Source organism: Tiliqua scincoides, chromosome 1 (genome assembly GCF_035046505.1).
Source record: "Tiliqua scincoides isolate rTilSci1 chromosome 1, rTilSci1.hap2, whole genome shotgun sequence".
Lineage (NCBI taxonomy): Eukaryota > Metazoa > Chordata > Lepidosauria > Squamata > Scincidae > Tiliqua > Tiliqua scincoides.
In genome coordinates, this window is record NC_089821.1 from 298098118 (window position 1) to 298341910 (window position 243793).

The 243793-nt window shown below is 43.3% G+C and overlaps 1 protein-coding gene and 4 pseudogenes across 4 annotated transcripts; 2 read left to right on the plus strand and 3 right to left on the minus strand.

The window, feature by feature from the left end:
- Positions 1 to 24903: 24903 nt before the first annotated feature.
- Positions 24904 to 25022, minus strand: LOC136637119 (5S ribosomal RNA; annotated as a pseudogene).
- A 26068-nt stretch (positions 25023 to 51090) lies between these two features.
- LOC136638007 (5S ribosomal RNA) lies at positions 51091 to 51209 on the plus strand (annotated as a pseudogene).
- Positions 51210 to 89020: 37811 nt separating this feature from the next.
- Positions 89021 to 243488, minus strand: BCL11B (BCL11 transcription factor B). 4 transcript variants are annotated; one of them, XM_066612234.1, is made up of 4 exons: positions 243431 to 243488; positions 224752 to 225117; positions 166596 to 166802; positions 89021 to 91032 (listed from the first exon to the last, which is right to left on the minus strand). In XM_066612234.1, exons 1-4 carry the CDS (start codon positions 243486 to 243488, stop codon positions 89021 to 89023), a joined length of 2643 nt encoding a protein of 880 aa, XP_066468331.1. The 4 variants fall into 4 exon arrangements, with proteins under 4 accessions (XP_066468331.1, XP_066468330.1, XP_066468333.1 ...); XM_066612233.1 differs by having other exon boundaries at positions 224752 to 225120; XM_066612236.1 differs by lacking the exon at positions 166596 to 166802.
- LOC136638003 (5S ribosomal RNA) lies at positions 189630 to 189749 on the plus strand (annotated as a pseudogene).
- Positions 202174 to 202293, minus strand: LOC136638445 (5S ribosomal RNA; annotated as a pseudogene).
- Positions 243489 to 243793: the final 305 nt, after the last annotated feature.

Sequence of the window (243793 nt, forward strand, 5' to 3'; positions counted from 1 at the left end):
GCTGGGCTGCTGGGTCACAGTATGTGCAGCCTTGTGATGCCAGATCTGGCACAACATGCTAGCTGACAGCCAGGATGGGTAAGGAGCAGAGATTCAGATTCAGGATGGGTAAGGAGCAGAGAAGGCCTCATTCAATAGCAAATGGAGTTCACATGCATAGGAATGACTGAGCTTCCAATTTTTTAAACATATGCTTTTTACTATATGTCTGTCCACTCAATAGGAAAGACATTTTGGTATCAAACAGAAGCAGAGCACTTGAGCATTCTCTATTGCCTAGTGTCATATACAGGAGAGGAAACTTTCCTCTCCACATGCTTTCCACATGCATGCTTTCCACATGCTTTCCACATGTGCTGCCTCCGATGCATTTTCGGCATCACCTGGCAGGACAAAGTTCCAAACAACACAGTCCTGGAACGTGCTAGAATCCCTAGCATGTATGCACTGCTGAAACAGAGACGCCTGTATTGGTTCGGTCATGTCGTGAGAATGGATGATGGGTGGATCCCAAAGGATCTCCTCTATGGAGAACTCGTGCAAGGAAAGCGCCCTACAGGTAGACCACAGCTGCAATACAAGGACATCTGCAAGAGGGATCTGAAGGCCTTAGGAGTGGACCTCAACAAGTGGGAAACCCTGGCCTCTGAGCGGCCCACTTGGAGGCAGGCTGTGCAGCATGGCCTTTCCCAGTTTGAAGAGACACTTGGCCAACAGTCTGAGGCTAAGAGGCAAAGAAGGAAGGCCCATAGCCAGGGAGACAGACCAGGGACAGACTGCACTTGCTCCCGGTGTGGAAGGGACTGTCACTCCCGAATCGGCCTTTTCTGCCACACTAGACGCTGTTCCAGAACCACCTTTCAGAGCGCAATACCATAGTCTTTCGAGACTGAAGGTTGCCAACACACATATAATATTACCAGGAATAAAACTGTGTATGTTTGTTTGAATTTGTAAATGGGGGTGGGGGGAGACAACTTATCCACAGTGCTAAGTGTTTTCATCACGAATCATTACAAATGCCACATATAAATCATAGCAGCTCCAAATAATGAAGTCAACTAATCTAGTTGGAACATGTGTCAGTTTTAAAAGAACTGTTCTGCAGATGTCATAACTTGAGTTCAAGGGACTGGTAATGCGCTCTTAAATTCATAATGCTCTTTGCATACAACTGTTCATTCTTTTAATCAAATTAATTCAAAGTGTTCTGAGACGGCCACCAGCTTCCCATGGTGACAGATCGACAGAGAGCTCATACTTTCCTAGCATTAAGCACCTGCAGAAAAGGAAGGGGGAAAGCTTGGCGCTCAGAATGCACAGCTGGGCAAGGGGCAGACTATTACAAATAGCTAAATAAATTATTATTATTATTATTAACAGTATTTATATACCGCTTTTCAACGAAAAGTTCACAAAGCGGTTTACAGAGAAAAATCAAATAACTAAATGGCTCCCTGTCCCAAAAGGGCTCACAATCTAAAACGATACAAATGAATACCAGCAGACAGCCACTAGAACAGACAGTGCTGGGGTGAGGTGGGCCAGTTACTCTCCCCCTGCTAAAAAAGGAGCACCCACTTGAAAAAGTGCCTCTTACCCAATTAGCAGGGGTTAAATAAATACTTTCAATATACAATTTACTAACTTCTGTTGCATGTCACAGGTCAGATCTTGTCAAATGTTGGAAGCTGCAGAGTATCAAACACTGGCCACTGCTGTTGAGTTCTAACTGCTACCTGGAGGATAGTCCTAATTCTGGAGCTACTGTATTTCAGCTGCCAATATTATCAAATACCGACAGCTACCTAACAAACACTTCTGACTGCTTCTGCATGCCATATATCAAATGCTGTCAAATAACTTTGAAACAAATAATTAAAGACTGATTAGTATTGCACATATTGGATGTCATTCACTGAAGTTAGCAACTATTTGTCAAATATTTGCACACCTAGAGGACATCAGGAATTTGACATCAATATTTGCAGAGGAAGGAGAACATGAATGGAGGCTGCTTCTCAAAGCTGTATGCATAAATGTCTGTGATCCAGAAGATCACAAGGAACGTTGCATTAAAAAAAACAAACTCACCTGAAATTGATGCAATTTTACCTCTAATACTTACAAGCATTGCTCACTGTATACCGGATATTGCCTCCAGAACCCTTGTGCCAGTTTAAATCAGATATTTTGCAAGCTTTTAATGGAGCAGTTTTATTCTTAATTATGTATTTATTCTTCAGTATATTTACCATAAATATACTCCTAATTACCAGGCCTTAAACTCCCTTTCTTCCTCAATACCAATGTCTCTAATTTACTTCCATGCAAACAGCCAAGTCGGATTTAATAAAATGTCTTTGTAGCACGCGTAATGACACCGTCCCCCTTAGGGATGGTCAGGGGGGGAAATGACCTTCCATTTTACAAAAGAAAAGGATTAATTTTTATTGTCTGCCCAAGTTAATGTGTGTTTAGACATAAAGGACCTATCAATATGACGGAGCACATACTGATTTTACTCACAGTAGTTTCTAAAAGGACTTTTTTTTCCTAATCCATTTTTATAAATCACTTTAAAGGCTGTATTGATCTATAATTGGGACTGATACTAATCATGCTAGTGTGGGACTTCCCAAGGCTTGCCCAGGAGATTCAGATTTCAAGGTCCCTGTAGCTCCTTGTGTTCAAGTTCATGCACTGCTATGTATGCACTGCACACCTGTATGAAATGTTGACAGTATGCCCAGTCAGGAATCACTTATTATTCAGGGTACAGTCATTTATAGATCTGGTTCTTGCCTGTGAGAATGGAAGTATTCTAGGCTTTGCAGGATCCATCAGTGCTCATGCCAACTTGCTGACAGCCCAAGGCCAAAGGCCTGCACAGGCTCCCTCCTCCATACCCCTTGGTAGTACTGTTGGGCACAACTGCTACTACTAATACTAGGTGCTCAAGGCTCAAATCAGCCAGGTGACCAAACCAGGTCTGGCTGGCCCTAACATCAATCAATTCTTTGGGCAACTGAAAAGGGAAGCTTTGTGACTCCAAAGGAAGTCTTTGGCCCAAATCCTAACCAACTTTCTAGGGCTGGCATAGCTGTGCCAGTGGGATGGGTGTTTCATCCTGCTGTTGGGTGGCATTCATGAAGGACTCCTCAAACTGAGGGAATGTTTGTTCCCTTACATAGGATCTGCATTGCTATTATGTCAGTGCTGGAAAGTGGGTTAGTATTGCGCCCTTTGTTGCTATTCTTCACTCTAACGTTGCTGTTTTGCCAGATTCCAAGGCCAAGCTCTGCCTGGAGAATTATGTCCACTTTAAGCAAATTAGCTCTCCTTCTTTCCCCAACAAATGACCCTGGTTCTCTACAGTAGCACTGCTAGACTCCACCACCAGGGTAGCTTGCCTGTTTAAACTGCAGGGACCCAGTTCCTAAGGCAGCAGTCCTTCCCGGTATAGCAGCACACCTCAGCTCTCCAGCTCTCTGCAGCCTGTTCAAGTAGTCCGTTAGTCACAAAGTCAGTCAGAGTATCCAGGGCAAAGTCAATAAGCCAAGTCACAGTCCAAGGTCAGCTTCCAAAGTCACTAAGCCAAGTCAGTCTCCTCTCCAACCTGCACTCCTTCTCCAACCCACACCCCCTTCCTGCCTCAGGTGTTCCTTATATCCCTGAGGGCCCTATTGCCTTCAAGTGGCTGCAGCTATGCAGCACACTCCGCTGGATGCCCAGGCCTTACCTTTAAAGGGCCCACTGCTTACACCACATCTACCTCCTCGCCAGATCTTCTGCGATTCCAATACAGTTGCCAACAGTTTACTTATAATACTTAAGGGGCATACCTCATGGATATCAAGATTCTAGGGCAGGGGTGCCCAAACCCCAGCCCTGGGGCCACATGTGGCCCTCGAGGCCTCTTAATGCAGCCCTCAAGGAACCCCCAGTCTCCAATGAGCCTCTAGCCCTCCAGAGATTTGTTGGAGCCCACACTGGCCCAACGCAACTGCTCTCAGCATGAGGGCAACTGTTTGACCTCTCGCATGAGCTGTGGATGAGGGCTTCCTCCACTGCTTGTTGTTTCACATCTGTGATGCAGTAGCGGCAGCAAAGGAAAGGCCAACCTTGCTTTCTGCAAGGCCTTTTATAGGCCTTGAGCTATTGAAAGACCTTCATTCATTCATATAAGTTCATCTTTAATATATTCATTTATGTAAACTTATGTAAATTTATTCAAAAGTAAATGAATTCTTTTTTTCCCTGGCCCCCGACACAGTGTCAGAGAGATGATGTGGCCCTCCTGCCAAAAACTTTGGACACCCCTGTTCTAGGGCATAGGACTCTACCAGAGGAAAACTTAGTGCCTATTCTAATAAGAACCACAAAACATAAAAAAATAAGATTCTGCCTAAATGGGCCTCTCTCTTTTTTTTTTTCTCCTCAGGGAAGACATTTCAGGACTACATTGGTATGAAATTTGTGAAGTTTGAGGGAGTTTTTCCAAATACTTATACAACTTTCAGGTTTTGCTTTCATGGCTCAGAAAACTTTAATCACCAACCATCATCTAATGATTTCATGTGAATATACAGACATAGAGAGCCAAGAACACTTATACGAAATAATAGGATGGGCATCATACCCTGTTTATACGAAAGGATAACCCATACATCCTAATGGAATCTTCATGTCTATGGAAGAAAGGTCAGAGCCGTGGAACAATGAATTATAGTGGGGACTCTTCTTGCCATAACAGGGAGATTCACTGTATGACAATTGTTATTTTTTCCACCTCACATTTCTTTGAATCTCTGATAACCAGAGCAGTTATGTGTTTCACATTTTTATTAAGAGTCAACAGCTGGATTTGCTGGCTGGAATATGTATGAATGGGCGAGAGCAGTGATGTCAAATTTAAAAGTTCAAGAATGTATATATTGAAAATCACAGATCAGCTGCACAGAAATTACACAGGCTTCAAGGTCTGCTTATTTGTCTGTCTCTATATATACACCTTTCCATCCCTGAGGCTCAAAGAAAAGCAGGCAGAAGCCTTTTAAAAAACATGACATTAAAATACACACATACGTTCTGCCCATCTCTGCGAGAGCCTCCATCTACCAGCTAAGCTCCATCCACTGAACCGAAATCAGCTGAGAGCAGGCATGGTGTCATGAATAAAGTGTTGGACTAGGGAGTCTCAGGTTCAAATCTCTGCTTTATCTATTAAGCTCACCAGATGGCCCAAGCAAGTCGTTAGCTCTTTCATAAATTACCTCTTGGAATGTTGTAAGTAAGGATCAAATGGGGTGATGCAGAGTGCACCACCCTGAGATCCTTGAATGAAGAGTGAGATAAAATAATGTTTTTTTCCCCATCCATCAAAGGCTTGCCTATATGTTACAGGTGTTGCATTGTTTCCTGTAAAATATCACACAAAAGTTTCTCAGGACCTAAGCAGACTGCCCTCTTATATCCAATCCTAAAGCACATGATACACAAGTTTGCAAACACCTATGTGTCAGGCAGCACAATCCTACATAATTTCCCATACGGTGATGCAGCCATGCCATCAGGGCTCACACTACATCCTACAGGGGAGTTTTGAGCTGCAAAGCCCTCCTCAGGATAAGGGAACATTTGTTCCCCCACCCTGGGGTAAGCCCCTGCTGCTCCACTTGGTTTACTTGGAACTGTACCAGCTATTTTGCTGATACAAGAACCAATGGACCCAGGAAGACAAGGCAAAGCCAGGAAGGAAAATAGGGTATCACTACTACTACCAAAACTGCCACCTTCCCAGCCTTAAGAACAGCCCCACTGGATCAGGCCAAAGGCCCATCTAGTCCAGCTTCCTGTATTTCACAGTGGCCCACCAAATGCCCCAGGGAGCACACAAGACAACAGGAGAACTGCATCCTGGTGCCCTCCCCTGCATCTGGCATTCTGACATAGCCCATTTTTAAAATCAGGAAGTTATACAGACACATCATGGCTTGTAACCAGTAATGGATTTTTCCTCCCGAAATTTGTCCAATCCCCTTTTAAAGGCATCTAGGCCAGAAGCCATCACCACTAGTTGTGGCACAGAGTTCCACAGACCAACTGCATGCTGAGCAAAGAAGTATTTTCTTTTGTCCTAACTCTCCCAACACTCAACTTTAGTGGTCGTCCCCTGGTTCTAGTGTTGTGTGAGAAGGTAAAGAGCATCTCTCTATCCACTCTGTCCTTCCCATGCATAATTTGGTATGTCTCAATCATGTCCCCCTCCAGCACCTCTTTTCTAGTCTGAAGAGGCCCATTTCTAGGCTGAAGAAGCCTTGATGCACCCTCCTCTCTGCTCTGATCTCTGCCCACCAAATCCCCACTATTTTCCTTGTGTCTGTCTCAATTTATAGTCACACTGAATGCACGCTTAACACTTGTCACCTTTCTTCTCTGTGAGTGTTTTAGGCCTCTGTGTGTGTGTGTGTGTGTGTGTGTGTGTGTGTGTGTAAGCTTTTTCTGCTTTTTGTACTGTTTCATTGGAGGCCAAAAATCAGCCTCAGACCTCATTTCTCAAGCAAACTCTCATAACCAATCAAGCAAGTCCTTAAAACAAGGAGAAACTCCTTTTTCCAGTGGTGATCTCCTTTGGAGTCTTGGACTATTGGTCAAGAGTGTCGATTCAGTGGGAGAGACTAGATCCCTCACTGCAAGGAGGCGAAGTGCATTCATAAATTATACAAACTGTGCCACAGGGTCCCTGCACATGATTTTTTTTTCCCCACGTAAGCATGACGTTTGTGTTTTGAAAAACACTGCTGGTAACAGTAGATCCATGTAAGATGGTCCTTAAGTGGTCCTTAAGGTACCAAGAGCCTAAATCAAATGGGGCAGAAAAGGTCACGACCAGCACCGTGATTTGGACACAGAAACAAAAGGGAAGCCAGTGTAGTTCCTGCAGGATGAAAGTCATATGTGCTCACCCCATGGCCCCCCATCAGCAATCTGGCTGCCACATTCTGAACTAGTTGCAGTTTCAATTATATTTTCTCAGCCTCGAGAAGCAGTATTTTCATCAGTTTGCCATTCTGTGGGAATCGGGGAGCCTAGTTATGTCATTAAGTAGCAATTTATAATTAACTTATTCAAGTGTCTGTGAAGGACAGGATGGAGCCAAGGACAGAGACAGCTCTTCCACCCACATGTTCACACAAAAGCTACTGCTGCCTTTTTATCAGAATCAGAAGATTCATGAAGACAGCTGTCATGTCGCTGTTACTCCGTTGCTCACTAGGCCCACATTAGATACATTATTTCCACACGACAGAAGACTTGAGGCCCTCCCCAGTTTCACCAGAGAAAACCTCCCTGCACATGAAATCTAACACCCCAGAAATTGGGTAGGGTGGAATCTTTCATCCTGACTTACTAGGTTTCTACATGCATGGATTTTTTTAAATGTTTAGACACATATGAATCAGGGATGTGCAGTGTGGGGGCAGCAGGTGAGGCAGAACCACACCATCATAGTTCATGGAAAAGCACCGCAGTTGCCCCACGTGCTTACATCTGAGGACGCCCTCCTTATACCCAAGAATGTGGATGTAAGGAGAGCCTCCTTGGGTGTAAGTAGGTGGGGCAGCTACTGTGCCTTTCCATGGACTACAATGGAGCAGTTCTGCCTCACCTGGTGCCCCCACATCGCACGTCCCTGACATAAATATGTGAGTTTCCACTTCGTTCTGAAATGGTGCAGTTCTAGGACATTTCTACCATATGATCTCATAGTCCTCAGACTCTGAATTTGCACACCATCTTTACCTACTGATCCTCCAAAAACTCAACCTTGTGGCACCCACTGTCCTAGCCTTCATCACTCTACTCAAGCAGTGTAAATAATAACCTTAAATTTCAAATAATCTTGGGTATTTACCCTCACAAATGCATGCTCCAACCTGGTGGCAATACTGTGACAGTGTTCACCCAAAGAAATATTGTTAGTCAAGACATGAGTATTGCGCTGCAAAAAATTCCTGCTGCTCACTTCCATGGGGTTTAGGGGGGAAACTTGCATAGTGTATGTGAATAGTGAATTGACCCCATGAGATACATCTACACTATAAAGGTGTACTGCCATCATGCTTCCCCCAAAGAATCCTGGGAATTGTAGTCTGGTGAGAGTGCTGAAAATTTTCCATTACATATTCCTAATCCACCTCATGGTACTATAGCTCCCAGGGTTTCAAAGGAGAGGGAATGACTATTAAATCAGTTTAAGTCTGTGGTTTAGATATGCCGTTGTTCTCTTTATGTCGTGATTATTAGGGGTATAAATCAGAACATAATTTAACCCGAGCCCTTTGTGTGCAACAATGTGATTTTGCAAAATGCAGACTGGCTGCTCCATCTACAATTGCTTGTCACTCGCTGGCCTTGAAAGACGTGGCAAATGAGAAGAGAGAAATATAAATAATAGAAATGGCTAATTGTAATAAGGGGAAGGGGGGAAGAACAGAACCGAAAAAGAAAAGCTCGCAACAAAGATCTCTAATATTACTGGTTAAAAACCAATTGGACTGTAAACTTTAATTCATCTACTAAATGTCAAGCACCATTGGATATAGCAGCAGTTGCCTCACCTCTCCTTGTTATTAATACATGCTTAGCTACAGTGGAAATTAGAAGGTCGGTAATAATAGCCTTCCAAAAACACTTCAGATGGAAATTTCAGTTTGAAATTTGCTGAGAATTCTATTACTGTAGTAACAAGCTCTATAAAAGCTAAATGTTAGGATAGAAGCCATTCATTTAGATTGGCTTCGTTGGTGACATTATACGTGTGTGCTCCCCCCCCCCCAAATGTTTGAGACCTTGAATTGCACTGGTATGCAAAATCCAGTTCTACAAGAAACATCAAACCCAGGGGTCACTCGTTCTTTGAAAGCCATTTAGGGCCTTATCCTGAGCCTTGCGTACTGACTTACCACCGGCGCACACTGCGACAAACATGCCGTAAGGCACGTTTGCGAGCCCTTACCATGTTTCTAGTACTGGAGCTCACCCAACGCAAGCCTGTGTTGGGCCAGCTCTGGTGCTGGGCCCGCATCCCACCGCCTAGAAGTCGTCCGGACCGCCAGGTGGTAGAGAGGTGAGTAGAGGTGTGCGGGGAAGAGGGGAGGAGGCATTTCAGGGCAGGGGGAGATGGGAGAGGGCAGAAGGAGGGCAGGAGGGAGATGTAGCAGGGGAGGAAGTGGGGCAGGAAGGGGCGGGACCAGTAAAACTCAGCTCCACCCAATTCTGAGCCCTGTGTTATGCCGCGTGGCCCAACACGGGACTCTCTGATTCTGCGGCAGCTCCAGAGCTGCCGCAGAATCTAATAGCCCCATTGCGGGGCAACTTCCCTTCCCCCAAGGAGCCACTGTGGGCTGCTCGGTTGGCATTTTGGCTGTTATTGGGCTGTTAATTTCCTTTCTAAAAGGTTTGCATTTGACACACGTCATATGGCTTTTGTCATATCCCCCTTTGTCACATTCAAGTCAAAGATTACTCTGGGTGTAAAGCTGGCTCATCAATATATGCATGTAAATCTACATATCTTGGTCCCCCCCCCCCACCAGAAAATGTAACTGAAAGTCACTTAAATTATGCTGTGTATATCACATTTTGTAAACGGCACCTTAGGCTCCAAATACCCAGTGCAGGGGATCCAGTGTCTTTGTGTGTGTCAGAATCGATCTAAAGAGTGGGTAGGGATGGAGAAAACCGTTATTGACCTGGAAAGGACAGCATACCAGGCAAAAATAGTCCTTCTGAGTTTGACATTACAGTCAAGTTCTAACCTATAACCCTCACTGTCATCCAGAGTAAAACAGAAAAACAGAACACAAGGCCAAAGGCAACAGTTGAAGAGGAGAGAATGTTACCATCACTATCTCTAAAACATCTATCTGTTAATCACATTAAAGCTTTGAGTCATTGACAGATGGCTCCAGAATAATGTGTGTGGGGGGGGGGGGAATTCCTCTAATCAGGAGATAGGTAAACAGCACATTGTTTATGGTAATTCAGGCATAAAGAAAACCAAAGGGAATATTTCAATTTTGCATTGAAAAGGACTGCATACTCTCTCTCTCTCTCTCTCTCTCTCTCTCTCACACACACACACACACACACACACACACAGAGAGAGAGAGAGAGAGAGAGAGAGAGAGAGAGAGAGAGCAATTTGGCTGCAGTAATTTATTTCTATTTATTTTAGGATTTCTAGATTGCCTTTCTGCCAATAAATGACCCATAAGGCAAGTTACTAACAGTAAAATGCTGTAAAAAGGAATCATGAACTCGTGGCCACCTGAAAAAAAATGTCAGAACAAAGCCTCATTGGCCTGGTAAGCAGGAGGCAGTGGTAAGAGAAAAAGCCAAGTGGGCCTTCCAAGAGAGTGAGTTCCACACCCTGGGCACAGCTATTGAGATGGTCCTATTCTAAGTACCCACTGGTCTGAAGTCAGACGGTGGTGGGACTCAAAGTAGAGCTTTCTGTGCTGACCTCAGTGTGATGACCTCAGATCAATTTGGAGTCAGTTAGTCCTTCAAGTTCTTGGCCCAAACTATTTAAGAGCCTAATCCTATGGGCTGAAGCACCAGCGATACATGCGCACTTCCGGCGCTGGTTGCAGCATACGTGCCATAAAGAATGTTTGCAGCACCTGGCAAGGAGGGCGCACTGGGGCTGGGCCAGCACCAGTCGGCACTGGGCCTCAGCACTGGGAGGATGCTGGTGAAGAGCTGCCAAAAGTAAGTAGCACCTCTGGGTGGCTGGGTGGCTTTTTTGGGGGGAGGGAGACATTCCAGGGTGGGGGGAGAGTGGAACAGGGGGATGGACTGGGTGGGACCAGTGGAGGTTTCTGCCAGATCTTATGCCCCACATTGAGCTGCAAAGCCTGACACAGAGTTTCTTGTGCCACCAAAATAGCTGACACAGACTCGAGTAGCCCCATTGTGGCAGCCAGGACTTTACTCAAAGTAAGGGGGCGAAAGTTCCTCTTCCCCTCCAGCAGCCTCCCTGGCCTTGCTAGATGTAGCAGTAGCCATTTCAGCACTGCTGTACCCAGCACTGCTGGGGAAGACTGGGATTGCGCTGCCCAGCTGTAAAACTCATAACCAGCACCATGAATTGGGCATACGATTAAAGGGAATTCCATTCTCGGTGACACCGTAGCACTCTTCACACATCCACTGCACATATCACACATCTACTGCACATTGAACATCTGTTGGGTCCCTTCGAGGGGAAAGGCAGGATATAAATGTAGAAAATAAACAGTAAATAAATAATTAAATAAATATAGGAATTATACGACAGGGTGTGGGATCAGTGTAGCAGGTCAAACGCTCTGCAACCTATGCACACTGACTGCTCGACCATTGCCAATATGACCAGGCACATATGAACCGTATGCATGCATATATTTGTGTGCAGGGGCAGTGTCTCCTGACCACACACACAAGGCCGTGCACAGTTTATACACATATAGGCCCATTTCAGATGTGCAGGGACCTGTGCACATGGAAACCGCTACTCCAATGCAATCAGAATGCATGAAACATGGTCATGGTAAATGTGTTGCAACGTGCTGCGTACAGCAAGAAGAGAAAGAGGAATGGAAGGGCTACAGAGGGACAAGGAAAAGTCACGGCTAACAGCAAGCAACCTCCTGTCCACAAACCGCCCGTCCATTTTCTGGGGCAGTTCAAAGTGCTTGTCTTTATTTTTAAAGCCCTAAATAGCTTAGAAGGATCATTTCACCCTATATGGAACTACCCATCCCCAAAGCTCAAATAATGAGACCCTCTTGTGTGTTCTGTTGCCATCAGGGGTTTGTTTGCCGTCAAAGTGTGAAATGACGTTTGCCATGGTGGCACTCAGATTAATTAAGCCATTTCTTCCTGATGCTGCACATATGTAACAGGGACCCAATACGTATAGCTGTGGGCCAGGCAAAAATGGGTTAACTCTCCATGGGCTGCTCCATTGCTTCTCTTTTTAAACTTTTCTTTGGCCCTCTAACTTTCGAAGGAAGTTCTTAGCTTTTCCTTAATTGGCTTATTGATTTAGCTACCGCATTATTGGGGGGGGGAGGGGGTTGGAAGTATGGTTATGAGTTGCAATTTCTTGTTATGACCTGTTTTGGAAGATTACCAGCCACTTAGACACCCCCATTTTGAAGGCAAAAGGCAACACCTTCCTGAGCACCTGAGAACCTGGCCCCTGCCCCCTGCAAAAATACCACTACCCCCCGCCTCAAAAATGTCACTTCCAGTTTTTGGAATTATATGCTTTAAGGCGGGGTATAATTTAAGCATAAATCAAGTGGAGTGGGAAGGAGCGAGAAGGTGTGAGCTCTGATTCCTCCCACACTCAGCACATAGTCCCTGCTTGGCAGTCATACTGTGTGAAGATCTACTGTCATTGTATTCTGAGAGTTTATTGCTACATTGATATCTTTTTTATAAAAAGAGTATTAAAAGCCCAATTCTATCCATAAGCCCCCATCAATGCAACAGTGCCAAAATGGCGACCTCTGCATCCTGTAGTGGGATGGGCAGTCTGGGAGACCTCTTCTGAGTATGGGAACAACCATTCTGCAGCAGCAGACCTTCCATTGATGAACGGAGCAAATGCCCTGAGCGCGGAGCCTTGCGCGCCTCTAGGACTGCGCGGAAAGCCTTTTGAGGCTCCCGACACGGTCAGAAACTGTGCTTCTAGTTTCCCAGAAGCACAGTTTAAGAGCCTGGGGAAGCTTCAGTAGGCTTCCCTGGTGCATCCTGGAGTCGCGCAAGGTTCTGTGTGCTCCAGGTAAGTGGGGGGGGCAGATTTATGCATGAAGGGATGGCAACATCCCAGGGGGGGCACTGTTGTGAACTTTTACCCCAGGGCACAGAGCAGGGGAGGTCCGCCACTGTCATTTTGTCAACACTGTCAGCAGATCTGCATGTCTGTCAGGTGGGGGTATTTCCTAGCCCTACCCAGCCTTTAACTCATTTCTACCCAGCCCACAGGTGTACACATTTGATCCCTGTTGCGTATATACAATGTTGGGCAGAAATGGCTTAAGAAACATCTCATTTCATTCCATCTCCAGAATCCAAAGGAAAGCATTTGCTAACATGGATTTTGTTTCTGGATGGAGGGGCCTGGTGGGTGGACAATTTTGTCAATAATAATAATAATAATAATAATAATAATAATAATAATAATAATAATAATAATAATAATAATAAGAGTCATGGACTCTTCGCTCACAACAGGAGAGGAAACTGAACGCTTTCCACATGCGCTGCCTCCGACGCATCCTCAACATCACCTGGTAGGACAAAGTTCCAAACAACACAGTCCTGGAACAAGTTGGAATCCCTAACATGTATGCACTGCTGAAGCAGAGACGCCTGCGTTGGCTCGGTCATGTCGTGAGAATGGATGATGGCCGGATCCCAAAGGATCTCCTCTATGGAGAACTCGTGCAAGGAAAGCGCCCTACAGGTAGACCACAGCTGCGATACAAGGACATCTGCAAGAGGGATCTGAAGGCCTTAGGAGTGGACCTCAACAGGTGGGAAACCCTGGCCTCTGAGCGGCCCACTTGGAGGCAGGCTGTGCAGCATGGCCTTTCCCAGTTTGAAGAGACACTTTGCCAACAGTCTGAGGCAAAGAGGCAAAGAAGGAAGGCCCATAGCCTGGGGGACAGACCAGGGACACAGACTGCACTTGCTCCCGGTGTGGAAGGGACTGTCACTCCCGAATCGGCCTTTTCAGCCACACTAGACGCTGTTCCAGAACCAGCATTCAGAGCGCGATACCATAGTCTTTCGAGACTGAAGGTTGCCAACACACTAACAGAAACCATAAAAACAGTAGTCAGATAAAAGTCAGAATAAAAAAGAGCATAAAACAGCAGTTCATAGAGGAATCAGGCCTGTAAAAAAAACAACTAAAAGATGTATAAAAGATGTTAAAAAGGCCATGAAGTCAGAAGGCTTGTTTAAACAGCAGGGTCTTCAGGCCTCCCCAAAAAGTCTCAAGAGAGGGAGCAATTCTCAAGTCAAGGGGAAGGGCGTTCCATAACGTTGGTGCCACTACTGAGAAGGCCCTGTTTCTTGCCGCCACCCCACATACCTCCTTAGGTGGCGGCACTTGTAAAAAGGCCTTCTCTGATGACCTGAGAGGACGAGCCGGATTGTACGGGAGTTGGCGATCTCTAAGATACCCTGGCCCAGAGCAGTATAGGGCAGAAGGATGGACTGGATAATCTTTTTGCTCCTTCTGTGAGCCCATGACTCAAAAGGCATGCGTATTTATGAGATACCGCTGCAGGTCCAATTTCATTTGTTTCTCTTATGTAAAAAAACCACAAAATAACATGACAATTTGCTGCAGTTTTAAAATTGCGTAAATGTTCAGTGTCAACTTCATAAAATCAAAACCACACGTACATTGGATTTGTAGAGTGACGCCAATACAGGTAGCTGCAACTATGATAAGAGATTACATCATGATTGCATCAAATCTGTGGACACCGACCTGTGCATAACACACATATAAACTCGTCAGTTCGACCTGCAAGGCTTTCCCAGGTGTTAAAAGAATAACGCCTACTCACCCCCTCCGTGAGGCTGAGCTTCAAACGCATGCTTTGGGTTTCAGAGGTTAACAACTCAGCCCATAAAAATTTGCCAGGAGCTGAAACTTGGCACCAACAATCTCAACACAAGAAAACTGTGCTTTTAAAAAAATATGGTTTAAATTATTTGGCTATTTTTTTAGGTTACGAGAGTGGCAACCCCCTCTCCCCCCGCATTCAGAATGTTGTGGTTTCACACTCTTTTTTTCCCAATAGTCTAAAAAAAGAAAAACCCTCAAAAGCCATGCATTTTATTTCCTAATGCATTGTCTGAATATTAAACAGAGAGAATGAAAAACCATCTACCCATTTGTGCCAAGCTTTGGTATGCCACTGTGGTCAGAATGGAATCAGACATTATAAGAAACGAAAAAAAGGTCTGTCCACTTGTTCTCCCTCCATGTGCCTATTAAATGCTTGGCCAAGAAAGGGGGACTGTGTCTGCAGGACTTCGGGCTCTATCCTGATGTCTGCACATTCAGTGGAATGTCTGAAAAGAGGCACTTACATGCACTCTGTGGAAAAAAAAATCTCCTACTCTGCACTGAGGGATTGGAGAGCTATTTAGGGAGGGTAGGAGCACAGTCTTGCTTCATCCCCAAGTTTCAGACCAAAGAGTGCCTGTATCTCTTGCCAAAATACACGCTGAGCATAGGTTTATGTGCAAAGCATGCATGTCAAAGACACAAATCCCTCTAGGTGAAAACACAATGCCAAGGGAGTTCAAGAGATAGTGCTATAGCTCTTACAAAATATTTAAAAAGAGAATAAATCAAGAGAATTTTTCTTGAAATACACATTCCTTTTGAACATGAATTATAACAAATCCAAAAACGAACCTTTGAAAAACCAGAGCCCCCGGATTGTGAGCTGGTACACACACACAAAAAAAAACACAGCTTGCTACACAGAGGCAGCTGGCACACACTGCACTAAGAAGCAGCCTCTGCATGGCAACTGCTTCATGCGCCCCTGAGAATATTCCAGAAGCTTCTGTCACGTAAATCATATTCATTAATAAGCTGAAGTTGACACTTTGTCCCTGCATACCTCCTCCCCTTTGAACAGTTTCTCAACTGTAAAAGGAAGGCGGAAAGAAAGAATGAAATAAGTTAGCATTACTCCATGTTTCCCTTTCTCTATCGCTCTCACTAGTAAAAGCATTAGGAAAAACAGGTCTCCGGGTCCTTTTTTCAGGGAGATCCAAAGCTTTTGCATTGCCCTTTTGTCTGCGTCTGTCTTCTTCTCCAACCCATTGTCTTCAATTATTACTCAGACTACGAACAATAACTGACGAAGCAGCAAAAATCCAGTTCAATTGTCCGGAAAGCGGCAGCAAACCCCACAGTACTTGTGAGCATAGCAGGCCACTTCTGCAAGCAACTTTTTCAACAGTTGGCAAGGAAAACACACACCCCCTCTTCCCCCTTCCTCCCCCCCCCATCATTTCTCTGGGAAGACCAGAAATGTGTGCATTTTATTTAAAAACTCGCACACCTATATATACATAAAGGCAAATGTTAGCAAGAGACAGAGCTGCACATCTGGGTCGCTTTTCCAAGAGAATGTTATACACCGCCACAGTTTGTCCTCTTTCCATTGTTCACACCGCTGCAGAGATACCAAGGGCAAAGCATAGCAAAAGTGGATTGATTTTTTAAAAATATCTATAAGGCAGATCTCAAAGGGAAGCAAGAGATCAATACCTCCACATCTAAAATACCAGGATTGGAAAAACAATGCTGCTTCCTCCTCTTCCTCCTGCTACTCCTCTTCCTCTTTGAATGTTCTTCATCAATTGGTATAAGAGGAAAGAAAGACGATAGAAACACATTGGTGGCTCTTCTATAGAGATGAGGCAAGCCAAAGTTTGTGGTCAAACAGTCTGGGAAACATGAACAGTGTGGTTGGTTAGTTTCTTTAGTTAATAATAATACTCAGCGTTTGTATTGTGATTTCAAGTCTCCAGAGCACTTCACATGGAACACCTTGTGTAGCTTCTAAGCAGAGGCATAACTAGGGTGGAGCCTGAGGGGCACCTGCCCCAGGTGCTATGCCAAGGGGTGGGGTGCATGATTGGCATGATCTGGCTCTGTCCTAGTTTTGGAGGAGATACTGGCAGCTTCATGCCCCCGTTCCTTCTCCTTCAAGGGGGAGCCTCCACAGGAGAAGGAATGGGGGTGCAAGGCCATGGCAGCAAGTGCTCCCTCCTCCAGGGAGAACCCAGAAGTGATGTCACAACATCACATGACATTGTGACATCATTGCTGCAGGTGCTGGGGTAGCACATTACACCTCTGCTTCTAGGGTCATATTGTTGCCCGTGTTGCAAATGGGAAGCTGAGGAGTGTCTCGACTAAGGCTACCTTGCTAGATTATGGATGACGTAAGGTTCAACAAGGAACTTCCTGATTCAGAGCTGGAGACAGGAAGTGTGGTCAGGTGGCAGAGCTTTGTCACCTTGTCTGAAAAGCTAAGCAGGATCAACTCAAGTCTCACCTTGGATGGGTGACCAGAAGCCGCTGGCACAAGAATGGAGGAATGTGGAGGAGCGTGGAATGTGGAAGAGTCTGCTGCAAAAATGGAGAACATACTGAGAACCAGTCTGGGGTGTGATTTGCAGCTACCTGTGGGAGTTTGGAAAGGGTAAGAGCTGTGCAGCCAGGATGACGATTGCACTACAAAACACCTAGAGAAATGAAGGGTTCTATGAGTTCTCTTATAGAATAATACTTGTAAAAACCCCATTTGAAAAAAACAAAAAACAATGGGGTTTATGATCCACCTGCCTATGTAAACCACCTTGAGTCTATGAGAAAAGGGGTGTAATTAAATAAATCGGGGGTTTTGCCACTATCCCAAATGTGACTTGAAATGGCTATGAACCAAAGCAGCCATGATGGGGCAGGGACCATCATTCATATTGCTTGCTCCACTCAGGTATAAACAAGAGGCAAGTGTCTTATTTCAACATCAGAAGGAAGGTGGGAGGGAGCGCGGCACTGAACCGTCCCCATTCTGTGCCTTTCCTTTCTTTACCTAAAGATGATGTTAAAGACAGAGGCTATTTGAAATGTTGGCTATCCTATCCTTTCCAAGACCTCTGTTTCAACTGTTTTAAACTAGGGGAAAACATCTCTCTGATACTCTTTGAAAAGTACTTTCAGATACTCTTTGAAAGTAGCCGTAGAGTGATTTTACTTTTCATTCTGCATTTTTTAGATATGGCTTTTTTTTTTTTTTTTTTTTTTGCTTTAATTTCTCAAAACAGATTTCCATCCTAATGAAGACTTTAAAAAAAACTATTATTCACCTGTCATTACACAGCATTAGACAATTATGCAGTACAGAATGAGTTCTAGAATCAGACAAATTCCTCCCTTTTTTTCTTTCCTTTTATGATAAAGGAGGAAAATAAAGAAAAATCTTAAAGCCTCATCGGTATGTTTAAATGAAATGTTATTTTGTTTTAAATGTTGTCAATGCTGCCACCTATGCTTTTTAAAAACTTTGTTATGAGAAGTCACTGGTGTGAGCAATAGGAAGGGGTAAAAAAAAAAATGAAATGAAATGGGCATGAAACAATCTCTGCTCACATTTTGATTGCCAGGCGATTGACAAAATAATTTGTACCCGTCGATTTTCATGAAGGAAATTTTTTACAATGGATTTGCCAAGCAGATTTTTAATTTTAATCAGTAATGAAAAAATGACAACACGGATCACAACAAGGCATCAGCCGTTAAATGGGCTTCTGCAATTGCTGTCAGGATGGCTCCATTAGGAAACTGTACCTTTGCGGGCATCAATCACATTCTTCAAACTCTTGTACATTTCAGGATCTAATTAGACATTTAAGTTCTTTACTAGCAATTTGCAAAACTGTCACTTGATAACAGTGCAAGACACTCAAAGAAAATATATATGTGTATGTATTTATTATGAACCCAGAGAGGTGGTTTATCTGATTCCTGGGAAAGGTTTTACTACATTAACGTTAACACTCAAAGAACCTGACCAATGATTGTGATGGCTAATTTCCCTTTCTTTACCAAACAATTTCACACTGATCTGATGGTTCTCTATAGCAGAGCGACTTACAGTCCAATCTTATGGACACACTACACTGCCAGAACTAGCCTTTCGATGGAGCAGCGTGCTTTATGGCTGTCTAGAACAGCAATATGCCATTTTACTCAACCAGGCCACTATTGTAAGCAGTGAGTGGCTGTGGACATACTTCAGTGGCCTTCCCAAGAGTAGGTCAGGCCAGGGCGACTGGGAGGCAGGAGGTTGGCAGTACAGGGCAGGGAGGGAAGAATGGGGTGGAGACCACACTGGAGAGGAGGATGGATCAATGCCACGAAGGGGGCAGTATCAGTGGCAACAGTGCCACTGATATCCTATCCTCTTTCCCAACCTCGATCCGCTTTTTGGAGTCCACTTGGATTTGTACCAGCTTATCACTGGCTTAGGTCAGAGTAGACCCATTCAGACTGCAGAAGTAACTCTGGCGCAAAGGAACAAATGTTAACTCACCCAGGGGAGACCTCCAGGACTGCAGCCCCCCATGACATGCAGTGCATGCTCCGGTAGCATGGCTGCATCAGAGGTGGGGTTTGTTAGTCTGTGGAACTCCTTGCCACAGGATGTGGTGATGGCATCTGGCCTGGACGCCTTTAAAAGGGGATTGGACAAGTTTCTGGAGGAAAAATCCATTACGGGTTACAAGCCATGATGTGCATGTGCAACCTCCTGATTTTAGAAATGGGCTGTGTCAGAATGCCAGATGCAAGGGAGGGCACCAGGATGAGGTCTCTTGTTATCTGGTGTGCTCCCTGGGGCATTTGGTGGGCCACTGTGAGATACAGGAAGCTGGACTAGTTGGGCCTATGGCCTGATCCAGTGGGGCTGTTCTTATGTTCTTATGGCTGTTTGGCATCAATCCTATTTACGGTTTCATGAAAGTAAGACCTATTGAATGCAATAGGACTTATGTCTGACTAACATGCTTAGGACTGTGGTATCACTGTGGGTGCCTATGTATGTCTACTAAGGGGTAAATCCCATTGTGTTCAATGGGGCTTACTCCCACAAAAGTTATGATTGGATTGCAGGTTAGAAAATTGAACATGTGAATCAGGACCTCCTCGGCTCAGTACTGCCCTATGAAACTGCCTTTTACTTCAGCAGACCATTGGTCCATTCACAGCCCAATCCTCACTAAATTCCCATGTGGTGATTTAATTCCTGAGGCTCCACTGCATCGTGAGGGGGAATTTTGACTCCACGCTCCATCAGCAGCCATTTTACAAGAGTGAAATTCTGCACACAAAAGTTCAATAGACGGACTGACTGACAACCTCTATTTGTAGGTGGTTATTTCAGATGTCATTTGGACACAAGAGCTGACCAAACCAAAATCCATAACTTAGGCCCAAACTGATGTGGCCCCAGTTAGTATCAGGATGTGTAGTTTTCCCCTTTCCCACTATAACACCTGCTACAATTTACCCATGTCATGGTAGTTCACATTTCTCCTCTCCCACAAGTGTCATCTACATCAGAAAACAGATAAATTCTACTGCAGTGTTTCTCAAACTGTGGGTTGGGACCCACTAGGTGGGTCGCGAGCCCATTTCAGATGGTCCCCACTCATTTCAATATTTTATTTTTAAGGTATTAGTCTTGATGCTTTCTTGGTATGTCTTGGTTAGTCCCTGCCCTTGAGAACTCAATGTCTGTGGTTTTTGCCATTTGAAAATGCCTTCTTGAAATGTTTAGAAATGTCTGCAGAGGCAAGTGTGGATGCAGGGAGCTTGACTACAAAAAGAACCAGTGCTAGGTGGCAAGGCAAGCCAGTGCACTCCTATTGCCTTTGTACCTGGATGTTGTACTCATTTGTAGACTGTCCAATGAGGTCTTCTATTTGCTTTTAAATCAATGAAGAACAAGCTATTGACAGGAAACATGCCACAACAGAGTAGTGCAGTGTTTCTCAAACTGTGGGTCGGGACCCACTAGGTGAGTTGCGAGCCAATTTCAGGTGGTCCCCATTCATTTCAATATTTTATTTTTAATATATTAGACTTGATGCTACCATTTTATTTGACTGCATTTGGTGACATGTTACAGCTCTGTACTTTTAACAGGCTACTATGTATACGCTTTTAACAATGATAGGAAATGGAACATACTCCTGGGTAAGTGTGGGTAGGATTGCAGCCTAGGATAGTTAAAAAATTTTTCCTGCTTGATGATGTCATTTTCGGTCATGACATCACTTCCAGTAGATCCCAACAGATTTTCATTCTAAAAAGTGGGACCCAGTGCTAAAAGTTTGAGAAACACTGTTCTGCTGCATATTACAAAGGGGGGGGAAAGAGGTTGTTACCAGTGCAACAGAGGAGGAAGTGGTTTTTTTAGGTACAATTTTGCCATTTTCAGTGAAACATATGCAGTCAGCATGTCTGTGCAGTCTGCTGTATCTTGGTTGCTGGATCCAGGTGCCACACAGATGTTGGTAACGAAAAGGTTTATTTAACAGGCTATATTCATCTCCCTGTTGTTCTTCATGCAGGTCTACAACTCAGTTTCTCCTAGTTTCACTCTCCCAAGGAATGAAAGCAAAGGGCTGGCTGTACTTCAAGGGACAACGTAAAGTTAATTCACTGTGCCTGAATAAAACATTATGTATTCGATCCTAAGTGGATCTTGCCAGGGCTGCCAAGAGTGGGTTCAGGCATCAGCATTGTAAGAACAGGTTCCACCCAACAACTTACTTATGTCCTTTAGAACAGGGGTCTCCAAACTTTTCAGTTCAAGGGCCACTTCATATATTTTATACATGTTCAGGCAGCAAAAAAAATCAGTTTTATATAAAACAATTTTTAAATGTAGTTGGCAACCTTCAGTCTCAAAAGACTAAAAATGAATACAAATTAAATGAATAAACATGTTTTACTTGGGTCTTGTCTGCAATCAGTATAACCTTACCACCCCATACCATATCGCTTCCTTCCTGGGTGGAGGTGTCAGCAGGTTGCAGGTGTTTTGCTACCCAATAAACTTTGTTAAGTTTTTTGTTAAGTGGGAAATAAATAATATAACATTGTCAGGACATCTACCCACAGTTTGATTGGGGGGGGGGATATGAACTGCAACCCTACCGCTTTACCCTCTCCTACTTTGGCCACTTCCTGGCTGGTGCAGGAGGCTCAAAGCCTACCTTTTAAAGTAGTGGTCTCCAAGCTCTTCAGAACAAGGTTCACTGTATAAAATGTATATTTTATACATTTTCACAGGCAAAAAAAAAAAATCAATTTTATGAATGAATGAAATTTAAATGAATGAGTAAGTTTTACTTGGATTTTTTTTTAATCAGCATGATATGACTCAGAACAAAAGAGAAATGTGACAATTACAAAGAAAAAATGTCATGCTTAAACTGAGAATTGATATTAATGAGTAAAAAATGTCAAACATTAGCAAATGCTCTGATAAAAAAAAAAAAAGTTGCTATGGGCTGGATAAAATCTTGTGGTGAGTCGGATGTGGCCCCCCAGGCCATAGTTTGGAGACCTCTTCTTTAGAACACCTGCTAAACCATCAATACAGTTGTTCTGTCATTAGAATGCTCAGAGCATTAGAACATTAGAATGTTCAGCCATTTTAATGGAGTGACATTGGTGTGCCGCAAAAGGTCCACAGGTGCGGTGTGGGAGTTTAAAGCACAGTAGTGGAAGATCGCTGAAAAACTCTTCTGGGTTCTATGGCTCTTTTTCTAAGGCGACTGTCTGTATTAACAACAAATTATTTATTACCCAGAAGAGAGTCAGACAATTCATTCCTACAGAGACTTGTCCTAGAAACAGTCGCAGAACCTGGAAGTTTCCAAGAAGCTGGAAGTGACATCACAAGAGGCAAAGACCATAGAGAAGGCCATAGATTTCAGTGTGCCATGAGGAAAAAAAAAATGTTGAAAATTGCTGTTCTGATGATGGGCACAGGTTCGGACTGGAATCTGCTCCACCCCCCCACCCCCACCCCGGTACAAGATTAATGCCTGAAAAGGGCTAGAATTTATCTCCCATTCATATGTTCAGGACTGCTATTCTCATAATGATAACAAAGTTCTCTTTACTTTAGAAAGTTTTTTTTTTTCCGGAAGCAAATACTGTTGTCTCCTTTAAAAGAATCTTGGCTTATAGGAATTAATATGAAAGCTAGATTGTGAGAAAAGACATTACTCAACATCGAAATATTTGCCCTTGGCAAAGATGCATGGCTCGGAATTATTTTCAGGTTACTTTCCTTAAAGTGATTCTCTCCCCCCCCCCCCCGTGATGAAGCAAAGGCAGAGGGACTCTCAACTTTCAAACAAGCCTTTGGCACCAAGAACCTGTGCATCAGCTTTCAGAAATGAGAGCATCAAGGCTATTTATTTATTAGTCACCAGTCTGAGTTGACATAAGAAGTTGTTTCACGTTTTGCAATTGCAAAGAATACCTGTTCGCACCTGCACTCTATCCATATGCCCGTACTGATGAAGACTGACGACTGCAGGTCTTATTACTGCAACAGTAACCTCATTTATACTCCAGTAATAGCTGCCTTTGTCATACTCCTCCTCCTTAATCTGATGGCCCAGTTCTCCGCAAAGAGGTCAGCAAAGTTTTTCACTAGAAGCAACAGGGCTGGCCAGTGGTAGGAATGTGTCCTTTGGAACTTGTTCAGACAATTCTCCACCTCCCCCGGGATCACACATGGTGAGTCTGACAGCGGATCTGAGGCCTGTGAGTTCTTGCTCCACAGCTCCACTCCCTGCATGTAAATACTGCATTTATTTGAACAAGACATCTTCCTGACCTCACAGTCAGTGGTCACAGGTTGGAACCCATATTCAGATTCACTTCTTGTTGAGCCATTGCAGGCCTGCTCCTGTCTTGATATAATGAAGCATAGAGGTTCCAGAATAAGGAAAGGGCAGTGCTGTTAGAACTGGCCAGGTGGTTTACATGATGTTGAGAAAGAAGAGAATTTGATCTCCTTTCCTTGTTGTTGACTTCACATACCTGCAGCTTTATACACAGCATCTTCATTCCAAAGGTTCCCCGAGTTCAATGGGGCTTCCATCCAAGTAAATGTGAATGGGTTTTCAATCACAGGGTCTCACTAGGGAGCTTCTTGGAATTAAAGAGTTTTCTCCATTCTGTTTCTTTGATGGGCAACCCAATCCTGAGCTGCCCGGTGCACGAGGCTACCGCAGTGCCAAAAAGGCTACCACGGCATCCAACACGCAACTGGGCAGCCCGCTCTGGTTCCTCCAGGGAAGGGAACTGGCCCCGCAATGGGGCTACTTGATTCTGCAGTGGCTCTCTGCCACAGAAAACAGCAGCCTCGTGTCAAGTTTCCCTGCACCCCACAATACATTTTAATAACTCACATGTTTTCCTTGTCTCTGTTCTACACCTGCTCAGAGCAGAGCAGCGGAGCCAGAAGAGGAAAAAGGACAGTGGGTGGGCAGTCAGCTGGGGAGAGGGCAGCTTCCATCATCACTGTCAAAGACTGTGGAGAAGGAGGTCACTGCTGCCACCACCAGTGATCACCACCAACAACCTGCCAACACCAGGGATTCCTGCACCGTCCCACCACATCCAGGTTTCCTGCCACCCCAGGGTCTCTCTGCCACCACTCCTCCTCTTCAACTAGTCCCTCTAACTGGTTGGGCTCCGGTCAGTTCAGAGGAGGTGGTAGCAGAGGGCATGCACTAACACCTGCATTAATATGCACAAGGTCGGGGGCAGAATTGAATTCTGACCTCAGGCACCAGTCCAACTTGGACCAGGCCTTTCTCTAGGGCTGGGAAAGATCCCAGTCTGAAAAAGCTGCTGCCAGTCAGACTTGGCAGTCATGCACTATATGGGCCAATGGTCTGACTTAACAGAACACAGCTTCCCCTGTTCATGTTTATAATGTACAAGCAAGCTCAGAGTTGTCCTGGGTTGAATGGGCTCTGTGAGTCATGCACACTCAGTGCCATTTGCCCAATGGGTGCAGCAGGAATATCAGGAAAGGGAGCCATTGAAAACTGCCAGAGATATGTCTATATAGCCTGAAGCGATGGCCATCTCCTAACAACAGTGCTGAGTACAGTTGTTCTTGGCTGAAGCACACACTGCTTCCAGCCTCTCCCAGTACTAGTGGTTGGCAACCTTCAGTCTCGAAAGACTATGGTATAAGCCTACAGCACCCAGTATTCCCAGGCAGTCTCCCATCCAAGTACTAACCAGGCCTGACCCTGCTTAGCTTCCGAGATCAGATAAGATCAGGCATGTGCAGGGTAACAGTGCTAATGGAGAAAAAAAATTATGATGTTTAATGACTGAAGGCCTCGAGGCACCTCACCTTGATCACTATTCTTCCCTCCTCACTTTCCAACCCACTATCCCAGCATTCCTTCATTTGCCTACTATAACCAACAATGGAAAGGCCCATCAGGTCATCCAGTCCATTTAACCAAAGGCATCATTACTCAGTCACCTTATTCAGCTGTGACTCAGACAAAGCTTCCACTGACTCAAAGGAAGTTTTGCCTGAGTAAGTCATCAAGGAAGACCACAGGATCTGACCATACAAGTGCAAGTCCAAAAGTGTGGACACACAATGGCATGGCGTTCTGCCTGTTGCCTGAGAACTGGAAAACCCTGAGAACCTGCAACATCTCTGAGTCCACCTATTAATCTGACTCGTATTGACCGATTTGCATCTGGGGCATTCCCGGGATGAAGAGTGTTCAGGATTAGGAAGCAGGGATGCACGTACATTACTTTGGAATGCCCCCAGCTGCAAAGTTTCTGTGGTCAGGCTCACAGGTGAATTCTGAGCTATAGGGTGTTCACAGCTATAAGGTGTTGAGGAAGCATTTTTCAAACTCTCCTGCTTGTCAACAATTTCTCCAAGAGCTCTCAAATGGTCACCACTCGTGTTACCACTCTGTTAGATGCAGAGAGTGCCAGACCATTACTTTTAATGAGAAACCTGTCAGCACCTTCCATAGACAGGTGTAGCAGCCATGCTCTTCCCCAGAACTTCCACACACAGCCTAGTCATGCTCCAAATTTAAGCAGCCTGCTTGTCTTGCTCTGAGGACAAGTGGGGCCTCTGAATCGCATGACAGCTCGCATGACTGAATCTCCAATTGGAGATGCGGGGGGCGGGGATCAACTGCCGTTTATCTGACTCGACACACACCCAGTCAAAGCTCAATCAGAGGATGGCTCAGTAGTGCCCTGGGGGAGGTCTCCTGATGCACAGGGGTTCACACTGAAACACACCATTCATGTTTCAAGTAACTGGATTTTGGTAATATGGCAGAAATGAGTGACATTGTATCTTCCAAACACTGCAGTCTAAATTGTCCAATTGCCCAAGTATTTCCAGCATGTTCCACAGAGGGCAAACAATACTGCCAATTTCATTCACGTCAGCTATGATAGAAACTTATATAACCCTTGTGCAATAGTTACCGTAGCAGCTTTCGGCCCCTTCTATGTGTCATTCGGTGATGAGTGAGGAGCCTCCTGAAATTTTGTAATACAAAAATGTTTGGCTGTCCTGAAGGGACAGCAGTAAAACTTAACACGTTGCCTAGGAAGAGACCTTAATTAAGGATTGCATTCATAGCTGGAAGCCTCAGGCTGGCTGGAAAATAAATCTGATCTGGAGAAGATCCATTTCAAGAAATGATAAAAAGAATCAGTGAGGCCAAAATCTGCCTTGTTATTTTCTCTCATAAGGGATGAGCTGTGGGTGTTTTTGTTTTGTTTTTTAATTATTGTTATTTTTTTGCTTTCTTAATGAGAAACTGTTTGATAATGAGCAGGTTTGTCCATTGAGACCATTCATGGCTGATTTGCGTGATCAAAGGGGTGTGTGTGTGTGTGCCTTCTTTTCAATCCACGGTGATGTTTTTCAATCATCAGTTTCAAGAACATGGTGGTCAACAAGCCTTCTTCTGGGCAAGGCCAACAAAAATGAATTGATCAGTTGGCAACCTTCAGTCTCGAAAGACTATGGTATCGCGCTCTGAATGGTGGTTCTGGAACAGCGTCTAGTGTGGCTGAAAAGGCCGATTCGGGAGTGACAATCCCTTCCACACCAAGTGCAGTCTGTCCCTGGTCTGTCTCCCTGGCTATGGGCCTTCCTTCTTTGCCTCTTTGCCTCAGACTGTTGGCCAAGTGTCTCTTCAAACTGGGAAAGGCCATGCTGCACAGCCTGCCTCCAAGTGGGCTGCTCAGAGGCCAGGGTTTCCCATCTGTTGAGGTCCACTCCTAAGGCCTTCAGATCCCTCTTGCAGAAAAATGAATTGAACCTCATGAGGATAACACCCTTTGCAAGGGTGACATGGGGTAAGATGAGGCATGGAAGTAGCTTGTGCAAAAAGGAGCAGGGGGGAGTTTGAAGCAATGCAATAATTCAGGCATTAGATAGATGGGGCAGCACTCTGATGACCATTTCACCAACAAGTTCCTTCCAACTGTGCTCACAAAGAAAGTAAAAACTAAATATTAGTCCCAAATGCAGCTCAGAACCCAACTTTTAAGGCTGCTATCATTTGAATCGCCAACCTCCTGCCTATTTGTGCATAACTGCTCAGGGCCCAATCCTAACGGGTGTGTGCCGGCTTACCACCTGTGCGCACTGTCGCAAACATGCTGTAAGGCACATTTGCAGGCCCAAGCACCAGTGGAGCACTGGTGCTAGCCCAGTGCTGGCTGGTGCTGGGCTAGCGCCAGTAGAGCACCTGGTCGCACGGACCACCGGGCAGTGGAGAGGTAGGTGAGGCTGTGAGGGGAAGCAGGGGGGAGGCATTCTAGGGTGGGGGGAGGTGGAGGGAGGGCAGAGAGAGGGCAGGGAGGAGGAATGCCAGGGGGAGCTTTGCTCCACCGGATCCTGAGCCTTCGTGTCAGGCTGTCTGCCCAACACAGAGGCTCTAAATTCTACACCGATCCTCAGGTCGTTGTAGAATGGAATAGCACCATTGCAGGGCTATTTGCTTTACCCGGGGAAGGGGTTAAAGTCCCCTTCTCCTGAGAAGGAGGCAGCAGCTGCCTGGGGCATGCTGGATGCAGCAGCAGTCATTTTTGGCACCACTGCAGCCCCACGTGCTGGGCAGCTCAGGATTGGGCTGCCCGTGTACAAAATCGCATCTTTTACCCGGTATTAATTAATTCAAATTAATAACCACTCTGCTCCACGAAGTCGGTTTAGAAGTGCAGTCCACCCATTAACATGTGCTGAAGTGTGGGAAATAATCTCGTCGTTTTGCTAGCTCCTCTCTTCCCCCGCACCCCTGGTTTTCTGGTTCTTTATTTTTTTTTCTTTTTCATTTTCTGTCACAGTCACAAAGGACACAGTTATTACATATGCAGAACCAGAACTTCTGGAAGAGGAAGCACAAAGCAGAGTTGAATCTCCAAGGCCAATTACAACCCCTCTGATTTTAAAGGATTACAGCAAAGCGACTTTGTGCAATAATTTCCCCTCTAATTACAATTTAGAAAGCATCTCCATTGTTGTCAAAAAATATTTAATGTGCCTTGGCATTAGCAAATAATCTAATTCATTTTTTATTATTATTTTATTTTAGTTGGTCACACAGCATGATCACATACAATTCCCAGAGCTATTAAACAGAGAACGGTTTCATTTGCAACAAGCGATCTCGGCTTGTTCGGCGCTGGTAATCAAACATGATTATGACTGTGCCGAACTTTTGCAGCGGCCAACAAGTCAACGCTCGCTAATCACCAGCCAATGAAATAGGAGCAAAATTTATGAATAAAGTCCAAACAGAAGAAAAGCGGGGGGAGGGAAACAGAATGACCAGACTTCGTAAGATTATTTCCTGTCTAATACTGGTCAACACCCCAATGCAGTTAAACAACGTAATAGGAATGCACTTAAATGGTTATGTCAGTTTTTACAGTATTAAATCATTTAGCAATAATTACCCCAGCATGTGGATACTATAAGCATAGGACTTTGGAGGACAAGACAGTCCGTTTTGTTCATTGAAATTGATGGTTTGCTAACCCACAGCTGTAAAAAGCAGTAAGCATTGCAAGCAGTGCTAAAGTATCCTTAGCATCTTAAGCACTAGAAACTTGAGGCAATTTTTTAAACAGTTGATATTAGCTGGATGTTAGATTCTGGGACTAATGGGAGCAGGTGTTGTGTACTGGCTTGGGTACTGATCTACGAATCCAGAAGTCACTGGTTCCAATTTTGCTTCTGCTATGAACTCACTAAGGCGGCCTTTGGCTAGCTATTCAGTCTCAATCCCCTCACCCAGAAGTTCCCAAACGCTCCAGGAGAGTCTGGCACCTTGTAAGTTCTTGCAGGGGAAGGGGCAGCAGTGGTGCGACCGCAATCGTGCCATGCCACAAAAGGGTTTTTTTTTTTTTAACTTACTGTGGGTCACACTAGCCTTCTGGAGGGTGCGGGGAACCTGCAGGCCCCTCTGCAGGGCTCAGAACTGTTGCCAATTGCAATTGCAACCCACTTCCAGTTTTGGGATGAAAATAGGAACTGGGTCAAGATCGGCAGCAGTTCTGAGGCTCAGGGAGACCCACAGAGGGGTCTGCGGGCTCCTCAGGAGGGCTGCCATGACCTTCAGAAACTTTAACGTTTAAGTTTGTGGTACGGCACAATTGAGGAAGCGCCACTGCTGCCTCAAGGTCACCATATCCCTTAAGGGCTTAGCGACATTTTCTCTCTGGTTGGGGCATCACGACACTCCAGTTTGAGATCTGCTGCCCTCACCCATAATATGGGTGCAACAATACTTACGTTACAAGGTTGTTCTGAGGACTGCAAGAAGGTAATACACTTTGAACACATGAAAGCGCTATACAAACGCTGATTGTTCTTGTCACTGTCACGGCCCCTTTCTGAATTTCCTGCAGAATTACAGCATAACTGCAACCTGCAATATCATCATGTTAATAGATCTTTCAAAATAAATAGCTTGCATTGCAACCTGACAACTATCCGGCATTTCTGGCAAACATTTCCACCCCACCCCCCTTTACCCTGTATGCATCTTCGAGCTGTCAAGAAATTGGACAACCATTGCCCTTTCTTCATGTTACAAGTTTGATTGAAATGGCACAGGCCAGACGACCAGTTCTCTCACAGATTCCTTAATTAGAGGGTCTCCTGAACCTCCGAACCATGAGCATAAAAAAGAGCAATTAACACTTTTCCAGGGCCCCCTCAGTCCATCTGTCACAGCACAGGTGGAAAGAAGAAAAAGATAATGGATCTTTTCTAAACAAAATGCTGGGCTCCAAGTATCTCTCCCCGCAACCCAGCCACCTCCCTGCCTTTATCCTTCCTACCATCAATAACACCCCTCCCTCCCCCCCCCACCCCAGAAATGGGAGAGAAAATAGATACAAAGCCTGTAGGTTTTATAATATGCAAACTACACACTACTTTGTCTTGGGGAGAAATTCATATGGAAACCAGAGAGACGTACACAACATGTTTTTAGTCAGCAGCTCATCTGTCAGGCAGGGAAAAAGGCTGGTTTTTAGGACTAGATTCCTGACGTCTGCGGGCATTTCCTTCCTCCAGCCATATTTAGTATCAAGTATGAGCAGTTTATCAGTCTGAGTCAGTTGGTAAGAGAGGAAATGCGAGTTGACTTAAGGGTGGCCAGGTCAGTGAGATGAATTAATTTTTCCACCCACAGCATATCATGCCATCACTGGCCATTACAATGCTGACTGTACATCCAGGATGATACAATTTGCTTTGCACATGGCTGTTCATTACTTGATGACCAACACTTCAAGTGATGACTTGCATGTCCCCCAACACAGATGTTTCTTCATAGAAATGAGTTCACATTCAGCTGCCAGTCATCAGGTGGACAGAAGTAGACTATGATGGCAGGTGGTATAGCCTAGAGGGGTAGATCGTGTCTTAGGGAAAGGCACATTGTTCAGTGATACAGGCCTTGTTTTCCATCCACAAGAGCTCAGACTGGGTCTCAATGGCTCAGTCTCATGTGGTACCTCTTTCTGGCCTGGCACCCAGGGTGGACTGCCCCCACTGCCCCCTCCCCACTTGCTATGCTACTGGCAGCTATATAAGTACAAGCATAACATGTGTGAACTAACTCGAAGAGAAGAATGACCTCAGCAAATATGTACTTTCAAAGCTGATAGTACAGAAGAGGGTTTTTATAGGGGGAGAATTAGCAAGCAAGGATAGTGCTAAACCAGCACTATAAAGAGGGGAACGTTAAAGCTACGAGTCAGGACTTCATTTCAGGCCTACCTGGCAACAAAAAGTTATGTTTGCCTTGGCAGAGCATCTGATAACATCCTATTCCGAATCATAAAAAAGTCTGGCACCTCACATTAAGGATCTTTCAGACTGACGTAGAGGATTGTAAAACTTTCATACAAAGTGCAACATAAATCAGTAATTAAATCAAAACAACTAATTAAAATAGAGATGATGAAGATTGTGATCAGGACACTGATAAGACAGCTGCCTTTTGCCAGAAAATGTGGAAGATTGGGCTGTTGGATCTGAGAAAGGGCTTCATGGTTTAAGTAGGGCAGTGTCATTGAACGGAGCCTTCCAGGCAGGTGCCAACTGGTATGATGAGACTAAGTGATAAGACATAGGAACACGCCCAAGGTTACCTGGTGAGATGAGACTAAAACTTAAATTCTGGACTTTCTTGTCCAAGGTCAGTGCTCCTTTCATGGTATCTTGCAATAATTAAATACTTCAGGCTTCATTCATGAACCTTCCAATGTAATTCAAAGGTACTGAGGATCAGACCCAGTAGAAGCCAGATTGGGACCTGAAGTAGTAGCCAAATTCCACCTCCACCCCCTTTCGGTGGGGCATGCATCCTCCCCACTGTTGCCACTACCACCTTTGCTTTCCAGTACCTCCTCAAAACTGGTCCAGGAAGAGGGTCCTCTTCGGCTCCCATTATTATCCCCACCTAGCCAATTTGGAGAAGAGCTTGATGGCAAAAGAATAGGGAAGTGAAGGTAAAGACAACAATAGTGACAAACCTCTTCTGTCCCCATCACTCCATCACTGCCACCACCTTTTCTCCTCCTCTGCCAGGTACTTTGTCAAAACTGAGTGGGTGGGGAGAAAGAAGAGGATGGGGCAGCAGCTAGGTGGAGTAGTTGAGTAGGCACTAGACTGTGGGACGTGGCAGGCAGGCCGGCCCAGGGTGCAGGTTGCCCCCTGCCAGGTCACCATCACCCCCAGCCACCACTTGTAGCAACTGCTTCACCCCACCTCACTGTTGTCCAGACCTGCTGGGGGAGGGTTTGGAGTGCCCTCTAGGCTAAAAGTTCCAAAATTACCAATAAGAGTAACATTGATTGAATGTACATATGAAAACCCATTCATTATATCATTAAGAAATGGTGTTGCTCATGAAGTCAGACCTACTGTGTGCTTATTTTTGCACTGCAAATTTGCAGCTTCTACTCATTTGTTGTGCAGGATCCAAACATTGTACAAGAGGAAAATTCCGTTCAAGTCCTCGGACAGAACCAAACCTGGATATTGCAGAAAATAGTCTATCTCCTCTTGATCATGGTAAAAGACAAATGAAAGGAATGCAAATATATATTTCTCTACTTGTTCTGGCTGTCACCTGTAAATATAATCAACAGAGAAGCTCTAAATTGTGAAGCAAATTCATCAAAGAATTTAAAACAACCCATAACAATTTGCATTTCTTCCAGACTTGCAAGCACAGGAATCTCAAAGAACACCCCCCCCCCTCCCAATGGCCACATGTAACCAACTGGGATGAGGATAAGGGATCATTGAATGTTCTTACCACAATCCCCCTGTAGTGGAAATGCACAAGATCCCTTGAGGAGATAGGGTATGGTGTCAACAGTGGCCCCATGTACTGACAGGTCTGGGAAGCATGGGGTTAACACCAGGGCCTTAGATTGCAGTGAGTGTGCTGCCCAGCTGTAGCCACTTGGAGAAAACAAGGCCTTCAGGGATAAAAGCAGCACCTGGCAGAAGCAAAGGGTTTTGGTAGTAGAAGGAGGAAAGGTTGAAGGAAGGAGATAGAGACTAAAACGATTGACTGGTGGACAGACTTGCAGACTGACTAACAGACCGGTGCACTGACTCACGGACTGGCTAACTGACTAACTAACTGACTGGCAAACTGACCAACTGAACAAAGACTGCTGGGGACTGGGGGGTTGCTGCCCAGCCCAGGGGCTTCTGAAAGCTAAGATGCTGCTGAAACTGGAGATACTGCTGACTAGGGCAGGGATGAAGGAGGACCTCTGCCGCCCCATAGGAAAACTATCAACTGCCTTCCCATTGGTGCTGGGGTTTAGTAGTAGACTTGCATGCCACTAGAACTAGCCATGCTTAAGCCAGGGGTTCTAATGAGCTTAAAGTGGGCATCGGTTCTCGAGTCTAGACCAAGTTGGGAAAGGGAATTTGGCAAAACGCCCCCCAATCTTCAACATCAGACTTTTACCCAGGAAATGTGTTCCTTCCTGCACATCTTCCCTGCCGTAACTCCCAAAGAGAACAGGATTCTTCATGAGGCAATAGTCAGAGTCCTTCATGCTCCAAAAGTATGCTCCGTCAATTGCAGTCCACAATGTGTTGCTTTCCTGACTCACTAATAAATACATTCAAGCCTCTTCCATGACAGATGATTCATATATTGATATGCTATTACCTGCACCCCCAAATAAACACCTAAGGCAGAAGCTTTGGTAGACTGGGTCACTTTATTAAACAACCGCAGTAGGGTAAAATTCCTACCCCAGGCATGCAGATGCTAAGTTGGGAGAAAAAGTGATAGCCATTTACCTCCCCTAGGGGATAAATGGGCCTACCAGCTGATTCAAGTCAAAGACTGAGTGAGCCTATCATGGCCAACCTGGAAGGGCCGAGGCAGCTGTACAGCACTGACCCACAGGCCAAGCCTTGTGGCAGCCTTTGCCAATTCCAGCCAGGAGGGCTTTAAAATGTCACTTCCCATTTCTCAGGGAAACCAGAAGTGACAGTTTCAGACTCTTAGAAGTTTGGGAACTTTCAGCCTTAAGGATCACAAATCTAGACTTGGAGGGACCCTGAAGTTAGCATGGCAAGAAGCTGGAGTGTTGCAAGCAGATGATGGTAGAATGGTACTATATGCACAGAGACGGGTTCGTCTTATTTATTCTTGATTTGGCCATTCCAGATGCTTACCTGCCTATCACTGTGACCTATGCTGCACACTCCTATTCCCATTTGTACCTGAAGAGGGCCTAGGTCCTGCCCCACCCTCCACACACACACACACACACACACACACACACACAGCATCCATGACAATACGGAAGTTACATTTCTCTCTATCTATCTCAACTATCTTGTGGGCCGCTGTGAGATACAGGAAGCTGGACTAGATGGGCCCTGGGCCTGACACATCAGGGCTCTTCTTATGTTCTTATCTCAAAGTCTACCTTTAAGCAGTAACTAGAAAGTAATTCACTAGAAGTGAGCACAAATAGACAAGGGGAAGGGGAAGCATAGTCTATTTGTAGTAGTTGCAACCTAGATATAGAGGGCAAAACTAAGGGTCCGATCCTATCCACACTTCCCTGGGGGTAAGTCCCATTGAACTCAATGGAACTTATTTCTAAGTAGATATGGATAGGATTGTGCTGTAATTAATTTACAATAAAGGCTAAAGGAAAATAATTTGTGCACATACATCCTCAATGTGTGTGTGTGTGTGTGTGTGTGTGTTTCTTTTATGAGTTATTTATAATTCCTCCTCCTCTGCCTAAGCCAGTTCTTGATTTTCCATCTGACACACAAATCCTTCCTTTATAAATGATTTCAGATTGTTACAAGGCTCGAAGCTATGAGAACTGGAATGTGAAGTGTTCTATAAATGGCAGGAACGCTGATTGCTGATATCATGTGTTAATTGGTAATATCTGTGTTCAGTAGGTTCCAACAATATGTGTTATATCACATTAACTAGCCACATGCCCATGATATCTGATATTAACTATTTGGGTAGGGGGAATTAGTGTTCCTAAGAAGGTAGCATTTGGACCTGGGAGATTTGTTTAATTAGCCTTTATGGACTGTCAAAATGCAGGATGTGAAGCAGCCTCCATCCAATGTGACAGACTGTCAAAAGCAGGAAAAGCAAGTATCGTCTTTCTCTGTCTGCCATAATATCCCCAGGAATCATTCTCTGTTGCTAAAGCTCAAGTCTCAGCAAAATCAATCTCAGAGCTGTTATTCTGGGTAGGCCCAAACCTGACTGAATGCACTGGGTTCAAATTCCTTTTCGAATCAGGTTCTGTCTGTTGCAATACTGTAATTTTCAAGTGCACCAGATGAGAATCCAAACTGCTTTAGGTATCCAGGGACAACCAACTTTTTTTTTTTTTTTTAATCTTTTCAGATATGCGAAGGATACATTAACTAGGAACCTGTTTTGAAAATTCTCTCGTGAGCAAGGAAGTGCCTAGATTCTCTTTCTGCTGTTTTCTGCTTCTCTAATAATACAGGTATTTATATACTGCCTTTCTTGGTCTTTATTCAAGACTTTATTCAAGGCGGTTTACATAGGCAGGCTAATTTAAATCCCCGTAGGGATTTTTACAATTGAAAGAAGGCTCTATCTTTCAAGAGCCACAACAATTCAGATGTTTCATTCTGATCTGGCCTCCATCCTGGCCTCCATCCTCCCACGCTCAGAGCAGATGGAAATAGCTCAGCTCAGCTTGTCAGCTGCTTCAAGGTCGCATGGTGCTGGTGGCCTCAAACTGGCGACCTTGTGGATGTTATCTTCAGGCAAATGGAGGCTCTACCCTCTAGACCAGACCTCCTGCCCTTGGGTCTCTACATCAGGACCCAAGCATGCAGGTTGACCGGCCAGGGGACGATGACACGACAGCTTACCAGGGGTTCAGTTTGGAAAGCAAGGAAAACATTGTGATTACAGGTCAGCCCTTGTTATCCACGGATTCAGTACCCACGGATTTCATAATCTGCTGGTTCCAAACCCATGGGGCAGGGCCCACCTGGACCCTCTGAAGGCAAATGTAGCTGTGCTTCCCAGCCATCAGAATGCCTTTTAAAAGCATATAAACTTAGCGTCCGGTTTCCACAAGATACTGGAAGTTGCCGTTTATTTTCTCTCTCAACACGGATTCAGGGGCTTGCAGAGGCCCCTCCAGTCACCTTCAGAGCTTTGCAGGGGTTAAAAATCCACAGATTCAGTTATCTGCGGGTTTCAGCATCCATAGGGGTTCCAGCAACAGGGCCAACCTGTACATCACTATGAGGGGAAAAAAATGGTGGTTAAACTGAAGGTCATGCCTGAAGATATTTGCACAGATTGATTGATTGATTGATTGATTGATTGATTGATTGATTGATTGATTGATTGATTGATTGATTGGTTGGTTGATTGATTGATTGACAACCATTCTTTCTCCTCAGAATACTCTTCAGATATTGTTCAAGGCGGTTTACATAGGCAGGCATCCTAGACCTAATAAGGGTCTTTACAGTGTTGTTCTATGTATGTCAAACTCCAGCTGTTATCCTTCAATGGTGTAGCCAACTTCTTAGCTGCAGAAACACTCTGAGCTTTTTGTAGGCAAGCTACGCAGATCATGCTGGCACTTTCCAGCAGTTATCCTTTTCAATATGGACATTCTCAACATTCCTACCGCTCTTCCACCACAGCACTCAACAGTGACTTCTCTCTGCCACCAAGGGTCACAACAGCTTATCAGTGACTTTTCTGGTCTTACCTCCAGACATGTCCCAGGCTGTGCCTGCTAGAAGTATCCGGATCTGGTAAACGCTTGCGTGAGTTGCTGGAGCCAATCAGAAGAACAGAATAAGCAACCTTCTAAAAAGTGAGCTTCTGGCTCAGCACTTAACAGTAATAAGGAGATAAAGAAGGGATGAAACAGGAAAGGATGCAAAAGCACCAACCAGCATGATGGCAACAGCACCCCACATTGGATCCCATAACCATCTTTACAGCAAGTCATTTATATTCCACAGCTGGATTCGGAGAGTAGAACAAGCAATGATTTCCCTGAATTTCTATAAACAATAACTGGTTTTATTGCCAATCGATGCTATCTGACCCTGATTAATTTTATATAAAAAGGCAGTCCATTCGTCGCCACATTCGGCAGGCAGCTTAAAGGGGAAGGAGAGGGGAGGAGGTTGAAACTGCTTTGGAATGCTCTCAGATACTGCCCTTGAGCCTGGTGCCACATGATGTTCGTTTTTTTAGCATCAGCAATTTGATAAAGTCAAGGAGGGGGGAGGAGAAGGAATCAACCAATCAGGAGTGTCGCTGGAGGGGATGCAAAGCACTAAGTTTTGCAGGGAGCCTCCCTGTGGCGTGCAAGCGCCCCCCCCCCCTCCACATCAGAGCCATTCCAGGCAGGGGAGCAAAATAGAGGGGTATGCCTCCATTTTGCTCCCACTGCCCGGAATGGCTCCAAAGGAAAAAGGGGGCTGCTTGCACACCGCAGGGAAGCTCCCTGCAAAACTTAGTACTTTGCATCCCCTCTGGCTACACTACTGCAATCAGCCGGGTTAAAACCGTTGGAGCATCTGCTGAACATTTCTCCAATGTTCCACTGTCTTTCAAATGTCTTTTGGTGTCAGAGTAGAAGCTGGAGGTTAAACCCTATCAAGCTCGGTGAAGGTATTAACATTTCATATAGCAGTTGTTTATTATGGGACTACAAAGATGAAATAAAGGCACCTGAGCTGCTGGCATTGCCAGCAAGAGTTAAGGTTTTACTCTGCTTCTAAGCCTTATTTGCATAAGGACCTGCTGTAGAAAAAGAATTCATATAACTCTCCTTGTCACTCATCTTCTTCTGGTTCAGCCCTCGCAGGGTATTTTCTTGATGTTGTTCTCCCCCTTCCATTCATTGTTCTTAGAACCGACACTCACACACCCTTCATGCTCTTAAAAGCACAGCGACAAATTCCATGCCCCTTGTTTGCATTGTGATGCATGTGCTCCCTTTTTCTCCTCTCTGTTGTCACTGAATCATGCCGTAAAAAGGCATCGCTCTATAACCGTTTCCAATTACACATCACTAATTCAGTTTTACCATTGCTTTTCTTATTTTAAACGGCACCAAATTAATTGCGTCTATTATCGCTTAAAAAGATATTCACTTCCGACTGCCAAGCCTGCTGAATGATTTTTTTTAAAAAAAATGTTAACTTGGATAATGTTATCAACAACTTAAACTGTATTTAATACTGGGCGCAGTGGGAAGGGGGGAGAGAGCAAGAAACAACAAAAGTCAAAATAATTAATTGTGTGGCACAAATATGTCTAATAAGGAGGTCTGCTCTTCTAATAAGCTGCTTTACAGCTGCTTGATGTTGTGGGCGCATCAGAGTATACAATGCAAGGGTAACAGTGCAACTGAAAAAAAGTTTTATCAAGTACATTGCACATGTGCAAATGACACTGAAATTAATAGAACTCAGTGGCGTAGCTAGAGGGGGTGCAAAGCACTAAGTTTTGCAGGGAGCCTCACCCCAATGTGCAAGTGGCTCCCCTCCCTCCCCTTCAGAAACATTCTGGGTGGGGGGAGCAAAACGGATGTGAATGCCTCCATTTTGCTCCCACCACCCAGAATGTCTCTGAAGGGGAGGGGCCACTTGCATGGCGCATTCAGGCACCTGCAAAACTTAGTGCTCTGCACCCCCTCTAGCTATGTCACTGGAACTCCTAATGCCGCAGCATTATAAAAGCTCTTACTGTTATACAATAACAAATCATGATCAATGCTTCTGAAATTCTTATCAGAATTTCTTCCTGACGTTGTTTTGCCCCCCCCACCCCCAAAAAATCTTATTTCTATTGTTAAACCACTCCATTCGGACTCCTCCACTGCTACATAAACAAAATTCTATATCTTCTGCATATTCCTGTGCATGTACAGTTGGCTCCTTCTTTCAGTTTCATATCTCCTTTGCCCCATCTACATTATTGCTGCATATAAACAGAGTGATAAGACACTGTAGACAAAGCAGCCGTGATGTAATTATGTAATTTAATGCACTCGTATATGCATGAGTGCATTAAAAAAATTTTGTGTGTAGAGTTCTACCAAAGCACAAGAATTAATAAAACACTACAAAAAAAAAAAAAAAGGGAACATTGCCATAGTTTCCTTACCCAGACTACCCAGAGGAGTCCTCCACAATTCCCCCCTCCCCCACCGCAGGAAGCAGCAGTAGCCATTTTGGCACTGCTACATTGGCGTTGGGAGGGGAGTTAAACAATAGGATTGGGCTTTAACGTTGGAGAGTGATTTTTCCAGGGAATTGAGGAATATATGACAGAGGGCCAATCCTATCCAACTTTCCAGCACCAATGCAGCCATGCCAACAGGACACACACAACATCCTGCAGTTGGGGAGCACTCACACTGGTCTCTCCAAGGTAAGGAAACTCTTGATCCATTGCCTCGGGTCTGCACTGCAACTGCATCAGCACAGGAAAGTTGAATAGGATTGTGTCCAGAGCCATTGTCGCCCACAGGACACACATATATATGTTTTTCTGTCCTGCAGTGGCCTTTGTCCAATGCACTCTTGCAGGGTTTGATCAGAGGTGTTAGACCAGGAATAAACAAAAGAAGCAAAGGCCAAACTGCAGAAGTTCCTGAGTCACGTACAGTGTTTTTTCCCCCCCAGGTTTTTTTTTTTTCTATAAAAGTGCAGGCATGTAATGCAGCGCTTTACCCTAGGAATCCTTACAACAACCCTGTAAGGCAGGTCACTGTTATGATCTTTATATTGCAGGTGGGAGACTAGGGCTTCACTGAAGGCTCTTAGTGAGTTCATGGGGGAAGTGAAATTTTGACCTGATATACAGCTATGGTTTTAACTGCTATGCTACATTTTCTCTTTCAGGAACACTCACACAAAGAGAAAAAAATCTAGTGCACACTGTAGCCAAAGCAATCTTATTTTTGTGCTCTGAACTGTTTTTCAGCACAAAATATTATAAAGGCTGATGATGTGTGAAAATGCCTATGGGGTACATACATTGTGGTGCTCTGCACTGTTGTTCTCTCTCTCTCTCTCTCTCTCTCTCTCTGTGCGCACGCGCGTGCCTGTGTTGTGTACACACTTATAATATTTTTTTTAAAGAAAAAACAAAGCCAAAGAAAAATGTATATGCATAACACCATGCAATTAGACACCCTGGGTGAACATGGCTACCCTCTGCCTTTTTGAACACAGCTACTGTTCGAAAAGGAACTCCTGGGAGCCGAGTGCCAGCACATGTTGTTTGGCAGGGAAGGATGAATTGTGGAGTAAATTCCAGTTCAAAAGCTCGAAGTCACAGAGGGCCTTTTATCCCAGCATATCCAAGGTCAAAACAGAACTTTGCAACCACTCAGGGAAGTGGAGGGGGAGAGCCCTCCCATGGCCTTTACACATTTGCATATGTAAATACATTTTAAATAAATGGAGATTGAGCACTGTTCACTGCCTTGCACCAAAGCTGAGTTTAAAAAGAAGAAAGAGTTGCATCGCAAAAGAAATCTGTCTATCCGCAAACCTACCTTGACTTGATTTAAACAAGAAGAGGCAAGGCTGATCAGGTGCAATGATGATGTAAAAGACAGTTGCATCCAATTGGCTTGACCCCTTGTGTCTTTTCCGTTATGGGTGTACTCCCATGCTGTTTGGTTCTGGAGTAACCAGGTGGTAACCCTTGGACATGAGGGGCCATGGTAAAAAATGTTGCTTGAAATGACTGTTGACTCAGACCATAGTATCTGAACACTTGAAGGGTTCTGTCTCTTATATAGCCCATACCCATGTGAAGGACAGATTTCCACCTCAGAGAGATTCCTTAAAGCAGTGGTCTTCAATCTTTTTTCTGCCACAACCCCAATAAATAAGTAAATAAATCTTGCACAGGCTTTGAAAAGTTGCTGCAACCCCCGAAATGAGGATTTGTGACCCCACTGGGGTCCTGACAGTTGTGTAGTTGAGGGGCGATCACAGAGAAAGCACTCTTCCGAGAGGGGGGCAGTAATGCTGCCCCGCCATGGTTGCCAGGATTCTGCCCACATGCCTGCCTCCTCACCCCCTCCAAACGCAACCAAAGCTGTGCTCTGGTTCCATCTAGGGGGTGTTCTGAGGCCTTCAGGAGGCCTTAGACTGTCCCTTCTGGTTTTCAGGGGAAAACAGGAAGTGATGTTTCAATTAAATAATTAATTATTAATTATATTGATTAATTAATTAATTTAATTAATTTAGATTAAATAATTTAAGAGTAAATTAATCATTAACTAATTATTAATTACTAATATAAATTATTATTAGCTTCATCAATATAATACATCATTATAATTTATATAATAAAATATATTTATACTATCTTTCCTACTACTCCAACTACTTTAAGTGAATAAACTCCTACAAATGTACATTGAGTACGTAAGATTGCAGGTAAAATCCTGTGCTCACTTAGGGCCCAATCCTAACCAATTTTCCAGGGCCAGTGCAGTAGTGCCAATGGGGCATGTGCTACATCCTTTGATGGGCAGGTAGTCACTGAAGCCTCCTCAAGGTATGAGAACCTTTGGTCCCTTACCTCGGTGCTGAAAATTTGGATAGGATTGGGCCCTTACCTGGGAGTAAGCTCCAGTGAACTCAGTGTGATTTACTTCTGGGTAAAATAATTCATAGATTTGTGCCATTAATCATATAATTGTATTGTAATTCCTTCATATTGCTGCTTATGTTGTGTGTAGGGTTCTCCCACATATCCCCAATGGCTGAACCATCTGTCAAGTTACACACACCATTCTTACACATTTCAAATGCTACAACACTTCACATTTGGTTTAAACCACTTCAGTTTCAAAGTGATTAGAGGCTTGAAATGTGTAGTTTAAAATTTAAATTAACCAGCTTAAAATTACTGGAGCACTTCACTCATCTCAAGCAAATAATTATACTTTTTTTTTTTTTAACAAACATCTCAGGATTCTCTGTTTACATGTACATTAACCAGCTACTGGATAAAATAACCAGGAATGAAGATTCCAGTGCAGTGAACGTTATAATCTGGCAGAAGCAAAGTTGCTGAACTTCCACTAGGGCAAAGACTGTTTAAAAAAAAGGGGGGGGGGAAGGGGCGAAAAAGACACTAGTCGATGTGCAAAGAGATACTAGGATTTCATAATGATCATCATGCCTGGCTTAAGCTTCCACATTAAGATATTAACCCTCAGACTGTCAGCACTCTTCATAGGAAGGCGTGTAAAAACTAAAGAAAAATGCCTTTCCTGTTAGAAAATGTCTGCAAGGGAACCTCATTGGTTGCGTCACAGTCCTATTATATTACCAACTGTAGGGAAAAGTTGGTTGGACTTCACTATTAGCTTCTTTTTTCAAATAATACATTTGTATATTTATGTGATGGAATCCAGACAGTCTCTTGTCCTGGCCTCTTTTTAAAGGATGAGCTTCTGGTATCAGGCACAATAAAAGGGTCATAAATAAGCACACTCTCAGTTGTCTCCAGTAAGTTTAAAAAAAAGTCTATAAGCAACAAAGTAGGAATTAGAATGCGTCAAAAAGCTGAGGCCACAAGTACAAAGCTGTCCATATATTCCTGAATCCAGCCTTAGGTGAGTTGCTACCACAGAGAGGAGCTTTCCAGTGAGGGCACCTTAGTTGTGAAATGCCATCTTTAGGAAACGTTAAGTGGTGTTCTCTTTTAGGCACCAGGTGAAGTCCACTCTGTTTGTTCATGCTCTGAACACTGATTTTCCTCCTGTTATGCTTGTCTTATTGCTGTTTATCCAGGATGGGCAAATCCCACAGCTTGACTCAAGTAGAGTCGCGAGTCTCCACTCCCTGAGACTCGACTCAAAAATGAATCCTAACAGGGGCACTTTCTGAGTCACCGGGAGCGTTTTCGTTACTCAAAAACACTGGAGTCTCGTCATTCCCTTTAAAAAGCCAGCCGTGGAAAAAAATGGGGCTGCTACAGGGGTTTGTGTGTGTGTGTGTGTGTGTGTGTGTGTGTGTGTGTGAGAGAGAGAGAGAGAGAGAGAGAGAGAGAGAGTTCTCTTTAACTATTTCCTTAATGTTCCATCCCAACTATAAACAAGGCATGAGGGGGTGCAACTGGCTGTGAGAGAGTAGGGACAGAAGCAGCAAGAGCGAGGAGGGTCATGTGCAGCAGCTTACAAGGATGTGAGGCTTACAAGTATGACCCAATCGTTTGCAGCTCTATGCAGAAGTGGTCTTATTGCAGCCAATCATTCAATGAGGCTCCCTCCTCCCAAGTAACAACAGAGCTCACTATAGCCATAAGATGGGCTATCGTGATTACTACAAACCACCTCCTTCCTCCCCTTTCCTGCCTTGTCCCCCACCCTGGGCTTCACCAGCCAATCATGAGGAAAGAATCCCTGGGCTCTTCCTCCTGCCCTACCTCAGCCAAATAAAATATCAGATCACCCATCTTTTGTTCAATGTTCAACAGTTCCTTCGGAGATGGGCAAGAGAGCCTGCTCCCACCTCCCTCCCCTGCTGGAGGACACAGAAGAGAGGACTGCCAGGACTTTGCTGGAGAAGACACTCTGCTGGAGAGGGCACAGAGGAGGGACTGCAGAAGACTGGACTGTGCTTTGGGAGACTGAGATGGATTGGACTTGGACTGGAGGCTTCAGACCTTTACCCACTAAGTTAAGTGGAGTTTTGGGGAGGGGGAAGCCTCTGGACAAGAGGAATTGCAGGGAGTGTCAGTGTTTGTAGCAATAAATTCTTGTTAATTGCTCAGACTGATAAGGAGTTCTGTAGTTATTCTTTTGTACACCGAAGCTGCTGTTCTTCAAAGAAGGTTGTGTTAATTAGCCGAAAAGTAGGCATTGGGAGATGGAGTACTTTTTGGACAGGACACCCCCTTGGGTGGCTCCTTCTGCCCTATTTCAGCCAAAGAAAATATCAGACCACCCATCCTTTGTCCAATGATCATCCGTTCTTTCAAAGATGAGCAAGAGAGCCTGCTCTCCATCCCTCCTCCCATTAGTTGCAAAAAGAAAACATTAACCCTTCCTTGCCTCCTGCCTGGAATTTCCTTGCTGCTCACCCAGTCTGAATGACAGCTCCATGAGGTTTTCATGCCACAAAAGAGTAAGCAAGGACACCCAGAGAGATTCCATAACGTCAGGCCGTCCTTCGCTGAGTTCACTGTCTGCACTATTGCTTATAGCGCATTCACCATTGTTTAGAAAACACATGGCCGCCTTATCCCATGCAAGTTTGCAAATAAAACTTTGGGCCAAATCTTATCCAACTTTCCAGTGCTGATGCAGCCGTGCCAATGGGTGTGCACTGGTTCTTGCAATGGGAGGGGAGCCACAGAGGTTTCCTCAAGGTAAAGGAAATTTAGTACCTTTACTTCTAGGTGCACCTGCTTCAGTGCTGGATAGTTGGATAGTTGGGCCCTTAGAAAGTTGGTCCCTTAGAAGTTTTTCATAATCATCAGTGTCTGTACTAATATAACTTTTCCTCTGCTTTCACAGTGGAAGGCGACGGGTGGTGGAAGCTCTGCAGGTCTTTTGGGTGTCTCCATGTTCTCTTGGGAAGGGATGATAAGTTCTTTAGATCTCTTGGGTATCTCCATGCTCTCTCAGTAAGTCCTGAAGGGTCTACACTAGCCCAAGAAATGAGGATTTGCTCTCCCCCCCCCCCAGGTACCTTTCCAGTTGTTCTGACTTGCTGGGGCATGTTCTTAGAACTCCCCATCCATTTACATTGTTGGTCCCTGGGGTCTGAAACCTCTTCTTATTGGTCCAGGGTTCTGGGAGGAGTTGGTAGAGGGTTCACTTGGCCCCCCCCCAAATCATTTCCAAAGAGGCAGGAGAATTTCCTGCCACATCATTGGTCTCAGGAGTCTGAACCCCCTTCCTTTTGGACCAGGGCTCTGATGAAAGTTCCTCAAGGTGTCACATGGCCCACCAATGTCTTCCGGGGTGTGACTTCTGGCCCCCAGTTTCCAGTGGCGTCTTTCTGTTTCTGCCATATGTGTTTTGACAGCCCTAGTTTCCGGTGGTTTGACGGGGGTGGGGGTGTGTAAACTACTAATGGTTCTAAAAGATTATTAGACTTGGAATTTGAAGACTGAAAGTAATGTAATGAAATTCTGAATACCTTAACGTTTAGGGAGTGAGATGTCATGCAACGAGAGTAATGTACAAATTTATGACAGCTTAATATGAAACTTTGCTTCCTGGGCCCTGAGGAAACATGCACTTGAAATGTGCTGCCCAAAAAGCTTGTGGCAAGACATGTTTCCAGACCACATGGAGGTGTCTCTGATTTCATTTGGTCATGACTAAGACACCCTTTGCACTGTATTTACCTACTTCCACCAGTCAAATGTCAGAGTTATTAAACTTATTGAACTATTGCCAGCTAGCTGACAGTACTGCTGTGCTAATGCCCGTCGTGATTCTGTTGACATTAATCTTGGAAGGGTTGAGATGTTGCTGCTAATACTTACATCCTAAGGAAGGTAACCCCTTCAAAGGCTGACACACACCACCTCGCCGTGTTCATCAAATATATAATCTTACTAAATGCTGTAATCATAAATCCCAACACAGAGTAACTGGCACTGCTTACATATTCTTCCTTTTTTATTTAAAGTTCATTTAGAAGTGTGTGTGTGTGTTTTCATGCATGTGATTTGTTAATCATTCCGGATGATGCTACAACCTAAGAAACTCAAGCTTCTGGATATTGTGCTCATTCATTTTTTAATCATGGCACAATCTCAGGATGCATTCTGATCAATTAATATTCATGGATGTTCTCGTATGTATTTATGGACCTTAACATTTTCGCCTTTCACTCCTTAAGCGTTGCCCACTTTTTCCAAGGATCCTGTGAAACCGTCACTGAGTGCTTTTACTGTTGTCATTGATGTTTTCCAATTCATCATCCTTCAGATAAATAAAACAATTTAAAAATAAAAGAGGTGCAAGAAAATGATGCAGAGCTTTATTTTTTGAACAGTATGAGCCATACAGGAAATTATGAAAATGGACACTTACTGCCTGCACATCTCAATGACAACTCATTTCCTTGTGCCAATTAAAGCAATAAGATTATAAGTGACTGTAATTCTTACCAGGCTTTCAGCCAGCAAAAGTCAGGTGAAAGAAGTAATCTTGTAAGTTCTCTGGAGGAGAAGGGTACCAGTCATTCCCTTACCAACATGTGCCGATGTGTGTAATAACAGTCATTTTTGCTGGAAAATGCTCCCTCGCAGCTGTCCTTAGGGAACCATGTGAAATCATAAAGGCAACTGAAAGTACATTTTAAAACAGAGAAAATAATGGGTGATCTTTGAATAGCAATCATCTTCATTATATTTATGAAATTATGGCAAGAACATTTGTCTAGAATAGTGATCTTCCAATGCACTGTGGCTGATGGCCAGTGTAAACATTCAGTAGAATAAAATTAGGACTGTACCATTTCAGACTTTAGGTGTCGAACATACAACAGGATGGAATCTCTCTCTCTCTCTCTCTCTCTCTCTCTCAGTGACAGATCACATGCCTCTCAACTAGAAGATGCTAGATTCAAATTCTGAATTATCCAGGTTGGGCTGAGTAACCCATACCTGAAACCATGGAGAGCCATGGCTAGATAATGGCCACAATACCAGTGATGCAGCTGACTTCATGGAAAGCTGCTCCCTATGTTCATTGACTTGAATGTCCTCCCTGTAAAAAATTAACACACTAAGATGTAATGGTCAGTCTACCCTTGTCCCTCACATCTGTTTTAAAAACAAAGAAGATTTCTTAAAAAAAAAAAAATTAGGGGAGTATTCAAATATTATTCCCCCCACCCAACACATACATGTACACACACTTACAGCCTATAAATGTCTAGGAAACCCACTAGTTTTAGCTGAAGGTAGAAATGTGCAGTCAGGGGAGGCAGTGCCTCCCTTTTCCTGTCAGTTCAGCCTCCACTGTGATTGTGGAAGGGCAGTTTCTAAGTGGTGGCACAATCGTAGGGGAAGCTGAGCTGCCACTGTCACAAACTCTAGTCTCTCAGAGAGACTCTCTGAGACTGTCTGAGGGCCCAACCCTAACCAGTGCGCGCCGGCTCACACTGTCGGAAACGTGCCATAAGGCATGTTTGCGGGCTCTAGCGCTGATGGAGCACCGGTGCTAATCTAGCACTGGCCAGAGCTTGGTGGACCACAGGGCAGCAAAGAGGTAGGTGGGGGTGTGGGAGGAGGCGGGGAGAAGGCATTGCAGGGTGGGGGGAGGGACAGCGGGGAGAGGATGGGGACGAGGTGTACCGGGGGAGGGAGCAGGGCAGGACGGAGGTGGGACCAGTGAAGCTTTGGTCCACTGGATCCTGAGTTCCATGTCGGGCTCTCCGCCCAACACGGAAGGTCTGAATTCTATGCCCACCATCGGGTCATTGTAGAATTATCTTCAGTTATGTAGAATTAGAATTGCAGGGCTACTAACTTTACCCGGGGGAAGGGGACGAAAGTGGCTGCCTAGGGCGTGCTAGATGCAGTGGCAGCCATTTTTGGCGCTGCTGCAGCCCTGTGCGCTGGGCAGCTCAGGATTGGGCTGTGAGTCTCTCCAAGAGACTAAAGCGTGTGGCAGCTCAGCCTCCACAGTGTTTGCACAGTCAGAAACTGGTTGGAGTGTCTGCACATTACCCTCCCCTGTTTCTGAGTGAATCACCACCAAGTTTCAGAGTGGTCCACTGGGATCCAAACCCTCCGTCCGCCTCCTTTTTGTCTGAAAACTGGAAATGGGTCGTGATCACTGCAGAGAACCATTTTGAGGTGTGGGGAGGTCCATAAAGTGGGTTGCCCTGGTAATTTAAAAAAACAAACAAACCCTTTTTTCACGGCAACGGTGCAATCCTAGGGGTACCACCATCACAAACTTACCACGTCCCTTAGGGAGGCAGTGACAGGGCTTCCCAGGCTGGGTGTCACAACTTCTGGATTACAGTTTAAGTCTTACTGGATACAATGGGCTTGCTTCTGAGTAAAATAAATAACACCATTTTCAAACACCTCTGTTTGTAGATTTTGGCTGCAATCCTGTGCACGCTTTCCTGGTAGTAAGACCTGTTAAACTCAAAGGACTTGCTTCTGAGTAGACATGCACAGGATTGTGCTGCTTGTATATGATAGGACTGTGCTGTACAGAGAAAAAATGAGAGTCCCTTCCAGTGTCACAGTAGGAGTGGTGATGTCAACAAAGTTAAGTCAAATTGCCCTTCTCTAAGCTTTTCCTGCTGGAATCGTCTGGTGGTTTGTCTGACTCTTTTGACAGCTTCCCTACTTCTTGTTTGGGGCATGATCTTTTGTCTACTCCTTTTCCTATCTCCTTTTTCACGGAGGTAAAATTGGGTAGCTCTAGCAAGTGTGGACTCTGAAAGAGGAGGTCAGGAAAAGAGTTGCGTGTGTGCCTCTGCATTCTTTGTGGTAAGGCCGGTTGGACAACAAGGCAGCACACCATTGGCTCCTAATGAAAGGTGAATAATATATTGTTAAGCCATTGGTTTGGCAGCTGCTGGCTGTTCTGTTTTAAAAATAGGAGTGAAATTGTATGTAACAAACCCAACCTCTTTGGTGGCTTTTCTCTACAGCCAATGCACCTCTCCAGTTATTAGTTCAACTTCGGTCCTTAGATTCTGTTTCCATCCGTTGTATTCCTACATATGTTCCCACTTTTACATCTCTTTGGTTATCATTATTATTATTATTATTATTAATTTCTCGGTAGCTTGCTGTCCTGCACCTCTTAGCTTCAAATATCTTTGCTCATCAAATGATTGTATCCCACTCATTTTGTAATGCCTTGGTATCAGTTTTAAAAGCAGGAAAAAGCTACATCTTCAAACAGCTTTTTATAATGGTGTATGACTGGCAAGTGTCATTTTTTTTTTTGTGGGGGGGGGGGAGTTACTGTACCTTTAATAAATTTAATCCACTTCTGATTACAGAGGAAGAAAGCTCCTTTTTTAATCTTGCAAGGCTGGAATATTGCAATAACTGTTCCATCAGATTTTAAAAATAAGATTTGCTAAAGGTCAGCGTATCTCCTGGTCACATATGCAGCAACATTGAAATTTCTTTGGCCAGGGAATAAAAAAAGATTCTATCATTAAAAATAAAAAGCGCGAGGACATCTTGCAAGCCCACAGGGTTTTTTTTCCCCCAGAAAGAGAAGACATTTCGTTATCAACTAGCAATCATAAGATTTTTAAGCAATATCTCTAATCTGCTTCTCTTTCCCCCTCCATCCCCTCCCCTTTCCTTTTCACATCAAGGTCTTTTTATCTTCCAATTTTGCATCTAAAGATGAGGTGAATGCCATTAGCTCAATTCAACCTCAAGTGTAGTCAGATGTGCCTGTGATTTCTGAAAAGCTCTGTCTAAGGTCACATTAAAATGTATAAGAGCTTTTTCTGTTCCTGAGAAGGGGGCTTATTATCCATCCATGGTGTAAAGGAGTAATGGCAGTGGCTACAGACTTGGGTGAAAACAAAAGGGATGTCAGGGTTTTTTGGAAGGGGGGGGTTGTTAGGGAACTTCTGAGGTCTCCTTTCACCACTCTCAGAATAGTAAACTTAAGCATCCTTAGGAGGAAGAGGGAGGGGAAAAAAGAATAGGCCCTTCCCTTCGTTAAACCACAGGTTGGAGTTATTTGTGCATCCATGTCAGAATTTTAATGGAAAGAAATATTTCAGCATATTTTAATGAAAAATATTTGTGTGTGCGTGCGTAGTGCAAATTCTACCCTAGGATGATACAGGTGGCCCATATTATCCGCAGGTTTGGTACCCATGGATTTCTTCATCCGTGGGTCCCTGAACCCATCGTGTGGACCAACCTGGAGCCTCTATGGGTCTCAGAAAGCCACACAGAGTCATTTAAAGGCAACTTCTGTTTTTTGCAGAAAACTAGAAATCGCCTTTAAACGACTCCGGGCTTCATTTGGAAGTCTGCAGAGGCCATGGGTGGACACATGGGGCCTCTATGGGCTTCAGAAGAGCCTCCAGACCTGACCAGGTTTGGAGGGGGGGGGCTGAAAACTGCGAGTTTTGAATACCTGTGGTTTTCCTTATTTGGAGGGGGGGCATTTCTGGGAACAGATAGCAAGGATTGCCTAAACTTACGAATTTATTTATTTATTTATTACTGCATTAATATACTATCTTTCCTACTCCTCAGAGTACTCTTTCAGATATTGGTCAAGGCGGTTTACAACGGCAGGCATCCTAGATGCAACAATGGTCTTTACAAAGTATGTATTTTGAACCCTTCGAACTCCAGCTGTTATCCTTCAATGGTGTAGCCCAGTGTTTCTCAGTCAGTGGTGCAACCAGTGGTACTTGCCGTGGTGCCCAGTGGTACTCGCAGGACCCCTCGCAGGACCCAGTGCTACTCGCAGAACCCAGACCCCTGCTGCCTGACAGCAAGACCCACAATGCAATGCGATGAGCAGCGGTAAGAGATGAGCAGCGGTAAGGCTGGGCAGGCAGCGCTCCAGTGTGCACTTTTCACATGCTCAGAAAAGCCCTCCCATCTGCCCTGATCATCTTACTGATGTTTGTCACGTTGTGTCTGATCTCCCAATCTGGAAATAACTGGCAATGACATAATCGGTGGGCCAATAGGTGGCCAATAGGTGGGCCAGTAGGAGAAGTGGTACAGTGGGGAACAAACTTTGAGAAACCCTGGTGTTGCCAACTTCCTCTTAGCTTCAGGAACACTCCTAGAATAAAAACAGACCAAAATTCATCTTTTTCGTTTGTGAACCCCACAAATGTAGCTCCTTGACTATTCCATATAGTCACTCGGTATATTGTCTAGAAGAGACCCTCAGTTGAGTACCAGCATGGAAATAAACTTGTAGTGCAGAGCATAATTTGGGAATCACCCTTAACATGTAATGAGAGAGAAGCAGAGCTAGGAATATTCTGGTTATATCTATGGGCAAAAGAAGTTTTCACAACAGACATAGGAGTGCCAAGACACCTTTGGGTTGAGTTCTCCGCTATAATGACCATTGAAATCTACTGCTTGACATGATCTCCTGGTACTATGGTTTTAGTCTTGTCTCCGTTCCACACAAAAGGTTGGCACTGGCAGAGTTGTGGAAACTGATGTCAGCATACTGGTGTCACATCATGCTGTGACTTTCAGCAGCGTGACAAGAGGGGGGCAAAACAGTAAGTACTGGAGGCACAGCAATGCACCATGTAAGCTGTCCCTCCCACTTACCGTTGGAGCCCTGTTACCCTGCACATGCCTGATCTCATCTGATCTCAGAAGCTAAGCAGGGTCAGGCCTGGTTAGTACTTGGATGGGAGACCGCCTGGGAATACCGGGTGCTGTAGGCTTATATACCATAGTCTTTTGAGACTACCCATTCATTTTGGGTAGTGACGGCAATGCACATGAGATGCTGCTTGGTTTGGTGAACGTCTGTGCATTGCCATTACTGCCTGAATGGCTTTGATGTCAACTGGGAGGGGCCACTTACACTACGCATTGCAACACCTGCAATACTTACCTTTTTGCCTCCCCTCCCCCGCAGCTACACTACTGGTGACTTTTACTAAATCTTCTAGGGCGTCAAGAGAAAATTCAACATGGGAATACCATTTTCATGTGGGAGTTGTGTGTCTTCTTTAACATCCACCCTCAGTGGCAGGGTTGGTTCACACACACATGCAAGTGCCAGGGGATGTGGCTGTATCTACACGTGGAAGAACATGTGCTCTGTATGCAGAAGGTCATCGTAGCATCTCCAGAGAGGGCTGGGAAAGTGGCCTGACTGAAAACCTGGAGAGCCACTGCCAGTCAGTGTAATTGACCAGTGATTTTTCAACTGGTGTGCATGGCACTTTGGTGTGGTGTGCTGCAAATGATCCACAGGTGTGCCGTGGGTCATTTATGAGTCGTGCCACTGGGGGATGTGAGCCCTCCCACCGATGGTGCAGTGTGCCTTGTCAATTGTCAAAAAATGGATGGTGTGCTTTGACAATTTTAGTGCCTTGTTAGTGTGCCATGAGATGAAAAAGGTTGAAAATTGCTGATGCAGATGATTCTGAGTTAGATGGGCTCATCTTCTGATTCAGTAGAAGTAAATTTTCTTTGTTTATGTTTATACTCAACACACCAGAAATTGTGTTTGCACAGTGGAGTAGTTTGCACATATGCAGTGTGCATCTTCCACTGCACATATGACATAACACATCTTGTGAGTGGTACATGTGTACCATGTACATAGGGAAAGAATCATATAATTATGGTGTAAACATGGAGATCATCCAATGTCCCCATCATTCAATATATGTTACTTGTGCGTGCCTACTGTACAGGATCTCTGGTTCAATTGGGTGTATGAAGTCATCCACATTTTCTTTTCCGGCTTCTCATGATGCGGAAAACTTATGCATTACATTAATCAAATGGTACATTAATCAAATTTGATAATCTGTATATATGAAACTGCTAACAGGCTGGGTCACAAACCCTAAAGAACAGCATGGATCCATATACCACACAAAAAGATTTTGCTATCTAGGATTTTGGTCCAATAAATACTTACACTTTCCTTAAAATGTAGTTCTGTGGACTTCAGCAGAAGTGGAGAGGTATCCTTCTGCTACCTACCTGAATGTAATGAATATCTTCCAGAGTTACACTGCAATCCTATAAAAAGAGACCTACTAGATCAGGCCAAGGGCCAATCTAGTCCAGCTTCCTATATCTGGTTAACCAGATGACTCAGGGAGCACTCAAGACAAGATACATGTCTCCTCAGATGTAAGCCCCATTGAGTTTAATGGGAGTTACCCCTGGGGAACAACATATCACCTTAATTTCACCTTTAAATGAAAAACCATAGGACACCATCAAGTTGTCATTTTTAAGATCTATTTATAAGCATCTGCATCACCTCAGTGGCATAGCTAAGCGGTTGTAGGGGATAGCATATACACTGGGTAACAAACTTTAGGGGGGCAACAACCTAAGCTTGACACTAGTGGCGAAAACTGTGAAAACTTTGGTATTTTTGAATCATACCATCACGTTATATACCGTTCGATGCAGAATTTCATGCAGAGTACAATGAAACAAATCACATTGAAATATCTGTTTTCTATTGAGAGTTATAGCCAACCAACCAGAAAAAGAAAACACAACTGCCTTATGGAACAAAAACTGGATTTCTTTAACTCAGAAGAGACTGATTGTTCTGAGAGCCAATTAGGTGTTTTTATGATAAAGCAGGGAACCAATAAAGTGTTAATATGGGGCGGGGGAGCCTGTGTTAATATGGGGTGGGGGAGCCTGGTGGTCACAGCAGAGCAAGTGGGCTACAAGGGGGAAGAGGCACTTTCTCCCCCATTTTCACTTTTTAAAAAGCCCGAGTGCGACATCACTTCTGAGGCATCATTTTGAACTTGGCACCGGACTACACGATCACTAGCTACGCCACTGTATCACCTTTCTATAAGGTTTCCGAAAGGACTTACAAAATCAGGTTAAAAACAATCAAGCTCTGGTTGATCTCTGTATTTTAAATGCTTTAAGACAAAAAAAAAAATCTGCTAAAGCCCAACAGTGCCCTATTAAATGAAATGATTTTCAAACATGTGTCAGGGTCTTTCTTTTCTTTTTCTTTTTTAACATGCCTCATATAATCGGCTGGCTGGATTTTGTCTTCCTTCACCCCCTACTTTGAGAGCGTTGGGTGGGGATGTAACAGCTTTCAATCGGCTGCAGATTTCCCTTCAGGGCCAAGGGCATTGTTGAATTACAGAAGTCTGATGTCTTCAAGAGACTGCAGGCATGCTCTTTCTACTAGACAACTCTCAGCTGAACTCCCATGACCTAGCACAGAAGCGACACTCTCTTGGTGATCAGACAGCCCAAGTTAGCAGCAGGCCCTTTACTGCATTAAAAAAAAGTGTATTTTCTTAACTTTAACAGTTCTATCCCTCATTCTAAAGAATGAATAAACCAAAAGATGGAGAGGTGTTGTTTTTGTTAATTTCCCCTAACACGGATATGATATTTAGCTTCCCTGTAACTTCATCTAGAGTGTCACAAAGCACTTGTGTCTCCACCGGAAACAGTAGCCATGCATGTCCTCCTCCTCCTCCTCCTCCCCCCTCTTTTATCTGCTACTACAAAATGTGCAATGTGACATCAGTGCACTACAAGTTTATCCAGTCCTGGAAGGAGCAGCCAGTGAAGGTGGCTTTATGAAGGAATGTGGGAAACTTACAATAGCAGGATATAGCATCCTGCCTTTTGTAAGGATAGACCGAAGGTGGCCAAACCACGGTTTGTGGGCAAACTGCAGCTCTTTGATGTATATAATGTGCAGCTCTGAGAAATATGTTGGCTGAGCTCCTTTTTGCATCACAACATAAGTGGTAAATATGGGGAAAAGCAGGATAAAAATATAGTTAGTAAGTAAGTAAGGGGCGGCCCAGTCCTAATGGCAGTGGTGTCACCTGGTGCAGCAGTGCCAAAATGTCAACCACTGTACCCAGCAACCCCGCCAGAGGCATCTGAAGGGGAAGGCCGTTTCTAATGGCGCAGGGGCCGCAATTGGTTTCCTCCAGTTTGTACCCGTTATTTTGCTGGCACAGACTGGAGGAGGCTGCATGTTGGGCTTTTCAGCCTGTCATGGAGCATAGGATCCAGCAGAGCAGGGCTTCTCCAGCTCTACCTCCTCCAGCCCTGGTTCCTCCCCTCCCCGCACCACCTTCTGCCCACTCCCCACCTCCCTCCCACCCTGAAACTACTTACCATCAGCCGGCTCTGCTGGAGCCATGGACATTTGTGACATCCAGTTCCAGCGCTGGAGCTCAGCACCAATGCTAAGGAAGTTTAGGATTTTTGTTGGCATCCTTCAGTCTTGAAAGACCATGGTATCACGTTCTGAATGGTGGTTCTGGAACAGTGTCTTCTCCAGTGTGTGAAGCCTGGGTAAAGTAGATATGGAGGATAGACTGTTACCCATGCAGCAAATCCCCCCTCTCCACGTCGCTGAAATGGTCCAATGGAAAGGCAGAAGCCAATATGGTTGGTTCCAGCGGCGTCGCAGGAGTTGCCAGAACGTGACTGTGTTCAGCCATGAACTGCCTCAGGGACTCCGGCTCCGGATTTTGCCTCGAGGTCGACTCCTGAAGCCTTTTCCATAACTGGATGTAGCCACAAGGCAGTGGAGGTTTGGGATCCTTCTCTCAGATGAGCTGCCTTCCTAGGCTAACGAGTCCCATCTACCCGGTGGCTGTTTAGTTGCCTCTTACGACACGTACAGCCAAACCGAGGGCCTATTCTTATCCCCAGCCCGCGGGGAAAGTTTAGGATGGGGCCCTAAGTAATTAAATAAGCCATTTTCAAGCTTTATAATTATTTACCCACTATAAACTGAGAGTCAACTGAATTAAAACCTGTGTTCATGGTGAGTACATATATTTAAGAATTTAAATGTTTCTTATATATGTGGCTCTTACATGAAGCAATTTTGCCCTCCCGTCATTGGCGTTATGGGAGAAGAGGTGCAGAGCTTTTGCTTCAATCACCAGCCATACATCTCATTCCAGCTGGAGATGAATACCTGGGTCAGCTGCACAAGAACACACAGAAGATATCAGACTTGGTCCACTGCAAGAGTTTTCAACAATTATCCCTCCATGACGTACCCATCAAAAAGACCCAAGTGACAAGGGCGGGAGAGAGACAAATTTTCAATACAAGCCAGTGATTGTCATGAAATATAAAGTCAAAATGGTGTTGTGTGCAACCAACAAATATTCGGCCTGCTCTGGCAAGGGAAATTGACACAAAGAAGCAGGCTTCTGCTCACCAGTATATTTTTTTGTTGGACACATATCCCTTGGAAAAACGTGTACCTCCATTCCTTTTCCTTTGGAAACCTCAGAGCTGCTTACATAGAGCTCATAATGCTGCCTCCCCTCTATACACAGCTCAGGCTATTTTAAAAATGCATACACATTTGATCCCTGCTGCGTATATCCAACGTTGGGCAGAAATGGCCTAACAATGCAGCAAAACAAGACTCAGAGATTGTATTCTGCTTTTTGAGTGTGCAAAGCACTTCTCGCTTATTATCTCAATGTATACCTTATAACAGCCCTATAAGGAAAGTATTATTATCCCCACTTTGCAGCTGGGGTTACTGAAGCTGAGAGGAAGTGGCTTGCCCAAGGCAACTGACTGAGTTCATGGCAGAGGTAAGACTTAAACTAGGAAAGTCCAGGTTTTCAGCTCAGCCTCTTGGCAACTGCACTGGATCAGCAACATCAAGAACCCTCAAAACACCATGCAGAAATTGGACATACATATGGGGAGACATCCACATGCTGGGGCAAAGCATCCATCACAATCTCCATCAACAGTGTTGGGGGGGGGGTTGCACATTCCCATCTATCTTGCATATAGATTCTTTCTTTCTTTCTTTCTTTCAAGAATATATATCCCACCTTTCTCTTGCCAAAGCAAGAGCCCAAAGTGGCTTACAAAATGTTCACAAAACAACAAACCACTCAGCAGCACTGTAGCAGGTGCAGTGACACTTGTGGCGGTGACGCCATGACATCAGGTCACATTGTGACATCACGTGACACCGTGATATCACTTCTAGCTTCAGAGAAGGATGGTGAGCGCTTTGCCCCCCCCCCATTCCTTCTCCAACCTTTTTCTGGCCAACTTTCGACTTCCACTGAGTTGCTGCAGGCCAACCAGCACAGTGCTGAGCTTAGAGGTTTTCAGCAGCTTGACAAAAGTCAAAAATAGGTTGAGAAGCTGTTGTTTCCACAGTGGCACCCACCTTCAAGTGGCACCCAAGGCATGTGTCCTACTGGCCCTACCTTAGACATACCACTGCCTCTCAGGCCAATGCTAGTCTCCATGGGAGCCAGTACTGTAGGCTCTTTCTGGTCTGGGCACCTCTTCTTTCCTCACTGAGAGCATGTAGATCTCAAGCTGACCCTGGGAAGGTGGGGAATTGGTGACACCAATTGCAGTTGTCCACCACTTAAGAACATAAGAACATAAGAACATAAGAACAGCCCCACTGGATCAGGCCATAGGCCCATCTAGTCCAGCTTCCTGTATCTCACAGCGGCCTACCAAATGCCCCAGGGAGCACACCAGATAACAAGAGACCTCATCCTGGTGCTCTCCCCTACATCTGGCATTCTAACTTAACCCATTCCTAAAATCAGGAGGTTGCGCATACACATCATGGCTTGTACCCCATAATGGATTTTTCCTCCAGAAACTCGTCCAATCCCCTTTTAAAGGCGTCTAGGCTAGACGCCAGCACCACATCCTGTGGCAAGGAGTTCCACAGACTGACCACGCGCTGAGTAAAGAAATATTTTCTTTTGTCTGTCCTAACCCGCCCAACACTCAATTTTAGTGGATGTCCCCTGGTTCTGGTATTATGTGAGAGTGTAAAGAGCATCTCCCTATCCACTCTGTCCATCCCCTGCATAATTTTGTATGTCTCAATCATGTCCCCCCTCAAGCGTCTCTTTTCTAGGCTGAAGAGGCCCAAACGCCGTAGCCTTTCCTCATAAGGAAGGTGCCCCAGCCCCGTAATCATCTTAGTCGCTCTCTTTTGCACCTTTTCCATTTCCACTATGTCTTTTTTGAGATGCGGCGACCAGAACTGGACACAATACTCCAGGTGTGGCCTTACCATCGATTTGTACAACGGCATTATAATACTAACCGTTTTGTTCTCAATACCCTTCCTAATGATCCCAAGCATAGAATTGGCCTTCTTCACTGCCGCCGCACATTGGGTCGACACTTTCATCGACCTGTCCACCACCACCCCAAGATCTCTCTCCTGATCTGTCACAGACAGCTCAGAACCCATCAGCCTATATCTAAAGTTTTGATTTTTTGCCCCAATGTGCATGACTTTACACTTACTGACATTGAAGCACATCTGCCATTTTGCTGCCCATTCTGCCAGTCTGGAGAGATCCTTCTGGAGCTCCTCACAATCACTTCTGGTCTTTACCACTCGGAAAAGTTTGGTGTCGTCTGCAAACTTAGCCACTTCACTGCTCAACCCTGTCTCCAGGTCATTTATGAAGAGGTCGAAAAACACCGGTCCCAGGACAGATCCTTGGGGCACACCGCTTTTCACCTCTCTCCATTGTGAAAATTGCCCATTGACACCCACTCTCTGCTTCCTGGCCTCCAACCAGTTCTCAATCCACGAGAGGACCTGTCCTCTAATTCCCTGACTGTGGAGTTTTTTCAGTAGCCTTTGGTGAGGGACCGTGTCAAACGCCTTCTGAAAGTCCAGATATATAATGTCCACGGGTTCTCCAGCATCCACATGCCTGTTGACCTTTTCAAAGAATTCTATAAGGTTTGTGAGGTAAGACTTACCCTTACAGAAGCCATGCTGACTCTCCCTCCTAACGGTTTGCTTAATGATGGACCGCATATATAACGGTAGTCAAAGCACAACAAAGAGGTTGTTCTTAATGAGGCAATCACGTCTCCCATAGCCTGCAGCAGAGTGTCTGTTTACACAACAGAGAGGCTCTTGATGCAAAGAAGAGGCAATCTATCTTCAGTAGCCTGCGCAGCCAGCTAGTGTCTGGCAGGGAGTGTAAATGTTTACACAACAAAGGCAATAGATTGAACTGACTGTTCACTTAATGACCTAATCACAAAACAACGGGGATTGGAGAACGTATCCCTGTCGTTAAGTGGCGTACACCTGTATAATATATAATAATAATGTGTGATTATAGTACACATCCTTGCCTGCTGGCTCAGGTTCCAGTTGTCATACAAAACACAACTGTTGAATGCAACAAACTTTGGATAGAGCTCTCTGCCTGCCATTTCTTTCCTTTCCTCTTTGGATTAACTCGACAAGGCTGTCAGTTGCAATTCACGCTGGCGCAAATCCTTGCCTGCAAGATGTTCTGTTTGCGCTTGGCTTAAATTCAGGAGAGTGAGCTAAGGAGGTGGTCAAAGGCTTTAGAGCCAGGAGACCACTTAGTTAGTTTCAGCAGCCCCTGTGCCAAAATGCTTGATATAAACACCTTGCCTGTTTGTCATTTATGTACTTTTGAAGTATAATGAATTGTTCTACTAGGGCTGCCAAATTCCTATATTCATAGAAAGCTGGCATTTCACAAATATCAAAGAGTATTATGAGGCAAAGCCTTCCAGAAACTCGGTTAGCATCCTTCAAGCTCCCTGTTTAGTTGCTAGAAAAGCTAAATACCATTTACATGTTTTAGATGTGGGAGGAAGACCCAGCCTGCTAACCTTGTACTACAAGACATCGAGCCTTCCTTGCACATCTTATCTATATCAGTTATTGGACACTGTTCCACTTCCAGCTCAATGCCATGCTATGCTTGATCAGGGCTGCTAAGAGCTGGCGTTGGGCCTGGGACAAGATACCTGATTGAGCCCCCCCTTCCTAAATACATTAGGGCAGGGCGGTCCAACTTCTGGCAGGTGGGGGGCCACAAAACCCTGGCGTGGCCCACTGACTGTCCAGACACAGAAGTAATTGGCGGTGATGTCTTCACGTCACCCCCAATTACTTCTGGGTTTTCAGTTGCCAAATTCACTTGGCAGGCTCAGTCAGAAGGAGGCAGAGGCTGCAGTTGGTGCAACAGGGCTACCCACACATGGCCTCTATGCAGGCTTTTGTTTAGGGGATTGATCTAGGCCTGCTTTATGGCAGTCAGTTCCCGTGAAAGAGGCTCTGCCACATGGGGAGGTAAGTATAGGATTGGACTGTTTGCGCCTGGTGAATCTGGACTGGCTTATAGGTTCAGTTAACAGTATTCAGGGTGGTCTTACAGCTCCGAAGTCACTTTCGACCACTAGAGCTTCATCTGCTGGGCTTGGCAAGGAGCAATGGTGTTGGTGGTGCAAGACATAATGTGCTCAACACTGGCTTTTGGAGACCGGTTCAAGCCCTCCACCATATTATCTTCCAGACAGAGAATCCTCATGCTCTGGGATCTTGCCACACAGAGAAGCTATCCAGTGAGGTACGATGCTAGGCAACAAAAGTCCTCTCTAAGACTCTCAGTGTGCTCAGAGTCAGAGAATCAGACTCTCAATGTGCTCAGCCACTCAGAAAGGAAAAATGACTGGCATGGAAGTGGGGTCGGGTTGTTGCAGGTGGACATGGAGAATGTTGCGCCTAGAATACACTTTCAAGTTTATGCCAGTCTCTTGACGCTTCACTCTGTCCATTGCACCTGTTCCTCAGAAAGCTACGTTCACCAATAGCTCCTCCAGCACAGCCAGACCTCTTTTTCAGATATTACCTGTGGCCAGTTTCTTCACACATAGGAAGTGGCCCTATGTGTCATGTCCTACACCTGTGCAGTATGTTACTGGCAGATTCATGTATCTCAGCATTATGGTGCCTGAAACTCCAAAATGAACCTTCAAGCTAGCAAAGTTTGTCACAATTTGATATCAGTGAAGTAGTAGTGTCACTAGGGTTTAAGTCACCTAGCATGTGAGACCAGTGTGTCACCCCCATGATGGACCTCCCCCCATGCAGTGGGCAGGGCAGTGCCTTTGGTAGTGGGTGTGCTGATGCACCATTGCGGGAAAGAGGGGGGACCTGGGAAACTATTGGCTGGTCAGCCTAACATCTATACCGGGTAAGATGGTGGAATGCCTCATCAAAGATAGGATCTCAAAACACATAGAAGAACAGGCCTTGCTGAGGGAGAATCAGCATGGCTTCTGTTAGGGTAAGTCTTGCCTCACAAACCTTTTAGAATTCTTTGAAAAGGTCAACAGGCATGTGGATGTGGGAGAACCCATGGACATTATATATCTGGACTTTCAGAAGGCGTTCAACACGGTCCCTCACCAAAGGCTACTGAAAAAACTCCACAGTCAGGGAATTAGAGGACAGGTCCTCTCATGGATTGAGAACTGGTTGAAGGCCAGGAAACAGAGAGTGGGTGTCAATGGGCAATTTTCACAATGGAGAGAGGTGAAAAGCGGTGTGCCCCAAGGATCTGTCCTGGGACCGGTGCTTTTCAACCTCTTCATAAATGACCTGGAGACAGGGGTGAGCAGTGAGGTTGCAAAGTTTGCAGACGACACCAAACTTTTCCGAATGGTGAAGTCCAGAAGTGATTATGAGGAACTCCAGAAGGATCTCTCCAAACTGGCAGAATGGGCAGCAAAATGGCAGATGCGTTTCAATGTAAGTAAGTGTAAAGTCATGCACGTTGGGGCAAAAAATCAAAACTTTAGATATAGGCTGATGGGTTCTGAGCTGTCTGTGACAGATCAGGAGAGAGATCTTGGGGTGGTGGTGGACAGGTCGATGAAAGTGTCGACCCAATGTGCGGCTGCAGTGAAGAAGGTCAATTCTATGCTTGGGATCATTAGGAAAGGTATTGAGAACAAGACGGCTAATATTATAATGCCGTTGTACAAATCGATGGTAAGGCCACACCTGGAGTATTGCATCCAGTTCTGGTTGGCGCATCTCAACAAAGACATAGTGGAAATGGAAAAGGTGCAAAAGAGAGCGACTAAGATGATTATGGGGCTGGGGCACCTTCCTTATGAGGAAAGGCTACAGCGTTTGGGCCTCTTCAGCCTAGAAAAGAGACGCCTGAGGGGGGACATGATTGAGACATACAAAATTATGCAGGGGATGGACAGAGTGGATAGGGAGATGCTCTTTACACTCTCACATAACACCAGAACCAGGGGACATCCACTAAAATTGAGTGTTGGGAGAGTTAGAACAGACAAAAGAAAATATTTCTTTACTCAGCATGTGGTTGGTCTGTGGAACTCTTTGCCACAGGATGTGGTGATGGCGACTGGCCTGGACACCTTTAAAAGAGGATTGGACAAGTTTCTGGAGGAAAAATCCATTACAGGGTACAAGCCATGATGTGTATGCGGATTTTAGAAATGGGTTATGTCAGAATGCCAGATGCAAGGGAGGGCACCAGGATGCAGGTTTCTTGTTATCTGGTGTGCTCCCTGGGGCATTTGGTGGGCCGCTGTGAGATATGGGAAGCTGGACTAGATGGGCCTATGGCCTGATCCAGTGGGGCTGTTCTTATGTTCTTATGTTCTTATGTTCACACCCACTAGTTTTCTGGCTATAACTTTGATAGAATACAGATATTTCAACGTGGTTTGCTTCATTGCAGTCTACATGAAAGTATGCATCAAGTGATAGTATTATTCAAAAATACCAAGATTTTAAAAATTTGGGCTAGTAGTGGTGTCACACACACCCCCGTTGCATGTCACCCAGTGCAGACAACATCCCCCCCCCAAGCGTCGCCACTGCAGTGAGGTAAAATTGTTGGTTGACACACTTTAGTGTTCATGCTAGTCAACAACTCTGATGAGCAAAGTGACACTTATTCTATACCTCCCCTCTGGGTCAATTCCTCTGTTGTATTTTCTGCTGAAAAATCCGTTCCTAAGTTAATCATACATAAGCATAGCATCATTTATTGAAGCTCCTCACAGGCTTTGCTTCAAAATATAAGAAGGCTGGTTGGTTGGCAACCTTCAGTCTCGAAAGACTATGGTATAAACCTACAGCACCCAGTATTCCCAGGCGGTCTCCCATCCAAGTACTAACCAGGCCTGACCCTGCTTAGCTTCCAAGATCAGACAAGATAAGAAGGCTGATCCTCTTCCATTTGGAATTAGTAGGTATTTGTAGTTAAAATCCAAACATGCACAGTGGTGATGCATGGGAAGGACATTTATAAATGGTGTGCTGCATGGGCTCAAGATTTGGGTGCTGTGCACAAAACATAACCCGTGATGTGGTTCTCCTCATAAAACAAGTGTACTTGTTTTTTTTATTGACAAACCTGTGTGGTTCAGAATGCAAGATATCCCGTTGCCATCCTACTCCCAGTGGTCAAGGTTCAGCCCTGCTACAATACCATAAACTTCATGATGAATTTGTCTGAGTGGGAAAATTGCTCTTTCACCCCATCACCCATTCATGCGCACCGCATCGTACATTTGCTGTTTATTGGCAGTCCCATAATAGAGAGGGAAAGAGAGAGAGAGAGACTCGCCAACTCCATTTACTGTGCAGAATGACACACTCCATTTTCCAAAGGTTCCCCCTGAAGGAGGGCCATCAAGTTGTGAGGGACTCAGGAGACTTACAAATTAAAGCCAACTAAAGTGCCTCTTCCAAAAGCTGAAATGATTAACATAGACCTTTCATAATATATTTATCATGAAGCCTTGTTCTGCCAACTCCAGCCATAAATTTGGAGATTCAGAGCACTCACACATACCAACCCACACTTGCCTCCATTTAACAAATATTGTGGACATTTTGGCTCCTTGTTCTTTGTCATCCTTTCTGACATACTTTTTTTTTTGGGGGGGGGGGGGCTACCTTTACAAAAAGGAAGATCCTACCAATTTGAACTACACTGAAAGTAAACAAAAGCCAAAAATATACAAAGGCCAGCAAACCAGACAGGGGCGCCTTAGTTTTTAAGTTATTTAAATGATTTCTTCACAGAAGAAAGACCAAGCACCGATCCCAATGGCTACGACCTAGTTAAAAGCCTTTTACTGTCAATGAGGGCTTGCCAAAAATACAATTTTTTTCAAACACTTTCAGAGGCAGAAGACTATGCCATGGTCAGAGTGGGAGGGGAGGTGTAAGAAAAGCATTCGTAATGATGAAGATAATACCTTCACAGAACATGCAAACTTCACAGGTACATAAGAAGAGCCATGCTGGATGATCAATCCATCTAGTCCAGTATCCTGCTACCCACAATGGTCAACCAGATGCCTCTGGAAAGCCCACAAACAGGGCAACAACAGTTCTATCCTGCTGTTGCTTCTGCCCCCACATCTCCCACACTGGCATCAGACTGGCATCCTGCCTCTGAATCAGGACATTTCATATAGTCACCTTTACTGGTAGCAGTTGATAAACTTATACAGCTGTTGCAGATCTGAGTACACCCCTATGCACCATGGAGGCTTACCCTGGGGTAATGTTCCTTGACCCAGAGGAGACCTCCTGGAGTACCCCACCACCACAGGATGCAGCTGTCACAATAAATAAGTAAGTAAGTAATATATTTCCAGTGTGGCTCACAGTGTCCAATTATTTTGGACCCCAACCACAATATTTATTTACTTAAAATATGTGTATCCCTCTGTTACCATCTAAAAGAGGCATTCAAGGCAAACAACAATTATTTACAGAATAATTCAAGGCAACTAACAATTATTATAAGTGAAAGGAAAATGCGACTATTTTTCTACGGCTTCCACCTAAAAAAGAGGTACTAGATTACAGTTCAATCTGTATATTCACAATTCTAGGCTAGCTCACGTCAAACATTTTGTTTCATTTTTTTTTAATAATTAAAGACATTCAGTAGTACAATATTCTGTAGTCTTTCTTTGTCTTTTGTTCAGGAAAAAAAATCATTGCACTATGAAATTCAGTATTACAAAGACCAGACCAGTATTTAATTAGCCTGTTCCTTCATGAACAGGATGTTCACCTTTCATATACCTTAGTATTGGCCCCAAGATATATAGAGGCAGGAATTTCATTGGTGATCTTTGAGATCCTATCTACTTGGGTAATTTGATGCTTTCCCATGCCTTCAGCTAGTACTCACTTTAAGATGGTGCTGTCCAGTGTCTTGTTCTAGCTGCAATCAGTTTTTTCAATGTTGGCAACCTTCAGTCTTGGAAGACTATGGTATCGCGCTCTGAATGGTGGTTCTGGAACAGCGTCTAGTGTGGCTGAAAAGGCCGATTCGGGAGTGACAATCCCTTCCATACTGGGAGCAAGTGCAGTCTGTCCCTGGCCTGTCTCCCTGGCTATGGGCCTTCCTTCTTTGCCTCTTTGCCTCAGACTGTTGGCCAAGTGTCTCTTCAAATGGGGAAAGGCCATGCTGCACAGACTGCCTCCAAGCAGGCCGCTCAGAGGCCAGGGTTTCCCGCCTGTTGAGGTCCACTCCTAAGGCCTTCAGATCCCTCTTGCAGATGTCCTTGTATCGCAGCTGTGGTCTACCTGTAGGGCGCTTTCCTTGCACGAGTTCTCCATAGAGGAGATCCTATGGGATCCAGCCATCATCCATTCTCACGACATGACCGAGCCAACGCAGGCGCCTCTGTTTCAGCAGTGCATACATGCTAGGGATTCCAGCTCGTTCCAGGACTGTGTTGTTTGGAACTTTGTCCTGCCAGGTGATGCCGAGGATGCGTCAGAGGCAGCACGTGTGGAAAGCGTTCAGTTTCCTCTCCTGTTGTGAGCGAAGAGTCCATGACTCGCTGCAGTACGGAAGTGTACTCAGGACGCAAGCTCTGTAGACCTGGATCTTGGTATGTTCCGTCAGCTTCTTGTTGGACCAGACTCTCTTTGTGAGTCTGGAAAACGTGGTAGCTGCTTTACCGATGCGTTTGTTTAGTTGTCTTGTGCATGGCATTCTATCTGCAATCAGTTTTTTCAATGTAAGTTCATGAAACGTTTAAGAACAAGACAGTTCCAGATGTACAAGCCCAACCCAATTGAACAGCAGCGCCAGTGGCACACACATTCCACTGGTGCAGGCTGCTGTAAAGTAGCCATAAAGCCCTTTGTGGTAGTGAAAGCAGCTGGCACATTGTCAGAAGGCCACAGCCTTTCTGTGTATGCCAACAGATCTCAGGAGGCTTGCCAAAACAGATAAGCCCTGTGCAAGGGGTGGGCAGGGGGAGTGTGCAGAGGTGGTGGAACTGGGCAGGGGGAGGGCCAAACAGGGAGGAAATGGGACGGGCAGATCATGTCCAGGAGGGGGCAAGTTCATTGATGGCAGCATCAACAGGATCCAAACCCTCTTTCCTTCCCGCCCCCCACCCTATTTTGCCCACTTCCCATTCACCCCTTGCATCAACTTACCAACATTAGGGCTTTTCAGGAGACTGCTGGCATGCGGATCAGGCACTTTAGATGAGCCTTTTCCTTTCTCTTTTACATGGGACAAAATTCATTTTCAAAGTTGGCACTTTCTGCAACACCTGTGCGCATACTCTAAAAAAACCAAGCAAGCCTGCTTTTCTCTTTGGAATTATTGTTTGTGTTCATGTGCAAATGTATGTAGATTAATTGATTAATCAAGCAATTAAAAGTGATATGATTAATCAACTAAGATTTCTTTAATTGAGTGGCAAAAAAAAAAAAAACCACAATAGCAATTCTCAAGATGGTGGCATCATTCTATCCATGGGCCTGTGGCTGTTTCTCCTCCACCATCCTTTCTGCATGTTACTCCTCGTAGGGTTGATAGTGACGGATGGTTCAGAAACAAAATCTGGTGTTCTTAGAAGAGTGTCAGAGGAAGAGAACTGGGGCTAGAATGGGGATAAACATTTTTAATTATCCTATTAAATCCTTTGTGATGCTCAACAGTTAGGAAGTAAGAAAGCTTGCAATTAAGACAATGAAAGCTGTGTCAGGGCACAGTGGCCCAACACAGAACCGTATTTGTAGCGTAAGAATATCAAGGTTTCTAATGTCATCAAGTTCTGTCAGGGAATGTAACACATACTGATTTGTTCATGCATAAATATTCCTTTAGAAATGCTAATTGGCAAACTGAAGACCGAGAACTGGCAAGCTTTGCAGATCTGGCTAGAAAAGGGAACAATTTGATCATGATTCCCTAAATATGGAGTTCATCTATTAATTCTTTGATACCGACACTCTTCAAAGAAACTATCTGTCTTCCACAATTCACTCTCAGGTTTGTTTGTTTTTTCCCCCCTTACTTCTTCATATGAGTGCAACCTGTGTAAAGCTTCCTATTTATATTACTCTTCAAGATGTAGTTTGGATAGAAGGGTTAATTGGAAGCTAACCAGTTGTATATTACAAACAAAATGTTGACAATAAAACAAGAGACAGAAAATCAATATGATGTCAGACAAATTAATTATCAATGGTGTACAGAGTTAAAAATAATGGAATGAGATCATCCACTTAGTTCTTTTTTGATGGACTGCATTTCTACGAGCCACTTTTCAGTTTATCGCTTCCACAGTCACTCTCTGAAACAAGGATCCTCAACTAGGGGATCAACAACATCCTTGATAAACAGAATTTTTAAAAGAACACACCACCCTTCTAGTCTTCAATCCAGGTACATTTTCTAATTCTCATTCTATCCAATGGGAGGGTGGTGTGTTTACATCAGTGGTTCCCAACCTTTAGGAACCCACGGACCAATGGGGCAAAAGTTGGAATCGTCGTGGACCAAATGTGTCTGTGGGTGGTCTGGTCTCCACCCACTCTGGTGGTCTGTCCCTCAAGCGCTCCCCCACAACCAACCACAACCTATCAGAAAGGACAGAGAATGGACCGCCCATAGCCACAGCTAACACTTCAGTGGTTATGGCTGTGGGCAGTCGAATCCTTGCCCTTATTGGTGGTCCGTGGGAGATTGCTTACTCGGTGAGACACTGGAAGTGATCAAAAGTTATTTTTTTCCTGAAACCTTGCGGATCACTTCTCAAGGTCTTGCGGACCACGGACCACAGTTTGGGAACCAGTGGTTTATAACAACAGCATATGTAAATAAGTCATATTTTTTATTCCCATCCCCTTCAGAATGTGTCTCTCTGACTTGCTAAGAGAGACTCGCATGCATGGCTATCACTGGACTATTCAACTGTGGTCCACTGAAAAGAGTAGGGTAAAGGTTGGGTCTGATATCTCTTGTACACATGCATAGAGCAGAAAAGGGTCTGAGCCTTTTCCATGTTGACTTTCCTCAGAATATGACAAAAGTATACATTTCGGGGGATAAGAATAGGCCCTCAGTTTGGCTGTACTTGTCGTAAGAGGCAACTAAACAGCCACCGGGTAGATGGGACTCGTTAGCCTGGGAAGGCAGCTCATCTGAGAGAAGGAAAACTCTGATCCCAAACCTCCACTGCCTTGTGGCTACATCCAGTTATGGAAAAGGCTTCAGGAGTCAACCTCGAGGCAAAATCCGGAGCCGGAGTCCCTGAGGCAGTTCATGGCTGAACACAGTCATGTTCTGGCAACTCCTGCAACGCCGCTGGAACCAATCGTATTGGCCTCTGCCTTTCCATTGGACCATTTCAGCAACATGGAGAGGGGGGATTTGCTGCATGGGTAACAATCTATCCTCCATATCTACTTTACCCAGGCTTTGCGCACTGGTGAGGACACTCTGTTCCAGAACCACTATTCAGAGCGCGATACCATAGTCTGCCGAGACTGAAGGATGCCAACATAATACATTTTAAATAGTTGGAAGGCACCAGAGGTGTATTTTTCTACATGTTGTACACAGATGTGTTAGTCACCACATTTATCAACTGCCTAATTAGCTTTCCCACTGTGAAAAATATATTGACTTTTTCTTTCATATAACTACATAACTGTGTTAGAGAAATAAAAATAAAAATTCAAGATAAATGTTAGGAGAAGGTAGATAGTTGCCTATTTAAGAAGGGCCTGTAGTCCCACCTGTCCAATCTCATCGGATATCAGAAGCTAAGCAGGGTCAGGCCTGGTTAGTACTTGGATGGGAGACCGCCTGGGAATACTGGGTGCTGTAGGCTTATACCATAGTCTTTCGAGACTGAAGGTTGCCAACCAAAAGTCCCACCCATCCTAAATTAACAGTGAAGGTGTCTACTATCTCTTATCCTTTCATTATGTTGTTCACATTGTGTTATCAGTCCATTGCTCCAGGTACCATGCCTTGAGGGGGTGTCAAGGGGATGCCTTTCAGAGGCCTTCAGAAGCCCAGTGAGGCCATGTGCATGCTTCCTTGAGTCTCAAAAGGCCTCCAGGAGCCCCTCTGAGGCCCAGGGGTGTATGGACATGTTAAACATTTATGGGCCCCAGTGCCAGATGCCCTAGGTACGCCATGTCTATTACATCTTTAAATTAAAATTGACCTTTACCAATTTTGCATGACAAATTCATGTCGAACCTGGCAAACCCAGACCCAAGATCATTTAAAGCAAATTCATGGATAAACCAACATCAGACTCATGAATGAAAAATTCAGCTGTTGCTCAAGATTACTAGAAACAAGTTTGGGTCTCCGGGGGGGGGGGGGGAGATGAAAGACAAGAATAGTGATGTCAGAAAGTTTCTAAACACCAGAATGTGAAATTTTTGTAGATCTATACAAGACATTAAAAACCACAATGACAGAAATATTAGTACTATATTTTTCAAACGTACACTGATATAGAAGACTTCTGCAAAACAAAATATGAGACCGAAAGACAAACTCAATTCTACATAAACTTCAGCAGTTAGCTGGTAGAGGAGGCAATGGTAGATTCTGACTTGCCGGCTTTTCTTCTTCTGCTCCTCTTCCTCTCCAGAAGAAGCTGCTGTTTCTCTGGAACAGGGAAGGGCACATTTTAGCTTAAAAAGCTCAGCATGGCGTGGGTTCAGTGTATAGGGCAGGCGGGGGGGGGCTTTATGTGCAGACCCCAGAGGTGATTAGAAAAAGCTATTCTGAACCTAAAAGACCCTGTTGGCTGATACTGATAGTTATCGTTCACCCCAAAAGTCTGGATCAGCTTGGGGGGGGGGCTGTCTTCAATTACAGCCTCACTCCAGGGAAAGCACTAACCTGAATGCTCACAAAAATGCAGTTCCCAAGGAAATAGCCAAGCTTCCCCCAGATATGCGCAGTTGGCCTTTAGTACTCTAAGAGCACAATCCAAAGCATTCATTGCGATGGCTCAAGTCCTTTGCTCTGAAGCAAATTTGTGCCTCTGTGCAAATCGGCTGGGCTGGCGCAGGGACACATGCTGGCCCGCGGAGGTCAGATCCAGCCTCCACGCCAACCAAACCTGGTAAGTTCATGGTAGCCTTTCAAAGCTGCCCCGGGGGTGTGAGGGGCAGGCAGAGGGCAGGAAGGAGGCCGGGAGGAGGCATTTCAGGGCGGGGGGATGGCAGGTGGTGGGCGGACCCCTGGGCGGTGAACAGGAGGTGGGGCCAGGATCCAGCAGTTATGCCAGATCCTAACCCTATTCTCGTCAGGTTGTGCAGATCTGAGTAGACACATCGGGGCCCCTGCAGTTCTCCCTGGGGTAAGAGGAATTTTTTTCCCTTGCCTTGGGCCAAGCCTCAGCCAGCCCCAAACTGGTGCTGGATACAGCGCAGTTCCACTGGCTTGCCTGTTCCAGTGCAAGTTAGGATTGAGCTACCCAAGAAAGTTCTTCCTTCATTGTACAGGAAGCATAACACAGTTCTCATTTGATATGCTGACACGGATACTCTGAACCAGATCTGGAAGCAAACAGACCCCCTCCCCCATGCAGTGTTACAGACCCTGGTGTAACATACTTGGCGCCCAGGTTCAAATCAAAGATGGAGTGGCAGCAGTGTGGTTCACCTTTTCTAACCAATACCCAGATTTTCTTTTAGAATGAAGCAAAAAAAAGAAAGCGGCTTCAAAATCTGTACTTTCTCATTTCTTTTCCCCCACCCCCCACCTCATTTATCCTTTTCAGGAGGAAAAACTATTTGTTTTTAATGCATATTATGTAAGCATGTTTGTTCCCAGATTGAGCGTTGGAGTGCCAACATGCACCAAGGGAACACAGAGACGCTGGCACAACCTTAATGATCGGATGCATTTATATCCAACCAAAAGGGATGGGGGAAGAAGAGCTTGTCAGTTAAATCTCCTCTCACAGTTTCCTGTAACATGTTCCTATAAGGCTCTTTTTAAATGCTCACGCTTGCGAATGTGTCTATAACTCTGTTCCTCTTATACTGGATGAATGGGTGCAAGTTCCTGCATAGGAAGGGCAGTGAATGCAAGAGCACTGGGGATGCTTCAGGTATCACCGCCTCACTGTGTCTTAGGTAAATGTGTCACCGGAAGGTTATAATGGCCCACAGAAGGCTTGGAAAGCCATTTCCGGTTTTCAGAATCAAACCAGAGATGGCTTTCAGAAGCTTCTGCTGGCCATTCTGAGGCCAGCAGTAGAATGGTTGCTGGCCTGGAGCGACCCGAAAGAGGTCTCCCCACCCTCCTGGTGAGGAATTTGGCTTCCAGTTTGGCTCCAATTTGGAGCCAAACCGGAGCAAGGGCAGGTGGGAGCGTCCAAGCCATGACCACCATACTTGGTTTTGCAACCCACCAGTGGGCTGTGACCCACACTTTGGGAAACCCTGGATTGTGGTCTTCCTTGTCAAATAGCTAATGGCTAGTGCATGTTCTCTGGTACATATTTTTCAGGTGGTGGTGTCTTTACAGGCCTTTCAAGAGCAGGTGAGGCAAAAATTATATTGAGTTCAATCTCAGAAGAACTGATCTCTGTAGGGAATGGAAGGATAACCATTCCTAGAGGATGTGCAAGTCCTTGACACAGCTTACAGTAGGATTCCTGTGCCATGAGGTTTTTTCCAACTCTATGTGTCTAAGGCCCAATTCCTATGTTACTATTGCAGTATCAACTCCCAGGTCCTATTCTAGCCTGCATTGATTGCCTGTCAGGTTCTGGGTGCAATTCAAGGTACTGGTTATGAACTTTAAAGCTCTCAAATGGCTTGGGACCAAGGTGACTGAAGGACAGCCATCCTCCTTCTGAGTCTGCCCATTCACTAAGATGGCTGGTGAGGGGCTATCTTCTAGGCCCCGCTGTTGTCAGAGTTGTAGCATGTGGGGACATGCAAGAGTGGCTCCCACCCTCTGAAAGTCTCTCTCACATGACATGTGACTGGCCTGCTCCCTTCCAATATTTCAGAGGAGGTTGAAGGCATTTTTCTTTCATTTAGCCTTGCCTGATTTCCTTTGATTACTCGTCCTTTCTCCCTCTCTCTTTCTGTGTGTGTGTGTGTGTGTGTGTGTGTGCGTGCGTGCATGTGTGTTTGCATGTGTTTTGAATTTTCCTTTTCCCTTCTCATTTTCTTTTTCGGATTTACAGGTGCGGCCTCTCTATCCATGGATTCAGTACCTGTGGATTTGCCCCACCAGAATACCAAACCCCCCAGATTGCCCCAACCCCACAGACCTTCCAGATGTAACCAGGACCTTGTTCTGATTGCGTCTTGGAGGTTTTCTGAGACTCAGAGAGGGTGCACTCCTGAGTGCAACCTCTCCAAGGCTCAGAATGAAAATCATCCTGTAACAATGGAAGTCGCACTGAAAACAAAATGGAAGTTGTACTGGAAGTCACTCCTCCCCATGAAAGTCTCACCATTCACTGGTGAGAAAAAATCAATCATATTCATTCATTGTACGAATGAACTATGGCGCTATGGGTTACCTCTTTACTGCCTTCATTACTGAAGTTGTGTGGGATCTATCAGAAAGCAACACCACAGTGAGTTGATACCATATGAATCAGTCAAAAATTCTGTATGTTTGATGTGCTGGTTTTCAGGCAACATATAGATATCAGTGTGCAGATTTGCAGATGGAGCATAGCCTTTTCTTGACATTTGCACTGGTATGTTGTTGTGTCACAGCTCCTCCCCACTGGGCCTTGTGCCCGCTTAAGGCTGATTAGTTTCCCTTGTTAAACTCACAAGTGCAGCAAGCAAAAGTCAGAGTCAGGTCCCAGTCCAATAAATGCAGATTGCCAGCTCACAGTCCAAAATCAATATGCCGGGTCACAGTCCAAGGTCAAAGCCCAGGTAAGCCAGGTCAGGTCAAGTCAGGTCAGGTCAGGTCAGGTCACCTCTGGGTCAGGTAGCATCTCCCTCTGGGTCAGGGTAGCCTTTGGTCCTTCTGAAGCTGCCTTTTATCCTTGGATGTCTCATAATCCAAAATGCAGCTCAGCTGTGAGCTACCTTGTTAGCCCCTTGTTAAGTCCAAATTAGGCTCAGATGAGCCATCTCTTCAGTCCATGTCCATTCAAAGTCCCATCAAGGTCAAATGAAGCTCAGGTGTCCATCCAGGTCTCCATTGGCCTTGATTGATTACAGGTGTGGAGCCAGCCCTGCCCTTCCCAGAGCTGTCAACCAGCTGTCAAAACATGGAATCGCTGTCAACACCACATCATCCACCTGATGATCTTCTGATCTTCCATTACATATGTGGAATTAGTGTGGGATCTCCCTATTGGGAGCATTCGGGGGGAGGGGCAAAATGATACATTTTGCAGGGCACCTCAAAGCCCAGATGCCTTCAAAAGGGAATTGGACAGATTTCTGGAGGAAAAACCCATCACAGTTTACAAGCCATGATAGGTATAAACAACCTCCAAGATTTAGAAATATGTTACCTCAGAATGCCAGGTACAAGGGAGTGACACCAGGATGCAGATATCTTGTTGTCAACTCCTATTGTCAGCATCTCCTTGAGACATCTGGTGGGCCACTGTGAGATACAGGAAGCTGGACTAGATGGGCCAGCAGGGCTCCTTTTGTTCTTTCCAGTTAAAAAACGTACCTTCTAAATCCCTTCACTGACTTCCTGTCCTTTGCATATCCATTGCAAGGTCCTTTTCCTTACCCTTGCCACTATGGACCTCACTAGCTATCCACTTCCATGCCTTTTTCGGGCTTGTTTATGACATTCATTCTTTCAGTTCCACCAGTAGTGAACCTCCCCAGTCCACACCCTGGGGCAAAGGTCCGCGATGGCGCCCCCCAGCAGGATGCTGCTACCCCCCCCCAGCAAATCTGCCCCCCACATACATGGAGCACACAGAGCATCGCATGACTCCAGGGCATGTCATGAAACCGCCTGAAGCTTCCCCAACATTTTAAACTGTGCTTCCGGCAAACCGGAAGCATAGTTTCCGACTGAATGGGGAATCTCATGGAGGTTCTAGAGGCACACAAGGCTCTATGCCCAGGTCATTTGCCCCATTCGTTTAATGGCAGGTCCGCCACTGAGTTCCACTACGCTTAGCTGTCCAAAGAACTCCTTTCTCACACAACTGCCTTTTCTCCCTTGCTGCAAGTTATGCTTGGAGCCACCTCCTAGAAACCTATGCGATGTCTCCTCCCTGACTTCCTTCAAATTCCTTCTTAAAACCCACCTTTCCTATGAATCGCAATGTCTTAATCCCCATTCCCTACTGTAAAAAAGTGAAACACTTGCATTCGTCAGAATGCCAGATGCAAGGGAGGGTACCAGGGTGCAGGTCTCTTGTTGTCTTGTGTGTTCCCTGGGGCATTGGTGGGCCTCTGTGAGATACCAGAAGCTGGACTAGATGGGCCTTTGGCCTGATCCAGTGGGGCTGTTCTTATGTGCCCGGCCTCCATTCCCCCTTCCTTTGTCTGTTTTCTCAGTTCTGTCAATATCTGGAATATAAATCCACTAGGGCAGGGTCTTATTTCCTCATAGTACGTATGGATGGCTATATATGTGCATATCTATACATATATTTAATTATTCTTCCCTGAAGAATACCTATGAAGAAATATGAAATACCGAACAACAAACTCTCAGAGCCTTTTCTACATTGCACCTTCCCAAAAAGTGCTTTTGAAGCGGAATGACTGAAAAATATATAGCGCTCTGAGTCCGATAGATTTCATTTGCTTCCAATATGTGTTTCAGAGCTCATTAAAATCAAGGCCTGATCCTCAGCTGGTTTAAATCAGCTGGAAAGTCAAAAGAGAAACAGGGGAACTAAAAATAGATGGTAGGGATGTGAAGAGAAAGGGAGGGATGGGGGAGAAGCATTATTTAAGTTAAATGCTACAGTACAGCCCTGTCAGTTCATTGCCGTGCGCCTTGGTGCTTACCGGAGACAAAGGCAAAACAAAGTGAGTTTCCTGCACTTCTTTTTTAGCATTTGAGCAAACAATCGTGTTTAATATTAGAAGCCAGTTCACAGGCGGTTGCTTAGGAATGAGCAACATTCCTTGATGCCCTCTGATAGGCACCAGATTGCTCTGGGATGCTTTTGTGCATTCGGCTTGAGCAGTTACCGGGGTCTAGAGTCCACAAGAACATGACATTGTAATCTTGGTCATGTTTTATTTATACAGAGCCGCACAGCCGATAGGGTGTGTTAACAAACAAAGATGATTGCTTCAGGGGCAGTCTCTCATCCTGAGGTAATTAAGACAAAGTAGCTTCCCTGGTTGAGAGAGACCCACAGCAGACAACCTTCCCCCCCCCCCTTTGCTAAAATGATCCACCTCAGCCAGGCCAAGAGGGCTAAATCACAAGAAACATGGCAGTTTTTTATCTTTGGTTAAAAGGTGCCTCATTAAAAGGGCAGAGGCATAAATTATATGTCTTCCAAAAAAAGAAAAAGAAAAAAAGATCCATATAACCTTAAAAGACACTGGGTGGCAAATGTCAGACCCCAGAGTATGCCTAGATGTGCAACTAGGAAAAAATAATAATAATAAGAGGAGAGACAGAGAGTCTGTAGGGCAAAATCTCCTAAATTGAAAACACAAAATTCATTAATTTCCTGGTTTGCACTAGAGCCATGGTTCACAAACTTTTTTGACAGGTGACTCCCTTGATCTTCTGACCTATTGGCCGTGGCTCCACATTAGGGCTACAATCCTATACGTTATATAGGGTGGTGAGTTTTTCCTCACGAATTTCATGGGTCCCTTGGCTGGTTTCCGCGGCTCCCCGGGGAGCCACAGCTCATACTTTGGGAACCACTGCAAAAGAGTATTCTCTATTCCAGTGGTTCTCAAACTTTTAGCACTGAGACCCACTTTTTAGAATGAGAATCTGTCAGAACCCACCAGAAGTGATGTCATGACCGAAGTGACATCATCAAGCAGGAAAATTTTCGCAATCCTATCCACACTTACCCCAGGAGTAAGTCCTATTTACTATCATCGGTAAAAGCATATACATAGTAGCTTGTTAAAAGTACAGAGCTGTAACTTTCCCCAGATGCAGTCGCATACCGTGGTAGCATCATCTAGATAAAATAAAATATTGAAAATAAAATAAAAGATTGAAATGAATGGGGAGCTACCTGAAATCAGCTCTTGACCCACCTAGTGGGTCCTGACCCACAGTTTGAGAAACATTGCTGTATTCTAAAGGCATTCTAAAAGTCCATTTAAAAAAAAAATCAAGTTTTATAGAACATATGAGAGAAAACCAACTCATTGAAAGGTCAGAATTTATAGACAAATCACTGTTTGTGCCACATATTATAGCTACAGCCACTGGGTGCTTTTAACTTGTTCAAATAGCTTCTAGGAAATCATGCCAAAAATGGCGTCCTAACTAGATTAGAGAGGATGGATGACTGACAACAGCCTCCACCACGTAACTGAGAGGTAGTGTGTAGTAAGATAAACATGTGGAATGACCCCATTTTCCCCACCCATGCAACATTTCATTGGCTGTTACTTGCAAGAGATGAAAAAATGCTAAATGCAGTGATGTTGCAGCATAGAGTTCTTTTTACTAGATCTTTTTGGAGAAATGTGTGCCGGCAACCACCACATTTGCTGATAAGGTATACTTAGTCCCACAGATGGAAGACAATGCTAGAAAAGTAGTCTTTTGCCATTTTCCCATTCTCTTTGTCTTGCTCATCTCATTATCTATGTAGGAAAAACCCAAAAAAATGTCCCTCATGCCGTCAGGCTAGATGCTGTGATTCCATTGGAACTGAAGAATTATCTTGCAGGGTCTGATCAAGGGTATCCATGTACTCCACATTTTCAAAACTGGCCAGCCATGTGCAGTGGGAAATGCAAAGGCAGGCCCCATGCTGTATGATGTAAGAGCCTTAACCTGTTTGCCCACAACATCCAGGCATCAGACAAACACTGCCTCTAATTATGGAGGCTCTGTGTCTTGTCTTTTATGAATTTATCTAATCTTTTTAAAAAAAGAAAAAGAAAAACATCTAAGCTAGCAGCCCTCATCACATATTGTGGTCATTAATGCCATAAGTTAATTAGGCATTGTGTGAAAAAATGAAAAAAAGTTTTCTATTTAATCCTTCCACACCATTTATAATCTTGTATTTGCTTGTCATGTTCTCCCCACATATTTGTCTCTTTCTGTATTAAAAATGTCCAGTCTCTTTAGCTGTTTCTCTCAGATGTTCTGGTCCCCTGAGCATTTTAGCTGCCCCTTTCTCTACTTTATCTGGCAGAAGAATTTCTTTGTTCAGATAGGGTGACCCATACTGCACACAGTATTTAAAGACAGCAGCTAATTCAGCTTCTCATAGTCATGATGTGGACCTCTCTTTTTGGATTGTCTTTTGACTTGTGCAACCCAAAGACACCCACACTTGAGAAGGCTATATAAGGCCATTCAGGTTGAGGACAAATGATACTCTAACTCACAAACTTCATGTACTACAATTGTTTGAGGACTGATGTGTACAGCATTCTGGTTACTGCAATGGATTGGCTGCCATGCATGTGAATGGGTCTATCAGATGATGCCTGATCGAGGTCTGAGATGTCACAAGCGTTCCTTAATGGTCAGTCGATGTTTCGTTATGGGAGTATCTGGGGACTTCTCCCAAAGGGTTGAAACACATATGACTTCAAATTCATTTGTCTGCAACAGTACCATGAGTCTCCAGTGAACTTATCCCCCAAAGGAAGTCAAATAGGGCTGCCCATGGAACTTCTCAATTCTTGGGGTGAGAAGTGCAAGACACTGCATTTGTTATTCTGAGGGCTGGCCCAAGACCTGCTGATATGCATGCTGCCCCCCCCTTACTCGATGATGGGCCAGTCTCTGCTTCTCCCACTGTCCAATGCACTAGCTCAGGACCCTCTTCTCTTCCACATTTCCTCTTCCTTTTTGCCCCCTTTTTCCTTTTCCAATCCAGGGACTGTAAGGAAGAGGAGGAAACGTGGAGGCAATTTGATGGACAGAGATGGGCACACTCAACCAATCCATCTATGTGAGCAACTGCAATGAAAGCCAGCATCTGGGCCACACGGCACTGGAACAAGTCTTCTTACCGCACCAACCAGCCCGAGGACTCAGCAGCAACTGCTAGCACCAGTACTTCTTCCAAATTCTGTAAAGCGCAACTGTGCACCTCAAGGAAAGTAAGCAGATCTACTGGGGATTACATTGGCTTATAAGAATTGAACAATGGTGAAATTCTAGCCACATATGCCATAGTTGAGGTGTTGCTTCAGCCAGTCTATCAGACACAATGCCTACCATGTCAGGAACCAAAGGAACAGGGCAAGACCAAGTTGAGACAGGAAAAGTTCTGGAAGTAGGGGAGAAACATGCTTGAGAATAGGGGCTAAGAGGAGATAAGATCCTACCACTTTACTTGTACGCACCTTTGACTTCAAGATCTGGGCCTTCATCCCTTTTTGATATGTACATATAGAGCTGTCGCCTTCTCGTCTGGTTTGCCACGAGCTACCATGTCACTGGAAATCTTGGTTGGGTATTTATTGCCATATGTTGCGTGACCGTTTTTAGATTGTATCGTACGGTCTTGTATTTTATCACAGATATTTTTCCGACGAATAGCTCCAATTTTGCGACAAGCCCTTTGCCTCTTTTACAGGAGGCGACACCCCCCTTGCCGCTCGCATTGATGGGAAACCATCAGGGACAGAATAGGGTCACCCATCTTTTTAATGATCCTGTATTTTTACACTTCCACAGTGTAGTGAAAATATGTTCAACCCTATATGCATAAAGTTAACATTCAGAAAATCTACGATAAGAAACAACCTTGCCTTGTGGGGGGAGGGGTACACAAAATGAACTATATGCTCTTTATCATCTTCAACATGCAGGCTCTTTTTCAGAACAGAATAGGCTGTCATCTGTCAGAAAACAACAGAATGTGTGATTTGGTAACTAAAGGTCACTAGTTAGCAAAGCTAGTAGAATAACTCCTAGGAAATCACCTTTTTCTGGACATTGTCTGTAAATACATGTGTTAAAGAATTAAGAGCAGGACAAAAATTCTGTCCTCCGTGCATGCATTTCATCAGCCAAACTGCCCACGTGTGCTGCACACTCTAACTTTAGTTGCCCATTTGAACTGAAGTCTCAGAATCACATTTGTGGCATGAACATTTGTGATTTGGAATTTGCAATATGTTTCCCAACTTGTTCTGCAATATCCCTTTAATATCTGGCAAGGAATAGCGATGATTTTTTTAAAAACTGGATCCGTTTTTGAAATTAAAAAGAGTATTAAAATTTTTGACAATAACAGCATGGAAAGTAGCATATACAGCTGAGCGAAGGCTTATACCCTCAACTTAGGACCAACTCATGTTCACCGTTTGGATAATTTTGTACATGCAATGAAGCACTAGAACTTCATGCACACATATTGTTTTGTGGGAGGAGACACGTACATGCTGATCCCTGTGATTCTTGGTGTTTGGTGGTGGTATGATGGTATTTCACCCACTTGGATGATAAGATAGCTTAATATCTCTTAAGAATTAAAGGCATAGGGTGGGATCAATTGTCTGGCCTTCGCACCCAATATTTAGAGGGGGAGAGGAATTACTACATCACCTTCCACAGGGACAGAAACAGAATGGATGAAAGTCCCCAAAGTCTGTCGGCTTAGGCCAGTGGTTCCCAAACTTTTTCAGCTGGCGGATCCCTTGGCCAGTCCACTGGCCGCAGCTTCCCATTATAGAGTGGTGGGTTTTTGCGGGGATTCCACAGCTCCCTAGTTGGTTTCTGAACCATCCTGGGGAGCCAGAGCTCACAGTTTGGGAACTACTGGCTCGGGCAGTTTAGATATTGCCTTTTCAATGGGAAAGGACAAGAAATGAATGAACACAAGAAGCAACAGTCAGTCCTTTGGACCATCTAACTGTGAAAGTGGCTCTTTTCCAACCCAGTTACCTCTGTGTGTATGTGTGGGGGGGGGGGGAGGGTTATTCTTCCTCTTTTAGGAATAAATGGTGAGGGTATTTCGAATATTGGATGTGTTAATTATCTTCTCCCCACCCCCACTAGTTAGCTGCAGAGTCAGTAATTAACACATGCTAGCAACTGGGTTAAGAAGCAGTTTCAGATTTATTTTTTTCAATTTTGGGTCATGCTAATTTAGTTTTTTTCTATGGCTAGAAAAGGCTAAGGCTATAGACTTCTTGAGCCATTCATTCCCCTGTTGTTAGGGAAACACCCAGCCTGAGTGAGATGGAGTTTGAGGACAAGAGTGGTTCGTAGTCTGAACTGTTTTGTGTGCAGAGGAAAGGATATAGGTACCAAGCATGTTTTGCTCTCACTCTCTGACACCCCCACTGTGCTCCTTGACTCACTACCCACCCTCCACAACTGACAGTGTTCCAGCCCTTGAGTGCTAATTATGCCTATTCAAACATTCAATTCTCCAAGGAGATGAATGTGTGGGCAGAAAGAGCACACTGGCAAGCCCTACCCCATACCCACAAGCTCCCCAAACTCTATACCTGTGGGCATGGCACTGGGAATGCATCGGTTCGTGGGTGGCACTTGTTGGTACACTCTTGTTGCACCTCCACCCACACATTCATCTCCACATCTAGTACCTGATAGGGCTAGAGCAGTGTTTTTTATCCTTTTTCGTCTCATGGCACACTGACAAGGTACTAAAATTGTCAAGGCGCACCATCAGTTTTTTGACAATTGGCAAGGCACACCATGCTGTTGGTGTGGGGCTCACATCCCCAAATGGCCCTACTGATAAATGACCGCCACCCAAACTCCTACGGCCCACCTGCAGACCATTCGTGGCACACCAGTGTGCCATGGCACAGTGGTTGAAAATGGCTGGGCTAGAGTGATGCATCAAAAATCCCCATATTAGATGGAGAAGCATTACTGTCTACTATCTATCCACTTCACTTCAAAGCAGTCATCTGAGATAAGGACATCTTTGGCATATTTTGTCCGATGGTGGTAAACCTGCACTGTATTTTCATGTGCACAAAAGAAACCGTAAAGGAAGTGAAGGAGTTGTAGGCGACCTTTACACAAGTGAGCTTGAAGGTGCATCCTCATGTTTAAACAGTGCGTTCTGTCTACATCCTCTACAGCCATTTGTGTTTTATATACAGGCTTCCTACAGCACTGTTGGAATAATATTCTGTCTCAAGCAGCGCTTTGTGCTTGCCTAGAGCAAGATGGGGGTTTTTCCTCCCCCAAAATGATTTTTTAAAATAATCAAATAAGTAGTAAAGACAATGTTTGGAGATCAAGTCAAATGTCCAATTTATTTATTTTTTAATAACTTGAAACTGGAACAAACGTTGTTTTGAACGAGCGTACAAATGAAATGGTAGACACATGCTGAACTCAACAATGTGATAGTAAGGGAAAAAAAGAGGCCAAAAGTCTTGTACAGAGAATAAAAGGAACAATAAATATTTCACTAAGTGTTATTGAAATGACCTCTTGCCATCTCAACATTTTTATCCATAATAAAAAAAAGTGCTCCCTTCCTTTTAAAATGGAACACAAATACCAAGCAATAATAAATAGTTCCAAACTTGTAGCAAAAGACAAAACCTCCAAGTAAACAACAAAAGCTCATACAATAAGTAATAGAAAAAGGTAATAAAAATAGTTTGCCTTGCTGGTACAAATGCAAACAACCAAAATCAACGTTACTTTGCTTTGCAGTTCCTAAAATACAAAGAGCACCATAAAATGAGTTTGCCTGTGAAAAACAGAACGTTGGACTGTATTTAATTAGGACTAGGATGAAATGCTGAAGTGTACAACTATTTTTTTTTAATGTGACAGCCTTGAAAAAAAAAATGAAGTTAGACTATCGCTCCGAAAATGCTCCCCGTGTTGTGTCACTAAACACAGTGTTTTGTGCTTTAGAGTGACTTACGTTGGATACTCAGCAATTCAAGTCACATGATAAGACAGCTGCTGCTGGTGCAAATCTTGGTTCCTCCAGAATGAAAAGACTCAGCGGTGCCCAACTGTGATACGAAACCTGAATTCATTTCATTGTGGAAATGGTTTTCGATAAAATAGGCGGCTAAGGATTAAAATTCTACACCAGATTTCGACCACAACATTCTCACTGAATTCCCGGCTTCAGGATACTCCAGAGAAAGGGAAAGTGGAGTTTGTACAAGACTGTAGAATACACCTAAAGGAAAGCTGAGATGGTTCTCAGGTTCTCTGGGTCAATCAAGAATGGATCTGGTGGATTGAGCCAGATTTCTACATAACCTTATCCCAAATTCTGAAGCCAAGATGAGGAACAGCTAGTTCAAGTTCTACTTTCCACATGCCCCCTGACATTGTGATGGCTCCATGAACTTGACAAAATGCTTTTTTTCCCCTCTTTTTGTTGTCATTTTTATATGAATGTTAACCATTTCTTCCATTGCCTTCCCCGCTCCCTCCATAAAATGATCACTTGCATTTCATTACAACTTCTGTCGATTTCCCCAGACTTGCCTCATCCAAAAAAAATTAAATAATAATAAATTCAAGGGATTAAAAAAAAAAAATCAGTTAACTAAAAGGCACAGAATTTCATCCCAGTCCTTCAAATATTCAGAAATTTATGGAATGTACAATTAAGAGTCAACAGCAGCAAAGCAGACAAAAAAAATGGACTGGCAAAACCTGTATGGTCCCATTTTGACGGAAAAAAAAGTGGGATGTGCCTTGACCCCTTTTTAATCCTATCCAGTTCATACTTTGTATCAACGGATCATTGCAATTTCTTCTCTTTTAAAACTGCTTCATTTGAAGGCTATGAAAGAGAGTGGGGGAGATGGTACTGAATAGGTGCCCTGACCCAGCAAGGGCTCCCTATACAAGTAAAAGGACAGAGTTGCCTGCACAGAGTGGAAAACCTTCCGGAATCAGGACAGCGCTGTCCGGTTTCATATTCCCAGACATACTGTTGGCGCAGTGAGGATCCCCGAGTGCTAATCACTCACTTGGTGATGGTGAAAGGACTGAATAGAGGACCCTCCACCCTGCTACAAGTGATTGATGCTGTCAAAAACTGATCGCGTTGAGTAATCTTGAGAGCAGATATGCATTTCTTGGGATTGGGACTAGGATGCTAACATTTGCCAGGAGAAACCAACCTCCCTGTCTCTACAAAGGGGCACCTGTGGAATGTTACATCAAACATCATCACAAAAACTGAATTTCATTTAACAATAACAGGCAACAGCCATCCATCCTAGTTCAACTATACCTGGAAAGGCCTTGATACAAGGGTCCAGGCAGCTTCGAAGTTATTACTGCCCTATAGGAACAGCACATTTTTTGTAGGCCATTTCTGACAGAAAAAAAAAATATATATACACAGATAGACAACTAAAATTGTGAACAAAAGACTCAAAACAAAAACCTGATACCCCCAAAAAATAATAATTAAAAATCAATTATTGTTTTGTTTCTTTTACTCACAGGTTGTCAAACAACCCTTTTTATTTTATTTTTTTTTCCTTCTTCTGTACAATAAGGTCTTGACATACAAATCTTTTTTTCTTTTTTTCATTTTTTGCACTATTTTATCCTGCCAAATTAAAAAAATATATTATGGCAGCCTGTTTGTTTGTTTTTATTTTTATTTCCAAATTCACTAACAAAAAAGTACATTAAATCCCTTTAAAAGGACAAGCGTACAGTTAAAAAATTACAAGTTCCAGTAAAAATACAGCAAGTGCCTACATTATATGAATCAACCAATATCAATATCCATTCCAGAAGAGGGGAGGATGGGGGGGAGGGAGATAAAAATAGGTACAGGTCAGAAATGTGATTTTTTTTTTTTAATCTGCAAAGCAATAACAATATTAAGCACTTTTTTCTACATACTTTTTCTACATGGTGTAGCAGTCACCTTTTAATCCCCAAATACAAGTTTCTATACATTTTTTCTTGAAATAAAAATTCAACACCCAAGGCAGAAAAAAATTTACTAAAACTCAGACTTTACAGTTACAGTGACAAGAACAAATTTATAGACCCACCATTTAAAATTTTACTGCAACATTTTCAAGGAAAAAAGAGAAAAGTTTTTTTTTTCTTTCTGGTTTTGTAAAATGCCCAGGCATTCTCCATTATTACAAATACTGGTCCACTTTTACAGTAATCAAGAAATTTTAATATATATAATATATACTAAAACCCCGTCACCAAAAGAAAACAATATACACATGGCCATTATGGCATTTTTTAATAACCTATTAAGCAAACTTTGAAGAAAAAAAAAGAACAAAAAGGAGATTGCTCAAACACACATACACACAATTTTTTTTACCCTTGTATGTATTCAATACTGTAAACGTATTTTAAGACAGAGTGCACTAAATTTAACTTTTAAAAAAAATTAGCCGTTGTTCCTGAATTTTTTTCATTCAATGATAACAACTTGCAATTTGTGTCATTTGAGTTTTAATTCAGCAGTAAATCATTTCCATTCCATATCCTAAGCAGCGTTGTCCTGAAAAAAAAAAGAGAGGCTGAGAACAATTCAGCAAAGGGATGTCCGAAGTTGTGCTGGATATACATCTTCATTTGTTTGGGTCTTATGGCATTTTCATGTCCACTATCTTCAACCAGGATTTTTTTTTTTAAAGTAAATGTGGCTCTTGTTTATGTTTTACCCTAAAGAACACACTTTTCTTGTTCTATCTTTTTTATTTTTTAAAGTCTTTTCATTTCACAAAAATGTTTGCATTTGTCTCAAGAGACTCAAATAGGAAGATCAGTTTTCAAGGCACTCACATCAAATTGAATGGCAGTAGAAAAACTGTCCAATAAATTATTATTATTTTTTCTTTATAGTGCCAGTATTGTGAATGCCATGCTTAGCAACACTGACACTTAATCTCAGATGTCCCCCCTTTAACAGTTTCACCCACTCTGGGCCAAGCAAAGACAAAAATCCTGTAATTTCTTGTGCAGAAGCCGCTGGTCATGAATGCAAACAGAAAGTTTTAAAGTGCGGGTAACAGAATCAAAACGGATAACTTTTACATTGCCCACTGTCTTGAGAGACTTAAATCAGGAGTTCTCAAAAGGTGACCTAGAAAGTCTCCCTGGGACAGGAACAAAAGTTGGGCCTCCCCAATATTAGCAAAGATACAAAGAAACATGAGTAGCTCAGATGAGGGCACCTATTCTGATCTGAAAGATAAAAGGAAAAAGAGATTGGGCCATATGGAACCAATTATGTTCAAAGGTGAAAACCAAAGCCTATGAAGTATCCCATTAGTCCACAGAATTGTCAATCATCATAACGCCAAGTTGAGAAGGACACAGCTTAGGCTTCTTGGTTCCACTGACATATAAATGGTCAGTTGGGAAGCGGGAAAAGGTTTAGAAAGGAGCTGCATATACCCATGTCTTCATTAACACTTGACTGAAGCAATTCCTGGAGATTTTTTTTTCTCAACATGATGTAGTCTTGTATAGCAAGGCAGGCCCTGTTAAAATCTCCAGGATTGCTTTCAATAGTCTCCTGGAAATTGATACTGATTTCTGGAGACTCCAGGCCAATCCTGAAGAGTTGGTAAGCCTATTAAAGAACAATGGTACTAAAAAAACAGGAAAGCAGAGCAGGTTATCAAATTTAAACTAGAATATTTTATCTATATGGGGCAGATTCCTTTTCCAAACAAATGCCACAAGCTGGAGATCTATAGGACTCTTTCCAATTACTTTATCATGTCCCATCAGTGGTTCTAATCACATTTTGCTATGGAAAGGTTCACAATGCAAAGGACTGCCAACAAACAATTTGAAATAGACATAACATGGAAGCAATCTGGTGTTATTCAAAAGGCCTTTTATTGCTCCCTGTGAAGTAGTGTCTATTATGTTCTATGGAATGCAATGTATTGGAAGAAGAGATTTAATATAAATAAGGGACACCTTGTAACCCTAAGCAATGCAAGAAATCTAACTAGTGGTGCATAAAACTGATATGCATGAAAAATGAATTTGAATAGAAATTGCAAACATTTACAACAATCCGAAGAAAATTGAGAACATCAATGCTCTGAGTTGTTTTAATTCAAGAAAGGATGAGCTTTACTGCAAAAATTTGGTTTATGAGACTCTAATTCAAACATTTCAAATGAGGCAGTTCCTTTGAATTTGTGCGTGTTTTCATTTCAGTATTTAACAGCACAATCCTATGTATTTCTACTCAGAAATAAGCCCCATTGAATTCAATGGTAAGTGGATATAAGATTGCACAGCCTAAGACTGTCATACAGACCTTTTACCAGTACTCATCAGTTACTGTCATTGGAGTATTCCAAAAGGGAATGGACTGTGGATTTTGATCTGTTTTCTTTACAATAACACAATTGTGCATTATATGAAAAAAATATTTTCATTTTACTACCCTACTATTGGCCCATGTAACATGATAACTGAAACTATCACTTTTGCTTTTAGTGGACTACAATTTAGACATTTGGTGTGTACTGAAATCTTCAGACTAAGGCCAGTTGTACAAATATGCAGTACAGAAGCTACATAGTATTGTACAACCTGGTATTGTCTTGTATGCAAATACACAGGATTACACATTTTATCCCATTCACTGTCCTGTCTCTGGAGCTACTTACAAGCATCCCCATGAGTGTTCAGCCTGTGGTGCTCACTGGCCTTATGCATTAGCCTTGCATTGCTGTTAAAAAATGAAATAGGTCGGCACAATCTGTGATCCACAGAACTGAATGCAACCTACCACCATGGACGGAGGCATGCCAGGTGCTTGACAATCCTTATTAGGCAATCCTTATAAGCTGACACAGAAGCAGAAGTGGCTAAAATACTTGCCCTTCTAGACCTATATTTATACAGCTGACAAATTTTGAATAGAGGGGCAATTGTTCTGCAGGTCAGACAGACTACTAAGTCTCGGGTACCATGAGTTTTACTTCCCTTGCTTGAGCCATTTGAAGTCATTGATTTTGCAAGCACTGCTTCAACGTTTTTAATCTTTGCTTGTGGCACACTGTGATATGAATTTTGTGGGGCAACTGGGATAGAAGGATGACTGCATAGGAGGCTATCAGGTGATGGGAAATTGGACTTGATGACCTTTAGATACTTTCTGGTTTAACTACTTCTGATTCTGAACCAAGACAGCAATCTGTTGATGCATGCAACAACATGTGGCAAAGAGGGATTTGTTAATCTTTCATTTGCAACAAATTTGTTGTTGTTGTTGCAGCAACTGACTAAGGGCCCAATCCTAAACTGGCCCAGCACCAATGCGGAGCCCTAGTACCCTGAAAGGTGCCATAAATATGCCGTAAAGCGAGAGGGGGTGGGATCGGCAGAGCTCTGCTTGCCGTATCATGAAGTCCATGTCATGCCAGAAGTCTGTCAAAATAGCTGCCGCAAACCTGAAAAGCCCCATTGGGGGGAGATCTCTGGCTGTTTCTGGGTGCCCGCCGGATACAGAGATAGCCGCTTTGGCACTGCAGCTCCAGTGAATGCCAGGAAGCTCAAGATTGCACTGTAACATGGCTATCACTGTGGAATTCTGTTGATGGTTCAACTTGATGAAAATTTATGATTTATTAAGGTAGCGAATCAACTTAAATTCAACACTACACAGAATCCAAGAGCTTTGTGAACCTTTCAAAGAGATATTGGAATAAATTCAACTTTTTTTTTTTGTTCACCCAGCTGATCCAGCAAAGAAAGTCCTTATACAATATATTTGCCAATTTAATGCATTACCAGAATGTCAACATGTGAAAGAATATCTCCTATTGTTGAATAATCATTTGATGTGATGATGATTATGATGATTTGTTGAATAATCATTCTCAGGGCAACACCCTGAGAAAACTGATCACGTGACTATCAAAATTAGGGCTACAATCTTTAATCAAATAATTGGCTATATTAATCAGGATTCTTAGAAGAGCCATTCCCCCTTTATTCTCATACAGCAAAGGACGCTTCATCCAAGATAATTCCTGCTATGTTATCTATGGGAATCTTCTAAAAATAAATACTATACAATATGCTTGTTCTTCAAAACTACTGTTCTAGTCATCCGAAAATATATGCATATTTGATCTGATTAATTGAATCCAATATCTTTAATTGGCAACAAGTCCAATGAAACAAAATGTGGGTGTGCTCTGTCTTTTAATAGATAGACGTATCGTCAGTATAAACCTTTAAGTTGATTCAGTAAAGGCCATTTCTGCACTTGCTAAGGAATAGTTGGTCACAGCAGTTTCACATATTCAGATTATCAGATGATAACTGCAGTAATCACATGAATAGCATTTTATGTGAACAAGGCCTCAATGTATGTGTGAAAAACAACAAGCAAGGTTTCCTTTCTGTCTGTTGTCTAAAATCTGTGCGTGCAGCTGTCAGGGCTCTCAAGTTCTATTTAATGAAACTAAAGATATGGCAGAAAGGTGAAAATATGCCATTAGACACCAGAACAAATTCTCTTCTAATAATGCACAATTCTTGCTATTGCTTTTATGAATATAGCTGCCATTGGAAAACACCTGTGCCCATGTCTTTTTACCTTCTTTTATCTAGTCTACTCTGGAAGTCTGTTTTTTAAAGGCCTCTTTTTTTTTAGTAGCATTATCAGTGCTACATATTAAGATCCAAATCCAAAAGAAAGTGCTACAATTTTTAAGATTGTTATCCGCAGAACTATTCATATTTCCTAATTTCCAAATGGTTTACTTTTTCTTCTTTTTTTAAAAAAATGACAGGAAAAAAAGAGAAGAAAACTATTAATAAGTTGGCTTCTTCACAAGAAATTACACATGCTTAGCGTAAGATTCAACAAAGCAGCGGCCCTCTAAAAATTATAATTTAAATTGATATGCATCTCCCCCTGTAATGCAAATAATCTCAGGTTACTACTGGGAAAATGGGATACCCAACAAAATTTTAAAGGAAATCTTTAAAAAAATGTATTAAAAAAAAAGAGTACCTGCACATGCTAAAAAAAAAAAAATACAAAATAACCCAATAAATACAGAAATTATTGCACAGTTAAAAGGCTTCACAATTTTTACTGCCTTAACCAATCCTCAGATTTAATAGAACTTTGTAGACACAGGTTATATTTAAGTGCCAAATTCTGGCACCTGCCATAGTTATGCTAAGTTAGGTTTATGGAGGCAAGTTAGGTCAGCTTTTCTCAGTTGGCAATAGTTAAACTGTACAACTTAAATGTTACCTAGACCCCTGATTTTAACCCAGTGGGGGCCTTAGCTTCTTTCTGCCTGCTCAATTTTGACATCATTTGTCAGCAAATGTTCGCCATGCCACTTTTTCATGTGTTTCTCCAGGGTGCTGTAAACACTGAACGGCATCTGACAAATGTCGCAGCGGTAGACCTCCTTCCCTATCTGGCCATGCGTTTTCATATGACGTGTCAGCTTACTGCTCTGGGCACATGCATAGTTGCAGAGCTCACATTTGTAAGGCCGCTCTCCTGTGTGGCTCCGGCGATGCACGGTTAAGTTGCTGCAGTTCTTAAAGACCTTGCCACAGTACTCGCACGTATCGCTCCGCCGTCCTTCCTTTGAACTGGGTCGACCAGGGCCAGGTCCGCTGATGTGGGGCGTGCTGCCTCCGCTCGCCGTCCCGCTGCGCCCTGAGAGACCGCCATCCAGCATATCACCTGGTGGAGTGGAGAAACGCAGGCTTCCATTCTCCGAGGAATGCTCAGAAGAAGTTGCAAAGGGGGATTGTCGGGAGTCTGTGAATCCTAGAAATGGATCCTTCATGAAGTGCCTTGATGCAGCATATCCAACCAGCCACTGTGAGTAAACATTTTCAGAAGGTATTATTGTTGCTGGTGGTAAGTCCAAATCTTTTTCTATCTTTATTCTTTTGGACGAGTTATTTAAACTGGGGCTTGTGATAGGAGTTGGCTTGCGAGGGAACAGGCCTGGAAAAGGTTCACCTGGACCAAAGTTTCTCCCGTTGACTGTCCCTTCCTCAGTGCGGTCAAGTTCTCCAGCCACCGAGTCTTCATCACCCGTGTCTCTCTGACAAAGGTCTCGAGGACAGAGCTCTCGCTGATCCGAAGACCTTTTCATGAAGCCACCTCTTTTCTGCTTTTCAGCCAGCATGTCATTGTATTGCTGGATAGTACCAAGGCTTACATTCTCTATCACTTTCCCTAGGACAAGGGACTTTTCATCTGGCAGTGACTTGGAACCATTTTCTCGGTTACGACTTAGCTCTGAGTCCATGCTGAAGCTGGACTCAGGCCTACTTTCATTTTCCAGCTCCTCTTCCTCCTCCTCCTCTTCTTCCTCTTCTTCATTGTCATGGCCTAGGGAAGGATCACTCTCATTCCTGAAGTCTGCCTCACTAGACTTTAGTCCCTCTCCAGTGAGCTCACTTGTGCCAGGTTCAGGAGAGCTTGTAGCAGACAGTCCATCATCTGACCTCCCTGTCATGGACCCAGCTTTGTGCATATGTGTTTTCATATGGCGTTTTAGCTTGCTGGCTTGGGAACAAGCGTGGTCACAGAGTTGGCATTTATAGGGTTTTTCTCCTGTATGACTGCGCCGGTGGACAATTAGGTTGCTCTGAAACTTGAACGTTTTCCCACAAAATTCACAGGACTTGCTTTTCGACTGAGGCTGGGGAGGCGTAGTGCTGCTTGGGGGCATGGGTGGCAATGGAGGGGTGCTCATAAAAGGAGATTTAGGGCTTGGCTGGAAAGGATTCAACAAGCGATGCATAGGGTTGTTGCGATTGGGAGACACTGGTGGAGGGGTGGAGTTGTTCCCCGCCAGTTCTCGAAGCCTTCTGGAGAAATCCATCGCTGGCGACTCGATTGCCATGGGGTTTAAACGCATGACTCTGTCAAAGGCACTGGGATGCTGGGCAACTAACCCCATTTCTTCGGCACTAAGGCGATGCGGATCCAGATGATGGCGAGGTGGCGGGCTGAAGAGGGGAGGTGTGTTAGGGAGCCGACCTTCACCAAAGCCAGGGTGGTCACGCAGGATGGGACCTGTCATTCGCAAGAGACTAAAAGGGTTGTTGTCACCCAGGAAATTCATCAGCGGGGACTGTGCAACAGTCTCAGGTCCCAGAGGAGGAGGGATGGTGATGCGTGGAGTAAGGGAGCTGTTGGAAGGGCTTGTTTCCAAGTAGATGCGGAATCCATGTGTGTTCTGGGCATGCTGAAGCAAGAACCAAGCGCTATTAAAAGGCTGCTTGCATGTTGTGCAAATATAGCTTGAAGGCTCATCTTTACCTATATAGAAAAAAGAGAGAGAGCAAGAGAACGATCAGAAAAATGGCAGAGAGGGAAGCATCTACATTTTTCCAAACGCATTATGTGGTATTTGTTTTTTTCCAAATACCAAAAGAAAAAGCCTTTCCTAGCTATTCGTAATTTGTTCTAGTAATGCAAAAAATCAATTATAGTTTTGTCTACTCAGCTGGCAGAAGATGCCTAATTACGAGTTTCCAAATTACACCGGCCAACACACATTTTGCTTCCTTAAACGTTACACCAATTCCTGGGTATATTTGGGGTGCCAATTCCAAAAATGGCATCCGTTTTGCCCTATCACGTCTAGTTTTGGAGACACGGCATAGCTTCTTTAGTGAATGGTTCAAGCAGCTTCCTCATGAGGAAGCCATGGTGTAGGCTTCCTCATGAGGAAGCTGCTTGAACCATTCAAGCACATAAATCAAACACATCAGAGCAGCTGAATGTAGCTGTTATAGTGCAGGAACTTCTACATGGAGCCGGATCCATATAGACGTTCCTGCACCATAGCCCATCATTTAATACAGAAAAGCTATAACTTTAAACTCTCTTGTTTGTCTTCCTACTCTCATCTCACTTTTTTCAGAATTAAAGTTTTCACAAAAAGCATTCCTATAGCTCTACTTCAGATTTCTACAAAAGGCAGGTGTGAGCAAGTTGTAATGCATGCATACTTTTTCTAAGTATTTTTTTAAAAAAATTCCACCCTGGATATAATGCAAACTTTTCATCATTTTCATCATTTTATCACATCAGCATTGTGAGTCTCAAATCCTGGCAAATTCCTAGATATAGCTAAATTCAACATTAAAAAAAATAAATCTTGCTCCATGTTTCAAAGCAGCTATCTGTCTCATATAAGGCAAACACAGCAGCTGATTTCTGGTTGTTTTGGAATTAACATATTCTCATAGCAGCGAGTATATTAATAAAATCAGGCTTGTTCGGTATCTGGTGTACTTTCAGTAAACTGGATTTAATTCACATTCTTCAGACCAACTAACTCTTCTACTTTCAGTATGGCTAGTATAAGTCATTTTGCTAAATCAGCTGCACAATAAAGACCCCACAGAATTCAAGCCTCTAATGTGGTATATTCTGTTAGCAACCTTCAGTCTCGAAAGACTATGGTATCGCGCTCTGAATGGTGGTTCTGGAACAGTGTCAGTGACAGTCCCTTCCACACCGGGAGCAAGTGCAGTCTGTCCCTAGTCTGTCTCCCTGGCTATGGGCCTTCCTTCTTTGCCTCTTTGCCTCAGACTGTTGGCCAAGTGTCTCTTCAAACTGGGAAAGGCCATGCTGCACAGCCTGCCTCCAAGCGGGCCGCTCAGAGGCCAGGGTTTCCCATCTGTTGAGGTCCACTCCTAAGGCCTTCAGATCCCTCTTGCAGATGTGGTATAATTATCTTGGAATGTCCCAATATGGAGAGAAGATCCACCCTGCTTTCCTTGTACTATAAATGTCCTGGCAACGGATAACTGCAATCACCATTCTCTCACCACAAGACAAAGGTGCTATGTAGGAATGAAAGCCTAAAAGCTCAATTGTGTCCTGGACTAGCCCACATGGTGCAACACCACTGATGCAGCACCTTTGCTTCCCATGGGCCAGCTAGGGTAACTTTACTTACCTCATTCACCATTCCATGGTCCCCTATGGGCTTACTCATTTCTATGACAGCTCTTTTGCTGGCCTAGATTTGTTAGGCTAAAAGGGGAATGTTAGGTCAGGGACATAGGGACAGCTGTCTGACTACCGACACCACTGCCCCTGACATACCTAATCTGCTTCTGTCGCTGCTGAGATCCATCCTGAATGTCCTGCCCCATCCCAGTCAGATACCCACCACAGTCTACCCTCACCAACAACAACACCAGGTGGACAGCCAGTTTGCATGGCACCACTCCCCGTATGTAGTCTCCCAGCCTTTGCCCCAGTGGCTTGCATTGGAGAGGCAGTCGTGATGGTGGACCATGTGGTATGCTGGTGAACCTTGGGCCATGCCAGCATATTGCACAGATAGGACTGGGCCATTTTTGCAGGCATATTTGTTTACTAGTACTGTAAACTAGTACTAGTACTGTAAACAGTTACAAAAAATGCAGCAGAAGACTTGAATGAAGCCTTAGAAGTATGTCTATGGTCAGATCCAGGTCTCCATGGATCTTTTGGAACCTCAGAGATCACCATTGTGGTTCATTCTCACCACCACTAACTACTGTATTTTTGCCCAGATGTACACATCTGGTTCCTTCTGCATATATGCAACATTGGGCAGAAATGGCTTATAAATAAACTGGGAAGTTAGGCAGATGGTACCATGAGATGCATTGTACCCTGCAAATTGTGGGCCACAGTTACCGAACTAGACAAAGAAGGTTACAAGGCTTAGGTGAGGAGGAAATGGCAGCCAGATAGCTTTCAGGGCATCTAGAATCAATAAGTATTAGTCAATCAGTGATAAAATTTAAGAACTAACCACTTTGTTGAAGGGAAGTTTGCGTTGTAACGACAGCTGTGTCTCCAAAACAGTGAATCAGAAGGATAAAATGAAAGGTTTATAGCATAAATTCCCACTAACATAGACCAAGGTACTATGTATAAGTATTATTTAATATTAGCTTAGCAGTTGAGGTGTTTGGCAGGAGGAATGTGTGTCTTTCAACAGTCAGTGCTCTAATTATTACTTCCAATAGTTAATTTTTTTTCTCTGCCCTGAGCATAAATGTGACAAAGAAGTCTAGACCTTTAATATTTCTTAAACAACACTATGTGTAGCATAAAAAGTGACAGAAATCACTGAAGCAGACTAAAATATATAGCATAACCTATCAGAAGCTTTAAAAAAAAAAATGCTTTCCCTCCGTTCACCTTTGAACGGACTATAACAATAAAGCCCTTTTGGGGGTATATAATCTAATAACAGTCAAAGAGCAGAATCGTACAACGTCATATAATTTAGAATTTAAAGAGTGTTTAGTATCCTTCACTTGTCTCATCCACACTAATTAATTGATTGATAACCTACACTTGACTCAGTTTTCTACCCTTAATGTCATAATATGAATTTCCTATTTATTTAATCTTCCCTTAGTATTTGCAGAAGATAGCTCACCTCATGAAGGAATTCCCTTCACTCACTCACTCACTCGCTCCACCGGTATACAACTCCTATAAGAAGCTAAGCTAAAGGTCAAATGCAGTCTACTGGCTGATTTGATTAATTTTTTAAAAGTCTGCCTTATAAAGGCAGCCTAATGTTTGTTCCATGGGGCTAAAATGCTTTGTTTTTTAACTTTACAAAAAATTCACCTCTGTGAAATGCAAGTGGCAAATGAATCCATCTCACTTCTGCCTTTCTCCTTCTTCCAAACTAGCTTATTAGTCTGTATTACTGCCAAAAGATACTGATATGACCAGTTATTGGTCATAACAGGAGAAGCTCTTCTCTTTGTTTTTCTTTCATTTCACTTTCATGCCCCTAAACTCTTCTGTTCCAGCAGCCCCCTGTTCACAACGGCAAAATTGACTGCAGGCTACTCGGCGACCATGGGCTCTGACAGATTCACTTTTTTTTATTCTTCTTCCCGCTTGCTTTCACAGCTCTCAGAGGCTCTCCCTAGACTCCCCCTTCTTTTTAAAAAAATCTTAAATAAAAAATAAAATAGAATGTTCATTTCCATATTATCACTTCATGGTTATCTTGCCTCAAAGTTGCCCTGAGCAGTGTGGATGCTCACTTTTAAGAACAGAACAATGTCAAAAAGTCTTTGAAGATCCACTATGAACATTTTTATATGCGAAAACTTGCTAAGTATTTTAAACATGCCCAGGAACGGTCAGATAAAGCAAACCCTATAGTTAATAATGCCTACTCTGGAAAATGCTTTCCTATGTGAGTAGTTTTGATATACACAGGGTGTATATCAGGGTGTCTTTGCAGTGGGGAAAAGAGTCATTTGTACTTCCTATGGTCAGGATTCCTGTGTTAATCTGAGGTTAATCTGAATCTAGATTACTTCTATACAGCAAGTGTGATATTAATTGCACTATTAATTGTATAAGTTGTACAATCATTCCATTTTTGTTATTGTATGGCCTCATCCTTTTCTATTCCTCCTCAACCTCCTGATTTTAGAAATGGGCTATGTCAGAATGCCAGATGCAAGGGAGGGCACCAGGATGCAGGTCTCTTGTTATCTGGTGTGCTCCCTGGGGCATTTGGTGGGCCACTGTGAGATACAGGAAGCTGGACTAGATGGGCCTATGGCCTGATCCAGTGGGGCTGTTCTTATGTTCTTATTAAATGTTTTAAACATTTCATAGTTATTAAATAGCTTAATTTGATTTAAAATGTCAGTACAGGTGGTGCCTTGGTAGCCACAGGAGTTCCGTTCCCAATGGATACCAAAATCTGTGGATAATGAAATCCGTGAATCTGGGCACCCAGACTTCCAAACGCACCCAGAGCGTGTTCTGAAGCCCGCAGAAGTTGCGTGTGACCCCAGAACCCTCTCCCCCGGAGGTGTTTAAAGGCCACTTCCAGTTTTTGCCAAAAACCTCGGGGGGGGGGGGCTTTCTGAGGCCCGTCGAGGCTGTACGCAACCTCTTCAGGCTTCAGAAATGCTTCCGGACTTTCACATCTGGGAGACTTAGATCCTCATCCACGGGTTCAGGACCCACAGTGGGTCAAATCCGTGGGTCCCTTACCCGCAGATAAAGAGGACCCACTAGTACTCTTATAAATTGCCTGATTCTATTTTACCTGTTTTACCTCCTACAGGTAGACCACAGCTGCGATACAAGGACATCTGCAAGAGGGATCTGAAGGCCTTAGGAGTGGACCTCAACAAGTGGGAAACCCTGGCCTCTGAGCGGCCCGCTTGGAGGCAGGCTGTGCAGCATGGCCTTTCGCAGTTTGAAGAGACACTTGGCCAACAGTCTGAGGCTAAGAGGCAAAGAAGGAAGGCTCATAGCCAGGGAGACAGGCCAGGGACAGACTGCACTTGCTCCCAGTGTGGAAGGGATTGTCACTCCCGAATCGGCCTTTTCAGCCACACTAGACGCTGTTCCAGAACCACCTTTCAGAGCGCGATACCATAGTCTTTCGAGACTGAAGGTTGCCAAGAGAGAGTGATTTTACCCCTCCTACCCTGTCGATAGTAGTTCCGGGGCCCCTCCCAGATGCCCTGACCCCCGACTTACCCAGGAGCAGGCACCCCATGCCCAGGGTGGGGAGGCTTCACTGCCCTCGAAGGGGGCATAGTAGGTTGGCTCACCTCAACCAGACAGAGGGGGCTGGCAGGGCCAACAAGGAACACTACAGGAAACAAGCCAGGAACAGGAAAGGCCTTTTCTGCCCCACCTGGAGGAAGGGGAGGGGCCAAAGGGGGCGGGCTTGCTCCATAAAACAGGGAGGCCAGGGATGAGAGGCAGTCAGTGTGAAGCAGGGAGCTGTGAGGTGAACAGCTCCTGCTCCTAGGCCAGGTTTGGCAGCCCTGCAAGGGAGGAGGACAAGGGTGCTGGAACCCCCTCCCCCTCCAGCCAATCTGAGGCCTCCCTGGGGAGGAACAAGCCTGCTCCAGGCCCCTCCAGGGGAAGGCCCCTACAGTACGATAAATTGCACAGTTCAGCAGTAATCTATTCCCTTGATATATAATGCTATGAAGCACATGACCTAATGGTTCACAGTGACAGAATCGTGTATGAATTGCAATGTAAGGTTGGTCAAGAACTCCATATTGATATTTCTCACAGGTTCTGAATTTACCAGGACTCTTAATATTGTAGCAGATCAGATCAGAATGTTGTTGGGACACCAAATATAACCAAGCAGAAGGCAGCACAGAGTTCCATCCTTTGTGGAGGAGTACAGAGCAGTGCATCAGGCTCCCACGACCAGTTGCCAAAATGGGCTTCTGGAAAGTGCATGGATTCAGCCACCATTCCCTCCATACACCTCTTATTGCTTCTGCATTGGCAGACAGGGATGGATTTGGTCCAAGGACCACCAGTTGCTGATCCCTACTCTAACCACAAGGCTTTAGGTGATCTCAGCCTCCTTGTCCCAAAGTATTTCCATTCAGATCTTCCTGGCATATGACAGGCATCAACAGCCTGTTCCAGCAGTACCCAGATTTCTAACAAATAGATCTTGCTATATAAAATAATGAGCCCTTGAGTATCCCAGAGCTTACACAAGTAATTACAGACTGCATGTTTGCTGAACACACCTGCCTATTCTGAGGGTCGATTTTTTTTTCTTCCTAAAAATAAATAATTGTTCTCTCCTTGACTCTGTGATGGGCGACATTCTGTTCAAAATGTGAATGCAATTTTTTTTTTAAAGAAGGAAAGCAAAGCATACATGAAGTTAGCACTCCCACACCCAGCCCAGTTTCTCACTGTGATTTTGTCCTGCTTTTGAATCAGTTTTTGCAGTGGGCACTCACCAGAGAAAGCAAGATGAATTTCATCTTTCAGAGTTTCTGCTGGCGTTCCAAACACAGTGTCTTTTTGCATGCTAAGCTGTTCCTCTCTGCTTTATCTGGTCTGATTCTGGCCAGTGCTGAACAATTGCTTCTCCCCAGTGCCGGCACATTCATGTGAGTTGAATCTGCAGCAGACTGTGGGGGGGTCTGAGGGGGGCAATGGATTTGGGATGCCTTTCATCCTGAATTTGCTACTGCCACCCCCTCCAACCTGCCACTCCCTCTAACCTGCCACCCAGTGCAAGTTTCACTTAAGCGAGAAACAGACCATTCCCCTCTTTATCACTCATGTAAGGGAACTCTTTGATTTCTGACAACACTCCCCACTGCCATCTCTCACACTGTTCTGGTGGTCCCCTAACATCCAAGTACAGATTTTCAGAGGGCACAGGAAACCACAAGGGGGAGAGGGGGCAGAAAAGTCCAACTGCATGAGCCATAGATACAAGCAAATATTTAATATTTATATAGTATTTCAACAACAAACAAGTGTTGTTGACACAATAGATAAAACTTAAAATAGATAGCATACAGTAGTTGTGAGTTATGGTTGGGACTATTAGCTAGTTCTGGTTACTCTTCTGTGTAGACAGGCCAGAAAGATGGAGTGCCCTCTTCTCAGGGTAGAGGGGCAGGATTTGCCTGGACTTCTAGGTGGGACCTCGTTATCCGCTGATTTGACTCACCACTAATACCGAGGTCCACCTTTAAATATCTTATATCTTAAATATCTGATGGTGTGCCTTGACCATTTTAGTACCTTGACAGTGTGCCATGAGAAGAAAAAGGCTGAAAATCACTGGCTTAACAGGAGCTTGGGAAAGGAGTGCTATCAATGTGTGGAGGTGTTCTAACCCTGCATCTTGTGTTTAATAGATGTAAACCAAACTATTTATACATCACTAGCCCTAAATAATTTGTCTGCTTTAACATGCAAGGAATGATAATAGAGCAAAGAGGTTCATAGTCCCCTCTATTCTTAGAGTTAAAAAAGAAAAAAAATCCCTTTTAACACATGAACAATTAATTTTAATGTATGTGAATTAGCAATTGCTAGTTTTCTCTGGGAAGGAGGAGAAACTAGCAATAACCTAGTCCTAGGTGTATTTCCACTAGGGAGTCACCCATTCTCCCCTTTCCTTTCCCTGGGCTATAGGTGAGGGCATACAGCTAAGACGTATCTTTGGCCGTCTTTTACAAAACACTGCAGGATCACATTACAGCACTGCATCAGAACCAATAAAAACTAAAAATTAAGGGAAACGGCAACATGCAAGACTTTAAAGTAAGAGCACATTTATTATTAGTATTAACATTCAGGAGCAGGCAAGCATTTGCTACCTCTGCTGCTTTAAAAAAAAAAATTAAATAATGAGTGTTTAAATAACAGTTCCCACTTACTTTTTAAAATTCTAATACCCCTAATAATGGTAGTGTGGATGCTCAATAAAAAAACACACACCACACCTTTAATTGAATTATTATTGAATTAAAATGCTTTAATCGAAAGCAAAGGTTTAACAAGTCTTCGCAGAAGACAAGTTGATATTAAAGAGAAGGGAATTAAGCCATGAAAAGCTTTGTGTTTCTCAGTGAACAAAAACTAGGAAAAAGGCAGCATTCAGCTGGCAATCTGCTTCAAGGCTATATCCTGTAAGGAATCTGGAAACAAAACCTCTGTTACACCAGCAAAGGGGAAGCAGCATTTAATTTTCAAGGTCGGAAGACCAGAAAACAGTTAAGACTTCAGACCCGCCATTCAAACCTGGAACTGACCCTCCCTCTGATAATGCTAGCGATTGCTCAATACCTTGGTTGTGCTGAATGGCTATCAGAGATTAGTTACCATTACATTTAAAAAAGGAAAGATACAAGAACTTAAACTCATTAATAACCAGATCTTGTGGCACCAGCAAAGGCCTTCCTCTTCCTTCACTTGCTGGCCAGCCCAATCCTAACCTTCTCTGGAACAGGCACCTTCTCTGAAAGGTGGCTGGGGGTCAACTTGGGATAAAGGGATATTTTTCCCCTTACCCCAGTCACCCCTATGGGGCTATTTGGATCTGTGCCAGCGATTTAGTTGGTGCAAATCTGAGCAGACCATGTAAGGCTGTTTAGGCCAAGGGTAGGGGTTGGGATTTGATGCAGGTTGCCACAGGCCCTCTATGTCAGCCCCCACATCAGCCCTCCTCTGCCAAAAAATACCTCCCCCTTCTCCATAACACCCTCCTGCCACCCTTCCTTGTGCTAGTGGCCCCAAAGCATACAACAAAGGAGTACCTTTAATGTTGCAGCACTTACGGTGGCAGACCAGGATTCCGCTCCTATAAGTGCCCAGCAGAATTGGGTCATAAGTAAGATGCATTGGGAATGTTGAGAGTCATCTGCTGAACCAACGGATTCCACTGGCACTGACAAGACTTGGTCTAATACAGCTGGGCTCTTTCTATATTCTTACAGATTTGGAATGAGTACGAAAAATGCAAGAATGCAGTAAAGAAGGGAACATGGGTGGAAAGGATGAGCACATTACATATTTGGGGACATTTCTGATAAACATCCAGGCTGGGGGGGGGGGAGGTGTTGGTGTGCCTTAGGGAATGCTGTTGTATTCTCTTACCAATGCAGCTTTCAGTCAAAAGGAATAATTCTCTGAGCAGCTGGAAAGCTTTAAACTACTGGTATGATATTCTGTGGTTTCTGGCTCCCAACAGTTGCTGTATATTTTGTTCTAAGCCAGTGTTTCTCAATATCTGTACTCCGCCGCACCATTTCACATGGTTCACCTATACAAAGTACCACCATTATCACCAGTTACTTCTCGGTTGGGAGGCCAGATACGACGTGACAAACCCCAGTAAGAGGCTCAGGGTTGACAGGAGGGCTTTTTCAAGCTCAGAAAAGTATGCTTTGGAGTTCTGCCCTCCGAGCCGAGTCTCCTACCACTGTTTGTTCCCTGGTCTCGCTGCTGGGTGACAGGGGACCCACAAGTACCACCAGACACCACCGCAAGTACCAGTGGGGGTACCCGTACCACTGGTTGAGAAACACTGTTCTAAGCCACACCAAGGCAACACTGAAGCCCCAAACAGAACTATCTCCCCTGAACTACAACTGAAGAGTGATTTAACTTGGAGCAGGACTATATGGGCTCCATAATGGAAGTCTTTCTTGTGATTGACTACACTGGGCAACGAACAAAACCAGCAGCAGGCAGTCACTTAGCCAGAATACTTGTATTCCTTTCCTTCTTTATAAACAATATAATCAAATAAATTATAGGAAATTCTTGCAGCTAAACCTGATTTGGTCTATGGATGTCTGCGGGGCAGCTCTTCAGACATAACCATTTATTTTGCTGCATAAACTGCTTTGTGAACATCTTTGTTGAAAAACAGTATACAAGTGTTATTATGATTAATAATAATTAGGAATAGGTTGCATTGATATTAAGGTTAGTCCACCAGGTTACAATGAGGCATACTGAATATAAACAAAAACTATACACAATGGAGCACACCCTGATTTCAAATACTCCAGTGTAAATATGAAGATAATCCACTAACCTCCATATTATTCCTTAGCAGAAGAAATCTAGTTTAAATTAATCAACATGTCTTAAATGACAATGGATACGCAGACAATGGAGGGCTCACTAACAAATTTCCAATAAATGTTTTGTCCATTAAAAAAAAAATGCCCACCCATAAAATTGTGAAGTTCAAAAAATGCCACCAGTGCCAATAGCTAGCTAAGCATGACTGGGATTTGAGATACAGTCATGAAATAAGAACATATGATTCTGATTATTTTATTATTCACATTTTTTTATACAGCTGCTGCTCCCCTCCTTTTGTCCTCACAACAACCCAGTGAGGTAGGTGAGACTGAAAGTGACTGGCCCAAGATCACCCAGGAAGCTTTGTGGCTATGTTCTTATGTTAAATGCCACTTGGCATCATGGAAAATGTAGGTGTCCTTCAGACATTCTCTCATCATACAGGAGTTGTTCATGGTTAAGTAGCTTGGGTGTGACTATGATAACATAATGGTACTACAGTTGGAAAGGGGAGAAAACAGCAACAACAAAGACTGACTCACCATACCCAGGCATTGCTACACCACCATACAAGCAATACAAAATCTATTTGCTGCAAATTCATATTCACTGACACACAATATCCAGAGAGAGTTCACAAACCCTTTAATAAAGCCATCACTTTACTTTTTCTTTTTTTTAAAGAAAGAATAATATAGCAATGTTAAATTTCAAGGCTCAAATTTTCATTAGTGACCTGTGATTTGAAGTGATCATCTGACAGAATCACAAAACAAGCATCCATTTGCAAGGACTCTGAACACTGAGGCATTTAAAATCAGTACATAAGTTTGGAATCATATATTCCACATATACTTTGAAAATGAGAGAAACCCCATTATTTCACTATATCTCCACAGGTGCCTGTGATCAGTGTTGTATGTTAAAATCTTCAACTACTGCTATCTCAGAAAGAGAAAAAAATGAAAAAAAAATACAGAAGATCTTCTGTCTTTTCCCCATTTCAACCAAATTCATGAAATTAACACATAAATAGATTGGTGTAGGCTGTTTTTGTTTTTGTTTTTTTGAGGTAGGTTCTGGGCAGGAATGCTAGACTACATTTGACAGAATATGAATGGATATAACAGAAGAGGGTCCTATAAGTATCAAGCATCATTAGTTTTTTGGTGTTTTTTTTAAAGACACATTACTACAAGGTGAAAAAGATGTGCCCATTAGTGAAATGAAAAGGCCATAGGATGTACCTGTGGTACGGTGGTTTTAGTAGTACCGCATTTATAGCCTTTGAGAAGAGACGCCACAGTTCTCAAGGACATTTGAGGCCTCTTCTTTGCATAAGGCATTCAAATACATTTGAAATAATGTCAGTCTTTTGCTACAATGTATGAAATGAGCAGGCAGCTTGCCTTTAAAATCTAGCTCCTTCCTATACAGTAGTTTGTTTGAAAGCTGGCAAAGGGATTTTTCTCCTTCTTTCTTTCTTTTCTTTCCAGGACAGTTTTGTGAGATTCTGATCTTATAGAATCAGAATGAACCACGATTCCAAGTTTATATAAATGATATATAGAAATGAACCACGATTCCAAGTTTCTAAAGTTAGGCGAATAAGAGTAGGTTTTTTTTTTAAATGTTCTGAATCATTTAATGGAAAAAAAATACAGCATGAATTTTAAAAAGTAAAAAAGGCATCCAATGGTAAGAAACAAAATTTGACATGATTATTCTTCCCCTGCTTGAGAGAGAGAGAGAGAGAGAGAGAGAGAGAGAGAGAGAGAGAGAGAGACAAAGAGAGAACGTTTTAACACGACACACTCTGGGGGATATGAGGTATCTATTTCTAGGTAGTAACTGAAAGTGTGTTTTTATTTTAATTCATTACTTCTTTAACAAACATGAACTCACCATCCCTGCTTCTTCAAATCCACAAAATCTCCATGTTCAAGCCTAAGAAGTATTGGAAGGGCTGTAAATCTTGTTTTAATGGAATGTACATTTAGCTATGAGGAGATAATTGACGTTATGGAGAGCCTGGATGCTGAATTATATAGGTTATCTAATACAAAGGGGACTCATTACTGAAGCACTACAAACAAGTAGTAATATATGTATATTGTTCGGAGTGGCATTATAGCAAAAGTGTTCAGGTCCACAGGGATTTATAAAACACAAGAAAACAGCAGACATGCACTTGTAAATTTGTCTCATTTGTCTCTGAAGTTAAAGGTTATTCCCTTGATCTGAATTTGTAATAAAAACATACTAGACTAAGGTTTGTCAGGAATGTTTGAATATGTAAATCGTGTACAGTGATAGGAAATTATAGGGTAAGAATTGTACTTGGGTGAATTTTTTCCCAGAATTGCAAAGATTAAACTATGTTTTTCTTCAATTTTTTTAAAATTTTTCTTACACATGTTATAAGCGAGTACTCAGCAACCTATTTATGGGGTAGGACTTTTTTTTTTTTAAAAAGCCACGCAACGCCATAACGTGGCTTCGTTTTAAATATAGGAATATCTTTGGTGCTTGCAACATACATATAATAAAATGTCTTGATCTAAAAGATCAGGTGAAGGATTCTCAAGGCCAAGTTACAGGGCTTTTTAGTTTCTTTGGTAAACACCATGCAAATAATATATGTATGTATGTATGTATTATGTATGTATACACATTCACACACATTTTGTATATAGTATTTATATAAGGTTTAAGAACTTTAATTTCAATGGATTAATCCCCTGACTTTTCCTTCAGTCAGCTGCTGCCCTGTGGTGGTTTAAAAAATAATAATAATAATAAGGCTTTTGCATCCAAAATCCAAGACGAAAAAACTGAGATGATATTGTACTTTGTGGCTGAAGATAAGGCTTTTTTCCTTCTCCAAGCACCACAGTCTGTTCAGGTTAACCAACTGCAGTGTTAGAATAACTCCAGCCGACTTGTCACAGAGTACAAAAGTCATCGGCAACTGAATGTTCTTTTCTACACCGCAATTAAGACGAATCAATACGACGTGCCACAAATGGTATTTTACTCTCAATAAGAACTCGGGCTGAGTTTATTCAGAATATTTTAGCGCTTCCCCAGGGGATTTTGGTCCAACGCAGATGGCAAATAAAGTACTCAGCCTAGGGCTAGAGCACATTATGCTAATTCTAATGTCAGATGTACTTTAATATACAGCTCTATTTAATCACCCCATTATTTCACATTTCCATATGAAAAAACCTGCGGCACTTCTGCAGAGCTTTCACTCTGCGACAATGCCAGCTTCCTTCAACTAGCTCACTGTGAAATGGGAGGGGGGGGGAGAGAGAGAGAGAGGAAAAAGAGAAAAGAAGCCTGGTCATTCTTGCCAGTCAAAATGTTACAGTTTCAAAGTTGCAGTGTTCCTGCATTTAAAGTGGATCACCCAATATAATTAGCAAAAATTGCCCTGGTAGGATGCTGATGAACACACGTGCTAAGTATGCATTATTTGGAAATAAAATACGAGACATTCCTTCCCTCTCCGTTCCATATGTGCATACAAACATACATGCACAAGCTCACAGACACATGCACTCCAAAAACATATGCAAAGAGGGAAAGAAAAGGAACACTGTCACTGTGCGATGCAACCAATATTCACAACACTGTCATCAACAGAAACACTGAGGTTCTTGGCTTCGCCGCATCTGTTACTTGACATGGCTGGCACAGCTGCCAACCTACAGATGTCTCCGAATAAAACCTTCCTGCAGGACTATTTTTTTTTCTCCCTGGCTATATCAGACTGCTGTAATTAAAGCCAAGGCTATAAACCTTTAGTAAAGATTTTTAGTCGGCTTTCCCTGGTACCCTGAGATTTCAGTGGGTTTACCCCAGGCCCAAGTTGATTGTCAGGACTATTTGAAACTCTCAATTTCAAGTTGAAATGACTCTGGCGAATTTTCCTTTCCCCCAAAGGCATTTTTGCTACACAATTTGTTTGCCTGCTGATCTAAGGGGTGCATATTTGAGATCACTTAATGTGGATTAGCTGTTCTTTACGCCCCCTGACATAATCACAAAACAGGCTGGTGAGGGAATGAACTCTTCATCCAGCCTTTCAATGCCTGCCTGTAGATGAACTGGAGATTCTAATCAATAACTGCGAGTATGGAACTATAAGGTGTTGGTTAGTTCTGGATGAATTAACACAGAGCACAAAAATGCGGCTTTATTTCTCTGGTCATAAAGTGAGCTACATGGGGCTTCAGAAGCATATTTGTTTTGACAAGTCTCTCCAATCTATTGCAATTTAGTAGTGATTCAAAAGTCCAGCACAGAGGAGACCTGGTCAAAAATAATGCAAATTTCATGGTCTCAGCATTACTAACAGCTTAGTGGCACTTCAATAGGAAATGTATTTACACTAAGGTAACTGCTATAAAGTTCACAAAAACTTGCACAGAAGCCAACATGATTAGACATATGGGCGGTGTGGACTACATGATGGAGGACTGACTCTGAATCAGGAAAACCATGGTGAACCCAACCTCCAGCATGACATAATTATGGCTGTAACCCTATACATACTTCCATGGGAGTAAGCCCCACCGAACAGAGTGGGACTTGCATCAGAGTAGATATGCCTAGGATTGCATTGTTCAAGTCGGTTTTCCAGACAATCTAAAACCTTTCACACCAAGTGACCCATGAACACATTATGGTGTAGGAATTAAAATCTAACCTAGTGAACTACCTTGACAGGTATTGATTCGCAACAGGAATTAAGGATTCCAGACTCATGTTTACCTTTGGATCACATAGTGGTAAACCGCCTTGTAGAGGGTAGTTTCAGGAAGAAAAGCAACAGGTGGGGAAAGAGTTCAACACATCTCCATTGATTTTTAATTGCAAACTGCTCCCTTCTGAGAGCATTTTGTAGCACACAAGCAGCCATCAGCCTAACTCTGCACTAAACAGCTTACTAACATTTATGGCCCAATCCTATGCTGGAACTGGCATGCACCCTGCTGCAAATATGCCATAAGGCACTCTGTGGCAGAGTGGAGACTCATGGCACCGGTGGCAAGACCTGCGCCTTCCGGGGCAGGTAGGTGCTCTGCTATGCAGCAGGGAGGGGAGGGTGGAATGGAGGTAGGGGAGATGTTATGGTGATGGAGAGGATGGGGAGGGGGTAGTTCAGGCCTGGCAGTGGGCAGGGATAGTGACCACAGCTACCGCCTCAACCTATTGGGCCTGAGAGCCCAAACAAGGTGGACCCAAAAGGGAACCAAGTAGCCCCAAACAGGCTGCTGGGGCTTTACCTGGGATAAGGGGACTCCCAGCAGCCTTTACTCTTGCACCAGATGCCGTGGAGGCTGCACAGACCCCACTGGATTGCAGTGTGGCACTATTTTCAGGATTGGGCTGCCCATCTGACTCATAATGGCCTACCTTGCAGAGCTGTTCTGACAGTCAATGCAAAAAAGTACAAAATATATCATAGAAATGATTCATAGTACTGGTAGACCGTATACTCTGGTGGGACTGTGATCCTTCGGCGCAGAGCCTTGTATATTCTTAAGGCCAAGAAAGTATTAAATAAAAATAATAATATATGAATTCAGCACAATTAGGCTGCCTTCTTGAACACGCTTATTAGAGAGAAATTTACAGTGAAGTTAATGTGTTTCACTACTGAGTAAACATGCTTAGGACTGTGCTGTGCTATGCTGTTAGGGCTTTTTCTGTACTTGAGAGTTAGATGGCTCTGAGAAGATCAAAGGAGATCTGGGTCATGGAACTGACGTGATATATTTGATGTCCCACTGAGTCTCTCATGTTCTGTTTGTGACATTAAAATCTGCCAAATATAGGCAGGAAAAGAAGAGGCTTGTTGTTCCCTCCCCCTTTCTATTCTTCAACCTAGCCTAATATTCATACCTTAAAATTGCTCAGTAACGCATGCAAGAGCCAGCACCTGGGGCCAGACCTCACCTGGTCCCATTGCTATGAGTCAACATTTAAAGATGCAGAGCTCTGTGGCTGTGACTCGATATGGCATATGTCACACAAATTAAAAGCTCAAATGTGAACGTACTGGGTTGCAGTTTTCAGATGCAAAGTCTATATTCTGCATGCTACAGCCTTGGCAACATGTTGTCTACTATTGATCAAAAAGGAGATGAAATAAATTACAAAGGACTGGAAACCTGTTCTCAATCCAGGTCTTTCAGGCTACTTATTTGGGAAACAATACAGAAAGGAATTATTTTTTTTTTAATGAAATTCAACTCGGTGAATATATATATATATTAGGTAATACGGGGTCTGAAAACTTTAAAGTTGCACAGAAGTTCAGGAGACCAGAAAACATGTACTGATAAGAGCTAATAAAAATACAGGTGGGCCCCCGTATCCACAGGAGTTCTGTCCCCATCCAATCTACCCGCTGATGCAGAAAATGTATACATGGGAGACACCTGTATGTATAGTGGCCCCCGCATGCCCATGTGAGAGACTGTACACTACAGAGAGACTAACAGGAAGCAGGAACTCCTATAGTGCGCAAGCTGGTTGCCTAAACATTCAGCTCTTCTGTTAAGGAAGATTGTTAAACAACAAACACACTGCAAGGGGTTCTAGATGAAACAAAAGTACGGTTATGACCGCATGGGGAGCACTGGATCCTTGCTGAATCCGGGTCCTTGCTGAATCCAGGTCCACAGATATGCCTGTACTTCCATAAGTATCCCATTCTGCTATCTTATGCGATTGACAGTTAGCTGCCCTTATATTTTCCCCATGGAAGAGTTTGGTATAACCTGGGGATTTGCATACTCTTTTATCAAGTTACAGCGCAATCCTATATTGCGCTGGAACAGGCAAGCCAGGAGGCTTGCGCTGTATCTAGTGCGAGACAAGGCGGCAAAGTGGCTCAGCCACTTTGGGGAAACTCTTCCCCTTACCCCTCGGTAAGCCACTGCAGCCCCTATAGATCTCCTTGCACTAGTGCCACCTCAGGAGGTGGCGCAAGTCTGAGGAGCAGCGTTGCTCAGGAATGGGATCCAGCATAAGAGCTGGATTCCAGCCCCGGCTCCTGTTCCCTGCCAGCCCGCCCCCAGGGCCAACCTCCACCCACCCTGGAACGCCTCCCTCCCACTTCCTCCCTGAGCCTTGCGTAGGCAACAAAGACATGAACCTATGATTTTAGGGTTGATCCAAAATCCACTTAACCCAATGTAATGTTTCCTAGCTTACTGCATTCAGCACTGTACAGAGTTCTTAGAATTTATTTTTTCTTCAACTGTACCTAGTATACTACTTATACAGTACTACCTACTATAGGACCTGTTTTCTCATCATTGTGAAAACATTTGTTTTTTTCCATCATTTTCTCAAAGTTGTGTCCTGAATAGTACCTCATATTTTCCTCCTGCCACCTGTTCAGTTTTACCTTTCTTGAAAATTTATCTTGATAGTGTGTACTGTATTCAGTTTTTAAATTTTGAAAATTTCAGTATTTTTTCAATATGTTCCAATATGGAACAAGTTCCATACGACTATAAGAAAGTGTTAATTAATTCCCTTTATGGATGAAAACATACTTTCGTAGCTGAAGGAAACAATGGATTATTTGGGAGGAGCAAGTCTTAAGGAGCAGTTTCTCTCCCAACAACCTTCCCACTGAAGACAATCATCTTCACAGGTTTCCCCACTGCCTGAAGTGTGTGAGCTCTAAAACCAGAAATTAAGCTTAGTCAGGAGTCCTGATCAGAGCAGGGTGGGGGAGAAAAGGAATGTTTGGAAAGGGTTTAGCAGCCCCCCTTCCACTCTTCTGCTTGAAATCACATCTACCTATCCCTGGTTTACTGGTATTCATGGCAAGTCACGTTTGAAAACATGGGTCAGCTGGCATACCACAGATTGACAATGACACCATAGATTGACAATGAGACCCTTCTGTTGAGTACTTGCGTATAAGTTCAGTAAACATGCTGGCTGAAACACAAAAAAGAGAGAGATGTGTTGAAATTAGGCTTGGAGGATTTTGCTGCCTTCTCCAACCACACTATTATGCTCAGAGGAAAAAATAATACTCTCAGCCTGTCTCTTTCTTTCCCTCCATTTTAGATAAATGGACAGCATTCCTAAGCCCCTATTATTAAGTCTTCCTTGTGTGAATTGTAGCTGAAACTAGCGAAACAGCATATTTTTTTTTAAATCACATACATTATTTATTCTGGGCATTAGAAAAAAAAATAAAGTGGAATCCCAAGCTTTCTCTATCCTTATGGAAATTATTTGAAAGCTGGAATGCCTACAGTTTCATCTTAGAGTTAACATGGCTCTTATTTGACACTGAATCCTGTAAAGAAGATTCCCAGACTGAAGGTAAAAGAACAGTGTAGTAAAGCAAAAAAAAAAAAAAATTCAAGCTGTGTTGTTGTGTAAGACTGAAGCCCCACTGATTTCTATGGGTCCCTCTTCTGCATGAATAGGGAGGATCATAATTAGAAACAGGTAACATTTTGAAAAGCTCATGGATCAAGACGCCAAAATGGCACCGTGGACTGCTGTCTTGGTTAAACTTGTTTCATTGCTTCCTTCAGTGCATGCACATGGGGCCATCTCTTTTGTTTCCTTCAAACCGCTCAAAGCTCCACATATTTCACATAGTCTTTGGTTTATCCTCTTTATTCTCACCTATCTATCTTTATCTGGTTTATCTATCTTTATTCTCACCTATAACCAAGCTTTAAGAACATGCTACTGCATTTACCTACATTCTTTCCTCCCCATGTTGTTTTCCCATTCTTTACCTCAAAATGTAAGCTCTTTGGGGACAGAGACCTGTCTTTTTACTATTTAATTCTGTAAGAAGTCATGTATACAGATAGCAGCAAAAAATTACTGTAGAAGCAAAAATATATATTTTACATACAAATACATTTCCTAAAGCAGAAAGCAGGAACAGAAGTATGTCCCATACTCTTTAAATGTATTTTAAAGTTTGCATAGCACTATAGCAGGGCTCTCCAGACACTGTCCCGAGGGCCGGATCCACTGCCCTGCCTTTTCCCTCCTCTGCATGAATGGTGCGTACGGTTCTGCGGTGGAGCCATCCTTCCCTGTTGCTGATCTCCCCCAAACTAAGCTCCGGCCCGCTGCTTTCGAGTTCTGTTGCCCCAGCAGCCACTGTGCCTGGATTTTTGGGCAGGCGCAGCGGGCTGGAGCTCAATTTAGGGAAGATCAGCGGTGAGGAAGAATGGCTCCTCAGTGGAACAGTAAACATCAGTGGCTCTGGAGACACCTTACCCCTCGTACAGCGGTCTCCAGTTTGGAGATCGCTGCACTATAAGATGGGGCAACAATGGCTTGGGTAGGATGCATTCTTTTTTTTTAATTTAAATTTTATTTCAATATTGCTCAGGTTAATCACTCAACTGAAATGTGATGAAAGATCAATAAGCGTCTCAAACCCCTGAAGAATGTACGGCCTGGAATTATTTTTAGAACAATTCCTGTAGCACTGCTTCTGAGTTGTAGAAACACTCCAAATCAGAAAGTCAATTTTTCCTCTATTTGCAGAAGTGTGCTGGCTTTCACTGGAACGACGCCTGTGTTTTGTTTGGCTGCTGTTCACATACTGCCTTGGCAGGCTTCCCTTGGAGAGCTTACATTGGATATTGCTCTTGCATACAGTAGCTCTCCCATTTTAACTGTCCCAGTCGCCCGTTTTCTAATAACACACAGAAAGAGCTACAAAAATATGAAATCTCCTTGGGCATCATTCTCCAAAGGAGCAACAGAAGAGGAGCAAAGCTGGGTGAGGCCTAACGTATCAAACAGAGCTCTAAATGGAAAATGGGCCTTTTAGGACAATGCTGTATGATAAGATCTGTTTAAAAGGAGAGTCCAAGAAAGAAGGGAAGACACAGAACAATCTAATCCTGCTGAGTCACTAACTGCAAATCCTGTGCACTCTTTCCCAAAATATTTCCATAAAAGATTTCACTACCCTACAGTAACTGTGCTAGATGACTATAAAATAAACTGAGGCCAACATTAGATGGGATGCTAATTTGTCTGTCTTGCCACTTAAAAAGGTAGTTGCATATCTAGCTTCTACCTCTGTAACATCTAGAACAGGTTGGGCAGCCCTTATCCAGAATTCTAAAATCTGGAACTTTTTTGAACACCAACATCACTTTAAAAAAAAAACACAAAAACTTTTTTGCCTAAAGAAATAAAATAATCAAACTGTGTTTCACGCACAAAATTATTGTATAAATATTGAATAATTACCTTCAGGGTATGTGTATGAAACATAAATGTTATTTGATTTTTCTCTGTAAACCGCTTTGTGAACTTTTTTGTTGAAAAGTGGTATATAAATACTGTTAATAATAATAATAAATGAATTTTGTGTTTAGACTTGCACTCCATTGCCAAGTTCTCTCATTGGGTATATGCAAATATTCCGAAATACAGAAAAATTTGATATCTAAAATGCTTGTGGTCCCAAGCACTTTGGATAAGGGATGCCCAACCTGTAATTCATACCCATGTTGTGCTGTCACCCTGCATCATTTGCTGCTGCTAGCAAGGAGAAGGAAAATGACTGAGTGTCATAAGAACAGCCCCACTGGATCAGGCCATAGGCCCATCTAGTCCAGCTTCCTGTATCTCACAGCGGCCCACCAAATGCCCCAGGGAGCACACCAGATAACAAGAGACCTCGTCCTGGTGCCCTCCCTTGCATCTGGCCTTCTGACATAGCCCATTTCTAAAATCAGGAGGTTGCGCATACACATCATGGCTTGTACCCCGTAATGGATTTTTCCTCCAGAAACTTGTCAAATCCCCTTTTAAAGGCGTCCAGGCCAGATGCCGTCACCACATCCTGTGGCAAGGAGTTCCACAGACCAACCACACGCTGAGTAAAGAAATATTTTCTCTTGTCTGTTCTAACTCTCCCAACACTCAATTTTAGTGGATGCCCCCTGGTTCTGAAGTCGTGGTGTCGTGAAGTCCCATCATGGGTAGACATTAAATATTTAAAATATGGTACCCAAGTTGCTGGATACTCTGCACTGCGCTATCCAGCTCAGGAGTAGCAGGCAATGGCCAGCAGTGGCTCTTCCTACCCTCCCCACTGATGAATGTGGTGTGAAATCTGTGGTAGCCGGGGAGCTCCCTCCTACTGGAGAGGTTCAAGGGTTGTTCTTTCTAAATGGGTCCTCTGATGATTCTCTGGCTAATGCTTAACTTGGTTATTCCCAGACACTACCACTGTAAGGGATCCAGCTATTTTCAGCAGCAGGTGTGTTCTTCGTTGTTTTTGTTGGGGTCCCAGACCAGATACATGGGCCTTAACCCAGTGTTTCCCAAACGGTGGGTTGCGACCCAGTGGTGGGAAAATGAAACAATAAATTCTGCTAAAAGGCAGAGGAAGTCAACACTGGCCCTTTTCAAAGGTATCCACATACTCCTTGTAACATGCATTAATTTGGATTAAAAACACACCACTTTCAGCCCCCACTTTTTGAAAGGATGACACCGCCAACCATGAAAAGACTGCCTCTACTAACAACATATGTAAGTGTCCTATATTTGAGTCAGGCCATTGGTCTGCCTAGCTCAGTACTGACCACACTGACTGGCAACAGCTCTCCAAGTTCTCAGGAAGAGGTATTTTCTGGCACCTATGACCTGCAAGCTTGAAGGTGCCAGTAGTTTAATCTGGGGTCTTCTGTATGCAATGCATGTGCTCTACACCTGATAGGAAAAGACAGAAATGCATGTTACAAGGAGTATGGGGATACCTTTGAAAAGGGCCTTCCAGTGTTGACTTCTTCTGCCTTCTAGCAGAATTTATTGTTTCATTTTCCCACCCCTGAGAATGATACAGGAGAGTGAAACCACTGACCACGATAACATCAGGTGAGAATGCAAGTTCCATTACACCAGTGGTTCCCACACATTGAGCACTGGGACCCATGTTTTAGAATAAGAAACTGTAAGGACCCACCAGAAGTGATGTCATCAAGTGACATCATCAAGTGACATCATCAAGCAGGGACATTTTTAACAATCCTAGGCTGCAATCCTACCCACACTTACCCAGGAATAAGTTCCATTCACTATCATTGTTAGAAGACTACACATAGTAACTTGTTAAAAGTACATGTCTGTAACATTTCCCCAAATGCAGTCACATACCATGGTAGCATCAAGTCTAATATATTAAAAATAAAATACTGAAATGAATGGGGACCCACCTGAAAGTGGCTCATGACCCACCTAGTGGGTTCTGACCCACAGTTTGAGAAACACTGCATTAGACAGTAGAAGGAGAACACAACATAGGGCTGTCATTTTCAGTGGCAACCCCATGTTCCTCATAGTGTGCCTTATATATTGCCTTAAGCACAAATGTTAATTAACCCCCCCGCCCCCACCCCCCCAAAAAAAACTACCTTACTCCATCAGAGCTATTTTCCCTCCACACCTCTGTGGTATGTTTTGCTTTTTATTCTCTCAACTTCTTTCTCTCCCATGTTTACAAAGGTTTCATTATGTTTTCAACTAATCAGGAAAGCCTGCTAATACACAATTAACATGTGATTATGAAAAAAAAAATAGCTTCTAGAAAAAGGAAAAGTAATTAAGTACAGAACACTTTTCAATAACTGCTCACTTTAACCCATTGTCAGAACACAGTCTAGGTTAGTCCACAATGGATGGAACAGATGCCAAGGGCAAAATGTTAAAAGCAAATAAAAAGGACATTATTATCTTTGGGAAAAATAATCATCAGCTCCACAAAACCCTACACATGAACAACAGTTTTGAGTTGTTTCTGTTATGACCTCTTGTTCGTTTTCCCTTCGCTTCTCTGAAGTGCTCCTTTTTACTTTTTCAAAAAAAAAAAAAAATTCTTGTAAAGGAATTATTCATCCTTCCTTCACTGTGGGACTAAATGGGCAAATTATCATCGAAACATAAAGGGTGGTTAATAAATGATTCATATGGTGATGTTCCCGTCGTCCTCCACTCAGAAGAAACACTCCTGGTGGAGTCAGTGGAAGCTTTGCCTATAGAAGACACAACTGTGGCCACAGTTTATTCTGAGTGTAGATATAGCTTTCCCACTAATGGATACAGAATGGCTCTTGTGGGTCTCGCTTCCTATAGCTGACAGCAGGAGCTGCTTGCCCATGTAAGTTTCTAGACTGTGGTTCTCTGGTTCAAATATGAAAAACATCACACATCTTGCTTGCAGTTCTAAAGGGAAGTTACCTGACTCTAGGTTCTGCGCTCACAGGCCAGCAGAAGGAAACCAAATTGCCTGTGTGGATATTCACTAATTGACTGAATGCTTTGCCATACAGCCAGTTCTGGAAAGGTCCACTCTGCCTGTCTATTACCGTCAACGTAGTCATGTGAATTGGCTTTTCATCCCTTTTCTTATGCCCTATTACAGAAACCATCTGCAGCATTGCTAATAGCTAAAAGATTGCTTTCTAACCTTGCTTTTTCCAGAGTTCAAAATACATCTGTCTCTAGTGTCCTTAGCTTAAGGCACACCACATAGGTTGAAAGCCCAGAGTTACTCTCTCTCTCTCTCTCTCTCTCTCTCTCTCTCTCTCTCTCTCTCTTTTTCTTTTTTTTTTTTAAGTCAATGCTTTACCTAAATAGGTTTGGCCATTTTGGATCTAGCAATTGTCAAAACGCATCCCAACCTTCTGATGCTTTCTGCCAACCTTCTATGGCAAAAGCAGTTCTCTTTAGAAAAATACAAATTCTTCTAGATATCTGCCCTTGAAGTGAAATCTTATGAGGATGGGGGTTAGTTCTCTTTCTTTCCCCCAAAAACACATTTTGAGTTAAACAAGAAAAGCACCGATATACTAAAGATCAAAATATATCAAGAACATTGCTTCTTTGCTAGTGATTAAGGCCAAGAAGGATTTTGAAAGGTACCAGCACTCCAGAGTTACTTGATAGGAACCAAGTTAGGTTGCTGTTTCCCCCCAGGGAAGCCAAAACTGCCCAGTGGTTCATGGGCAATGGTAAATAGTACATGTTAATTCATGTAAATATGTGCAAGCATATAATGGCCCACTGCTTAGCAAGGTTTTTTAAAAAGTGGTCAGACTGGTTTAAAACCTCACCAAATGACAACACTAATCACAATGGAGCCCATAGCAGCAGTTCCTTTTCCTTAATTTTATATTCCAAACTGTGCATCACATTGCATAGTATTTTTTTTTTCCCAACCACTCCAAATCCCATTAGTTTCATTGGCAGTTTAGGTAATACGATTTGCATGGTGAAAATTCCATTTATATTAGATTGGGTCCAAAGGACTTGAAGGACTGATATGATTGTCAGTAGAAGGGGTGGATCTGGAGGGCTGGTTCTACAGAAGGGTTTCATTCATTTCCTCTTACAAAGCTGGTCAGGGCTGTACAGCCAAATCCTAAATTCTTACTAAGGGCCAGATTGGAATCATTGGAATTAATTGCACTCTCATGGACTGAATTCACCATGCTTTTTCAGGCTCCTTTCAGTGGGAAATGGAGTGGAAGTATACTCTACTCAACAGAGGGAAGGTTGCAGGCACAAGGCCAGAACAGTATATGGGTCTGTTTTCTTCCTGAGCAAGAACAAGATAATGCATTTCGAAAAAGATATCACAGAACTAGTCAGTCGTTTCTTTTTAGCCTTCAAAACAGAAAAATAATGGGGAAATCTTGTAAACATATCCTTCATTTTAAAAATGAGCAGAGAGAAGGGCGGTTTTGGGCTAGCAGTTGCTCCGTCGGAGGCAAGGGGAAATATTCCCCTTACCCCAGATACCATAGTCTTTCGAGACTGAAGGTTGCCAATACTAATATACCCCAGATAGAGCCACAGCTGACCTAATGGGTCTAACTGGATCTGTGCCACCTAAAGAGGTGGCACAAATCCGAGCTGCCCTGAGCTGCCTGGAAACAGGGCTAGGATCTGGCATGAGCGCCGGATCCTGGCCCCGCCTCTCTCTCCCAATCTGCCCACAGGCCCGCTCGCCACCTACCCTCCCTATACCCCCCGGATCCTCACACTGGCCTGGAAAGACGAACACACTTACTGGGCCCGGGGCCTGCATCAGCGCAGAGTGGCCGGCGCACATCCTTGCACCGGCCTCCTCGACTCACAAGGACTCGCAAACATCATCATCATAATAACAATACAGTGGTGCCTCGCAAGACGAAATTAATTCATTCCGCGAGTCGTTTCGTTTTGCGAAAATTTCGTCTTGCGAAGCGCGATTTAAAACAAACCAAAAAAAAATAAATGCAAAAAAATTCGTCTTGTGAAGCGCGGCCATAGAAAAATTCATCTTGTGAGTCACCAAAAAAATCGCAAACCGCTTTCGTCTTGCGAATTTTTTGTTGCGCAAGGCATTCGTCTTGCGAGGCACCACTGTACAGGTATTTCTATACTGCCTTTCTTGGTCTTTATTCAAGACTTTATTCAAGGCGGTTTACATAGGCAGGCTATTTAAATCCCCGAAGGGGATTGATTGAAAGAAGGTTCTATCTTCCAAGAACCACAACATTCAGATGTTTCTTTCTGATCTGGTTTCACATTCTGGCCTCCATCCTCCCACGCTCAGGGCAGATGGAATAACTCGGCTCAGCTTGTCAGCTGTGTCAAGGTCGCACGGTGCTGGTGGCCTCAAACTGGCGACCTTGTGGATGTTATCTTCAGGCAAATGGAAGCTCTACCCTCTAGACCAGACCTCCTGCACATTTGCAACAGTCTCAGTCTGGCACAATGAAGCATTTGGATTGTGTTCTTAGCATGATATTTATGCAAGGCAGTTTTACCTAGTTTAAAAAGAAACTCAGCACTGTTAAACTCCACTGAACTGCATGAATGAGTTTAAGGATGTGCATCTCTGTCTCCCTTTTACAACTATGGGATTGAACATATGAAGCTGTCTTATACTGGGACAGAACATTGGTCCACCTAGGCAAGGCTGGCGCTATGATGAGGCAAAGTGAAACACGCCCTTCAGGTGGCACCATGATATCACCCTTCCCAGCCTCAGCAGCCAACGTCTCAAGGCTGCAGCACTGCCCTCACACCCCACAGCCCAGAGAACAAGAACCAAGAGTAGGGCAGAACAGGCTGCAGGTGCATAGAGATGCCTGTTTGCAAGTACCAGCTCTAAGGTCACACAGATAGGCACATGTAGAACACATTCTCATCTCAGCCTCAACACATGGAGGCCAAGAGGGAGAGAGGCGATCAGTATGCATGACCCTACTCTGCCTTCACACATTTGCTCTTAATGTGCAAAGAAGGCTTATGTTTTACCGATGCACTGTCAATGGGTAGTGTTCTCACCCCCAAACACCCTTTTCTGCTTTGCTCTTGTGTGCTCTTTGTATGGTAGACTGGTTCTTTTTTGAAACTTTTTCATTTAGCCAAGCACTTAATATTAAAAGAGTTACCTAAAAAGGCAATACTAAAATTAACTGCACAAAAGGGAGAGTGATTGTCAAGACAACTGCCCTTGCAACAAAGCAGTATTACTCTCCCAAGGCATCGAGTCCCTCAGTTCATCATTTCAAATACCTGTCTCTTTTCAAATGCAGGAGTAAAAGCAGGATGATTTTCAATGGGAAAACGCCACAAGGTAAAAGGAGGAAAGAAGTTTGTTTCCTCCAGTGCCACTCTTCAGGTTCAGTCTGCAGTGTCAGTGGTTGCAATGTACTTTTATTAAAAGTTAAACAAAAAAAAAATCATGGAAGTACAAGTAAGGTGTAGTTGCTCCTGAAAGGTGAGCAGAGAACTCAGGAGTTCATTGGCAGGGAACAATATTTTTGTTCATGGTTGAACAACATAACGAGAGGCTGTAGGTTCAACCAAGTACCTGTCTGATTTTCTCCTTGCGGGATTCAGTGATGGCATGAGATTTGGCACGTGATGTACATTTATGCACAGTTTATAAAATTAAGGGTCCAATCCTATCCAACTTTCCAGTGCTGATGCAACCCTGCCAACGAGGTGTGCACTGCATCCTGCAGTGGGGTGTGAATCATGGAGGCCTCCTCAAAGTAAGGAAGCATTACCTTACCACGGGCTGCGTGGGTGCTGGAAAGTTGGAGAGGATTGGGTCCTCAGTGTTTTTAATAATAATAACAACAATAATAATAACAACAACAACAATAACAACAACAACAGGTATTTAAATACCGCCTTTCTTGGTCTTTATTCAAGACTTTATTCAAGGCGGTTTACATAGGCAGGCTTTATTTAAATCCCTTATTAAATAGGGATTTTTACAATTTGAAAGAAGGTTCTTTCTTTCAAGAACCACTCCATTCAAGGTGTTTCATTCCGATCTGGCTTCACATTCTGGCCTCCATCCTCCCACGCTCAGAGCAGATGGAAATAGCTCGGCTTCAGCTTGTCAGCTGCTTCAAGGTCGCACGGTGCCGGTGGCCTCGAACTGGCGACCTTGTGGATGTTATCTTCAGGCAGACGGAGGCTCTACCCTCTAGACCAGACCTCCTGCCCTTTAGTGGGTTCTTATGAAGGATTCTGGGGTATGTGAATACCCAACTCCAAGCAGAACTGAACTTATAGAGATAAGAAACAGTCTGATCTTCACTCTTGAGAAGAGTCCCTCAAGGGTTTTGTTTTCTTCCTTATTTCTATTGTGCTAAGTGTCCCATGAGTTGTCAATAAATGAGAACAGTTGAAGCCAGGATGAAACTACTACTATTACAATAGAGCTGTGAATGTCTGAGATAAGGACAGATTTTTTTTAAGGCAGCCAACAACAATGTGCCTATTATGATTTGGAATTCTATATAATGCCCAGGCAGACAGCAGATGTCCTTTGGATAGTCCTTATGTGAAGCAAGTTTTCCCTGATTTTTTTGTTTTTTAAAGATAAGTCTGCTGCGTACAGTACGAAAGTAACGAGCAATTGGAAGCGACCACCTCCTAGGTTTGTGCCATCATCGCACAAGTTCTCCCAGATAAACATCTTGCAAGAAGCAGGGAAAACAATTAAAAAAAAAAACAGAAGGTTATAAATGATGGAGATGCGTAGGAACAGAATTCTGGATCCGTTCCCCACCTCTATTCATGCCAAGAAATATATAAATCTGAGGCTTGCAAGAGGGGAGCTGGACGTAGGGTTGTCCACAGTAATATGAATGGGAATTAAATATGATCGAAGGGGCTCATTGCATTTTCAACAGCACATCCAATCTTCTCCTCAACCCCCCCGCCCCAATCTAATGGAATACATGACAAGTGATACTGTAACCAAGCAACCGGACAGATGAAGGGTTTCAAAGTTCCAGCACATGATCGCTTTGCTGCTGATCAGTTTAGGTGAGCAGGATCCAACCAAAGCGGTTACATCTATTTTTGGATACGCACATATATTCTTCAGTCTCTAGTTATTTCTCCCTTGCAGATCCTGAAACTGCAGAACTCTTATCTTGCTGTAAATTAAGTTCCCATTTTTGCCTAATTGCACCTGTTCAGTGGCATATATTATTAATTAACAGTATTTATATACCGCTTTTCAACAAAAAGTTCACAAAGCATTTTACAGAGAAAAATCAAACAACTAATGGCTCCCTGTCTCAATAGGGCTCACAATCTAAAAAGATGCAAAAAGAACACCAGCAGGCAGCCACTAGAAAAGACACTGCTGGGGTGAGGAGGGCCAGTTACTCCCCCCCCCCCGCTAAAAAAAGAGGAGAAGTTGGAATATAGAAGTTGGAACAATCAGCAAACTTCATTCCTTCATGTTCCAGCTCCAGTTCCTACCATTCTCCTTTCTCACACGCTCAGAGAACAGATATAAGTTTAAATACTAGTCATGAAATTTCAAATTTCCCACTGCCACTAATCAAAACTCTAGAGAGGAACAGGAATATTGAGTATCCCCCTACACGTGAACCATACACAGGGTGACCAGATGTCATAACCGCAAAAGAGGACAAGGCACCCCAAAAGGTGGGACATCCAAGAAAAATGTAGGACATGGCAAAATAAAAGCTAAAAACACTTGTATATTGTTTTCATGTGGTAAATTTAAACACTATATTACTTATTTTTAAATTAAAAACTATATTACATATAATTTATTAATTACAAGAATGCTGTGCTCTGCCTGCTGGGGCCTACTCACAGGGAAAAGGAGGACATTTAAGTTCTAAAGGCTAAAAAAGAGGCCATATCCTGGAAAAAGAGGACATCTGGTCACCCTGGCCTTACAAAACAGAACTATTTGCCAAAATATCATGAATTAAATCATCTAGTTCCAACTTCAGCTGCCTGTTTAAACTCAAACTTCAAAGTTCTCCTCTGATTAGACTCATGAAGCCTGCCCTCCCAAACATCCAACAAACGAAGGCTTTATAACCCAACCTTCTACTATAATTAGTAAGTACAGGTTCCTACACAGCTCCCTTAGCTTCTCTGGTCGCTTTCCTTAAGATCCTGGAGTAAATAAAGCATGTTGTTCTTACATTAACCCCTGCTAATTGGGTAAGAGGCACTTTTTCAAGTGGGTGCTCCTTTTTTGAGCAGGGGGAGAGTAACTGGCCCACCTCACCCCAGCACTGTCTGTTCTAGTGGCTGTCTGCTGGTATTCATTTGCATCTTTTTAGATTGTGAGCCCTTTTGGGACAGGGAGCCATTTAGTTATTTGATTTTTCTCTGTAAACTGCTTTGTGAACTTTTAGTTGAAAAGCGGTATATAAATACTGTTATTAATAATAATAATAATAATTGTACAGCTGCTTACATGGTGTGTTCCGGTGTCTGCAATACTTTCCATTTTGCCCCCCTCTAGCTATGCTACATCAGCCCACCATTCAGTCAACAGACAGTGAGGTCATTGATCTTGAACTCACTGTGAGCGCCCTTCTTTTCAATCCAGGACTGAACCTTCATATGCAGGTCAATTATCTCATACTACAGTCTTCAGCAGAAGATCTGTGGTTTTTGAAAAATTCTGCACTACTGGAAAATATACTTTTATAATCTCAAATACCATTATTTTTAAATGGGTTTACAGTGCACCGTTTCCCAAGATCCTTGAGGTGCCTGTAGACAGATAGGTCTGCCAACCAGAGATGGCCCAAATCATTTTGGTGCTTCAGGCAGAAAATCCAAATAAGGCCTCCTGGGGTGGTAAAAATAAATTGACAATTTGCTGCCCTTTAATGGTATCCCAGATTATGTTGCCTGAGGCGGCCTACCTCACCCTGCCTACTGGTATGGCTGATCTTACTGCCAACTTTGCCCCCTTGGGCAGCAGACTGCCATCCAGTATGTATGTCTCTGAAGTTAGAGCTGCCCATCCTGAGGTCTTGAGCAGGTAAGTGTGATTTTTCATACATATTCATGGTTCTATTAAAACAAAGAAGAAATGCAATGAAAACCCCAGCTCAGTCCAGTTTAGTCCCACCTAGTAAATGGCAGTCTGAATTAATAATTTTTTAAAAAAGGTTTTGCAATACAAGCATCCCCCGGTATGCGTGGATCTGATTATCCGCAGTTCCCTGTGGCCATTACCTTCACATGTTGTTTACAGCCATGCAAAGGAATTGTGTACTTGCTTTAACCAGATGCTATAAGCAGAAAGCTTTGTACTGCTATAAACAATATCAGTGAAGGTAATGCACACAGAGATAGGTTCCCCTGTAGCTGTAGTTTCCTGTATCTGCAGTGGGTCACATCCCCCACGGATATGGGGGGACGCCTGTACTTGCCAACAGTGCAACAACCTAAGCGGAGAATGTGGCTCTGTTGTTGGGTGCGCACCAACAGTGCCTCTTTATGTGCCTGTATTGTTCAAAATTGGCACACTCTTGGCTGATCTTGGGGATGGAGGAATGAAGCACAGTTGAAAATGCTGTTACTTAAAGCTGTTTTCCTTCCCTAGCATTTCTTAGCACTTTATACCCACTGGCATGCTTTCTTTTTCACCAGTTCCACCTCAGGTGCTACCAGGTGTTCATTTTTGAAATTCATAAGCAATGCCTGCAATTTCATAAGCAGTATTGTTGGTTAGTGAGATGAACATACGCAGATTTGTGGCAGCTGAGCTTTTAATGGCAGTTGCACCTGTGATGGTGCACCCTGAAACGCAAACTTGTGACTATTGCGTGCCAGCCAAGAAGGGAGAGGAGTCCCATGCACATACTAAATGCTAGTGTCACCAATGGCCAAGAGAGCAAGAAAGGCCTGCTGTGGTATAGTTACAGCCAAGCTGCACTTGCATACATATCTCTAGCAGCCTGTATAAGTCAATTACTTCATCCGTTCATGAAGAGAGCGCATGCTGGGTGTATTTGTAGGATTTTCCTAAACTAAATTACAAAGGAATTGCTACAGAGATCACTTCCACAGTAAGGTAAAAAGAGCAAATAGTCCTCCAACTGACATCAGACCTTGATCTGAGTTCCATGCAACTGTACCAAAGCTGTTTCCCTTCTCCTAAGCAAAATAGTTGAGGAAGGTAGAGTGCTAAGGCCATCAAAATACCCAATATTTCTTTATTCAGCATGTGGTCGGTCTGTGGAACTCCTTGCCACAGGATGTGGTGCTGGCATCTAGCCTAGACGCCTTTAAGAGGGGATTGGACAAGTTTCTGGAGGAAAAATCCATTATGTAAGTGTAAGTGTAGCCTCATAGCCCAGAAATTAGGAAAATGTTCCCCTGCAGTAAGGCTTATATGATAATCTTAGATGTAACTTTAGATATTGGAGACAGACACCCATAAGAACATAAGAACACCCCTCTGGATCAGACCATAGGCCCATCTAGTCCAGCTTCCTGTATCTCACAGCGGCCCACCAAATGCCCCAGGGAGCACACAAGACAACAAGAGACCTGCATCCTGGTGCCCTTCCTTGCATCTGGCATTCTGACATAACCCATTTCTAAAATCAGGAGGCTGCATATATACATCATGGCTTGTAACCCTCGATGGATTTTTCCTCCAGAAATTTGTGACCCAATGATTTGCATTGCAGCTGCTAAAGATGATCCATTCAATCAAACCACTTTAAAAAAAACCAAACATAAAGGAATCAGTTCTCGAAGGAATGCAAATATTTTAGAACCTGTCTTTATTGATTCTGTTTTCAGCATAGGACAGTACTTGACTGTGGCTGAGAAAGGGAGGTAGTGATTAGGTTCTTCAAGACGAAGAACCTAAAACCTACGGCTTTAGGATTCAGAAATATTTGCTGCTGAGGTGGGCGTGTAGAAAGTAGGTATTCAAAAGATGGACTGGTAATCTAAAGAGTTCATTCTAATCACTCTCCAAATTGGAATGTCAGAGGCTAAATCATTCAACTGGCTCTCAAAACGAAACATGTGTTGGCTTTTTGAGTCCTGAATTATAAAGCGTGCACTGTATACAATGCAATGGCTGTAGAAGGAGCTGGATTATTTCTGGATTGGAACCAGTGCATGCATTTTATTTAGTTCTGCAGTCCCAAAAGGCAGATAACAAAAGCAAGGCAAAAACAGATGCAGAAAACAACTAAGGACCCAATCCTATTCAACTTTCCTGTGCTGATGTAGCTATGCCAATAGGCCGTGCACTGCATCCTGTGGTGAGAGGGCAGTCACAAAGATTTGTTCCCTAAAATGGGCTGCATTGGTGTTGGAAAAATGGATAGGATTTGGTCCTTAGAAATCTACACAGAACAGAACAAAATGCTATCAAATTCACTGAAAAACTGCTGTATCCTTTCCTCTTTAAACCTTCAGACCCAAAAGCCAGTCCAAAAAGATCCAGTAGGTCTAACAATGCTTCCAAAAGATGTTCAGGCTAGGAACTGAATTGCATCTCCAATCATTCATACATATACAGCTGTATTCTACAAGAACAGTAATTGCATGTAATTAACATGGATATTCCTTGGGGCACTTTCCTAATATTAGTTAGGATTTTCATGCCCACAGGTGAAGAAGACATGCCTGGGGGAGTTTAAAAAAGCATATCAACTTTTAAAATAGCAAGCAGGCCAAATTTCATCTCAATTGCACCTTGTCAGGGAGGCTGTTAAAAGCAGTTCCTTTCTAACATTTATTTTATTTCCATCATTTCATATGTATAGCCTGACCAATCCCGAAGACGCGGGACAGGGGAAAGCATAATTCAAATCAGACTAAACTATGGAAGTGTCATCACACCTCCCAAACCAGCACAAAAAATAGATCTTATATCACCTGGCTACTGGACAGGCCAGATCTCAGGATGGGCAGCCACAGAGGAAACCTCTCTGCATCCCCTTGCTATTTGAACCTAGCACGGACTGTGTAATATTCAGGGCACACTTCTTTTTAACTTGCTCACAGGATTGTGTATAAACTGGAAACACAGTAAGTTTGTACTCCTACACTTTCCTGAGAGTAAGCCCCATTAAACACAATGAAACTTTTTTCTCAGTAACATGCATAGGCTTGCACGGTAAAAGGAGCACAACACTCTTGGAATTTCTTCTGTATATCAATTTTTTAAAATCCCAGAGCAGCTAGCAAGGCATAAAACAATAATAAAAATATATTAATAAAATCAGTAAATCTGAAACAAAGAGCAAAAGCAGTATCATTCATAAAAACTGACAGTTTAAACCAGTGAGATGACATGCTGGAAAGCCTGGGCAAATAGCAAGTTTTTGATCTAGTGCCAAAAAGATATCAGGAGAGCATCCCTGGGGAAGACATTCCACAGACAGGGTCCCACAAATAGAAAAGCCCTCTCTCCAGCCACCAGTGGGGAAGTGGGAAGAGGTGGGAAGGGAATGGGAAAGTGGGAAGACACCGAGAAGGGGGTCTGAAAAGAATCTATCTTTACACACTCTCCTTTTAATATGAAAATGTGTCTGACCAATCAATGTTGTTTACACTCACTCAGAGGTAGCCTTTACATGATCCTGAAGCAATGAGTTCCGAGGACTGAATATGTCCCATAGTTTGTCTAAGATTTTGCTGACTTGGTATGTCTTGTTTACCTTAATTTATTGACGAGCGTTACCACCTCATCTTACAGATGATTTTTTTTTAATACTGCTTTCATGGACACACACTATTGCATCACAGATACTCTCATGGAGAAAGAAGAAGCTTATGTTAATTCGCCCTCTAAGGAAGCATTCTCAGGGAAATGTCACGACTCCATATCATGCACCATGCAGCTTCTGCAGGGAGTATTAACAGCAAAAGCATTTCTAGTAAACAACAGATCCTTTAGATGAGCAAAGGTGGGTGCTTACCTGTAAGTTAATTACTACAAATGCATCTTTTGAATCTACCTGCTTTAAATGACAAGGCTACAGTGAAAGCAAAGCACTGCTCTATAGGATTATCAGTGACCTTCGAAGATCCATTCTCCTCATGCACTGGATGCAACTAGATCTTGTAATGCGAAATACCTATTTTAATAAACAGGGCACATCTTGTCTTTGGATCTATGCAACGAGCCTGTCTTCTATTTGCTGGTATTTTTCCTGTTCAATTTGCAAACAGCTATGTCTCAGAGTGCACGGTGAAAGCTGGTATGCTGCATATTGAACATACTTGCCCATCAATTTAGCATGACACAAATTCGCCCAGTGGAATGATGTTTTGCACTGGGCTATTGTCCACAAACCATTATTTGTCGAAAAACAAACAAAAGGGGGAGAGCGTCTGCTGGTCCTCTTACACAAGACTTCCCCGCTTCCTGAAAATGTGAGATAATGAATAAAAATGTTCATTACAGAATTATTCACTTTTCTCCATGATTCACGTCCCGGTAATTACCATGACCAGTCTAATAAAAACTGCTACAAAACGAAGGTCAACTAGCAGTTAGAAGTGTTCATTTTCATTTCAATGTATTCATCTCTGGCTCCTAATGGCCTCATTTTCTCCTATGCTCTTTAATAAATACCACTGAATTACAGGTTAAATAGCTAAATTAAATTATTGCAATTACATCGCAGAGCGCTGAAGCTGGTTTACCTTTCCCAGTTCAATTAGAGGGGAAGTTTCAATGGCCCGAGAATCCTGATTGCTGTCAATACACTGAACCATTTGGAATCCACACTTAAATGGCCAGATATTTGGTTACATTTTCCACACCCCTCATCTATTCTCCTTCCAGGAGGAAAGATTGCAGTGTTCTGAGATGAAACAGAGAAAAACAGTGGCAGGGCCATTATGCTACGTATTCTGCAAGAGCAGAGGTCCAACCATATTACTGCAGTTTAATTAACAGAGCTTCCCAAAATGGAAAACTTTGTTTATTCTTGCTCTCTCCGTAAGGTTTCTTTAATATTTCCTATCTTTAATATTCCCTATTGCCCAGATCCATTGGCTTCTATGCATATATAGAGCTTCATGAGACCTGACTCAGTTGCTCCAATGACACACAGTACAGTACACAATGGGGACGTGTGCATGGATTGTTTCCTGAATGCTGGAGAAAGTAAAACTTCCACTGGTTACAGACATCGCCTGGTGGCTACAATTCTATACACACTTTCCTGGGAATAACCCCTATTGAATTTAGTGGGACACACTTTTGAGCAGACATGCATATTAGAGTGGTGGACCTCCCGTTCATTTGATGGAGCAAATGCCCCAGGCGCAGAGCCTCGCACACCTTTAGAACCCAGTGGAAGCCTCTCTGAGGCTCAGCTTCCGGTTTATGGAAGCACAGTTTAAAGTGTCAGAGAACCTTCAAGAGGCTTCCCCGATGCATCTTTGAGTTGTGCAAAGCACCATGCCTTGGGGGGGGGGGATAGATTTGCCCGGGGGGCAGCAGCATCTCGAGGGGGTTGCCACTGTGGACCTTTGCCCCAGGGTGCAGGGTTGGAAAGGTCTGCTACTGGCATAGGATTGTGCTGTAGGGTGTATATTGATGCTACATGATGACTGGGATTATGGCCCCTGAAAACAGGACAAGTAGTCTTGTTTCCAGTGTGAGAAAAACTGCCTGGCATCTGTTTATATGGTTTTATATCACTGTTAAATTTTGATTGTATCATTATTGCTTTGATTGTAAACTGGAATATGCTTCCTGGGAAACTTGTTGGAAAACCAGCATAAAAGTAATGCAGTTAAATACACAAGCAGAATATTCTTCGATCAAGAGAACCTGGTCAGACTCGACAAATGGGAATGAAAAGGACTGTGTGCCTAAGCATTCCCCTTTTCAGTGACGTTTGCAGATGAAAAATTGTAGCACAACAGGCATTGAGTCCAAAACATAGATCAGGAAAGGGTCTCCTACCCCCATCATGTGGCCCTGCAAAGGGGTTTCTGGAAAGTAATCACTGTGCATAACCAACAACCAACTCTGTTCAACAACAACAAACAGAGAAAGATTTCTTAGTGGCTCTGGTCTAGTATAGTGGAGAAAATAAGGCAGCCCTTCTTCTTTTGAAAGGGAAAGAAAAGAATGGTTTAATAAATTCGAAGGCTTAACCTGCCATCGGCCCACAATTATTTTACACGGGCAAATTAAAGATGTTCTTCATTATTTAAATATATTCCAGCATTTGTTTACATTGCCCCCCATCCACCAGCTTAATTATTTAGCATCCTCTTATAAGAATGAATATCTTAATAATAAAGGCGGTGGAAAGGAAGTAAAAAAAAAAAAAAAGATTTGCTTCCAAAAGATCCCATGAATTTCAGCTACATTTGTGGTGGAACAGCTCCCCCTGACTACTTCATTCTTAGGTCTGCAAAAGCAACAAACCTAGTGGAACAGTTGTGAGGGGAAGGAGAAGGGATTCCTTTCCAATATTTTTATGTTCATGCACACAAAGACACCATCACATCATTAATATGAAACACAGGCAAAGACACACCACAGGTTCTCCCCCCCCCCCAAATGAAACTATTCCGTCTTCTCTTTCAGTCTTTCCACACCAACTATATCTCTGTCCATCTAAGAGCAATGCAGAGCTCTGTTTTTGGTTGGTAGAAGACTCTTGGGCAGAGGCAGTCCTGCCTATTTGTATCTATAAGACCACCCCCAAATTGCCTATTTTCATCTATAACCCCCCCACCTCCCACCCCCAACAAAAAGCAACCTGTCCTGAACCAAACACAGAAGTCTGCATTGCTCTTTGGTAGACAAAGATGTAGTCACTGTGGGGAAGCTGGCAAACGTACCTGTGTGATACAGGCAGTGACGTAGCTGGGGGAGTGCAAAGCACTAAGTTTTGCAGGGAGCCTCACCATAGAGTGCAAGGGGCCCCTCCCCCCTTCCCTTCGGAGCCATTCCAGGCGGTGGGTGCATAACAGAGGCGTACACCTGGAATGACTCCGAAAGGGAAGGTCCCCTTGCACGCTGCGATGAGGCTCCCTGCAAAACTTTGTGCTTTGCACCCCTCTCGCTATGCCCCTCTCGCTAGGTACAGGCATTTGCAAAAAAGGTATTTGTCACAGTGATCCTTTCATTCTGATGCAGCACACATATAAAATATTTGACAGAAAAGTGTGATGTGTGACACCACAAAAAAGTATAATACAAGACCACAACAAATGCCTGTATTGTACAGGTCCAATTCCCAGGGCGCACAGATGGAACACAACTCTCTGACAAGTGTACATTCTTTTGCAGGGCATGCATGTGTGAAATGCTCTAAGAAAAAGTCAACACAGATCAAGCCCTCTGGGTTTTTCCTATCTTTCTTCTTACTATGCCCAAGAGGACCTGGAGTCAGGGAGGAGCAAAAGGGGAATTTTCCCAACACTGAAATATTGATTTAGATTTTAGGCTGTCCTACAGCTAACATAATCAAAAGGTATTTTTGTATTTGTATTTCGAGGCAAATCCATAGTTCCTGTTGCACAATTCAGATGTAACACCAAATCAGGGTTTGGTATCACATGAATGTGCCCTTGTCTTGCACTCTTTCTCTCTTTCCCTTGCACTCTCTTGCATTCCCTCTTTCAGGGAAAGCTACAGTTGCTGTTGCACCAGAATGGGCATACAATGCTTTGTGTTTGCCCTCCACAACAGCATTGCAAATTACAGTTGAACTATCAAGGACCAAGTGAAGGGCTAAGACCTCCAGCAACCTGACACTGGGATCAGCAATATGTTAAGTCACAAATCACACATTATTTCAGGCTGTGAATTAGGCCAGTTTGGCATGCTTGAAAAGATCAGCTAAGATTGCCTTCCCCGTTCGACAAGTGACTGTGTGAAGATAAGCCTGGACCAAAAGGATCAAAACTTTCCCTTTGAAAATACCTTTTTTCCAGACAGTTTAGCGCTCAAAAGAGATGCCTAGAAAAGAGACGCCTGAGGGGGGACATGATTGAGACATACAAAATTATGCAGGGGATGGACAGAGTGGATAGGGAGATGCTCTTTACACTCTCACATAATACCAGAACCAGGGGACATCCACTAAAATTGAGTGTTGGGCGGGTTAGGACAGACAAAAGAAAATATTTATTTACTCGGCGTGTGGTTGGTCTGTGGAACTCCTTGCCACAGGATGTGGTGATGGCGTCTAGCCTAGACGCCTTTAAAAGGAGATTGGACAAGTTTCTGGAGGAAAAATCCATTATGGGGTACAAGCCATGATGTGTATGCGCAACCTCCTGATTTTAGAAATGGGTTATGTCAGGATGCCAGATGCAAAGAAGGGCACCAGGATGAGGTCTCTTGTTATCTGGTGTGCTCCCTGGGGCATTTGGTGGGCCGCTGTGAGATACAGGAAGCTGGACTAGATGGGTCTATGGCCTGATCCAGTGGGGCTGTTCTTATGTTCTTATGTTATGTTCAAAATTCAGCATGGGAGACTATGACAAGACCTATGAGAGCAAAGGGAACATGACTGGAATTAATTGGAATCACTAAAATTCTTTACTCAGGTCTTGCACTGTAATGTATATTTCCTGCCCAACACCCCAAAGGTGGTTACTATCAAACACTAAGGGTGGCTGATCTGCTGGTCTGATGTTGTCATAGTGATCTTATGTAAAAATAGACCAGTTCCTGCCAAGTGGCCTTCCTAGACCTGTGCATGCAGATCTCGCTGTGGAAAACAGTAACAAATCTGCCCTTGAGCCAGACATGGTCTAGACTTGTCCATTTGTGCTCTCCCAAACTGACTTGGTATTCATTCTTTTTTTTTTTCCACCTTGTCATAAAACATGCCTGTATATGAACAACGCATATAAATGTGCTGGGGGGGGGGGGAGAGAGAGAGAGATTTCTGGACCATGTTTTTTTCCAATATTGTCTAAGGGTGGGGTTCTCAACCTTTGTCATAGCTACATTCCCCATATCAAGAAACTAACTGTTCGAGCCTCTAACTCAAAGATAGCAAAGGCTTACTGGTTGGAAGAGGCCACTCTTGTTTCAGGCAAAGTTCCAGGCAGCTCAACAGGGAAAGGGAGGAAACCAGGTCATATGGGCCTCTTGCTCCAGGGATGCAAAAATATGTCCTGCTTCATTGCCTGCCAGCACCATCAGTCAACACATGGGGTGGCGCACACCTGCCCAGGTTACACTGGGACATGGAAGGAGGAAAGCAGGCCCATACGTGTCTATTAGCCCAATCAGGATATATGAAATCTAGGTTGCTAGATGGGTGGGTCAAGAGATAGCTCACACCTCCCCAAAAACTGCTCACACTTCTCTAGGAAAATTCCCATTTGGAAAACTCACTCTCTGCAATGTCCTTTGTGATAAGTGAAGGGTGTGTCTGTCTTTGGATGTATGTATGTGTTTGAATGAGTAGATACACACATGCATGCACAATCGCATTGTATTATTATTGATATCTATAAACCACTTTTCAACCAAAAAAAAAGCAGTTCAAAAAGCAATTTCCATTGCTAAACAGATCAATGAAGGGTTCTTTGACCCTAAAGGGCAAAAAAAGATGCAAAAAGAGACACAAGCAACAGCCACTGGAAAAGACACCAAGCACGGGTGAAGGGGGAGGTGAAGAGGGACAGTTGCTCACGCCTTGCTAAATATAAAAGGATACCACTTTAAAAGGTGCCTCTTTACCCATCTGAACATGCTATGGCACTCCTGCTCAATGCATTTGCTAAACACATGGCTGCAACAACAGTGTGTGTAGTTTCTTCCTCCTTTGCCCTCTGTAACGGCTAACACAACTTACCAGCTTGACGTCACATTTTTTGGTATCAGGAAATGGTTCTCAGTTTCCTGGCAACACCAGATTCTGCATTTTGCTCTGCTTCCCCACAAATGAGTGATGTTAGTGGGAGCAGAACACACAGAGCGTTGTGACATCAGAACACAGCTAAGCCAAACCGGACACTGAAGAGAGTGGAGGGACAAGGCGCTGAGCTCCCATTTTTGTTAGTAGCCTGCACGGCCACATTGATTGTAACATCTAATTTGCCCCTAATATACACTTTCAGAAAGGAGTAGCCCAGGTCTGCTTTCTCCCTGAATTAGTTTCATGGCAGGTTTAGCCTGTTGTCCCCATTTCTATACACTAAACGCAGTATCAGCCTTTCCCAGCCACAGAAACAACTTTCCCCAAATATGAAAACTAAGCTGTACTTTTTCACCAAATGGACGGATGGAAAAGAGGCCCAAGATAGCAAGCGGCCATAAGAACATAAGAAGAGCCCTGCTGGATCAGGCCAAGGGCCCATCTAGTCCAGTTTCCTGTATCCCACAGTGGCCCACCAAATGCCCGAGGGAGCACACAAGACAACAGATACAACCTGCGTCCCGGTGCCCTCTCCTGCATCTGGCAATCAGAGGCAGCCTGCCTCTAAAAGCAAGAGCTTACACATACCTACTATGACTTGTAACCCGTAATGAACTTTTCCTCCAGAAATTTGTCCAATCCCCTCTTAAAGGCATCCAGGCAAGATGCCATCACTACATCCTGTGGCAAGGAGTTCCACAAACTAATTACACGCTGGGTAAAGAAATATTTTCTTCTGTCTGTCCTAACTCTCCCAACACTATGCAACTCAAGGATGGCCAAGAGTGAGGCAGCTGGAAACTCCAAAAGACGTACTTGTCATGTACTTGTGCGCACTGGTCTCAAAGAGAGGAGAATCCCACCTTTGTTAAACTTTCTAGAAGAGAATGGCTTCCTCTGTCCATAAACCGTTTCACAGGGTTGTGATGGTCGCTGAGAGCACAAGCTGTTGGGGGTAGGGGGGAGAAGTCACAATGTCCAGCTCTCCTGCTTTCAGGTCTGATGGACATATTTATAGAGGCCTGGAACCAATTCTTTTTAAAGCGGTTTAGTGCCCAAAATTATCCAATTTTCTAGTCCTGACGCAGTCGTGCCAACAGGGCATGCACTGCATCTTGCGATGGACGGGGGTGTCACGGAGGCCTCCTCAAGATATGGGAATATTTGAATTCTTACCTTGGGGCTGCATTGGCGCTAGAAAGTTGGATAGGATCGGGCCTTTCCAGTTCTAATTGCAAGTTGTGCACTCTCTCTTCCCCCACTCCCAGGAGGAAAAAGACAGTGAGTTCCAGGGTTATTTACATGTACACAAGGCAAACTCAAAGACAAAGAAGCACTCTGCAAATGCTAGCATATCGAATTTCATCCTTTTGTCATCTTGCTGTTCTGCACCTACCATGAACCGACAATCAAGAGAGCAGCTAATGACACTCCTGTCCCTGAATTCCCAAAACCCTGAGATGGAACAGGACAGGAAAGGTCCTTCCCTTCTGGGAAACAAGTAAGGTGGGGGTGTGAGGGAGTGCCTGATATGATTTAAAATTATCTGGCTCAACCTCCAAGCAAACCTGACAGGCTTTAGTTGACCGTCAAACTCTCGCGAACCTACAAGCGTACTGCACTTTGAAGCACACCGTCGTGAACTGAACCCTGCAGGGAATGAGCAGCTCTGGCCAAAAGTGCAGCCACGAAAAGAAAATGAGAGTGTGTGTTCAGTGAGAACTGACAAGGCGAGTTACATCTCGGCAACAGTCAAGTGTCACTCACTATCCAAGGTGGGTCTCTGCTATTTTCCTCCCAGGTCTATGAGGACATCTTTCCCAGCTTCTGGCTCAATGACTTCTTTTTGCATTGGACTCTTAGACTCACATTCTATTTGGAATCTGGCTGGAATATGCAGGATATAAGGGCAGGCAACAGCAAATGTTGCTTTGTTCCATCAAATTAACAACAGTTTCAGGATATCTGCACCAGGCAACCTTATGTGAATTTCCTTTTTTTTTTTTTTTTTTTGCCAGATTGTATTGTGTGCATGTGGAGTTTTGCGTATAACACCTGGAGTACTGCGTCTGGTTGCCACATCTCAAAAAGGATGTAGTGGAAATGGAAAAGGTGCAGAAGAGAGCAACCAAAATGATTACTGGGCTGGGGCACCTTCCTTGTGAAGAAAGCTACAGCGTTTGAGGCTCTTTGGTATAGAAAAAAGGTGGCTGAGGGGGAACATGATTGAGACATACAAAATTATGCAGGGGATGGACAGAGTGAATAGAGAGATGTTCTTTTCCCTCTCACACAATACCAGAACCAGGGGACATCTACTAAAATTGAGTGTTGGGAGACAAAAGAAAATATTTCCTTACCCAGTGTATAATTAGTCTGTGGAACTCCTTGCCACATGATGTGTTGATGGCATCTGGCATAGATGCCTTTAAAAAGGGAGCTGGACAAATTTCTGCAAGAAAAGTCCATCATGGGTTACAAGACATGATGTGTATGTGCAACCTCCTGATTTTAGAAGTAGACTAACTCAGAATGCCAGATGCAAGGGAGGGCACCAGTATGCAGGTATCTTGTTGTTGTGTGTGCTCCCTGCGGCATCTGGTGGGCCAATGAGAGATACAGGAAGCTGAACTAGATGGGCCTTTGGCCTGATCCAGCGAGGCTCTTCTCATGTGCACCCACAAATCTCACAATATGCTTTTAAAAAATGCTTTAACCATGAGAAGAAAAGGCTCTTTCCTGGTTCAGGAAACAAAATAAAAATGTTAACGAGATTTGTGGCAACTATTTATCCTTAAATTTTTGTCCTATGATGAAATCTGGTTTGTTCATTTTTATTTGGGGAAGATCCAAAGAACAGCAGTAAAACACATGCGTGTTTCTTGCCTGCAGAAGGTCCCAGAGTTAATCCCTTTAAAGAATCTCAGGTTGCTACCCTTGGAAAAAGACCTATAAAAGGTATCCTAGAGAGCTACTGCCTATTGAAACAGAGAGGTAGAGGTAGCATGGGCCCCTTTAAACTAGGTTAGGCATGTTCAACAGTGCATGCTCCTGGCATCTTTCCAGATGTGCTTCTCCAAGGCACAGGGTAAAGTGGCTTAAGCTTCTGTTGTGAGAGAAAAGTGCGACAGAAGGCTAGTGTTGATGTTTCTAACCCTATTCCCCCCCCCCCACAAAAGTTATGAATAAGCACCAATAGGTGTTGAGGCTTTGAGACAAGGATTCCAAACAGATATACAAACAGCCACTCCATGGATAAAAAGCAAAGGACACTGACCAGCGGAAAACAAATATGTGGATGAAGGTTCATGGGGCAGCTAATATAGCACTACTGTTCTTGGCAAGGTTGGTTGCACAAGGTTGATCAACACAGTCCTGGAACGTGCTGGAATCCCTAGCATGTATGCACTGCTGAAACAGAGACGCCTGCGTTGGCTCGGTCATGTCGTGAGAATGGATGATGGCCGGATCCCAAAGGATCTCCTCTATGGAGAACTCGTGCAAGGAAAGCACCCTACAGGTAGACCACAGCTGCGATACAAGGACATCTGCAAGAGGGATCTGAAGGCCTTAGGAGTGGACCTCAACAAGTGGGAAACCCTGGCCTCTGAGCGGCCCGCTTGGAGGCAGGCTGTGCAGCAAGGCCTTTCCCAGTTTGAAGAGACACTTGGCCAACAGTCTGAGGCTAAGAGGCAAAGAAGGAAGGCCCATAGCCAGGGAGACAGACCAGGGACAGACTGCACTTGCTCCCAGTGTGGAAGGGATTGTCACTCCCGAATTGGCCTTTACAGCCACACTAGACACTGTTCCAGAATCACCTTTCAGAGCGCAATACCATAGTCTTTCGAGACTGAAGGTTGCCAACAACAATGGTCGCACATTGAGTACCCATCTTGACCAAATGGCTACGTTTCCATTTAACTCCCAGGATTAGAATAGTATTTCCATTCTCTGCTTTCTTGTATGGCGCTGCAATTGCCTTTTTTCTCTCCAGAAAATGAATAGGTAGCTTCTGCAGGATGAAGAAAGGGCAAATGTGCCTGGCAGAAAGGAAGCAGCAGTAGCCTGAAGAAGAATTCAGAGTCATATAGAGCAAGAACCTGGTGAATACGGCACCAGGGAAATGGTAGCAGCTGACATGAGCTATAAAAGGGATTGGAACAAAAATGTCTTTGGATTTACAGCTCAGGACAACTATCACTAGGGGCAAGGATGCCTGCGAGAGTGAAAGGAAGGGATAGAGGTAGATACTGTCCTCTCCATTTGGTCAAAAGTAAGGAAAAACATGTCAGCAAGTCCAAGTTGCCAAACAGGTTAGAGCAGAGATTTTCAACTGGTTCACACAACACTTTGGTTTGCCGTGAAAGGTCTGCAGGTGTGCCGTGGAGTCTGGAGCACAACGGTTGAAAATATCTGGAAAACTCTTCTGGGTTCTGCGGCTCTGTTTTTAGGGCTACTGTCTGTAGGAACGAATTGGCAGAGCTGGCAGAGGAATTGGGATAGCCAATTCGTTACTACAGTCTGTTGCAATGAAAACGGAGCCGGAGAACTCAGAAGAGTCTCCCGAAAGCAACCTCACAAGAGGTGAAGACCATAGAGAAGACCACAGAGGTTAGTGTGTCATGATAAGAAAATACTGAAAATCACTGGGTTTGATCCAGTGGCAAGGCAAGCTTCCATTTTGCTTATGGGATTCCTGTTTTCAAGATTCATCCTTGGTCATGGATACACGGCTTGCAATCTAGCCCAAGCCAACAACCGTTCTGCAAAGCAAGGACTGGCTTCATGATGGCCGAAAACCATTGCTTACTGGTTAACAGGCAGCAAGATAAGCCCTAAGCCAGGGCTGGCCCAAGACTACTCGGCACCTGAGGCAGCATGCCAAATTCTGCTCTTCCTCTGCCTGGTGGGGTGCCAGCCTCTGTTCCTCCCACTCTCTGGATTGGAAGAGGGGGTGGAGCTGAAGTGGGGAGGGGGAGAAGCAGTAGAAGCAAGCATGCAGATGGAGGTGAGCATTTCCTGCCAATCTGCTCTCTGCAGCAACTGCTTCAATTGGCCTCATAAATGTAGCATCCAATCCATATTTTTCAGGAGTGAATGTTCAGAGAGCATTGAGCAACTCCCTCCATGTTTATGAAAAGGTAAATACAGTCAGATATCAAAGGATATTAGTGTAAGCTGTGATTTGCCTGGGGATGAATAACTTCCACGCATAAGGTAGTGTTCCTTCTTCTATTCAAGTTTAGGACTATTCGCAATCAAATTTTAAGTGCAGATTCTAATTTTCAAAACCTGAAAATGGCAAGAGCCAATGAGTCATCTTGGGCTTATATTAGTTTGATAGCACAAAACCAATGCATGCTTACTTGGAAACAAGTCTTACTGTGTTCAGGGAGACTTTCTCCCAAAAGGGGTGCATAGGATCTCAGCTTTAGTCCATCTATTAGCATCTCTCAATGTCACATGTAGGGTTAGAAGTCTCTTCCTAAATATGTGTTTAAGTTCAATATCCTTTAATGCTTTGACAGCTTTAGAGAAGCCAGGCCCTCTTTTCTCCCCATGACATGGACGTGGAATTATTTGAGCTGAGTTACAAAGTCTCAGAATTCATGCTCTTTGCCATTTTCCTAAGAGTTATCATGCAGACTTGATCCATGCAAGCAAGAAGCAGAATACGGTGGAAAGAATTCTGAGAAGACAAAGGGTGAGCTAAACCATTTCAGACCAGAGGTAGGGACACCAGTGTCAAATGTTCCCTCATGTAAAAACAATCCTCTGCTACGAAGAACTGCCCACCAGGGAGGGTTGTTCTAGCCTTGCTATATTCCCCGTTGTGCTAGTTTTCTGCTTTCAGCAAGTTCTCCCATGTAGGGAAATACTCAAAAATGTCTAATGCGCTCAGACCTGCAGTCCAGAGTGCATATCACATCATAAGAACATAAGAACATAAGAACAGCCCCACTGGATCAGGCCATAGGCCCATCTAGTCCAGCTTCCTGTATCTCACAGCAGCCCACCAAATGCCCCAGATGCACAAGAGATAACAAGAGACCTCATCCTGGTGCCCTCCCTTGCATCTGGCATTCTATCAGGAGGTTGCGCATACACATCATGGCTTGTACCCCAAAATGGATTTTTCCTCCAGAAACTTGTCCAATCCCCTTTTAAAGGCGTCCAGGCCAGTCGCCATCATCACATCCTGTGGCAAAGAGTTCCACAGACCAACCACACACTGAGTAAAGAAATATTTTCTTTTGTCTGTTCTAACTCTCCCAACACTCAATTTTAGTGGATGATATGAAGGCTCTCTCCAGTGCATTTGACCTGTGACAGCCAGTTCACACAGGAACGCCTTGCCCCTCGTAGTAAGCACATGAATTCTGCCCAAAGCACAAACCTCCCAAAAAAAGCATGGGGCAGGACAATACAGACTTCCCAATTCTTTGGTTTTGAATTGCAAACCAGCACTCTCAAATCTCACTCAAGCTGAGTGTCTATAGAAACAACAAACTTCTACTTTGCTGAAAACAAGCTCGGTAAAGAAATACACGCTGTTTTTATCAGCTCTCATCATTACCACTAACAAATAGAGTTATCACAGTACTTGTGGAACGAGTTCTGGGTGACTGACACTGTGGAGACCTGTGTGTGTGTCTTCTAGCTGTTTCTCCATAATGTTATGTAGCGTTAAAGTGCGGAAAGAGAAACCCGTCTACCTAGTCAGCACTGCACTTAAGTGGCTTGCCAATTCCGGATAATCACCCAGTTATTTACTTGCAGCTTATTAGGCCAAAGCTGCCAGTAGCCACTGGCAGGCCTCCGCTGTTTATACCTTCCTTTCCCAAGGTCCCTTGAAGCACTGCTGCAATAAAAAAAAAAGTCATTTCTCTCAGGTTTAGGAGTTGGAATTAGAAAAGAATTATTATGCTACCCACTGATTTATAGAGGGAATCTCGTTTGCTGTAGCCTGCACTGCTTGTATCAGAAAGGTAAAAGCTAAACCACCATTTCTAGCTCCGAAAGGGAAAGAAAACAGCATGACCAGCATGTAATGAGGGACAAGCTAATTCTAATCAGCACACCTCAATCCCCTTTCCCACCATATATGCCATGTCACACTTCAGGAATCAGTGAAAGGAGATCTCAGTAGGATGGGACCAAAGTCAGAACATATATACAGGTGGACCCTTTTAATCCCTTCCAGTCACATCCGGGAGGCTTTCTGAAATCCAGGGAGGCCACACGCAGCCTCTCCAGGACTCAGAACACTCCCTGGAGGTGTCATAAAGGCACTTCCGTCTCTTAGAAAAATCAGAAGTGCCTTTCTGACACCTCTGGGGGGCTTTCTGAGGCCTAGGGAGACTTCACGCTTTCAGTCGTGTCCAGAGGTCAGGTAAGGGCTCAGACCCATGGATTCTGATATCCACATCTTTCAGAATCCTTGGGAGTTCCGGAAATGCAAGCGGACACTCCCTGCCCTAGCTCTACCGAAATGGTGTAGCTTGTACTTTTGGAATCCAAGGATGAGTCATACAGATATATGGATATGGATTTATGCACCTTCTCTATAAAGGGCTATAAATCCAGATCCATTCTTCTTTGAGCCATTGGTCAGAAATCATCCCAATTTTTCCACCAACTTCATTGAGCCTAAGTTCCATTTCAACATGACTTGTTCAGCATTCTTCAAGTCCCCCCCAAGCAACATTATGAGATACGCCCTAGACAGATTTCAACTCAGGTATCAACAGCTCCCGCCCACTGGATGCAATGTCATTGTGCTAAAGCATTTTCCTCTCTCGGCTATAAAGAGAAAAGCAGCTAGTCTGATCTTGTTGCCTGTCCTGTGGGTTGCCTCTGAAGGATGTAGAGTGCTTCTTCATTCTTGGCCCTCTTTCAAACTCACGAAAATGTATCCCCAGACTTATAGACAAGGCCCCAAACACATAAGGATTACTATATGCTTAGGAGAGCAGAGATTTGGGGAGTGTAAACTGAGATGAAATTTTAGAATGATGAAAATAGAGCCATTTCTTCTGGTTAAAAAACAAAACCTTAAAAACTTGCAAGAGAGAGGCTTCATCGTCCACCTATTTTTATTTTTTTTTTCAAAATCATATTGGCATGTTTATTATGAACAGTAATTTTTATCCCATTTTATCCCCTGTAAAGTAGGTGACGGTATGGAAGATGCCCTTTGGGTCCAAAAGGCAGGGCAGAGAAAAGAAGTAAAATTCCAAACAAGCTGCCTGGGAAAGATACCGGCAAAAAGGATCTTAATAAATAAATAAATAAATAAATAAATAAATAAATAAAAACCTGAGCCACCTACAGCTTTCACACCCATAGCCTAAAGTATTATTCAACATTCTGCGTACCTAGCACCTGTAAGGTCACCAGGGAAGAAGTGTCCTTCTTGTTGCTCCATTTCCCTGTCTTTGGCACAGAGCTGGTCTGATATTATATTGCTATGGAGACTGGTGACCCTCTGGCATTTCCAACCACATCCCGCCACATTCTTTAGTCCAATTCACAACTTTATTTTAATACTGTTCCGAGTTTCCCCACCTTCATTGACGGCCATCACTGACAGGGAATGGAACCAGGAAAACTCATTTTCAGCCCAATCCTATCAAGGGCTCCATTGGCACAGCTGCATGCTATAGCACAGCGATTGCAAAACTCGCACCCGCTATCCATCAAAAAAGCAGTCCCCACTTGGACCAGAGTTTATTGTTCTGCCTCCACGCCGTGTTCATTCCCAGTAGATCTGGGCACCAGAATGCTCTGGGCAGCCGTATCTGTTGCCCAGTGTCCCAGAAGGCTGTGCAACAGGATGCCCAGACAGGTGTGACTGCCCAGAGCGTCCCTGTGCCCAGATCTACTGGGAATGAACACAGTGCAGAAGCTCCACTCATGGAGCAGAGGGCTTTCTCCAAACGCCAAATCCAGCCTCCGGGCCAGGGTTTGGAAAACCCTGCTATAGTGTGATGGAGGATATATTAGGCTGTAAGCGATGGTCACAAGTAGTATGGTCATGAAAGTGAAACTTGTCTTGAGGATGCTGTTTCTTTCCCACCTGCCTCCCTGATCATTGCAATGTATGTACCTGCTCAAAGACTCTAGTAGACAAATGGTCAGTTCACATAAAATCTTAGTTTGGTACTATGGGAACAAGCCCTGTGCTTGCCCACCCCCCCCCCCCTAATCAATTACTGGCAAACTATAGTTTAGTTACATCTGAACTGTCAAACTGATTTGCAGTTGCCCTCTGAAGGTAGTTGGCAATCCTGATTTGGAAGCGCAAATTGCAAATCAATGTTCACTGCAAAGCAAGAAGGAAATAATTTGAGTTAGTGTGGTATAGCGATGATGAGAGTATTGGGCTAGGAATAAGGGGACCCCAGGTCAAATCCTCATTCAGTGATGAAGCTCACTGGGTGACCTTGGGCCATACACACTCAGATTAACCTGCCTCTCAGGGTTGTTGTGAGGAACAATGGAGAGAAGAACATTGTACACTACCCTCAGAAACTTGGAAGAAAGGTGGAATAATTAACTTAAAATAATAATTAAGCAGAGTCTTTCTCATGACCAAACCGAGGTTTGGTCATGAGAAAGACTATGCTTAATTATTATTTTAAGTTAATTATTCCACCTTTCTTCCAAGTTTCCAACCTCAGTTTGGTCATGTGAAAGAAAAATCATGATTTCAGCTAAAATAATTTTAGCATTATCAACAAATTACAAATTACTTATTCTCTGAGGCATCATTTCAATAAAATAGTATAAACTCAATATAGTGTTGTACAGTACATAGGTCCTTACATAAGAACAGCCCCACTGGATCAGGCTATAGGCCCATCTAGTCCAGCTTCCTGTATCTCACAGCGGCCCACCAAATGCCCCAGGGAGCACACAAGAGACCTCATCCTGGTGCCCTCCCTTGCATCTGGCATTCTGACATAACCCATTTCTAAAATCAGGAGGTTGTGCATACACAGCATGGCTTGTACCCCGTAATGGATTTTTCCTCCAGAAACTTGTCCTCCACAAACTTGTCCTTCTCATGTTTCATGCACAATAGAGTGAATTGAGGGGGGAAAGGCAAGAATTATTATGCATTTATTACTTATTAATTTAATACTTTTCATTTCCAGCTACTTGTAGCTACTCCAAAACAGCCAGCCTCTATGCAGTAGTTGTACGTTCCCTATATGGTTTGCCTATATAACTACAAATTGGGTGCTTAGGGTATAAAATTCTAAGCATTTCCAACTGTCCTTGATTGCAGAGAGATTTAAGTGATTGCTTAATTCTCGCAGTGAAGTCAATGAAACTTAAAAATGTTCCCCCTAGGACAGCAATTTTCAAACTTTTTCATCTCACTCCACACTGAAAAAAGCAAAAATTGTCAAGGCACACCATCGGTTTTTTGAACATTAACATGGCACACCACGATGCCGGTGGAGGGCCTCACATCCCCCAACAGCCCTACTAATAAATGACCCTCCTCCAAACTCCTGCAGACCATTCATAGTACAGTGGTTGAAAAATTGCTGCTCTGGGGAGATAGTACAGGTCATGCCTCATTATCCACTGGGTTTCCGTTCCAGAACCCCTAGTGGATTAAAAAAATCAGTGGTTACCAAATCAGTGGAAAAATAGCTTTATATACCTACTTCCAGGTTTCTTGCTCCTCCACTGTCATCCCAGAATGCATTGGTATGGACTCTATACCCCATTTAGCCAATACATGGGGTGAATAGTGAAATATAATGGAATGAAATAGTTATTTAACAGCGCAAAGTAGGAAATTGGATTTTGGTGCCTTTTTTCTTGTTACAAAGCATTTAAAGGTGGATCTTGGTATCAGTGGTAAGTCAAATCAGTGGATGCTGAGGTTCCATCTGTATGTTCAAGCTTTCCCCGTATCAACAGAGATCTAAATGAATGGAAAGATGTCCATCTAGTCATGTACCACGGAAAGGAGAGCAGACAGACCACAGGAGAATAGGATATTTCCTAGTGGACACATTGGCTTGCTTCAGACTATTAGGGCTGCACTGCTCAGGAAAAGATACCCAGGATGGTGTGATGGGTTTTTTTTTTGAACTCTATGCCATGAGTACCAAAGTCCACCAACTACCAGTAATAGGTCCAGTGTCAGATTACTTTTGTGGTAGAAGGCAGAACCCATCCACCTTCTGCACATAACCAACATCATTCTTTGAACACCCAAGACAACAGATCCTTGCAGATAAACGCTGCCAATAAATCCAGAATTTTTTTTTAAGCCATTCACATCTGTAAAAAAAAAATTGCTGAGCCAAGCACTACCTGCTCATGTACATTCCACAAATACTGAGAAATAGAAGGTTTTTAAAAAGCTGGATGAAATTATCATTAATTGTTGTCTTGGCTCTCTGTCAGTGTGTGTACAGACTGTATCTGGCACCAAATATCTATCTATTGACAGATAGCTATATCTCCGCAGCCTGCGCTGTCAGCCAGGGTGCTGATGAGGGCTGGAAGACACTTTCATCAAAGTAACATCTGTTTTCAATTTTCATTTATAGATGTGGAAACTCTTCAGCTGGACATTAATCATTCTCAACAGCAGCAATTAGATATGTGAGACATATCAGAACAAATCAAATTAGCCCCTATCCTTTAAAAAAAAGAAAAAGAAAGAAAAGAAAAACCAGGAAATAAAGGAGGAAAGCAACAGGCTTTGTGTGTGTGTGTGTGTGTGTGTGTGTGTGTGTGTGTGTGTGTGTGTGTGTGTGTCACAGCACTGTAAGAAGGAAATTAATTCACAGAACTTTAACAGCATTTAAACTTCTAGGTGATATTTTTCAAAGGCTGAGCATTTCTAATCACACTGAAGAGGGATTCTATTGCAGAATGCCTCGTGGACTGCTATGTAATAATAAGGTATAATTGAGTGGATTAACAGAAACGCAGTGTTTCCCTTCAAAAATAATCCCAGGAACGCAGCACCGTGTTTGAATGACTCATGGTTTTAATGCCTAAATGCAATTTTCACTTTGGAGGCATTTGGACTAGGGAAAACTTTGCTTTCAGAGCAGTGCCTTTTGCTAGCAAAACAAAATTTAGCTGGCTCTTTCTCTTGCTCTCTTGCTGCATGCGGTTAAAAGTACAGAGCCCAGAAAAACCTGGAGCAGCTTGATTTCAGGCAATGAATACCGAAAACCTTGGAAAGAGGAAAAGAGTGTGGTGTTGAATTAGAAAGGAAAGAGCCAATTGAGAAAGAGGCACTCTAATGAACTCCTAGATTAAAACTGTATTGTAGGCAACGTCACTCATCTTTCCTTGCCTTAACGTGGTTGGCTACTGTCAGCGAGCTGCACTGGAAGCGGGCTAGGGGGGGGCGGGAAGGACTGCCATTCTGACACTCTGAAATCGGATGCCTAATTTTGATGGATTTCATCAGTGAAAGCAGACTAAAGTTGAAGTCATCTGAATGTCAAACACACAGTCATTTCCATAGAGTGGAATTCAAAAGCTCAAGGCAGATCGGAATATAAAAATGGGTAAAGAAAACCATTATGGGGGAAAAAAACACAAAAACTACACAAAATTGCACACCTGCTCTGAGATGAACAACTGTTTTCAAGCGGACATGACCTGAACTTCATGACCCTCAGTGGTCTGCTTGCTTTATGCAGGACTGCAACTATTCAACCCAATCAATATTCAAATTAAACGTATGAGTGAAATAGCTGGGCAAGAAAGACCTCAGGACAGAGGCCAAAGCATGTGGGTCTTACTCATGAGAGTGGTAGCACTGAAGATAGCGTGACTCACACATAATGCAAAGCAGAATAGCCTTCTCCAATCCACCCACAAGGGTATGTTTCAAACACCCGTCTCTCCTGCTTAGAAAGTTCCCAGCAGGAAAACCCAGATGTTTGGCACATTCTAGCCGGAATAGCAAACTCATATCGGTCAAACGAATTCTCTGTTCTTCCCTACAAGAAGTTTACAGATGCCAAAGATTGCCCAGGCACTCAACATTTTAGTTTGAACCACAGATGTCTTAGAACCCTGGACGGCTGACTCTCATATGTCATCATTAAAAACAATACCAGATTTTCCTAAAAAATCTGGATAAAATAGAACCGTGTCCACTGGCACTGCCCCCAACGTGAATACATACACTGGCCACACCCCATGAAAAAAGCCTACACACATACAACTTAATGCATGGAGGAGCCATAGGCATGTATAGTTGTACCATTCAGGTACATTTCATGGGTTCCATCAAACAGGCAGACATTGGAGGTATGAGTGTTACATTTACTACCACTGGGAGAATGGCCAGTTCTCACCCACCCCTACACATTCAACATATAGAGGGGAAACAAATGACAGCCTAATCCTAAATCCCCACATGGCAATGCAGTGGCACTGGAATGGCCTCCACTGCATCCAAGGGGGAGTTTTGGCTGCTGGAGTTCTTTTTGTGGTAAGGGGACATTTGTCTCTTTGTCATAGGGTAAGCCCAACAACCACTATGGGGAAACTTGAACTTCCGCCAGCAGTAATGCTGGCGCAAGTTTGCATTGACCTGTGCAAGATCATCCAGAGGTACGAACGTGAATGCTCCATCCTTACCTTAGGAACAGCAGTGGCTCATACTGCCGCAAAGCACTTTATTATTGCTTTCTGGCAGCCTGCACCAGTGCAACATGCACTCCAACAGAGCTTGTATAAGACAGGATTGGGACATAAGACTCATATTTCAACTTTAAAGAAATCTGCATGCTGCACTGTATTCTGGGGATGTTATGCCATATTGTGGACACTGTTCTTGGTCACAATCTTAATTCATATAGACCCACCAGGCAGCTGTTGAATCCATCATTTCACATGGACTGAGAATACAGGTTAAGCCTCATTATTCGTGTGGGTTCCCTTCCAAGCACTCATGTGGATGGCAAAAAACTATAAAACTTTTCTGCACTATAGCAAATCCATTTAAAAAACAAAGTTTCTTTGCTCCAGTGATTTAAAAACAGCCTTGCTGACCTTTTAAGAGTCATTAAGAAGACAATTCATCAATCAGTCATCCTCCAGGCACTTCACTCAGCCCCCCCCCCTTCACCAATGCAAAGTGATCACCTTTCTTTCACATGCTCAGGGGGAAGGAAGGGGTCCACTGGAGAGAGGATTGATGGATTGTCAGTCAGCTGCCCTCTCTCTCATTAAGAGGCTACTGTTAAAGGGCAGTTCAGTTTTTAAAACTTATTTTAAGGGGGTGCATTTTTCCCCTTCTTCAGGGATCGGCACATTCCTTCTCATTTGCAGCAGCTATTCGTGTTGAGTCAAATCCGTGTATAAAAAATCCGTGTATAAATAGGCTGGATGCAGAGAATTCATTTTGTCTCCTGTTCCTGCTCCCACATCAATATAATTCAATAAAAGGACAGCAGTAGTAGACAAACTATCCTTCAGAAGCCGCTCATCTGTCATTACTGATCAACTCACTGAAGAATCCCTGATCATTTTTCCAAGGTATCCCAGATTTGTTGGAAGCCAGTTTTTAAAATGCTGCTCTGGGGTTGTGAAATCTTAAGGCAATCTATTTTATTTACACAAGATAGCATCAGCCTAGATCAGGGGTGCCCAAACCCCGGCCTGGGGGCCACTTGCGGCCCTCAAGGACTCCCAATTTGTAGTCCCCAGGCTCTAATGAGCCTCTGGCCCTCTGGAGACTTGCTGGAGCCCATGCTGGCCCAATGCAAGTACTATCAGTGTGAGGGCGACTGTTTGACCTCTTGCATGAGCTGTGGGACAAGGGCTCCCTCCACTGCTTGCTGTTTCATGTCTGTGATGCAGCAGCAGCAGTAAAGGAGAGGCCAGTCTTGCTTTGTGTAAGGACTTTTACAGGCCATGAGCTATTGCAAGACCATTCATTCATATAGGTTCCATCTCCAATATATTCATTTACATAAATTTATTCAAATTTGAAATGTACATTAATTCTTTTTTTTTACCGGCCCCGACACAGTGTCAGAGAGATGATGTGGCCCTCCTGCCAAAAACTTTGGACACCCCGCCCTAGATTAACAGATCTGGGAAACGTATATGCAATGAACATGCCTGGCACCATCTTGGAATTGGTTCCCACCACCCCTATCACTACCGGGGAGCCTAGGGCTCAGTTTTGGCCTCAGCTGGGCCCCATGGTCATGCCGCAATCTTGGTAGCAAGCCAACTGCCACCAGTTTAACCTAGTTTGACCCTAGGCAACTACAGAGCACCTGTCCTTGCACCAAGAGAAATAAAGGAAGCCAGTGCAAAAGACCAGAGCAGCAATTTTTAACCTTTCTCATCTCACAACAGACTGACAAGGCACTAAAAATTGCCAAGGCACACCATCTGTTTTTGGTCAATGGACAAGGCACACCATACTGACAGCAGGGGCTCACATCCCCCAGTGGCCCTACTAACAAATGATCCTCCCCCAAACTCCCACGGCACACCTGCAGACCACCCACAGCACACCAGCGTGCCACGGCACAGTGGTTGAAAATGGCTGGACTAGGGCAATTGTGCAATAGGTTTCTCATGACCTTATCGCATCAAGGGACAGACCATCATCAAAGGGTAACCCCACACAGTGCATATTACTGTAATCCAGCCTCAAGGTTATAAAAATAGCAAAAACTATCCTAACCATGTGCATATGGGTTCCTATTTAAAATTTTCTCAATGAAAAAGTCCCTCACCCCCAGCTAGTTCAATGTGGTTATAAATAAAGCTACCTTGTGATGTAAGCCACAAAGATTTGGCAGGGGGCTATTGCCATATCATAATGAATCCCTTCACAGGTCTTGTCCAAACCAAACCCCAGTTCCAACTTAATTCTTCTTCAGCCATGGAAGATGTCGCCCCCATCATTTTCTGTTATTCCATGCAAGACTTTCGGTATATTTTATTTTATATTTAATAAAAGTGACTTGTGAATATATATATATATATATATATATATATATATATATATATATATATATATATATATATATATATATATATATATATATATATATATATATATATATATATATATATGACTTTGCTTCCTTTTCTTAATTTCATTGGGCTCCATCCGCCAAGAGAAATACACTAATTTAAAACGTGAAGGGAAGCCGGGAGATACTGTCACCCGCCATTCATCCAAATTTGTCACTAGCATCCCATTAAAACCGTAATTATTTTTTAATTAAAACTAAGGAAACTGGCATGCATGTGCCTACTTTATACATCTGTTATGGGTTAAAATAGCTTTTTTTTTAAAAAAAAAATGGTTTTTTAGACCGCAGTCTTTTGTGGCTATAGCCCCTGCCAAAGAAAACGCAAGCTTGCTTATTTTCTCTGTGGGGTGCAACAGCGCCCGTGTATGCCTGAACAGATTCGACTGGCCGTGAAAAGAATTCTAAATAAAACACAAACATGGAATTTGGCAATGCCACAGAAGCGAGCTTAAGACTAATTCCAGCATGCAAACGACTCACAAAGCAAGTCTGGCTCCACTATAAATGAAACCAGGCTCTGTAAAATATCCAGTAAAGTTGGAGAGATCGAATTTAAAAGGACAGTGCCTTCCCCCCCCCTTTTAAAGATCCAGTTATAATAGCTTGTGCTGGCACAGTAAACATACGTGTGCATGTGTGTATAACTGAATTTCTCATCAGCCAACACTTCCATTTAATTTTTTTTTGTCTTTCACAATTAAAATCAGAACAATTTTGCTCAAGGGCTCCACAAGTATTGAACTGAAAATAATGTACATATTTTATTGGAATTGACCAAAACAGAATGAATTACAGAGATGCTTTGCCGAGATGAAAGAAATCAGTGGTAGTGAAAAACATATTAGACTGTGCAAGCCCTTTGGGAAAAGGAACCACTTTAAAATTTATTTTGTCTTGTAAACCACTTTGTGACCTTTCAGGCTGCGGCCTTATTAAATAAATATCTTTGTTAATTCATAATTTTAAAAAAATTGGTTGGGTTGAGAAAGCATGCAGGTTAGTAGAATACAATTCCCAAACAAGGCTCGGGATTGGGGAGAGGAGAAACTGGAAGGAACAGACACCTGGGTAGATACCCTGAGTGAGACAGGCTGTTCTATGGCCTCTTAAGGAAGGGCCACTGAGAAACAGCTGGGTGGCAGTTCCAGGTCTGAAGCTCAGCACTGGGTCAAACTGCAGGAAAGGATGAGAAGCTAAGAAGCAAAAGAGGTTATCGTATGTGAAATACTATGACATCTCTGTGTTTATAATTGTAGGGGCCTCTGAGGACACAGCCTTGTCACTCAGAGCAGCAATCGAAGTCCAGCTAACCACATTCAGCTTAGCAGGCATTCCTAACTCCTTATGCTTGCTCAGTGAGGACATACCTGACAGCTTTCTGCAAATACCCAAAATCTTCTGCAGGTGTGCTGCTGGCAGGGGAGTAGGCACCTGGCTCCGAACATGAAGTGACAGCACAGCCATTAAAGGCCCATGGGGTGCACTGCAATCCATGCAGGAATACACGAAACTGATTTCTACAAGTCAGACAACAGTCCACATAACTACAGCAGGCTTAGGCAACCTGTGACTTGCAGGATGGAACTGATCCACCACCCAAAATCATCCAGCCCGTAGTCCCAAAAGGATGTATCAACCTGGCTCACAGTTGTCCTAAAAAAGAATTCAAGTTTGTAATTCTCTCTCTGTAAGCCTGCACTCTCCCAATATTCAGTGTCCTGTGGCACTTCTGCACATAGCAAACACAGTGCAAAACTCCCAAGGTAGACTGCTGATTATGTAATCTCCAGTCACTTCTAGGTTGAGAGACTGTGTGGGGCTCTGTAAAGGCCAGTGAAAGGCTCAGGGCGGGCAGGAGAACCCATCACAGTGTGTGAATACCATGCACAGGAGCTCAGCCAGCTCAGCTGAGCCTTGTACCGGCCTCTCTCCATACCAATCCCACCTATTTTTTATTAGCTCTATGGCCTAATTGGGAAGTTCACACATGCGTTTACTATTAACTGACCTGATGTCTGGCCCCCTATGCAGAAGAAGGTGGCCAACCCCTGTTCTACACAGACTGACTGTGGTGCACCAGGGTTGCAGGCAGGCATCTGTCCTAGCCCAGCCTAAAGTGTCAGGGACCTGGGACTTCTTTGGGTAATGTATGTGCTCCATTGACCTACAGACCCTACACTTACCATAGGGTACACTGCATAGAATGGAAAAATTGTGAGACTTACAAGCCACTTCCAGCCTTCAGTATGGACTACATGCATTTCCAGCACCCAGCTCCCTACTCTGCACATCACATTCCTGGTGCCCACTACATGTCATTCAAGCTTGTTCTCATCCAGCCTTTTAACAGGACTTGAAACTCTAATTAGTGGGCTCGCCAGAAGGAATTCGGGTCTGGGTACAACATATGACTTGGACAAGGAATGACCAAATAGGCAGAGGAGAGATCTGAGTAGATAGTGTTCAAGTGGGTAGCCTCCACAGGCTATGATTTATATCCATCCTGTGTGTAGAAGGAGGAGTCATAAGGAGACTCAGATCCAAATCCTAACCAACATTCCTGCACTAATATAGCTGTGCCAATGGGGCATGTGCTACATCCTGCAGTTGGGTGGCAGTCATGGAGGCCTCCTCAAGGTAAGGGAATGTTTGTTCCCTTACCTCGGAGCTGCATTGCTCTTAACCCTGGAAAGTCGGTTAGGATTGCACCCTCAAGCATAAAAATAAATAAAAAAAGTTGGGGGAAAATTACAGAAGTTGGAAAAAATGAGGGTGAAAATGAGAAGAAAATCACCACAATACTAATTGACAGAAAGCGTAATTTCATATAGAACCAAGCATAGAACCAATCTAAACTAGCAATCTAAGGAGCTCCTTAGCAATCTAAACAATTGCCAGGAGCTTGGCAATTTAAGGAGCTCCAATCTAATTGAAGCTCCTTAGATTGCTGGTTTAGATTGGTCCTACAGCTTCTCCTCCTCTCTCCACTCCCTGAATTGGAAAAGGAAGAGGGAAATAAAACCATAGAATAACAGAACATTAGAGCTGGATGATACAGTCATCTAATCCAACCCACTCGTCTGTGCAAGCAACTGCTACAGGGATAGGGAATCCAAACGAAAGAGCACTGAGATTTCCAGCCACACTGATTTTTATTTCATTAGAAGGGGAAACTTTCAGGTTTTATACTGGCACCCATTTTTCCCACCCTGCCCTCTATCAGGTGAAGAAGAGCTGCCCATAGAAATTAAATGAGACATCCAGGACTTTAGTATAGCCATTGATTGGGCAGTAACACTGTTGCTCACCCAAAATAAATGACAGCAAAAAAGGAAAAAAAGGGATCCATGTTCTTTCCAATTTAGGTCTTGTTTCATGAGTGGCAGCTTTCAATTCTTACCCAAAATTCAGACAATGCATCAGTGTGGTCTCTTTCTATCTCTATGCTACCAGGTCCACAAAATCAGATGACTCAAGCAGCCAATAGAGTTCCACCAGGTCCTATAAAGCTAATGACTTTGGACTGGTTCCTCAATCTGAGCAACGCAATGCTCAGGCAAGGAGTGAGCTCTCAGACTGCTCATCCGGGCATATCTAACTGCTTGTTTGACAGACTGCCTGCATGCCGGCTTCTCAGCTTGGCTCCAGACCACCAGCCCTTACACACACATTAAAGCTGGCCTGCCAACAAACATTAGCATGACTTGGGTATTAGTTCCCCAAAACAAGCATGTGAATCAACCCAAAGAGCCTACTGGAGGCAGAGAACTCATCTTTGATGGATAATTGCTGTTACCCTGAACCCTTTGGAACAGGGTAGGCTGTACATCAAATAAACAAACACTTGCATGAAATGGAGAAGTATTTAGATAGTTAATGATTTTAAGACCAGGGCTTTAAAAGGGAAAATAACCAACATGCTTTGTTTACACTGTAAAATGTCACCTTTATTGTTGGTGCACACTGTCGGTATAAGGAAGTAAATAAATAGATTTTCAAAAGAATTTCAGCTGGACTAAAAATGTTTCAGTTATGACAGTAGCAAGTATCAGTCAAATGCTTCGGACATGACTTTGAGTGCAATCCAGAAACACCCTTGGGCTGGCACAAGTACCTTTTGCTGGCCTGGAAGTATCGTGAAAATGCTTTTTTGCACCACTGGAAGAGGAGGAAGGCTGGCGCACTTTTGTGCACCGGCCTCTGGAGGCTGACATGGGCCTGCAGAGCCAGCGCACTGGTAAGTGCATTCTGTTAACCCCTGTTAATTGGGTAAGAGGCACTTTTTCAAGTGGGTGCTCCTTTTTTAGCAGGGGGAGAGTAACTGGCCCACCTCACCCCAGCACTGTCTGTTCTAGTGGCTGTCTGCTGGTATTGATTTGCATCTGTTTAGATTGTGAGCCCTTTTGGGACAGGGAGCCATTTAGTTATTTGATTTTTCTCTGTAAACCGCTTTGTGAACTTTTAGTTGAAAAGCGGTATATAAATACTGTTAATAATTAATAATAATTCTGGCCGAGCCAGGCCAGTGTGGGGGCTTGGGGAGGGTGGAACGGGGGTGTTCTGGGGCAGGGGGAGGGTGAGTGAAGCTGGGCCAAACAATGGACAGGATCCTGGACTGAGCGGTGGATGAAGTTAGAAGCCGGCACTTGGGCTGGATTCTAACCCCAATCCTGGACAACTCAGCACAGCGGCAGGTGGTGAAGATCCAAGTACACCCATGGAGGCTGCTGCCACATTACAGGTAAAGGGTATGAGGGAGTAAAGGGAGTAAAGGGAATGAATATCCCTTGCCTCCGGCTGAGCTGCAGGCAGCCCCAACCTCACACTGGATATGGGGCAGGCCAACTGGCCTGACTGTTCCAGCATGGGTTAGGATTGGGCTGTTTGTGATCTAGGAATAAGGTACCTGTCAGACTGATCAGAGCAGAAAACAGACCAAAGCAGCAAAAAAATACAACAAAATGTTAAAACAATTATTTTGCTTAAGGAGCTTAAAATCAATGTATTTTAGGTATGAAAATTATCCTGTATCATCTCACTATCACAAACCATTATCTATGCAATGTAAAAATAAATCCTGATGCTACATTTAAGTGTTTCATGATAAAAGGAATGGATGAAAGATGCACGACTAACCAGCAAGCCTGGAAAGGGTGCTAGAAACTACAACCCAGGATGGTGTAGTGGTTACAGTGTTGAACTCTGGTTGAGGAGACCTGGGATTACCTTGTCATCCTGTGTTACAAGAATAAAATGGGCGAAGCCTTCATGCTATCCTGAGTTCCACGGAGAACGAGTGAGATCAGAGTTTAATTAAGTGAAATAAAATAAGTTTGAATTCTGAGTGCCAACTCTGGAAACAAAAAAATCCTGGACAAAAACAGGAGAAAAAAATGGAAGCGGATCAATTTGCTGCAAATTTTCTACCTGATCATTGTAGGGCAAGTGCATAAAATATAGTAATACCTATATAAATACTCTGTGTACTGAAGGCCCAGCATGAGCCTCTTGTAACTCTCCACAAGTGTTTCCAAAGCTGAATATGCCGAGACCCCTTCAGGTCATTCACACGTTAACAAGACAGCCGATGTGATTTGCCAGGGAAGTGTACACACAACAGAGAAAACGCAGCCAAGGATTGTTCAGGACTCAGTTGTAGCAGTCACTGTAGGATATCTCAGAGTTGGGGCAGCATTTGATCCCGTCACAAAATCAAGAAACACAACATGACAGGATAAAATCTCCACATTAACAGGCACATCCGCAATCAACGTTGCTTCTCATTTAAGCACAGGCTGAACACTCCCTCAAAACATTTAACACCAGATTAGTCAAGGTCAAATTAACAGAATGCCACTAGCTAGCCTTGTATGTTTGCCAGCAGATTTATGGCGGGACAGCTCACTGATAGGAGGTCCCTTTCAGAAGACAAGCACTGGAAGAAAAGCTCAACTCAAGGAAGAAGGGTGGTGGGAAGACAAGTATGCTAAAATGCATTCGAAGTGCAGAGAGATGACTAACCAACTCTAGGAAAATGGTCAGGTCTGATTCAGTAGAATCTGACAGCACCCTAATTTTCCACCCCCTCTTTTGTGTGTGTGTGTGGGGGGGGTATGTGTATGTGTTCATGTGTGTACCATCCTGCCCATCCAGTGATCCCAGAGCTCACAGCCCACCTCTCTTACCTTTTATCACCACTGCCTGATTGTTTCCACCCAGCCACTTCTTCAAATAAACAGGCTAGGTAAAGCCTGCTAGGTCCTCCTCTGGGGTTGGGAGTAGAAGAGACAATCCCGGGCACAAAGGAGCCAGGGGAGATGCAGCAATCCTGTTCTGATCACTTTCAACAAGCAAGAAGGTGACTGAAGAACATGGTGAACTGGTTGGGTGGGCAGCAGGCCAGAAGAGTTGACAGGCATGTGTAAGGCAGCCCTCAGCAGGTCACTGCCCCCTCCAGCCTGCTACTTGAAGTAGCCTCTTCAGTCCATCTCATGGTTGGGCTAGCCCTGAGAATGGCCCTGACAACTCTTTAATCGAAACAGGAAAAGGTAATTTTCCTTCCCCTTTTCCTATTTTCCCTGGAAGCAGGACGAACATGCAGATTACACTGCACATATTTGTTTCAAAAGAAGAAAACCAAATTAATTACACGTAGAAATTGTGCCTGCTGGTCCTTCTCAGTGATTATCCCTATTCCTATAAACAGGGATCATAATTTTTAAAGTGCAGCTTTATGGAAACTTTCCAAATGCCCTTGTCATCTCACTCAGGCCTACATTAACCTCATTCTGTGAGACCCAAGACCTCTGTTCAACTGTGGAATTCATAAAAAATGTAAGCTTTCTCTGGGACAGATTTGGACTTGCTTTGTTCCTCGTAGACATCTCACTGATTCATTAGCTCTCACTGTCCACCTCTGAGCCTCACCTCTCACCTCTGTCCTAATCAAATGGTTGAGACGATTCCACGCACAAAAAACAAAAAAAGTTGCAATTTTTTTTAAAGAAAGAAATGATTTAAAACGATGATGAGCTGCTTTTCAGCTCACAAAATAATTAGATACCAAAACTGGGATGAGAACACAGCAACAGCAATAAAGAAGATGGTTACATTTCAATGTTTAGCCAATCTTGCCTAACCAAAAGAAAATACTACATTTGCACACATAGAAACACACATACCCACACAGTACTGTCATCTTAACCAGCTGCTAGTATAGTTTTTGTCTCAATGGACGTAACATGAGGAGCCTAGCTAAACTAGTGGGTTTTATGTTTACTACCTTAAGAGAACAATTTCCATATCATTTGCCTGCTTAAGAGCCCCTGTACATCAGCCACAGATCCTTACATTTTGCATAACATTCTGTGACAAGTCCTAAGGCTTAGCCATTGTGCACACAGCAAAAATGGACTGTACAATGTATCCAGTAGTCCCTGGATCCAGTACATAGTCCCTGTAAATTGCAGGAGGAGATCAGTCATAGCAGACAAGGAGTCTTTCAGGCGGCTTGTTTCCTGTTGTGTGTCATGAAAGCCTGGTGAACTGTGTACCAGGTTCAATGTTACTCTCAAATCCATCAACTAAAATATGATTCATCACTTATGTTTCTTGCGGTTAGGTCCCTGTGAAAATGTTAGTCTCATCAAAATACCTAGTTGATTCATCTTCCTAATCAACCATAATGAGGTAGTGAAGTCAAGGGGCTGTTTACAGACAGGAAAGTAAAATACAGAATAACTAAGGGAATTCACCAAATTTACACAGATCAGGAGCATCAACCTCATGCTTCTCAAATGGCCAAGCCATGGTTTAGCAATAGACATCATATCTGCTCAAACACTCTTGTCTCCCATCTTTCCTTCCTCTTCCTGCTCAAGTAATGCATTACTTCCCTCTCCTGCGTAACCATAATTTTCTGCTTAGCATAGCCTTATCTCACATCAGAAACTTAAAGCCTTCTTCTAACCCTGGTTTCAGTGAGCTGATATGGTGAGCAGTGTGAAAATCAGGTACATAATAAGGATTTGGTCACTCTCATGGACAGCCCAAAATGATCATCCTGGATCCTCTTCAAAAAGAATAAATTCTTACTGTACATCCAAATACTAAAGAAGAGTCCCCAGAGACCTGAAAAAGGGACTTCCTTGAACTAGGGCAGCTTCCAAAACCCAGCAGGGGTGGGCAACGTAGAGTGCAAGGAATTGCACAACAGAGTCTTATGAGGGTAAAAGGGGATAATATCTATTAAGCGAACAAAGTTTACAGGCTTTTAAGGAGGTAAAAACATGGGACAAGATCAAAACATAAGAAAAGAGGTTTTTGCTTGATTCCAAATAGCAAGGTCACCTTGTTACTTAGTTACTGGAAAAACAATTTTATTTTCCCTCTAGAAAAAGAAAACAGCTGAAAGCACACCTTTTCCCTTCAGAAAACATCAGTGGTTTCAGGTGAAAGGGGGCTTTCTTCTAACAAGTCACTAGACATAAGCTTGCCAGAAAAGATCTCCTTTTCTGAGACAAAGGCACACAATGTTTTTGTGTGTGTGTGTCCCCGCTTATTACTTATTACAGTACTACAAAACAGGAGAGAGAGAACTTGTGTAGGATATTGGGTTAAAAGGCTGAATCACCACACCAGAAAAGACACAGGACCAACAGCCGTTGTACAGAATCAGAAGGGTACCGTTCAACAAACAGAAGCATCAAAGAAAGGGTTTGGGAGAAATATTTTCCAGGTGAACAAGTGCACAGTATGACCAATTGTCCTTTGCAGCTTAGATCATCAAATGAAATCTCACTGGGCCAAACTTGGACAAATATAGTTACTCCTTATCACGTGATAACTATGATAATTATGGGTATACTCATTTAGAGTATGGTTAACCACTGTTATTGCTAACCAGGAGGAGGAGGGATAAAGTCTGAACCTGGCCAGAACATCTGTGATGGAATATTGGATTTATCTGAATGCCCCATGTGCCATAGTAAATATGAGTACATTTCCTTTACATAGGCACATGCGTACATATACATACAAATAAACGCACAGGTCTAGTTTTATATCTTTTGGTATCTAAATAAAAAAAAATGGCACGGACACAGGGTAGAAATTTTTTTTATTCACCTTGCTTTAGGTCTTTTCACAGCAGTCCCACAATGCAGAAATTAAACATTTTTCCATAACTGTCTCCATGCCAAAGAGATAACTATTAGGTATCAGGCTTGCTGTTTAAGGCTCAACAGGTCACACAAAAAGTTGCCAGTCTCACATATGTAACACAACACATACATGTAGACATTATAATCAATCACGATGGAAGAATTAGGTTTTGGCAATACAGAACAGTTTCGTCTCACACACTCAGCTCTGTGCCCTACAAACTGCTTCCTGAGTTTTTCCCAAAAAGTGTCACCCGCTGCCCAGCGCTGTCCTAGGCAGCCACCTACAGTCACGTAACGGTAACACTAGCCCAGCACACGTACAGGGTATAGAATACACAACATATCCAAATACACAAAGTATCAAGGCAGCTTATGGCAAGGCCTATTTTTCAAGGAGCCGGGAAAACGCCACACTATGCATGGCAGGCAAGATTATGAAAACAAATGGCTCGGCACACGAAATACACCACTAATGGAATTTTATTGAGGCCAGGAGAGAATGGCTGCAAACACCTAGTTATTATACGTGTGTGCTTAAAAACCCCAGAGCTAAAATTTCTGTGCTGAACTCAAGGCCAGCAAGTGCGCATGGACACCGTGTTCCCTAATTTGATGGTTCATTTCCTAGCAGATTATTCTTTCACACAAGCCTTCTCTCTCTCTCTCTCTCTCTGTTTCCTTTTTTATGACGTGTTTGCAAAGAGACAGCTGACTGGCTGCATTTAGTGAAATTGAGGAGTTGTAGGAGTAAGTTAGCATGGCTGATTTTACAACACAAATCATCCATGGTGATTTACCCTGTTGCTAAGGTGGCACTGCTGCAAAAGATGAAAATTCCTGCCTGATTTCTAAATATGGAAGTGCATCACATTTTACCCAGGAATCTGACTGCTACTGGCTGGGAAAATATGCTTCAGCTCATGGTTCTTCTACATTCCTCACAGACTAATGAAGTTTAACTCAGAAGCAATTCCCATTTAGACCCAAGCTACACATGGCGGCGGGAGACCCATATCTTTAAATTTGGGTCTGCCCCAATCATGTACAAATCAGGGGTGTGGAATCCTATTGTAAGAACAGAAGTAAGAGCATGCAGGATGGCTAATTTGCTATCTGGGGAGGTAGGTGGTAGTGGGGGAAGCTGTTTTTATCATTATGATTGAGGTACATTTAGAAAATTTTGTTTTCCCTGGTTTTGGCATTGGATTTGTTAGCCATTCTCAGCTTTTGGGACAAAAATGCATAAATTAAAACCAAGCACTAGAAATGGAAGAGCTCAGAGCATGTTGAGTTGTCCATTCCATGCTCTGAAGCGGCTCCTGTACCTTTGAATAGCTACAGGGATGTAAAACATTTCTCCAGGTGTGGATCCTCCTCATCATTGCAGCATGGTGATGGAAAATGCCACACCTGGTGAAACTCTGGCTTCTATGCAACATTTAAAGGCACAGAAGCCCTTTCAGTGTTGAGAGTTGGCAATCACATTCATAAAAGCTTTGCTGACACAAGTCTTTAGCTTGGAGGTCCCCTTTGGTTGCTGTCTCCTAGAAAGTCTGCCATGTGGTATAATTCACACAGAAAAAGAAGAAAACAAAAGTGTAAATAGATTTGTTTACGATTTGGTCAATTATCAGAGCAAAAGACGCTGCCTCTTTCCAACGCCTTGGCCTTCTGTCTTCCAAATTAGTGTCACTCCCCAAATATGAAGCGAGGAAATTTGGTATTTATTTTGAGTGTAACCAACCAAAAGCCACAAGAAAAGATGCAGGCTCATATTATTTTTTGAACAATTTTCCTGGAACACAACCAACTTCTTCCCCCTTTGTTTTCTTTTAGACTTGCATCCGAATTTGTCTTTTCCCAGAGGTTCCCCTGCTTGATATTTACAAGCTGTGACTGAGCTTTAATACAGACTGGTCAGAAGAAAAAGGGGGGAAAATCTAACTTTTGTCTCAATTTACCTCTTCCTCTTCTGATGAGAGTTTTCTGAGCCAAACCTTCTCTTAGCAGAACCTGAACCAGTAAGACAAAAAAAAGTGAGACAAATTCATCTACTGCATTTGCATCCTGTGCCCTGCTTCCAAGGTCCTCAGAGCTGTCTCTCTTTACACTCCAGGACCACTGTGGGGCAGGTTAGGCTGAATGGCAATGCCTACCTCCAGGTCACCCAATCAGCTTCACATCAGAGTGGGACCTTGAGCCCTGGTTTCCCACATCCAAAACCATCACTTTATCACCGAGCCACACTAGCTCAGATTGTTATTTAAATCATCACCTTTTTTTTTTTCTTTAAGTCTTCCCTGCACCCTTATACTCCTTTCCAGGCTATTATGCTTGGCCAAGGAGCTGCGAGCTGACAACAGCTACTGTCTCCTTTCCACACCTTTTTAAAAATGCAAAAATCGAGCTTTCTCTTTCAATATTTCTGATGTCGGTGACCAGTGTCAGCTCTCCCCATACAGTAACTGCTTTAAAGCGTTGCATAGAGCACTGCATTAAAAATTAATTACACATGCTATTTTATTGATAGTGCATAATGTAATGAGCACCAGCTGTGCTAAACATCCAAACTCCTTTTTAAGATAGCTATTAAAAAAAAAAAAAGAAACTACACTTCCAAATGTTTCTCCTGTCAGAGGAAGAAAAAAAACAGCAACATCTTGTATGGATTTGAAACAGAATTCTTTGATTTAGCTCTACATTTAGAGCGTTTGAAGAGTTCAGGCTCTCGGGCTCCGGGTATTAGAATAAAATCCAGTTAACTCTCTAACTGTTGAAGCCATTGTCTCTGCTACATCCTTCGGTTACCTTGGATCCCTTTGTGTTTAGATTGTACAAGCCACTTCCACCTGATAATGCTGCAGTTTAACACATACACACACACAGTTTCTGGACAACAAGAAGTTGCAAGCACATACTTTTAAACATCTTTATATTCTGTTATTGCTGTTGGTTACTAATGCTACATGATGAGACTTTACCAAGTTCCATTGATTTGCATGTCTTTCTAGAACAAAGGCAATGCTTAACTTAAATCAACAGCCTCAGAGGCACTGTGGGTGGGGAAGAGAAAACACACACACCCCAACAAATACCCTGAATCCTTATTAGAACCTTCTCCCTCTTTCTCTATGTATTTTCTATTACTTGATCAGAATTATTGAAAATACTGGATGGAAAATAATCATAGTTATTGTCTAAAATGTATTACACAATTTTATTCAACACTTTGCGGGTTGGCTGTGAGATCAACTAGGTAGATGTAACAGAGGCTTATAGAATAGCTTTTTGAACATATTTGCACATAATGTGACTATCATGCATAAACTGCATTTTTCCAGCCACCATAAATATTTCATTCGAATCAATAAATACAAGTAACACTGCCTAATAGGGCCATTTATTCCAGGCACAAACTTTTGTAAATTTCACCTGGATAAAAGCTATGTTTTCCCAGTAGAGGATATTTTTTATGATATGTTTTATATGTGCATAGCTTTTTGTCTCACCAATAGCCCAGTTTCTTACACCCTTTCTCATCCAGTTAAGTAAGGAAGACACACGGAATGGTGTGTTCTAAAATCTGATTTTGTTATGTGTTTTGCTGCTCATTTGGCCACACTGCTAGAATGGTACTAGATATTCTGCTTTCTCCTAGAGGCTTGAGGAGTTTGAGTGGCTTTTTAACTGGATGAGTTTCCATTCTCTCCCTGATTACTGTTTTGTTTTTCCATTGATCCTCCAGTTTTAATAAAACCCAGTCTGAAATGAAACAAAGGCTTGCTCCTTGTTTGAGTATGAAATGTGCAGAACACATACCATATCATTAACATAAACGTTTCTGAAATAATGCTGCTTTCTAGACAGACTGTATTAATTGCACTAGGGAAATTTTTTCTCTTTTTTTTTTTTTTTTTTTTACAGCAAGGGTGGTCTAATCTAGGGCTGCTCATTGGCTGAAGCAGCTTAGAAAACCAATGCAAAAGAATACAGGGATATAGCTGAAGAAGAGAGAGAGAGAGAAAAGATATATTACATATCTATTGATCGATCTCTCTCTCTCTCTCTCTCTCTCTCTGTATAAGTACTGTATACACTTTCTCTCACCCCCACCCCTCGGTTCAACTCAAACCAATGATTTTACTTTCTTTTACCCTTATGAAGCCTTGAAACCAGTGTTTCTCAAACTGTGAGTCGGGACCCACAAGGTGGGCCGCGAGCCAATTTCAGGGGGGTCCCCATTCATTTCAACATTCTACTTTTAATATATCAGATGCTGCCATGGTATGTGACTGCATTTGGAGAAATGTTACAGACCTGTACTTTTAACAGCTATATGCTTTTAACAATGATAGTCAATGGAACTTACTCCTGGGTAAGTGTGGGTAGGATTACAGCTTAGGATTGTTAAAAAATTTCCCTGCTTGTTGATGGTACTTCTGGTCATGACATCACTTCTGGTAGGTCCTGACAGATTCTTATTCTAAAAAGTGGGTCCTAGTGCTAAAAGTGTGACAACCACTGCTTTAAACTATGCCAACAGCTGCCCATGCTCCTCTAAAACACAACAATCCTCAATGTTGATAAAGTATTTTTCCAGAGAAAATAGAATTATTATAAATAAAATTCTCATCAAATTAGAATCAGCAACTGGGAAGCCTAAGTGCTAAATCTGGCCCCGAAAAGGATGTTGTCTCATGTGAGAATTGGTGTTCTAACCATTATTTTAAATTGTGGAGGACGTGGCATTTTTGGCAACTACTTGCTCACCGGGGCCATGGAACGCAACCCTCCACATGACGGTATGAATACAAGCAGGGGAGAAATCAAACTTCGTCAGCAATATACCTTCTACTGTGTTCAAGATCTTCCATTTCTAAATTATTTTGTGCCGCTCCAATGTGCCCAAAGAACTCCCAGGTCATTAAGTTACAACACGGACCAAAGACCTGATTCATCATAAGTCTGCTTCATAGATTCATGCATGTCCATAAGGGTACTTCATGCATTGCAACACAGGAAGCAGATCAGCACAGGCAAAAGAATGCATAATGCCTGTTTCTTTCCTCCATTGAAATGAATGGAGTGGTCTTTGCAGACTGAAAAGCACTTTGTGCCTTTCAGCTATCTCAGATCCCAACAAAACTGCTAAATGAGTGTATGACATTCTAATAGGCCACATATTCTTGAAAATTGGGCATCTCCTTCAGCAGCTTTTGAAAACCTTCTGTGATTAGATTTCGAGCCCCTAAGGACAGAATGAAATTGTTAGGTTTTGAGAAGCTGCTATCAGCCACGCTGGGCCAACAGGGCAGAGTAGGATATAAATCTATTAAATAAATGAATAGGTTTTTAAACACTGAGAGCTATCAAAGAAAACTATCAAGGTAATATGAGTTGTGCATATTTGCAAATATTATGTATTTAAAATAACACTTAGAGGTCCCTGGAAACATTTCCAGGTTGTGTTGCTTTCATCACACTCGAAATGATTCTATTGGTGCTACTTCTAACTGGGGGGGGGGGTAAATATTCAGAGCAAGTTAATCAGAAAAAGGAGCAATGTCTTGGTTTTGGTCCATACACCACAAGCTTGTGAATTTTGTGACTCCCTTCCAACTTCTAATTAAACAGAAACTGCACATGTTTTGAAACAGGAGAATCTAATACAGCAGGCAGAAGTCTCTGCTTGGAGGCAAAAAGGACATGGCAATAGAAAAATCTGCAGATATTTAAAAGCAACATTTTAGGGACTGGGACCATCTTGGAAAATCTATTCCTTATACTAACTTTATATATAAAACACAGTGCCTGTGAGAACACTGGCGATAGCCAAAAAAAATGGCAGCATAGTGTGCCTTAACATTTTAGTGCCTTGCCAGTGTGGCGTGAGATGAAAAAGGTTGAAAATCACTGCTCTAGATATTTGTCCAAGCCTGAGTATCTCGCTTGTAAGATACTCAACACAGAAACACTGTAAGATTTGGTCTGGTTTCAGTGCCTGTATGACAAGAGGGCATGCACTGCATCCTATGGTAGTAGGGGTCAGTCATAGAGGCCTCCTCAAGATAAGAGAACTTTGAGGCTGCATTGGTACTGGAAGGTTGGATAGCACTGGGTCCTAATTTATTGCTGCTTTCCAAGAGCTTTTGAGAAGAAGCGGAAATGAAATTTATTTCTTTAAAATGATAACAAAAAAATACATAATTTTATTCATTCGTGGTTTTGATGCACATTCAAGACTGAAGGCATTCTAAATTGAAAAGTGGTTGGAAAAAATATATATGGCCCACACTGAGTTTTAGAAAGAAACTTGAGATGAATGCATTTGTTCAGAGAAGGAAACAATTATGGAAGACAGGACACAAAAGTGACTTAATCGAAGCAAAGCAGGTTCAGACGTTTGGCAAGTGCGCCACTGGTATAAGTGGCTATATGAAGAGCAAAGGAAAAACACAATTGCTAAGATCTAAAACCTCTTGAGTTCAAGAAGTCAACTGAGGAGTATGGATGTCAACAAGGATCCAATCATCTAGCACCGATACAAAATTGTATGATTACTACTTTTGGGATTGGAGACATCAAGATCAATATTCTTCCAAATTCAATGGCAAGAGAAGCTTCTCCTAATGTTGATTTCCTTTAAAACGAAGGCCCAAAAGACGCGGCCATTGCTGCCATTTTCATGAAATGTTACCTAATTCCTTCTGCTCTCTGCGCCAAAGGAAATTATCAAGGGTTAAGTACATCCTATCCAAAGGGGGGAAAGCATTTCTTTCAAGAAAATCTTGACCAACTACTGTCATAAGCACTTAGTGTGTGCTTTGATATAACATATTCTCTAAGTGCTGCAGATTAGAGGAAACCATGATAGCAGGTCTGTCCCCCACATAACTCTGGCACCACTCGCTCAGCAAACAGATCAATCCAAAAACTAACAGCATACAGTGATAATGTAGGAAGCAAAAGCATGCAGAGCCTTCTGCGTCTGTGTGTTTTAGCAAGTTCTTCTTTCCTTATCTATTCTCACTTCTGCGCTCTCTGTTGTTGATGCTTATGTCTTGCATTGAGCAAACATGGTAGTACTTCCCTGCTGCATCGTCTACATGGAAGAGACGTGTTTGCGTTATGCCAAATAAATGCTGTAAAGGTGAATATCTGAGTATCTCACAAAACAAAATATGGCAAAACCTAGAATAGTCACCCATTAATGAGTAGGGGGGACAGGGGACGGACTAATTGTCTCTACCTTCTATGCCACCATTGTACTCATTTGCACTTAGCTCTGATTAGTGAACCTGGGGGTGCTGCTAAAAAAATCAAAGTAAATCCCACAATCATTAAAAGCCCAATCCTATCCAACTTTCGAGCATTGGTGCAGCCACAATGCAGCCCTGAGGTAGGGGAACAAATGTTCCCATACCTTGAGGAGGCCTCTGAGACTGCCTCCCCAACACAGGATGCAGTGCACGCCCCATTGGCACAGCTACACTGACACTGGAAAATTGGATAGGATTTGGCCATAAGTCTGTCTATCCTTAATCTCTTCCCAATGCCACTGGCTTTTCAGAGCCTCAGACAGAGTGGGGGTTTCCCCAACCCTACAGCACCTTTTAACTGGATGTGCCAAGGGCTCAACCTGGGACTTTTTGCCCGTGAACCACCATGGGGATAAGGCCTCTCCCTTCCCCTTCTCAAACTCCTACACTGGCTCCCCATCAGTGGTTTTGACAGAGGGGGTGCAAAGCACTAAGTTTTCCAGGGAGCCTCACTGCAGCATGGCAAGCAGAGGTGAATGCCTCTGTTTTGCTCCCACCACTCAGAAAGGCTCCAAAAAGGGAGGAGGAAGGGCTGCTTGCATGCTGCGGTGAAGCTCCCTGCAAAACGTAGTGCTTTGCATTCCCTCTAGCTACGCCACTTCTCCCCATCCCTTTCTTCATCCATTGCAAAAGTTATCCTATCTTTCCTTTGAAGGCAGTAGCATAACCTCATGCACATTCCACTCCCTTTATCTGTCTGCATTTGTGTCCATGTCTGCTCTTCCAACTGACCCACATGGATTGACCCACAGGTCTTCAGCTGTCTTAACTGTTCATTTGCTCCTCCTATTATTTTTGTCTTTCCCTCTTCCACCTCCTACTACTATCTTCTTACCCCATGCTGGCAAAATTTAGTCAGGACAGATACCTGTCCTTTGCTTGCTCTTCTTCAAAGTGCTATGCACTCTGATTGCACATCAATAACTAGAAGAAGAAGATTACATAATAGCAGCAGCGACAAACATTTGTCCATGCCAAAAGAAGGTGAAACGTTTTTTGAAGGTCCCTGAGCTCATTTTTGATGGTCTTTACACACATTAGGATGTTATATCCAGTTCATTCGTTTCAACAGAGGGAACTCCACTGTCAAGTTAGGGATGGGCACAGTTTCAACATGAATCTTGACCTGACCAAACCCTGCATTGCACAAAATTTCAACCTAAGGAGATAACCTATGGAGATAATTCAGGATAAGAAGTGCCACCCATGACACCTGTCGTGCTATGACTACGTGACATCATTTTGTAAGATGTACTCATTCACATCACAGGCAGCATCTGATTAGGTGTTCCTGGAAGTAACACAGCCACCTTTTACAGCACAACAACAACAGCAACAAACACGCCACCCCAAAATATTGCAGCTTTTTCCCCGGACACAAAATGTCTGCTGGGAAAATACGACAGAACCAAACCATAACCCTTAGGGAAGATGTCTGGTATGCATGCAAGAGATGAGTACCAACTATGCATTTATTGCAGCAGTAAAAGTCTCTCATAATAAGAGAGTCCTGAAACTTACATTTTTATGTGTCAGAAGCTTGTGGGTTTGCTTTTTCTGGAATCTCATGTACTTCCATTATGTGGGGGTTGACCTACCTCTCAGCCCTTTTTCTATTTTTTATTGTCCTTTCTATTCTCTCTTTTCCTTTCTCTTAATATTGGCTTGTCCTTGCCTTTCCCCCCCTCTTCCCTCTTTTCTTTGCTCTATGTTTCTCATTAGTTCACAGTGAAAGTTGTGGGTGAGGGTAGTGAGACGGGATGTTACTTTATTGTTTATATTGAATACATTTGTAAAAAAAAAAATTAAAAGCAATAAAAATTAAAGGCACTTTTTTTTAAAAAAAAACCAAAAAATCAGGAAGGACTTTCACTCCAGTGGCATCAGAAAACATGGTCAGATGCATCTGATGACTCAGTGGAACCATCTCAAAAGAGCATTCCCCAATAACTGACCCACTTGGAACAATATTTAATTAAAGATTGGAAGGATCTGACCCAGTGGTAACTTTTTCTCAGGTTTTCCTTTTGATCACATTCCACTTTCACAGGGTCACAATCTGCTATTAAATAGCTCTCATAATCCCCATAGGGTTTTAGACTAGACGTTGTGCAGAATTAGTGGCCTACTCTTTCAATGGTCTTTAATATGTACAATGTCCTCTTTGTCAAGATTGGTTGCCTTTTCCTTGCAATCTATACAACGTACTGATCAAACAGGGTTAGAAGGGGGAAAAATTAATGAGAAGCATTTTTTTATAACAGTGAAGGGAAAGTGTGTGGACCACAAATATGCCATGTGCCTACAAGATCTGAAGCCTTTAAAGCAAATCATTAGGAGGGAAGACCTCAGATGTTAAATGTTATCCAATTAAACTTAAAGTAAACAGCCCCAAGCGTTGAAATCATGGTATCCGAATATCACATTTGTGTGAAGATTCTCAGAAATTTGTTCACAATCTGGCATAAATAAACCAGCAACAACACACTGATGAAAATGTCTGAGGGCAGCCATGTCCCTTCCCACTCCAAAAAAGAGAGAGGGGAGAGAAAAGCAGACCAATTTCAAGTCCCACCTTAGAGCTGGCAGGGAGATGGTTTGCTGTGCTTTGGCTGCTACCTTCGCATATCCAAACAGAGACGATGCTCTGCTAGTGAAGGAGGCATCATGTTGGCAGCTGACCTTCAGATAGCAACAATAAAATGTTTCTATTACCTGACAACTGACAATGACATCCAAATGTGCCTGGCATCTCAGTCTGAGACCCACCAACTGAGACTGCGCGTGCACCACAGCAGGGCAGGCTAAAGCAGGGCGGGATTGAGGTCAGAGCACGGAGAGGTGGTGGTGCGATCACCGATGTGTGAGGGTGGGAGGAGGCAGTTATGGAGGCCGCCGGCGGCTTTGCAGGCCTGGACGGCCCTGAGGAAAAAACAATAGAAAAATCCGTCAGCAGTACCTATGTTTGAAAGGAAAGGCGGACAACAGGAGTGATCTACAACTGCTGTGCCTGACTTAGGGCCCAGTCCTAGCCAACATTCCAGCACCGATGCAATCGCACTAAAGGGGTGTGTGCTGCATCCTGCAGTAAGGGGGCAGTTACGGATGCCTCCTCAAGATCCGGGAATGTTTGTTCCCTTATCTTGGGGCATTCGGGGTTGCATCAGTGCTGGAAAGTTAGATAGGATTGGGTCCATACAGCGCAGGATAGCTAAACCAGTTTGTAGGGTGGAGGGACAGAGGCGGAAGGTTGGAGGAGAACTAAGTTCTGTGGGGGAGGCAAGAAGAGGATTTTGAAAAACCATACTTGGTATTTTTCATCAAGAGGATGTTCTTCTATTATCCTTATTTTACTCTGCTTTCTGGGGACAGTGCTTTTCTTACCTGCCCTAAGCCTTCAGGGTAGAGTGGACTATAAATCTAAATAAACAAACTAATGAGTTATCTTTTGGCCTTTACTACCTATCAGACTCTTTTGTTTATGCTGCAACAGACTAACACGGCTCCTCCGCTGGAAGTTTTCATGGGTTGTTCCGTATTTTGCAGAGTTCTGATTGTTGGATAGAAAACTTTTTATAGAAGCAGGTTAGCAGAATTTAGTTTTTAGCAGAAACGTGGGTTCAAACAAGATTTGATTAGTTCTGCTGTCAAGTGTTTTTTTTTATAGAAAATACATGTTTCATTTCTAGAGGCACAGAACAGCAGTAGGAAATGCGCTTTTAAGACACACGCTCACACACAACACACAACACACAACACACAACACAACGGTTTTGTAGAAATGCAAGTTTATACTGTTGTTTTGTTTCTCAGACTAATCGTTGCCTGAACAATGAAATAGCTGTGCAAGAAATTAAGAGGCTACAATGCCCATTAGACACTTCCAACCCCTTATTAGATAACAAAGATTATGTTATGGGTGCTATGAGTCCCTTGATGTCCTACTTAGACAGTAGGCAGATGGAACTGCCCAGAATTTGCCAGGTGAAAAAGAGGAAACTCTAGATCTGATGAAAAGGGCTTTTGCCTAGGAGACATCATGTCACAATTAATGGGGGGGGGGGGAATGTGTGCTTTCCAGGCATCTGAGAGAGTGTCTTTTTGCTGCTTCAAAGTGACACTGCTACTCTTCAAACACTCTTTTCTGGAAGAGCTGACAAGAAGGGGATTGAGATGGCCAATGAGAAGAAGGAGAGGACTATTTTTTCGACGTGACATGGAAGAGAGCCAGAGGCGGCTGCCAGGGCCGTGGGGCACGTGCTTGGGAACCATATCGCAAAGGGGATTATGGCTTTATGGCTGCCCTAATGCAGCTGGCCAACAGAGAATTGGGAGGGGGGCGTTTTCTGCTGAACACTGAACGAAGCACACCAGCAGAGACAAAGTGCGGGGAATCTCAGCTCAAGCAGCTGCATAGCAGTGCCAGGAATCATGCTCCCAGAATAAAGCATTCATGGCCCTCCATGGCTCCCTTGCCATTGAGCTGCAGCCAGCAATGCGTTTGCTGTTTTCCACTTCTATATTCCACTTCCCAAACCAATCCTATAAAGAACATTTATAGCTTCAAAAGCTATATACTACAGCAGCGAATTTCAAGCTTTTTCATCTCATGGCACACTGACAAGGCACAAAAATTGTCAACGCCATCAGGTTTTTGACAACTGACAAGGCACACCATGCTGCCAGCGGGAGGCTCACATCCTCCATTTGCCCTACTAATAAATGACCTTCCCCTAAATTCCTGTGGCACACCTGTGGAGCACTCGTGGCACACCAATGTGCCATGGCACAGTGGTTGAAAATGGCTGCACTATAGCTTAAAAAGTTATGTTTGTTGAATCCTCAAACTATTATCCTTTCTCCAAAAAAAATAAAAAAAAATAAAATTAAAAGAGGAACTAGAAATAATTGGTTATTTAAAATTGTACGTAGTCTCTGCCCCGGCTATGTTAGAGAGCACTAAAGCTTGATCCTTTGGCAGTAGTCAGAATGTAGCACTATGACTTAGGCAATTAAATAAAAGCATAAAAATGTGTACAGACACACATCATACAAAGTTAACCTTCAGTCAGTACTAATCAAAACTCAGTCAGGCAGCTGTATCCTGGTTTTCAATAGCCATGACTCTGGCTGCAGCTTTATTTAAAAGCCAGTGTTGACTCGATGCCTTTGAATTGGGGTTGTTAATAATCAAAAGCAGCTTTTGTCATAAACGTATAAGTCTCGCAGGCTAGCATATTTATTTGATTCAGATTTCTGTTCTTACTCCTCCATGGGCTCAGGGTAGACAGCAATGATTTTAAAATCAACTGCAGTCACTTACCTGAGAGTAAGCTCCACCAAACACAGGGAGACTTACTTCTGTGTAAACATGGAAATATGTTATCGATAACAATATAGTAGTCTATAAATTGAATATTAACAATATAGCTAAAACAACTCCAGTTCAAGCCACCAAATTCTGTATTCTGGAAAATTCTAGAGAAGAGACCAAGCAAAAGAGAGTAAGGAGTAGCCACTAAAAACACCTCCCTAAGAGCCTTCACTATTCACATTTGATACCAAGGATACTATCAAGCCATGATAGGGATCTCAGTGGGATATGAGACTAGAATCAAATCATCAGCTTGTCCAACGTTTATTCTCCCACAGTTTTCTATGAAGGCAAAGATTTCTAGGGTAAGAAATATAATTCACACTGCACTTGAAACACCATTTGACAACTTAAAAATAATGATATTCACCCTGTACAAAGATGCTTGCAAGTTCACAAACATCAGCAATGAAGACATTCTCCATGAGCTGAACAGCATTACAAACTGGTAGTGGGATTTTTCCTAATGCTTCTTTCCTCCATGTCGAGTGCCCCAGTTTGAAATCTACAGCTAGCATGTTGATCTGACAGCTAGAGACATGCAAGTCCAACAGGGGTACTTCATCCTTGGCAACGCATCCAGCGCGCCAGTCTGCATGGACTGCATTTGATTTTGTCATTTATCTTAAATGGCTAAGAGACTACCAGGGCAAAACATTTGTGTGAAGCTGTTGCCAAAACCACAAGTGAAGGGTCTAAATCCCTGGTGTAAATACTCAAGCTCCAAAGCATCAAGGATAAAATTTGTGTGCTTTTGTGAGAGAGGCTGCTTTAAAAAAAAGAACGAAAAAAGAAAACGACTCCTTGCACTCTGGATTCTTTTTATTTTCTTTCGCAACCTTTTGATCTCACTACAAATTGCAACCCAAACAGGTTACCCAAACAGGTAAAAGAAGCCATGAACAGGAACCGAATCCACAATCTGGAGATGACTTTTTTTGTGCTAAGCCGAAGAAAGCAGATGGCAGGCATGGAATGTCTAAATATACAGAAACAACTCCATTTGTCCTTTGAAAAAGCAACATAATGATAGCAGGACTTCTGCAAGCATCTCTAGGAGGACACATGAAGGCTTTATTTTTAAAACGTAAGGATGTGCGAGTGTGTATGTGTGTCTTTTAAACTTCAAAGTGCAGTCGCCATTGGCACTGCAAGTTCAACTCAACTGCCACACTACTTGGAAACTGGTCACTGAGACTGGAAAGTGTGGGTTGTCTGTTCTCTACATGCTCATGTTCGTCACATCAATTGTTTGTGATGCTCCCCAAGTTAGAGAGGATACAGGAAGGGAAAATACACAAGTGATCCCTAAGGCCTTGCAGAAGTTGTGCATCAGGGCTGGCTTCACTTCTAGGAAGGCAACAGTTTAATCACAATACTTAGTATTTAAACAGGACCTTCCTTAACTGCTAAAACATCACTTTAGCACTCATTGTCATAGCCCTGTAAAGAAGACCAGTGAATATTAATGCACATATGAAATCAACAGTGCAACCCTAAGTTTGGCTTGAGCTGACCCAGCCATCCCTGTGCCGGCTCAGAGCGTTGCAAACACGCTGTAAAGCACTTTTGTGGCTACTTGCAAGCTGGCAGCACCAGTCCAATGGCCTGTGCTGACCTGCTAATGCTGCATCTAAGAGCAGCACTGGCCAGCACAGGTAAGGTTGTGCCGGATGATGCGGGAACATGGGGAGGGTGGCAAGGATGCAGGGAGAGGGTGTTTCTGGGTGGGGGAGGACAGAACAGGGGGAGGATCAGGCCCAGGAGGGGATGGAATCAGCGGAGACCTACTCCACCAATTCTAACCCCCTTCCTGGGCCAGGTAGCTCTGTACAGGTTTCCCAGATTTGTACCAGTAAACAGCTGGCACAGATACAAGAAGCTCCAAAGGAACAGCTGGGGCTTTAGTCGGTGTAAGGGAAAATATCCCCTTACCCAAGGAAACCTCCAGCCACCTCCTAAGCTGCACTGGATGCAGTATAGGCCATGTGGTCTAGCTGTGCCTAGAACCGGGCAGCAAGAGACAGTGGCCTTGCCTAGGACCACCATATTGAGGTAAGATGATTTCCATCTTGTGGTGCAATCTCCATGCTGCATCCTGGAGCTCATGCATCTAGCCTGTGCTATTCATTGAGGCACATTACAGCAGAAATTGGGAAAGCATAAGAACATAAGAACAGCCCCACTGGATCAGGCCATAGGCCCATCTAGTCCAGCTTCCTGTATCTCACAGCGGCCCACCAAATGCCCCAGGGAGCGCACCAGATAACAAGAGACCTCATTCTGGTGCCCTCCCTTGCATCTGGCATTCTGACATAACCCATTTCTAAAATCAGGAGGTTGCGCATACACATCATGGCTTGTAACCCGTAATGGATTTTTCCTCCAGAAACTTGTCCAATCCCCTTTTAAAGGCATCCAGGCCAGATGCCGTCACCACATCCTGTGGCAAGGAGTTCCACAGACCAACCACACGATGAGTAAAGAAATATTTTCTTTTGTCTGTCCTAACTCTCCCAACACTCAATTTTATTGGATATCCCCTGGTTCTGGTGTTATGTGAGAGTGTAAAGTGCATCTGTCTATCCACTTTATCCTTCCCATGCATAATTTTGTATGTCTCAATCATGTCCCCCCTCAGGCGTCTCTTTTCTAGGCTGAAGAGGCCCAAATGCCGTAGCCTTTCCTCATAAGGAAGGTGCCCCAGCCCAGCAATCATCTTAGCTGCCTTCTTTTGCACTGTTTCCATTTCCACTATATCCTTTTCGAGATGCGGCGACCAGAACTGGACACAATACTCCAGGTGTGGCCTTACCATCAATTTGTACAACGGCATTATAATATTAGTTATTTTGTTCTCCAGACCTTTTCTAATTATCCCAAGCACAGAATTGGCCTTCTTCAGAAGTATAATCCATTCACTTTCCTGATTGCTTCCCCTTCTCAGCGGTGTTTAAACCAAGCTGATGTGGAAGAAACTGGAATGTACAAATGCCACAGGCTTCAACATGCCACGCCACCTCTTCTGACCAGGTCTGTACAGTCTGTCTCTACAAACCACACCTCTATTAAATATGAGGGTGGCAGGTCCCTCCTACACTGAGTCACAGCCTTCGGGCTCTTGAGAAGAAGCTAGCATGACCCTGAGACAGTCAGGGCTGCAGCCTTCTTATTGTAGTGATCTCTAGTGAAAACAAATGAGGCAAAATTATTACAAATGAGGCAGATAAACCTACAGAATCCTACATTATCACAGATCTCTGACCACTAACCCCAAAGTCTTCTCACCTCGAGTCAGTTTCAAATCTTTTTCAAGAAACTTCATGAAAACTATAACCATGTTTTTTTTACTGTGATCTAGTGATGCATTTTCCCCAGGATCTGAAAGGACATCTCATCCGTTGATTCAAAGAGCAAAGAAAATAAAGACATTTGTTCAAGTTTTCACTGCAAAAAGCCAGAGGCCTTGCCCAGCCCAATACCCATGTGTATTATAACTATGTGTCCACCCTCCTACCCCAGCGATGGTCCACACAAGGTGACCAGAGAGATGTAAAAAAAAGACTTTTCACCATGGAAAAAATACTTTTAAAATCGATACAGTTGCCTCTTTTAACTCAGAGACTCCTGAGTCAATCACGTTGCAATTCTTACATTTACTCTCAATTTGGATAAAAACACACTTTTATTTAATAAGAGTAAGGCTGCAATGCTAACCACACTTTCCTGAGAGTAAGCCCCATTGAACAAAATATGACTTACTTCTGAGTAGGCCTGGTTAGGATTGTGCCCTAATTTTCTCCATTTCTGGAATTCTTAAGACACTTCAGCTCTAAAAAAAAAAGTGCCATACTTTGTTTCCTTTTCCCAAAGAAATGCATTCTGATCCACACTGCATTTAGGAAACTCCAGAGCAGGTTCAAAAACACCTGGAATCAATCCAGATTGGTACTGATACACCAGGATAATTCAGACTATGATTTGTCTTGTTTGTTGCTGTTAGCCCCAAAGAGCAAAGTCTTTACAATTTGGTCTATTGGAATTGCAAATTTCAATCTGCCAGGCTAAAAAAGGACAGATACAGAGAGCTTCTTACCAGCACTAAAATCCAAGGTTTCCCTACTTCTAATATCCATGTTGTTTGCATATAGAAAAGTTGGAATGATGGTGAGAAAAATACTTGCCAATTAAAAACAAAGAGCAAAAGCTAAGAACACACATGTCCTGGAACTGAACAGTCTCGGATTTGGACCAGAGTTTCTTCTGAACTCTTCCAGCCCTATTAGAACCCTTTTCAAAAATGCAGCCATGGTTCTTATCTGTATAATATACTGGAATACAGAATACAATCTACCTAACACACGAAATAGTGTACTCTTCAGGAAACATATCATGTCATAAAACTAGGGTTATGTGGCCAGGTCACTTACTAAACTAGCACAACAGAGGAACCAACTTCAATCACCAACTTTAGCAGGGTGCTTTAATCTTTCCCAGAAAGAAATAAGACTTGGAACTGGAGTCTTCCATATCAGGAGCTATCTAGCAGCCTCATAAGTGCCCCATTTTCATGGAAGGCTGCCAAAAAGTGTGGATTGAATTTAAGCCTCCTTTTGAACATGTGATCTCTCTGATACTTTGATTTTCCTGTATGGCCATTAGGGGAAAGAAGAGAAAATCTCTTTATCGTAAACATTGCCAAACTCTGCAATACATTCAGCTTTCATCCTGCATAAGAAACTAGTCCCGACAAAGCAAACTGGAATTTTAAAAAACAGAATTATTGCTATTACTGGCTACTTCTTCTAGTGTCGCCCCACCTTTGAGCTATGACCTCTGATATGAATGGATATGAAACAAATATGGAGTCTCTAAACCTGGATTAAATATCTTTTCCACAGATGGGAACTACAGCTTTGAGATTCTAGACGCTGATGAATACCAAACACATCTAAGAATTATTTTTGTACTTCCTCTCCCATCACCATAAGTTCTCCCCCTCCCCCCCCAAAAAACCCAACAATCAAAGAAAATCAAACCACAAAATCCAACTGAAAGTTAAAACATTACACACAGAGGCTTGAGTAGCCACATTTAAGGTATGTTCCTCATTAATATTCATTTGTACCTAGGAACTGTGGGAAATACTGCTAATGTAAAACTGTACTCACATATTCAGCAGTAACTGTGCAATAACGCTATTGAAGTGTTTAGTCTGATGTAGTCATTTCAGATGGCTTGACAAAGGCATAGGGCTTCTTTTTTAAATACTTGTCCAAGTACTCTGCCAATGGAAGTACTATTTGCCTCCTTGCTTTGGTGTGTGGGTCACATGCACAATGGTTTGCAGTTCTTGCAAAAACTCTACAAGTTGTTATTCCCATTTTACAGGTGGAGAACTGCAGATTGCTCCACACATGATAAAAATAGCATATGCATAGTGTCTATTGTCCAGAGCTGTTTTCAAGTCATTTTGATTTGATTCTGAGTCTTTCTGAAAAGCAAGTCAAGCCCTGGAAGCGTGAAAAAAAGCAAGCAAGAACAAATACAAAACAGAGTTGCAAGCACACATAAAAGCAAGTCTTAACTCAAGTCTATTTGGGTCTTTTCATTTTTAGGGTAAAACCTCAAATCCCGAGTCAGTGCCCAAGTTTTGACACACGTGACTTGAGTCTGTATGAGTCGCTAAAAACACATTTTCAAAATTCAAGTCTGAGTCATCCCTATCTTGGCCCATCCCTGTCAAACAGTGGGGTTAACTGTACCCAGAGAACTGAGAGAAAAATTGATCCTGTCTTCTACAAGTATTCCTCATCCTAATGTGGTTAAGGTCCCAATCCTACTCAATTTTCCAGCAACAGTGCAGTTGTGCCAACGGGGTATGCACTGCATCCTGTGATGGGGAGGCAGCCACAGAGGCCTCCTCAAGATATGGGAACATTTGTTCCCTTACCTTGGGGCTGCTTCCCGCTGTACCAGTGCTGGAAAGTTGGATAGGATTGGGCCCTAATTGCCCTATGATGTTTCCTACTCCCTGCAATACCAAAGGAAAATATTATAGTTAATGAAGGGCTGAATTCTTCTTTGTAACCAGTGTCATGCTCAAGACGACTCCACCGGTTATCTGTGGGATTTCCTTACGATATGTTTGACCCCAATCATGGATTACAAAGTGCACCTTTTTATTCAGCCAAGGGTTTAATATGTGACACCCTACATACAGTGTATTTACTGTCATGGGGGAGCTAGTTACCTGGGACTCATAGTGCACATGCATAGTGTGCATACACTGAAAACAGACTAGTGCAGAGAACGCATGCGCACTGTATATAGGAGGAGGCAGGAGGTCTGGTCTAGAGGGTTGAGCCTCCATTTGCCTGAAGATAACATCAGAAGGTCGCCAGTTTGAGGCCACCGGCACCGTGCAACCTTGAAGCAGCTGACAAGCTGAGCCGAGCTATTCCATCTGCTCTGAGCGTGGCAGGATGGAGGCCAGAATGTGCGACCAGATCAAGAAAGAAACATCTGAATGTTGTGGTTTCTTGAAAGATAGAAACCTTCTTTCAAATTGTAAAAATCCCTACTGGGATTTAATTTGCCTGCCTATGTAAACTGCCTTGAATAAAGTCTAAGGAGAAATCTGAGGACCAAGAAAGGCGGTATAGAAATACCTGTATCATTATCATCATTATATACATGGTTCAGATGCACATCTGCATGCTGCAGGCAAGTGTGAAACTGGCTTGAAATTGTGAGCCTTAAGCCAACTTTGAACCTTTCTCTGTGCTACTTGTATCGCTAACTGAAGAAAAAGCAGGGGAGAGACATTTGTAACACAAACATTCCCGCCAATGTAGCTTTTGCATTCACATTGCAAAGCAATTGAAACAGGAGCCTTTCAGATCTCATGTGTACAAATGCCCTTAATCTACAAGAGGGTAACATGCCCAAGGCTGCCCACTGAATCCCTGCCATGGCTGGAATTCATGTAGAGTCCAACAAGGGAGCTTCCTGGCTGATGATAGTCATACATAAGACTCTTTGCCTATGAGCATTCATGAGGCCATGCCAGTGACTGGGAGGATAGTCCAGAAGGTCTACAGTGAATCACAGAAGTATTTAAAGGATCAATGCCTGCGTTGGATATTGGCTGAAAGTTACAGTGTTATCTTTATTCCTCTTGTTCCTTTTTGGTGAACTCTCAAAAAAAAAAAAAAACATGTACTGCTTTTTCCACAACAGGTCGATTCACTTCCCTTTTTGGTGTCAGTTTTGTATTTATAGACATACAAAAACAGGCCACAAAATATTGCTTCTTTCCAACCCTCATGGCCATATCCAGGAAACTGCTGAAGGCTCAAGCAGGTCAATGGGTCTTCGCTCCTGTTCGCTATTGGTGTTATTGGTTGTGATGCTCACATTGTGTAGGTTTGCTTTGCTTCTGTATTATCAGTGCTGCTCAACACTGCTCCCCTGATGTGCCGCTTGCCACCCTGCTGTCCTCGGACGTACCACCTGAAGGAATTGGCAATGACGTCGTTGCCAGTTACTTCCAGATCTGGAGACCGCGACAGGAGCTTCCAAGGTCAGTAAGAGGCTCATGGCAGGCAGGCGAGCTTTTCTTGTGCTCAAAAACTGAGCACTAGAGCTCTGCCCGCTGGCTCGAGCTTCCTATGGCCATTGGAAGCTCCCGTTGCAGACTCACTGCCAGGCAGTGGGTGCTGTGCATACTATTCAGCTTTTTCTTTCAGTTTACTAACCAATTTATTTCTGCATACCTAGGAAGTCCCCCAAGGACACAGAAGCCACTGCTACATCCTTTTGGGGTGAATCCATTTTGCTTCCAATCTAATAGGCACTCGGTCACCGTAGTGCACTATCAGCACACATAGATAGGTAGATTCTCCATACTGCAGTGCAGTTCCTTAACTGCAGAGCTTAATAACCTATATCATCCCAGACTCAAAAGCCCGGACACAGGGATTGGGACACAAAGCAAAAAAAAAAAATTACACAGAGCCTTGGAGGTTTGTAACAGCATCCACAGAACCAAGCGCACAGGTAACAAAACAGTTTTGTGCTTTCAGAGGTACATGCAAACATGTACAAGCACACCCAAAAACCTACACACACCAAGCATATACTGAGACTCAACCATGGACAAGTCAAGATCCCTTTCAAGTCAAATTTTACATTTATGGAAGAAATTTCATATCAAGAAATTTCCAACAGTCTCCTCAAGCATCACACCTTTAGACTCACTTTTGTGGGGGGGGGGGGGGTTGTGTGTTTTGTTGTTTTCCTTTTTGGCCACCAAGGATTCCTTCTGAATTGATACATTTCTTTATAAGATTCTTACTGATTTGTATAAATGAGTCATAGATCAAGAAAAGCAAGGCTGAGAGAAGGAAGGCTGCTAGTGAGGGACACTGGCACAGAAACTTGACAGTCCCCTTACTGCCTCCCCCTCGTCTATCCCCCCCATGCCAAGACATTAATTCTCACAAGTCGGAGAAAATTACTATGCATGAATGCAAAAAGCATGATCAGGAGTAATTAACATGGCTTCATATGCAAATTTTATTAATGCAGAAGTACAAAGTCATTATGCAAATGAAACTTACGTCAACTCTCTTGACAAATATTCATCTCTGAAGCTCAAGTTTCTCCCTTTAAAAAAAAATTTTTTTTTCACTCTTTCAATTTAAAATAAAATAAAATAAAATGGAGCGGTGGGGGAGTGACAAGGACTATTTGACAAGTTTGCAAAGTTGTTTTTCAACCAGAGAAATTTACTCTTGCATTGTTGATTTTGTTGTTGTTGTTGTTGTTGTTGGCAGGTACAAGACAGCTCATAGAGAAAGGCGATGGGGGGGGGAGAGTGCTACCAGCAGCAGGCAGCCAATCAAAACGCCAGCGGCGGTAATGAGCTCGATTGATGACTGTTTGGCTTTACTGCAGGGTAATGAACTAGAATCCAGTCTGAGGAGGAAAAAAAAAATATGAATATTCATGAAGCTGTGCTCCTGCCTTTGATGATTAAAGAAATTTTTAATATTCAAATAAGCGCTTGCCAAGTGATTAACAAAGAACAAGCACGCAGGAATATGGAAATGGAGCTGCAGAAGAGTTGGGAGTCAGCCTGCGCAGCACAGACAGCACAAAATTTTCACAAACAAGATAGGAAGATAACCCAGTTGAAATTGCACAAAACGGCCCTAAATAAATAAATAAATAAATAAATAAATAAATAAATAAAAATTCATTGGTTCAATATTTTATCAGCTGTTTGTTTTTAAAAGTGTGGGGTGGGGAAAAGGCCTTAAGTGGGTAGTGAGACTGGATCAGAGAAGGGGAAATCGTAATTAAATACACTGTTTGCTCACAGACTAAAAACCCATTTCCTTACCAAGCCTACCCTGAAAGAGGATTGGGCCTTTTTTTTTTTTTTTCCTTTTTGTAATTATTATTTTCTGGTTAGAAACTGATAGAGCTACAAAAGAGTAACTCTGCTGGGAGACCTGATGCACTGCTCTTCATAATGTAATTGTGGAAGGTGTTAATTGTGTCCTGGAAGGTGTAAAGAATGGGGCCTTCCTCTCTCACTGCAGTTCAAAGACGCTATTTTCTAAGCCGAAGTAAATGTTCAAGAAGTGCCTTGCCCAATTAGCCACATGCACAAAATACACTATAATCGCAGCACATTCAACTCTACATGGAACAGTCCAGAGATGATTCACAACACTGTGCTCTTCAATTAGGCAGTTATATATGCGGAAGGGAAGGAAGGAATTAGCGTGTATGTCCGCACGCGCTTGTACATGGGTGAATGCTTATGTGGTGCACTGCACAGTGGACAGCATCCTATAGCCAGAATCATATATACTTGTGCTAAACAAAATTGTAGTTCTACACCCAGGCAACCCAAATTCTACAAATTGAAATCACTTGCTTAATTTATTCAAATTTTATCTAGATAGCATATATGAACCTGCACAGAAGTGCATTATATTGAATCAGGCCATTGGTCCAACCAGCCTAATATTGTGTACACAGTCCAATAAGATGCTCCAGAGTCTTTCAACTAGGGCTTTTTCCCTGAAGACACCAGGATTCATTCCAGAAGATTCATGTATAGAGTCTGTGCTCTGCTACTGTGCTATAGCCCCATCCCTGACGTTATGGGGATCCCATAATAACAACAACAACAACAACAGTATTTATATACCGCTTTTCAACAAAAAGTTCCCAAAGCGGTTTACAGAAAAAAAATCAAATAACTAATGGCTAGCTATGCTATCCCATGCTAGCCATGGGGAGCAGTAGTGAGATGTAGAGGTTACCGAAGCACCATCTCCAATCACAAGAAATGTTTTCAGTCAACCCTTTACTTTCAGGATTTCAAAAGGGCACTTCCCATACACTTTCAAGTCTATCGTTGCAGCCAAAGGAAAACAAAAGAAAATGAAAACTGAGATTTCCAGGTATACTGTGCTGATAACCACTCAGTCCTTTTTTCTGTTCTCCTATGGACCTGTGGAATGCACACACCTTTGACTGGAGTAGAGTGTGCACAACTTCATATGACATAACACCCAACAGACAAACAGCCATAGAAACAGCTTTTTCATGGGGATCAGGGAGTCATAGTTTAATGGTAGTGCCCCAAACCCCATATGCAGTTAAATGGATTGTAGGCATGAGGACAAGAAAAGCTCTGTTCTTGAGATCTTGGAGAATTGCAGTTGGAGCAGACAATGCTGTCCTAGACAGGCCTACTCAGTGTGCAAGCCAGATCTATGTGTTATAGAGGGATTGGAAAGGGTGCATCAGAACCTTTTGATGGATAGGGAGAAGTCAGTAGGATGTTGCCGTGTAAGGCCAACTCATATATTCAGATTTGAACAGGAACAGATATAAAAAAGACCATGCATACACATATATATTTGTAACAAATATCTAAATAAGACGCTGCCCTTATGCACCAGATTTTTGTACAATTTTAAAAATAATCCACTAGCTTTACATAATGTCTGATGAATTCAGCCTCTTGCCATTTAACGATTCCACTAAAGATTCACACTGAAGCACATAATAATGGTACTGACTGCCAAAATGGGTTTTGCAATTCAAATACATCTAATTAGCAGCTGACGACATCAACTTTTTGGCAATTTTGAACGAGATAAGTTGAATCCTACACCTTCACTGAGCTGAAGGAGAACAGCACAAACAGCAGGTTTGTCTCTCTTACTTGCCAAAGATAACAAGACTTCTTCGATTCTGTGATTAGATTCCAGCAACTCATGGATATACAAGCGTGGCTGGGAGGGCACAGAAGGGAGCTTTAGTGCTTCAAGTTGAATCATTCCACATACCATATTTCAAGCTCCAGTCAATTATTCCAGTGTTTTGAGATATTTATCTGTTTAGCATTACTCTACAGAAGTGAAGCACAAGAACAAACCTAGAATTTGCAGACACTTCCAAAACAAACTGTATCCCTTTCTAAAAGCTCAAGTCTCGAGTCTGTTTGTTTGCAGTTGTCTATTTAAAAAACGAAAAGATTTGGTCTATGAAAAAATCATGCTCTTATAATAAAATGTTAGTATTTAAGGTGCTACAAAGACCAGGTCTCTTCTGTCAAAAATATATACCAAGGTAATCGTATGCATTAGATTAGGTGGAAAATAAGGTGTCTGTTTTTTGCCATTCTTTTTTAAAGAAACCTTCATCCTAGAACCTCTGCAGAGCAAAAGATGAAATGTAACATTGATCATTTTATAAATGCTCCCCCAGTGCATCAGGGTATAGGCCATTATTCCACATTTATAAGACCATATGCTTTATTTGCACAAGAGAACCACAAAACATTGCAAATCCCTTCTCTGTGAAAGCAGAGCACTCTATAGACAAAGACCCAGCTCCATGTGATACTCATATATAGTTTTCCTAAAGGGGTTTCTTTTTTTTTTGGTTTTCAAAATGCATCCACCTAGGAAGAGAGGGGCTTCTTAATCTTTTTCTTTCCAGCAGTTTTCCCACTAAAAATCACACACACGCACACGGAGGCAGTCTTTCCAACAAGTGTGGACAAAATAATGGGTACATCCACAGGCGTCCTTCATGTAAAAAATGTGCATATAAACATGCATCAGGATTATCCCCCCCCCCCTTGAGGGAAAGATATGGGAATTTCTTCTGTGGGTTTTCCACTACAAACCACTCCTCTAAACTGCTCTGTGCATCCAACAAAAGAGATATGGGTTTTACAGATGTAAAGTCAAGGGCAGTGGGGGGAGGAGAATTAGCAGAAACTCTTTTCTAACAACCCAAAGACTGAGACTGAGTCTGAGGAATTAGAGACTGAGGAATTGAAATGGCTGGACTGTTTTAGGTCAACTTGATTGGTCAATCAGTCAGTGAAGAAAAAGTAACATTAACCCATTAATCCAAACTAATTACACCAATATATGTTATTTTTTTACATTAGCAGTCCACAGAAACAGCAGATCACATTGTACAATTGTCATTGACTTTAGCACCTTGGATACAAGCGGAGACTGCCTAAATCAGTGGTTCTCACACATTTAGCACTGGGACCCACTTTGTAGAATGAGAATCTGTCAGAACCCGCCAGAAGTGCTGTCATGACCGGAAGTGACATCATCAAGCAGGAAAATTTTTCACAATCCTAGGCTACAATCCTACCCATGCTTAGTAAGTTCCATTTACTATCATTGTTAAAAGAATGTACATAGTAGCTTGTTAAAAGTACATTTCCCCAAATGCAGTCACATATTATGGTAGCATCAAGTCTAATACATTAAAAATAAAGAATTGAAATGAATGGGGACCCTCCTGAAATTGGCTCGCAACCCACCTAGTGGGTCCCAACCCACAGTTTGAGAAACACTGATCTAAATTAAAAGAACATAAGAACATAAGAACAGCCCCACTGGATCAGGCCATAGGCCCATCTAGTCCAGCTTCCTGTATCTCACAGCGGCCCACCAAATGCCCCAGGGAGCAAGAATTCATGCATGCAGAAGGTTAGCATATCAGGGAGAACTAGCCTACATTTCTCCCTGACATACTAGCTTTCTATGTAGGGATGGATCCCTTGTGCAAGCAGAATGCTCCTTCTGTTCACAGAGGAGCTTCCGTTCCAAGAGGCAGCTCCCAAAGGCAGAAGCACTAGTCTGGATGTTACTCACCGTACATAGATAAGTACATAAATACTTATGGTTGACCTAGCATTTTTACTTGAGATGTTGATGTAATGGTTTTACAATACTGGTTTAATATGGCTTATGACATTCGAGTATAGCCTGTTTGCTGATGGACTGTAAGATTTCAAGAAGCTTGAAGCATCTTATGTTCAGATGCCCAGTCTTACCCAGCCTGCAATCTGTGCTCTGCTATACTTTTCTCTTTCTGCACCATTCTCCATCAAATAGTCCCTTGTCAGTCCCTTACATATACACAAGTATGAGTCAATGTCAGAAAAGCACGCAACAACTCAGGGCCACATGACATGTTATGTTAAACATGTATACTAGCCTTGCATGTGTGAGTGATTTGATCCTTTGATGCTGTTATATTCCATAGGAAAAAGAAAGAGAATGGGGATTTCCTCCAGGAGCCCTCTCTGTGCTCATTACTAGACCATAATGATCTTTCAATGGGTTCAACAGGCAATGCGTTCCAGGCCCAGAAGCAAAGTGGAGAGAATTAGGACTATGTTCTGTTAAAAGGAATCAGCTTTTTCATTTAAGCACACTCCCCCTCCCAAACTATTCACGAAATATTTTCATTGCCCACCAGCAGGGAGATACGGAGTGCTAATTCATTAATAATAATTGATATCAATGAGTTTTTCATCTCTCTAATGGCTACCATTCAAGGACACTGAAGTACTGTACAAGCTGGAATGAACTTAGCTTTAAAACACCCATGTGAAGCTCGCAAATGAAGCTGTTTTCTGCAGGCAAACAATTTCTCTGTGTGAACCTCAAAGGCCCAAAGCTTTGCACAGAGCCCGGGTCCAGGAAATTGAAAGGGCAGAATGAAGGTGGCAAGACATATAAACAGCTACAGGAACCCCCTTCCTTTTAAAAGGTTTATATGGGCTTCTCCCCCCACCACCCCAGTGTGCAATGACTCTTTACAATTAGGCTATTAGCAAGATTGCCATTCACAGACAGAGATGCAGCTGAGTCACAATAACACAACCAAGGTCACTAACTAAACCAGGGCTTTCCAACTGATACGGAGACTTCCTCAGACTCATCTTTGGGACTTACTTCCAAACGAGCACAGACAGAATATGCTGTAAATGTTGCAGCCCTAGTTTTAAGGCACATCAGAAAAAAGTATGAAAATCAATTCTAACTACAGCCATTTAAACTACAAAAAGGGAACTATGGCTTTAAATCATGGATAACTAGGAACAGTAGCATAGCTAAAGGGGGGAACTGGTAAGTACTGCAGGCAGCACACCGCACCATGAAAGGGGTTCTCCCACTCACCGATAGAACCTTGCCAGGCAGCTATGGCAATGTGCAGGTGCCTGCCAAACCAAATGGCAACCCCTGCGTGTTACCATCACCACCCAGAATGGCTCTGATGACGGGAGACGGGCTACTTGTATGGCGCATTGTGGCACCTGCAGTACTTACCATTTCCCCCCACCCCCAACTACGCTGACTAGGAATCTTAGATGAAACATTAAGAAAAACTTGAAGCCTGTAAGACAAAATTCAAGGTAGGAGTCGATTTTCTGTAGCTATGGTAGAACCTGCTTCCTATGCAGTCTTTCGGAAAAGATTGCATGGCTATGTGACCTTAGTTATATAGAGTATCCTGTCCTGCCTCAGAATAGGAGCCTGGACCAAAGTTCCTTCTGACCCAGTAAGTCTCAAAGACTGCAGTATTTACCAGCAGCAGCTAGAACCAGGGCCGTGCCTGAGAAAGTTCTGAGTTATGGGTGTCAAGTGACTGCTTCACATATTCAACCAATCACCAATGAAAACATATCATATCTGGTATTAAATTATGTAAGAGGTAATGTCCATAGCCAATGCTTCCAATCGTCTCCCTACTTAATTGCATTTATTTCTAAACATACAATTTGTCTTCCTCAAGAATACACAACATGACTAACAATATGCAGCATAAGAATACCAAACACATACTGTATGTCAGAAGCAGACAAGCTCTTGTAGAAAAAAAAAGAGCTCAGAGACAGCCTAAAAACTGTTCATTAAGAAGTTTCAAACAGTTTGTGCAACAACAACTCTTGTATTGGCAGAAAACACTTCCAAGTTTCTTAGTCTGTGGGTGGAAGAGGGCGAGGCAAATGTTATTGTGGATCAGGTGGGAGTTCCATTACTCCTGATACACCCCACTAAGCATTTGCACACAATGGAGAGAGGAGAAAAAAAAATTGCTTATTACCAGTGTTGCTTGGCTTATGTGTTTGACTCCTGAGTGACAACCAACCCATCTCCTCTAAAGAAGTATCTAGTTTTATCCTCCGTGGGCTGACCTGCCGATGCCAAGCCTTACGATTTTGTAAAAAGTGCTGTTCAGTTTCTCAGTAAGACAATGGTCCAGTGCAGTTGCTGAGAAAGGCAGCCAAATTTATTTCTTAACAGGCTATGTTTACAGACTTTTTTTTTTTTTTTTGAAAGGTACAAGCAAAACGGTAGCATTGTGCTGTCGGAGGTCAAACAACAGATCTGGCTTCAGCATGAGAAAGGATGTATTCAATTCCACTTTATTATCCTAGTAAAATAAATGCTGGTGGCTTCCTGTTTTGCTTTCGCTGCAAGTGAAACTGTATATACATTCAAACTGTGAGTTCACTGCTTTATATCACAACGTAAAAAAAAAAATTCTATGGCCTCTTGTGTTGTAAGCCAAGTCTCTAAAATGTCACTGAGTTAAAAAAAAAAAATTGAGTGGGGCTGTAATTAGTTTCAACAAAGTAGCCCTTTTAACCCCAATTTTGAGGCACTAGATGGCATTTCACTTTAAGTATTGTGAGTCTCCTTTAAAAGATGAACAGAATCCAATTGCAAAATCATCAATAGTCTTCCAAGTTAACATTCTAAATAGCTTCCTTGGTTTTTCTTTTCCCCCCCAACAGAATTCAATCCCCTTTCCAAGCTTTTAACGACTGATAAGAGGAAAATGTGCAGTCATATTAGAATTTGCAATTAAAAAAAAAGTAGCACTTCAAATTACTAATTTAATAAAGATTGTTATAATACGTTACACTAGGCTAGTTATTCCTTATGATTCAATATTCAAGCAACTGGATTTAGCAGAGATTTAAGTTTCTACTGAGGGTTATACCACTACTTAATGTAATTAAACAAACTGGCAGGGAAAACCTCCATGGATATGTCATTTCTATCACAAAGTATTCCCACCAGAAATTTGGGGGAATCATAACATCTAAACTTTGAGTTTTACCTTAATTTCCTCACCACAAAACCCTGCTATGAAATTCATCAAGTATTTTCGGAGCTTAGTAAAAAAAAAAGAGAGAGAGAGAGAGACAGAGACAGAGAGAGAGAGAAAAGAATTCAATTGGCATTGTGAAGACATGAAGGGTCATTTGCAATAAATGATAATCTATGGCAAATAATTGGCTCATTAAAAACATATGTACAAAGCCTAAAGTAAACAGGTTCTGGAGAGGGGAGGAAGTGGGGGACATCATTTCACATGCTTCTCACCAATGGGTAACATACCCTGGAGGGTATCCTTGGAATGCTCACTCCTATTTCTCACTATGGTTCACTCCTCTGGGGTAGGTCAATGAGAATGACTGTATGGATTCACAGATTTTGTGAGACGCAAGCAGCACCAGAACATGAGAAAAGGAAGCAAGCCAAAGGATCGAGTAGATCTCCCAGAAGAATCCAGTGACACTACATTACAACACTAAAATTTATCTGGGCAAACATTACAACACTAGAATATACTGTAACAGTAGAGGGCACATAGTATGCACCTCACATTAGAAGATTTCTACAGAAAATGTAGCTGTACAATGACAGTATACCGGGGGTGGGTGGGTGGTTTGGTGCTTGTATATTCTATATGCACACTGATGGAAACTGCAATCACAGCTTCTCAACACATGTACATGCAACTAAACACTTGAATATAAGATTGCACCCACCTGATAAGCTAGGCACAGGGGGAGCTGACCATCATTTCAAGAAGGACAAGCCTTCCACATAAAGATTATATAATTCTTGTAATTTAAAGTAAGTCTGACTCTTTTAACACTCCTACTTCCTACAATTGCCAGTGTGACTACACTATCTGTCTTGCACCATACTAACCTCAAAGGCATTAGCTTGAATAGACGTGATGTAGTTCAAAATGCGGGAACAAGGCCATGCTAGTCCACATTCGTCTCTATTTGATGCAATTCCCCTAACTACAAAGAAAGTTGCAATTTGACTCTGTATTTTTTTTTTTTTTGTAAGTAAGGCATACTGTTCAACTGTAAAGTCTGGGCATAAACTTCATTACCTTTACTAAGAAAAATTATGGGCACCCCGATCCTAAATTGCGCTGGTGTAGCCAGGTGACATGGTCTGCACTATATCCAGTACAGGCTAGGAGGGGGCTGGAGGTAAGGAGGAGGCTTACTCTGGGTAAGCAGATAAATTTCTCCTTACACCAGGTAAAGACCCAGCCTGCCCCATGGGGCTTCTTGGATCTGCGCAAGCAATATCACTGGGGCAAATCCAGGAAGCCTAATGTAACATTCTGGGGTGGGGGGAGGTGGGGAAGGGCTGGGAGGAGGCATTCTGGGGGAGGAGAGTGGGGCGAGAGGGCAGAACGGTAAAGCTCAGCTCCACTGGATTCTGAGCTCCGTGTTGGATCATGCGACCTCACATAGTACTATTTGATTCTGCAGCAACTCCAGAGCTGCGGTAGAATCAAGTAGCCCCATTGTGGGGCTACAAAAGTCAAAAGTTCCCTTCTCCTGAGGCAGCGGCAGCGGCTGTGGCTTCCTGGGGCACGCTGGATGCTGCAGTAGCCATTTTTGGCACCACGGCAGCCCTGCACTCAGGCAGCTCAGGACTGGGCTATGAGTCATGTTAAGGACTTGGTGTTTGAGACTTGTGGGCATGGAAGTGCTGGCAAACTGATTCAGAAATTTTTTCGGTCTTCAAGCACAAAAAACCGACTGCCTGTTCTATTTGGAAGTGGAAGGAGCTTCTAAACACAGACACACACAGGGTAGTGCATAAGTAACACCTGATTTAGTAGATACTAACATTCACAGAAAGAAATTTTTAGTAGATCTCTTATCAGGAAAGGCCATAAGAAGCAGTGACACCTGTACAAATTTTCTGCCGCAATCTACATGAAAATTAGCGGGTGCAGACGCACCCAAACAAAACCACCTTGCGCAAAAAACAACAGAGCGTATTCGATGGGAGCAGACACAAAAGCCGATTGCACCATCAACGTATGACTGTGAGAGTTATTTGAACACAAAGCTTCAACTCTACCAGTTCTTTGGGGAAAAAGGGGATGGGGAAGCAAGCAAAAATATATTCAGTTCTTACTGCCTCCATCAAGTCCTACAACTGACACAAGCACAGTCATGAAACAGGAGGGCAAGGGGCTGCCATAATCTATGTTCTAATTTCCCTCAACCGGTCTGATCAACTGCCAGGATCTTGTTACGTTTTGCAGATTTTAATGCCTTCAGTTCTACATCCTCATTTCTTTTGTTAAGGGGGTGGGGGAGACAGAATCTCGGTGTCACTAAGAAAAAAGGCACAGGGTATTCCAATCCAGCAGTTTAGTTGGCAGACAGAACTGCTGGTTGGCATAATCCACTCCTTTGACAAAAGTACTATTTCTGGGCAAACGCTCAAAAACAGGTAGGAAGCAAACACTGAGAAATAAGGAAGTTAAAAACAGCCAACAGATTTTTTTCTTTCACTGTGAAGAACACCAAGAGTAAATATGATTTATTTAGCTGTGCTTAATGCACTTCTTCTGTGCTCGACTACAGAAATCGGCTTGCAAAAAACAACAGGGAAACACTGGAAGAGAGAATTGATTTTTTTTTTTTAAGGCAGGGAATCCATTGCAGAGCTCCAACTAATAATGTTCCTGAATTGTTCAGTCAAAAAAAGGTTTATTACTTGCCAGTGTTTTCAAACCCCAAAATATATTTGTATGTTAAAAGAGAAGTGGCAATGATCTGCTGTTCATTAACAAGCTGCCTGCTAAGAAAAGATGAAGGACCTGGTTCATACCAAAATAATGATATGGTGTCAGGTGAGTGCCCCACATCTTTCATTTTTTTCCCCTTTCCCACAAGCCTAGGGATGTGCACGTGTGCATGGAGGACATGCAAGCACAAACACACGTATTTTCCTGAACACACAAAAAATTCAACTTGCACAGAAGCATTTAAAAAAAAAAAAAAACCATGGGTGGGGGATTATGGGGAAGCCACGACCACCAGTGCCACCACCAAAAAGTGCAATTTCAGCCCCCAAGCAGTAGCTTATGTGAGATAGGAAAGGGAGAAAAAAAAATCATGTACAAGCAACGTAAAATATTCGAGTTTTTCTTTGACCACAGCAAAGCTCAGTGTCTGGTCACATGATCATAAGTGAAATTTACTTAGATCTTTATTCAATTAGGAAGGCAACAGCCATCTTTTGGCAGCCTGCCCAAGACTGCAACAATAGTGTGGCGCTTGAACAGGCACACTCCCCATATAAATGTAACCAATCAAGTAGCGGCAGGATTCCAACTGTGGGAGGGGCACATACTCCAGGGTGAGAGTGCCCCTTCCAAATTGCTTTTTTCCTCAAAATAACAGACTAAACCCAGAACAAAGTCTTTGGGGGGGTGTTCCCTTTCAAACTGCGATACAAAAATCAGCAGGCTGAAGCCAGAGGTGAGGACATGCTGCTTGACAAGTTGCCATGTGTATCCGGTTCTTCTTTTAGATCACTAAAAAGGCTTTTTTCCGGGTGCCCAATAAAGATGAGCAAGATCTTCCCTAGTGACACAGCCCAAACAATGTATAGCCCCACTTTCCTTGAGCACAGTCTATGCAACTTTGTACCTGCTGCCCCTGATCTGAACTGCCTCCCACAGTTCTGGTGGAGCCCTAAATACTGCAACCGGCCATATGGGAAGCTGACAATTGCTCACTGCTGTTTGTGTTTTAAATGTCTTCTCTTGATATAAGAACCACAGCTCAGAGCATGCAGAAAGGTCCATATTAAATCCCCAATATTGTTGGGCGGGTCTATGAAAGACCCCCTCTGCCTGGAGAGCGGATGCTTTGGTATTAAGCAGCTTCTTATAATAACAGCAACTGTTACCCTGCTCATGCCCAATCTCATCTGATCTTGGAAGCTAAGCAGGGTCAGGCCTGGTTAGTACTTGGATGGGAGACCGCCTGGGAATACCGGGTGCTGTAGGCTTATACCATAGTCTTTCGAGACTGAAGGTTGCCAACCAACCAATAATAATAATACAGGTATTTCTATACCGTCTTTCTTGGTCCTCAGATTTCTCCTTAGACTTTATTCAAGGCGGTTTACATAGGCAGGCAATTTAAATCCCGTAGGGATTTTTACAACTTGAAAGAAGGTTTCTATCTTTCAAGAAACCACACCATTCAGATGTTTCTTTCTTGATCTAGTCACACATTCTGGCCTCCATCCTCCCACGGTGCAGATGGAATAGCTCAGCTCAGCTTGTCAGCTGCTTCAAGGTCACACGGTGCCGGTGGCCTCGAACTGGCGACCTTCAGATGTTATCTTCAGGCAAATGGAGGCTCAACCCTCTAGACCAGACCTCCAACCACAATAAGTGGTTGTGAACCTAGGATGGCTGCCATGGAATAAGTTAATGGGAGCAGTACTCCACTTTACCATTCAGCTCAACTTAACTGTACATTTCCCTTAAGCTGCATACAGATCTCTGCAATACAGATAAGCTTTGTAACTTTCCATAGAAACCCATTTTTCATAGAAAGCCATTTCACCTGAAAGTGAATTAACTACAGTTCCAACAAGTTATGGATGTCCATCACCCATCAATGGAGAATTCCAAGTTGCAGCCCATTCTCCAAAGTCCTCTTCATAGCTTCTCTTCTCCCCTGCCCTCCCCCCACAAATCCAGGTAATATTTCCTAGGTGCTTCCTTAACTACATCACTTCCTCTCTGTTTCATTCTCCATTATTTCACCTCTTTTAGCTAAGGGCACCACTTTCATGTTCTAAGAAATGTTATCAGAGCTTGGCAGCCTCTGTTGCCATTACAAATTATTCTGGTTGCACAACTGTACAGTTAAACAGAGCTAGAGGGACCAGATTCTATCAGCTACTGAAAAGTGGTATGGCAAAATCAGTCACATTTCTGAGCAAGCAAATGCCTTTAGTTCTACAGAAACATATTGTCATTTGCTTTCTGACACTAAAAGAAAAGGTATATCCTTCTCCTATGTCTGCTATAAAGGAGATAGCCATGAATATGCATCATTATATGAGCAATGTTGGGGGATGGACTCATGAATCACAATAGGAGTAGAATGGTCTCTGTTTTCACAGTCCTGAATTACAGTGTCATTACTAACTACAAAGAATAATGGAGGAATATACATATATGGGTAAGCATTAAAATTCTGAATAAAAATGAGAATAGATACCCATCCCTCAAAAATTTAAAAAGAAGAACCACCCACCTGAAGAAAGAGAGGTGGGGCAAGAACACCAAGACACTCCTCTTGGACTTTCAAGGATTCATTATTTATTTACTGTGGGGTGAGAGATGCATGCTACTTCAGCACTGACCAGCTGGTATGGATGGACAATACTGATGGAATGTGATTTCAGGACAGGAAGCAAACATGTGTGTTGCACAGGGATAGGCTGCAAGCTGGAATCACACTAGCACGGGGAAAATGCACCAACATCCCCAAAAAATGTACATCTGCACAGAGCCAAAGGTGCCCTTACTAATGGAGCAGCTAAAATGCTACCTCATTGAGCTCCAGTAGAATCATACAGGACAAGGAACACAGTAGAGGATGGTGCCACACCGCTCAGTCATACGGTACATGCTAAGCATGCCTTAATTCCATGTTCAATCCCTGGCGTCTGCATCTAGGACTGGAAAAGACCTCCCCACACCCCACCATGATATTCTGAAAAGCCTCTCCCAGTCATGCAGACAATAGAGGATCAGATGGACCAATGAACTGGTATAAGGCAGCTTCAGGTATGTTAACAAGACCAAGTATGCTAAAAAAAAAAAAGACTAGAATGCAAGGGTGTTCTGAGTTCTAATCCTGTACTTTGTCTTGGCCTCCTTTCTATGATCCAAAACATGGGTCTTCTGCTTTTCCCCCAAAATGATCAATTAGCAGCTCACAAGCTTTCATTGAGCTTGAAAGAAGCCACACAAAACTGAAAAAAACAAGCCATTGACATGTTTGTACCTCCTTAGGAAATGAGGAAAGCAAAACAAATTCTTTCTTGCATACCCCCATGAATGAGAGGAGTGCTTCTGGGCAAAGTGCTGGTAGAGATGGAAAGGGCCATCAACTCATGTGAGTTACAAACAAAAATTATCCACTCGTGCAGCTTAATTGCCAAAGCACCATGTTATGGTAACAACTTGGTTGGCCTCCATAGGTCTCCATAGCGGCAAGTTCCGTGCTATGTGTCAGGTGGCCAGGAGTATTTTTATTCATGAAATTAAAATGTCATGCCTTTCCCACATCTACAGTGAAAACATAAAACCTTAAATTCTCTGAAATGGACCTTTGATTTTAAGCTGTTGTGTGATATGTGAAGGGTTACCACATTATGATCAACGGAGCAGAAATGGCATTCCTTCCACCCAGAGGCAGTACAGCAAGAGCCTTACTAAGCTCTGGGACCACAACTATACCTTACTTAGCATGACAGTTAATCCAACCCTGACATGCAGAGCTGCTGCTTGAGTGATAGGACAATGGGAAAGCAGTGTGAAACCCATCTCAGTGTAGATCAAACTGCTAAGCTGAGACATCCAAAAGGTATATTTTTAAATGGCTTACATAATTACACAGAACACACTACAAAGCTCAGTTAAACAAACAGAAACATTTCAGAGTTTGCATCACACATAGTACACAGAGTTTACGTTTTTGTTCACCTATAAAGCAGTTCCTGTTAGAAAGAGAAAATACAGAATCAGCAGTGACTGCAGAGAAGCGATCAACATATTGTCCTGTTTTAGTGTTTGTCCACTAGTTATTTCAACACAACATAGGTTTGGTCCATCATTTTCATGGCCAATGGATTGCCATACAATTTTTATCTCATTGATCCTAGCAACACTGTTAATTATATGCTGCAGGGCCTAGGAAAGGGGGGTAAAGGGGGTAATTTATACCCAGGCCCAGAGTCAAAAGGGGGGCCCAGGAGCCAAGGAGGGGGCCCAGAAATTTCCTGGGATCTGATTTTCTTATCTACTTAGACTTGTTGCCCATATGGGATGCTGGGGACACTACTATTGCCACATGGGTGGGTAGACCTGGGCTCCAAAGACTTTTCCAGCTGTCTCTATCCTCCCCTTTCCCTGCTTCATCCCTCCCTGCTCCTCCCCCTATGCAAAGGGGCCCGAAAGAAACTTTGTACCCCCTGATAAAATTCCTCTCAGAGGCCCTGAGAGGCTGCATGCAAATGATTCCTGCTCAGAAGATACCTAAACGAACAGGCACATGTGTGTGCATCCCCTGTGTGAATAATCATAGGCTGGATGCACAGTTCAAGGCTTTCTATTATTTTTGTTGTGGTGGTGGAGGTGGTAGTGGTGTGTAAGTATGCTACTAAGCCACATCTACACCAGCACAAGCACATGCATGAGAAACTCACATGTATAATCATCACCTGCAACCATCTATATCAGGGGTGTCCAAAGTTTTTGGCAGGAGGGCCACATCAGCTCTTTGACACTGTGTCAGGGGCCGGGGGGGAGGGGGGGAAGAATTAATTTACATGTAAAATTTGAATAAATTTACATAAGTTTACATAAATGAATATATTATAGATGTACTTATATGAATGAATGAAGGTCTTGTAATAGCTCAAGGCCTATAAAGGGCCTTGTACAAAGCAAGGTTGGCCTTTCCTTTGCTGCCGCTGCTGCATCACAGATGTGAAACAGCAAGCAGTGGAGGGAGCCGTCATCCCACAGCTCACACAAGAGATCAAACAGTCGCCCTCACACTGAGATCAGTTGTGTATGGCCAGTGTGGGCTCCAACAAATCTCCGGAGGGCCAGAGGCTCATTGGAGACTGGGGGCTCTCTGAGGGCCGCATTGAGAGGCCTCGAGGGCTGCAAGTGGCCCCAGGGCTGGGGTTTGGGCACCCCTGATCTATATGAAAGTAATGTGCCAATTCATTCATGGAATTCCTTTCTGCACAGGAATTCTTTTAATATGTGAAGCAAACCTGAGTTTTGCATCTGAACAGGAATTTGAATGCACAACTCCAGCATCAACATCTAATTGGAACATCCTGCAGGCCTCATCACCTAACAGCACATTCACTAATAATTACCATCACAAAACCTAGCACCTGTATAGTAAAGATTCCGGTGTCCAAAGAGCTTCCCACCTTATGTCACTCCTGCAATGTGGGTCAGAACTTTATTGTCATTGCAGAGGCATCACTTCACTAGGGAGGCCCAGCTGACAAGGGATTCCAGGAAGAAAGGAAGGACTGATGGAGCTCTCCCTGGAACCCAAAGAAAACAAACAAACAAGATGCAATGGCAGCGCAAGCACACCTGGGAAGGGGGAGCCAAAGACTGGGCAGGGGTTAATGACTGAGTGAGCTAGCAGGTCAAAATTCCTGTGATGTGGAAGTTCAGTGAAAAGAGTGAAAGACAAGATGACTCAGCAGAGTGGCATCCTGTGACCACCTCCCCCACCACCATAAGATGCAATGTGCACTCCACTGGTGCAGCTGCATGGGGAGGGGGGTGATAGGATTGGGCTGCTAATTCAGTTTAGAACAGGGGAGCCCAAACCGTGGCCTGGGGGCCACTTGCAGCCCTCTGGGACTCCCAATCCAGCCCACGGGGAGTCCTCAGTCTCCAATGAGCCTCTGGCCCTCCAAAGACTTGCTGGAGCCCATGCTGGCCCGATACAACTGCTCTCAGCAGGAGGGTGACTATTCAACCTCTTGTGTGAGCTGTGGGATGAGGGCTCCCTCCACTGCTTGCTGTGTCACATGTGTGATGCAGCAGTGGCAGAGAAGGAAAGGCCAGCCTTGCTTTGTGTAAGGCCTTTTATAGGCCTTGAGCTATTGCAAAACCTTCATTCATATAAGTTCCATCTCTAATATATCTATTTATGTAAATTTATTCAAATTTGAAATGCAAATTAATTCTCTCTTTTTTTTTTCCTGGCCCCCAACACAGTGTCAGAGAGCTTATGTGGCCCTCCTGCCAAAAAGTTTGGACACCCCTGGTTTAGAGGGTGAAAGGCTAAAGGGGAGACTAAAAAGGAGAAAGTTGAGTAAGAAGGAAAGAGGCAACTAAATAATGATGTACTAGGAGGATGAAGGGGCAGTGCCACAAGGACAGGACATTATTGCCAGTTGCAGGACACCATCTTACCTTTGTCCCAGTCTTGGGGTCACCCTGCATTCTCACGCATCACACATGGGGTGCTAGGACTTATCAACAGTGGCTCACCTAAAGCCACACAGTGAGTTTCTGACTCAAGCAAGATTTGAACTGAAGACTTCCTAGCTCACAGCCATTACCAACATCCATAGCCCTCCTGCGCCGGTTTCTCTATTCTGCTGGCTGGTTCTAGTTTTGCTCGACAACCCCAACTCCTCTAGACAATCATTTTGCTGCCAGGGGCCAAAGCCTGTGTTTTCTTAGGCAAACGACTGCAGGGTTGAATAAGCAGATAATTGGTCATAATGTTACACAAACCTATTCCTAACATCATTATCATGATTACTACACTGCTTATCGTTTTTTAGATCTATATTCCTCAATTGCAAACTCTTGGCCAGCTTAATCAAGTCAAAACAAAAGGGCCTAGAGAAGCACCCAAAAACGGAATGTCCTTCTGGGATTCTTCATCCCAGAGGGTAATGTTCCCACTAGGAAAAAAAAGAAAGAAAGAAAAAACAAGATTCTTTGCCATTTACATATTTTACTGTTAGTAGTAATTTATTATTTCAGCATCAAAGGTAGCATTTTAAAAGGCATATTTAAAACTGAATTATTCAGCAGGATCTGTGACTCTCGAAATCTTGGACACTCACCAACAGAACATAATCCAATAAAAAAGGTGTCACCTTGCCTGCTCTCTCTCTCTCTCTCTCTCTCTCTCTCTCTCTCTCTCTCACACACACACACACACAAACACACACACACAAAGGCTGTACATGTATTCATCCCCACTCCTCTTTCCCCTCAAAGATCTACAGTCTTTCATACCAATGAAGGAGTCATTGGAAATCAATTCCCCATGGATGATCCAAAAATGGCTCAAGGTATGTTAATGATGAAGACAGTAACAACAACAAAGAAACCAGTAATCAAAAGGAAGGAAAACCAAATGTGAAATCATATGAACTGCTACCAGTAACAGTCCTCTCGTTACAACGAAAAATTTTTTTTTTACAAAAACTGAAGAAACCAGATAATTTCCACCGTGGTACTTGTGAGTGTAAAAATCACTTTACAGGCATCTTTTGCATTCCTAAAAAACCTGCAAGAAAAAAACAAATGTGTCTACACTTGTCACTTCCAAAGCGGTTTAACAGTCACCGCTTCCAAGTAAAGGACTTAGGTAATCATGGTTTAGCAGGGGGGTTAAGGATCTCCAGCAGAGAATGTTCAGACCTGCACACAACTGTAATTCTTTTGAGAAGCCATGACAATTAAACATGTTTTCACACTAGTTTAAATATGTGGATAGATATGTATAGAGCCACTCTAATCCAGGGATCTACAAAAAGAGTTTACTCATACCTTCCCACTCCAGAACAAATTATCATTATGAGGGGGAAAGAGATGTCAGCACTGGGTCCCCAGTACATCCAGGAATTCACACCTGGATCTTCCAATTTCAGACTACATTCTCTAAGGGCCCAATCCTATTCAAATTTCCAGCACTGGTGCAGCCGCAATGCAGCCACAAGGCAAGGGAACAAATGTTCCTATAGCTTAAGGAGGCCTCTGTGACTGCTGCCCCACCACAAGATGCAGTGCAAGCCCCATTGGAACAGTTGCACAGGCATTGGAAAATTGGATAGGATTGGGCTGTTAATCAGCTATGTTGAACCAGTTTGCCATGGGACACTGGTGTGCCGCAGATGGACTGCAGGCAGGTCGCAGGAGTGTGGCAGACGGTCATTTATTAGTAGGGTCATGGGGGGGTGCAAACTTCTCACTGCAGTATGGCGTGCCTTGACAATTTTAGTACCTCCTCAGTATGTCCCAAGGTGAAAAAGGTTGAACACCACTGCTCTAAACAGTGACACCATGCTGTCCAGTTGATTAAGTACTTACACTGCTAGCCTTAGAACTGGCAGATGGTTTCACATGCCTGTTCATTCATAACTTATCTGGGTAGCTTCGGGAAAATCAGTTTATCAACCTCAGTTCTCCCAACCAAAAAATGGGAACAATACCTTGATAATCTAATGAAGTGATAAATGATTGTTAGCATAAGCACCCAGAGACACATTCCTCAAACTCAGATAAAATGTCCTTGAGCTGCCTGTGAAATTTCAAGATCGTCTTAGCATTTTTCTTTCTTTCTTTACGTCGAAAATCTTAGAGAAATACAGAGGTCAGGATGAGATCTATAAAGGCCAATGACTACAAAAGAAAAACTGCAAAGTACATGTCAGTTCTTGTTTCTTCACTGTGTTCCACGAACACAATTTAACCCCTGCTATGAGCCAAAGTGGCTGGACAACTTTTAGTCATGTTGTTGAGGCACTTGAGCAGGGGGAGCAAAAACTACATCTCCCAAATGACAAATAGATTGGTGTGCATTTGGAGTGATAGTTTGGATTGCTTCGAAATTGCACCTTTCCTTCCCCGCTTCTCAAATATATATATTGTCCTAAACATGAATACTATTTTCTGCCTTTAAGACTTCAACAATTATGAGTACAGTTTTGTGATCTTCAGCCATATTTACTGACATTCAAAGGCAGCTTCTGTCTTGTTAGATTGTTATAAATGGGACCCCAGGGATTCAACGCACACAGGCTTTAGCAGATGCGAAAGCTTTTTACAGAGATGCCTGTTTGAGGCTTTAGTTACATTTTGAATTTACAGTGTAAAATTATAAATAATAATTAAAAAAAGAAAAGGAAAAATCACATTCCTTTACCAGATCGTTAACAGAACTGGGCACAATCCACCAAAAGCATTTCCTAAAGTACCCTCCCAGAGTTGGATACTAATTCTTGTGCATCCCCCATTCAGTTATGTGGGGTTTCTGTGGCTGGTATCCCTAATGGGTTGTGACCGCAGGACAACAAACAGTTTGCTGTTGCCAAATTATTTCAACTTCATTTTTCCTTTTAAACATTTAAAGCACGCCTATTTGTGCTTGCTATTCATAAGTATTAAAAAGTTCCAAGACCGGCAGATGTAGAAAAGACCTGTGATCACAAATTATTTTTTTTACAGAAAAAAGAAAGAAAATCTTCCCTGTTCCCTTTTAGTTTAAAATATATTCCGTCTGGTCCAGACCTGTTCCTGCATACCACAAAACATCAACATGCTTCCGACTCTAGACTTGAGAGAGTGTCATTTTAAAAAGTAAACTCTGAATCTGCTATAGGCAAACAGTGCACATTTTTTATTTCCGGAGTAACAGCTTTGGAGAAATGTTTGAACAAGAATTTAAGAGCTTTGTGGTAAGGGCATATACTGTTCTTTATTTTTCTGGCTCTTGAAGTACTCTTTGAGTTCTTTAAATAACTATTTAAAAGTTTGGGGGAGTTGTGGTACAGAGGGAAAGGATAATAACAACCCACAACAAAGTGTGTATTTACATGCGTTTTTATTTCTGGTTAATATAAAAGAAATATGGTAATGAAAAACAGCTCTGAATTTCGAGCCAATTGTCTTGATCATTTGTTTTCCCGAGGATCATTATTAAAGTCTTTGAAGGGCTCAATTTCATCACCATTCTATAAATCCTGGGATATTTTTTAATAGCAGCTCATTATTTCTCACCAAGGTGCTTTCTTTGACAATCCAACATACTGTCTTTTTTCTAAACCTGTCTGACACTGGTATTTTCCTAACACTGCCCTTTCACTTTGATCAGGGACTACCTCTTCAGCAAAACTTCTGAAACAGGGCAGGACTTAGATGGATAACAATAACAGGAGTTGCCCTGTGGGAAGCCTGATCCTATTGGTGACTTCTGCTGAGCCAACATTATCGTGAGATAACCACAAGGTAATCAGTTTCCTGTGTGAAATAAATGATATCAAATAAGCCCATCCTTTGTGGGAGGTGTCTGGATTATAGATCTTAGAATGTAATTTTTTGGTGAATATGGTTTCTGTGTTGCACTGGTGCAACCTGATAATATCTTGCATTTTGCACAATTTCACAAGTGCAATTGCACCATTCCAAGTTGCAGAACTGATGCAGTGTCCGAGATACTCTGGTGCATGGTACAACAGCAATGGTGACATGCTTTTTGCACCAGCGCTAGTCACTTTTTTGCCTTGCACAGCAGACCACAGCATCAGGCCACAATAGTAAATGTCCATATCATTTTTAGGATGCTGTGATCTCGGGCAAGTGTTTTATGTGAGTGTCTATTGCTTCTCATATTTGGGTGGTCTACTTCAAATTCTTTTTGATGTTAACTCTTCATTTATATTTGGATTTTGGGACTGCCTAACGTCATGATAATAAAACTGAACTATCATTTTTACTCAAGCTGCCGGCAACCCTACTTGATTTTTCAGTAGATTTGGGATGAGTCATGGTTCCTGATAAATACTTGAACCGTCTAGAGCAGGGGTGCTCAATAGGTGGATCGTGATCTACCGGTAGATCGCGAGGCAAAATGAGTAGATCGCGGAGCCCTGTCTCTCCAAACTGTTAATATGTCAGTTTCGTCTAGTGACTAGAGGAAACTGACATATTTAGCTAAACTGACACTGAAACTGACACTTTAGCTGCTCTTCAGGCATGCAGCAACAAAACTGACGAAACTGACTAGACTCCAGCAGGGGCTCCATACATTAAAGGGGGTGTCTGTCAGACGCTTCCTTCCCCCCGGTAGATCTCCGGGCCTTGCTTCAAAGTAGCTCTCGAGCCAAAAAAGTGTGAGCACCCCTGGTCTAGAGAGATCACAACTCACCATGTCCGAATTCAGCTCACTGAAAGAATAAACTTGGGTTGACATTGCTAAGGGAGAAAGAAGGTACATTCTTGTTATTTTGGAAGCCTTCTTCACGTATGAAAATGCAAAGCAGCTGTTGAAGATCTGTTCGGAAATCATAAGAAAAACAACAATGAATTTGGATTTCTTAACACTTCCTTTTCTCCTCTGGTTATCACATTTACAAACATCTCTCTATTACTATCAGGACTTATATTTTTATTTGCTTGCTTGCCTATTTGTTTTTTACCAAAATCAAGGTTTCTGGGGTTCTAACTACCAAAATCCAGTGTGCAACACAGAAACATCTAGAGCAGGGAGATGCATTCAAACTTCTGAGCCATTCTTCAAGATGCTTCTAGGGTGCATGGCTCACAAAGTTAGGACCAGTTCACTCTCTGCAGACCCAAACCAATTAGAAAGCACCACCCTGCCTATAAGAACAATTGAAAACATGGATAGCTTTTGCCTTGGCAAAATCTAATCCCTGCCCACCTGGTTTCTATATGCAATTTGGAGAAAACACCTAGCAGAACTGTGACCTTGCCTTAGAGACATCACCTTCAACACCAGATGAGAGTTACAAATCTATAAAGAGGCTACTTGTCCATTATGTAGATGCGCCTTCATAAACTTGTCCATATTATGTAGATGCACCTTCACAACTAATAGTGACTTAGAAAAATTATACAGATATACAATCTCACCATTATATCACCATATCTTGCCTTGCCATTTAAATAACATAATCAAGGAGGGGTGGAATTATTTGGCTTTGGACAAGCCTTTGGTTTGCAAATTAGTTTGCAATTAACTCTAGATTACTTAACTCTATCATATAGTCAAGGATGAGACTCATTTAAATATTTTGGCAAATTTGACTTAATAAACATATGTTAGGTATGTGCAAACATCTGGCTGTATGCATTCGAGGTGCATTTCGGGGAACAGTGCTGTAGCCTGTAATCCTATAAACCAGCCATTTTCAACCACTGTGACGTGGCACACTGGTGTGCCGTGGATAGTCCACAGGTGTGCCTCAGGAGTTTGGGGAGGGTCATTTATTAGTCGGACCACTGGGGGTGTGAGCCCCCTACCAACAGCATGGTGTGCTGTGTCAATTGTCAAAAAACCGATGGTGTGCCTTGACAATTTTAGTACTTTGTCAGTGTGCCCTGAGACAAAAGAGGTTGAAAATTACACTGACCTGGGAGTAAACCCCATTGAACACAGCAGAACTTACTTTCTGAGTAAACATTTATGGGACTGCGCTGTTGTTCCCCCCTGCCCTCCTCCACCTTCTGCTGCGGAAGAGCAATGTGCAAGTGAAAAAAAGTCACGCCACTATTCGGTTCCACCGAATGCCTCTTTGTAAACTCAGAACCAAACCTTGCCAGTAGAGATGCTGAAGTGATACAGGAAACCCCAAACACTGTGGCGGAGAGCAGGGAGCTAAGCAGAGCATTTACTGAAAGACTTCAGCCCTCAAGTGGCTGAAAATGGAAAGAAAGGGAAGAAACGGTTGCAAGGTGGGGAGGAAGAAACAGAGGTGACAGCAGCAGTCTGAAGCTCTTGCTTATTAGAGAAGGAGGCAGTGCTGTGGAGAGGAGACAGAGGTGAGCAAACCAGCTGAACCGCTTGCAGCATTAATCAGTAACAAAGAGGCCGGGGCTGCTGGCGGGCTCCAGCCCTTGAACCTGGACTCTGCTCTATAAATTTCAACTTGGAATGGCTCTCTTCTTGTTGAAAGGCAGCTTGGCACCAGGCCAAGTCTAGCTACCACCACTGGAAAGAAAGAAGAAGAAAAAGGGGGGGGGAGAGAAAGCAAACCTTCCCGCTCAGGAAACTTCCCTTCAATTTCAAGACTCTGTTTTGTTTTTAACGAGCTAATAACAGGCCTCTCCAGAAAACAACCCTGAGAGGCCAGGTGAAAATTAATTGGGGGGAGGGGGACGAAAGCAAGAGCGGCTTGAATAAAAATGAAACAATTCAAGAGCTGTTTTCATTCCCCTCGACATCCCCTGGCCTGGACTTTGTCTGTATAGAATAAGCAGCCGCTGCTCTCCCCGTCTAAGATTTCAGATCCCACCTCCAGCCAAGAGTTCAAGCAGACACGTTTACAGCATCAGGCTCCAGCATGACACTGAAAATAAAAATAAATGTCTTTATAAAGCAGGACAGGGCAAGAGCGAACCCAGCTTGCTCCCCCCCGTCACTCTTTTACACAGTCACTTGGAAAAAGAAATAAACATGGCAGCAAACCCAGAAGAGTTATTTAGTAGTTTGTAGACAGTCTTCATTCCCATCTCTCTCTTGCCTGTTTTTTAAAACAGATAAATATAACTATCCCTTCTCCTGTGTCTGTAGGAGATATTGCTTTATTTAGAAGTAATGGGGAAAATGATTAATACAGTGAAAATGGTTGGCAACCTTCTGTCTCGAAAGACTATGGTATATGCCTACAGCACCCAGTATTCTCAGGGGGTCTCCCATCCAAGTACTAACCAGGCCTGACCCTGCTTAGCTTCCAAGATCAGACGAGATTGGGCATGTGCAGGGTAACAGTTGCTGCAATAAAAATATGATCATAACGAAACAGCGATATTTATACCCTAAAGCCACCTGTAGGATGGTTTGAGTGCTCATTTCTCAGCAAGTCTGCATGCAATGGGGAGCCCCATCCTGATACACAAAAGCTTTCTGCCTCAAAAAAGTCAGGATGTCACAAAGACCTGTGATCCACACAATTAGGTGGCATGTGGAAAGTGATCAGGTGGCATATGAAAAGCACGCATGATACACAATGTGCTGTGGGTGCATCAAAGAGATGGCCTGATGCAACTCCTCCACCACAAAGAGACCCAATAAAATGTTATCGCACAATAACATCACAGTACGAATTAAGAACATACTATGGTCGTCATCAGTTAGAGCCTCAGATTCATGACATGGCCGTAGGGCAGTTTCATGTCAGTGTTAAAAACCATAAGAGATAAGATGAAATCTTGCAGCACCCAATGTACCAATGGCCACATGGTGGAACTCCAGGCTCCCAGCACCACCTTCAGAAACCTTACCCCTAAGTAGAACCAGAGTTGCTTTAGAACCTTCTCCAGTATCTTACCAGAAAGATGATCAGAAGAATAGCATGGCAGATAATACTGAAGGCTCTGGGCCTTCAGAAGGTCCAGGAGAAACATCAGAGTTTGCTTTCCCCTTGCTTATTCTCCAGCAAAGGTCATCCATCAGGGAGACCAAGGTGGCTTTAGTTCCAAAACCAGTGTGGAAACTATACTGGAAAGATCCAGAAAACCCAATCCAAGACAACCTGGATCCCTTTCATCACCACACACTCTGCTGCTTTACCCAAAGAATGCAAAGTTACTTTGTGAGAGACAGCAGGATTGAGTGATTTTTAGGAGGTGTTTCGCCACAGTCCCCCTAAGGGCAATTTAAACTTCCCCTCCTGCAATGAGGCGTTTATTATTTCCATGACCCAGCTGTCTAGCCCCTGCCTGGCAGATTTTGACAGTCAGAATAGGCAAGAGACCAGACTGCACAGGATAGGCTCTCCTCTCCAAGGAACGGGTCCAGAACCTCAGGTCGTACAAGCTAAAAGATATCCAAAGAAAAGTGGCCCTCATTGCAAAAGATGGGGCCTTCATGACCTCTGGTACCAGTTCTGAAACAATTATGGTGTCGAAGTAGATGTACAATTATATATGCAAAATGTCACAGTGTCCCACTCTATCATCCCACTGAAGAGACTGCAACAAACCTGTTACCACTCAGAACAGCTCCAATGGGGAACACTGAGAAGATGCAATGGTGGTGGAAAATCACTATAATCACTGCCATAGTTTGGGCTTTAAGATGGAGTAGATCAGATGAGCTTGTGATATAGCCAGTTGTTAGTCAGATTTGTCCCAAGACTTCTACCATTCCGTTCTAGTTTATCATCCTGCTTGGTTCATTGTCCTCCAAATACCAGGGAGATGACATGAGAGGTATGTGAGAGAAATCATGTTGATAGCCCAGGTCACAGAAGTCCTGTGATATCCACTAGGGTACCAAAAGGATAAAGGATATCTAAATTCTAGATATCCACTAGGGTACCAAAAGGAGCACTGACCATATCTATAGGAAAACTCACAAGAAGTATCAAGAAACCCCTGGATCCATCAGCCTCCTGGATCAGTGCTTGACTGACTCAGAGCTTGACCCCTGCAGCCATATCTAGCTTAACCAGGTAATGATCTCTCCACAATGGAAACCAGTGTGGAAGCAAAGACACTTTGAACAGAAAACCTAAAGCATGCCTTGTACATCACATTTCTAATATGTACACACCAAACATGGTCAGGCCTTGAACAAGACACTGGAGTGGGTCTAAGGTGGAATATTAAAACTGTGCCCACCCAATCCTTCTGTCTGTGAAATTGACAATGTTTTGTTACTGACAAATATCTGCCTTTTTATGGCACCCAAAACCTGCCAACAGAGGCCTGGCTCTGCCTCAACGAAGACCCAATCCTAAATCTTTTACGTGCTTATCCCAAAACGTGGCACAAACACACATATTCAATCTAATTTGATACTGAGACACTCAAACAGGGAGCTGAATTGGACATGCCTCCCTGCTACTTCTCTGCACTAGTGGAGAACTTACATAAAATGCAGAGTGGTCCTAAAATACTGTACAGTGCTGTAGTGAGGATGGCTTAGTGCTATGAGACATTAAAAAAAAGATATACAATTATAAATGTTCACTATTATTAGCATCTTTGTTTACATTGCACTTTTACAGTGCACAGAGTGCTGTACGAATCTCCATCATACCTTCCCAAACGAGCCCAGAATTTTTATTTTTATTTTTTTAGTAGAATTGAAAAGAAGTGAGGCTAGAAGAATAGCATGTGGAGTAGGTGGGGAGCTGGGAGAGAGCTGTCAAAGTGGAAAGAAAGAAGGCAGAGCATCTATTCAAGGACCGGCACGCTGACCAAGGTCAGCTGGGGAGACATGGCCCCTCGTAGCAGCTGCGCAATTATGCTTAAATTATGCATGGCACTGAAATTCCAAAGATCAGGACTGGTAAACCCAGACAAGGAGACACAGGTTTGTGGGACACCAGAAAGGAGATGCTGAATGATTTTAATTGCTTTGCAGATTTCTAAAGGCTTAGATTAAGACACTGTCTAGTAACAGGTCTGATGCTCCATACAGTTTTGCGAGCATAAATGCAGATGAAAGATCCTAATGAGGCAGAAGGTGGGGGAGCTTGCACGGCTAAGCACCGGCCATGATCAAAAGGTTAAAGAAAAATATTCACCATAAACATCACATAAAACCTACAGAGGCAGGACTTTTTTCATACATTAAAAACAAGCAGGCAGGCACAGCTTTATGAGTTTACTCCTTCCCCCCCTCCCATGAAGGTGTTCCTGGTTTTTAAAAATTATTTTATAATGTGCATATATTCATTTTTTTTTTACACCAGTACGATTTTCTTTAATTTGGTTTTCCAGATGGAGCCAACAATCCCTTTCTTGCACATATGGAATCTAAGTAATAAATACATTTGAAAATAGTCACAAGTCTAATATACAGTACTAAGGATGGAGCTCTGGGGCCAACTTGGGTTTGTTAAGAATAAAAAAAAAAGAACTGGGAAAGGCATGAATGAAAAAAAAAAAGAGGGGGAGAGGGAAAGAGACAAAAGGGAAAGCAGCTGCTTCACACTCACTACTGATTCACCCAACTTGCTGTCGGAAAGCATCTATCTCTACCTTCCCCCTCAGTCTTCATCCACAGCTCTCAGCCCTTCAACAGGCCTTCTGAGAGCCAGGAATCAGGTCTCTGCTGCCTGCGCTGCTGTTGCTGTTACAGGCATTTATTCCAGTTAAGGGGTTAACGATTCGTTTCCACTCCTTCTCTCGAGAAAACCTACAATGAAAACATTGGCACACGAAAGCACTCTGACTGCCAGAATGCCACAGCGCGAGTGAAAAGTCCGTTTTGTTTTCATTACATTGCTGGGATTTCCGGCTTAGCTCCTTAGCTTAGATACTAAATCCCAAGATATCCCACCCACTTTTAAAAAGGGGGGATTTTCCCCCTTTTTTAAGATTCTTGTAACCAGCTTTAGCATTTGTCTTTTTTTCCCCAATTTTTTTTTTAAATGGGAGGTTGTTTAGAGAGGAGGCTAAACGTGTGCAGGGGAAAAAAGTATTTTTAAAAAAAATGATGTCTTGGCTGAAGTTGACAGGCATGTTCTCTCAAGCTATAAAGCCCCTGGAGTACTTCTATTCATTTGCAATGTAGCTCAATTAAGAAATAAAATTTCACATATACTTGACTGGGAGGGGGGTGTCTCTCCCCCCCCCCCATCATTCCTTCCTTCTCTTCCAACACTTCTACATCTCAACCACCATCAGAGACAACATCAAAAATCCAGGCTAAAATCAATGCCCTTCTGAATGACATGACATGACAGAGAAATTTGAGCCTTTCTTGTACAAAACTATATGATTACTTCATGTGAGAGAGAGGGGGGGGGAGATTGTCCCAGCTATGACAGCAAAAAGTGTTCCAATCTCAGAAACCCTAGAAATAAAAGGGGAGAACCTCTGCGTTGCCGCTTATTCGGTCAGTGAGGGTTTATATACAGCGCATGTTCAAATACGGGCCAAGGAATCAAAACAATCATCCGAAAGACATGATGTGAGGCTTGCACTGAGTGGTGGAGAGTTTTCTATCCCTTTTATTTATTTATATATGATAAAGCCAAGTCAGAGTGACTTTTATTGATCATTCACCAGGCTCCTGCTGTCAAATAATTTGTACTCACAGACTTTGGATTTTCGGATAGAAGGGTGGGGGGAAAGAGGGAGGGGGAGAGACTGAGAGAGATGTCTGTCCTTTTCAACTGCTTTCCCATGTGACCTCGAATTACCTAGCAAACTCACACGGCTTGTCTCCTACAATCAATATTTTGCTAACAGTAAAGTAGTCGGTATTTCTTTTTCTCTCTTTCTCTTTCTCTCTCTCTCTCTCTTTCCCTTTTTTTTTTAAAAAAAAATTAGATTCTAGCAAATGCCAGAGGTTTCCCCCCTGTCCTTTCTTTTCTTCTTTTGTTTTTTTTTTTAATACTTATTGTCTATTTCATGATTTTTTGTCTCCAGGAAAACAGAGTAGCAAGAAAATAACTAACAGATTGCATGATTATGGCCTTGTCCCAATTTTTTACCACCATCTTTGCATTAAAAGCAAATTAAACCTGTCAATATGTGTAGCTGTAGCAGGAACATGTGAACACACTTCTCACCCCCACCCCCCACACACACACAATGTACAGTAATTTCACAAAATGCTTTCAAAAAGTAGGAAGATACAGGCAAGTGTTTGGGTTGATTTATACATTTAGCCCACTTCAGGATGCCAGTGGAGAAGATATTTTTGAATGCTACCCTGCCCCCCCAAAAAAGTTCCAATTCCTTGCAGAGAGAAAAATAGCATCTCAGGTAGAAGGCTAGGCTGAACCTTTTCTCTGGTGTGTTAGTTTTACATACGCAGAGATATATTTTCACAGGAGATTCAACATGCTTCTGCAGTCTGAAGTGGAACAGTCCAAGCAAAGCTCCACCACTTGATCCTGCTGTTGATATGAACTGGTCTTTCATCTCTTAGTAATAGGACTGAAAAGATCCTCTACAGGTAATCCAGTCCAAACACTCACTAAGGTAAGAACCTTTACATACCCAATCCACACAATGCATAAAACTCTCACATGATCACCCTACTCCATCAGCCTGCTTGCGGTGCATGAACAAGTGTCTCTCCCATTATGAGCCCCTGTGGTGGTTACATTGAGCTGACCAGGCCCTTCTGTATATAATCTCACTACATTAGATAAAAATAGTACCTTCATGGATCAGGACCTTAACTATTGTCCCATGGCTTTGAAACCTTGTCCCTACAGAGGTCAGAAGCTGCTCTTTCCTTCCCTTACGTGTGTTATGCGTGAATGAAAGCTATTTATTTTCATGGCTGCTGAAGCAGTTTGTAGGCTGTTCAAGATGAATTTGATAGCTGCTGAGTTTGGAAGAGTTTCTCATATTTGAGGTTCTTCTCATTAATTATTCTTTTAACAACGTTTTATTACCTCTCACAGTTTGAGTATGGGAAAAGCAACCAATATTTATTTTAAATAATAAAATTCAACTGACACTGACAGAGTACCAATTCTAGAAACAGCAGTTTATAATGCAAACAGTGTCAAGTCAAACCATACGAAGGGGTCTTTTACCAGTTCAGCCAGGACTGGCCCATCCATGAGGCCAACTGAAGCACTTGCCTTAGGCAGAAGACTGGTGGTCTCCCACACTTTCTTCCACTGGGAGGAACAGAGGCTGGCACATCACCCAGTAAGTTCAGGGGCAGCCTTTGGCACACTGCCTCAGGTGCCAAGTCTTGAGCCAGCGCTGGGCTCAACTAGCTCTGTACAGGGGTTACTGACTGGCATGAATATTTTAGACAAGGGGCTTTTCCCAGACCTACCTAAAGATGCCAAAGGTTGAACATAGGATCTTCTGGTATGCACAACATGTATTCTACCACCCAGCTACAGCCACTTCCTATACACTAAACATCTTAGTGCCCCCCCACACACATACACAGTCAGCCCAATCCTATGCATGTCTCCTCAGAAGGAAGTCCCATTAGTGTCAATGGGGCTTACTCCCAGGAAAGTGTGGATAGGATTGGGCTGAATGTTCCTACATTTCTGTTCCAAAGATGTAGCCCAACGGACCTCAATGTAATCAACAGAATGGGTTCACACATTATACAGAGCCATCGTACACTGTTTCAGAGCAATAGTTGACAACTAGGTGACAATTAGTTGACAACTCAGTGGTCCCATGTCCCAAATCTAGCACTTGGCTCTGTTGCCCGACATGGAGAGCAAAGCAATCATTCTACCACGTGATCTAAAAGGACATCCATCCACCAACAGCCCTGGAAATATCTTACAAGAAGCACAATTCTTGATTGAACACCAGAACTAAATTAATGGACATGAGGGCCTAATGACTCTGATACACATGTTATACTTATGTCTGCTGCTGCTCACACAGGCTACTTTTGCATCATTGGATTACAGAAGGGATCTGCATCTGCAAGAGGGATCTGAAGGCCTTAGAAGTGGACCTCAACAGGTGGGAAACCCTGGCCTCTGAGCGGCCTGCTTGGAGGCAGGCTGTGCAGCATGGCCTTTCCCAGTTTGAAGAGACATTTGGCCAACAGTCTGAGGCAAAGAGGCAAAGAAGGAAGGCCCATAGCCAGAGAGACAGACCAGGGACACACTACACTTGCTCCCAGTGTGGAAGGGATTGTCACTCCCGAATCGGCCTTTTCAGCCACATTAGACGCTGTGCCAGAACCACCATCCAGAGCGTGATACCATAGTCTTTCGAGACTGAAGGTTGCCAACACCTATGCAGCTTTGCTAGAGCCATATTCTATAACAATATGATTCACCCCAGCCCTCATCACTGACTCCAGCTGCATGCCTGTTACCCAAACATTAAACTGTCCCCCATACAGAATGGATGCATAGCTTTGATCAGTAGCACCTCCAGGTATCTAGGCCTCCTCCAACTGCACTGGCGCAACCCTGGGATTCTGTAACCTGCACATGATTGAACAAATCCACAAAAGTCTGTCATTGCACTATCATAGCTAGTAATATTTTAAGGGCCAACAAGAAAGCTAAATATAGAGGAAAAAGCAGTTAGGAATGACTGTCTATAAAACCAACCAAGATCATTTCAGCTATGTTATGAGACACATCCTTCTCCCAAAAATGTATCCTCAAAATTCACTAGAAAGGTGAATTGTGAAGATGTAGATCAAAGTAAGACCAATAAATGCAATTGCTCTTTCTTATAGCAGAATAAAAGGCCAGGACTGAGTCCGTCCTGGAACACCATAGTTTAAATAACTCCTAAGTCTCATTACAGAGAAAGTAAATGCCAACATTAATCTAGTTACTAATACGAAGAAATTAAAACAAATACCAACTAATGCTACCTGGGTTTCACATACCCAAGTTAACCAAGGCTACAATCCTATACCCACCTTCCTAGGAGTAGGCCCCACCAAACACAATGGCACTTCATTCTAAGTAGACATGCATAGGATTGTGCAGGCCATTGCTGCCAAGCCAGCCCATCAGCAGCCTGGTAATCCATCCACAAGGCTCCTGTGGCCCTCAGATATGACCTGACCAGACTGTCATCTGCAAACCAAACCATTTCAACCAAACCAAACAAATGCAAGGAAAGTGTAAATGGTTTGTTCTTGTTTGGAAAACAAACAATATTAGGAATGTCTGAATTTTATGAAGTTGAGGAGAGGATGGGGAACAAATAAGAGCCACTTCTTTACACTTTTACAGAAGGAATTTGAAGAATTCCAGTGGAATTAATATGCAACATGCCAACATGAAAGGCCATGAAACGTTGACCAGCGAAGCACTCTACAACCTGAAACAGTCATAATAATGTTGGCGGGAGGACTTACCAACTCAAGGAACGGCCTGCCAGTAGGATATGGGGCAGGGGGCAGGCCAGGAGAAGCCGGAATGGCCTCAACGGGGCAGAGCAGAGACTGTCGCCAATCAAGCAGAGAAGCCTGTGTGCAAAGAAGCCTTTGCATCCTACAAGGCAGCAAAGAATTTTCCCACCTGCCAGGAATGCATAGAACCCAGAAGGTGACCAGGTCAGGTGGGTGGAACCAGGAAGGGACCAGCCAAGGCCAGGGTAGTATAAGGAGAGGTCAGGGCTGGAGGCTGGCCTGCAAGGAGAGTCCAGAAACCTGGGAGTCTGGTAGAAGCCTGGAGGCCAGAGAAGGAGCAAAGTGCTCTAAGTCCACTTCCTGCCTCTCTTGGAGGCATGTGGAAGGAAATTGAGAACAGCTGTGAGGAGGCAGTCTAGGTAGCCAGTCTTCCATAGGCAGCCTTGGACTGGTGGGGATCCAGCAGGCAGGCAGGGAGGCAGGACCCCCAGCCCCCCACACCCTGTTCTCTGATTGGTAAATAGCATAAATGAGCTGGTAAAGGTCTGTTTCTCCAAGATGCTATGAGTTTTTTTTCCCATTTCTTGTTTAAATCAAGTTCTTTCACACACTGCAAGGCATTCGTTTCTTCAGCGAGGCTACCACCTAACCATCAGGTGCGGACAGATGCACCACTTTCACTGCGCTACAAGTAGTGATAGTACAGTGCTAAGAAAGTGGGAAGTGTTGATCACCTGGAAAAGCCACAGGTATATCCCTGCAGCATGTTGTGGCAAATGCATTCAAGGCAGCATCTGAACAGGCTGTCCTGTTAACAATGACAACATTACACAAACAACTCCCCACCACCACCACCACCACCACCACCCCGTCTCTTTTCTCACCATCTTCCATTTGTTTAGGTAGCAGGAAAGGTTTGTACCTTGAACTGAAATGGAAACATGTCCTTTTTTAGAAAGTTGCCATTCCTGATTAAAGCAACGGCATGAGGAGCAAAATGAAAAGTGCAAAACGGCCCATCTGGCCAAGATCTTTCCAAAAGATAAATAAATCTGTAGCTATGATGGGATTCTAGGAGGAACTTCAAAAAGGAAGAGGGTCATATCTGGGAGACTTGCTACCAGTTAATACGGGGAAGAGATGAGGTGGATCTCAACCTGCTAGGAGAAAACAGGATACATCTGATGTGTACAAAAGGGTGTGTACAGACGTCGCAAAAAATATTTTTCCAGTGAAATGAGCTCAGCTTTCTCCTGCATTAAGGTTGTTAATGACAGGCATACTAACTGGAGAATCAAAGGCCCATTCAGTCAACTGTCTGCCTGCTCCATGCTTCAGATGTGGTATCCACTTTTTGTTTTTTGTTGTTTTTTTAAAATATGGCATGTGCATTCAGTCAAATGTATCTTTGCTGCCCTACATATTTTTTTAACCCATTTTTGCCCGGCCCACAGGTGTACGCATTTGGTCCCTGTTGCGTATATGCAATGTTGGGCAGAAATGGTTATTAAGCACACACTTTTTTAAAAAGTTGAAAAACTTCTCCAGTATGGGAGGGGAAAGTAGCCTTGTGACACCATAAGGAGCCAGCCAATCAGTGCAATGTACCACTGCCTTCAGTTGCAGAAAGGAATGACAGGTTTCCCCTGAGCTTGATCCTTAAAATAACAAAATTGTATGCCTGAACAAAATGTGGTATGTTTCCACTGTGGGCTCACTGTGCAAATTAAGCATATCTGGATGACCTCCAAGTCTAGCTAGGAACTCCTAGATGAGAATTTCCCTCCCCGAAAGAATTGCCTGCATTTCAAAATGTTTCAATTGACAAACATTAGTTCTTAAGTAATACCACTTACGGTCAATTGAAGTCTATGGAACAAGGCGACAATGTGGCTATGAGGCAGGGCACAAATGCAAAAGATGAATAAATATGCACGTCAATTAACTAGTCCTGACATACGATGCATGCATTATTAGTATACAGGCTGGTTTAATCGTTTGTAACAAAATGGTTAATCCTACTGCAAATTGCGGCAAATTAATTAATTCTGTGTTTTTGATGCATTTTTAAGGCAAAAATGCAGGTAAGGCCTGGCACTCTACTGTGCAATTTTTCTTCACCTGCACCAAATTAGCAGTAATAAATAACACTTGTTCCAGTAGCGGACTTACCCTGTCCCGCTCCCGGGGCAAAGGTCTGCAATGCCGCCCTCCACACTATGCCACCCTTTACCTCCAAAGCACAACGGAGCCCCGTGTGACTGTAAGACCATCTGGAGAAGACTTTCCCGAAATCTTAAACTGTAGTTCCAAAAAACCAGAAGTACAGTCTACGACCGCGTTGGGAGTCTCTATGAGGCTTCCCATGCGGTCCTAGCGTTGCATGGACTCAGTGCCCAGGGCATTTGTCCTGTTTGCCCAGCACTAGGTCCACTGCTGACTTGTTCTGTCTAATATAACTAAGCAGGCTACAGATTCCAGGATGCACTGACTGTAAAACAGTTAGGGCGCAATCCTAACCCCTTATGTCAGTGCTTTCTAGCACTGGTATAGCGGTGCCAGAGGGACGTGTGCTGCATCCTGCAGTTGGGGGGCAGTCACGGAGACCTCCTCAAAGTAAGGCAATGTTTGTTTCCTTACCTCGGAGTTGCGTTGCCCTTAAGTCAGTGCTGGAAAGCCCTGACATAAGGGGTTAGGATTGCACCCTTAGTCAGTTTCCCTAGTCAGTGGGCTGGCTGGAGGTACAGCTTCCCCAAGAGTTGAGCTTTTCCGTGACTTGTTTATGAGTTTGCACTGCTTCTGAGTTTTTGATGCATTTTGTGAGTCTGTGCTTTAAGGCTGATTGGCTACGTTCTATAGATTGCAGGATGTCTTAGTGGACAAGACATGGATGGACAGATATGGCATAGTGTTTCCAACAAATATAAATCACATGTTATCAGAAACACACTTGCCCTTTTCCCCAATGGTGCCCCAGTGTCAGTGGGATTTGCTCCACCTGAATTGTGTCCATTGTAACTTGACTCTCCTGTGAAGACAAACTCTGCTAGGACAAACTCTATAGGATGAAGGAAGATTCAGGTAAGTCACGAGCATGGGATGGTGCAGTGGAAGGCTGTGTCATCTGCCTCTGGTTGGTTTTGTACTATGAACATAAATCTGCCAGGAGCCAACAGGAAAAAAGAGACTAATTAGCCATTTTACTTCTCCCACACACAAGGAGCAAAGAGCCCTAAACTCTAAGCGCATGGATGGTCATTTAAAAGTAAGGTAATTAATTTGGAATTTCCCCTATAATACGTACTTAGATGCCAGTCCAAGGACTTCTCTCTGTGACAGGGAACACTGTTTCAGTCTGGGTTCTCTACTATCCATTTGTGAGTATCGTTGTGAGAGACAGTGTACCTTAATGGCTAACAGACAACACTAGTTGTTCCTAGTTCAAATCTTGCCTCAGTCGTGAACACGTTTGATGACTTTAGGTAAGTTACTGTTTCTCAGCTTCTCCCATTCCACTAACTACAACAATGGGGTAATCATCATACTGACCTACCTGCTAGGGTTATTGTTATTGAAATTGCATATTATTAAAGATATTACATATGTTTATATACAAGCATGGCAGCTTCTAAATCCCTACAGAACTCCCTAAAATTATTTTATCTTTGTTTCAGTCCAATCCTATCCTGGGCCAGATAGCTGCATACTATGGGCTGGTCAGAGACCTGGGAGCAACGGAGAGGTAAGTAAAAAAAGTTTTTACTTACTTACTCCACTGCACCATGGTCCCTAATGGGCCTACTTGGATCTGCACTAGCTCTTTGGCTGGTGAAAATCTGAGTGGGTCCAGAGCTGCTGTCGCGGATATCTGCTCCCACCCCAGCCCACCCTCTACATGACTCTGGCCAGCAGCAATCCCTGCCCCAATCCTCCCCAGAACGCCCTTCTGCTGACTTACCTGGGCCAGCAGGGGCCGAGCACTCCATTGACATACACCTTGGGCTGCCAGTCATTTGCAGTGGTGGTCCTGGCCTGTACACTGTTGCTGCAGCTGCTGTGTCAGCAGCCCAGGCTTTGCGCCAATGGAACACAAATTCTGCCAGAGCAAGGCATGGATAGGCCCTAAGTGTCTCATATTCAGTAGGCCTGGTCTGGGCCAACCCATTCATGACACACATTTGCCGCCACTGCTCCTTCTCTTCTTCCATTGGAAAAGAAAGAAGAGATGGAGCAGAAGAGGAAATGTGGACAAAAGAATGGGCTAGAGTAGTGTTTCTCAAATTGTGGGTCATGACTCACCAGGTGGGTCACTAGTCATTTTCAGCTGAGCCCCATTCATTGCAATATTTTATATTTAATAGACTTAATACTACCATGGTATGTGACTGCATTTGGGAAAATGTTATACATCTATACTTTAACAGGCTACGATGTATACGCTTTAAACAATGATAGTTAATGGGACTTACTCCTGGGTAAATGTGGGTAGGATTGCAGCCTAGGACTGTCAAAAATTTCTCCTCTTGACAATGTCACTTCCAGTCATGACATCACTTCCGGTGGGTCCTGATAGATTCTCATTCTAAAAAGTGGGTCCTGATGCTAAAAGTTTGAGACACACTAGGCTAAACTGTCTCAATGCTTCAGCCCAGCACTTTCCTCTATTCTAGACTTCCTTTTCTGCTCTACCACCAACTCTTTCACTTTTCTAATCCAGGGAGTAGAAGAAACAGAGGGTGGCTCATAATCAAGTCAGGGGAGGGGGACATTTGGCATGCCATTTCAGGGGCCAAGTGATCTTGGGTCAGCCCTAGAGCTGGGACCCGAATGGAGCACTCTGAAGGGACCTCCTTAGAAAGATAAACAAGGTTTGAGGGTTAAGCACAAGCCAGATGGTTATCAAAAGCTTAACAAGTCATAGTACATTACTGCATTTAGCTTGGCAGGTCACAAGCTGCGCTGACATAAGCATGGTGTACTGATGAGCATGTTGGTTCTAAGACTTGCCAGCCCTGCCAAGTGATCTTAGGTCAGTCACTCCCTTCCAGCCTAACCTATCCCATAGGGCAGTGGTTCCCAAACTTTTTTGACTGCCAGCTCCCTTGTCTTACAGGGCCATTGGCTGCGGCACCCCATTCGGGCTACAACAGAGAAGCTGGCTTTTTCAAGGATTCTGTGGCTCCAATGGCTGGTTTCCACGGCTCTCCAAGGAGTCACAGCTCAGTCTGGAAACCACTGCCATAGGGTGAAGATAAGGGGGGGGGGGAGAAGGTACACTTAGCAGGATAAAAATATAAATGCTAAAATGCATCAGGAATAACACAGAGCATTCAGTCAGCCCTGACCTCTTTTCTAGGGCAGTGTTTCTCAAACTCACGAACCAATCTCAGGTGAGTCCCCATTCATTTCAGTGTTTTATTTTTATTATATTAGACTTGACGCTACCATGGTATGTGACTGCATTTGGGGAAATCTTACAGACCTGTACGTTTAACAAGATACTATGTATATTCTTTTAACAATGATAGTAAATGGGACTTACTCCTGGAAAAGTGTGGGTAGGATTGCCGCCTATAATTGTTAAAAATTTTCCTGTTTGATGACATCACTTCCGGTCACGACATCACTTCCGGTGGGTCCTGACAGATTCTCATTCTAAAAAGTGGGTCCCAGTGCTAAATTTGTGAGAACCTCTGTTCTAGGGTGCTTTTCTGACCACCTATTCCAGACCTGCCTGGCACTGCAGGCATTCAAACAAGGGCTCCTTCCTTTGTAAGGAGCAGCACGCCCTTCCCTGCCTCCTTCCCTTCTCCCACTTTAAGATGCCACGGTGGCCTGTCTGACTCCTGGCATTAATATGGGGTGCCCGGATCCATAATGGTACACAATGTAAGTGAACATCTCTGGGTAGACAGCAATAATAATTAGCTGTCATGATCCGAGGAAAGGATAATCCATGCCATTGAGTTAACAATCACTCACGCAACACACATGGATTTTAACTAATCTTAATTTGGAGGAAAAATAACAATTCTAAATATATCAAATAGCTTCTTTTCACAGCAAACTGCGGCAGTGTTTATCTCTTGCTTCCAGCACATGCAAGTTATTTCATTCCTCTCACTGGCAGTTTTACCATTTAAAAGGGCAAAATGAACATTCATGGGGTAAGGGTTGCAGTTTAATCCTCTCTTTGACAGGGAGTCACACTCACACTCTTTCTTCCACCTTCCTCCCCCCCCCCCCCACGCCAGTCACCATCTCTCTTCCTTCTCCACCATGTATCTCAAGCTTAAGTATACCAGATACAGAATGCTTTTCGGGCACCACAGAATACATTGGGCTTTGTGTAATCTTTCCTGCAGCCTCTGCAGCCATGAACAGGGATGCCTAATGAATTTCCACCACTACTGCGGTCAAAAGAATGTTCAGAATTTTATGAACGCTCTTCTGTCACTCTATTGCTATCTGTACTGGTTGGCTTAGACACTGCATTAGGAGAGGGCCAGCATCTGTATGAAAACACAGCTTTTCGATTTTGATTTGAAATGGTGTAACCCAGACAACTGGTCCATGAAGTTGTAAGTTGCAACTATGAGCAATTTTTACAGCAAACAGTGACAGAAAAGGAGAGAAATTGGCAATACCTTTGTGGCCTGGGAAGAGGACAGTTTACTAGGGATGGGCTTCTCAGAATAAGAACTGACACAATAATGGTACTTTAGGTATTGTTTCAAAGTGTTTCATCTCAGTAATTTTTACAACATCCCTGTAAGAGAGGCCACTGTTACAGATGTGAAGTTGAGGCTGAGAGAAGGATGCCTTGCCTAACACCATTTTGGAAGCTCATGGCAGAAATGGTATTTTGAATGGTGTGCTTCAACTCACAGCTTGCACGGTTAGCCACTACACTACTGCAAGTTGACATATTACAGAGACCACCTGGAAGACATCTTGGATATTGCCACACTGCCACTATGATGATGCGGTGCCACAACCTCCACAAAGATTAGGAAAATTTCCTGTTACCTTAAGCCTCTTTTCCAATATTGCGGAAGGGCGGTGAAACTCACGTGTAACCATTTCAATTGCACACAAAGGGCATATCAACCCCAACAACTAATTTCAGGACAGGTATCTACCTGTCATGGTTTCTCCCAAAGATTCCTGAGAACCATAGTTTGTGAAGGGTGAAAAAGAGAAATTACTGTCAAAGTTGCATATGAGCATGCTACTTTTGGAACACATGAGGAGGAGGACAGGGAAGATGAAGTAAGATGCAATTAGAGACAGAGGTGACAAGTTAAAAGGGGATCAGACAGGTTGTTGGAGAATAATTCTATTAGCCATAATGGTGTAGCAGCTATCTTTAGAAACGTTATGCTTCTGAACACCAGTTCAGACGGGGAACACTACTGCCTTATGTCCCTCTTTGTGGGCTTGCAGTAAGCGTCTGGTTGGCCACAATGAGAAACAGCCAGCTGGACTACATGAACTCTTGGTTGGGCAAGCAGGATTCTTCTTCTCTTCAAGTGTTTGTTGTAAAGACCAGGAGCTCAGAACGAATGTGTAAGAAACAGAGAAGCCGTTCAGAAACTTGAGCAGAAATATAATCAGAGCATGGGAGAAAAGTCCAGAAGAAAAAGAAGTCAGGAGAGGGAATCTGGAGGAGAACAGTTAGTTTGGGACAAATCATAGAATCGATGTCTGAAAAGCAAGTAGGAGAGCCACAACATGGCCTTGCATTTCTCATGCTCATTGTAAATCAGCAGACCTGTGTGTGTGTGTGTGTGTGTGTGTGTGTGTGTGTGTGTCTATGTTTAAGAAGTGCACATATAGTAACTGAAAACAACTCTCTAATCTGCTACATTTTATAGTAGCGTCATTTGGCCTTTGAACTGGTGATTAAGACACATTTGCAGCAAGGTGGGCAAGTTCAAAAAAAAAAAAGCCACTGCAACAGATTTACGGTATCTACATGTGTCTCCATAGGAACTCCATGCTGCAGAGTTAACTGCAACTCTGGACTAAAAAGATGCTCACATTTTATGACCAGAAAACCCAGAAACTGTCATCATTCATGGTTGTGACTCTAGAATGGGCCTATCTTTTACTTGTATAGTACTTTGTTATGAACAAAGAAATAAAAACTAGTGCTTAGAAATGTGGCATTAAAGGAGGAAGAGGCATGTAAGAGTTCTAGGTCCTCCTGGCTTGACTTAGGCCACAAGGTAAGGGAACACTGCAAACCTGAAATTTTACTAGGCTTAGAGCGCAATCCTAACCCCTTATGTCAGTGCTTTCCAGCATTGACATAAGGGCAATGCAGCTCTGAGGTAAGGGAACAAACATTCCCTTACTTTGAGGAGGCCTCCAAGAGTGACACCCAACTGCAGGATGCAGCACACGTCCCATTGGCACCGCTATGCCAGTGCTGGAAAGGAATGACATAAGGGGTTAGGATTGCACCCTTAGTTTTCTGATTCCATTGACATGATTCTCCCTGCTTTTAGACTAAAAGTGTTACTTTACACATCGGAGTTATGCTTGCAAATTTTCCTTGCCTTCCTCAAACTACCATAAGGAAAGAAGGAAGGCCATTTGGGGCTTTTTCATTTAGAAAGGAGTAATATGGTAGAGCTTTATTGAATTGCAGATGTATTAGAGAGATGGATACAGAAAATGCCCCCCCCCCCGGTGAGTCTAGTACTCAGGGCTCCCTAAGGAATTGGCAATAAATTCAAAACAGATAAGTACACGGGCAGCCCAATCCTACCCAAATCCCTCCCCACCAAAGCAACCACAGCAACATCAACAGAGTGCACACTATGTCTGCAAGAGGGGGCAACTGGAAAGATCTCCTTGGGGTAAGTGAACATTTGCTCACTTACCCTGGGGAAAGATTCCACTGCCACCATGGAATGCCTCAGATCTACGCCTGCTGTTTACGGGTTAGGATATCAGCACACACAAGTGCTGCTGATACCTCCCCCAGTCCACCTCCCTCCAGTCTCCCACCCTCTTTGCTTCTTTCTACCCCCCTGTTCCACCTTTAGGTTCAGCGCCAGGCCTACCTTTAGGTTCCACCTTTAGGTTCAGCGCCAGGCCTACAGTGCTGCTGGTGGGCCTACAGTACTACTGCTGGGTGCAGCAGCACCACCTAAAATGGTGCGCGCTGTGCACACCACCAAAATCCATTTTACAACAGCGGAACTATGTTCTGCTGTCATAAAGCCCTCTGCATACTGGCCCAATCCATGACAGGATTGAGCTAACAGTCACATACATAAAGGCATAAATACTCACATAAAAATAATAATTAAAAAAATGATGATCAAAACTCATAAATTCAGGCTTTATTCTATGAGTTTTCCCACAAAGGCAAAGGGCTCCTTGACAGAAACACTAAAAATTGTCAAGGAAGACAAACATTAATGGGTGACGATCTCCCCCACTTTATACCCCACCTTTTGTTGGACTCGGACCAGCTCCACTGCTGGGAAAAAATTGTAGACACATTCAAACCTTCAGCAGCCCTTGGTTGCTAGATTGGGTTTGGGGTGGGGATGGAGAAAATAACATGCTCGAGGCATGCGATGATGCTGGGGAGTCCCTACAAATCAAGACCATCTTAAGGTTTTTGCTTAGAGAAATACAGAGCTGTTACATAAGTTTTTGGGACACTCTTAGTTTTGAGGGGAGCATACCACACCAGAGTAAGCACCACAGCCTAGACTTGTGTGCTGCTTCTGACGTGACAGGTGCCACTCAAATTGCGCCACTTTAGGAAGCTGCCCAATCTGCCTGAATGGTTAAGGCCAGTCTTATTCCCCCACTCCTCTCCTTGTCATCTTCCAAGCCCAGCCTGCACAGGCCAAGGAAAAAAGTCAGACAGAGTCAGCGATGCCTTAAGCCCAGCCTAGTGGAGCTAAAGTATGGTGACTACTAAAGGCAACTAGCCTCACAAATCCATCTGAGTGAAGAACGGGGCCCAAGAACAAGCCACAGGATTGAAAGAGTAACTGCAGCCACTGGGACAACGGTATAATTCTGGGTCCCATGATCAGCGAGCTGGTAGTTTCTGGTTTTGCCTCTCATCAAATGTAAAGATTCAATTATCTTTGAACAGCTTGCTGTGCACATGAATTGACACATTTATTTTACAAAAAAATAAGTGAAAGTTATCTGTGCTTCCCTTACTGTTAATCTACACACAAAGAAATAATAAACAGAGCTTGTCTACAAAAATGCAACGGCTGCAATCCTCAGAATTCAATTAAGCTAAAATAATTAATGCTTCTGCCATATTAAATTACTTTTACACATTTGAGCTGCTGAAGTTCTTTTTTCCCCCCTTTATTCTTTAATCTTTATTTCTATTCTTTTTTTCATTCAATTTTTTAAAAAAATTGTTTCAAAGAGTTGGGGGAGGGAGGGAAGGAAAAATAGGTTGGTTGGGGGAAAATAAAATTAAAAGATGAGCGCGGTTTGCAGTTCAAATGTAATAGTCTCCTTTTAGCTGACATAGCATGTCGACTGTTTTGTGCCTTTGATTAAAATAACATTTTAAATGCTTTGAACAAACATATCTCCTCCGTTCTTCTAAAGGATTATTTTACATATTTCTTGGTGGAATAAAGAAATTTTCATTCTTCCTGTCGCAACGCAGAGAAAGCTAAGAATATCTTTCGTGGCATAGAAAGTGAAAATATTGTAGACTGTTGCATTATTACAAAAAAGAGAGAGAGGAGGTGGGAGGGTGGGGTGGGGGGAGAGAAAGCTGCCTTAGAGATTAAGTTTCCCTTTTATGAAATCGTATTTAGTCTCTTTTTTTAACAAATCTAACAACAATGCTCTACAGCCTCTCACTGGGAAATACCTTTAATGTTAAATACAGATTCTGATTTTCTTGGCTAATGCAGAAAGCCCTTCTATTGAAATATAAATAAGGGGCTTGGTATATCCCACTAAAGCCTTTTCAGTGAATGACTTCTGTGGGTTTCTTTTTTTTCCATGGCTACCCTCCATGGCTGTAATATGAAGCTTTTATCCTACTATTGAAAACTATCCTCTACTATTTAGAGAGGGGGAGAGAGAGAGAGAGAGAGAGAGAGAGAGAGAAGGAGGGGGGACAGTGAAGGAAAAGCAAAAATCCTAAACCTAAAACAGAAGGACACTACAAACTACTTCTTTCCCCTACAAATTCAGTCCTAATTTAAGGGATTCCTCTTATTACTGCCATATTTACTGAGGAGTTCCTATCTCATATCAAGAAAAAAAAATCCATTCAAATTAGCCACCTATTTTATATTATCTGGAGTTTCAGAATCTCCTGTGCCGTTTTCATTTGATCTTTGGTTTAGCACTGAAAAAAAATTAAGACCTCCAGTTCTGCACTTTCATTTTTGGAATGATTATTACTGCTATGTTTCTTTTTGTCTATGTGTGAACGGCTTCTTTTACTGAACCCAGCAGATTGGTCATGCCAAAAGTGAAAACATGCTAGAAACAAGCTAAATATCACAACCAACGCAATCTGGTGGGCATGCAGTGTGGGGGGGGGGGGATTTACCAGTTCCATGGCAGATTTGGCAACTAAGTGATAGCTGGGGAATGGGGAATATGCAGATGGAGGGCATCTATATTGAAAAATCCAGCAAGGCAGAGGTACACATAGGCTGGGACAAATTTTGCTTCCCCTAAGCAGGATTTTAGATTTCTTCACAAGAGTGAATGTCAACCACACACATCTTTGCAAGAGAATAAAGTGCGATGGAGAGCACCGTTGCTGTAGGGATCATCCTGCTCTTGGCAAGCTGAGCCACTAAGAAGCAAGCTAGCACCATCCTGGGTTCTGTTTCTTGGTTATATCACAATGTTGGGCTTGTGCACCAACCACATGCAAGCAATTTCACAGGGCAAATATGGAGAAAGGTGGATGACATTGTCCCTTTCGATATCACATAATCTCCTGCAACATCAAGTGATGGTCAAATCCATCCAAGTGATGGCCAAACATGACCAGCAAGTTGTGAGAACACTCAACATCATAGCCAAGGTCCATGACCCACATTATTGTGCAACAACCGCTTGATTGTGTGCAAAGCAGTTGTTGCGGCTTTCTGAAGCCCACACAACTCTGCACTAAAAAAAAAAATTCTACAGTTAAATATTCCAGCATTCAGGTCAACAAATTAGTGCAAATCATCAAATTTGCAGATTTTTACTTATAAGTTTGTGTTTTTTTCTGAACTAGTCATGGGAAGGACAAAACGCTAAGCTCTAATCTAGAACCTGACTCATTACAGGGGAAAAAGAACAGAGAAAAGTGCATACTAAATGAGCAGTCTAATAATACTTTAACGTATGCGGCAACTACTGTCTAATGCGCAAGTATTGTATTTAAAGATTGTAGCCTAAGGGCAGATTCACACAACCACACTCCCTATTCCAGGATGAAGATTTGCCCACCTAACTCAATCCTCTAGGTAATTTTAAGCCTTGGTATGCTTTATTATCTCAGAAGCTATTCAGAACCTGACCTTAATATGGGAGTTTTGGTGTCTCTGTATCTTATGGTCTCACTTTAGAAAGTACTGCCTAAGACAAGCTATCAAGTCTTTCCTTCCAACCAGAAGGGTCAAAACACTCTCAAGAAAAAAAAAAAAAAAAAACTACTGAAGCTAGTGTTCCCTGAAAGCCAAACTCAAAGGCAGAGTAACGCAGGGAACCCAGGCTACCTTCCTAAAATAAATAAATAAATAAATAAGGCAGAAACAAAACTGTGTGTTCCAGTGCTACAGGAAATTCATTCACCTACAGTGTTTGCCCTTATTGTCAAAACAAGTTTTGGTTAGTTTCAGTTTGATCCGAGGCCAGGAGTTTTCAACAGCCGTCCAGTGCTGGCAAACAGTCCTCAGGCGTGTATGCAGCACAAGAAATTTCCTCCAAGCGCCTCACCCAGGTGGATGAAGCACCCTCCCCCATACTGCCCCTGTAAAGAGACTAGGGGTGATCTGCTGAGTTAAGTGCTGGCTGCACATACTGAAGGCTGCCTCAGGGCAGCTTTAACCTACACCTCCAATTTCACCAAGATGTCCAAGCGCTTTAGAAATGAAAGTACAGTCTGCTTGTCAATTTCTGACCTTGGATCGGCCGATACGCCCTTTTCCTACTTGCAAAAACTAATTTCAGGGACAAAGCATTGATAGGGTGCTGTTCTTTTTGCTCCAGACTTGGAAACATTTGGGGCACATCAGCAGCAGCCACTGAGAAGCCTCTTCCAGTCTAACACCACAAACATGATGAGAGCAGTTCTGGTCCAGCTTGGTTTAGGTTCTGTATCACTCTGTCTACAATACAAGTGTAAACCAGTTTTTAATTAAAACCAGTAGTAACTGTGGCGGATCTCTGGCACCAGCAGATTTATGAAGGTGAAAAGAATCCTCTCTTAGACTCGGTCAGGAACAATAACACCCAGGTTTTATCAGGGAGAATCTAAGAAAGTTACACTTGTTTTACATTTGTAGCTAAATATCCCTTTCATTTAGTCAGACTCAAAGTCTTCTTCAAATCCACTCCACACTGCCCCCCTTCCTGAATATGATATTTCTTTTTCTTTGTTTTCTTTCCTTCCCTGCATTACACAGACAGTGAATGCATCTACATTAGTGGTCAAGATGAGCTACCCACGATAATTTAGCCAAGTCTTATCTTCTTACCCTAGTCAAGTCCTGAGTCTCCATTCACACTATAGGCTGGTAGAATTAGATTGCGGGGAACCAACCTCAACCACTTCTCTCATGTTTTCTTGCTAATGCCAGAATACAGTAAGGAGACACTGCTCCTCCTCCGGCAACTTTGTACATTTATTGTCCTAAAGAGAACGTCTCTGAAACCAGGCCTGGTGTTTTGTCTGCAAGGATACTACAAAACGTAGGATTTGAAAGTGAGGTCCAGCACTCTCAGTCCAGACCCCAAGGGGGAGGGAGGGGTCCATGCAACTGACAAATGTTAGGGGGAGGTCAGGTTGCACTATGCAATCCACAGCAAATATGGCACTGGAAATGCCTTTGCAGTGGATGTAGGGAGAGGTACCTGCCTTTCCCCAATATCCTCTCTCTTGTTCCAATGGAGCATAACAGTGGCCAATAGGGGGCACCTGACACTGTCATCTGGACACATCCCATAGCCAACTCTGGTGTTTACCCCTCAAAACAATCAGATGTGCAAAAAGGACTCATGACTCAAGGAGCCTTCCACAGAATAAGATCATCTGAAGCCTACAAGCGAGAGACCGTTCACAGCTTGTTGATAATTCTTTTGCTGGCTCATAATAAAGTTTCACATTCTCAGGACTTTCAAGAAGTTTCTCTCCCATTTTTAACAAAAAAAAAAAAAAAGGAGAGGGAGAGAGAGAGGCTACCACTGCAGTTGACTTAATGTAAAACATGCTGTACCTGCAATGTTCTCCTGCTTGGGGCAAATTCCTTTAGTAGGCGTGAGAAGACGGTCTTCTTCATCGGGTGTGACTTGGATCCCGATTTCCACTGGCTCTGACACTTTCCTGAGCTCGGAGCGTGATGAAGGGGGAGGACTGCTCTTATCCAGGTTCTTTTCGTAGCAGGAACCACCAGCGCCATTGCACTGTTTTCTCTTGTGCTCTATAAAAACCAAGATGTCTCCCAGGGGGAAGTTCATCTGACACTGTCCACAGGTTAATAAGTCGGGGTCTGCTCCGCCCGGTGTAATGCTGAGCCCAACTGGCTCTCCTAGCGCTAGGCTCTCATCTTCGTGGGCGATGGCCGTTTCCACATGGTCAGCCTCTGCTTTATATGGGTAAGCAGAAAAAAAGGTGAGGGTCAGGGAGAAGGGGAAGAAAGAGAAAGAAACAAAAAAAAAAAAGAGGGAGAAGAATTGAGAGCAATTTATTTAAATATTCATATACCCTTGAATTAGAATAGGAATTTTTTAAAGCCTGATATCTTTTATCTATGCCCCTCCCTCCTTGACTCCACTGACTATTTAAATACATTTTGCAACCAAGACTGCCTGTGAAAGAAAACAAGCAGGTATGGCTTTCCTGACTTCTTTCCAACTACCCTGGAGCAATGCACTAGTTACAATAAAGACCTGTTATGACTGCCTTTAGACCCGTAGCCAGAATGATCCGGAAGAGAAAGTGATGGACTTCACCTATGAATTCTACCTAAGCCAGTATTCTTTCTTCCTCTGTAGAATGGAAACAGTACTGACCTAGGGTTGTTGTGAGACAATTTTTTTTCAAAAAGTGTACTTTCTACCTTATATTAATGTGTATTACCCAACATTTCCCAAACTATGGTTTGGGACACACTTGGTGGGTCTGGACCCAATTTCTGGTGGGTCCCACAGATCCTCCATTGAAAACGCAGGTGATGGAAAGATCAGACAACTAATTGCCTCGAGCCCTGAGGCTATTCAAAAATCAGATTGCTGCTAACTGCCCTGCAAAGAGCTGAGCTCCTGCAGTTTGCAAGTTTGTGTAAATATAGGGAGATAAATGTTTGAGCATCTGTTTTATGGTATTTTATTTTTCCCCAAATCAGTCAATGACCAGTAGTGAGGGCAGGTGAAGTCTGGGTAACATAAATAAGCCCATCAAGCCTTGAGGCTATGTTATGAGAAAATAATTGAAGTTTTTCATTTTTTGTTGCAAATAAATAAATACATTTATTTACTTCTAGGTTACCTTCACTGGGCAAAGCGTCTCATAGAGCTAAGTGGGTCCTGACAGGATGTCACTTTAAAAAGTGGGTCCTGGTGCTAAAAAGTTTTGAGAACCACAGAATTAACCATTTTGCAAGGATTGCTCCTCCAGTTGTTTCAGATTCTTAGGCAGACCTTTATATATAAGACCCTAAATCTCATTCCACCCCCTCATACCTTTACAATTTATGTGTTCCTACTGCCCTTCCTGCTAGGCTGGGAACTTGCTTTTTACTGGATACAGCTTAGATCCAAACACCTCCCCCCCCCCAGCCAGTTGGTCATGAAAGAGCTGCTTATACAGGATTGGGACAAAAAAAAAATAGTGACAGGGTTGAGAGAAAGCAACTCAAGCAAAGAATAAGTACTACAGTGAACTTCAAAAGTTTTGGACAGTTTTGGCTGTGTGTGCTGCAGTAAACCAAAGACGACAACTTGGTTGTTGCCTTAGGCAGCTCAAGGATGCACAGTTTATCATGCAGTTTGAATGTACATAGGATGCCACCCTTTCTACTGAGTCAGACCATTGGTCTATATAGCCCAGTGTTGCCTATTCTGAATCCCGGCAGGGCTCCAAGGCTTCAGAAGGAGGGCCTTTCCAGCTCTACCACTTTACCAGGCAGATATCACTCTCTAAAGTTACCATGATTGAATGTTACTACGAGCATTGAGCTTCTGCAACCCCCTTCACACCTGTAAGCAAAAAGAGGAAATTTGTAGCTTCCAGTGCTGAATGAATCCTGGTTTGATATCCTGGCTTGTTTGCAAGCTTGGGCTAGAAGAAGTCAAGATTAGCTGGATTCAGACACCACAAGGAATCTGTTGAAATCAGGTTTAAACCAAGTTGCAGATTTCCCCTTCATGCTTACAATGGAGGGATGAAGCACGTAAGTCTGAGCTGGTGGTAGCGTAATGCGAAAACATGGTTTAATCATAGTTTTATTGTGACGCCTGAACCAATACTTTAACTGGATGTGCCAGGGTCAGAACTGGGAACCTCCTAAATGCAAAGCATGAATTTGTTTACAGAGCCATTATGGTCCCTCCCCATAATATCCCCAGGATATTATGTATCCCGAGAGAATAACAAACTCATTGGATGCATAGTAACCATCTTATGTTAAGGCTGTTTGAGCTTCCTGTTGCTTCACCGCACAGGGCAGAGGGCAGCCATATAGTCTCCATTAATAGCTGTTTGGGCCTCATGGCAGGAGGAACCCCCAGGCAAAGAATCCTTGCATCACTTCTACCAGGAAGATGGCAAGAACATTGCCTGAAATTTGCTTCTCCTCATAGGGCAAGCCCAACTCAGAACAAGTCCCTGCAACCATAAGTATACACAACCTCTAGACAAGTAACAATTGCAGGACTAGGTTGCTGGGCTTGCCCTGAGCAGGAAGAGTCTCTCCCAAACCCCAAAACATGCCGGACCAAACCAGTGGAGATAAAGGCGAGATAAGCAACTGCTTCTGCTCTTCAGTGGCTGTGACTGAGGCAACTTGGCTGCACTCCTCTGGAGAAGAGACAGAGACAACTTGTCCCACCCAAGTCAAGCCACCCAAGTACTTCCCCTGTATTTTTCCCTTTTCACTGGGCAAAGAGGCTCTGTTTAGAGTATGGTTCTCTTGGGTTTAACACCGGGGAAAAAACTCTCCCTGTTCTTACTGGCATGTGAACCCTTTTAGAACAGAGAACCATCTTCAGGGAACCATCTTTAGAACAGGGAGCCATGCACAACTCAGGCTGCATAATGGCATTCCATCCCCACCATCCTTGGTCCACAATAGAGATGAAAATACATGCATCAAATATGGTCTCTGGCTGCTACAGAGATGTTGGCTGACACTTAATGCTCATATTCAGAGTACTGTGGGACTCGTGCAAGGTTGTGCACACTGCTGTATGAAATGCAGCTATCTATCGAGTGCTTTGCATGCAGGGGCTTCTGCACAGGTTTGCACATGAGATGCTTTGTGAATTACTGGTTTTCTGGAGGCCAGTCTCACCACCACAACCACCAAACACACCAACATTTTGCGTACTGAACTCAGTAAGTTGATCCAACTGCGGAAGCCAATTTCTGCATTCAAATTCTATTCTTTGTACTGTATGGAAGAATCAAGTATGAGACGCTTTATTTTCTCCACATACCCCGAATCTCAGCTCTACACAAACTTAGTACAAGTAAGTCTGTGTAGAATCGCAGGCAGGTGACATTGTTTTCAGGTCTTACAGTTCTTAGCAGTACGCAGGTTGTTATCAAGTGTGTTCCTGTTGGGTGGTGATCATGCCCCGTATATACTGTCATCTCTTTTGCAATAGGGGCTGCCTGCACCCAAACTGTAGCAACACCAACCCCTCCTTTCCTTCCTTTATTTTAAATAATCTGCATGCAACCCTATTGGCTGTGGAATAAGATCTCGAACAAACAGCCAAGCAACAACTTTTAAGCAACCAAAAATGCAAATAAATAAAAAATGAAAAAATCAAAATACACACCGAGAACAACATCAAAAAAAGTATATGTAGTTCAGTTCACATTCACGTTATATTTGGGAGTAGTTCCACTGAACTCAGTTGAATTTACGGCTAAGGAACCGTGCATTAGAACTCAGTTTCTTAACTTTATCAAAATATTTTGAGATGCTGAAAATTTTGAAGCAATTTCTCCAAGGAAAAGCTCTTTTCCAGATTCACATTCACAGCACGCTTTCCATTGTTTAAAAGCTCCACAAAACCTCATTTATAAGCAGTCTGGAGAAAAGTTCAAAATATTTATAAAGGATCGGATCTGATAAAATGATCTTTTACACATGGAGTCATACTGAAATGAGGCTTTTTGACATCCCTCCAAGAATCTGAATTACCAGGAATTTGGGACAACCCAGGATTGCTTGAGACAGCGATGTACTCCAAAGCAGTTAATTCACAGGCCTCTCTGTATAGTGAATGCTTTTTTATTTTTTGTATTTAAATACAAAATACCACAGCCTAATTGAAAAACCACACGAAACATGGTCTTCAATCAGGCACAATTCCCATTGGCTGGCAGGGTTTTACTTTGAACAAAAATTTTATCATTTGGCCAGATCAATACACAGAGAACTAACAGCATGTAAATAAAAGAGATGAGCCACTGAAGTTTTATCAGGAGAAGGGAGTAGTAAACTCTGCAGGGGGGGGAAAAAACCGAACACATGGAAATACTGGCATTGGTGATTTGTTTCCGAATTTCCTGGATATCTAAAAGCAGCAGGGCAATGTAATACGTTTGTCGTCATCCTGTATTGCAGTCGATAAACTGTGGAGGAATGTTGGCCATTTAAAAAAAGTGCGGTAAACTTCAATTTTTTTAACCCATTTCTGCCCAGCCCACAGGTGTACGCATTTTATCTCTGTTGCATATATGCAACATTGGGCAGAAATGGCTTAAAGAATTTACTATCCAATTGTGAGGCTTATTTCACAGTTTCAGTCAGAGAATTATTTGGAAGTCGTAGTGTATCTAGCGTCTCTCTCCAAAAGGAAGCACTAATTAGTATATGAATCATACCATCCCTGTCCACTAAGTACATGCATTATGTAAGAAAAAGGAGCGTATCAGAACCGAGTGCTTGTTATAGTCACCGCAGTTCAGATTAGGCCTACATTACGACTCCTTACAGTCAGCGGAGATGCATGAGCAAAAAGGGACCTACAGCAAAGAAGATGCACACACAAAAGCTTTGAGTTTCCTGTACTTACTTGTAGCCAAATTAATCCACTAGGTAACTCAACTCTAGGCACAAAGTACGGTGTATGTGAAACCCATTAATTACTTCTCCCCCCCACACACACACACTCTTTCCTCTAAGTTTACTTTAAAAGCAGTCAGTAGACAATGCAACGTAATTAATTTACCAATTTATTTTATGAAAAGACGCTTTGCCATCGTGAAAATGTAATCATAACCCTAGCGCTGAGCGGGAAGTGAGTGGATTTCAGTGCGAACAGTTTGTCACAATGCAAAAGGTAATTATTTAGTGCTTCTGTTCGCTTTAATGATCTAACATTGAGCAATACTGTTTATATTGAAGAGAGCTTGCACCTTTAATTACCAATTACATATACATAATTTTAGAGCTAAAAGGGAAAGGGAAAAAAAAATACAAGTGCTGTGAAAAGACTCCTTTAGACAACATGTGCACCATTTCTGGAAGAGAATTCCTATTAGGTGGGAGCAGCATGTCAAAATATTAAAACACACAAGCACAAAGGGAGATAAGGTAAAAGAGCTGGAAGAGGCAAAGTAAGTAGCATGGCTGTGGAGTCAAGGTACATAAGAAGCATGGAAAGGGGAGGAGGGATGAAGGAGAAATACCAAAAAAAAGCCTTTTAGCGAGCTCCTGCAACCGTCTTGCATTAAAGTTACCTAGATATGCATCTCAAATTACAGTGTGCTTAACTATGGCATATGTACTGTTACGGTTTTGCATGTGTGTGTGTGTGTGTGTGTGTGTGTGTGTGTGTGTTTAATCCTTTATTATCTTTTCGATATAGGAGATATTTTTGTCTCCAGGAAAAGAACAAGGGAGGGGAAAAAAAAATAGGAAGAAGACAAGTGAAGAAAAAAAAAACTGTGACACTTTCTAAGCTCCTAGGCCCTGTCTGTGTAGAAATTCCAAAATCTCCTTCAGTTGTCAGCAAACTGAATTGTTCAAAATTTTCTTTTCATTTCTCTAACTAATCGTTTAAGTCGCCTCGGAAGGATTAAAAGAAAAAGGAAAAAAAACACAGTTCCCCCATTTTGCAAGATGGGCCGGGGATCAAAAGTTATTAAGCCCACCAGTTTCCATGCTTTATCTACCCAAGTTGGCATCTTGCATTACGATGGTCTCAGTAGCGTTTGACCGTAATTAGTTAAGTCCGCGTGTGCCCATTCATATGGAATCCTCTCTTCCCCCTCTGCCCCCACCCAAGCAGACTGCAATGGCATTTTTTTTTAATAACATCTGGTATCCTTTTCATTCTTTGGCAGTCTTCACATTTGAGGAAATCAGCTTTACATTTTCTCCCTCACAAAGCCCTCTCAAATGATAGCCGCTGGTTGCTCAAGAATCAAGAAAAGTTTTTTTTTTGGAAGCTATTTTAATTCCAATTTCCATTTAATAGCTCATTACGAAAGTCAAGCTGATCAACTAACTGTGGCATAAATTATCTGAAGCTATAGTCCATAACCTGCTCACCCCAGAGCAGGTCTATTTCCCTTATATGAGATATTTTATCTAGAGGAAATAGTTTCTGGATGGTACCTTTCCTCATCAACAGCTCACCTGTCCTCATTTTAAAAAGCCTGACCATCTATTTCATGGAAATAGGTGGAAAGTCAATACTGTACATCTTTGCATGTTCCTGTAGCGAAATTGGCGATCTAAGCTCATTTTTGTTTTAAAGGCCTTTCTTCCGCAACCTCATTAAGCCACCCCCAAAAAGGCTACATTCAGAGAGCAGACATAAAAATGAGGCCATCAAGGAAAGAAAAGGGGCCCAAAAAAAAAAAAAAGCCAGATACTGCTACTGGGAAACTGGTATTTGGGGCAAATGGGCTTACGCAAGAGCAACAGTAGTTTTTGCCCAAAGCCAACCTAATGTGTGATGTTCAGACATGGTACCCCACAGTTTTCAGATGGACTGAGCTGAGCAGGCTTAAGTCTGACTTCTCAGGGCTACGTTCATGAATTCAGGAGTCTCCTGAATTCATGATGTTGGGACTCCAACATGTTCACTGAAAGAAAGGACAGGGTTTTCTTCACAAACGCGTTGGGGTTTAAGCCAGCTTTCTTTGGCTTCTCAGACGGACTCAAATGACACCCAAGCTCACTGTGCCTGAACGTATCCTCTAAAGTCAATACTCAATGACGGTTCCCAGACCCTAGACCTAGGGCCCAATGTAGTGGCCCTACATGCACAAGGCCAGATCCATTATTTCTTTTCTGAATGCTACTATGACGACGTCTTCTATTAACAGAACTATTTAATTTTGGAAAAAAGCACACACAAATACATGTACAACATTGTCACCAAATACACACACACACCAGTAGCCCACACTGCCCCCAGGTGCTATGAAGCTAAAAGAAATGTTCCACATGAGGATCTGAGCAGGCCTCTGCTGGAATGGGGGGGGGGGGGCTCTAAAGCCTGCCTATCACACAATCCCTCCTCGTCTTCCTCAACAATTCCTTGCAAAATGGATGGTCATCTCTGACACGATGCCAGTTCCCAAAAGCCTCCCATTCCATTTGATTGAAACAGGTTGCCCTTTCAGCAGCCTAATGAAGAATTAAGCATTGGTTCTACAAACCAGCACTCTTTTGAGGGCGGAAACACCATCATAGTTTTTCTCGTTATGTACAGTCGGACCAGGACAGGATGTAGAGAATCACATGCAACCAGCATCGAACGTTACAAGTTTCAAATCTCTTTCGCAGGGAAAGAATTTGTTTAGAAGGACTACTGAGCAAAACCCAAGGAACCATGGAGGTCAGATGGAAATATCTCCCTTTGGTTCCTTGAAATCAAGCTTCTTCAAACCATTTTGCATGTCCCAGCAAGTCTGCCACTGACCATACATTCAACAGGGAACTACAGTCAATCAAGTCGCACTGACAGGTCTACCTGTTCTATAAACGTGCTGGTTGCCTTCACGTTTTGAGGTGCCTCCCTTTAAAATAGAAGGTGTTGGCTACCCTCTTTAAGGGTCATGTTTCATTTCAAAATATGTCAATCATACTCATGGGACAAAAATATAAATGGGAAAAAAACGATAACTACGTGCTCTCTCATTATCCCCCTTTCATTTTGTCACGGGGGGGGGAACAAATGTTTCTCCAGAAATGGGCAGAACAATTGATCGTTTGGGCCGTCACTGTCTTCCTGCTGCCTAAGATTGCTGCCTAAGAATCTTGCCTCCGTCCAGGTTCTGTGCAAACTCATAAAGATGCAAGAGAGGCCAGCAGCCGACGAAAATAAATACAGAGGTGCTAGCGGGTGCTGCCATCGCCATGGGTACTGTGAAGTTGGTTACCATGTAAATCTCTTCACCGATCCAGATGAACAGACTGCAGATTAACCAGATCTGACTGCGTTTTGTAATGATGAACTGATGAATCATGCAGCATTTGCCAGCTGCACACCCTCTACAGGGAAATCCGAACTTCAAAAGGTATGGCAGGCAGAATCTCCTGCTCCTGACCCATGTGAGGAACTCCTCCTTTTTGTTCCTGGCATCTCCCAGGCTGCTAGATCCAGAATTCTGAAATCTCAGTGGTGTCCACAAAACCAGAAGCCCTACTGCTAAAAAGCTTTACCGGATTGCCCTCGGAGGGAATGGCTTTCATCTTAAGGTGCTGCCCACACAGCCATGTTTTAAAATGGCGCTGTGACTCCATCAGCATTTATCTCCCTCCACATACACACAATCCCTTCAGAATTATACTGTTGTCCCTAAGAAAACAACTCAGGTCAGCCATGCTGTGATCATTCTGAAGACATCTCTAGCTTAAAAGTTTTCTGTGCAATGCATTCTGTATCTGCTAGCTATTCCACCTGCACCCATGTTTAGCCTCCAATTTCCTCTCAAGCTGGGAAGTATCATGTTTAGAGATGCTTACTGTGTCTAAACCACTAAGAGTCTAGCTCAGTTCATGTTTTAGGTATACACTTTAGGTGCCATCACTTCCATTTTGCAAACATTTGGGCCATGGAAAATAAACTCAAGAGAAAGGGGAAAGGGCACCCTGCACAAATAAAAATGGAGGCAGAGGGACAAAAGGTATTGCAGCACAATGGTGTAAACAATAGTCGCTCAGGATTGCTTATCCCAGGCGGTAGATCATGTTCAGAAAACAGCAGGTGTATCAGCAGGTCCACAAAAGCCCTACTAACTTGTGTGTGGTAGCTCCAAGATCATTTTCAAATGAGAAACATAAATTGGTTTATAGCAGCCTTATAAATAGTTTCCTGATCACCGGCAACTGACCAAAGTATACATGGCCAGACACATACCTGTGCATAACCTATTTCTATGGGCCAGTTGATTTTGCAGACCGACTGCAGAAAGCCTGCACTGGCTAGAATGTACATTTAGTTTCTCTCCCATGTTCTGCCTTGTGCCAACATGTGGCACAAAGTTGAGCATATGAGAACTCAAATGCACTTTTTTTTTTTTTTTGCAAGACTAGGGAGCTCTAAGAAAGGAAGAAGATAGTTCAGTCTCCATGACCTGTTCATCCTCTAGTCTTGCTTGCTAAAGCTGTGACTTACAGGTGCCAATCACTTCTAGCTGTGCCTATCGCTCCACAATGTAGGTTTTCCAGCACATTTGCCTGGGTTCAGTATTGGGCTGCCTTGCAAAGACTACCGATCAAGCTTTAGATGCTAATGGCTTCCAATAACTACAGAAAGCACTGTTAAGATTTTTCAAATGGAGAACTTGGATTTGCTCGTTCAGATTAAATGCATTTGCAAAGGGCACCGCTGTGAGTTTCAGCATTCCCTAGTAAACCTACAGGGTCATATACCTTTTGCAGAACTAGTCTATACATTAGAACACTGATTGCTACCATCTCTCTCTGTCTCTCTCTGTCTCTCTCACACACACACACACACACACACACACACACAAAGATGGAGTGAAATGAGCTAAGAACAAGGTAAAAATAAATGTCCAGCATTTTCCCACATAAACATAAATCTTAAAGTCCCCTGACCTCATTAACGACACTTAACATCTAACAAAATGGCTGGTCTAATTGCATGAAATGGGGGTCACCTACAGCATCTGGTACACCCAGGAGAACCCCAGCACTCCTCTCTACATTTCCACTCTGAGAATTTCCTCTGCCCTTATTTAAATCCAAAGCTGTGTACGTACAACGTTAACAGAACAAGGGTGATGTATGTTTTGCTAAATAAACTAGTTGCTTGGAGTGCAGAGGGGGAAAGGAAGAGAAAGATTTATTGCAATTGAGAGGCTAAAATGCATAGGTTCTTGTATAGACCACGAAAGCTGTAAATCTTCACAGATAAATCAAGGATTGAGATGATGTGATACAAAAGCTTTCTTTGTTCCTGTGTGAATAGATTTGTTTTAGTTAAAACTAAATAGAAAAAGGAGGGGGGAAATGGATACTCCAAGAGAAGGAGGAGTGCACATGAGTAAGTTGAATTCCTATACTTCTTGCTGTACTGAAACAGGCTAGCTATAGATTCGAGGCAATATATGAACAAGTGAGAAAAAGCCAAATAAAAAAAATCAGTGTATTTGATTTCTGTTGCGGATTGAAACACAGGTGGAACCTTTGTCAAATTTCTGTCTCAAAAGACAGATTCAGGGGGATTGTAAATCACCACCGCACTCACACCAAAACTCTGTGGGCCTATTTTTCAAGTTTCACAGAAAGGGGGGTGTTCGACACTCAAACGGATTTGGTCGGTTTATTCCAGCGTCATAAAAAACAAACCAAAAAAAGAAGTGGAGGTGACTTTGTGCAAACAATTCCTCTCTATTTATTCCTCCTGTAACATAATTCTCTCTCCCTCTCTCACCCTCGCAGACACACACAGACATGCATGCACATTATCCCGCCCCCCCCCCCAGCAGCTTCCAAGCCCACAAAACACAGATCATTAGCTCTGATCACAAAAATGAAATCAATTATTTGCATTTGGGGCAAAAGTCTTGCCTACGCAAAAATAAATAAATAAAGCTCCCATCAGCCCCAGTGAATGCTGTACCATTATTCAAATCCCCAAACTGGTGTTACTTCTGCCCCAAAATGATGTTCTTCTAAGCTGGCTGCCACCACAGCACCTGCCTTCTCCTCCCTCCCTCCTTCCCTCCCTCGCGCATGTCTCTGCTGCATGAACTGTGTTCTCTTTTTCGCTTGTTTTCAAAAAAAACCTACTTTAGATACACACGCATACCGTACTGCATATACTGTATATATATTCTCTGGGAAGAATGGGGAAGGGGAGTTAGAAATGCCCTGCTACTTAGGAGTCCCCTGCAAATAGCTCCTCACTGGCAGCTTCTCATTTCCCCAAGCAAGGAGGGAGGCAGTGGACAAACCTGACTGATGCTGAGAAGCTGTAACTTACTGTGAATACACAACCGCCTTCGAGGCTGATAACTGAGGGTGGAAAAGGACCGCTTTGGGACTGCATGAGGACATTTTATGAAAGTAAATAAGCAGAAAAGGAGGAAGGTGTCACTATAACAGCCGCTGGAAGAATCACACATTTATCCGTGGTGCCCACTCTCCGTTAGCTCTGAAGATGTACGCAACAAGCATTATTATCATGCACACAAGTTGAGTGCCACAGAAGTCCTGAGCATGTACAACTGCATGCAGGACTGTTCAGTTCTCCTATTTTCCCAGAGTTCTCAAGACCCACTGAAATGAATGGGAGCTGCTCTACAGCTCAGTGGTGGGTTGTACCCTCTGATGCCTATAGAAGAGTGCTTGTGATTATTTTTCTGGCATTGCTTAACTTCAAGAGAATTTTTTACGGCCCCTCAAGAAGCCCCTTCTTTTCCTGTCCGATCTCATTCATCTCTTCAGCTTTAATTTCAGCAATTTCTTCCCCTTCCCGCAAAAAAAGGGTTTGCGCTTATGTAAAACCCCCGCAAAAGGAGATAAGCCAAAGAGGAAGAAATATTGTTTTTGAAAGACAATAAGACTGCAGGTTAAATACAGTGAAAGGTTTAGTAAGAAAACCTGTTGAGATCTTGCTTTTCTATCAGATACAGAAATAGGTAACGATAGAAAAGTTTTAAGTGCTGAGATTGAAGCACTGTTACTGACCAAGTTAGAGGTTTCTATAACAAAGATTTTTTTCCCCCCAAAATGTGAGGAGGGGGAGAGCTTAGTATTCTGAGCTTTTCTGATCATTTCATTTTTCACATTACCCAAATGAACTGCCCATTGACTATAAGCTTGCAACTGGATGGGGATCCTAAATGAAGCCGAGAAATTATGTGATAAATGGCAGGCCCTGTCCAGTGGAGAGCGAAGCCTTGTCGGACCTCATTTAATTCTCTTTCAAGCTCAAATGGAGCTCCCCACTCTGTCCACCTATATATTTTGCCCTAAAATGAGATGGAATCTGTAAAAGAGTTAGCCATACTACAGCTTGACATACGTTTTCATAAACGTCCCTTTTTAGCATTTTCAGAAAAAGCAGCTCTCTCTCTCTCTCTCTCTCTCTCTCTGATATGACATACAACCCAATGATGTACCACTCTAGCAAGGTGAATCCAAGTAATGGGAACACTGATAAGTATAGACACACGAAACTTGCATGTATGTGTGGGGGTTGTGCATGGATTTTTATTTCTTTCTTCAAGGAAAATGCCTCTGTTCATTTATTATTCTCAGAAAGAGGGCATGCTAAAAGGATTAAGAGGTAACCCGGACAATGTACTGTACGTATGTACATATTAAATACATTATGTATTTCTTCTACATACTGGGCACATTTTGAACACTTTGCCCCTTCATTGCAGCACATAATTCTGGGACACTTCCGATAATTATTTTTCTACCTTACTGCATGCTCATCCGAATACATATTCATGGTAGAAAAATCTATGTGTCCCTAAACTGATTTTCACAAGCACAGCCTACACTAGTGCACAGACAGTGAAGGATCTGATTTCACTGAATCTTCAGCACAATAAATACTTATTCAAGTGGATTATTTTGTTAACTGTTCATCTGGTAGATCTGTGTATATGTACATAGACATACGCACAAAGAGAGAGAGCAGATAAATCTCTGTGAGTACTAATTTGAACTCAGACACACCTCACTAGTAAATGCATAGCTTTTGAAGGATTTAATTGTGTAGGTTCATCTCTGCTATTCTCAACATACATCTCTATTCCTCTTAGTAATTCTTTCATTGATTGTGTGTCTACATAAATACCCTATATACAAAAGACAGAAGGGGAGAAAAGGTACATGTTCACACCCTGGAGGATCGTGTTTTCTTAAGGACTTAGTTTGACTCACTTTTTATTACGGTGCTTAATTATTGTATTTATACATGCCACTGTAGCAATCTTTAAAGCTCAAGATGCACCAATCTAAACCTACACAGAAGATGAATTAATCACCGTATGCACATATGTTTCCATATGTGTGCATGAGCCTATCCTTCGCTCACAGCTAATCCAACAACGCGGGACTAAGAAAGCAAAGATGAGCTGTTGACCGTAAAAGACACCTAAAAAAACTAATTTTAATTAAAGGCATCTATCTTGCCAGAGCCACTTAATCAGTCATAATTTGCTTAGAAAATAGATTTATCTAGTTTGCAATCTCTCTCATCTTGTACCATATAGATCTCGGCATGAAAATCAATACCACAACTTTACACCTAAAACATTTTGCAGCATTAGAAACTGACTGGCTTCTACCTATCATTTCCTTGCCCCCTATGGGTGCTGGGAACCTGAATCATCCAAGAGATAGGCTATGAGCGCCCCCTAGCCGTCATGAGAAGCCACTGAGCACCACAAGGCGCAAATGTGACTTGCAATTCAGCTGAAAGCTAGCAAAGTTTATTTTGGAAAGTATTTTGTATCAACAAACAAGAGGGTGCAGGACAATCTAGATAGGAAATGTAAAAGGGGAAAGTCAAGCTTTTGTGCAAGATGTTTTAAACAAATGGATCAAGCCTCAGCAGCTAGTTCTGATAAGGACGGCAGAATAGGTGTCAACGGGAGTCAGTGACATTGATAATTTGGCCTCCTTTACCTAAACCGCATGCATTCAAGTCATCGGTCTTGTTTCAAGCACAGCAAGACAGTCCTTTGTTCAACACACACCACAATACATTTGATGCCAGATAAGGACCACACACACACACACACACACACACACACACACACACACACACAGAAAATCAAGTCTGTCTATTGAACACAAACACATGGCTAAAAAAAAAAGAATCTTTAGCCAGTCTTACTAAACTGCTTCAAGAAGCTTGACAAAATATTCTCTGCTGTGTTTGCCTACCAAGGGAAAGCAAAGCTGTTTCATAGCCTCTCAGTCATTCCCAAAACAGTTTCTTATGCTAAGCAAATTGAACCACTCAATGAAAGCACAAAAGTGGGCAGAACACGAAGAAGTGTCCAACGGGGGGGGGGGGGAGAGAGAGGCGATAGAGTGGAGAGGCTGCATTGTTTTCAAAAGCAGGAGTAGTTTTAGAAGCTACAATTTTAAGTAAAATGGAAGATGCATGACCCCAACCAAATACAGTTAACAGGGAATACAATCTTTTCGAAGTCCCTTCTAAAGGCTGCCTGTAACACCTGCCTTGACTGTGTGTGTACAGCCCTCCAGGTACGCCAAAAAATTTCAGCCATCTCTACAGATGTCTTCCTAAGCTAATTTTTAGTTACACCTTGGAGGTTGTGTGCGACTGCGCCTGTCAGGCCCTGGACTCTCTTTGAATGGCAGAAAACCTTTGACTAAAAGAAATCTTGAAAACTCAAAACAAATGTTAAAAGGAGTGTTTTTGCTCAACTGAGATCCTGTGGACACAGTGGGAATCACCGGGGGTCAGATTAGAAATCCTTGCAAGTCACCTGTTGACAAAGGACTTCAGAAGTATTATTATCTCATATTTTTATCCAGGAATGCCTAGTGTTTGTCTCAATCGTTTCTCAAGAAGTTCCTTTAGGTGGGTTTAACACTGTTTTATGAATGAAGGTCTCTTGCTGGTAGAAGAAGGTTGTTTTCTTTCTGTTCCAGCATCTCCTGCCATCTCTGAATTGCAAAACTGAGCACTCAAGCCTCCCAGTTCTAGCTGGTAGGGAGAAAAGCTATTAAAGTAGAAAACCTGTTGTGAACATCCAGCCAGTGTTATCATCTTTCACACGGAAAGAACCTAGAACATCTCTGGCTGGGCTTCAACAGAGATCTCATTTTCACTTTCTAAATTGTTACGTAATTTGCTATATTTTCACAGTAAAGACATTACTGGAGACAAAAACCCAATGTGTTCATTCATCAGCTCTTAATCTATCCCAAGGAGGGCAGGGATACATTTGGAAAGAGGTGTAGAAGCCACAAGAGCCTACCTCTAAACAGAAAGGACATACCACAACAATACAGTAAGAGGGCAGTTACTTTAACCCATAACAAACCTGGCAGTGGACTGGATCTATACTATCCTTGGCTACTTACTTGGAAATAAGCCCCACTGAACTCAGTGGGACTTACTTCAGAATAAACATAGACAGGCTGATCAGACTGTCAATATCTGGCCCTCGAACACTCACACACTCCCTGTTTGTTTGTCATTGAGCACGGCAGCAGTTATTTCAGCCTCTATAAGGGCAGAAATCTAATCAACCCTAATGAAGGGGGGATGAGAATTAAACCTGTTCTCCCTACCCTGCAACTCACCCTATCCCACCTAGCTGTGTGCCCTGAAATGCGATGCAATTTTTTCTGACAAGTGCTTGACAGTGAACCATCAAATAGCTGCAGATCGCAGAAAACAACATCAGGTTCATTGAAGAGTGTGTTGGGTGGGGAGGAAGAAGAAGAAGAGATTTCATATATATTTATATATTGGGTTCTTCTTGCTTGTGCTTCTTGTCAAACTTATCCGGATTTCTCCCTTTCTTTCTTTTTTTCTTTAAAAAAACAAAAAAAAAAACAACACCAAGGCTCCTCTTTAATAATTTCTAAGTCCTTCCTGGAAGCTGGTCCAACTATTCTACCCCCTGCCTGGTGAAAGCTATCTTTGCACAACTCTGTAGCTCAAACGTGGACAGGCATTTCTTTATCTTTCCCCCCTAATTCCACACACACACACACACAATTTTGCCCATCACCTCTCTGGTTATTATCTTTCTTTTTCCCTGCACAGTTCAAGAGGCCACCCTTGATGTCTCTTATAGTCCCTCCAGATGGAAGGATAAATGAAAGAACTGGGGAGAGAAGGGGGTTACTGGCTTGCAGGTTCTTGCTCTATGCCATGCCAGCCTACAACTTCTATCACCATTAAGTCAGCCTACACAGCCAGATCCTGGAGGAATCCTTCTATTGCATCCAGCACCCCAAATCATTCACTTTTCATCTTCACAATACAAAAGCAGGGGGGGGAGGGAGGGAGCTGCTTTTCATCAAGTCCCCCTAACTACCCTCATCCCCCAAAGATGACTGGAGGCAACAAGATTTTGGAAGCCTGCTTCTTGCTGCTAGGGTTATCATGCCACCTTTTCCCTATTCTCCCATCACAAAAGCCAAACTGCACTTGCAAAGCCATGCAGAAAACAAAGGTTCAAGTTACATGAAATGATCTGGATTTATATCTCTCAGTGCCTCTCCCCCCCCCCCTTTTCCCCAAAGCAAATTTACAACTGGCTGGGATTCCTAAGCCAAAAAATATATAAGAAAAATGCACTTTGCCCAAAAGGTGTCAAGGGTTAGATTGGTCTAGTTTGGTGGGTTAAAAAAAAAAAATCCACTTTATTTGATGGTTCAGCAGAGTGGTCCAACTCCCCCTTGCCAAAAACAGTGCTCAAAATCAATTAAAAGGCCAATACCAGATGCATCTTCATTGGGGTTGTAGCCAGTTAATAAAAGGGGGGGTCAAGAAAGAGGGGGGCAGAAAAGGAGGGGGAAAAAACTAAGGGGGGGGGAGAATCAGCCACAAGGATGCCATCCCAGCATCACTCGCCTAGCAATATAATTCCAATGTATTCTTACAAACAGCATCTTTTTTGATCAGCTGTAACAAAGAATGAAGAAGAGAGAGAGAAGGGGACCGCTGTCACCAAATGCTGCTGGCAGATGGCTGCTAGTCTTAGGGGGTTTTTTTTTTTGGGGGGGGGGGGAGATGCAGGGCTACATTTATTTATTATTTATTTATTTATTTAAATTTCTGGTAAAAATTTAACATCAATATTCTATTCCTTTTTTTCCCCAGCATCTCTCCCATTGCCCCCCCCCCCAGCTCCCTCCCTGCCGCCACCACCTCGCTTAGCTCCATGCGCTCAAGGGCTGCTTTGCCCAGCTTGCAAGGGGAGGGCAGCTGTTCTTTTGGGGGGGGGTCTGTTTGGGCTGCGATCTGGCTTTTACTTCTCTCCCCCTCCCAAACCCTTTGCAAGCACTGCACCGGGTAGCTGTCCTTGTTTATCTCTGCTGTCCCTTCATTGCACCTGGCCTCCCAAGAGCAGCCCAGGCTTGCAAGGAAGCTTTGCAAGGGTGCAGGGCAAAAATCTCCCAGAGGTTGCCGGCTTGCTGGGGTTGCATTGCGAGGCAACCCCAAAGTGAACTCGGGGATCTTGCATCGTCTCTCTTTCCTGCTCCCCCCCTCCCAATCTGCAGGGCCGGAGGCTTTGCAAATAGAAGCTCAACTAAGGCAAACCGACTCCCGGGGAGCTCCTGCACATGCAACTCCGGCCCCCCTTCCCAGTTCTGGATCACTTCTTGCGCCCCCTCCCCAATTTGCCTGGAGGCTGTTTTGGGGGGTGTCCCCCCCTCCAGCGCCTCCCGCTCTTGCAAAAGTGCCTCCTGCAAACTGCGCTCAATCTCCCTTCCTGAGCAGGATCGTAAGACACCCCCCCCCCCACTGCTCTCCGTTTCACACGCTTCTCCCCCCCCCCGCCCTCCGTTTCGGAGAGAGCGAGGTAGAGACACGCGAGCAAGCACACGCCTGGCTGCGGAGCCTGGGAGGGGGATCGCCTGGCTGCCCGGCTACCTGCAAGCTGACACCCCCCCTCACCCACCCCCAGCCTGGTGCTGGCTGACCGAGCGCGGCTTCCCTAACCCCAGCCTCTCGCCTTCCAGCGCCCCACTCCTCCTCCCCTCCACGCCGGCCTGGCCGCTCCATCCCTGGCCCAGGCAGGCGTCCTCTCCATGTGGTTCCCATTAAGCGCGCCCCCCCCCTCCAGCCACCTCTCTTTCCCCGGCTGCTGCTGCTCTGATCTGCTGGCCAACTTTGGACCAAGCGGCCAGCCCCCCACTCCAGATTCTCCAGCCAGCCAGGGTCTCGCCTCCCCCCTCCAAGCCCCCCATCACTCCCTCCGGAGCCGGTTTCGCAGCCTCCCCGGTTACGTCCACGCGCTGCCTGCACATTCAAGGCAAACTTTGCCTGCTTCCCCCTGCCCATCTCCCCCCCCCCGTCCTGCCAACCAGCCAGCCAGCCAGCCACACGCACCCACCGCCGCCCTCCCTCCTTGCCTAACTCGGGCAGACCCTCCAGCGTGTCTCCCCATCTCTCCGCTGGTCAGCTCCACAAGGCACCCCCCGATCCCCCCTCCAGCCGCCCCAGCGCGTCCACTCCTCCTCCCCAGACTTTCCGGCTTGCAGGCGAGTGACAACTTACGCGTGATAATCTCCCTTTGTGATAAGTGCTGCGGGTTCCCCTGCTTGCGACGGGACATTGCCCTGGCATTTACACGGTCATCGCCCGGAGAGCTGGACTTGGGTAGGGGGGGCTGGGTTGGAGGAGGGGGGAGCGGTCTTCTTCCTCTTCTTCCTCCTCCTCCTCCTCTTCTTTTATTTTCTTCTTGGATCTCTTCTTTTTAAAAAAAGCACACACTATTTTTAAAAAACTCTTTTTCCCCCCCTTGGAGCACTCAAGAGATTCTGCCTTCAATTAAAAAATCATCTTCAAAAAAAAAGGAGGGGGGAAGAAGAAGGCTGATTTTATTTTCTCAAGACCACTGTCTTTTCCTCTTTTTTTCTC

What these genes read in the sequence shown, in the direction of transcription:
- BCL11B (XM_066612233.1), bottom strand. Translation starts at nt 243,488, where the DNA reads ATGTCCCGTCGCAAGCAGGGGAACCCGCAGCACTTATCACAAAGGGAG. An exon ending in ACAAAGGGAGATTATCACGC is followed by an intron (nt 225,121 to 243,430) that starts GTAAGTTGTCAC and finishes ACCCATATAAAG; the next exon opens with CAGAGGCTGACCATGTGGAA. An exon ending in ATGTCATTGTCAGTTGTCAG is followed by an intron (nt 91,033 to 166,595) that starts GTAATAGAAACA and finishes TTTTCTATATAG; the next exon opens with GTAAAGATGAGCCTTCAAGC.